The 288,358-nt window shown below is 42.7% G+C and overlaps 2 protein-coding genes and 1 non-coding gene across 4 annotated transcripts; 1 reads left to right on the top strand and 2 right to left on the bottom strand.

Annotated features, from left to right (window-relative positions):
- The first annotated feature begins 51,659 nt into the window (after positions 1-51,659).
- On the top strand, positions 51,660-87,782 carry ACTR2 (actin related protein 2). 2 transcript variants are annotated; one of them, XM_036872964.1, is made up of 10 exons: positions 51,669-51,877; positions 58,658-58,768; positions 60,830-60,844; positions 64,296-64,511; positions 68,649-68,721; positions 71,877-72,013; positions 73,354-73,503; positions 77,681-77,826; positions 81,728-81,860; positions 85,064-87,782. In XM_036872964.1, the coding sequence occupies exons 1-10, from the start codon at positions 51,830-51,832 to the stop codon at positions 85,232-85,234; spliced, it is 1,200 nt and encodes a 399-aa protein (XP_036728859.1). In that variant the 5' UTR covers positions 51,669-51,829; the 3' UTR covers positions 85,235-87,782. The 2 variants fall into 2 exon arrangements, with proteins under 2 accessions (XP_036728860.1, XP_036728859.1); XM_036872965.1 differs by lacking the exon at positions 60,830-60,844 and having other exon boundaries at positions 51,660-51,877.
- Positions 87,783-127,169: 39,387 nt separating this feature from the next.
- On the bottom strand, positions 127,170-248,849 carry SPRED2 (sprouty related EVH1 domain containing 2). The gene is made up of 7 exons (XM_036873207.1): positions 248,733-248,849; positions 245,468-246,126; positions 158,941-159,118; positions 150,951-151,119; positions 148,702-148,766; positions 132,733-132,882; positions 127,170-130,465 (listed from the first exon to the last, which is right to left on the bottom strand). Exons 2-7 carry the CDS (start codon positions 245,491-245,493, stop codon positions 129,800-129,802), a joined length of 1,254 nt encoding a protein of 417 aa, XP_036729102.1. The 5' UTR covers positions 245,494-246,126; positions 248,733-248,849; the 3' UTR covers positions 127,170-129,799.
- Positions 139,640-139,712, bottom strand: TRNAG-GCC. Its single transcript has one exon. It is a non-coding gene; the product is annotated as a tRNA-Gly (tRNA).
- Positions 248,850-288,358: the final 39,509 nt, after the last annotated feature.

The raw sequence follows: 288,358 nt of genomic DNA, 5'->3' as shown, positions 1-288,358 counted from the left end.
AAATTGGCTCCACCCATTTGTGAGAGGAGGAAAGAGTCAGGAAAACTGTGCCTTATGGTCACACAGTCAGTATTTTCCACTTCAAGGTGGTAGAACTGGTTCCAGGCTGCCTGACTTCCAATCCAAACCCCATCCATCCCACCACATTTCTTACCACTTTAAAATAATACTGAAAGTCCAAAATGAGTGGAGAAGATGGTAGATAAGTTTCTTTCATGTCACTAAACAAAGAAAGGAAGAAAGGAAAGTTGAAGGGGAAGTGAGAGGGAGAGAGAAAAGGAAATATCAGAGCCCCATAATCAGCATTCTTTATGAGAAGGGAAATATAGCCTCATTGTGATCAACTATTTTCAAACCTCAATTCTGTTTGAGTTGATTGTAATTGTACGATATAGTTTGTCTGTTTAGTGCCAGGTTTTTTTTTTTTTTTTTTTAATAGTGCCAGGTTTTTCAACAGTGGTGCTATTGATATTTGACATTTTGGGCCACATAATTCTTTCTTGTGGGGGCTGTCCTGTGCACTGCAGGATGTTTAGCACCATCCTGGCTTCTACCTACTAGATATCAATAGCACCCCTGGAGCTGTGACAACCAAAACTGTCTTCAGACACTGGCAAACATCTCAGACCATTCTCCAATTGAGAACCACTAGTTTAGTCGGTTTGTTCTGAATATGTTTTCTAACTCAATTCATTTTATACCCAAGGATCAGAAGTTGCAACCGAGAACTGGAATTTGTATAGAAAAGAAAATACAAGATTCTTGCATTAAAAGAACTCTATAACTTGATCAAAATTTTCCCCCATGATCTTCTCTGACTGGATTTTGAATGCAAATTGAATTATTAAAACAGACAGGCAGCCAAGAGTAGGTAACTATCTTTGAACTGTATGGTTCCTACACCTAACAACAGGTTTGCATTCATCTACCTATTATGATACATAGAATGCCATTTCTTGATATTTTTCTAACATTTTCAATAACTTCTTATGTTTGTTTTAGATTTATAACATATATTCTTTCATTTTTTCTTAAGTATAATAACTATATTATCTGAGGAATTTACACAAATTCTTTTAAATTTTTTCATGCAAAAGTAACTTTCAAAGTTATTGATACTTTGATCGAATTAAAAAGTGCTCAGTAAGAAATATACCTTTCAGGGACTTCCCTCGTGGTGCAGTGGTTAAGAATCTGCATGCCAATGCAGGGGATGTGGGTTCAATCCCTGGTCCTGAAGATCCCACATGCCGCAGAGCAACTAAGCCCATGGGCCACAACTACTGAGCCTGTGCTCTAGAGCCCACGAGCCACAACTACTGAAGCCCATACGCTCTAGGGCCCTCATGCTGCAACTACTGAGCCCGCGTGCTGCAACTACTGAAGCCCGCGTGCCTAGAACCTGTACTCCGCAACAAGAGAAGCCACCACAATAAGAAGCCCATGCACCGCAAGGAAGAGTAGCCCCAGCTCGTCGCAACTAGAGAAAGCCCGCATGCAGCAATGAAGACCCAACACATCCAAAAAAAAAAATGCTCATCAACGGATGGACAAAATGGATAAACAAAATGTGAAATATAAATACAATGGAATATTATTCAGCCTTAAAAAGGAAAGAAACACATGCAACAACATGCATGAACTTGAGGACATTATGCTAAGTGAAATAAGCCAATCACAAAAGGACAAATATTGTACAATTCCACTTATAAGAGGTACCTGGAATAGTCAAATTCTTAGAGACATAAAGTAGAATGGCGATTACCAGTGGCTAGAGGAAGGAGGAATAGACAGTTTTTATTTAATCGGTATAGGGTTTCTCTTTGGGACAATAAAAAAAGTTCTGGAGATGGATAGTGGTGATGATTTGCACAACAATGAACTTAATGCCAATAAACTGTATACTTCAAGTGATAAAAATAGTAAGTTTTATGTGATGTGTATTTTGTCACAATAAAAAATTGAATTGTAGCACTCGGCAATATAAAAAGACTATGTACATAAAGAATGTGCAAACATAATACCTCATTCACAAAAAGCTCTTTTCTCTGGAGCAAAGGGCATGACATTACTGTGATATACAGGGACACACACACTGTTCCTTGGAATTTGGTTGAATGTGTCTCCAGCTGTTCTGCTGAATGGCACTGTGGCCAATTCAGCCATTTCAGTCATCCCTGAAATCCAATTGCTGAGGCAAGTCAACCCCATATAAACTCACTAAGCTCATGTGGACAATTCAAAAAAAGGAACTGCCCTCTCTGTGCTTTTTTCTGAGTGCCAACCTTGGATTCAGTTCACTAGCCTCAAAAACCATTCAGATCATTAAGAGTTGAGAATGAATCTTGTTTCTCTCACCCACTGGGAAAACAAGGGAAACAGCACCCCATTTCTTTTCATTGCCCCAAACCATATTAATAAATATCTGACCCTGTGGAATTGATGTGTTCCGTCACTAATAGAAAAAAAATTAGTGTCTGTCTCTAGTAGAGTGCATTGTGTACAAAATGATACTCTACACTGGTCAATGAAATTAAAAGTTGGAAAAGAGAGTTGTCATATGTGGGATGAAGTGCAATCACTATCCAAACACTTCTGTGTAAAACAGGGCATTTATTGTCTGGCTACTGTCAACATAGATACCCTACTTCCATCACCAATCCTACACCCAGGTTCATATCAGTTAGCATGTACAGATTCATATGTAAGGAGTTCTTATTTTGTAACAGGATGTGGAGAGGAATTCTGGGGACAAGGAGAGGCTGAGGTTAAGGAATTGGGGAATGGAAGGAAATAGAAGAGCTTCCGGTATCCACTTAGCTCCTTGGACTAGTTTAGAGCCCGCTAGTGAGAGAGAGTTAGAAGCAGAAGTTGATGGAACTATTCAAGAGGGGCTTTGGGAGACCTGTCAATAACAGGGAAGAAAGAGGAGACGGCTCCTTCCTCCCCCTTCTGTTTGCTTCAGCACTGTTTTTGGGCTCTGAGAACTTGGAAGTGTCAGGAAAACCCAGAGACCACAGCTTAGGTATGGGAATCAGAGGGTACCATCATGAGGCTACAGACAGCAGCAGTGGATAAGGGGATTCAAATCTGGAGAAGAAGATGGGGAAGGAGGTCATGACAGGTTCTACTGAAACACTTCTATTAGTAATGCTGGGTCACTGTGCGGGGAGGAGATGGGAGTATTTTTTTGTGAGTACAGTGATTCGTAAAAGTCAGAGAGTATTGAATTATATATAGGTTTTTAAAGTTAACCCCTATGATAATTCTGTGAGGGTGGTATTTTTATTATTCCCATTTTACTGATGAGGAGATTGAGGCTCAGGGAGGTTGGGTAACTTTCTCAAGGCCACATGCTCCCAAGAGGAAGAGCTGGGATTAGAACCCAAGTATGTATGACTCTAAAACTTATGTCCGTAACTGCTATGCTTCACTGCTTCCTAAAGCAGAAAACAAGGACAGGTTGGGAACATCAGAATTCCAAATGTTGCTAATTGCTCCATTTTATGCTTTAACTATTGCTTTATAAAACACTTTTAAGAATGCTGTAGGTTGCATATATGCATGGTTTTGTCATTTTGCTACTAAATGCTGTAGAAAAAGACTCACCGTCTTTCTCACGAGTTTACACATTCAATATAAGTGACTTTCTTTTGTAGCTTATACAGTACTTTTAAAATGTTTAGCATAAAAGTGAGGCCAAAAAAAAAAAAAGTGAGGCCAAGTGCCTATCCTGAACCATTTTCAGATGCAGTTATTTAAAAACAAATGCTCTGTAAAGTACAGTTCTGAAAAATTAAAGGGTGCCTCCATGTACCTCCCGCTATCTTTGTAATCTGAGTGCATATATACTTCATACATTGACAGTTAAGATTCCATCATACTTTATTGTGTCTGATCCTTCTAAAATGTGTTCACACTTTTGGCTTACACAGTCTCCTCCATAACAAGCTCCCTTGACGTAGTTAAACACATTCCAAGTGTTTAACAGAACGTGACAGAGTGACCCTGGATGCCCTTTGGTGGGATTCCTCTTGCATTTAGCTTTCCTGTTTGGTTGCAAGAGGTCTTCCCCTAGAATCAAACTCCCTGAGAAGATAGGCCTCAGTATGTTCTCTGCTGTATCTCTGGAATCCGGAACCGTGCCTGGAGTTGAGTAGGTACTCGGAACATACTTGTTGAACAAACAATGAGTGAATGAATGCATCCAGGCTCATTGGAGGAAAGGGAGGGGTGTCTTAGATACACATGCAATGGAACTCTAGTGCCTATGTGGCTCTTTGGGAACTACAGGTACTGCCTTTGGGGCCTGGCCTTTGCTTTGGTGCAAATGCCTAGTCTGAGTGGCTCAGCTAATGACCAAGCCCCCTTACACTCTCCCATCTTATATTTTGAAGCCCCGCCTGTGCATAAGACCTTCTTGGGTCAGAGGCCCATTGTGGGTCCAACCAGTATCCTCCTCTCCCCAACCCTCACAAAAGTCCTGAATGGAAGACGATGGAGGAGGGTGGTCAGTTTGGGCAGATACCAAGGCTGGCAGATGTGTCCTCTGCTTTACTCTTCGAAGTGTGGTCCCTGGACCAGCAGCGTCAGCATCCCCGAGAGCTTGTTAGAAATGCAGATTCTCAGGCCTGCCTCAGATTTACTGAATCAGCATCTGCATCCTAACACAATCCCCAGGTGATTTGTAGGAACGTTAAAATGTGCAAAGCACTGTTATGCAACACCATCCTTGCAACATCCCTGCCAGACACGGTGCTAACCAGACATATTACATTCAGAGCAGCTCTTCAGTAGCATATTTGACCTCGGTAGTACCATTTTCAAGCTCTCATTTTGCCTCTTATTTTATTTTTATTTTTTAAACAATGGAAGAGTTGCTATTTATTGAGCTCTATGAGATTTTAATTCTCTTTTTTTATACTTGAGGAAACTGAGGCTAAGAGATGTTATACTGCCTGCTCAAGAGTGTCATACAATTCGTAAGCACTCCTTGCCACACTCAAGGGATAAGTCCTTAAAAAGCATGCATAGGGGGACTTCCCTAGTGGCGCAGTGGTTAAGAATTCACCTGCCAACGCAGGAGACACGGGTTTGAACCCTGGTCTGGGAAGATCCCACATGCCACAGAGCAACGAAGCCTGTGCACCACAGCTACTGAGCCCGTGTGCCACAACTACTGAAGCCCGCGTGCCTAGAGCCTGTGTTCCACAACGAGAGAAGCCACCACAATGAGAAGCACGCACACTGCAACAAAGAGTAGCCCCTGCTCACCACAACTAGAGAAAGCCCACGCGCAGCAACGAAGACCCAACACAGCCAAAAATAAATTTATATATAAAAAAATTAAAAAGCCTGCATAGGTCAAACAATTTCCTCAGAAGGAAAACAATCAAAAGATCTTGTTGCTTCATTTCCAAACTCTCAGAGTTGAAGTGAGGTGGCCTGGGTTCCTCTGGCTTGTTCCTATCTAGAGGAAGTATCTTAATAAGCTCTGGAGAAGCCCCCAAAACTTCAGCTAATCACTTCCCTCCAGTAGCCCCTTGAGTCAGGGCTGTTACCCCTGCTGTGCTTTAGAATCACCAGAGGACCTTAAAAAAAATACCACTGTCTGTGCTCCATCCCCAGATATTCTGAATTAATTAGTCTGGAGTGAGGACTGAGGACAAGCTTTTGTTTTTCTTTATTTTTAAGTTTTAGATAATTCTCATTGCGGTCAGGGTTCAGAGCCCATGCCCTAAAACCAGAGAAACCAATGACTCCCAGGAACGATCAGAAGATGTGTCTAAATATGGCTCTGCTGAAGGCCCTTTAGCGGCTTCCTGGTGCCACAGCTTTCCAATGAACTAGATTACGAGAAGGGCTTTTCCTGATGGGATATAAAGCCAATTCACGAGTAGTTTTTGTAATTAGAGTTTATTTTGTGGTGCAGATAAACAAAAAGAGCACAAGAATAGTATGATAGAAACCACACTGGAGGCTTCCATTAGCTGGTGACTAGCTCCTTCCAGAGTTATTGCTGGATAACTCTGGTGTTCCCAAGGCACAGTCCACCACAGCTCCTCTAAGGGCCAGTAGGTCATGTCAGTGGTGTCTCTGGGTTATTAAAAGATCTAAGGAGAAAGTTCAGGCCATTCTAAACTTTGAAAGTCTACTAAGAAGTGAAAAGCATGTTTTATCCATGGAACTGGATTAAGCCTGAGTGCTTGAGTCAGGAATGACAAATAGCAACTGGCACAAAACCTATTAATTTCATTCCCAGAGTTCCAGGGAAAGATAGTAAATACTTTTGCCCAGTAAAACAATAGTAATACATTTTAAAGGGAATTTTTTTTTAAGGTATAAACTCACAAGGACAGGAAGAATGGGAGAAGAGACAATAGCATCACAGTTTTGGAAGCTGGAAAGCAGGGGGCAAGGGATTTAGCAGAACAGAGAAACCTAAAGGTAATAACATTGAAGGTCACCCAACCAACCGGCCCAGCCAGATCAACTACAGAGAATTTCAGTCAGTAAGGTCCATGTTTGCACTCAAAGCTTCAAATCAGACTTTCCATCTACCCACATGCTCAAACAAGAGTATTATAAGATTGGGACATGACAAGAATGCCTACTTTCACCACTTCTATTCAATATTATACTGGAAGTTCTAGCCAGAGTAATTAGGTAAGAAAAAGAAATATACGGCATTCAAACTGTAAAGGAAGAGATAAAATTATCTGTGTTTGCAGATGACATGACCATATATATAGAAAATTCTAAAGAAACCACACACACACACACACACACACACACACACACACACACACAAAACCATTAGCGCTAATAAATGAATGCAGCAAAGTTACAAGATATATTTCTGTACACTAGCAATGAACAATTCAACAATGAAATTAAGAAAATAATTCCATTTGCAATAAAATCAGAAAGAATAAAATACTTAGGAACATATTTAACCAGGGAAATATAAGAATCGTACACTGAAAACTAAAAAAAAAAAAAAAATTGCTGAAAGAAACTAAAGAACTAAATAAGTAGAAGGACACCATATGATTATGACTTGGAAAAAAATATTGTTAACATGCCAGTACTACCCAAAGTGATCTACAGATTCAATATCAAAATCTCAGCAGCGTTTTTTGCAAAAATGGATAAGCTGACCCTAAAATTCATATGGAATTGTAAGAGACCCTGAATAGCCAAAGCAATCTTGAAAAAGAAAACAAAAACTTTGAGGACTCCACTTTCTGATTCTAAAACTTTCTACAAAGCTACGATAATCAAGGTGGTGTAGTAGTGGCATACCAACAGACATATAGATCAACGGAATAAAATCAAAGTCCAGAAGTAAATCCATACAGCTAAGGTCAATTGAGTCTCAACAAGTGTGCCTGATTCCCAACAGTAGGAAAAAAATAATCACTTCAACAAATGGTGCTAGGCCAACTGGATATACACACATAAAAGAAAAAAGTTAGATCCCTACCTCACATCATATTTTAAAAAGTAACTCAAAATGGGCTTCCCTGGTGGCACAGTGGTTACAAATCCGCCTGCTAATGCAGGGGACACAGGTTCGAGCCCTGGTCTGGGAAGATCCCACATGCCACAAAGCAACTAAGCCTGTGCACTGCAAATACTGAGCCTGCGCTCTATAGCCCGTGAGCCACAACTACTGAGCCCACATGCCTTGGAGCTCATGCTCTGCAACAAGAGAAGCCACCGCAATGAGAAAGTCACACACTGCAACGAAGAGTAGCCCCCGCTCGCTGCAACGAAAGCCTGCGCACAGCAACGAAGACCCAACGCAGCCAAAAATAGATAAATTAATTAATTTTAAAAAAAGTAACTCAGAATGAATCAAAGATTTAAATGTAACTGCTAAAAGTATAAAATTCTTAGAAGAAAACAGGAAAATCTGCATGACCATGGATTAGGCAATGGTTTCTTAGATATGACACCAAAAGCATAAGCTACAAAATAAAAAATAGATAAATTAGACTTTGTCAAATTTTAAAACATCTCTGTATTAAAAAAATACTATCAAGAAAGTGAAAAGGCAACCTACAGAATGGGAGAAAATATTTGCAAATCACGTATCTGGTAAGGGTCCAGTATCCATAATAATTAATAAAGTCACAACTCAACAACAAAAAAGCAAACAATTCAATACTAAAAAAAAAAGCAGACACCTGAGGATTAATAGACATCAGAAAAAAGCTTCTAGTGTCAAAGATGTGGACCAGGACAAGCAAACAGGAAAAAGAATCTGTTGAAAACAGTGATGATGCAGGGAGAAGACAATCAGTAACTATGAAACAAGAACAGTATGCTACTAGGGAAAAAAGAAAACATTCAGAGAATGGTCTTGGAAATTAAAAATAAAAAACTCTATAGAAGGTTTGGAAAATGAACCAGAGTAACAAAACTGTCATTTAAGCCCAAGTTAGCCTGACCCCAAAGCCCACGAAAATAAAAGATAGATATCTTACATTTGTTAACATGATCTAACCTGAATTATAAACTTGTATTTCCCTGTGATGGATAATAGGATATTTTATATTGCTAGGTTTATTAGAGTCTGCTTGAGACTATAGTTATTTTGGAATCTAATAGATCATCTGTAGAACTAGAGGTAACCTACTGCTTTTATTTGTCCTGGAAATATAAAAAATAACAATAATTTCTTGTTTCAATCTCTTTATGGAGTCATCGTGTGCAAATTATGGGACACCATTCATACAACTTGCTACTGGCTAAGCTCTCACAATATATATAGGGTTTTGTTGTTTGTCTGTTTGTTTTTACTTGGAGAATCTCACTTTGGAAAAAATATGCAATGTTTTAGAATTATGGGATTTTGGAGCTAGGAGGAACCCTAGATGTCATCTAGCCTTGTTCGAATATGTGAAAAACTAAGCTAGCTAGTGACTAAGTTGGGATTAGAATTTAAGTACGGTAGCTCTGAGTCCACTGCTGTCTCTGCTCTATAGAACTATTAGAAGTTAAAATAGCAATAGCACAAATGCCTGCATATAATTACTTCAAAATCAGGAAACAGTAACTGGGTCATCTGCCTCAACCACGGAATAAAATGAAAATGAGGACAGAAACACATAATTTGTTCTCCAAACTGTAGTCCTGATGGAAAAGAAAAAGCAAACCTTCTAACTTCACTTTTCCTTCACATAATCATCAACAAGTATTTATTGAATTATCACCAAATACATAACAATGAATAAAGCCACTGGAATATAAACTGAAGCACAAATAATTGCTGTGCATAAGCTGTCTGTACACTATTAAACATCATTTGTTGCAACATTCGTTAATTTCAATAAATAACTAACTCAGGAGTGTTATATGTGAAGTTGAATTCCCCTCACAATTAAACCAATTAAACATTGTCTTTTTGTGTGGCAGTATTATCTTTTATAGCGAATAAACTGTGAGAAATCACAGGAAGAGGAAATGGAGCTGGGTCCAACCTATTGAAGTAAAAAAAATATTTTCTAACATTTAAAAAATGACCTCATTATTACAGATGTAGTATAGATGGAGTGAAAAAATTGAAATGCAGATAAGCAAAAATCAAAACCAGAGACGACCACATTAGCTCATATTCGAAATCTTTATCTTTGTAATTATTACCTACATAATAAATTAGATTATATTTTACATACTGCTTTGTAACCTAATTCTTTTTTCAGTCAATGCTTTCTATATTTTCATTTTAGTAAATTTTATTTCAATATCCAGATCCCTGTCTTTTTTTTTTATTTAAATGATTTTATTTTTTTTAAACATCTTTATTGGAGTATAATTGCTTTACAATGTTGTGTTAGTTTCTGCTGTATAACAAAGTGAATCAGCTATATGTATTCATATAACCCCATGTCCCCTCCCTCTTGCATCTCCCTCCCACCCTCCCTATCCCACCCCTCTAGGTGGTCACAAAGCACCGAGCTGATCTCCTTGTGCTATGCAGCTGCTTCTGACCAGCTATCTATTTTACATTTGGTAGTGTATATATGTCCGTGTCACTCTCTCACTTAGTCCCAGCTTACCCTTCCCCCTCCCTGTGTCCTCAAGTCCATTCTCTACGTCTGCGTCTTTATTCCTGTCCTGCCCCTAGGTTCATCAGAACCATTTTTTTTTTAAAGATTCCGTATATATGTGTTAGCATACAGTATTTTTCTCTTTCTGACTTACTTCACTCTGTATGACAGACTCTAGGTCCACCCACCCAACTACAAATAGCTCAATTTCATTTCTTTTTATGGCTGAGTAATATTCCATTGTATATATGTGCCACACCTTCATTATCCATTCATCTGTCGATGGACACTTAGGTTGCTTCCATGTCCTGGCTATTGTAAATAGTGCTACAATGAACATGTGGTACATGACTCTTTTTGAATTATGGTTTTCTCAGGGTATATGCCCAGTAGTGGGATTGCTGGGTCATATGGCAGTTCTGTCTTTAGTTTTTTAAGGAACCTCCATACTGTTCTCCATAGTGGCTGTATCAATTTACATTCCCACCAACAGTGCAAGAAGGTTCCCTTTTCTCCACAACCTCTCCAGCATTTATTGTTTGTAGATTTTTTGATGATGGCTATTCTGACCAGTATGGGGTGATACCTCATTATAGTTTTGATTTGCATTTCTCCCATACACCATGATCAAGTGGGGTTTATCCCAGGAATGCAAGGATTCTTCAATATATGCAAATCAATCAATGTGATAAACCATATTAACAAGTTGAAGGAGAAAAACCATATGATCATCTCAATAGATGCAGAAAAAGCTTTTGACAAAAGACCAAAAGACAACCCTCAGAATGGGAGAAAATATTTGCAAACGAAGCAACTGACAAAGGATTAATCTGCAAAATATACAAACAGCTCATGCAGCTCAATATCAAAAAAACAAACAACCCAATCCAAAAGTGGGTAGAAGACCTAAATAGACATTTCTCCAAAGAAGATATACAGATTGCCAACAAACACATGAAAGGATGCTCAACATCCTTAACTGTCTTTATCACTCATCTTGTTCAAGAAGATTCAGTCCAGGATTTCCATCCCATCTGGTTATTTTGCCCCTTAAGTCTCTTTTAATGTAGCCTAGTCTGCTGCAGTATTGCACTGACTTAATGAAGAGACTCGGCCAGGTTTCCCACCTCCTGGTTTTTGTCTGATTGCTTGCTTGTGTGTATTAGCTTGATCCTCTATCCCCGTATTTCCTACAAATTATAAATTAGATCAAAATATTTCACGTGTTCCAATTAAACATTTTTGGCTAGACTGTGTCATAGGTGATATTGGTACTTCCTTGCATTATATCAGAAGACATAATAATATCTGGTTGCCCAAAAGAGTAGTTATTAATTGCCTGCTGTGTGCCTAGTCCCTAGTAGAACATTAGCAAGTGCCCAGGGAGAAAACAAGAGACGTGTGTCCAACACAGTTTACCTGGTCTTCATCCCTGTCTTTTCCTTTCAGCTTCTGGATTTTCTATGTTCTGCCTTTGTTGTTATTAAGTGGCTTGAGAATTTAGGTGGGTTTTCTAGTGAGGAGTGATTATTAGAAGACAGGATGAAATAATGCCCGGGGCTCTGATAAGACTCCATTTGGGTCCATTATCCCCTTTCCTGTGTGCACTGCATTGCAGCAATAACTTCCCTACTGGTCTCCCTGTCGCCGGCCTCACCCGCCCAGTGGGACATTTTTCATTCTTTGTCACTAGAGTCTCTGTTTAAAATATAACCTAATTGAATCACGTTAACTCTCTTGTTTCAAAGTCTCTGCAGGCTCTGTTCTACCTGCTACAGGATACAACGCAAACTCCCCAACATGTTATACAAGGCTTTAAAAGCCTGCCCCATCCTTACCAGAGCATTCATCCCCCACCTTGCAACCACACACCCTTCACTGTGGCCATATTCCGCTTGCCACCATCCTCTGAACACACCATGTCTCTTCACAATCCTGCCTCAGATCATGATGATTTCTTCCATCTGCAGTGTCATCCCCCACTTCTGTCCTAGAAACCCCTAGTTAACTTTCCAGACCCAAAACAAATAGCCCATTGTGTAAACCATTCTTAACTCCCCTGCATGAGATGTTCTCTGTTTTGAGCAGATATCACCCTTTGTTGCTATCTTACACCCTTAGTGTCACATGTTTAACTTGCCTGTTGAACCAGGAGGTTGAGCAAGCATCATACATAGTGGTCAAAATCTAACTTTCTTTCTTCCACTCTTCTTTTTCTTTAACTTTATATAATGGAACCTTCACATATATAGAAGTAGAATAGTTGCCATCACTCAGCTTCAACAATTATCACCTTATGACCAAAACTGTTCATCTATGCCTGCACTCATTTCCTCCCCTCAACAGTATTATTCAGAAGCAAATACCAGACTTAATATCATTTCTTTTTTTAAAAAAATTGGGCTTCCCTGGTGGCGCAGTGGTTGAGAATCTGCCTGCCAATGCAGGGGACACGGGTTCGAGCCCTGGTCTGGGAAGATCCCACATGCCGCGGAGCAGCTAGGCCCGTGAGCCACAACTACTGAGCCTGCGCGTCTGGAGCCTGTGCTCCGCAACAAGAGAGGCTGCGACAGTGAGAGGCCCGCGCACCGCGATGAAGAGTGGCCCCCGCTCGCCACAACTAGAGAAAGCCCTCGCACAGAAACGAAGACCCAACGCAGCCATAAATAAATAAATTAATTAATTTAAAAAAATTAATTAATTTATTTATTTTTGGCTGCGTTGCGTCTTCGTTGCTACGTGCAGGCTTTCTCTAGTTGTGGCGAGCGGGGGCCACTCTTCGTTGTGGTGTGCGGGCTTCTCATTGCAGTGGCTTCTCTTGTTGCGGAGCACAGGCTCTAGGTGCGTGGGCTTCAGTAGTTGTGGCTCACGGGCTTAGTTGCTCCATGGCACGTGGGATCTTCCCAGACCAGGGCTCGAACCCATGTCCCCTGCATGGGCAGGCGGACTCTCAACCACTGCGCCACCAGGGAAGCCCCCAGACTTCATATCATTTCATCTATAAATACCTCAGGATGTATCTCTAGACGACAAGAAATCTTTTAAAAAACATAATAATGATATTAATGCCACTCTTTAAAAAATTAACCGTAATTTCTTGATAGTATCAATGTTCATACAAACGCTGTCGTTTTTTATTCAATGGAGTTCCTCTTCTCCCGGCACTAGCTGAAAATTCCAGTTGGCCTGTGATGCCTCTGCTCAGTCTTACAAAATAGATAGACTTATGCTCACTTTTCCTACAGTCAACTTAAGTAGCAAATACAGTCTCATTTCAGAAATCGGAGTGTCCACTTTCTTGTAATAATCAAAACTCAGAGCCTCAACTAGGGTATATCTTCCTACTGCACTAGGATGGAGGACTTAGATCTTCTTTCTGCTCTCTCTGTGCTCACTTCCTTCCCTACTACTGCCAGGGTTGGGGTCTGGGGGCGAGGTGAATGGGCCCCTTCCTTGCCATTTCCCTGCCCAGGAGGATGAGCTGCCCCTCTGGAGAGTCACTTGTGCCTCCATCCTCAGCCCCTTGGCCTCTGGGGCCCCCTCCAGCCTCTTCTGTTCTAGGCAGTCAGTCCTACTGGACAGGACAGAGGAAGTGCAGGACGATTCCAATGCCGGGCAGTCTCCCGACCCTACCACCAAAGCAGCAACACCCACTCTCAAACCCTGTTCTGTGGTCTGTTTGAAATGTCTCAGGCTTGAGTTCTGCATCTGTCAACTGGAAGAAACACGTTCTAGCACACCTATATGGTTATATTTGAAGTGAGTTCCTTGTGGACAGCATCCAATTGGGTCATGTGTTTTATTGACTCCACCAAGCCCTCTGTTTCAATCGGTTTATTTAGACCATTTATGTTAACAGTATGTTAGGGCTTAAGTCTGCCATTTGGGTTTTTGTTTTCTGTTTATTCCCTCCGGAGAAATACATTTGAAAGCCCTCCAAGGTATCCGCTCAGAGTACCCCTCAAGCATGAGATTAAGAAAGTCGCATTCCAACTCTCTTCTCTCAGGGATTGGCCCTCTACCTTTTTTATAGCCTTGAACTAAGAAGTCTAGAACTTCATTATTTCTCATTTCCTGTGCAAATTCTGCATGGGGAGAGGTGAGTCTTACCATCAACTTTCTTTATTACACTGATATCTATTCACTGGTACCTCAGTTGAAGCTGAGACAGAGATACCCCACTTTATTATCCCACGACATTTATTTACATGTTTCTCTCCCCTTCTAGACTGCGAACAATATGTGGACAAGATCTGAATACTGTTCATCTTTATGTATCCCCAGCAAGACTGCTAGATGCTTAATACATGCTGATGCCCTATTTACTAATACTTAGCCCAAAAGGATCAAACCTTTAAAAAAAAACCAAGACTCTTTATTTTGAAATAATTCCAAACTTAGAGAAAAGCTGCAAGAATTGTGCAAAGGACTCCCAGATACCCTTTGCCCAGATTCACCAATTGGATTTTGCTGAGGATTTTGCCCCATGAATGTTACCATTTTCTCTCTCAGGGATCAGATCTTTTTTAAAACCTCTATTCAACTTACTGCTGTAAAATTCATTTCCATTTAATGCCTTTATTAGCTGTCTTTTCTCTCTGAATGCACCAATTTTCATGTCTAATAGAAAGGGAAGAGATGAAATAGAAAGGATAAGATGAACTTATTCTGTTCAGTAGCCATTGGGCTTTCATCCATTTAAAGCTATAAGATTTAGTTTGAGAAACCAAGAAAGGCATTTAAAATGTCTATGAATACGGTCAAGCTAGAAAAAAGTGGGGCCATCTTCTAGAATAGACTATTTTTAGTAGCAGAATTACTATAGAAAAGAACAATGTTGCATTACATATATAGCCCTTTCTGGGAGCATAATGATAATTCTGCATCTCCTATGTAAGGAATCAGTCAAGAAAGGTTGAGGAAAATCTATTATGTTATCAAAAAGAATTTTTCATACTGGTTCAAGGGACTAACAACATTTAGGAAGAACCTGGCTTGTCATTGGATGTAGAGGTGGGAGTGAGGTTTAGGGAGAACAGATATCAAAGGTGCATCTTCATATCCCATGGGACACTTGTTTAACTTCCGCCAGTTCAAAGGGAGATTATTCTTATTTGGACTTTAACTCACACTGATTCTCACCTATTGAGTAGTGTAGTTTCACCTTAAGGAAGTATTAAGTGAAATCAATGAAACAGCTGAATTGATATGAGTTCCCAGAACTGCAACATAACGAATAAAAAGGACAATGAAATCATTCATAGAAGAGGCCATTCACAGACAGCTTTGCACCACTGTAGTAAGAAAATAAAGAACAAACTGGAGTGACAGGAGAGTGTAGCTCAGGATTCTGAGCTTAAAAGAGTTTTGACTTAAGTTTAATTTATGGCCTATTAAAGTTCACAGTATAGGTTTCTGGCTCAAGAAATACAACCAAAGTGTCACCATTCATTGAATTCATTTATTCTACAAATATTTACTGCCTTCCAGGTTCCATAATTGGGCCAGGCAGTATTCTCGGACAGGGCACTTAACAGCAGGCAAAACATCCTTAGCCTCACCAAGCTGATATTCAAGTGGGAGAGACGGTGATCAATACACAAGTGAAATAGCGAGTGTGTTAGAATGTGGCGAGTGCTGTAGGGAAATGAGAGCAGGATAGATGGATCTAGCCCGTGTGGAGAGCAGGCTGCAGTCACAGGGGGAGGCCTTGTTAAGAAGTAACTGTAAGCAAAGACTTGGAAATGTGTAAATGTTTAGAGGAGGAGCCTTCCAGGAAAGGGTGGCAGCCAGTACAGAGTCCCAAGAAGGCAGGAGCATTTCGGCTTATCCCAGAAACAGTGAGGGGGCAAGGGTGACTGGAGCAGAGCAGGCCAGGAGGGAAGTGGAAGTAGACCACGTAGGGCCCAGGGCTGTAGAAGGATTTCAGCTTCCGCTCTTTCCTTGTTTACTCTGGCTGAGACTCTGCTTTTGAGCAGAGAGGGAACACAATTAGACTTCATTTTTAAAGAGTCTCTCTGGCTTCTCAGTTGAGAATAGATGTAGGGGGACAAGGCAGAAACAGGGCAACCAGTTGGGAGACCACTGCAGTGATCCAAGGAAGGGCTGGGAGCGGTTTAGATGGAGGTGCAGAGAGGTGGTGGGGAAAGTGACCATCTCCTGAATACACTCTGCAGACAGAAGCGACAGGACTTCCTGCAGGATGGGATGTGGGCTGGGAGGGAAAGAGGAGTCAATGTGCCTCCAAGGTTTTTGGGCTGAACAGCTACAAAAAATGGAGCTCTTATCAACTGAGGTGGGGAAGCTACTGATGTAGCAGCCTTGCAAGGAGGAGGGCAGATCAGTTCAGTTTGGGGTATGTTACTCTGACCCCCAAATGGGGAAGTCAGGGGGCAGTTGGAGTCTGGAGTTCAGGAGAAAGGTCTGGGCAGGAGACATGATTCGGGAGTCGTCAGTATATATCATCTATATTATAGATGATATTTGTTTACCTATTTCCATTCTTTTAACATGTACATTTATAAACACAGAATTGTACATATATTTAGTACATATACTTTCTACTTCCATTCAATAATTATTAACATTTTGCCACATTTGCCTTATGTTTCTCTATTTATATCCGCTGTGTTTTCTTTGTTTAAAGGAACCATTTGAGAGTTGCGGGCATCTTGTCGCTTCAAGTTTGCACACTCCTGAATTCCCGAGTGGAATGTAAAGTCACAAGACTGAATGCGATAACAGGGGAATGAAAGCAAATGGTGACTAGGGCCAAGAAAAGAGCCCTGGGGCTCCCCAAGGGTAAGAGTTCTGGGAGAAGAGGAAGAACCAGAAGGAACAGCCACAGAGGGAGGAAAAAAACAAGAAAGATGTCGAGCTGCAGTACAGTAGCAGGCCTTCTCTTCTGACTGCTTACATTTACCGAAAAGTAAAGAGACAGAAAAGCCATTCATGGGACCTGTCCTTCTAACTTCAGAGTTTCTCTCCTTCACACTTGTGGAACTGATAATTTAGATTTTCCTTGGTCTACTTAAGACAGGAGTAATTATGCGAGGAATCTGGTAACTCCCTTGGATTGTTTTAAATGAGCGACCTAATAAGCCCCGGGTCATAGACTCTGTGAAGGGTCAAAGGGTAGCAGAATACACCACCTCAAAACTCTGGTATGTGGATTATTTTGAGCTGAAGGCACTTGAAAAACAGCAAATGCTGGGATAGACTTTTCTTATCTGCGTAAACACAGACCCTCCAAAAGGAACTCAGTTGTCATAAATCTCCTGCCCCAGGAGTTTCATCAACCAAAGAAGACTGACTCTTATCACAGGAAAGGAGACTAGAAGTCGACATCAAACTATCCTGTCTCCCATCTGTTCTTCTAAGAGCCCGTTCATCTTTCCTAAAAATCGTTTACTCTCCCTAAGGGACTTACTCCCCTTTCCCTACTAAGATGGAATTTAATCCTGAAGTCTAAGCCACCTCGGAGTGTTACTCATTTTTCCCTGGGTGTCTCCCATGTGTAGATGAGGTATACATGTTAATCAACTTCTGTTTGCTTTTCTCTCACTAATCCGTCTTTCATCACAGGGGTCTCAACCAAGAACTCAGAAGAGTAGAGGAAAAATTATTTTTCCTCCTTTATAGGATCAGGAGGCCGAGTCTCAACATGGCTGTCTGAACTGGTAAAATATCAGTTCAGTTTTCAGAACTAACTCAAATCAGTCAATCAAATGAAAAGACTAATTTAAAGGGGAAAAAAAAAAAAGAAGTTGGATGACAACTTGATTTTTTGTTTTAATCACACAGCTATCCTTTTTTTTTTCCCCCCAAAGGTGTTATTCACATCTACCTACACAACATATATTGTGGTTAAAAACTAAAAATATTTTCTTTCCCTTGAAATACTGTTCGTAGTCTAACCATAACTGAGATAGATAGGTTATCTGTAGGTTAAGAGCAAAATTCCACCCTGTACTTGGTCCTTGGGCATATCTCTGAAAAGATTCATTTTTAGACAGAGTTTTCTAAGCAGTCAAGCAAATCTCATCCATTCTTGGGCTTCCTGAACACTGGAACCCCTCCTTTCATGACTCAGGAAATAATAACCAACAAAATAAATCATATGTGGATCCAAGATGAGACAGTCACTTTACAATAAATAATAAAACAGTTGATATCATCTACAGCCTGAAACCCAGAGATAAAAGACACTGGACTGAAGACCAGAGGAGCACTTGGGTCCAGCATGATACATTTTACTCCAAGTCTAAGAGAAACTAAGTCTGGCCATCCTGGGAATCTGGAGAGTGATTGCTCCAAAAATGAACGAATCAGCTCCCAGAATGCCTTTTCCCTGGAGTAGTTTGCTTCTCTCTCCAGCTCTGATTCTTCATCCAAGAACCTCTCGTCTCTCCTTTTTCAGAAAAGCACCAAGTTCAGAAAAGAAAGTACTGTTACCTAGACTATCATCTATCTGGTTCAGAACAATATCAAGTCCAGGACAATATCAGCTCCATTCTGAGTCATTCCATTTTGAGAAGTTCAAGGGAACAAAGATCAAAGACAATAAAAGAGGAAGAAAAGAGACCCAGAAGAAAAGGGTTGGGGCAGAGGAGGGAAGAAAATGGGAGAAAGAACTATGATGACTCTATTTTTCCACTTAGTACCCTGCATTCTAAATGCAGAAGGACCAAAGGAAAAAAGGATTCTATTTTAAAATGAGCTGCTTGCACATACTAGGAGGGCTGCCAAGGGAGGAATCTTGTTGGAAAGGCACTGCAATGGGCTTTGTTAGGCAGAAGTAGGCTCCTGGGCCAAGTCTAGAAGCAGGAAGTTGAGAAAACAGGAATGAAATCACTCTGCATAATAACCTCAGAGGTTATCCACAGTGGGACCACGCAAACATTTGCAGATTTGTCCCTTTGATGCAAATTTCCTTTTTCCACTCGTTATGAATTTGGACTGTTGTCCCTAGGAGTTGTTAAGTCATTGAGTATGTTGAGTTTTGCCTGAGAGCTACCCACGGGTCACCAGGAATAGAGCTGCAGAGGAAGACAGAGAGCTGAGCAGACCTACCTTGATGTCACAGTGGCAGAGGGCTCCCCAGATTGTGCTTTCAGCTAACATAGAGTGTTTATTATGTTTGAGGTGCTGCTGGAATGCTTTGTCCATATTATGAATACGGCCTTAGGAAATAACAATATTCCTCCAATGTTATGATTGGGAAAACGGGTACAGAGAGTGTTCGAGGATGTGTCTCAGGTGGCTCAGGTGGCTCAGGTGGCAAGCGGAAAAGCCTAGGCTCCAACCCAGGCAACTTGGACCTCCAGGCACCAGATTTTACCCATTTCACTACACTGCGCTTTTAAGAAGACAGAAACTAGAGGGTTCTTCTCCTCCTTCCCACCCTGCCCTGTACACCCCCTCTCTTGCCTTCTTCCAGTCCTGTGTACCACTCCTGCTTCACCCTGACATGCTTATTTGAAAACTGCAGCCTGGGAAATGGACTGTTTGGGATCATTATGGTTTGAGGATTATCCTGGGACTTGGGAGAGGGGAGGAGCCGTGCTCTGCGGGGAGAAGACAGGGGTGGAGGCCCTCAGAGAACTGAAGAGGACAGGGCCAGCAGGAGGCAGACACGGAGGAGCACAGCCTTCTCAGCCCACCCTTCCTCTGAGGAGCAGCACGCAACCAAGGGAGGACCTGACCAGGGAGGTGGCTTGTGTTAGGGGCTCCATGCATCCTTCAGAGTTATAGTCTTGACCCCCTGCACAATGCCTGGAGCTTATACTTGTTGAATGATTGAGTAAATGAATGAACTAAATCTGTAATACACACTCTTCTACAAGTTTTTTTTTTCCCCACTTAGGTTACATATTGAGTTTCCCTTATTGCCTTTGCATGGATACATTTCCCTTTTTCTCAAGCTCTTCCCTAGTAACAAAGCATCTAGAGTAGATGTGAAAGCATCTGTTTTGTTTTGTTTTTTTAAAGCCACAAGTCCATTCTGTGAGCATCCCTGCAAGGACTGGCCATCCATCCTTGATTGAGTCCCACCCCCTTTTGCTCCTTTCCTACCGACCTCACTCGCCTTTCCTGCCTTGGTATCACAATCCTTGTGAATTGAATGACTTCTGACTTCACTTGATTAATAAGTTTTGTACCGTTAGCTCTTTAGAAGTAATCAGTCATCCTTAAATATTCTTTTAAAATTATTTTAAAAATTTTAACGTTGGAGATCTTGAACTCAAAACCCAACCAACAAGTCTAAAATGCCTTTATTAAAGCAGCTAAGGTTGCCTGCCACATGATCTAAATGCTCAATAAATATTTCTTGAATAAAAAATGAGGCAAGTGGATCACCGTCTGGGGAATTAAAACATGTGTCCTCCCTCAGCCCTGTCACTTACTTGCTGTATGATCTTAAAGCTACTCATACATTGATGTAAACTATTAAAAAACATTTGTATTATGATTCAAAGTTTGTGACGGGGAATGTGGTAGGCAGAATAATGGTCCCCCCTCCCCAAGAAAAGATGTCTGCATCCTAATCCCCAGAACCTGTGAATAAATTAGCAAAGGGGAATTAGGTTGCAGATAGAATTAAGGTTGCAATTTAGATGAACTTAAAATAAGATTATTCTGGAGTATCCAAGTGGGTCAATGTAATTACAAGGGTCCTTAAATGTAGAAGAGGGAGGCAGAAGAGAGTGAAAAGGAGATGTGTCTACAGAGCGGTCTAAGAGATGCAATGTTGCTGACTTTGAAGCAGAAGGAAGGGGTGAGCCAAGGAATATGGACAAAAAGCTGACCAAAGAAACAGATTCTCCTCTAGAACTTCCAGAAAAGAATTCAGCCCTGTTCACCCTTTGGTTTAAGCCTAGTGAGACCCATGTCAGACTTATAACCTACAGATATGTAAGATAATAAATTGGTTTTGTGTTAAGCCACTGAGTTTGTGGTAATTTGTTTCAGCAGCAGAAGAAAACTAATGCCAGGATTAATAAAATTTAAAACAATAAAGTCCCCAGAGAGAGCTTTAATAAGTCCTTTGATGTTACATGACTAAATTCAATCAAATATATATTTTTTAGTCAGTTTCTTTTTAAAAATTACCTAGATAGTAGTCAAGACATGTGCTGCTGGCATAAGGATAGACCTATAGATCAATGGAGTAGCATTCAGAGTCCAAAAATAAACCCATATGTTTATGACCAATTAATTTTCAACAAGCATACCAAAACAATTCAAGGTGGGGGAAAGAATAGACTTTTCAACAAATGAAGCTGGGGAAAACTGGATATCCACATGTAAAAGAATGAAGGTAGACTCCTATTTCACACCACATACAAAAATTAACTCAAAATGGATCAGAGACCAATATTTAAGAGATAAAACTATAAAACTCTTAGAAGAAAATATAGGTGTATATTTTTAGGACCTTGGATTAGACAATAATTTCTTAAATATGACATTGACAAGCACAAGCAATCAAAGAAAAAATAAATTGGTCTTTATCAAAATTAAAATATTTTATGCTTTAAAGGACATTAATCCAGAAAATGAAAAGATAACTCACAAAATGAGAGAAAATACTTGCAAATCATATATCTGACAAGGGGCTTTTATACAGAATATATAAGGAACACTTACAACTCAACAATAAGTCAACCGAATTGAAAAATAGGCAAAGGATTTGAATATACATTTTTTTTCAGAGAAGATATACACATGGTCGATAAGCCCATGAAAAGATGTTCAACATCATTAGCCATCAGGGGAAATCAAATCAAAACAAACATGGTACACTTCATACTTACCATAATGGCTATATTAAAAAACACAGGTAATAACAAGTGTCATAGAGGATATGGAGAAATTTGTACCCTTGCACATTGATAGTAAAAAAGTAAAATGATGCAGCTGCTTTAAAAAGTGGTTTGGCAGTTCCTCAAAAGTTTAAACACAGGGTTACTATATGATCCAGCAATTCCACTCCTGTGTGTATACCTAAGAAAGTTGGAAAACTATGTCCACATTAAAACTTGTACACAGTGTTCATGGTGGCATTGTTCGTAAGAGGCAAAAAGTGGAAACAATGTATAAAAGTGGAAACAATGATCACCTGGGGAATGGATAAATAAATGTGTTATATCCATACAATGGAATATTATTCAACCATAAAGAGGAATGAACTAGTGATACACACTACGACATGGTTGAACCTCAGAAACATTATGCTAAGTGAAAGAAGCCAGGCACAAAAAGGCACATATATATTATATGATTCCATTTATATGAAATGTACAGAATAGGTAATTCATAGAGACAGAAAGTAGATTGGCAGTTTTGAGGGCTGAAAGGCAGGAGGAATAGAGAGTGACTGTTAATGGGTACAGGATTTGGGGGGGATTCAGGGAGTGATTAAAATGTTCAGAATTAGATAGCAGTAATGTTTGTGCAACTTTGTGAATATACTAAAAATTGCGGAATTATATACCTTAAATTGGTGAATTTTATCATATGTGAATTATTTCTCAAACAAAAGTACTGAGAAAAAATTCTGGTAACAACCAGATTAAAAAATGGGCAGAAGACCTGAATAGACATTTTTCCAAAGAAGACATAGAGATGGCCAACAGGCACATAAAAAGATGCTCAACATCGTTAACCATCAGAGAAATGCAAATTAAAACCACAATGAGGTATCATCTCACACCTGTCAGAATGGCTATCGTCAAAAAGTACACAGATAACAAATACTGGCGAGGATTTGGAGAAAAAGGAACCCTCATACACCGTTGGTGGGAATGTAAATTGGTGCAGTCACTATGGAAAACAGTATGGAGGTTCCTCAAAAAACTAAAACTAGAACTACTAAATGACCCAACAATTCCAATCCTGGGTATATATCTGAAATAAATGAAAACACTAATTTGAAAAGATGCATGCACCCCAATGATCATAGCAGCATTATTTACAATTGCCAAGATATGGAAGTAACCTAAGCGTCCATCAACAGATGAATGGATAAAGAAGATGTGAGATTATATATATATATATATATATATATATATGGAATACTAAACCATAAAAAAGAATAAAATTTTGCCGTTTATGACAACATGGATGGACTTGGAGGGTATTATGCTAAGTGAAATAAGTCACACAGAGAAAGACAAATACTGTATTACATCATTTATATGTGGAATCTAAAAAATAAAACTAACTCATGAATATAACAAAAAGGAAACAGACTCACAGATATAGAGAACTAGTGGTTACCAGTGGGGAGAGGGAAGGGAGGAGGGGCAAGATAGGGGTAGGGGATTAAGCGGTACAAACTACTATATATAAAATAAATAAGCTACAAGGATATATAGTAAAACACAGGGATTATAACTAATATTTTATAACTATGAATGGAATATAACCTTTAAAAATTGTGAATTACTATGCTGTACACCTGAAACTTTTATAATATTGTACAACAACTATACCTCAATAAAAAAAAGTCAGCAGAAGGGCACTCTAAATACGCAAAGAGGATTGACGTACCTTTGTGAAAATACACTTGAGGATATAATCTAACTCAGCAAGAGATGATGTCCTGGATCACAGACTTAAATAAAATCTTAAAACCTTAAAGAAAAAAAAAGTGTAAAAACAATACCTAGAAACAATTCTGGTTTTAGTAATTCGGACCATACAGAGCTGACTAAAGAAAAGTTAATTATCTCTCTTTCCATTCTTCTTTTAATCTTACCTTTCTATAATAAAATTCAGATCTATTGCAGTCTTTTCTTCTTGCTTATACATACACAAATGCACATAAAAGGAGTTTTATCTTTGTTCTTTATTTTTACAAAAATGAGGTCGGTCTATATACAGCTTGCTTTCTTCACTTAGCTCCTCAGGGAACTCCCACCAAGTCAATATATATTGATTTAATTTGTATAAGGTTCATACCTTTGATCTCTCATAACTTATTTTTTCCCCCATTCTGATGGTTTAAAAATGGTATCACACATAGGAAAAAATGGTATCACAATATACCAAAACATCAAGTTGTATACCTTAAATATATACAATTTTTATATGTCAAAGTTATCTCAATAAAGTTGTTAAACTTTACTTTTTGTTATTTTTGTTGTTTAACTTTTTATTGAAGTGCACATATCAGTATATATCTCAGTGAATTTTCGTAATCTGAGCACACCCTGTAACTAACACCTCAGATTAAGAAACAGGACATTACTGGAACATATGCATTTCCTATGACCTAGCAATTCTACTCCTAGGCATATACCCAAGAAATGCAAATGTATGTTTACCAAAAGACAGAACTTAAATTTGATAACTGTTACCATTTGTCACATTCCTCTTAAATCTTAATATATTTTAATAAAAGAAATAAAGCATTGCAGTTAAAGATGAAATCCCTTTTGACTTCAAATCCCAGGTCTATTACCCTCCCCTAGGCCCCTGGGCCCTGAAACAACCACTCACAGATTGGGTATTTTCAGGCTTTTCTTGCATATTTATATTCATGAATTCATTGCATTTTCCTGACTCCCAGTGAGACTGAGCATCTTCTCCTATTTCCTCTTCTATGAATTGCTTCTTCATACACTGGCTCATTTTTCTATTGTGTTGTCTTTTGTTTATTAACCTGTAGGAAGCCAGTTTATTAAGATATTTTCCATTTTCTGTCATTTTTATTACAAACATTTTCCCTCACTTTTTCTTTTCATTTTGTTTATGATATCTTTTGCCTTGCAAAGAAATATTAATTTTTATGTAGTCAAACATGTCTATTTTTTTTCTTTAATTTCTCTGGGTTTCCTGTCCTGCTTAAGAAGACCTCCCCATCCCCAAGGTTATACAAATATTACCTCATATTTTCTTCTGTTTATTAGTTTATTTTTTCTATTTACATTTATTTGCAAAGCACCATATTCCAGACACCACATGGGACACATATGGATATTCTGGACTGGACGGAGAGAGAGTTTGAAAAACTCTCTTGAAAAGCTAAATTGGAGCCACTTTTGTCTTCAAACGTTTCCTATATGGTTGAGAAAGCAATATATACAACTAAAAATAATTAGTCCAGCTGCTAGCCTAGCATTTGATATTCTGTTAGCAGGAAGTTGAGAAATATTAACCATTTGATAAAATGAAATCAGATGAGGGTTTTTTAATCTGTGACTTTTTTCCAGTGGTACTTGAAAAATGTGGTAGTCCTGAAACTATTGTAGTTTCTTTACAGGTAATGACAAGGCCCAGGTTTGAGTATTGAGAATAGCTGAAAATAATTGCTTAAATTTAAATACCAGAGAAAACCATTTTGGGCATTTGCTATTTCTTTACCAACGCAGGCTCTCTGCTTTGTTGTCCCTCAAGAACAATGGACTTTTTAACACCAAAGGGGGATGGAGGAAGTGAAGAGGCTAAACAAAATTGTCATTGCTCCCACTACCCAGACTACTACAATATGCTGTATTTGATTTCATACTTTTCCAGCAAGGACCAAAATGCACCAACACCTTTCACTGAAACGGTCAGCCTGAACGAACTTTGAAGAATACAGAGTTTGCGCTTACTTTGTTAAGCGGTGGTGAGCTGCTCCGAGTTTCTGAGGCAGTTTCACCCCAGCTCGCTTCAGGTAGTTTGATCAGGCAGCCACCCTGGGATATAAACAGAAACCGATTTAATTGAAATCCTCGGTAACGTCCCTGCGCGCCCCCTTCCGGCTGAGTAAGCGCACATCCCTGCATGATCCGTATTCATTGCAGCTGCCACTAATCGAGACGTTGACGGAGAGAAATTGCTATCCGCAAGGGCGGGCGAAGTTCGTTTTGGAAAAAGGTAAATCGTGTAAACTTTCCTTAGATTATTTTTCAACAGTTGGTAGTAGATAAATCGACAACCCATTCAACTCCCCCAGAAAGTTTCCCGTGAATTAATTGAGGGGGGGGAAAGGGATGTTTTGTTTGAACTTTACAGCCTTTTAAAAACCTTTTTTTAAAAAAATTTAATTTAGTTTTTTATTGAAGTGTAGCTGATTTACAATGTTGTGCCACTCTCTGCTGTACAGCAAAGTGACTCAGTTATACATATATAGACTTTTAAAAAAATATTCTTTTGTATTATGGTTTCTCACAGGAGATTGAATGTAGTTCCCTGTGCTATACAGTAGGACCTAAAAACCTTTCTTGAAGGTGTTTTTTTTTTCCCTTAAAGAACAGAGGGAAGCATCTTTAGTGAGAGAACCAACAGCTGGTCTGAGACAGCAGGTGCTTGGAACTCCTCACCAAATTAGTTCTCTTCCCTGGTTCCCCGAGAGAGGAAGGTGCCACAGTGTCCTTATTTTTGATCCCTGACTTGGTTTGCAAGCTTAGTCACATACGCTGTACCACAGAGCACCGGGTTAATGATTTCTCTAACGGGGATAGATACCATATGCCACTTCAACGCTGCATTTTTTTCTGTTTTTCCAAACTAGTCAGCTATTATACATTGATGACATAGCTTAATGCTGTATCACTAGACTGTTCTAGAACACAAGTATATATTATGTTCACAGTGTTGCAAGGAGCAAAAGAACTTCCCTTTTTTAAATTTATTTATTTTTTGGCTGCGTTGGGTCTTCGTTTCTGTGCGAGGGCTTTCTCTAGTTGTGGCAAGCAGGGTCCACTCTTCATCGCAGTGCGCAGGCCTCTCACTATCGCAGCCTCTCTTGTTGCGGAGCACAGGCTCCAGACGCGCAGGCTCAGTAATAGTGGCTCACGGGCTTAGTTGCTCCGTGGCATGTGGGATCTTCCCAGACCAGGGCCCGAACCCGTGTCTCCTGCATTGGCAGGCAGATTCTCAACCACTGCGCCACCAGGGAAGCCCAGAACTTCCCTTTTTGATAGTACGATGTTTCTGGTAACACTGAAAGGAAAAAAGAAAAAGTGACCCAAAGAGACAAGATAGCACGTGAGTAAGGTTAGATCTGATTGGATCTCAGATCTGAGGGCTTTTTTTTTTTTTTTTAACCTACCCTGACCAACCAATCTAAAGTAACAACTCCTTATTGATTCCCTAGATTTCCTTCTTTCTTTTTTTTTTTTTAATTAATTTATTTATTTTTGGCTGTGTTGGGTCTTCGTTTCTGTGCGAGGGCTTTCTCTAGTTGTGGCAAGCAGGGTCCACTCCTCATCGCGGTGCGCGGGCCTCTCACTATCGCGGCCTCTCCCGTTGCGGAGCACAGGCTCCAGACGCGCAGGCTCAGTAGTTGTGGCTCACGGGCCTAGTTGCTCCGCGGCACGTGGGATCTTCCCAGACCAGAGCTCGAACCCGTGTCCCCTGCATTGGCAGGCAGATTCTCAACCACTGTGCCACGAGGGAAGCCCTGAGGGCATTTTTAAAGTAGATTTTTATTGAAGTGTAATATACATACAGAAAAGTACACAGCACAGGCCATTAATGCTCAGCTTGGTGAATTTCCACAAACTTCACACTCTTGTGTAATGTTCATAGATCATAAAACAGAACATTATCACAACCACAAGGGACCTCATGTCTCTGCTAACCAGTCACAAAGGCCCCTAAGTTAATCATATGTTCCTTCTGACATCATAGATTAGTTTTGCCTATTTTTGAACTTTATATAGATGGAATCATATGTTTTGATATCTGGGTTCTCAACTTTAAGTTTGTGAAGTTCATCTATGTTGTTGCATGCAACTGGAGTTTGTTCATTCTCATGATACATAACATTTGGTGGTGTGTGCATACCACAATTTATTTATCCTTTCTATCATTGATGGGTATTGGGGTGGTTTCTAGCTTTGGATTATTATGGATACTGCTGCTTTGAACAGTCTTAAGCCATATATATGTGTGTGTGTACACATATATGTACACACACACATATATGTGTGTGTGTATGTGTGTATATATATATATATATATATACACACACATATATGTGTACACACACACATTTCTTTTTGGCATGTATACCTAGGAATGGAATTGCTGGGTGATATACATATAATTGCATATACACATATGTATACATATTTTTAGCATTAGTAGATACTGCCAGTTTTCCAAAGGAATTGTACAACCATTCTTTTTTTTTTTAAATTAATTAATTAATTAATTAATTTTTATTCTTGGCTGAGTTGGGTCTTTGTTGCTGCACGTGGGCTTTCTCTAGTTGTGGCAAGTGGGGGCTACTCTTTCGTTTCAGTGCATGGGCTTCTCATTGAGGTGGCTTCTCTTGTTGCAGAGCATGGGCTCTAGGCACACGGGTTTCAGTAGTTGTGGCACAAGGGCTCAGTAGTTGTGGTGCACGGGCTTAGTTGACCCACGGCATGTGAGAGCTTCCTGGACCGGGGCTCGAAACCGTGTCCCCTGCATTGGCAGGTGGATTCTTAACCACTGCACCACCAGGGAAGTCCCCTGTACAGCCATTCTTGTTGCTGTATATCTTCTCCAACTTAGTATTTTCTGTCTTTTTAATTTTAGCCATTCTGACATGAATGCTAAGACAATTCAATGGGGAAAGAACAGTCTTTTTGGTAAATGGTGCTGGGACAATTGGATGTCCACACACAAAAGAACGAAGTTCATTCCCTGCCACAAACCACATACAGAAATTAACACAAAATCGATCAAAGACTTAAGTGTAAGAGCGACAGCTATAAAACTCTAAGAAGAAAACATGGGCTTTTTTTTTTTTTTTTTCCTTCATCAGGCCAATTCTGACCCAGTTCTAGAGATCAGCCAATCCCATGCAACTGGCTTCTATTTAGGTTACCTAGACCAATGATGCTGCAAGGGAGAGGGAATTACACTGATTGAATTAAACCCACCAGAGCCCTCCCTAGAAGCTGGGGATAGGGATCTGTCAATACACCCCCTGGGGTCTTATAGCTGCTACATTATTTGTAAGGAGTGGATGGATGTTGGTAGAATGAATATCTTAAAGATGAAATTAAAGCCTATGATAGCAGAATTCAAATGTCAAGAGAAATTGCATTGTATTGCAATAAAAGACTTTGCAGACATGATCACAGAACTGCTAACAGCGATTTGAAAAATCTTAAAGAACAAATGAAATACCAAAAGACTAGACAGTATTATAAGATGGGGGACGGTGAGGGTTAGGTGGAAGATCAACTCTTGTCAACTAATATAGCAACTTTAACTCTAAGACAGTGGTTCTCAACTCCTGAGTGTCAATGAGACATTTTTAAATACTACAATTCTTATTATTTATTTACTTATTTATTTATGGATGTGTTAGGTCTTCGTTTCTGTGCGAGGGCTTTCTCTAGTTGCCGCAAGCGGGGGCCACTCTTCATCGCGGTGCGCGGGCCTCTCACTATCGCGGCCTCTCTTGTTGCGGAGCACAGGCTCCAGACGTGCAGGCTCAGTAGTTGTGGCTCACGGGCCTAGTTGCTCCGCGGCATGTGGGATCCTCCCAGACCAGGGCTCGAACCCGTGTCCCCTGCATTGGCAGGCAGATTCTTAACCACTGCGCCACCAGGGAAGCCCCCTAAATAGTACAATTCTTGATGGCACATGTGACTGGATTGAGACTCAAAGTTTCACTAAACAAGTCAGCAGTAATTACAGGGTACTGGCTACCCCAGGATAAACATGTCTGAGATTCATTGCGTAGTGAACAGCTGTTGTTTTGGTTTCCCAGCATCCATTCCCCACTCTTCAGGGAAAATAGCACACCAGAACATCCCTGGAGAGCCGCCTCTTCTCTGTTCTCAAACGGTGTGGTTGGAGCCCTGGGGCTCCCTCAGTCAATAAACACTTCACATCTCCTTGGCCGCAGTGATTGGTCCAAACCTGACCAATTAGAATGAGGACCGGGATTTTTGTTTGGTTCTTGGAGGAAAGAAGCTCTTTCTTTCCTTCTGGATTTGAAGCAGAAAGGATGTTGGAAAGAGCTGCTGCCTTCTTTTAGGCATCATGGAGTGGGGGATGGAGAAGGCAGCAGTGGAGTCTGTAACTGCCTGGAGCCACCAGGTGGAGCCCGAGCACAATGCAGAGATAACGTTTTATGTGCTGTCTCTAGCTATGCTGGAAAATTTGTTTCTCTGAACTTTTCAGTTATGGGAGCTGTGTTTGACTATACCTTCTTATTTTCTATATTCTTGATGCTCTGGCATTTGGGGCCTCGATCCTGGAAAGACTGCCCCTCCCGGGGGTAGCTAATTCTTAGAGATAGATAGCAAATGACTCTCCCTGCTCGTTCCCTCTCCCACACCCAGAGCGTGCCTTTGACATACAAACCAAAGAATCCAGAGCCAACCTCTCCAATAATTTCCTTTATCAAACTCTCACACACCAAGCCAATATTCCCCCTGCCCTAAATCAACCCAGGGCCAGGACCAGCTAGAGACCATCCCATAGCCCAGAGCCTACTGGAATAAATCAACTATCCAATCCTAAACTTACTCAGTTACCTACCCTGTTTCACCCATTCTTTCTTATCAAAACCCTTTTAATGGCTCTGGCCCATGTTCTCCCCTCTCTATCCTCTCTGCCTCCTGACCAACCCTGGTCCTTTCCCACATGGCCCTGTGGGGCATGCTGGGCCTCCTGTTTCTAGGGATCTGTGAGTATAAACTTCTTCTTTCATGACAATCATTTCCATGTGGGCGTGTTTTACCCTACCTGATTAAAACATCCTGGGTACATTTTTGAACAGAAGTCAATGAATTCCTTCCTTATTACTTTTTCAAAATTTATTTTATTTTTCGCTGCATTGGGTCTTTGTTGCTGCGCGCGAGCTTCCTGTAGTTGCCGCGAGCGGGGGCTACTCTTCGTTGCGGTGCACGGGCTTCTCATCGCGGTGGCTTCTCTTGTTGCGAAACATGGGCTCTAGGCACACGGGCTTCAGTAGTTGTGGCACGCGGGCTCAGTAGCTCTGGCTCATGGGCTCTAGAGTGCAGGCTCAGTAGTTGTGGTGCACGGGCTTAGTTGCTCCGCGGCATGTGGAATCTTCCCGAACCAGGGTTTGAACCCGTGTTCCCTGCATTGGCAGGCGGATTCTTAACCACTGTGCCACCAGGGAAGTCCCCTTTCCTTATTTTTTTTAAAAGCCCATTCAAGTTAGATTTTTTTTGTTATTAGTGTTGGTAGAAAATCAAATAACAATCAAGCTAAGAAGAAAGAAAAGAGAATTTTATTCGAGCTAAACTGAGGATTATAACTCAGAAAACAGACTCTTAGAAGCTCTGAGAACTGTTCCACTGGTCAGCAATTAAATAAGCAGTTTTATACATTTTTGAGAGAATTTATGTATCATATTGACATTGTACATAAAGTTCTTCAAGATATTTTTTGTCAGTTGTACAGGTACAGAGCAAGCCTTTGGTCAATGTGACCCCCTGTATGGGATGAAAAAGAAATATTAATCTTAAAATTACAGTGCTGGGGACTTCGCTGGTGGCGCCGTGGTTAAGAATCTGCCTGCCAATGCAGGGCACACGGGTTCAAGCCCTGGTCCGGGAAGATCCCACATGCCGCGGAGCAACTAAGTACATACACCCCAATTACTGAGCCTGCGCTCTAGAGCCCATGAGCAACAACTACTGAGCCCACGTGCCACAACTACTGAAGCCCGTGCGCCTAGATCCTGTGCTCCACAAGAGAAGCCACCGCAATGAGAAGCCCGTGCACCTCAGCAAAGGGTAGCCCCCGCTCGCCACAACTAGAGAAAACCCGCGCGGCAACAAAGACCCAACACAGCCAAAAATAAATAAATAAATGAATTTAAAAAAAAATTACAGTGCTGGTATCTGAAGAAAGAGACCATTTTTCTCAAAGGTTGATTACATCCTCCTGCTTTGAGGTGGTCTGGTTAATGTATAATGCAGATGCACGTTGTACGTTGGGAAAGACCTACCACAAAGGGGGCACGTTATTTATTTTTTTCTTTCTGTCTTAGTTTGACTGTCCCACCATAGAAAAATTTGTGATTTTACTTCATCTGTGTCAGAAAAAGTCCTAACTGATACATATAATTATTGCACTGTGGAGGCCTCCTGTGGCTTTTTGGTTGTTCAACACATATCCATTGCCCCTTCTTTTGGTAACCTCACTCTGGTGTCCTGTTAGGAATTCTTCCTGTTCTTAGTCCATGTGCAGCAAATGGGTACCGTCCCTCCATCAAGACTTGAGCATGTGACCAGGACTAGCCAAGTGTTGGAATTCCATTCCCTGGTCACAGTGATTAGTTCAGAGGAGGTAATTTGACCAAATTTGCCTAATCACAATGAGTCACGGGAAAAGACTTCTTTTCAACTGACTTTGAATGATATAGGATGGAGAACTGTTGACACCATCTTGCCATCTCAAGCTAAAAGCTTGCCTGAGATAAACCAACACAATAGCAATGTAATCAAGAGATGGGAAAAGAGGAATTGAGTCCTGATGTCATTATTTAAGTTTCTGATCACATTATGCTTGAAGTCCACCCCTACACTTTTCAGTTACATGAGTCAACTAATTTCATATTCTGATTAAGCCAGCTTAACTTAATTTAATTAAGCCAATCACTTGTTAGAGAAAATTCTCTTATGAAATTTTAGCTCGATTACTCTTCAGTACTGTGTCCTATTTGAGTAGAACCATTTACTCTTCTGACTTGTGAACCCTGGAGAAATGTTGATGTGTAGACCTGGGCTAACTAAGATGAACAAAACGCACTAATAAAGGATACAGGTAGACATCACACAGACAGTGTTACCAAGCTCGTACAGCTTACTACACAATAGGCCAATAAATCAAGAGATGAGGTGTTGGGACAAGAAATAGTGACTTTATTCGGAAAGCCAGCAGACCAAGAAGATGGTGGACTAGTGTCCCAAAGAACCATACCCAAGTCAGAATTCAGGCTTCTTTTATACTAAAAGGGGAGGGGGTGTGGCTGTTTGTTGCAAACTTCTTGGTGCTGGAATCCTATTTTCTTTCAGCTGTCCAGGTAGGTCAGGTCATGATATTCCTATAAACCTCCAACAAGACAAATGTTATTCTCTGTTCTGTAAATTTTTATCTCCATATGAATGGAAAAGTGTTACACCTTTAAAGGTCAGAGCCTTGAGAATGTGCTATCATGTATATTTCAGGCTATAGGCAACATTCTTTTACAAAAGGTGCAGAGCCAGCATGACTAAGCACAGGCAACAGAGCACCCACGTTAGAGCTAAAGGAATAGACTTAATATGGAGTCAGGTTTGTTCTTCTGTGTTACAATGGTCCATCGTGAATATTCCACAGCTAACCTCTCAAGGTTCTCTAGAGAATCCGTAAACAAATTGTTGCTAGCTGCCTCTAATCAGCACTTAACTAAGAAAAGGAAAACAAAGCTCACTGTTCTCAAATTGTAATTTTTCTCACCTCTTTCCTATTTTCCTTATATGAATCCTGTTCTCGTTTTCATTAGATAGAATCAATCAGTTTATCTTTCTAGTATACAAATAAAAAAGCATACTAGTAATTAATTCTTTGAATTGTTCTTTGATTTTTCTGACAATCTTATTCTCCCACAGCTAATTTATTAACGTTCTAGGTTACAAGCAAACTTTCTTTGGTGCCTGTTTTTTGTCACATTATAAGGCAGTTACCTCAAAGCAAATGAGGTGCCGATTTGTGCTCTGTCACATCACCTTCTCAGCTCCAGGTCGTAGCAGACAGGCATCACCATGACCATGTGTATACTCAGTTATGGAAAATATTAATTTTTCACATTAGTTAAGATTTTGTGGCACTCTTGTGAAGAATTCATGGAATACCAGTTTGCTGCCAGACAAGTTTGTTGATCTTCAGCACAACTGTAGAATAGACTACTATGTGAATGCTTGGTAAGTTCTTCTAAGATCAGGTGGTAGGCAATAAGAACCAGTAGAGGTTTATTAAGAAAGTCATTTAAATTTTTGATTGGGTGAGTATTCTGAAATTCAGTAAAATGCCAGTTCAAATAAGGACACCAACATGGTCTTTCATGATATTTTGCTTGGTAAAATAAAGTAACATGGGCCATTGTGTGCAGCTAATTGAATAACCCAAAAAAATTATCAATTTTTTCATTTAATTTATGTAAATAAAGTATCTAGTATGTATTAAGCACTGTGTTAGGTTTGGTATACAGGAGGAGACTGCACCTGTCCCCACAAAAATGTGATACAGAATGAATGCCTTATTAGAAATCTTCATGTGAGGCCAGAGGAGAGGTAGCAAATGCAGCTTAGCTCTAACTACCCGATGGACTATTATGCCATCATTAAATACTATGCTTAAGAAAATTTGTGATAGTATTAAAAATGCTTATATATGTAAAGGGAAAAAGTAGAACACAAATTTACGTACAGATTTTCATCTTAATTATGAAAACCTAATCAAAATTCACACAGAAAAATACTAGAAGAAAATACACTTAAATTTTAACAGTGGTTGTCTCTAGGTAGTAGGTTATGAGCTCTATTTTTTTCTCTTACTTTTCTAAGCTTTACCCTCCTCCTTCCATGTTTTCTATTACTTTTATAATAAAGCACTTTAAAAGTTATTATAAAATTGCTTAAAATAGTAAAAAGTAGACAAGTACAATGAACTCCTATGTATTTATCTTCCAGATTCAATGATTATCAAGATTTTGCCCATTTGCTGAATCTATCCTTCTTTATTGTTTCCCCCAGAATATGTTTTTTAATTTTTTAATATTTATTTTATTTTATTTATTTTTTTGGCTGTGTCGGGTCTTAGTTACAGCATGCAGGATCTTTCGATGCACCATGCGGGCTTCTCTCTAGTTGTGGCACTTAGGCTCAGTAGTTGCGGTGGGCAGGCTTAGTTGCCCCGCAGCATGTAGGATCTTAATTCCCCAACTAAGGATTGAACCCGAGTCCCTTGCATTGGAAGGTGGATTCTTAACCACTGGACCACCAGGGAAGTCTCTGTATGAGTGTACTTCTGTGCAATTTTATCACATCTATATAGATTTGTGTAACCACCACCACAATCCAGATACAGAACTGCTCCATCATCATAAAGATCTCTCAAACTATACCTTTAGGGTCATACCCATCCCCAACACCTGGCAACTACTGATCTGTTCTCTATCTCCAAAATTTTGTCATTTCTAGAATGTTATATAAATGGAATTAAACAGTATATCACCCTTTTAAGAGTGCTTTTTTTCACTCAGCATAATTCCCTTGAGATCCATTCAAGTTGTCGTGTGTACCAACAGTTTCTTTTTATTACTGTGTAATATTCCATAATCTGGATGTACCACATTTTGTTTAATCATTCACTCATTAAAGGACATTTGGGTTGTTTCCAGTTTTTGGCTGTTGCAAATAAAACTGCTATGAACATTCCTATACAGGTTTCTTTGTGAATGTATGTTTTCATTTCTCTGGGGTAAATGCTTAAGCATGCAGTTGCTGCGTTGTATGGTAAGTGACATTTAGTTTTATAAGAAATTGACAGGCTGAGTGTATTATTTTACATTCTGACCAGCAGTGTATGAGAGATCCAGTTTCTGCATCCTTACAGCATTTGATATTATCACTATCTTTTATGTTAGTCATTTAATATTCTAATAGGTATGTAGGGGTATCTAATTGTGGATTTAATATACGTTTCTATGATGGCTAATGATGTTGAATATCTCTTCCTGTGAATCTAATGGATATTTAAAAAATAATCTCGGACTTCCCCAGTGGCACAGTGGTTAAGAATCTGCCTGCCAATGCAGGGGACACAGGTTCGAGCCCTGGTCTGGGAAGATCCCACATGCCATGGAGCAACTAAGCCCATGTGCCACAACTACTGAGCCTGTGCTCTAGAGCCAGCAAGCCACAACTATTGAACCCGCATGCCACAACTACTGAAGCCCGCGCACCTAAAGCCCATGTTTCGCAACAAGAGAAGCCACCGCAATGAGAAGTCTGCACCCCGCAACGAGGAGTAGCCCCCGCTTGCCACAACTAGAGAAAGCCTGCATGCAGCAATGAAGACCCAATGCAGCCAATAAATAAATAAATAAATAAATAAATAAATAAATAAATAAAAATCTCTAAGGATCCACCAAAACTTAAAGCAGTATTACTTCTGGGAAAGTGAGAAGGAACTGGGGTTAATGATGAGTATAAAGAGGGACTTAATGTATATCTGTAATGTGTTATATTTTAAGAGAAGAATGAATTCATGTATTATTTATGTAGTTAATTATTAACTAAAACCAAAAAAGCACAGAATAAAAAACAGAAGCAGTATTTTATCATGGAAAGAACTCTGACTTCAAATCAGACAGACTTGGGTTTGAATTCTGATGTTCCTACCAAGTGTGAGACTTTAGGTAGTTGATTTTAAACTCTTAGTCTTACTTCTCTTGACTGTAAAATGGTGATAAAAGCACCCACCTCATAGGATTGACGTGAGGAATTAGTTAAATTAGATAATATATTAAAAGGGCTTAGTATAGTGTGTGGCAGAAAAGAGTTGCTCAGTAAATAGCAGTAAGCTACTATTCCTACTAAGAATGAGACTTTGTTAGTGTTTAATTTATTTAGACCTTTGACTCCGCTTAACCTCCAATAAATGGACTAGTGTTCATTTTTCGGGAATAGTATCATGCTGTAACATGCTTAGTGATTTCATTCCATGCTTCCTAAATGAGTAATAGGTTACGCTTTTAGGTTGTACAAAGTTGACACTAGCAAATCCCTAGTAAACTCTTTTCCTTGAGGTCCTCGAAATTTACGAAAATATCTGTAATGCTTAACAAAGCCTTTTTTCTACATCAGTGTAATTGTCAGAACAAATCAACGATGGAAAGTATCCCTGTCCCATAATCTTAACCAAAGAGTAAAGAGTGATCATTTATCCTTAACAATGCCCAAACAGGTTTGAACAGGTCTGTTTCCCTGTGGCAACTTTACATTCCAAGATGAAATCTCATCCAGATATTCAAAAGAAACGCAAGCTCTCTGCACTATGTGATAAATGCAGGCGCCATGTCACCAAAATTAAGTGACAGCTCTCCAACATGAGTTAGTCCACGTTAGCACACTTAGGTTTCTCTGCCACTGTTGATGTCTGGTCATCAATGCCAACATTCTTCTAGGTGACAACATATTGCATTTCTCATTTACAGTGTGAATTCGATTCAAGTGTCATGTGTCAATTATCTATGTTTACCTGAACACATAAAGAACTGACTGCATTTCTAGAAATGTTAATACAGGTCATGGGGGGTGAACATGGTGACTCTTGTTCTGATAATTAAGGAGAAAAAGGAAACGTAGGAAGGAGAATAAGGAACAAGTATATGAGGTGAGCCTATTTGATCGTCTTAATGCTCACCCAATGAAAAAATAAAAGGGAACACGAATTTCAATGTTATAACTGTGATTTGTAAAATAATAACAATAACTAATAATAATAATACTTTTTATAAATTAACAGAGTAATGCATTTATTGGGGGCAAAAAACCCAAACTGAATTGTATAAAGTGAGAAAAGCTTAAAAAGTCTGGTCAGGATCACAAAGTTAAATCTTCTTAAAATGAAGACTAGAAGCCAGGTCTTCTTATTCATGGTTCACGATGCTTTCCACTAGATTCGTTATTCCCTGATATACCTATATCCATTATTCCATCTTTTAACTTCTCTGTACCTCAGTCTACTCATCTTTAAAAGAAGGGGGTGGGCTTCCCTGGTGGCACAGTGGTTAAGAATCCGCCTGCCAATGCAGGAGACACAGGTTCGATCCCTGGTCCAGGAAGATCCCACATGCCGCAGAGCAACTAAGCCCGTGCGCCGCAACTACTGAGCCTGTGCCCTAGAGTCTTCGAGCCACAGCTACTGAAGCCCATGCGCTTAGAGCCCGTGCTCCGCAACAACAGAAGCCACCGCAATGAGAACCCGCGCACAGCAACGAAGACCCAACGCAGCCATAAATAAATAAATAAATTTATTTATTTAAATAGATAAATAAATAAAAGAAGGGGGTGGTAACAAGTCTGAAGGTAATCATGGACATCTGTGGGCTATTTTCAATATTCTGCCAAATATCAGTGATACTGCTATTTCATGGCAGTGATACTGATTATTTCAGGGTATGCTGCAAGTTACTGGAGCATGTGTCAGACAGTCACCTGTGCATGGTGAGCACAGAGAAGATGAGCTCTGTCTGGCAACAGCTCAGAGCAACAGTCAAAATCAAACAGCAAAGTGTACTCTGGGGGGTTCTCATGCTGGGAAGGTTGGAAACCACTGAACTAGACTGCTATGTTGCTTTAGCAGTGGCAGAAAGAAAGTTAATTCCCGCTCACTCCTCTCTCTGTCTACACCTTCTCTGAAAGCCAGGACTGGGAGATGAGTCAGAGTTTGAAGAGGGCTCATGGTTTCCTCTGGCAGTTGTAGGTAAAGATCTCAGCTGGACTCGTAAAGACCAGAATACAGTTAAGAAGTGATCCTGGGAAGGTAGAAGAAGCTGACCCTAGACCTCCAGGCCAATGGAAGAGGCAGGGCTTGAGCTTTGTCTTATTAAGTTCTATTTTTATTTCCATAAACTCACATATTTTTATTTTAGACTCATTTGTTAAGCTTCAAGGCCCTGACAGCTTGTGACAAAAGCTCATGCTGTTCCACACGCTGCTGTTGGGGGATTTGGCCATGGAACATATTCCTTTTTCATCTTTCATTAGAAATTTAAATTTATCACTGCCCCCACCAGCATTGTGTTTCTTCTCTTTTCAACAGCAAATTATTAACATCAGATTTTAATCACAGTATTGAGGTAACAAGAGTATCTTATTTAGGTTAAAGATAGATAAATTCTGAACTTAACCAAATTTTATACATTTTATGTAGATAATTCAAATGATTCTCAAATTGAAACTTTTGCTGTTCTGAGAGTTTACTTTTCTTTCAGTGATGACAGATCACTTGGAGGTCGGGAGCTTACATTTTGATGTTGGATACTGATGTCAGGCACATTTTTCCCCCTAAATCATGTGAAAAGAGAAACTCAAACCTACTTGGTTATTTTAAAAACTTTTTGGTGGTACCGGATCCTTATTTAAAAGTCATCTATTAATAGTTAAATTCTGAGAGCAATGACAGCCTCAAGCAATGACATGAATGAATGAATTTCACAAACAAAATGTTGAGCAAAAGAAACAAAAGAATATATAGTGTCATGATTCCATTTATACAAAGTCAAAACTATGCAAAATTAATCTATGCTGTTAGAAGGTCAGTAATGTTTTCCTTTGGAGTGGAGAGGTAGGGCAGTGATGGAAAGCAGGTGTGGAGACATCTTCTGGGGTGCTTGCAATATTGTCATTCTTGACCTGGGTGTGGTTACATAGCTGTGTTCACTTAGTGATAACGTCTTGGGCCATTAAAATATCATTTGTGCATTTTTCTATATGTGTATTATACCTCAATAAAATTTATTTTAAACTTTATACATTTACTTAAACATTAATTTTTAAACTCATGGGAAATACATGAAAACATCCCCTCTGTAAAAAAAGAAAACTGGAATATTTTAGTTAGGGTAAATCCTTTCTCGTCCCTTTCAAATCTTGTACTCTCCCAAGAGGGTATCAGTTTATCCTTTTTACATACATTTATTTACCTAAGTAAGGACAAAGAATATGTATAGTATCATTGTGTGTGTATTTTAAGTTCTGTGCTCTTTTTTTTTATTAATAAATTTATTTATTTTATTTATTTATTTTTTTGGCTGTGTTGGGTCTTTGTTGCTGCACACAGGCTTTCTCTAGTTGTGGCGAGCGGGGGCTACTCTTTGTTGCGGTGCACGGGCTTCTCATTGCGATGGCTACTCTTGTTGTGGAGCACAGGCTCTAGGCATGCGGGCTTCAGTAGTTGTGTCACATGGGCTCAGTAGTTGTGGCTCACGGGCTCTAGAGCACAGGCTCAGTAGTTGTGGCACACGGGTTTAGTTGCTCTGCGGCATGTGGAATCTTCCCAGACCAGGGCTCGAACCCATGTCCCCTGCATTGACAGGCGGATTCCTAACCACTGAGCCACCACCAAGGAAGTCCCTCTGTGCTCTTTTTAAAACTGTGTGGATTAATAGACTTTGCATTGCTTCTTTCAGTAATACAGGGTATCAACAATATCACTATGAAAACTTTAATAATTGTCACTAACTTATATATCATTTTGTAATGATAATAATATACAGTAATACACTGTATAGACAGTTTTATCACATATATATTTTACTTTTATATGCGTTATATATGTGATATACATTTCATTATAGTATAGGTTTATTATACAACTTGTAATAAAACTTATACAACAAAAGAGTCATTGTGCACCTGTTGGTCAGCAAGCCTCAAGGACAGAGAATTAAACCTGGAGATAGAAGCTTATAAGAATCAACAGTAAGTGGCTGAGTTTAGGTAGCAACATACATAATGAAGTTTCAAAATTTGTAAAAGTGCTGCTGATGAGATTATGGTAGAGTGTCTTCTATATTTTATCTAAAAGCCTAAGGAAGCTCCCAAATCCAGGATTAAAATTTAATTTAAGCAGGATACACTATAATCTTGCAATTTATATTGCATCAAGTAATAAAGGCTTGATAAAAAGAAAGCCAAAAAAAGCAAAAAAATCAGCCATGGTTTATTTGGTACCGAGTATTCCACCTACATCAACACTCACACACACACACACACACACACACACACACACAGGTTAAAAAGTCAAATGGTTTAAAAAAGCTTTTAATGATGAACATCTACTCTCAATTTCTGCCTCCCCAAGGCAACTACCTTCAACTCTTTTAGTTGTTTCTTCTGATATTTAGCTCCTTATTTCTGAACATGCTTCTTCAGCTATTTCTTGATCTTTCTCATTTTAGACATCATTTATTAACCAACTATTGTAAAAGATCATTTAACTCTCTTACAGTTCCTCCCCAACACACACATACTCCCCTACTCCTCATCCTCCTAACATCAACATATCATGATATTTGATTAGACCATTATTTAGTATTTATATTCACACTGAGCCATGTAGTATACCTGATGACATTTCCTTGTGTTACAATTTTTAAAATTTTCCCCGGATTTAATCATTGCTTCACTTTTCCTTTTTTAAAGAAGTTTTAACTAATTCATTACCAAACTCTCCACTAGAAGTATATATCTCTCAAACACTTAAAATACATCAGACAACTTAAGTGTGTGTGGGGGGGGGAGGGGTGGGCAGGAGAGAGAGAGAGAGAGAGAGAGAGATAATTTCCCTTCTGAAGTACTTTGTCCTGTTACTTGAGATTTTTGTCCCACCATTATTCATGGAATTCTTCTTACTTCTCTCATGTCCCAAATCCCTGGTCTCCTAGTTCTCATGATTTCATATTTCTTGAATAACTCCTTCATTTTCCAGGAGTACATCCTTTAGTAGCCTTCTGAGAAATAGAGCATGTCTAGAAAATTGTTTCTCAGTTCTTGGAAATAATCTTGTATTGTTTCTGAAATAATTTTCTCTCTGTTTTCTGGTATTAAACTTCCTGTCCCGATCCTCTAATTTAAAAATTTTTTCTCTTATTTTCCATTCTGTTGCCTTTTTACTCTACTTTTTGGAAAATTTCTTGAACTTTATACTCTAACTTTTCTATCGAATTTTCTCTTCTATCATATTTTAAATGTTATCTCTCTGGGGATATGAAGATATTAACTATAATGACTTTTTTTAAAAAAAGTTCTCTTCTGCTTTCTACATTGTCACTGTTTTGGTTTATGTCTTAGGTGTTAGACATTTTCCTCAACTGTCTGATGATCCTAGGCTGTCCAATGATATTTAAGAGCAAAACACTAAAAACTGATTGGAAGCTGTCTGCTGGGCGCTGAGTCTTGCTGACTATTGGGTTTCATTGTAATGTGATCTAGCAGAGGTTGGCTATTTTTGTTAGAGGATTCCCAGCTGTCAGGATCTGTAGGTCTCATCTCTGTATAGGTTTTGCTTTGTTTTTCCCAAGACAGGAAGAAGAGCAGAGTGGGCAGTGAGTAGGATAGAGGTGCAAAACCGATTACCAGCTTCTTTGCAGTTCAGTCAGAAGGAGGCTGGGTCTCACTCTTTTGGATGTAGACTTTCCCTTAATCTCCCTGTTATCCTCAGCAGTGCCTGTCCCTGAGAATGGAGTCCCTTTGGCTTTAACTCACTCTAGAGTAAAGCCACTCCATTCCATGACAGAAGTTGGGGGGGGGGGAATGGGGGGGATGGTGGTAGGCGGAGAGGTATGTGGTGCAGGGCAGGGTATCATCTGACTGGAAGGGGTGAAGGAGGAAATTTAGGAGTCCAAATGATTCTAACCTATTTTCAGTCAGTTCCTCTTCAGGTTTCTCGTGAATGAGTTTGCTTCTTTTCCCCCATCTCAACCTCAGGCATTAAGTTTTCAGCTTTCTAGGCTTTGCTTAGTAACTATCATTCCTCCGTCTGCTCTCCAGCTTACAAATATTTGTTGATAGCTTTCTTTTATCTCTTTTCCACCTTTCTTGTCTTGTGAGTTTTATGCTTAAAAAACCATTTTGTGTCATTTTAGTGGAATTAGGGAGAAAGTGGAGAAAATGTGTCATGCTTAACTGATGTCCTTACCATTTCTCCATGTTCAGTTTTAAAACAAAACCTTCCACAATGTTCAAAACTTTCAAGAGTGTGCCACTGGGATTGGGATAAAATCTACTTTCTTTGCTGCAGTCTATAAAGCCCTCCATGTACCCCTCTTCCCTTTAGTCACTGTGCTCCAGTCACAATAGCCTTCTTCTGTTCCTTGAATTAACACAACAACCTCATTTTATTTATCTTTTAAATTTTCTTAAATTAATTAATTGATTAATTTATTTATTTTTGGCTGCGTTGGGTCTTCGTTGCTGCACACAGGCTTTCTCTAGTTGCAGCGAGTGGGGGCTACTCTTTGTTGTAGTGTGTGGGCTTCTCATTGCAGTGGCTTCTCTTGTTGCAGAGCACAGGCTCTAGGTGCGCGGGCTTCAGTAGTTGTGGCACACAGGCTCAGTAGTTGTGGTGCATGGGCTTAGTTGCTCCGCAGCATGTGGATTTTCCTGGACCAGGGATGGAACCCATGTCCCCTGCATTGGCAGGTGGATTCTTAACCACTGTGCCACCAGGGAAGCCCAACAACCTCATTTTAAATTTTTTATTTCTTTCTTTTCTTTTTTTCCCCTTTGAATCTTTGTACTTGCAGTTCCCTTCCCTGTAAAGATCTTCCCCCAGATATTCACATAGCTAGGTTCTTCTCATCATATAAGGCAAAGACCACCAGTCATCCCCAATGTCCATTCTCTTCTCTTCCTTGGAAATAGAACCTCCCGTTTTTAGCTTGGCACATGGCCATCTAGAACAAAGACTCCATTTTCCAGCCTCTCTAACAGCTAGATATGGCTGGCCAAGTTCAAGCCAGTGGGATGGAACTTGAAATAGTATATGGGACTCTCAGGAAGGGTCCTTAAAAGGAAGATGCTTGCCTTTCTTGATCATCTCCATACCCCTAACCTGCCTTCCTCCTTCCTACTGGCTGGCATGTGGAACTGGTAACTGGATCACAACCAACCATGAATCAGAATGGAGGCGGGAACAAACAAGATGCAGGAGACTAGATCCCTGTTGCTGTAGAGTGTCATTCAGCCCTACCATGCTAACCTACAAACTTCATTTATGTGGCAGAGAAATAACACCATTTTTAAGTCACTTTGTTCTAGGTTTTCTGTCGCTTACAGCTGAATCTAATCCTAATGGACACAAAGGCTCAGGTTAGTGTCACCTTCTTAGAGTGGTGTCCCCCATCCCAAGTCATTTTCTATTATTTTCCTTATAGCACTTCTTGTTATTTGAATTTGTCATATTTTTAAGTTCACTTGTTTAGCATTTGTCTCTCCCAACTAGAATGTAAGCTTCATGAAGGTCGGGACCACATCCAGGTCCTAGAATGGGACCTGACATAGAGTGGGTGTTCTAAATATATTTGCTGAGTGAATAACAATGCCCGGTCTGGTCAGAGCCCTACTGGTATTAGGAAAGCAGGCAGAACTCTAGACTCTCCCTGCATGGAAGACATCCTCAATTTTCTCTGCTTAGAGTCCACACTCGTGCATCAATTTTCTAATTACTAATTCAATGTCCCAAGTGTTTGAAACTAGAAAATTAGCCTCTGAAAAGATGACTTAAACCTCTTGGTCAAGAGAAAGGTATGTCTCCCACCATAAATTAATAAACTGGTATGTGGTATATGATTGATTAGGAGGCACAGCTTTCAGAGTAGGCAGACAAAAGTTTGAATATCAGTTTTACCATTTATAGAAAAGCGAACTTGACTAGTTCATTTACTGAGCTTAAGTTTCCTCATTGGTAAAAAAAATGGGACTAACAATACCTATATTTTAAGACTGCTGTGAGGACCAGGTGAGAAAATGCATTCAAGAGATTGAGCAGTTTGCCAAGGAGAGAGCCTGGAAGCAGGGGGACCAGGTTTTAAATCCAAGTCTTTATGATGCTGGATTCTTAGCCCTTAACTTCTACACTATCCCGCCACTAAAATGGCCCCCACGGCTATCCTTCTCAGTCTTATAGTCCTAATATGTTAGAATATCCCCTCAACTGACTTAGGCAGAATACTAACATTCATTCATTCATCCATCCATTCATTTATTCAATTTATTTATTTATGCCAGAAATCTCAGTTTTATTTGGTGAAGCAAGACAGCATTTAGGACCTGGAGTTTATTCAGTGATGGAATTAGAGTATTGGGTAGGAAGAATAGCTTTTGGATTGGAAGCAGTACCGATAGAATCAGTGAATTCAAGTTTTAGTCCATCGTAAACAGTAGAGCGGTTTGTCTCTGAGTGAACTGCTTTAATTTTTAACCTGAAAGTTAAAAAAACACAAACCTTTATTGAGATATACACATACCATACAATTCACTTATTTGAAGTATATACTATACTGTATGTCAACTATATCAATAAAACTAGAAAAAAAACCAATATAATAGTAGAGTTGTATAACCATCACCAAGCAATATTAGAACATTTCATTATCCCCAAAAGAAACCCCATATCCATTAACACTCACTCTGCATTTCTCTGCTCCTCCCCGACAAACCCCTGACAGTCATAAGACAATCACTAATCTACCTTGTGTCTCTAAAGATTTGCCTATTTTGGACATTTCATATCAATGGAATCATACAATATTTGGCTTTTTGTCACTGGCTTCTTTACTTAGTGTAATGTTTTCAAGGTTCACCCGTGTTGTAGCATGTAGCAGTACTACACTCCTTTCTATGGCTGAATATTATTCCATTGTATGGACATGCCACTATATTTTGTTTATCCACTTCTCGGTTTATAGGCATTTGGGTTGTTTCCAGTTTTTAGCTATTGTGAATAATACTGTTGTAAACATTTGTGTGTGAGTTTTTGTGTGGACATGTTTTCATTTCTCTGGTGTATACCTAGGAGTGGAATTGCTGAGTCATTCGTTAACTCTATGTTTAACCTTTTGAGAAAGGTAAATATTGCTTTTTAAAGCAGCTGCACCATTTTACATTCCCACCAGCAATGCATGAGGGTTCCAATTTCTCCACATCCTGGTCAGCACTTGTTATGCTCCATCTTTTTGATTATAGCCATCGTAGTAAGTGTGAAGTGGAACCTCACTGTGGTTTTGATTTGCATTTACTTCATGGTTTCCTTGATGCTAATGATACTAAGCTTCTTTTCATGTGTTTATTGGCCATTTGTATATCTTTGTGTAAATGTCTATTCAAAACGTTTTCTCATTTTTAAATTGGGTTGTCTTTTTATTATTGAATTTTAAGAATTCTTTAATATGCTAGATAGAAGTCCCTTATCAGATATATGACTTGCAGATATTTTCTCCCATTCTGTGAGTTGTCTTTTCACTCACTTGATCATGTCTTTTGTAGCACAAATGTTTTTTAATTTTGGTGAAGTGCGATATATCTATTTCTTCTTTTGTTGCTTGTGCTTTTGCATCACATGGAAGAAACCAAAGCCTAATCCAAGGTTATCAAGGTTTACCCCCTATGTTTTCTTTTATGAGGTTTATAGTTTTATCTCTTAAGTTTACATCTTTGATCCATTTCAAGTTAATTTTTATATATGGTGAGGTGGGAAGGGATTAACCTTTTGAATGAGGAATATCACAACTAAAATGCCAACTAAAATTATAGCTTTGTACACCTAACGCCTATGAGATTTGTTTTTTTGATTTTAAAAGTCATTTAACTAGCCTAGTTTCAAAACTATAACTCTTATTTGAAAGCAACTGCCACGGCTAATTAGGTCAAAACCTCTTAGCTTTGGAAATGAGAAATTGTGGGTCAGGCAAACAGTACTTGACTGTTTTTTGGTCCAATCTGGCAACTATCATTGATGACTGCTTGAAGTCCTAAGTGACAAGTTTATGGGGAACTCTGTAATAGATCATTTGGTAACACCAAATTCCAGTGAATAATCTTAACATCACTAAATATGGAATACCTAGACATTATGTTTCTTCAAGTGTGATGCAATAGGAAGTACATACTACTGCCTATGAAATACTTTTACCAAGATAATTGAACCTTAATCTAATTGTATTTCTAGATCTAACTACTAGTTTACAAAAAATATGGAGGCTCATGGAACAAGAAAAACAATACTACGTGGATACAATCAGCTAAATCCAGAATGTGGGAAAATCTAGAGGACAAATGATCCAGTTTATTCACCCAAAATATAGTATAAAAAAGAGATGGGGAAGTGTTATAGACTAAAATAATCTTAAGAGACATATCAACCAAATAAATGATATGGATGTCCTCTTCCTGAGTTCTTCAGGTACAGAATAAGGTGTAACATATGTGGTAATACTATCAGTTTCTAAAATGAGTGAACACCTTTGGAGTGAATTAAAGTTTTACTCAAAACATTCCCAAGGTGACTTTGTGCTCATTAAGTTAGAAACTGTAGATACAAGTAACTGCATTTTTAAGAGATTCCAAGGAAATCATTCTTATCTATAAATTCTGGAGAGAAAAGAGTTAATTATTTTTATTACTTTACTTCAATTACTAGTAGACAGTGTTTTCCTTCTCAAGTAGAATACATATCAATGAGTAAGAGTGTATTTTAACAGTCATTGTATTGCTCTGTAACCATAAAAACATACTGATCCATTTCCATTTGAGCACAGAAGCTAAATCAGGTCCAAGTGAAATGCTAAGAAAGTCATCTCCAACTGGGATGCCAACTGAAGCTTCAGGTTTTCATGACAGATCTAAAGTTCCCCAGAATCCTGAGTAAACGGAACTTTGGAGTCAGGCATACCTGTAACTATTCCTAGTTCTGATATATGATAGTTTGATGAATTTGGGCAGGTAACAATTTTTAAAAACAACTCTGTTGAATTTACAAGGTATAAGTTACAAGTCTCAAATGTACAGTTTCATGATTTTAGTAAATTTATACCGTTGTGCAACCATCACCAAAGTCTAGTTTTAAATTTCCATCACTCAGGCTTCCCTGGTGGCACAGTGTTTAAGAATCTGCCTGCCAGTGCAGGGGACACAGGTTTGAGCCCTGGTCTGGGAAGATCCCACATGCCGCGGAGTAACTAAGCCCGTGCGCCACAACTACTGAGCCTGCTCTCTAGAGCCCATGAGCCGCAACTACCGAGCCCGCATGCCACAACTACTGAAGCCCGTGCACCTAGAGCCTGTGCTCCGCAACAGGAGAAGCTACCGCAATGAGAAGCCCACACTCCGCAAAGAAGAGTAGCCCCCGCTCGCCGCAACTAGAGAAAGCCCCACTCAGCAGTGAAGACCCAACGCAGCCAAAAATAAAAAAATAAATAAAATTTATTAAATTTCCATCACTCCATAAAAGTTCTCTCATGCCTATATTCAGCCAAACGTGGCTCCCAGCCCAAGCAATCATGGATGTGCTTTCCATATCTGCAAATCTACTTTTTCTAGAAATTTCATGTTAATGGGACCATACAATACATAGTCTTTTGCAGCTAGTATGTTTTTAAGTTTCATCCATGTTATGGTATGTAGTTTCCTTTTTATTGCCAAACAGTATTCCATTGTATGGATATACCACATAGTTTACTCATTCACAAATTGAAGGACATTTGGATTGTTTCTACTCTTCACCTATTATGAGTAATGCCACTATGAACATTTGTACGCAAGTCTGTGGATATATGCTTTCATTTCTCTTGGATGTATACCTAGGAGTGGAATTGCTGGGTATGGTAATTTTATGTTTAACTTTTTGAAAAACTGCCAAACTGCTTTGCAAAGTTGCTGCAGCGCTGTACGTTCCTACCAGCAATGTATGAGGGTTCCAGTTTCTCCACATCTTTGCTAACATTTGTTATGTTTTCTTTCTGATTATAGGCATTCTGGTGAGTATGAAGTGATATCTCATTATGATTTTAATTTGCATTAAATGATTAATGATGTTGAGCATCTTTTCACGTGCTTATTAGCCATTCATAAATCTTCGTTGGTGAAATGTCTATTCAAATCTTTTGCCCATTTTTAAATTAGGTAATATGTCTTCTTATTGTTATAATGTTCTTAATATTTTTTGGATACAAGTGATTTGTTGGATATATGATTTGCAAATATTTTCTTCTAGTCCATGGCTTGTCTTTATCTTTTCTTAATACATGAATTAAAAGTTTTAAATTTCTATTAAGTATAATTTGTCAATTTTTTTCCTTTATGGATCATGACTCTGGTGTCATATCTAAGCAATCTTTAACTCAACATCAAAAGATTTTTCTGTTTTCTTCCGGAATTTATAGACTTTTAGCTCTTTTACATTTAGGTCTATGATCCATTTGAATTAATTTTTATGTATAGTGTGGGGTAAGGGTCAAAGTTCTCCCCCCCACCACAGATATTCAATTATCCCAGCACTATTTGTGTTAAAAAAATTTTTTTACTCTTTCCCCATTGAATTGTTTTAGCACATTTGTTGAAAATCAAATGACCATAAATGTAAAGGTTTATTTCTGGGCTGTCTATTCTGTTCCATTGATCTATATGTCTATCCTTGTGGCAATACCACACTGTATTCATTAGTGTAGTAGCTTTACAAGTTTTCAAATCGGGTAGCAGAAGTCTGTCACCTTTGCTTTTCTTTTTCAAAATTGCTTTGGCTATTCTGGTTCCTTTACATTTCCATATAAATTTTTGAATCAAACTTGTCAATTTCTAAAAAGAAAAAGGGCTGCTGGGGTTTTGGTAGAGATTATATATATATATTTTCAACATCTTTATTGGAGTATAATTGCTCTACAATGGTGTGTTAGCTTCTGCTGTATAACAAAGTGAATCAGCCACATGTATCCACATATCCCCATAACCCCTCCCTCTTGTTTCCCTCCCACCTTCCCTATCCCACCCCTCTAGGTGGTCACAAAGCACTGAGCTGATCTCCCTGTGCTATGCAGCTGCTTCCCACCAGCCATCCATTCTACATTTGGTAGTGTATATATGTCCATGCCACTCTCACTTCACCCCAGCTTACCCTTCCCCCTCCCCGTGTCCTCAAGTCCATTCTGACAGAGATTATATTGAATCTATAGATCAATTTGGAGAGAACTGTCAACAGGTGTTCAATCCATGATCATGGCATGTTTATTTACCTAGATCTTTGATTTCTCTCAGCAATGTTTTGTAGTTTTCAGTGTATAGGTCTTGCATTACTTTCATTATATTTATTTGGATTTTTCTGATACTCTTGTAAATGGAATTGTTTTCCTTACTTAATTTTCAGATTGTTAGCTGTTGGCATATATAAATATATTGATTTCTGCATGTAGATCTTGGTAGACTTAATTTTTTAAAGCCCCCATTTTGTCATGTGTAAAAAGGAAATAGCTGCCTAGCAAGATTTTGTGCAGAATAATATACATAAAATTTCAGCAGAAGGCTAGAAATGAAGCCCTCCCCCACACAAAAAACTTCAGTCACCTAAAATGTGAGGTCACATTATTTTGAGGAAAGGGAAATGACCAGGATGAGCCTGGTGCAGAAGGCAGGAGCCAGTTGCCAACAGCATTTGCATAATCAAGGCGTTTTGCTGCATTTTCATTAGTGTAGCAAATAGATGTTTGTTGATATTTTCTATCATCTGCATATGGTGATTTTATAATCAGAAGAAAACAAATGCTACTTCTTAAAAAGTAAAAATTAGTAATCCATTTAATTTCATAAAGAGGAAAAGTAAAAGGACACAGAAATGCTTGAATTCAATTTGCTGAGACCAATTAAATATAATTCCATAAAAACTACACAGTGCTAGGCACTGGAGCCACAAAAGTGAGACATGTAATTTATGAACTACTGCAAAGTTCAGCAGGCTGAGGTACCTCAATGACTACTGAAGCAGATGCAGAGAAGACAGATTCCCCCGAGGCCTCCTACTTTAGGTACCTGAAGCTCTCAAACTTCCAACAACTATGGCAGCTTTATTTTGATCTTTTTTTTCTTTTCTTTTTTTTAATTTTGGCTGTCTGGCTTGCGAGATCTCAGTTCCCCCACCAGGGGTTGAACCCTGGGCCTTGGCAGTGAAAGCGAGGAATCCTAGCCACTAGACCAACAGGAAACTCCCATACTTTGATCTATTTTTATATGTTGGGTTTCCATATAAGATTAAATTTGAATAAAGCATTCTATGCCTTTATAAGGTTTGAAAACCACTGTCTAATAAAAGAACAAAGTGAAACTGAGAAGCAGTCTGGTATTATAATATTGAACTGAGGGCTCATGTAGGGTGGGCCCAGATCACAGAATTCCTGAGTGGCAGGGCCATGTTTGAAACTGGGGTTGTCTGATTTCAAAGCACAGAGTCTGGGTTCAGATAGGTACATATACTGAAGAGGTGTGAAGCAACATCATGCTGCTGCGAGGGAAGTGGTGAGCAATGAGGCTGGAATCGTTAAGCACCTACTCTTGTTCACTTGACTAAGGGCAAACCGGGCAAAGACAGATTGGGCTGGAATTGGAGGAATCGGTATAAATGCACGATTTCATGTGTCTGTACCCATCGCAGCTCTGTCCACTGAAAAGGCCTACAAGCAATGATACACCAAGCCTCATTCAATGGTGGGGTTAGCAAGGGTGTCTGCCGCCTCCCGCCCTCCCGGCAGGCTTTTCTGTCACATTCCATTGCGGTCTCGCCACAGACCAGATATATTTCATCTGCCTGCGCCTCCTTCAGCCGGGTAAGCGGAGCCCCCAACTCCTGCCACGCCTTAAGGAGGAGACCGCAGCGGCCGCCACCTCTGCGGCCATTTACGCCCGGCGAAGGGCCGGGGACAAGACGCCGACAGGAAGAACCTGCATGGGCGGCGACCCTGAAGGCGGAGCTGGAACCGAAGCCGGAAACGGTGCCATGGGCGGGACCTCGGGCTCCTTTGTTTCTTATTGGAGCTCACCGCTGCCAGTCTCGGCCTCCTCCCTCCCGTCTTCACCTCTTCCGCGCAGGCAGTCAGTAGGTGGCGGGTAGGGGCCGGTAGGGGCGGACGGCCACTTCCGGGTGCGGGAAAAAAGCTGGGCCGCGGGAGGGGCCGGGAAGAGGGAGGAGGAGGAAGAGGAACCGACGGACGGCGGCGGCTGTAGGTTGTTCGGTGGCGGCGGCTCCGGCTCTCTTACGGGCGCACTATGGACAGCCAGGGCAGGAAGGTGGTGGTGTGCGACAACGGCACCGGGGTAAGCGCTTCGCGGGGAGGCTGCAGCGGCCACAGGCTCGGGCAGGGGATGAGCGAGGGGCGCGCGGGCCCTTGGCGCCCGGGGCTGCACTCCGGGGCCAAGGGGCCAGGGCCTCGCTTCCCGCCCCCGTGGGTGTGGCGCGCGAGAGGGTCGGGCCCCTTAGTTTCCCCGAGCCCGCCACTCCCGCAGCTCGGGGTCAGGACGGCGGGCGAGGCCGGTACTGGATGGGGTTCCCACCTGCTGCCCGGCCGGGGCCGGCCCCGCGCTGGAGCCGTGGGATTCTGGCTAAAAGGCCGGAGGGGTAAAAGGCTGGGTTTGTGTGTTCCAAAAGGGCTCCATTCCCCAGGGTCGCCGGTGTGTAAAAAAGAGAAGGATCAAGAGGCCTTCCTCTTCCTGTATAGTTGAAGATACAGAACGGGAGGCAGGAAACGGGTTTAAAGAAAAAAGGGAAGTGCTGTCATGCAGTGAACCTCAGTCCTTTTGCAGTGTTTGTTGTTTTGTTTTCTTGTTTTTTGAGGGGAAGGGAGACCAGATCGGCAGCGCATCATTGACTTTTTGTTCTGCATGCTGGAAATTTGGCCCAGGTGCAGCCCCGCAGAGACCAGTGTGTTCTCCTGGTTGATCTTGCACCCTTTAAGGCCCAAGTGTTAATTCCACTAACCTTAGGGGAAGTTAATCAGTTTGGGTACCCCTCCTCCTTTTTTTCCTTACTTGCAGAATACAGGTAATGTTAGTATTTAAGATTCTAAAATGCAAATAATTGTAAAAATCTGAGTAAAACACTGATTTAGAAATTATTTGAAAGTTGTCTTTCAATCGCCCCCCTCCACCCCTTTTAAAAAAATGTATTTTGGGCAGCAAAGTCAGCAAATTAGAAGACAGAAGTGTTACTTATTTTGGATGAGTTCTGTAGTGATCACTTCTCCCTACATTACAACAATTCCTAACCATCTTGGAGCTGCAGTATTTTGTGACTTTTATCCCCTTCCTTCCATAAATGTGATAGATGAATTAAAATAGATTTTATTTGAACTTTAAAGCCCTTTGGAAACTGGATTGTTGAGGGGAAAAAAGAGCTGATATTCACTGCTACAATGCTGCCCTTGATTGAATTTGTTAGACTTTTACAAGCAATGATGATATTAGCTTTATCTGACCTAAGTTAAAAACGGATGAGAGTAAGAAGAGCGTTATCATTTAATGGGACATCCATAGAAAATGGAATAGTACTTAAAGAAAAGGAGGCAGGTCCACCACTATAGAAACATTTTTAAGATTTATTGTTAAGTTTAAAAAAAGTTTTACAGCAATTCCATTTATGTGTGTGTTCTTTATTAAAGATATTTATGTGTCCACAAATGTATGTGTATATGAAAGTTTTGGCAGAATTCATAAGAAATGTATGTTCATAGTGGTTACCTGTGAGACTAGGGATAAGAGTGAGGTAAGGTGGGAAGGACTTCATCACCCTTCTGAATTATTGGAAAACTGTTCTTTGTTTTTTTAACAAACCATGTATTGTTAAACTATCTTTAAATGAAATTAACTATAAACATGTATTACTTTTACAGTTAAAACTCAGTTAAAGGTGCTTTTTAAAAATTATTAGCCTGATTCCCACTGTAGTCTCAAATTGACCTCTAAATAAATGTAAATCTTTAAAAGTTGATGTTAATATATTTTGTTTTGTGAATATGTCAGCTTTTTTCTTTAGAAATTGAAGTCAGTTATGTTTTAATGGATTCCTCCTCTTTGAAGGACAGTTTTTGAACCCTGTTTTTGTAGTATATGTTTTTTCATAATATTTAGGTGTTTTTTTTTTTTCTTTTTTAAAAAAATTTTCTTTTTGGCTGCACCGCTTGCAGGATCTTAGTTCCCCGACCAGGGATCGAACACACGCTCTCCGAGGTGGAAGCGCGGAGTATTAACCACTGGACAACTGGGGAAGTCCCATAATATTTAGTTTTTATGTTACTATTTCATTAGTTTATCTGTGTTAGAAAACTGATTGTATATTATTGATTAGTCTTATGTCTAATCCATAATTTAAGAATCTTGTTTCTTAAGACAAAAGATCAGTTACTATGACATAAATAGAAAAGTGTAGTTAATTCAAACAAAAACTTACATGTTTGGTGTTATGTTTCTAGTTACTTTAAAAATTTTATCCAGATTTTCTATAGGACATGGTAGACTTCAAATGAAGAAACAGCTCTGATGTGGTATGTAGTCATGAATGCTGTGATAGTTCTGAAAATTTAGAGAATTAGGAACCACTTAGATTCTGTATTTCTTATGGTTATACTTCATAGTCATTTTGATTTTATTTAGGTACCTGAAGCTCTAATGATTCCTCTATGATTAAATAAAGAAGATATTAAAATTAAATTTCTAAAAACTTATGGGAATAGTTGTTACTCCAAAGCAATTTGCCTCTTACACATTTTAGGTGTTAAAATTATAGGTATTTGAGAACTTGATTTTTTTTTTTTAATTTATTTATTTATGGCTGCGTTGGGTCTTTGTTGCAGTGCGTGGGCTTCTCATTGCGGTGGCTTCTCTTGTTGCGGAGCACGGGCTCTAGGCGCGCGGGCTTCAGTAGTTGTGGCGCATGGGCTCTAGAGCGTAGGCTCAGTAGTTGTGGCGCACGGGCTTAGTTGCTCCATGGCATGTGGGATCTTCCCGGACCAGGGCTCGAACCCGTGTCCCCTGCATTGACAGGCGGATTCTTAACCACTGCACCACCAGGGAAGTCCCGAGAACTTGATTTTTTTAAGCCCCTCTGGCAGGCCCTAAATCGAATGCCCTAAGAGTAGGTGAGTTCTTGTGATCACATGCCAGATGTTGATCCCGCTCTTCTTCCTCACTAGCTCCCAAGCTGACCACTGTCTCTTTTCTTCCTAGAGGAGGAAAAGCTCATCCATTTCCAGTACTTTATGCATTTCACCTTCATAACCATTCAAACCTAAAATGGAGCCTTGGTCCAAACCTGCACCTAAAATAGAGCTGCGGAAAGTGGCCAGATAGGTGAAAATGTGGAGATCTGCTTAGGCTTGGGTGCCTTTCAAGAGTTGGGCCTGGGCCCCTGGTGTTGTATATTCTTTTACCAAACTTGGGTGATTTCATCAACATTGAGTTAGTTCACCAACAGTGAAGACTTCTGGAGTGCCTACTGTGTGACTGGTATAATTTTTAGGGTCTAGTGATACAAAGTAGCTTATAGTGTTAGGTAATTATACTTTTACAATTCACATTTGTAGTATTATGGCCTTTATCAGGCTTATACAGATTTATATGATGAATTTAGGAGTGTTTGAATTAGAAACAATCAGAAACAGGTTTGGTTTCACCCTATAAAATGCTTTGGAATAAATATAATAAATATTTTGGTGGTCTAAGATCAGAATAATCACTATGCAATTAAATTAATATGTCAATACCATCAATTTAAATTAATAAAGGAAAAATACAAATTAAATAAGCCCAAATGAGGCTTTATAAATCCCAGTTTATTTTTTGAGGGAGAAAGGTACTTTTAGAGCAGATGTAGATGAGCTTTTTTTTGTTGCTTGAAAGAACATTATATTGTTCATGTTCTTACCATTTGATGACTCAGTAGGAAGTAAGGGAGCCAGTTTAAACCACAGTGCTATGAAGAGGAAACTATATATGGTAAAATCTATTTCTTAAACACAGCCTTACTGCACACAATGAGAGAACTAAGCCACCAAGTCTTAAAATGATTGGAGTGGGGGGAGGTATCTCCAGGATTAAAAATGATACCAAACAAATAATTTAGAAAAGAATATTTTCTTTGTATTTTATTACATCGTGGTTTAGATCTTTTAAAAAATACTGACTTTTTACAAGAAAGGAAATGCCAGGTTGTCTGTTGGTTATATGTTATTGAGAAATAGATCATTGTAATTATATTCTTGTTATTATAACTATTAATGCTTTCACATTTGAAATAATGTGAAATAGTGCAGCACTTGCCATTTTGACCAAACACTAGTACCCTGTAGTAATGCTAGCACTGGATTACTGTGGCAGCATCTACTTCCAATAAGCTACTGCTTAAGCAGAATAAATGATTTCATTAATAAGTGATTGGTATCTTTAATTTGAACTAAAAGCCAAATTTCCATTTTTTATAAAGCACAGGAATAGTAGTTTACAATTATTTTTATAGTTTCAGGAGTTCTTAATTTTTTGTCATCTTACCTCAGGCACGTGGCAAATATTTTGTCCCGTGAAGTATGCTCAGACAAGAATTTCAACATGCAAACTACCCATCTATAATTGTTCAAATTATAATCAGTAAACACTGAGTGATGTGATTGTGGATTTACCGTGTTGCGCGTTTCCCAGTGTGTGTGGCTCAGAGTGAGGGGAGGCACGCCAACCTTTGCAGCCTCCTCCCTGCACCAGGACTTGGCTTACGCCCCATCCCAGGCTCCTGCGCCCACCTTTACCTTAGGCTCTGATTTCTCACTTAAATCATTTGTTTACATTTAATATGCTAAAAATGCCCTTACAAACTTGTAGGTTCTTTTTTCATTCATTCTGTCATTTTCTTTAAGAACATTTATACCCATGTGAGCATGTTCAGTCTGGTGAATGGACACTTTTGACCCACCCGGTGTCCTTATCTGTTCATTATGTTAATACATAAGAATTTAATGTCTGCATTGTATTTGCTTTCTACATTTGGAACATATGTATGAATTATGACTAAAGCTGGTGATCATGACAAATTTTATTTATGTAGAAATTTGGATATGGTGGGGTAATGAGAAGAGATTCTCTGGTTTTGCATCTGATTTCAGTTCACGTCAAGTGAGCTGGCTTTTGACTTAAGGACAAAAGCGAGTTTGATTTAGAAGAGAAGAGTGTGAGACGTTTTCTCGTTTTCTTTTAATTTGAATAGACTAGAAAATGCTAAGTATTATTCTTTTCCTCTGTGGCAGTTGTCACTCCAACTCTTTCTGGGTCCCATTGATAAATTACTTGGGAAGACACTGTGGAAGAATGGACTAGCATTTCTGAATTCTGTTGAACACTTTCTTAGGGTGCGAAGTGTATTGCTCTTTACTATCAACCACTATGCAGATGGAGAGAGAGGTATGAGCAAGCAGGTAATCTGTTGCATATGCCATCATATCACAGTAACTTCTGCCTTGGAAGGTAATCCAGTAAGAATTGTATCATAGTGTTAGAAATGGGTATGTGGCTGAATGGTAAACTGAGCAGGACTAGGTTTTGTGAGTTTGGAAGAAAACCTGTCTGAGCAGTGTGTTTTCTGTAGGTTCTAAGATGTAAACGTGAACTGAGGAGATACGAATTCAGGTGGTATTGGAAATATGCAATTTTTAAATTTTAGGCAGATTTTTCATACCAGTAGCTTTAGTCTGCTAAAGACATGACTTCAACATATTTTTAAGAGCTCTATTTATAAAAGACTTGAAATTATGCATGGCAGAATGTTCTAGGCTATTTATAATTAAATGTGGTTCATCAACATCATTTCCAACAAGATTGTCTTTGCAGTAGAAAAATTTTATATTTTGGAGGGTTAGTCAGAAGTCAGTGAGTTTCAGGTAGTTGCTAACCTTTACCACTATCACACAAAACAGTTGCTTGTATGTAACAGCTTTCTGTCCTCTTTTGTGTTATTACTATCATGCGTCACATTCAGATACTGTTTTTCTCCTTAATTCTTCTAAGAGAATATGGTACCTGAAGCCATGGAACAATAGACTTTCTCAATATTAAACATATTCTCTAGGTTAAAATAATCATAGTATCATACGCGTCAACAACAAAACTTCTAATATTTATTGATCAGTTAAATAATATGCGTTTAGTAAGTGTCAGACACTGTTCTAGGTGCTTGGGATTCATCAGTAGACACAAAAATGCTTGCACAGTGTACCATACATTGAATAAAGGCTTGTTGAGGGAGAGGGTAGAGACTGATTGCATTTCCTTTCTTTTATAGCTTCTTCCTCCCACCCTGAAGTTTTAAACTGCCTTTTCCTTGTAATGGCTGCTCTTAAAAATAAGACTAAACAGACTGTATTATTGGTATAAGAATTAAAAACCCTTGGTTCTATTTTCAGTTTTACTGTACATTGTTAAATCTCCTAGTATATCAGTTTCTTATTCATAAAATGGAAGTATTATTAGAATCAGTGATATGTCCTCATTGGAGAAGTACACTATCTGAATATGAAATTATGTCATTTGGTATTACTGAATACGTTTGTCTAAATATAAAGACGTAAATAGCCCAAAACGCCTAATAAATGTTTATTTTATCTTGATGCTAGTCCAGATGCCATTTGATTTTCCCATTTTCAAAAATGGGGTTGCTTAAGTGAATTGCCAGACGTGAATGAAAAGCTGCTTTAGTTCTGTTCATTTTCTGACATTTCTCTTTTAAAAATCCTTAGCATTTGTTGAGTGAATTTGTCCCTTCCCCGCTGTGCATCAAGGCAGTGGGCTCCAGCATGAAGTGCTCAGCTTAGCTCCCTGTGGTGGGGAGACCTAGGCACTAAATAAGCAGTTAACCAGTAAGGAAACGGGAACTCTGGTAGTAGTGCCATAAAGGAAATAAATGGAGGATATGATAGATGGGGTGACTACTTTGGGTAATTTGAAAGCAACAAAAGTTTAAAATATTGTATAAATGCAAAGCGGTACTTTTCAGATACAGTTTTTAAAAGGATAATATCATAAATACCTTGACACTAACCCACTTTTACTGTTCTTTTCCAGTTTGTGAAGTGTGGCTATGCAGGCTCTAACTTTCCAGAACACATCTTCCCAGCTTTGGTTGGAAGACCTATTATCAGATCAACCACCAAAGTGGGAAACATTGAAATCAAGGTAATATTTTATTTATTGATAAATGAGGAGCAAAACCTGTGAGGTGTTCTTTGAATTAAGTAGTTTTAAAATGTGATGCCTTGAAAAGCAAAGGAGGGCCGAATTTCTTATATTTAAAATTTTTATCAACACCTGAAGAAAGGCACCAGAAACTGAAGTTAATTTCATCTGACTTTAAGTATAGCTTGATGCCATTACTCTCTGAATGAAATAAAATACTTAGTAAGATTTTTATGTTGATGTGAATACTATATTAGTGACTTAAAGTCCTATTACCTAATATAATTTTTAAAAGAAATCAGCCTGGTATTTTTATGTCTTTCAGTTCCATATATTTTTCTATGTTAGTGTCTCTTTGGGACCTAAGATTTTTCCTTCCCATGTTCTCATGGCCTGATCCCCCTACATTTTTATATAGCTAGTCAGGAAACACAGGTTATAAATCTTATTGGTTCCTCTTTTCACCAGTATAACTAATTTCCATAGTGTGCAGGAGGAAGCTGTGCAAGTCTTTATTTGGCCTTGTATTTATCTTAGCATGAGGAGAGGGGAGGGAATATTGTCATTGCCTACCTACTGTACTTAACATGAGAGACTGGATGTTAAGGGTGATAGATTTTTATCTTCTATTAAAGGGTTGGAAATCAAGTGGGAGTTACAATATTGTAGAAGAAAAAGAACAATTAAAAGTCAGTGGTCACCAGTTGACTTAAATTTTTCAGGTGGCCTAGGGATCAGGTTATACAAAATGCAGTAGCATTTAGGGGCCCTTTTACTGAATCATTTGTGAACAGACTAGCATTGTTGGTCCTATCTGGACAGTCCTTGGCAAGACTTCACTGAATTGTTAGTGTGTGAGTTAGCATGTGCCTCTCTGGAACGTTTATTTGAGATGTCTAGGAAGGCGGTAATAGGTGGTAGAGGTTTGCTACTTGGTGGCTCTCTGCTGTTGGGACTAGAGAATTGAATTACACAATGAATAAAAATACAAACTGAAACTTAGGTTCTGTGTTAATTTTTTAAAGACTTAAAAGAGTGAATGATTCTGGCCTCTGTTTCGTTATGTTATAATCAGAAGGGATACTCAATATGAGAGGCTTTTTGTTTCTGTTTTGGGGGTTTTTTTAGGGTCTTTTGGGAATTTTATGGAATTCTGTATTCTCTTTTTGTGAACTCCTTTGGTTCTGATTGAATTCAATCTTAAATGAACTCAACTTAAAACTTAGCTAATAATAGTGATAAGGATAAACTTTTTAATGATGTTGGAAGTCACACTTTTATTCAGTATCAGCCTTTTAAGAAGAATGGCTTTTTAATATACTTTATGGATAATAACATTTTTGAGGTATTAAGGCACATCACATATAGCTATTTTTATTGACCAGCATAGTCACAATAATTACCACTTTCTTGCTTTTTAAGGCCAAGTGATAGAAATGAAACTAGATGATACTCTAATAAGACATTTTTGCTAAGGAATTCCCCAGTAGCATTTGCTCGTATGGTTTGTCAGTCTGTGTTCGGTTGGCTCACTTCTGTTCAATCTGCTTAATCTTTTAAGTCTTTCAAGTTAATTTGTTCTTCCAGTAGAAAACAGTGAAAGAAAACAGACCTGTGTCAAATTTAACTTGACTACTAGAGCTTGGAAAGTCAGCTCTAAATACCCTTTACCTACTCAGCTAGACCTTTTCTGCTATTTATTGTCCATAATTAAGGTTCTTAAATTCAGTAATGAATTAAAGAAATTTGACTTTTTTGGAATTCCTATGCCTAGTGGATTGATTTATACTTTTTGTGTCTTGTTAGCTAAAATGTGGTAGACTAAAAACTGGAAATTTAAATTGTTTAATGAGTTTATTTTCATTCAGGAGTAATAACTGTCCATGCTAATTCAGCCCTAATTTTTAACTCCGTAAACTGTAGTAGTACTGCATCTGACCTCGACCTAATTTGTCTCTATTGCTTGTATGTTTAAAAATTTCAGTGAGGATTTTATTTAGGCCTTTTCTGACTCTTACTTCTACCTTCTCTCTCTTCACCTTTCTTGACCTGTTGAAGTAGAATAACAAAAAGATGGTAAGTGAGGTTACACACATGCTCTCTGTTTGTTTTCCACTTTTGCTTGGTGGGACAGTAGTTGTTGTTTTGTGTCCCTTTGGTATTGGGGAGGGGGGTAATTCCATATTTTAATTTTTAAGTACTTTGATTTTTAACCTTTTTCATTGCCTCAATTTGGTAGCAACTAATTAAGTCCTATACTTTCCTGATTGCATACAATGGACCAAATCAGAACTAATTACTAACATAGTTTTGAATTGTTTTCCTTGTGTTTTTTGTAGATGAATGTTACGATTAAAATGGAATGTGGTGTGCATTATATTAGAAACCAAGTGGCTTTATTTAGGATATGTGTGATCCAGAAAATTGGGGTGAAGTTGTTGCATTTGGATAAATCCACTTTATTGACCGTTTAAACTGAACACTGCCTGTCATAGCCTCTATATATATGTGTATATATTTGCATCCAGTACAGTATCATATGTGTATTTAATAAACTGAGTAAAATTTTAATGTGCAAATGAACTATAAACAGTAAAGGGGGAGAAAAAGAGATTGACTTGTTTCCTATATTATCCTTATCGATGAGCAGATTTTGCATTATCTGAGTATAAATAAGAAAAAGGTGGAAGTCTTGTAAGACTTCCGCATAGACAATAGATTCTTCCTCTAAATAAATACCATTGTGTGGCACCTTTTTCTTTTGAACTAGAACTAGGCGCATCCCAGGCAATTGACTCTTTTATCATATTTTTCTGTGATAGTCAAAGTGCTTTCTGTAGTAGATATTTTCAAGTTTGTTTGTTTTTAATATTATTTGTAAGCAGCTTTGACAGAGATTAATATCAGGCCTTTCTAGTGATATGTATTTTAACTAGTAACAGTAACTTTGTGAAGTTTTCTTTTGAATAAACAAAAGCATTTAAAAGTGGAAATTCCTACATTTATCCTAAATAAAAGGTCGTGCATTTGTCTTAAAATCTGAAGGAGATTAAGAAAAAAGTGTACTTGTAGAGAACAGTGTAGGCTTAATTAAATGTTTTTTATGAAATTTTGTTCTAGGAATTTAATTGTGGTTTTAAAGTATATTTGCTCTACTTTTAATTTGAGGTGACATTGTTCAGAATGATTCTTGGCAAATCTCATCTACACTGCCTGCTTTTCATAAAATATAAATGCCTTTAAAACGGCATCTCAGACAGTTACCGTAATTTTTCATTCTTTCAGGTAATAGGTGATGGTTTAGGCTTGAGGTCCAATGATGAGGTGGGTGGTAAAAAACTAAGGCCTGATCTGATGGCTTATAATTTTGGTCTTGGAGATGCGGGCAAGTTACATAAAGCTTTTAGCATTTTGGGGTTTTGGAAGTTAAAACGTTCTAAGGAAAACTATATGTTTTAGGATTTTTTGAAATAAAATTTTAGATATGGATACATTTTTAAATTAGGTAGCTTGAGTTAGTCAAGACTATTTGCACTAATTTGATAAGTTAATACTCGTTTTCTTCCATTTTAAATGTCCTCTTTGTTCAGAGGGATGGTAGGATACTCAATGCCAGATGTTTTTTTCAGTTAATTATTTATGGTATGTGTGCCCTAGAAGTAGATCCATGACACTTTTATTTTGAGTTGGCATTAGATCAGACATATGTAAGCGCCTATTCTTGCATGGAATAAAAACTAAACAGTCTGATGAAATCAGACCAGACTTACACGAAATTTGTTGAAATGTAGTTGTGAATATATATCGATGATATAAACCATCTAATTATCTGATCTATTATTACCTTGTGTAACACAAAGAAAGATATATTCTAGAAGAAAGTAACAAAATTGTATATTAAGTTATATTGATGACCAAAAGTAATATATGTACTTGGAGGTATAAATTCCTCCCCCTAACATTTTATTAAGAAGTGTTTAGAATACACGGCAAAGTTGAAGGAATTTTGCAGTGAAACCCATACATCCATCACCTAGATTCTGATATTAATGTTTACTATACTGATATATCACATATCTATCCATTTATCCATCCGTCAGTCCATCAGTGTATCTTGTCTTTTGATGTATTTGAAATTATCAGTATACTTCTCCATAAGTAATTCAACAAATGCATGTCAGTTACTAGAGTTCACAAATACAGATTTTTAGTTTTGCGTTTTCCTATCAGATGATTCTAAATAGTTAATATTTAAGCAATTTGAGTGTTAAGTTATGGTAAATTAACTTTATACAAAATTAGTTGCAACAGAAAAGTTTTAGTGAACATTTCTAGCATGTTCTTTAACTTTGTTTTTCCTTTTTGTTGTTGCTTTCAGTGGATTTTCCAGAAAATCTGTTTTTTTTTTTTTTTTTTATTGTTGTTGTTTTTAGAGTCTTCACCCTTGTTTATCTCTTCTCTTTTTTTTTAATTGTTATTTTTAAAAGTTTTAAAGTCATATATGTATTTAAACCTTTGTTTTAAAATATCTTAAGGTCTTATAGCAAATAGTAGCTATTTCTGATACTAGGGTTTTTTTTTTAATTGAATTCATCAGTATATGTAGAAATCAAGATTATTTAGTATTTTGACTAGCCGATTTCTAAAATAAGTTTAAATTCTGGGACATCATTAGCCTTATTATACACACAAAATTTGACTTTTGAAATGTGGGTCATCTTAAATATGCTGTCATTGGATACAAGACTTGTGAGTATTCTGCTTCGTGTATAATAGCATAGTTTTCCAGTATTATACTTTAAGATTGAAGATGTTGCTCATGAGATAATTTTAAAGAAGAATTGCTTCTCTTTGTCTTAATTTTTTGTATCTCTACAAATTATCATTCATCTTGGTGAGGCATATATTGAAACTTAATTTCAATTCTAATTGAGGCATATATAGGTAGAAGTTTGTGAAATTTACAAGTTATGTGGTGCATATGTCCATTCTTATAGTGTAATAAAAAATCCTTTTATTTTTTGCATCTCATTATGCTTTATAGTACTTACACTTATCATTTGGATATTTAGTACAAAGCAATGTGCTGCATGCATTGAGCATTTTTCTACCAGTTTTTTTTTTTTTTCCCTGATGTGCTATCTCACATATCACAGGCCTTATTTTTTGAACATTTGAGCAAAAGAAACAGATGAAACCTCATACAAAACCCTCCAAAATATGAAAATGTGGGGTTTATTTGTGCTAATGCTCTTCTTTTGGAAACATATGTATTAAAGGTAAGGTCAATTTATTGATTTAAATCACGTTGTACATAAAAATTTATTATTCATGATTAAGATTTGCAAGGCATTGTTCACGAAAGAAAAGATCTTTTTAACTTGTGGAATGAAGAACTTTGTCTGAAAGTGCCAGAAAGATTAAAATTAATTATTCCCAAGTTTTCCAAAATATTATGGGAGGATAATTTTCTGAAGGTATTTTATACAAAAATTTGGTCTAAAGCTTTGATATTATAATTTTCTAGGATCTTATGGTTGGTGATGAGGCAAGTGAATTACGCTCAATGTTAGAAGTTAATTACCCAATGGAAAATGGCATAGTACGAAATTGGGATGACATGAAACACCTGTGGGACTATACATTTGGACCAGAGAAACTTAACATAGATACCAGGAATTGTAAAATCTTGCTCACAGAACCTCCTATGAACCCAACCAAAAACAGAGAGAAGATTGTAGAGGTAAGTTTTTAGATGGGTTGCGCATATATGTGTTTCTGTGATGTGATGTTAAAGCACATGTTTTTTCTTTTATCTTACCGTTGTCCTTAAGAATAAAGGGAATAAGAATAATTGTTATTTTCTCCCAGATCCTATTTATTGAGCACCTAACTATGTTAGTCATTACTTATAAGTAGAATATACCAGTAAACAAAGCGAAGTCCTGCTGCCGTGGAGTTTATCCTCTAGCAGGGGAAAACAGACCAAAAGAGCAAAAAGTGAGTTAATTGAATGGTTTGTTAGAAGATAATAGATGCTGAAGGGAAAAAAAGAGTAGGTTAAGGGGAATGGGGAATGTAGGGAGGCTGCGTTTTTCATAGAATGTGGTAGTATGTGTCTGTGAGAAGGTGATATATTTTTTTTTTTTTTAAATTTTATTTATTTATTTATGGCTGTGTTGGGTCTTCGTTTCTGTGCGAGGGCTTTCTCTAGTTGCGGCAAGTGGGGGCCACTCTTCATCGCGGTGCGCGGGCCTCTCACTATCGCGGCCTCTCTTGTTGCGGAGCACAGGCTCCAGATGCGCAGGCTCAGCAATTGTGGCTCACGGGCCCAGTTGCTCCGCGGCATGTGGGATCTTCCTGGGCCAGGGCTCGAACCCGTGTCCCCTGCATTGGCAGGCAGATTCTCAACCACTGCGCCACCAGGGAAGCCCGAGAAGGTGATATTTAAACAAAGGGAGTTAGCCAGAATATATTTGGGAAGAGCATTCCAGGCAAAGGGAGTAGCCAGTGTAAAGGTCTTGAAATGGGAGCAAGCCCGGCATATTAGAGAGTCAGCAAGGAAGCCAGTGTGGGAGAGCAACAGGAGACAAGGTGGGAGAAGTAATGGGGCAATCTAGGGCCGTGTAGGCTCTAATAGGGAATTAGATTTAAACTCCAAGTGAAATGTAGAGCTATTACAAGGAAGGGACATGCTCAGATTTAGGTTCCTGTGGCTGCTGTGTTGAATGTAGATAGAACATAAGGAGGCAAGGGTACAAGAGAGACCAGTTTGGAGACTTTTTCAATTACCTAAGCACAAGATAATGATGGTTAGGATTAGGGGTAGTAGCAGAGAAGGTAATGAGAAGTGACCAGATTGTGGCTCTGTTTTGAAGGTAGGGCCAAAATATATTCTGATTTCTTAGATGTGGGTAATAGAGGGATAACTGCAAAGATTTCGCTTGAGTAACTGGAGGATGGGGAAAGACTGAGTAGAACAGGATTTGGGAGGGAAATGGATCAGGAGCTCAGTTTTGGACATATTAGGTCTTCATTAGACATCCAAGCAAAAATGTCGAGTAGATGGTTATTAAGATCAAGTTCAGGAGGGAAGTCTGGGACTGGAGATAAAAACTTGGTAGAGTCATGAGGATATAGATAATATGGTTCACCAAAGAAGTGATAGTAGACAGAGGTGAGAAAGCTAAGGGCCAGGGAGATAGGGGAGAGCTGGGAATGGAGGTTGAAACGGCTAATGAGGTAGGCAGTTACAGAGAGCAAAGTCTACATTCTTAATAGTGTAGATAGGTAACTTTTCAAGGTTGTCTCTCATTTTGTTATATATGAGATAGAAACTTATAATTGCTTTGTATTTTAGTAGCTTTCCAGATACTACTTAATGTAAATATCTTGTTTTACTCAGTGGCTATGTTTAGATGTTGATGGAAATTTTGGAAGAGATTTAGAATTTTTATATTAAGTGTTTTCAAATTTTGAGATCATGGTTTTAGCTACAGAATCCATATCATTTCTTATGGTTCATATTTTATTACTTTTTTCCCCAGCCACCCCTAAAACTATGAAAGATGGGCTTTATTGTATTAGCTCATATTTTAATTGCATTTTACACTTTCTGAATGGTTTACAATCACTAATACTTTGTGATGGATAAGTAGTCGTTTGTAATTGCTATTTATTTTTAGCAGCTCATTACAAAATCAGAGTGCAGAGATATTTTTGCATTAAATCAAAAGGTTACTACACAAGGAAACCTCTTTTGGAAAGTAACACAATACCAGAATGAAAACCAAGTTTTCTTTCAAATGAAAAGTTAGGGAGATGACAGGTATAGTGTCATCCACTAACTAGCTATTTGACTAGGACACATATTTTTTTAATCTGCAAAAATGACAAGAATTAGTCTTACTGCACTCTAAGGTCTCATCTTTAGTTTAATGCTCTTTTTTACTCACGAGTGCAAATTTGGCTATGACTGATAATGCCCTACTTTAATCTCATCCAGAAAGTTGTATTAGAACTACAAATACTTTTTTTTTTTTTTTTAAAGAATACAACCCATTCTTTTTTTTTTTTTTTTTTTTATTTATTTATTTATTTTATTTTTTTTTTATTTTTGGCTGTGTTGGGTCTTCGGTTCATGCGAGGGCTTTCTCTAGTTGAGGCAAGTGGGGGCCACTCTTCATCGCGGTGCGGGGACCGCTCTTCATCGCGGTGCGCGGGCCTTTCACTATCGCGGCCCCTCCCGTTGTGGGGCACAGGCTCCAGACGCGCAGGCTCAGCAGTTGTGGCTCACGGGCCCAGCCGCTCCGTGGCATGTGGGATCTTCCCAGACCAGGGCTCGAACCCGTGTCCCCTGCATTAGCAGGCAGATTCTCAACCACTGCGCCACCAGGGAAGCCCAAGAACTACAAATACTTTTTAATGATCTTGTAAGTAAAAACAAATTCTAACAGACTGTCAAGTTGATAAATGCAAATACAGTTGACCCTTGAACAACGCAGGGTTAGGGGTGCCAACCCCCCTCGGTCAAACATTTGTGTATAACTTTACATTTGGCCCTTTTTATTCCAGTTCTGCATCACTGGATTTAGCCAGTCTCGGATCATGTAGTGGTATAGTATTTATTTACTGAAAAAAACCTGCAATTAAGTGGACCTGCGCAGTTCAAACCTGTGTTTCCAAGGGTCAACTGTATAGCATTACTCTTCCATTTTCATCCCTGTGGTGGGGGAATAAAGGATGATGGAGTAGAATACTACTTAGAATATCTAGTTGCTTAATTGATGAGTATGTGTTTCAGAGATGTAAAATTTATTTATGTGTGTATGTATTTTAGAGTTTTTTATTTTTTTAATTGAATTTTATTGAAGTATAGTTAATTTACAATGTTGTGTTAGTTTCAGGTGTACAGCACAGTGATTCAGTTTTGTTGGTTTTGTTTTTGTTTTTGGCTGCGCCACGCTGTATGTGGGATCTTAGTTCCCTGACCAGAGATCGAACCTGTGCTCCCTGCAGTGGAAGCACGGAGTCCTAACCGCTGGACCGCAGGGAATTCCCCAGAGTTGTAAAATTTAAATTCTATATAATTCTTATTGTGGTCAGTTGTTAAGTTTCTAAATATGAGATATTCATAGCGGTAGTCAGCACTGCCAGTCAAGGAATGCTCGGTGTAGATGACAGAGAAAATCCTATAGGATGTTCCCATCCAACCTGCACTACAGAGAATGCGCGTGGTTGTGAGCAGAGAGGGCGTGAGGGAACTCCTCCCTGCAGTGTACCTTGGCAGAGAGTGGAACGCAGCCTTGGCTCCAGTGGGGAGGGCAGGCTCAGCTGCTGAGCATTCAGGATCTGCCAGCATTCAGGAGTTACTGTGTTTATTTTTGTTTTCCTGCCCTACTGTTTTATTACCTTTTTTTTTTTTTTTAACTGCTGGAGGTAGAGCCACAATCTTTCTTGGCCCAGCTTGAGGGAGAGGGATGCGAAGGTAAGCAGTTAAGCAATTTCTATAGTTTGTCTTTAAATTAAAAGATATTTCCTTTAAGGGACATCAGTTGAGAAGAGAGGCTTGTTCAAAAGCAGAATGCTTTCTTTCACTCTAATTAGCCATTAACTAAAACACTCCGAAATCTTTGCTTTGTAGCACTTATGAAATGCTTGGGGACTTAGTGTGTGTTCAGAAATCTGTCCCCAAAATTGGAGCTCTGTGACAGCAGGACTTCAGTAGAGGCAAAAAGAGCTAAAGAGAATGGAGGATTCTTTTGGGTTCTTTGATTCTATTTTGGATAGCTAATCCACTCTGACCATCAAGAAACCTTATACATACTTATTATGTTAATTTCTAAATACTAATTTTTTCCCTTTCCTTTTGCATTTTCAGGTAATGTTTGAAACTTACCAGTTTTCTGGAGTGTATGTAGCCATCCAAGCAGTTTTGACTTTGTATGCTCAAGGTAGGTGAAGCTTAACTTTTAGTATAATCAGTTCAGCAAATATTTATTAAATATGTTTGATGTCAGAGGAGTTCGATTTTTCGGTAAGTTGTAAGTCCCAGAAGAGCACAGTATTTATGTATTTATATTTATTCAGATATTTTAAATATTTATTCACATATTTCCACAATTTCTAAAATTTGTCAAATAAAATATACACATTTTTATTTTCTTTACTAAACAATGAAAGACTTAGGTTAAAAGAAACTTCTCAATTTTTTTAAAAGTAGAAGGTTCCCTCTTTTAGGCTATTTAAAATAAAAAATGTTTTATAAAGTGGAGAATGAAAATGGAATTTGTCCTCAGAATTGGCAGTTAAAAAAAAAATAGAGCCAAAAAGGTTAGTATAAATCATGTTTGTCAAATACATAATAGATTAAATACAAAGGAAAGGGCAGACATTTGAGAGTGCCTTCCTAACTTTTGAGGTGGATTTAATGGAGGGGAACTACTGTGTTTTCTTGGTACTGCCGTTAGTAACTGCCTTGCTGTCCATTGGGAATAAAATAGTAGCCATGTAGGGAGAACTCTTTATATCCTGATGGTCTTCTCGAGAACTTAAGGGGCCATCAGATATGTGCTACAGAGTTTGTTAGGCACTTAAAATGTAAACATACCTCAAGGACTTAGAATCTAATGGGGAAAAGATACAGAAATTGATTCAGCATGTCAGAGAAGATTTCTGAAGGAGGTGACAACTAAGTCTCAAGCCTTAGTACTTAAGCAGTGTGTGACAATACAGTTGACCCTTGAACAATGCTGGTTTGAACTGCATGAGTCCACTTATACATGGATATTTTTTAATAGTAAATACTACAGTACATGGTCCGTGGTTGGTTGAATCTGGGGATGTAGAGGAACCATGGATGCAGAGGGCCAATTATAAGTTATATGCAGGTTAACCCCCGTGTTGTTCAGGGGTCAGTTGTACTTGGGAAACAAACTAATATTGTCGTGATCCATCTGATTCTACACATGCATGAGTAAAAATCACTTTTCAAAATACATACTGGGTTTTTAAACTGTCTTTACTACTACATATAGATACTAAGAAAGTACTTGGGGAGAATTAAATTTTTAAAGAGGCTTTATTCATTCACCAAGTGTAGCAGGTGCCTCGCTTTCTGTTTAGTGCAGAGGATGTGGCAGTGAGTAAAGTAAGCTCCTCCGTAAGCTCCGTGTGGTCTCCTTTTCCTTAAGGCAGTTACAGCCCAGCTGTGAGTAGTTAGTGCTTGTGTGCATCTGGGTAATTTTGTTTCATTTTTTTTTTTAAAAAGTAAATTTCAGAAATTATTTTAGAAAATACTTTGGAAAAATAGATATTAAAAATGTTGCATCTAAGCTTTGAAATAGGTGATAATAGTTCCATTTAGGGGGTGGGGGTGGGACACTTCTGCTGAAATGAATTTTTGTTTTAATTGTATTTGAATGAAATTTACCTTAACAGATTTTTCTAGCAGTATTCATAAATTTATTTCTGTCCAAGGAGAAGATACCCTCTTTTAATTCCTGATATTTAGCTATTTTTGTTTAACTGTTGAATTCTTAATTTTGAGAAGTGATAGTCCAGTAATACTAATCAAAAGAACTCTAAGCTGTGGAAAAATTCTCCTTCTTAAACAAGGGTGGCTAGTGCAACTAGTTAAACCAAGAAAAGTAAGAAGCAGCGTTCGGAGCCAGGGAAGGTTTTTGAATAAGAGGGAGGTGACACAGTGATTCAGGAAAGTATGTTTGACTGCATTTTGCAGACAGGATTGAGGGGAATAACGAATCATGGAGTCTGGGCTGGAGGTTAAAGTGGTCAGGGAAGGTATAAATGGAAATGTAAGAACTAGATTGAGCTTTAAAGAATCCTTAGGAATTGAAGTGGAAAGAATGAATAATCCAGTGACAGAAGGGTGTGGCACTGGAATCCGGTCAAATACATAAGGGAAAGGCCAGTATGTAACCTAGTGGGAGTGTAGAAAATAAGGTGAGGTTGGATGGGAAGGTCTATTTGGAAAATAAAATATGTAAATTGCTGCTTTAGTTGATATTACTGGGAGTATTTTTGAATTAATGATATTGTGGATTCTTCTTTTTTACAATAGAAAGTCTCTTGTTTAAAAGAATGCAACCTTAAGAGGCAGTGTATGATTTTTATGAAACTTAAAAAATCAGTCAAGGAAAAACAGATGATATCAACTTCAGTAGGAGGTGGTTTGAATAAACGTATTCCAAGATAAATCAGTTACTTACTTAGTGCATAATAAGAAAGAGGGAGAGTGCCTACTCAGGGATGGGACAATGATAAAAGAATGCTTGAGCAAATTGTAGATAATGCATATTCTGGTTAAAATTTTTTTTGTTGTTAAAAATATTATTAGACTATTAAAAACCACTAGAAAACATGAGTCAGAAAAAGTTTTGTTTTGTTTTTCCTGAATTAACCCTGACACAAAAGGTGAAACAGTAATTTGCAGCCATTTATAGTTTTAAATAGCACATACGAGAAACAAGGCAGCTTCTTTGCTGTTTTTTATTAAAAGGTTTAACTGACATTGTCTTTTTGGTTTCTGGTGAATAATTGAAATGATCCTTCGGCTAGTCAAGATGAATTGCTCTCAGATTTCTAGCTATCTAATATCAACACATTTTCCAAACAACACAGTTTTTCATATGACAAAAATAATAATAAAGAACTAGATTATTTCAACAGGTTCACTATCAACTTGTGTAATATTTACCTTTCACAATGGTTTTCGTAAAAGTTATCCATGATGCTCTCGAAAATTTTACTTTAAGGGAATTCATGGATCCAGATTAAGTTGGAAGGAAAAATAAAGACCATGTTGTATTTTTCAGTCCTAGGTCTGAAAAATAGTCCTAGGGCTATCTCCTGGGGTAGCCCATGATTAGACTAAAAGTCTCACAGGAGGCATGTGAGAGAACACTGACTTCAGTGTCTGTGTATTCGAAGTAAGCTGCAAAATAAGCAAATAATAAAGAAATGCTGGCTTTTAGACCGTTCTGGTTGGTGACGTTTCTAGTTTGGCTTCTTTACTAATATTTGAAATTTGCTGGCTTTGATTTTTCTGATTTGGCTTTTTATTTACAACCTCATGGTTCTTCCACAGGTTTATTAACTGGAGTAGTGGTGGACTCTGGAGATGGTGTGACTCACATTTGCCCAGTGTATGAAGGCTTTTCTCTCCCTCACCTTACCAGGAGACTGGATATTGCTGGGAGGGATATTACCAGATATCTTATCAAGGTAAGCAAAAAAAAAAAAGTATCATAGAATTGGATTTTGTAGTTTGTGTGTACCAACTTAACACAAAATTGAATGTATCATCTCAGGATTCCAGCTAATCTGCACCACCAGAGAAGTGGCCCAGTTCATTGTTCATATAAAATCCATTTGCGATTCACACACGTGACCTCTTGTATACTAATGAGAGTTCATCATTACATAATTATATTTACTATTCCCAAGGAATGGGTAGAGAGGTATTTCAAAGATGGAAGAAGATTCTGAAACTTCCTTGAACAACTTAGGCAACCTTTCTGCCATAAAACCTTCCTTTGAACAGGTGTATGATAAAGTGTACTTGTGAATATAATTAGTTATAATTTTCTTTAAAACATTGCTGGATAAAGTATATAAGGCCACTATTTGGAGGCATGTGGGTTTTTTGTAATGTGGAAAAAAAAGGTTTAGAATGTTGTCTGTACCAGAATTCTGTAGTTAGTGTATTCTCTCCAGGTCAGTGGCTCTCAGTCAGGGATGATGCTACCCCCCAGGGACACTTTGCAGTGTCTGGAGACATTTTTTGGCTGTTACAGCTTTGCAGGAAGGCTGCTAAACATCCTACAATGAACAGAGCATCCCCTGCAACTAAGAATTGTAAGGTCCAATATGTCATTGGTGCTGCTGTGAAGAGACTGTTCTAGGATGAAATCTGTGCAATAAATTAGGTTGCATTAAGTCTTCACCTTGACATTGGGCTCCTTTAATCTCATTTAAAGTAATAATAAGATTGTTAATGAGAATTATAATACTCTCATTCTAAGCCAAAATTCTATTCAAAGGAGACTACCAAAGGAGTGCCCAAGGGATTTCTTTTGAACGTAAGCACAAAGATAAGGGGATTTGTCTTCTTAAGTTTTTATATGAAAACGTTGTTTATGATGCGTATTATGTGGGTTTTTTTTTTTTTAACAAATGCTATTGCCCATCTAATATGTGTCAGACATAATAGAAGTTAGGGATAAAACTTCGTTAAGACCTGGGGTATTTCATGAGTATGGCATTGATTGAGCAAATTGCAGAATTACAGGAGTCCAGTGTAAAATATTATTTATTAATAGATATTTTGCTCATTTTGGCCATTTATTATTCATGAACTGTTAATTCTGCCTCTCTGTGAAACTGAAATATAAATCCTTTTATGGCAAGTAATATTCCCATTTCTGAAATACTCAGTAAGAGCAAAGGCTCCACTGTCCATTGCATTTGGTATTGATGTGACATATTTAGAGAGCATTAATCGCTTTTGCAGAGTTGAACTCATTCAGATTACTTGTGGATTTACTGCTATTTTTTTGTACCAGCTGCTTCTGTTGCGGGGCTACGCCTTCAACCATTCTGCTGATTTTGAAACGGTTCGCATGATTAAAGAAAAATTGTGTTATGTGGGGTATAATATTGAGCAAGAGCAGAAACTGGCCTTAGAAACCACAGTACTAGTTGAATCTTACACAGTAAGTATTTCCAGTGTATAATATATGTGTGGTTTTACAACTTTGACTATTGGTGTGTGCTTAAGGAGGTTTTCTTGGAATCCAGTATTTTTGGTTTGGGTTGTTATGTATATGTGTGATCTTTAATGTCTTTCTACATTATGATTCTATGATTTAATTATTTTAGGACACCGTATAACATGAAATAAGGCAAGAATCATGTATTGCTTTTCTACTTTAGGATGCAGTTAGATGTGAGATATTATTTTGAGATTCTAGTACCTGGAGTAGCATTTTTCAGCGTGGGTTTCACGTAATGTTATTTCTGTGAGATGTTAATAGGTATTTCACAAAAATTAAAATGGGGGCTACATTTTCAGGTAAGTTTGGGAGAGAGTTGATTTCACTTTATTAAAGGACTTCTCAGAGCCTTTGATATGCTGATTTGTACATGACTGCAGTATTCCTCAGCATTTCATGGGGCTGGTGTTCTAAGATACTTTGGGAAGTGGTCATCCTATAGGATGGCTTTTATAATTCAGTAGGTGGCAGTCTTCCTGACTTAGTATTTTCTTAATGAGATGTTCAAAACAAATGTTAACTTGAAATTGAAACTAATGAGACTTAGAACCTAGTTATAGTTTACACTTAGGGGAGTTGATCCTCCCTGAATTTTTAATATATTGCTATCTTTAAGTCTGTCATTCATCTGGGTATAAAGTACTTCCATATTGCATCTTTGATCAATGCATCTGGAGGCATTTTTTTGGTTGTTACAGCTTTGCAGGAAGGCTGTTAAACATCCTACAATGAACAGGGCATCCCAAGCAACTAAGAATTGTAATGTCCAATATGTCATTGGTGCTGCTAGGATCTAGTAGTTATTAAAATGAAATTGAGTGATAGGCAATAAAAGCAAGTATTCTTTTTTTTTTTTAATATAGTATGTAGCTTTTTTTTTTTAAATTTTATTTATTTATTTATGGCTGTGTTGGGTCTTCGTTTCTTGTGTGAGGGCTTTCTCTAGTTGCCCCTGTATGCATGTATTCAATTAAAACATCAGAGTCTTAACTGAGAAAGATAATTTCATCACTGTTCCCAGCTTTCCTTTTTTTTTTTTTTTTTTTTAAATTTTATTTATTTCTTTATTTATTTATGGCTGTGTTGGGTCTTCGTTTCTGTGCGAGGGCTTTCTCTAGTTGCGGCAAGTGGGGGCCACTCTTCATCGCGGTGCGTGGGCCTCATTATTGCGGCCTCTCTTGTTGCGGAGCACAGGCTCCAGACGCGCAGGCTCAGTAATTGTGGCTCACAGGCCCAGCTGCTCTGCGGCATGTGGGATCTTCCCAGACCAGGGCTCGAACCCGTGTCCCCTGCATTGGCAGGCAGATTCTCAACCACTGCGCCACCAGGGAAGCCCCAAAGCAAGTATTCTTAAACCATTTGATTCATGTAAACTCAACCTATCACAAATATGTACATAATAGTCATTTAAAAAATAATTATAGGGACTTCCCTGGTGGTCCAGCAGTTAAGACTCCGTGCTTCCATATGGATGGCTAGTGGGAAGCAGCCTCATAGCACAGGGAGATCAGCTTGATGCTTTGTGATGACCTAGAGGGGTGGGATAGGGAGGGTGGGAGGGAGGATCAAGAGGGAGGGGATATGGGGATATATGTATACATATAGCTGATTCACTTCATTATACAGCAGAAACTAACACAGCATTGTAAAGCAATTGTACTCCAATAAAGATATTTAAAAAAAAAAAAGAAAAACGGTTACCAGGGGATAAGGGGGGGAGGGATAAATTGGGAAATTGGGATTGACATATACACCCTACTATATATAAAATAGATAACTAATAAGGACTTACTATATAGCATAGACTACTCTATTCAATACTCTGTAATGACCTATATGGTAAGAGAGTCTAAAAAAGAGTATATGTATATGTATATGTATACATGATTCACTTTGCTGTACACCTGAAGCTAACACAGCATTGTAAATCAACTGAACTCCAATAAAAATTATTTTAAAAAAAATTAAAATAAGACTGCGCTTCCACTGCAGGGGACATGGGTTTGATCACTGGACGGGGAACTAAAGATCCTGTATGCCACGTAGTACAGCCAAAAGAAAACAAAAACAAAAATAAATGAATAGGGACTTCCCTGGTGACACAGTGGTTAAGAATCCACCTGCAAATGCAGGGGACACGGGTTCGAGCCCTGGTCCAGGACCCACATGCTATGGAGCAACTAAACCCATGTGCCACAACTACTGAGGCTGCACTCTAGGGCCTGCGAACCACAACTGCTGAGCCCGCGTGCCACAACTACTGAAGCCTGTGCGCCTAGAGCCCGTGCTCTGCAACAAGAGAAGCCACCACAATGAGAAGCCCGCACACCGCAACAAAGAGTAACCCCTGCTCGCCGCAGCTAGAGAAAGCCCGTGCACAGCAATGAAGACCCAACGCAGCCAAAACTAAATAAATAAATTAAAAAAAAGAATAAATAAAAATAATTATAAATTTTTATAAGTTATATTGTTTAATTTTAGAAGATACTGATCCAAATAGTCAATAAGTCAATACTTTGCAACTTAATGATCTCCAGATTTGCTCTGGGGATTCTTTCCTGAAGCCTTCTTGACAGTTACCCTAGATTTATAATTTGTCACCTACCTGACTTTGCAAGAAAGTGTCATGAGGCAGAGGATAAGGGAACTAGAAGTGTAAGACATATTTTATTTATTTATTCTCCTTTCTCAGAGAGTTTGAGGTAGGTTACAAAAATACATGCAACAAATAAACAGTGAACTGATGAGTAAATGAAGAGGGATAAGAGTGGACAAATAAAGGAAAGGGTAAGATTTGGTGCAAAGAAATGGGAAGCATACAGTTTTAACAGTTCCAAGAGGTAGTAGTAGTTCCTAGGGTAGGTGGCCCCAGGCTGGCCTGCAAATAGAGCTTTGAGAAGAGCCACACCATCAGAGGCTGGAAGGGCCAGGTACAGAGGTTTTGGTAACAGTCTGCCATGTGAAGTTTTTCCATGTATCTTGGGGTGATTTCAAGTTTGGGTTTTAAAGTTTATTTTTTTTAAGGGTAAATTTTTTTTTAAAGACATTGATGTGATTTATAAAAATATAATTTTGGAGTGATTGCCTTGTACATACTTGTAAACAATCATAGCAAATGGGGGTAAATGTCTTAGAGAACTTGCTTTGTGATGCTTTGTCATATTGGAAAGTCAGTTTTGGAATCTAAAGATAATTATTGTAATTATGTTATTTTAAACAAATATACTGTTAGAAATGTTAATGTAAAACTAATTCTGGTATGTCATACAGAAGTGTGTCCAATGCCAGCGTATACAAGGATGCTTGTTACTTAGGTCAATTCAATGAATTGTGAGGGAGTTTTTGTTTAACATTTCTCATTTAATTAAATATAAACATGATGTAACTTAAGAGTTTCCTGTACAAGGTCATGTTGTAATGGTATCTGACCAGTTTAAATCTCATTTTCTTAAAATTATATTTATTCATTATCATTTAAAATTTAATAGGACCTAGTAAGTAGGATACAACAGAATTGCCTAATAAATAGTCTAGGTCAATATTCCTTAAGTTTTCTTGATCATACAATTTTTTTGGATTAAATGATTTGACAGAAGTTTCACACGTGATATAAAGTGTTTTGATGACAAAATAATAAAGTTTCCCAGAGTAATTATTTGGTGAAAGAAATTACTTAAAATTTTTAATTGAATGTGTCTGTGCTACATGGTAAAAATATCCATAAACTCACAAATGTGTTAAAATGATAAGCAACATTGACTCCAGCAAAAATCCAATTGCCACGGGCGATCAGCGCCACCTGTAGTGCTCACCTGCACACACCAGTGGAACATCACTCACTCGTGCGTTGGCCAATCCTCCAAGAAATTCCTGCTGTTTGGGGGCATGACATACCATTTTAAAAGCAGAACAGAGCATGATAATAAAAACAATTATTTTGATGTATTTAATTTACCTTTTTTTGTCTTTTTTCAAAAATGTATTTTAGGAGAAATATATTGCTGATAAGGATTTTGGTTCTAGAACAGGTGTTTATAAGTTTGTAAGTACTAACATCTAAAGAACACTAGGAACTTTTAAAATCTTTTGCTGATACCTGATTGTTCTTGGTTTCTAGCTCCCAGATGGCCGCATTATCAAAGTTGGGGGAGAGAGATTTGAAGCACCAGAAGCTTTGTTTCAGCCTCACTTGATCAATGTTGAGGGAGTAGGTGTTGCTGAATTGCTTTTTAACACAATCCAGGCAGCTGACATCGATACCAGGTACATTAGAAATGGTTGTTTCAAAGTTATTTATCAGAAATAGATGGAATATAAATAGCTAGAATGACCAAGTTGTCTATTGTCTCACTCAGGTTTCTGATAGGGTGACACTGGTTGTTGAACAGCATATATCATTGTGTCTCAGATGCCTCTTTAAACTTACTTTGAAATAGTTTAAATGTTGAAAGTTGCAAGACTAGAATAGAGAACTCCTGTACACTATCCAGTTTTCCATTTTACTGATTTTAACACTCTGCATGTTTGTGTGCTCTCTCTCTCTCTCTTTTCTTTCTTGAGCCATTTGAGTAGGTTGTATGCGTTAAGTCCTCTTTACTCCTTAATATTCACTTTGTATTTCTTAGGAATGAGGCTATGCTCTTATAGCCACAGTGCATTATTGAGTTCAGGGGATTGATTACTGACATACTTTTATCTACCATCCGTATTTCAGTTTTGTTCACTGTCCCAATAATGTCCTCTATACAGTTTTTCTTTTCTCCAGTAAAGGATCAAATCTAAGGTCACACATTGTATTTAGTCGTCATGTCTCTTAGTCACCTTTTATCTATTATAGTTCCTCAGTCTTTTATGACATTGATATCTCTGCAGAGTACAATTTGGGTTTGAATGTTTTCTCATGATTAGATTTAGGTTGTGCATTTTTGGCTAGAACAGTACTTAAGTGATGTGTCCTTCTCAGGTTATCAAATCCAGAAGTGATGTCTGTTTGCTCCTAATTGGTGATATTAGAGTTAAACTCTTAATGAAGTTTCCTATTTTCTCCACCGTTTACGTTTTCTTTTTTTTTCCTTTCCTGACTTTTAAGTAATTTGTGGGAAAATACTTTGAGACTGTGTAAATCTCCTGTTCCTCATCAAACTCTGCCCCCCACCCCTTTTGGCGTCTGTTGATGATTCTTGCCGAAATCCATTTTTATTGTGATGGTTGCAAAAAGGTGATTTTTTCTAATTCTGTCATTCTGTATTTATTAGTTGGCATTCTAGCATAAGGAAGTCCTTTTCCTTTCTCCCTTGTTTTGTTTATTATCAGTATGGTCTCATGATTTTATTTGGTGGATTATAATTTATTACTGCCTTATTTCATTTTGGTGCTAAATTGTTCCTGATTTCGCCTGTGAGAGCCCCTTCAAGCAAGCTCCTGTGTCCTTTGATGTGCCCTCATCTCTTTTTGAGCACATTCTAATTCATTCTATTTTGTGGCACAGGATATTCCCGGCTCATCTTTAATTTTGTTTTCTGAATAGGTAGTGAAAACTATACAAAAATGTATACTCAGAAGTATCACTCTCCCCACCCCTTGTCTTTCACCCTGGTCCTCCTCCCTCTGTTTTTTATTTTCTTACACAAAAGGTAGCATACTGTAAATACTCTTTTGCACTTTGCTTTTTTCACTTAATGTATTCTAAACAAGTTTTTTTTTTTATGTCTAAAACTGCCTTTTTTTTTATACAGCAGGTTTTTATTAGTTGTCCGTTTTATACATATTAGTGTATGTATGTCAATCCCAATCTTCCAATTCATCCCCCCCGCCACCCTGCTTTCCCTCCTTGGTGTCCACATGTTTGTTCTCTACATCTGCCACTTCCTAGGGGTTGTCCTTATTCTTTGTTCCAGTTGCATTCTTTTTTCCAGTGTGATAATGCAGTGATAACGCTGCAGTTAATAACCTTGTGCACACTGTATCTTTGTATTGTTGGACATATATATTCTGAAAAAATGTCTGGGGGAATAGTTGGGTTGAAGGATAAATGTGTGTGGTTTTGTTATTGCTCAGTTCCCTTCTATGAAAGTTGTACCCTTTCTCTTTCCCACCAGTCATATATGAGGGCACCTGTGTCCCCAACAGCTTGTTCACAGTTTTTCAGCATTTTACTTTTATGCCAAGTCTAATGAGTGAGAAATGATATCTTAACGTAGTTTTAATTTGCGTTTCTCTTAAGATTGAAGTTAAATATATTTTTCTATGTCTAGGGCCATGTTTATATCTTCTCCTGGTGAATTATCTGTTCATGGCTTTTGCCTGTTCTTCTATGGAATTAAAAAGAATTTTTTTCTCTCAGTTTTTGAAAAAGTTCTTTTTATATTAGCTCTGTGATATCTATTGCAGACATTTTGTCATTTTTCATTTGTCTCTTGCTTATGGTGTTTTGGCCATACAAAATTTTGTTTTTATTTAGTTATATAAAAAGATTTATAATCTTTTATTGCATCTAGAGTTTGAGTCATAGTTAGAAAGCTCTCCTTTATACTCAAGTTATTGAGAAATTCACTCAGAAGCATTTTATTAAGCAAGTGTTTGCCTACTTCTTTATTTAACCCTGAATGAAATAACCCGCTAATTTTTGTGGGCTGGCTGGGGAACAGGCTGGTAATGGAAATTAATAAAAATAGCAATTGGCTTATAAAAAGCTATAAATCTAATGGAAGATGATCAAAAGTCTAATCTAGACTTAATAATTATGATAAATTCTCATGGTAGGGATTGGGTAGATGCTTTTGTCCCTTGATTTAATGATCAGTAATAGGAAAATTATATTTAAAAGTGCATTCCTGTTGGTAGTGATTAAAGTTTTGGTGTTCCTAAAGCACTGGAGTTAGGTTCAGTACCCTCTCCACATTGCTAGCATTGGAAAGCAGCGCAACTCAAATTTTGTTTTGCGTGTCCTGTGTGTTGAAAGCATACATGTAAATGCTCATGGGGGGCTTCCCTGGTGGCGCAGTGGTTAAGAATCCGCCTGCCAATGCAGGGGACACGGGTTCGAGCCCTGGTCCGGGAAGATCCCACATGCTGCGGAGCAACTAAGTCCGTGCGCCACAACTACTGAGCCTGCGCTCTAGAGCCCATGAGCCACAACTACTGAAGCCCACGCGCCTAGAGCCCGTGCTCTGCAACAAGAGAGGACACCGCAATGAGAAGCCCGCGCACCGCAACAAAGAGTAGCCCCTGCTCGCCACAACTAGAGAAAGCCCTTGCACAGCAACGAAGACCCAGTGCAGCCAAAAATAAATTCATAAAAATAAATTAATTAAAAAAATAAAAAAGAAAAGAAAAATAAATGCTCATGGGCACATACCACATGTAGCTATACCTCAACTGCTTAGTTTATGTCACACTCATGTGCATACTTCTGCAATTAAATACAATACAGAACTTCTTCTAGAAGCTAGAATTATAATAGCCTGAGCCCTTGAGAACCTGAAAGTAAGTAAAAACCTGGAAGTGAGTTTGAATGAGGCCAAAATGGATGTGACTTAGCTCCTGAGTTTTACTAGGAGAAGAGTTCCTCAGACCCTCACTCAGATGATATTTCTTCTACTACATATGCAGTTATTTTAGATTTGATTATCTGGTATCATGACCAACAGCATATTTAAGGAAGAAAGCGAGGACTGCTCTAAAAAGCAAACACATCAATCTAACCAAAAATAATAGCTGACAGCCTCAAAGCAAAGGAACAAAAGGGAAAACTACAAAAGACAAATGGAAAAATTCAAAAGCAAGAACTGGAGTCGTGGTAGAATATGGTTAATTATAGTAAAGCACCACATCTAAGTGGCTCCATGGAAGCACTGTGATAGCACAGTCCAAATGCTGCAAGTTTGTAATGTAAACTGGTCATCACTAAAAGACTCAGTTACATTTGCAAGAAAATGTTACGTGCTTTAGAAGTATTGTCATCAAAATGCTAATAATTTTATATATAAAGAGGGTTTGTTATCTATTAACAGTAGTCATAGCAGACATTCAGCCCTGTGGTTTACATGTTGAATTTTATTTAATTCTCCCAGCAACCACCTGAGGCTGATGTAAATAAAAGCAACTCTGAGATACTGTTTTCCTAATCTGAAACCCCTAATGAATACCTATTGTGTCTTTCTAGATCTGAATTCTATAAGCACATTGTGCTTTCTGGAGGGTCTACTATGTACCCTGGGCTGCCATCACGGTTGGAACGAGAGCTTAAACAGCTTTACTTAGAACGAGTGTTGAAGGGAGATGTGGAAAAACTTTCTGTAAGTATCAATCAATAATCCAACTGTTAACATACTTTTAAAACCCTGTAAAATAGCTTGTGAATCTTGACAGCCACCAGAGGGAGCAAGAAGTCTTTCTAAACAAATTCCTAATGCAGTCTAGTGTAGCCGTGAAGAGGTAGGAAGAAGTAAATGGTGCAAGATGAGCGTTGTCTCAGAGCGGTCCTAGTGCTGGGGCACCTCTGTATTCAGTGTATCGAGGCAACTGGGTCCAGGGCCAGATGTTTTGGTTCATCTGTAACAAACAGCCTGGAACCAGAGGTGCCTGTAAGTATATGGGAAGAACCTGTTGTACTATAGAGAGAGAAAGGCCCCCTTGGGTTTGTTTGGTTTTTTTTTTAACTTGTTTTTTTAATATGTAGTCAGCATTCAGTGCTACTCTTGGACTGTCTCATGTTCCTGACTCTGAGTTATTTTCTGGCTGTTTCTTGCATATGTCTTATCTCCCCAATCAGATTGTAAACAACACCGTGTCTCCAATTCTTTTGCATCCCCGTCAACTATCGTAGCTCTTTAAACAGACTTTAATTGGTAGTTGTTGGTGTGTAGAGTAGGAAGAAATTTTTAAACTAGTATGTAATAGTTGGTGGTTATTTGGCATTGATTTTTTTTCTACAAACCCTGGACTGTGTGAAGTACACTGTACATACGATGCACTCAATTAAGAGTCGTTTAATTCTAAATTAATCTCTGAGGTTCATCTCATCAACTTTGTTCAGTTTAGATAATGAGATTACATCCTACAGAGGACTGTATGTATTAGAGACACTATGTGACATCTTTTATTTGTGACTCAAATTGCTGAAATTAAATTGTGTATGGGCTCATACATTAAACAAATTAAAAGACTCAAAAGGAGCCATGTTGTCTAAGTACTTCACTCATTTGTCTGATTTTGAGTATACATATAATTTAAAATCAGTCTCAGATGATTATTTAGCAAATGCTTCTTGAACTCCTTCTAGGTGCCAAACACCTGTCTAGATGGTGGGAGAAACAAAACAGGGGTGAACAAAACCAAAAATCCCCGCGTTTAGTCTGTGAATAATGTATCAGTAGTAGTAAGCGCTATGGAGAAGTCAGGTTAGGGGCTAGAGAGTGGGTAGTGATTGGGGGAGACGGTGTGCTCCTTTGTGTAGTGTGATCAGAGAAGGACTCCCGTGAGATAAGATAACTTTTGAGCAAAGACCTGAAGGGAGTGAGCCAGTGGGCAGCCTGACTCTCGGGGGGGAAGAATCTTCCAGGCAGGAAGAGCCCCACGTTGGTGGGAGTGTGCAGGAGTGGCTGGAGCAGAGTGAGCAAGGGCGGGGCTGGGAGGTGAGCTCAGAAAGGTAGTCAGGATGTAAGCCTTACTCAGCCACGGTGAAGAGTTGGGCTTTCCTCCTACTGAGGAAGGAGGATCTTGCGCAGAGAAATGGTAGGATCTGACTTGTTTAAAGGATCATTAAGTCTGGGTGGTGAATAGATTGTTGAGGGAAGGGAGGAGGAAAGGTGAAGTCACAGGACAGGTTAGGAGGCTCTGAGAGGACGCAGGAGCTGGTAGAGGCTTATGAAATAGATGAGGAGGTGTGAAGTGGCGTCTCGGAGAGTGCGAGAGAGAAGAGAAATGTCACAGGATTGCCGAGCGGCACTGAGGGGCTCGGCTGAGGTACCGTGTAAAGGTAGATGTTGAGTTTCTCTGACACGCGTTCAGTTGCTTGAGGGCAGGGGCGGAGCAAGAGGGTTGATCACCTGAGTTGGTGTTCTGCCGAGTGAGGGAGAGAAAGACAGGGTCACTGAGGATGATGTCAGGACATGGTGGAGAGAGCATGCACACGTGCCACAGAGCAGGAATGAGGAGGAATAACCTGGGCATCTGTAGCTGCCCTGGGCAAAGGGGGGTGGTGGATGGGATAGTCAGATAGGATGAGTTTCTGAGGGGCTGTGGAGTTGCAGGGAGGAGGGAGAGAACAGTGAACAAGAATTACTGTTACCCACCTCCAGAGTTAGGCAGGTTGTGAGAGAGAGAGAAACAGCAGCCAGTTGAGAAAGCTGCAGGGCAGTGGTGTCCTCAGGGGCTAGCCAGGTGTCCCTGAGAGCGGGGCTGCCACACCACAGCCCTGGACCAAACCTGGCTGTTCTATAAAGTTTTTTGGAACACAGCCAGACCCATTCTTTTGTCACATAATATGTTGCCTATCGTCACATATTGTCTCTGGCTGCCTTTAGGGATTGCCAGAGAGACCTGCAGAGCCTCAAGTGCTTACTCTCTGGTCCCTTGCAGAAAAAGTTTGCTGACCCCTGCCAAAGAGTAAAAAAGTAACTAGAACAGTTAGAACAGTAGATTAGCCTCGGAATTAATAAGTAGACGGATGTTTTTCTATGTCATGTGTTATGACAGATCCTACAGTTCATTTATGTCACGTAAAGACAATGTAGAATGACATAGTTATTTTGAGTCTTTTTGTGGGATTTGTGACTTTGTAAATAAAACTGCTACTTCATTTTGAGGTTTCTCTTTCAGGTGTTGACTGACCGTACAGATGGAGGTCTGTCCTTGTTAGACAGTTAATAGTGGCTGCAGAGTATAAAACTTCTCCTGCTTGTCTTTAATTTTGGTTACTGTGTTCATTTTTTCCAACATCCTCATAATTTATTTTGACCGTGTTTGGCCTTGTTTATTTTGAGAACATTTCGTTTGAATTTGAGAGAATAGAAAGTGAGCTTTGCTTATAAGGAAAGAACTTAAAGCTTACTCTGTTGCACGGGACTACAATCATAGAGGCGTGAGACCTTGAAGAAACTATAGCAGTCCTCTTATCCCAACTCTTCATTTGACAGCTGGCCAGGTGATTTGCCCATTAGTGGGAAACCTGTCACAGTCAGGGCTCTGGTACTTGGGCTCTTGATAGGGCGAGCATGGAATTCATTGTTCAAATCAGGCTGCTTTTGAGGGTGACAAGGAGTGTAGTTAACCATGGGGCCACAGGTGTACATTGCGACTGTTCTAAGCACACTGGGATGGATGTGTGATCTCCTGGCTGTGAGTTTTGGGCAAATTACAAAATTTCTCTCTCTAACTGAGATACTTACATCACAGGACCTTTGTGAGAATTCAACATGAGGATATAAGAAAAAGTCATTTTCATAAAGGAGAAAGCACCATGCGTGTGACGTTTTATCATCTCCTCTTTCTCCTTTAGAAATTCAAGATCCGCATTGAAGACCCACCCCGCAGAAAGCACATGGTATTCCTGGGTGGCGCAGTTCTAGCGGACATCATGAAGGACAAAGACAACTTCTGGATGACCCGACAGGAATACCAAGAAAAGGGTGTTCGTGTGCTGGAGAAACTTGGGGTGACTGTTCGATAAACTGCGAAGCTGGTTCCCATCATGCCCCTAACGCTTTCTTTTTTCTTTTATTGCCAATCCTTGAACTCATTCAACTCCAGGACATGGATGAGGCCTCTCTGTGCCCTTTGACTGGAAAGGTCAGGTTTTATTCTGGTGTCTTGCAGAAGTTTTGTTAAATTTGTGTTGATGTGGGTAAATCTGACTGCTTAGTTCCACCACTTCCCTGCAAACACAAGAGGGCCAGGGTCCTGTCTGCTTCTCTGTTTCTCCTAAGTAGGCATTTAGATCATTCCCGTAGGCTTCCTATTTTCACTTTCCTGTTCTAAGGCTGCTAGTTTTAGTCTTTAGCACACTAGGTGGTATGCCTTTATTAGCATAAGAAAAAACAACTTCCACAGGAGCTTTTATGTGTTATTGGGGTGGGGTGGTGAGGACTGAGTGGGCGGCTGCTGAACCCTTTGTGGCGTTTCCCCTGTGGTGTGGCGCTTTCTACCGTTACTGCTGCGGCTTTAAGTACCTTAAAGCTTCTGGTATTAACATTTTAGGGAAATGGTAGGCTCAGAACTAAAGTGTTTGGGGTTGGGGTTTTGCGTGGAGGGAAGGGGTGGGGTTTTGATTTTAATTTTTTGATTTTTGAGCTTTTCTGCTCTGGGGTACGTAAGATGAACTTTATTAACAATACTTTGATTTGGCAGGTTTTCTTCTACTTTTGGTCTGCCTGGAACTGTTTCCATATGCTGTAAAAAGCAAGTGTAGTGTCCCATCATTATGTGACTTAGGGATTTTTTTATTTGTTTTTTAAAATCAACCATATCAACTGGGACTAAACTCCCTAGAATCTACCAATGGAAAAGTAACATTGAAAAAAAGCTTTTGGAAATTCAAATTACAGACAAAAAGTGCTTAAGAGCTGGTATTTTTCTAAGTGCTTCTATTAATACCAGAAGCATTAAGGTAACCCAGTGCCAAGTACCATTCTTGCAAAATTCTTTTATATAACCGACCAGTGCTTATTTAATAAAAACAAGTAGATACATATAAATAATTACTGGCAGTAGGTTATAATTATTGGGTTAAAAATAACATTGAAATATGGGACTTGTGCCAGTTGGGTAATTTTCACTAGTTTTTTTTTGTTGCTATGTTTCATTTAAAACCTGGAAGTGGAGTAAAATTTGACTATTCAAAATGTTGGCCAGAAAAAATCAAGATTTAAATGCGTATTTGTACTGAAAAACTCATCATAACTACTAAATCTCAGCCATCTTAAGCTTGAAAGAAGAGTTGTTGGTATTTTGTAAATGTTAGCCTACTTACCTGTCAGAAAACCATATTTATGAATCCTGTCGGTATTGCTTGGTATCTGAAAAAATATCAAATAGTACCCAGACTTGAATTCCTTCTAAATTTGAAAAATAAAGTAATAAGAAATTGTATCACTCTAAGTACAAAATGCAAATTCTGGAGAAAAATGTTTTTCTTCATTTCAAAACATTCTTTACTAATAACGACTTTGAAAGAAGAAGCGTACTTTTTTGGGTGACTGAAATTGGAGAAATTATTGGCTATAGCATCTCTTTTTTTTGTGAAGAAACTTAAAAATCAGTTTATATGAAATAAGCAGCAAAAGAAGGTTAGTTTTAATTATGCAGCTTCTGTTAATATTATGTATTTTTTGTCTGTTTTACCTCAATTTGAACAAGTAAAAGAAGTTCGCCTGCATGCTGGACATGCTTCAGTACACATGAATAGCCTATGAATAATGTCTGTTAGATTTTAGGGACGTGGGTATCAGAGTCACTTTGGAATTCTAAAGTGTTCCTAAGTCATGTTCTTATAAATCCCCCCCCAGCCTTTTGAATACTGAGTTGTTAAAGGACACAGATGTAGGACCAGTATCTACTAGTTGTTCATTTCAGGTAAATGGATTGACTTATGACCTTTGGTCATGATTTTAAAATATGGGGGTAGAAGACAACAAAGAATGGGATAGACTCTTAAATAAAGCAATGAAAGCATTTGTCATTTGTCCCTTGAATGTAGAATTTGGTTTTAATTTTATAATTCTGCTAGCAAACATGACAGTTAAAATGATGTATTAATATATAGAAAGAGTATAGTTTTTAAATTACATTTTATAATTTTCCTATTCCAAGGTGAAATAATGCATTTAGTAATTTGGGGGTGGGGTGGGGAAGTATCATGTTTAATTGGAGTTGTCAGGTATGAGTCCCTCAGAAATTAAATTTTTTTCTGTTTTAGAAGAGATCTGATATATAGCTCTTGAAAACCTTTGTCACTTAAATTTACAATAATTAAAATTCTTTTCTTTTAAAATTAGAATTGCCAATGCCTTGACCTTTGAGAAGGGTTTCTTAGAAATAGGTCCTGCATTTAAACTTTTTTCTTTAAAATGTGGTATTGGATGTTAACTTTTACACAGTTCTGAGCACTGTCAACAATATTTGGAAAGTATTTTGAGAGATCAATGGAAAGTTAAACATTCTAAATTTAACACGAATACACTTCTTTTTGATTCAGAAAATAAAATCAGATTTTTCAAAGTAAATTTGAATTTTGTCTTTGTTTTTCCTCTTAATAGTATTTCTCTTTGGTTTCATTTTCTTATTTTTATTCATATTTTCGTTTTTGCTAATGCAAGACGGATCGACAACTTTATATGCTAGTTGTTAGGGAAAGTTCAGTTCAGTGACATTCTACTATTTGACAAAAAATCATTTATTTTTGGTATGATGTTTATTTCTGATATGATTTTAAATACCTAAGGTGGGGGATAAAAACCTAGGAATAAAAACAAATCACAGCTACAGCTCTATTAGAGACTTTTTTCCCTCTAGGAGACTGTTTTGTCTCCCGGAAGATTTAAGGACGCTTTGGCAGTGTTAGGAATGCTCGAGAGATCTATATGGAACATGCCTCTTTTCAACAACATCTTACCTCATCTGCAGACTTTTAGGCATATTATTCTTAACAAAGCAACTAAAGACAGATGAAAATTTATTAAGCTGACCCAGCCCTTTCTTACTTTTATACTAGCCTTTGAGGATGGGGTCTGGGGAGTAGATGTGAGTATTTTTGTTTTTCTTGCTCCATGAACTTGTGTGCTTGAACCCCAGTGCTCCCTTCATGGCCAGAGTCCCCCAGGACTTCCTGAGGTTCTCCTCTGGTGTCTTTCATCCAGTCTCTTCCTGGTCCCCAGAAGAATGGTGTGATTGCTATGTCCGTGTTACAGAGGGGCACTGTATTAGGTGTCATTGTTGATGGAATGAATGTCTCAGTGCTCATTTTTTTTTTTTACCCACAAACCTTGGCCACTGTACAACTGAGTGTGGTTATTAACTACTAATTTTAGAACCATCGAAGAGGATATCCAACTAAAGTGAACCAGAAACTCAAGGGTTGATTTTAGCTCAATATTTAACATGCTGTCTAACCTTGGACTGATTGGCCAACTACCCACAGTACCTGGGGGTATTTGTAGGATCACTTTTTTCCTCCAGCTCAAATTTCTTGAACTATTTAGAAGCTTGAAAATGCTACATCAGAGGTAAGTGGAGGAGGTGGGGGAAGGACCTGGAAAAGTATATTTGCAAGTGTTGAGTGCTTTGTAAAGGCCAAATTACTGACTTTAACCCCACCGTACTGCAGTTACTTTAGCTACAGAGTAAAAATAAAGTTGGGATGTAAATAAGGCAGCTCTTAGTAGTTAGTATTAGCAGGGAATTGCTTCCAGGACACGTGTCCCCCCCAGGATAACAAAATCCAAGGATGCTCAAGTCCTTTATATAAAATGGCATGGTATTTACATATAATCTACACACATCCTCCTGTATACTGTAAATCATTCCTAGACTACTTATAATAACACAATGTGAAGGCTATGTAAATAGTTGCTGGAGCATGCAGCAAATTCAAGTTTTGCTTTTTGGAGTTTTCTGGAATTTATTTTCCTGAGTTTTTTTTTTTTTTTACTATTTTATTTTTGGCTGCGTTGGGTCTTAGTTGTGGCACGGTACTTCTCGTTGTGCCACACGGGCCTCTCTCTAGTTGTGGCCCGCGTGCTCAGTAGTTGTGGCACACGGGCTTACTTGCCCCGCGGCATGTGGGATCTTAGTTCCCTGACCAGGGATCGAACCTGTGTCCCCTGCATTGGAAGGCGGATTCTTAACCACTGGACCACCAGGGAAGTCCCTTCCTGAATATTTTCAGTCTGCCGTTGACTGAACCCACAGGTGCGGAACCTGCCTTACGGAGGGCCGACTGTATGTAAGTTCCAGTGACTTTTCACATGAAGCTTAACATTTAAAAAGCATCCTAAAGCATCTTGCTCTGCATTGGTTAAATAACGTACAAAGTTAGGGAGAAAGAAGCTAGTAATACTTTTGTTTAAACCATCTGCACTATGGCAGTGACAAAAAATAAGTCTTGTACCTACTGTAAGTATCTCAATTTGTTACATGCAGAGGTAAAATACCTAACTGGGTAGGGGGAATCCAGATCATCTTTCTCTTCCCTTTGGCAGACAGAGTTCCTGTCCTGTCTTTCTCGTATCTACACTCAGTTCCTCCCACCCACTAGAGGAAAAAGGAAAGACTGGAAAGGACTCTGCAGATAATTTCCCTTGAAATAGAAGAATTACAGAGTATTTTAACTAGGCTTGCATGGACCAGTTGAAAGGGTTGGGTTTGGGAAATGCAGAAACCAATCACAAGGATAAGGTACGGTTTTCAAGCTCAAGGTAGACTCCTGAGAACGCTGCTCTTTGCCATTAACGTCAAGTTGAGCTCTTACCTGTTGAATGCTTCTTTTTTTAAAAAAGATTAGTAAGAAAACTAGTCAGCTGCTTTGTACTTCCTTGAATAGAGGTTTGAAAAAGGGCCCCAACTCTCAAGAGTAAGAATTCTACACATAAAAAAGAGTAATTATAAATATTCAAATGTAAAGGTATTAATAGCAAATAAAGGTTGACATTTTAAGCAATCATTTCAGGAAATTCTGAGGTTAAGACCTACCATAATATTAATTTGATCTTTTTGTTAAATGAGTACCTTGATGTGCAGGGGTTGTTGGAATTTTAATTTAGGCCTATCATAGGCACAAGAAAATTTCAAGGCTTGTCTTACTTTAGGAAATCAAATCTAAGGATTTCCTCAGTGATAATTATTTCTATTAACTTTTTATATTTTCATATTTCATGCCAACTTAGTGTTTGAAAAGTAAGAAAGTTGGGCCTTAGTTTTCAGCAGCATGGATATCATGTGATATCGCTTATATGTGGAATCTAAAAAAATGGTACAAATGAACTTATTTACAAAACAGAAAGAGACATACAGACTTAGAGAACAACTCATGGTTATGGGGGAGGGGAGTGGGGGGAAGGGTGGGGGGAGGGATAGATTGCAAGTTTGGGGTTGACATGTACACACTGCTCTACTTAAAATAGATAACCAACAAGGACCTACCGTATAGCACAGGGAAGGCTGCTCAATATTCAGTAATAACCTAAATGGGAAAAGTATTTGAAAAAGAATAGATACGTATATATGTATAACTGAATCACTTTGCTGTACACCTGAAACTAACACAACATTGTTAATCAACTATACTCCAGTATAAAATAAAAATTAAAAGAAAAAGAAATTTGGGCCTTAACTGAGGTTCAAATGTTGAAAGTAGTAAGTTGATAATATACATTTGAACCCTTAATTTGAAATCTTCAGTGTACCTCCAAATGTGTGTGTGTTTGTATATGTTTTCTTAGATCTATCTACATGTGAAAGTGTTTGGCATTCAATTTAAGAACTATTGAGAAGGAATGTAGGTTTGGAACCTGAAACTATTGACTAGGTACAATTCAAAGGATCTTGATAGGTTAGGGAAGCCATTTTGCTTGTTTTGTTTTTACTTAGCAGTTTAGGTAGAATTTAGTATGTTAAGTATCCTATAGAAAATTATGTAGCTAGAGTATAATTATATAATTTTTAAAATACTCAGATTATTGCCTCTCAATGTCTTTGAAGTCAGAATCACATGGAGTGCTTAAAAGTGCAGGTTCCTGGGCCCCACTCTGGACCTCCAAATTTGACTCTTGGGCCTGAGGATTTGCCTATTTTCCAACTGCATTGACGGTTCTGATCCCCGCCAAAGCCCTCACTCCCCTGCTGTAGGGTATTAACAGGACGAACAGGACCCACACCTGCATGCCCTTGTCTCGCTCTTCTGAAAACTTCTGGAGCTTTCAGCAAACAGGTTCAGAAGTGAACAAGCCCTGGAAACCGACGCTGACCTCCACCCCACCGCCCCAAACAAATCCTCAGTTCAGGTGGTGATAATATCCTTTGCTCAAAATGCAAATTCTTCTGGGACGGTTAAAGCACCATCAGTCATTTACACGTTGGTGTGAGTTAAAAGGAAGTCCAGTGACTCAAACTGACACCTAGTGAAGATTAGCAGCTCTTTGTGATTTAAGTGGAGGGAAGGTCTGTAAGTTTCACTTGAGTCCATTGGTGAAAACAGGCAGGATCCTGAGGAGACGTAAAGAAGTCAGGAGGGCAAGCTCACTTTTTAGGGGCCCGTGTAGATGCGAGTTGGGTGCTGGAAGTGGTGAAATAACCAGAGCAAACTGCTTATTTCAGAGTGGTTTTTAGAGATGTTTTCTCCTCCCTTCTGACTTGCATGGTTCCCAGCTCCCTGAACTCAAGGCAGTACAGCTAGTACTACGATTCAGCCACTTGACTGAAATGATTTGTAGTCTGGCTAAGGAGCCCACCTACCAGATGTAGCTTTACTTCTGGAGAGGAAATATCTGTTTCAAGTTCCATGCAACTAACATACAAGTGAACTTGGATGCAGTGTGGAGACCACATATATAGTTGATTCAAGTTTTGATTTTTTTTAAGTATAAGCTCAGTTCGTTATAAAATTTGGAAGTTTGTGGAATTTTATTATTTTAGTTGATAGCTGCTAGAGAGAGAAACAAAAGCTTACTCTTGCATTTGCTCTTTTAGGCAGGAATAATTGTAGCCAGAGATTTGAACGGAGGTGGGGGAGGGGGCACTGCAGCTACTACATATTAAAATTAAGTAACCAGCTGCAGGTGAGGTGGTTAGTTTTCAGTGCAGGAACCCTCTCTAAGGAGGAGGTTGGTGGATCCTCTGGGTGAGTAGGAAGTGACTTTTATCTTCTGAACCTAATTCTTATATAGCTCATATAAGTAAGTTTTAGCATTTTCTGTAGAAGGAGAGTGTGTGGTTGATGCTGGATGCATTTTCTTGCTATTTGTTTGCCTGCATATCTCATTCCTACTGTTTTTACCATGATAGCTTCTCTTAAATTTTCCATTTCACCCTAGAGCACACAGCAAATATCCTCCAGCATTTTAAGCACCACCTCTGATAGTACAGTTAGCTAAAAATGTGTATCAGATGTTTAGAGCCTTCTTTGTTCTCCGTGTTGACGCAAAGTTTGTCCAAAAGTGGAAATGTTTGTGTATAATGTCCAAGAGTCACTTTAATGACTGCTATCAATACATTTCTTATGACATGAAAACTGACTGAAAAATCACATGGTGTCCTAAAGTAGAATGCTGTTCATAATGTGGATTTGGGGGGTATCAGTGTTTCCAATTTGCCTTTTCTCAAACACACAGGTGAAGGCTGTGCTAGGAAAACTATCTTCTGACTTTAAGCTACTATTCTTTTAAAATGGTGTGACAATTTCATGGTTGTCTTTTCTTTTTTTAAGTTTTGGATAATTTTACTAATCTCAGAAAAGAGATGGCTGAGTTATCTTTCTCTTCCATTTTATATATGTAGCACTCTTATGCCTTAAACATTTTTTCTCATCATACCATTCAAAGGAAGCTAAGATTTGTGGTGTGAGCCAATGGAACTCTTCTCCTAGGTGTTTTTTTCTTTAAAAAAAGGCTTCCTTGAGCATTCTAAATGCAAGTTTCTTTGTTTTGTTGCATTTGTGGGTGTTTCGAACAAATATATGAGGGGAAAGATTTATGTAATGAAATGCCCATGTTTTAAGAGTCTAAAGAAGCTTAGATTTATGGCACTCCCACCCCCATCTCTGCCGTCAAATCACTGAGACGAAAACTTGTGAATATGGCCTGGATCACAAAAAAAACCTTTGCTGTTCCCACATTCTCTGAAATGACATCTTAAACTCTTGTAGCTCAAGCTTTGCTAACTGGCAAACTAAACTAAATGGTAGCCCGCTTCACTAGCTGATTTGATTCAAACACCTGGGACCGAAGGAGGGCCTTTTCCCACTAAATTTCAGTACAATAATTACTTTCAAGAATATATCCTGTTTTCTTCAGGCGCGGAGCTTGTCTGCTAAAATAATTATCTGTGAGGCAGACAGGGAAAGAATTGCATCTGCAAAAGGCAGGACGAGTTTAGGAGATGAGGAGGAGGTAAGCCCCTCGCTGACTCACAGCTGCCCACCCTGCAAGGAGAGAGCTGGCCAAGAACATCCACGCTGATTTATGGAGGAGAAATGAGGAAACCATTTACCCCAGATCTCTTGGATTTGTGACAATGTCAGTGTAAACTATTTCCATTCAGACCAAGAGGGAATTCCGAGTCTCCGAGGTGTTCCCTCTCCCACCTCTTCCTCTCCTAGGACGTTCAGGCTGGTGGTTCTCAAACCTTGGGGTGCCTGAGAATCTCTTGGGGAGCTAATTATGGTGCAGATACCTGGCCCCACTTCCCGAAATTGAGGTGGTGGCACTCAGAAGGGCTCATTTACACTTAGAAAAACATGAATCAGAAACCGGGGGGGATTTTGTTCAGAATTAAGCTACAACCTCAATGATAAAAATCTGGGTGTGTTTTTCCAAAGCTTTCATTTAATTGGGAGTTTTCTAACAGAATGAAGACAAAGCCTCTCCCGCCTAGAATTTACCACCAGGGACTCTTGGATTCCCGGTTAATCTCTCCTCCCCCTCCCCTCCCCTCCCCTCCCCTCCCCCCCCCCACTCTCACTCTCTCTCTCTCCCCTCCCCCTACTGTAAGACTAGAGGAAACCGGCTTCTGTTATTACTGTACCTTAATTTTACTTACAGAGGAAAGTGTTGCCAGTCTCATCTGTTTCAAAGGGCCTTTGTTTGAAATCCCTTTTGGAAATGGAGCACATTTTCCTGGTTTACTGCCTTTCAGAGAACAAGAATGCATCTTAAACAAGTGTTTTTTCAACTTTTAAAGCTCCTTGACTTTCTGTGAGCTGAGCCAACAGAGGTCTTCAGGCTCTACATTCATTAACGGAGTCACATAGGAAGCATTAGCGACAAGGATGCCAACACGACAGAAAGCTGTAATGGTCACCATTTATTGAGCACACACTAAGAACCAGGCGCTGTCCCTCAGGGCACTTTACCAGTATTCTCTTGCATTTCAAGTCGGATTTATTACCTTCACTTTGTAGATAGGAAAATAGATTGCAAAGGTAAAGTAACCCGGGGACTTTCCTGGCGGTCCAGTGGTTAAGACTTCCACACTTCCAATGCAGGGGGTGCGGGTTCGATCCCTGGTCGGGGAGCTAAGATCCCAAATGCCACACGGTGTGACCAAAAAAAAAAAAAGTCAAGTAACCGGAACAAGGACGCAGAGCTAGGAAATTCAGAAATTCAGAGGCAGAGTTGAACTCAAGCATCTCTCTGGCTGCACAACCTTTGCTTCAACACCCTGCCATGGTTCTGTGGGATGGTCATCCGAGTCTCTCTGTCTCTCTAAGCCTCCACCAGTTTAGGACCCCGCCTGGACTCCACCCTCCACTCAGAGGCCTTGGGAAAAGCACTTGTCTCTTGTGTGCCTTAATTTAACTCAAGCTGATGAGTAAAGTGCCCCAGCCCGGAGTGGTTGACATACCGAGTGCCATTAAAAAAGCGCTTTGATATGAAGTGCCCCATAAGAGCTTGCTCTTCTGTTTATAGCAAATCATTCCCATGAAAAAAAATTAAGTGGAGACTGGGAGTGAACAAGTCAGTGGTCTGCTGGGCAAAGGCATTTAAATCCAGAGGGGCTTGTCACACTTTGAGGATTTATCAAGCTCAAACTTTTTTTCGGGGGAGGCTTAGTTTTTGCCTACCAAGTGTTCATTCTGGCCCTGAATTTAGATCAGAACTTGACAAATTCATCAGTGGAGATTTCAAAATCGCCACTCACCACAGGAAGGCAAGAAATGGAAAGAATGTCAGTTATTAAGGTTAGCAGTGGCCCCTGGAATCCAAACGGCCCTTGAAAAGAACATTTGGGGAGGGGAAACATTTGAATCACTTAAATCTGCTAAGGACTTGCCCTGTATGGAATGCTCTGAGGGTGGCGAGTGCATGGGCAAAGCTCTCAGAGTGACTGTCATGCATGGGGGAGAACCTAATGGGAGGCCATCTGCAGAGGCTAAACTGTGGAGGGCCATTGCCTTCTGGGAGACAGTGACTCTGCTCCCATGCAGAGCAGCTGTGTGTCACTTAAGCGGCAGCTAAATTTGCTCGCTATCTGAATTCAAGGGTGTTTCCCAGATCTCTGCGCCGCGAACAGCAGTGCTGTTTAAGATGGCCATGATTGCTTTCATCCCCTTTGGCCAGGAGCAGAGGGAGGGTCCTGGCTCTGGGTCTCCATCGCTGCTGCAGGAGGACATGATTCGTGGTTAGCCCATCTCTAAAAGCCCTGGGGAGCCAAGGGTAGGAAGGAAGGAGGGAAGTTGTGTAGCATAAACAAAACAAAGGAAAACCAAAAAAAGCGGCAAGAAGGTACTTCAGATGTGCAAGGATCTGTAATTCACGTACTCGTGGGACAGCTGAGGGTTAGGACCTGGATTAAATGTTTTCACGTGGAATGGAAATACCAAGAAAAAAGCAACCCAGCGTTGGAGGGCCTGGCTTGGTTTAAAGAGGTCCTGGAAACAGGTGCCTCTTATGTTTCTGGACGTTTAGACACATCAAGTCCTATACGTAAATTGTTTAAAAATATATGTAGCAGGTTATCCCATAAAGCCATTTATATTGCCAGTCTGCCTTCAGTTTTCCATGAGAGGATGAAATACATTTTATGAGATTTGGTTGAAAATAATTGATCACTTTTTTAAAAAAACTATGGTTTAAAAGAAGTGAATATACGGATAAAAAGTATGAAATGATCTCTTGAGTGTTCATCAAAACCCATTCCAAATGAAGGAGTCTCCAGCAGCAACTATTTTAGAGTAACTGGGCTGTTGCCTGGTGACCTTCACAATTCAGTGCTTTTATAATCAAAGGAGAGATTCCTCGGGATTGATGCTGTGGGCCACACCTCAGAGATGGGTTTTCTTTTTTTCCAATATCTTAATGGCCCTTTGGATAGAACCAAACAAACACCTTTAAAAAGTAGGAGTGGTGGACATTTTAATAGGCTGCTAAATTATCTCAGTATGAGGTGCGCCAGGGATTACTAAGCCAAACGGTATGTTGCAATTGGAAGTGGTCAGCCTAGCGCAGCTGTTCTGGTGAAGGGCTTGAGGGCCAGCTCACGTGGGAGCCAAAGCTTTTGCGAGTTTTGTACACGTGTATGTGTTAAATTAATTTGAAGGTGATCTGTCAAGTTGAACTTGACAGTGAGCCAAAAACCAAAACAAAAAAAAAATAACCAAAATCAACTTATGACGATGTTCATTTCAGTTTTTGCAAGATAAGCACATTTGAAAGTTCCTGTGTATTGAATTGACTTTGTAGGAAACACCTTTTTTCCCTCACTGGATAACATTATTAGCCTGTGTTATTTATCCTGTATTATTTAGCCTGTGTTAGTTACACTCATTGAATCTTAAAGCTTGCATGTAAGGTTAGGGGTCCCATGGTTGAAAGCTCTCAAGCTGCATTTCCTAAATCAAACGGCGGGGTGAGGTTGGGGGGCAGGTAAAGGAACTTCCCAAGTCATTCAACAGAACTTGAAAGGGGCTAAATGTCTGCAGGTATCATCCCTCCTTCCCTTTTCAAAGTAGCCCTCAAAGTTGGTCTGAAGCCAGTGACATTTAAAATCACTGTATTTGCATGAAAGTTGGTCTGAAGCCAGTGACATTTAAAATCACTGTATTTGCATGAAAGTCTCTGAGTTTTGAATTTGAAGAAGTTAACTGTGCTCTGGGGCTCTAACCTGGGTGAGAGGCAGCCTGGGGTAATTTCCCTAAGAGTGTTTGGTGAAACCCAAGCAAGACACCTTACAGCCAAGTGTTCTCTGTGGTCCAGTGAGTTAGGGCATCGCTGCATGAACCTCCCTTGCAGCATAGTAGAGTCTCAGGGAAGTCCTACAGGAAGGAAATGGAGTGGACTTTTATTTGCCCGGCGCAAAGTCCCTCTCGTAATCATTGCCTCCTTCCTCTCTCCTCCTCTCTCTGGCCACCCATCTATTAACACTATGCAAGGCACGTTCTGGAAAATCATGGTCCTGGCCAGCAGCATAGACACAGTAGCGGTGGCCACATCCCACATTCCTGGGCCCCTTTTTTCTCATCTGGAAACAGCACGTTTCCAGGTGCTTGAAATAGTTATTACTTCCAGTTTCCTCCTCAGAAGGTTCACTTTAGAACTAAGATTTGAGGATTTTCCAGATTTGGTTTTTTGTATTCAGAATAAGCCTTGAAATGCCAGAACAACAGAGGGAAGATGGTGACAGCAAAAGCAAGTACAGGAGCCTAGTGAGCGTGAAAACAACCTAGAAGCTGGGCGTTTTCCCTGGTTGCCACGTTGGTGCTGTATTCGTGGACGTGGTCATGATGCCTGTGACCACCAAGCTTCTGTGGAACTCTCTTCCCATATTTAGGGGCTTTTCTATATCGTTAAGTGCTGCCTCCTTGAGACAGAAGTCACTGCTCAGTGTGCCCATCAGGCACTTCCACTTGGGAAGCAGACCCCCAGAGGAATGGTTTCCTGCCCAGGAGGTGGGAAGCAGCACAGGCCTGGGGCTCTTGAGTGCGGCCGTGCGGGGCCCCTGCTCTCCAGTGCCCAGTGTCAGAGGTGTGGGCAGCAGAGGCTGTGTCCACAAGGGGAGGTGGTGGCTCTCCTTAGTAACTGAGTGAGCTCCCACGTATCCCTTAGTAATTTATTTTCTTTTCTGCTAAAACCGTCCAGGGCAGGTTATGCTGATCGCAGCTAAGACCCTGACTAGTATACGTACTTCCTGTCCCAAATGGCCAGGATGCAATTCTGTCTTTTTTTTTTTTTTTAAAGTTTACTTTTATTTATTTTTTAAATTTTGGTTGCGTTGGGTCTTTGTTGCTGTGCGCGGGCTTTCTCTAGTTGCGGCGAGCGGGGGCTACTCTTTGTTGCGGTGCACGGGCTTCTCACTGCGGTGGCTTCTCTTGTTGCGGAGCAAGGGCTCTAGGTGCACGGGCTTCAGTAGGTGTGGCACGCAGGCTCAGTAGTCGTGGCGCACGGGCTTAGTTGCTCCGCGGCATGTGGGATCTTCCCGGACCAGGGCACGAACCTGTGTGCCCTGCATTGGCAGGCGGATTCTCAACCACTGTGCCACCAGGGAAGTCCCGCAATTCTGTCTTAATGAAACTGCTGCTTTGCAACAAAGAACACAGGAGGTATTTCGGACACCTTTAGTTCAGTAAAATAGAATGTGTTCATTCCTTTAAATGTCTGAGATAAGAACTCTGTATACTACGCAGAGTAGAGGCTGGCTCAGTATTTGTCAAACTAAAGATGACTTTCGTTTTCAAGCGAGAGGCCCCACTCAGTCCCCCTCCGTCTGGTAGCGTGAACATCTGACTTAACGATTTTCATAGGAGCGGAAGGTCAGAAGAAGAACAGAGAATGTACTCAGTTATGTCCTGCTGAGTTTGTTTTTTTCACCCCAAGAATATGGTAAGAGTAATAAAATCCCAAGTAAACTTCCAGGAAATGTGGAGGAATTTATAAATGATCATAAAGTAAGACAAGTTCACAGTTTTCCCCCTTCCTTAGAGGAGCTGGGAGTGGAGTGAGGAAGAGGTTGGTGAAGCATCAGAATTGTATTTGTGCCTCCTCTAAAATCAAGCAGAAATGTTAGAAACCAAGAAAGCCAGGCTGCAGAGTGTTCTCCTTGTTGTCAGGAAACTGGAGAATTATTTAATCAAATAAAAACGAAGGTTCAAAATTCACTGTCTACTATGGGCTTAGCTCTGCTGGCTGCTCTAAGGAATACCTCGGCAATGTTTATTTTTTCCGAAACATTTGAGAGACGTCGTGCCCCTTTATCTCGTATTAAAGGTATTAAGGTACCTCAGTGTGTATTTCCTAAGAACAGGATATTCTCTTACAGAGCCATTGCACAGTGATCAAATTCAAGAACTCTAATACTGTTATAATAATGTTTTCTCTTCTACGCTCCATATTCAAATTTGTCAATTGGCCCAACAGGCTTGCAAAGCATTTTCCCCCATTCCAGTGCAGAATCAAATCCTGCACCACCTATGGCATTTAGATGTCTTGTCTCTTTTGTTTCTTTACTCTGGAACAGTTCCTCAGCTTTGACGTTGACATTGAAACGTTTGAAGAATAGAGGCCAGTGATTTTATTGACTGTTCCTCCATTTGGGTTCCTCAGATGTTTCCTCGTGACTAGGTTCAGGTTACGTAGCCTTGGCCAAAAGACAACATAAGTGATGTTGGGTGATGTCCACCTACGGTTCCTTTAGTTCACCTGGTCCGTGAGTGGTCAGGCTTCTCTCCTGCATAGTTACCATCTTTGCCTTGTAACTAATAAGCAATCTGTAGGGTGATATACCTTGTCTTCTAAGGGACTGGGACATACCACCACATTAGTGGAGGAGGTTGCAGAGGGCAATGATGAGAAGTGGCTTAAATCCTGACTACCATTCGCTAGCTGTGTGACCTTGGGCAAGTCACCTAACCTCTCAGATCCACCTTTCCCCATCTGTAGAACGGAGTAATAATATTTCCCGTCCAGTGTTGTCAAGAGGATAAATATGTAAGGTGCTTGGCGCACGGGAGGCATTGCACAAACATTAGCGCACTTCTCCTTCCCTCGCTCCTTTTAAACCTTTTAAAAGTAGCCTTTTAAAGGTTACTTTAGGGCGGTGGTTTGTTGACCTCACTATTGTTTCACTTGCTATCCAGGGACATCAAGGACAAACAAGACGTACGATGCGACACATATGGCAAGAGGCAGGAAACACCAGATATGCACTAGAGGCCTAGGGGGAAATGTCTGGAGATCTCTTCGGAAGTGCCAGGAGCAGGGGTGGAGGGAGAGAAAAAACGGCCGTCTTGAGGTGCGTGGTCACACTCAGCTGGAGAGTCAGCTATAAGGAAAATGGCCAGTGGGACTCAGGTTATAAGACTTGACTTGGGCTCTAGGACTCCAGCTCTACAACCTCAAGGACCCAGGGGTTTCACCCCACACCCAGACCAGAATCTGCTCTGCGCCCCACCACCGGCTGTGTCCCTGGGGTCCCCGGGAAAACCATTGCTCTGCTCTCAGCCTCCATTTCCTTATCTGTAGAATGAGGGGTTTTGACCAAATCTGTTGTTCTCAATCCAGGCTGGGCATGAGAACCAGTAGGGGAATTTTAAGAAAATGCCAGTTCCTGGGCCCATCCCCAAACCAATGAAATCAGAACCCAGACATCAGAATTTTTCAAAAGTTCCCCAGGTGATTCCACCATAAGCCAAATCTGAGAACCACAGGACTAATCTCAAATGTCCTTCCTAGCTTTCAGTGTCTATGAGTACTTGAATGGAATATTCTGAGGAACTGAGTTTTCTGGTGAACTTAGAATTCGTCACCGAAAATTCCTCCTTGTTTCTATTCCTATTTTTGAAAACATTTCTAAAGTGAATAAGTCTAATTAATTGTGAAGGTCCTTCTTACCTTGATGTTTCTATGGCTACGTGAGAAGGATATTCTGAGGAACTGGAGTATTCTGGTTAATTTAGAACTGCGCCAAAGATTCCTCTTCACTTTTATTCCTATTTTTGAAAACTTTTCTAAAGTGTACAGTTTCCTGCCTAGGGAAACAGGGACAATAACTTCCTAACATGGGGGCTACTGCGTGCCCTTTCCCGAGCCAGGGCAGACATTACTAATGGATGATGACACCTCCAACTTGCCTTAAAAGTCCTTCTCAACCTTAGCAGCCACAACCAGTCAATCAGCTGACACTTGAGATGAATCCTATCTGCCATTCTGGGTATGGTGAACTTAGCTCGATATTTCTTTCATAACCAGGTACCTTTCAGGGCTTCAAGGGCAACATTCCATCAGCCCTTCCTCAACTTCAGTTCTTCCAAGTACACAGGACTATTGAACAGGTGGTGTAGGGGGCTGTGCCACATGTATACTGAGTCTCAATAAACTTTGGGTATAAACACATATAAATTTTTATAAAAGTATGCTTTGTGGCCAGCTACTTTTTAAAAATTTTATTTATTTATTTATTTAATTTTGGCTGTGTTGGGTCTTCGTTGCTGCACGCGGGCTTTCTCTAGTTGCGGCATGCGTGAGCTACTCTTCGTTGTGGTGCGCAGGCTTCTCATTGCGGTGGCTTCTCTTGTTGCAGAGCACAGGATTTAGGCACGCGGGCTTCAGTAGTTGTGGCTCGCAGGCTCAGTAGTTGTGGCTCGTGGGCTCTAGAGCGCAGGCTCAGTAGTTGTGGCAAACGGGCTTAGTTGCTGCATGGCATGTGGGATCTTCCCGGACCAGGGATCAAACCCGTGTCCCCTGCATTGGCAGGTGAATTCTTAACCCCTGCACCACCAGGAAAGTCCCTTTTTTCTTTTTTTCCTTTTTTAAATATTGAAGTATAGTTGAGTTATAATGCATTAGTTTCTGGCATACAGCAAAGTGATTAAGATATATTCTTTTTCAGATTCTTTTCCATTATGGTTTATTACAAGATATTGAATATAGTTCCCTGTGCTATATAGTAGGAACTTGTTGTTTATTTTATATATAGTAGCTTGTATCTTCTAATCTCAAACCCCTCCACCTCTCCCTTTCCCCTTTGGTAACCATAAATTTGTTTTCTATTTCTGTGTCTGTTTCTGTTTTGTAACTAAGTTCATCTGTATCATATTTTAGATTCCACATATAAGGGATATGATATATTTGCCTTTCTCAGTCTGACTTACTCTACTTAGAATGATAATCTCTAGGTCCATCCATGTTGCTGCAAATGGCATTATTTCATTCTTTTTTATGGCTGAGTAATATTCCATTGTGTGTGTGTGTGTGTGTGTGTGTGTGTGTGTGTGTGTGTGTGTGTGTGTACACACACACACCACATCTTCTTTATCCATTCATCTGTCGATTTAGGTTGCTTCCATGTCTTGGCTGTTGTAAATATTGCTGCTATGAACATTGGGGCGTTTCTTTTTGAATTAGAGTTTTTGTCTTTTCCAGATATGTGCCCAGGAGTGGGATTTCTGGGTCATATGGTAATTCTATTTTTAGTTTTTTAAGGAACCTTCATACTGTTTTCCACAGTGGCTGCACCAATTTACATTCCCATCAACAGTGTAGGAGGGTTCCCTTTTCTCCACCCCCTTTCCAGCTTTTATTGTTTGTAGACATTTTTTGGGGGAGGGTATAGTTGTTTTACAATGTTGTGTATTGTTTGAGGACTTTTTAATGATGACCATTCTGATGGGTGTGAGGTGATACCTCATTGTAGTTTTGATTTGCATTTCTCTGATAATTAGCGATGTTGAGCATCTTTTCATGGGCATGTTGGCCATCTGGTATGTCTTCCTTGGAGAAATGTCTATTGAGGTCTTCTGCCCATTTTATTTATTTATTTGTTTGTTTGTTTATTTATTTATGGCTGTGTTGGGCCTTTGTTTCTGTGCGAGGGCTTTCTCTAGTTGCGGCAAGTGGGGGCCACTCTTCATTGCTTTCTCTAGTTGTGGCAAGTGGGGGCCACTCTTCATCACGGTGCGCGGGGCCTCTCACTATCGCGGCCTCTCTTGTTGCGGAACACAGGCTCCAGACACGCAGGCTCAGTAATCGTGGCTCACGGGCCTAGTCGCTCCGCGGCATGTGGGATCTTCCCAGACCAGGGCTCAAACCTGTGTCCCCTGCATTGGCAGGCAGATTCTCAACCACTGCGCCACCAGGGAAGCCCCTGCCCATTTTTTTGATTGGATCGTTTGGTTTATTCTGTTATTGAGTTGTATGAGCTGTTTTGGAAATTAAACCCTTGTCGGTTGCATCATTTGCAAATATTTTCTCCCAGTCTGTATGTTGTCTTTTCGTTTTGTTTATGGTTTCCTTTGCTGTGCAAAAGCTTATAAGTTTGATTAGATCTCGTTTGTTTATTTTTGCTTTTATTTCTATTGCTTTGGGAGACTGACCTAAGAAAACATTGGTACGATTTATGTCAGAGAATGTTTTGTCTGTGTTCTCTTCTAGGAATTTTATGGTGTCACATCTTATGGTTAAGTGTTTAAGCCATTTTGAGTTTATTTTGTGTATGGTGTGAGGGTGTATTCTAACTTCATTGATTTATATACAGCTGTCCAGCTTTCCAAGCACCGCTTGCTGAAGAGACTGTCTTTTTTCCATTGTATATTCTTGCCTCCTTTGTCGAAGATTAATTGACCGTAGGTGTGTGAGTTTGCCATTTACTTCGTTTGCTTAAATTGAATACAGAGAAGACAGTTCTGGGGAAATAGTATAGCAAATAGAGTAAGAGCCAGGATTCAAATTCTGATTTTGTCACTCATTAGGTCACTTTGGACCAGTTTCTGAAACTCTCCCTGTTAAATATGTCTAATAATAGTATCTACTTCATAGGGTTACTGTGAAGTTTGAATGAAGTAACAAAGCTAACACACCCAGGGTCTGACACAGAGTGAACTCTCAACAAATGTTACCCATTTACCTTGGTAATACCATTCATCAAAGGTGTCATTGAGTTATGATTAAGAGGTGGTTAGTTTTCAGTGCAGGAACCCTCTCTAAGGAGGAGGTTGGTAAAAACTGCATAGAAGTGTTAGAGGTAGTAAAGATACTAGCAGTGGAGATAACAGAAGTACCTATGTTGTGCCCCAAACACCAGCTGATGGGAGGGACATTTGAGTCTGTGTCCATAAAGTGGATGCTTGTCAATGAGGTCTTGGGTGGCAGTGACCCACATCTGGGATGTGGTCATATAAGTCTGGGGTAATCAACAGGAGCTGTGGTGTCCCAGAGGGGGCATTTTGGAAATTGGTGGGTGTAGTTTTTGGGTGACATGCCCATTGGCATCTGGGGATGAGGAGGAAGCTAGATGTCCTGCAGTGTTTGGGAGAGTCCCACATGACTTTTGAATGTTCTCCCAGATTAAACTCACTACAAATGTAAATCAGCAATACTTAGAACATGATAATTCTGAAAATAAGTTCTAAAAAGTTACTGGAAAAGTCCAGTAATTTAGAAGACCATTCCATAGAGAGAAACTTAAATGGAAGAAAGATCTTGTCTGGCAATGACTGTATAACTTACTCATGCTGTGCAACTTGCTGGTTCTATGCATTAAGCATTTCTAACTACAAATTTTCCTGAAAAGTGTTTCAATGTAGTAGGGCAGTACTGTGCAATGAAACCAACTGAAAATATGTAACAGAGATTTGAGATTCCTTTGAATAGATCTTGAACCAGATAGAAATTTGTAGACTCATGTAATACAAGGATCTCATTGAATTTCATTGTTATTTTAAAAAATATTGTTATAATATTGCCACCTATATTCATACAAACACACGCACACACACATAGGCACAATGATAAGAAATCTAGGTTATAAGAATTTCACTTTCAAATTATTTTTCAGTTGGTCTGTTCTTTTTCAACATTATTCTGATTCCTTTCCCAGAGGTCTTCCTACCACTTGGCCTCTTTCAGTCCATCCTCTCACAGGATACAGCCCCAAGTTCTTGTTAAATACCAGAGATTCTATCACTATAGGGACACCCCCGGTCATAAAGTAGGGAACTACCCTGATGCTGTACTTATAAATAAGTCCCAGCTCATTTATGATTGAGTCTGTAGCTGATCTTAGTATACTATCTCTATTTTAATTATAGTTATTTTATTCTTTCACGTGTGTAGAGTTAAGTGTTCTCTATTATTACTTAGCCTAATACTCATTTTTCTTCTAATGTCCATCCATACTTCTACCCTTACACTTTCCTGTTCTTCTTATAGAAAGAGCTCCTGATCTTCTTACTTATTTTAAATCCAAACCCCTTCACCATCAGCAGGTGCAGGCCGGTGGCTGCTTCATTGCGTCTCCCAGTACAGCCACGCGTGAGCATTTATATTTTGAAGTACATGCTACTTTATTATACATTATCACCTTTTTATTTATCCTTTATGTTAGAGGAGTGGTTCTCAATGGAGGATGATTTTGCCCCCCGCAGGGAACACTTGGCAATATCTGGAGAACTTTTTAGTTGTCAGGTCTGTGGGTAGAAGCCTGGGGTGCTGCTAAATATCTGCAAGTGCACAGCACAGCACTTCAAGAGTTACATGGCCCCATGTCAGCAGTTCTCACATTAGAAACTCTGTGTTAGAGTTAGGGTATTACATTAATCTTTTAAAAATGTGTATAGATGACTTATATAATCCATGAACTTCATTTGTCATACAAACAAACCATGTAACAAAAACAAAACTTAAAACATATAAGCCACTGGCATAAATCAAAAAAAGCAGAAGTAGTCTAGGTAGACTTTGGATTCCCCACCTCCACCATCACCCTTGAACTAGTTATGTAAATAGAAAATGACTTTGAAAAGTTTTCTGTCCCTTAATCTCGTGTGGAAGCCAAAGGTCAAATGTGAAACTCCAGTGTGTCTAAATGGCTGAGCACCCACCCCCAGCTGTGTTCCGCAAGTGACTGTCCCCAAGCATCCTCGTGCCAGGAAACATTTCTTCAGCACCTGGTGGATCTAGTCTTCTCCCCTCCCATTTTTTTTTTTTTTTTAATTTTTATTTATTTATTTATTTATTTATGGCTGTGTTGGGTCTTCGTTTCTGCGAGGGCTTTCTCTAGTTGCGGCAAGCGGGGGCCACTCTTCATCGCGGTGCGCGGGCCTCTCACTATCGCGGCCTCTCTTGTTGCGGAGCACAGGCTCCAGACGCGCAGGCTCAGTAATTGTGGCTCACGGGCCCAGCTGCTCCGCGGCATGTGGGATCTTCCCAGACCAGGGCTCGAACCCGTGTCCCCTGCATTGGCAGGCAGACTCTCAACCACTGCGCCACCAGGGAAGCCCTCCCCTCCCATTTTGACGGTGAGTTTTTAGGGGACACTCAAGAGGCCCCAGGTGACCCACAGGATTCGGTGGAAGCACTTCCCCTTCAGTCAGCACCTAGTTCTGGGTCGCTGTCACAGTCTCTAACCTAGAGGAACACAGCTGCAAGGAGGCAATAATGGCTTCCGCCCTGTGCCACAAATATCCTGAGAAGAATGCCTCAGAATTGTTTAAAGGCGTGGCACTTAGTGTGGCTAAGATGTGGGAGAAGTGAGTTTGTATATAGTACCATCAGCACATTCCTTCCCAAGATGCATTGAGACGTCTTTGCTACAAATGGGGTTAAACAAATGGAATGGAAAATTCCAGAGTCTGCAAAACAAAATAGGGGTGAGCAGACTTTGTAGGAGGCTCTGATTCTCTTCCCGGTGGAGTAACTTGGCAGCATTTGGCCCCCGTGCCACCATTTATCATACTGTGTGGCTTTGGACACAGACATATTCTTCTGCACCCTGACGGATGTCCTCTCTATGAAGGGGATATGGAATATCTAGCAGATGCCTGGCACACAAAAGATACACCATGGGCTGCTTTTGCTTCATAAATCCACTCAAGGCTGTACAGCATAGGGGAAAGATGGGCCCTCCCCCTGTTGAAACTGGAGCTTGGTTTAAGTGAGTTATATCCACGGCAGCTTGGGTAGCACTAGGGAAGGGTCCAGGCATGAAGCCAGCCCTGAACTCTAAGCCACCTAAAGTCTACTTCCTCACTTAGGACTGTCTTTGGACCCTCAAACCATCTTAAGAGGTACCGCTTGATCATTATAAGCTCTTGCTATGTGCTGACTCTCATTTTATTCTCATGATAATCCAAAATATAGGAGCTATTGTCCCATTTAATGGGCACGGAAAGTGAGGCCCGAGCAGTGATGTGAGTTGCCCAGGCTCAAGGTGGTGGGGACCAAAGGGCCGAGGCAGGACTAAACCCAGGCATGGCTCTTACCTGCTGCCTTTGCACCTGGTCAGGGCCTCATTCCTTCCTTCTGGGGAAATCACTGCCAAAAGCCAACTCACACACCTCCTGGGAGGGGAGTTTGTGAAGCCAGCCCGCCCTTCTCCAGGACTCCCAACTCACAGGGCCTCAGCCCATCACTCCAGCCTTGGCTCCTAGCAACCGCATCCACTTGGTGGAGAAATGGGTGGGGCCCAAAGAGCAGATTTATTGCGTCTCCAGTGCCTTCGGCTCTGTCCCAGCCACATAGAATTGGAGCGATGACAAGGATAAATGTGTTTAGCTCCGGGCTCAGTCACTGAGGATTTATTTAGCACCTGCAGTAATAAAAAATAACAACACTGCAGCGTGCAAGGCACCACATGGGCCTGCGGAAGGATGCCGAGGAGATGTGATACAGAGGACGCTCGCTTGCTCTCCAGCTGCTTGCAATCTAGTGATGGAACGGAGACGGTTCCCAGAGAACCTCAGAGAGGGAACAAGGTGGGGCATCTCTGAGATGAGGAACCCGAGAGGTTGTGTGCTCTGAGGTCACACGGTTAGTGAGGAGTGGAATGACAGCTGCAGATTCTGTGACACTTCCATGAGCTTTCTTTTTCTTTTTAAACACACGTGGAAACATCAGATTTAAGGATACAGCTAAACAAAAAAGCTGCCCAGAGATAACTACTGTCACCCTGGTGGAGGACACCTTCCAGCCTCCTCTTTCTCTGTGTAGATGGACATGAACATGCCTGCAACGTGTGTCCTTATTTTACACAGTTGGATCACACACATACTGTTCAGGAAACTGCTTGTCTCCTTTATGATGCTCGTCAGCTATTTAAGTGGCTCCCTGCGAGGGGGCTGCCAAAGGGCAGGGAAGAGGGGCACTTCCAGGAAGTTCTCCCAGCAGGGCCTCAAGGAGGTAGGTGGAAGGCAGGCGGGTGAAGATGACACCTGGAGGGGAAAAGATGAGCCTGGTGAAACGTGTGGAGGGCTTGAGCACAGAGATGCTGAAGGGAGCCCGTTCAGGTCTAGGGGGTCGCAGAGGAGGCAGAGTGTAGAAAGCAGTGTGCTTCAGGGCTCCTCCGAGAGATGCAAGATGCTGGTGAGCCTGGCTTTGTGCTGAGGGAAATTCCCATCTCCGGCTTCTTTAGGTAAGCAAAGCATCCGGCTTTCCTGCAGCTTCCCACACACCTTCAGATGGCGCTTCAGGAGGAAGAAAGCATGAAACCAGTGTTTTCCAAGCTGTGTCCCAGAGAACACAAATCCCACAAAAACAGTTCTCCAGAAAAAGGGTTTAAAAAGTTTGAGAAATGCAATCTATAGTCACCCCACTTTGGAGAATCACAAGGCACAGAAGCTTACCTAGGCCCTGGGAAGTAAGGAGATTGGTTTCACCCAGGGTTTCCCAAATGTATTTTCTCAGAATGGTGCTTACCATCTCTGGGATTTCCCTCTTGCTCCGAGCCCAGTGATATTGGAAAAGACACCACGGAGCACCGGGATGGGAGTCTCCCCTCATCAAGGTGACTTCCTTACCATGAGCGGAAAGCCCCAGGCCTCAGGCGCCCACACCCCGGCCCTTGCAGTGTCCCACAAGGGCAGAAGTCAGTCATCTCAAGGGCTCTTCCGGCTCTAACATTCTCCTTCTGAAATTCATGCCAATTAAATCTCACTTGGAGAGAATACCTAGGGGGTGGGATAGCCTAGGCAGTCAAATTTGTTGGTTAACTTCACTCATTTATTCAACAAATATTTCTTGAGTTCCTATTATGTGTCAGGAACTGTTCTAAGCGTTGGAGATTCAGGAGGGAATCAGATAAGATCTTTTCTCTTATTGCTCTCATGAGAAACAGACTACAGATAAATAACTGTATCATATATTTGTCATCTAAACATTTTGAAGATAAAGTAGTATAAGCACTGAGTGTGGGATGGGGGGATGGAGAGGGGTAAAGTGATCTGTGAAGGCTTTTCTTTTCCGGCTGCGCTGCACGGCTTGCGGGATCATAGTTCCCCGATCAGGGATTGAACCCGGGCCATGGCAGTGAAAGCACTGAGCCCTAAGCACTGGACCACCAGAGAATTCCCAGGGAAGGCTTTTCTAAACAGGTGACATTGAGCAGAGACCTGAGGAAGTAAAGGATGAAGCCATGCCTAGATCTCAAGGCAGAGCATTTCAGGCAGCTGGAATAGCAAGTGCAAAGGTCCTGAGGCAGGAGCATGATTGAGGAACAACGAAGAGGCCAATGTGGCTTAAGGGAGTAAAAGACGGGGAGGGTATTAGGAGATGAGGTCGGAGAGATGGGGGGGCCAGATCTTGTGGGACTGTGAAGGTCATGGTAAGAACTCTGATTTTCTTCAGAGTGAGATGGGAAGCCATTGGAGGGATGGAGCAGGAGAGTGACATGTGATACAAGGGAGGATTTCTGCTCTCTCATGGGGTGAACAATTTTCTAAATGGTGAGAGCCCACTCTCTGCCTTTGAGAATAGCAGAACTTATGAAAAGTAATTGAATTTTCATCTGATGACTGAAGATCTCACAAGGCCTCAGGACTGGTCATTCATTCATTATACACCTACTATGTGCCAAGATTTCTGCTAGGCACCAGGGATACAAATATAGTTGATATGACTTTTAGTTCCCGACTATTGATGCAAAACCGTCACAATTACTTTGTACCCCTAATTAAGTAGGACTCCAAGCTTCCACTGGCCATGGTGGCAAGGAGTTCCATCTCAGTCATATTTCAGGAGGCAGATGTTCTCCCTTTCTTCTATGGTTCCATATGAATCCAGTGGCTCACAGGTGCCTGGGAGGGGAAGGGCCTCTGGTCCTCCAGTCTCTCATGGATGACGCCAAGATGCTCATGGTCCAAGCCCAGTGATATTTTCAAAGGCAAGCAGCTCCATCCCTCTGTGCCAACTAGGGCTTCCAAGATGCTTTCCTTGGTTCCATGATTACAGTTCTTAAGAACACAGTCTCCCTGGGATCTACTTTCCACTCTCAGTGATCAGGTCATCAATGGATGCTTCGTGGGTACGTAAGCAGTCCCCTTCCTCAAGCCTCTTATAACCTTTGGTCCAACAGACAAGTAAGGCAGTTGTGGCTGGGCTCTGTTGAGCCGTAGGATAGCCTAGAGATTTTGCTTACAAAGAGTAAGCCAAAGTAGGCTATACAACCCAAGTTCTTAAGTTTGTTTTTTTTTTTAATAAATTTATTTATTTTTGGCTGCATTGGGTCTTCGTTGCTGCACGTGGGCTTTCTCTAGTTGCAGCGAGCAGGGGCTACTCTTCGTTGCAGTGTGTGGGCTTCTCATTGCAGTGGCTTCTCTTGTTGTGGAGCACAGGCTCTAGGCACGCAGGCTTCAGTAGTTGTGGCTCACGGGCTTAGTTGCTCCGCAGCATGTGGGATCTTCCCGGACCAGGGCTCGAACCCGCGTCCCCTGCACTGGCAGGCAGATTCTCAACCACTGCGCCACCAGGGAAGCCCAAGCTGTTTTTTTCTTTGTTTGTTTGTTTTTAGTGTAATGTTCAGTTTTTAATGTGATTAATACAAAAATTATTCATTTTCAGTTTTGTGCAACATGGGAAGGCATACAACAGTCTGCTTCTGCTCTTGGGAAAGATGCTGTATTTCTTAAGACTGTAGAACAAAAACAGAAGTTTATATTTTTACTTTTTCTTGGAGGTAGAAGGACTTTCAGGAACCATCTAGACCAGATGAGAAAACTGGGTTCGTCCCTTAACCTCATCAAGTACTTGACCTCTCCAAGCCTCAATTTCCTCATGTCTTGGTTTTACTCCAGAGGATATTTACCATATATCACAGTCAGTCTTTTACTAGAAACAGTAACCAGTTGAGTAGAATTTCCTTTGCGTATTCACGTATGTTCTGTTTTTGCTTCATTCCCTAGTTACTTAGGGAAAATTTCTCTCTCCTTCAACTCTCTTCTTTCTTCACTCTTTGACTCTCCTTTTTTCTTTCTTTACCCCCTTTAAATTTGTTTACCAGTTTATTATAACGGATACAGATGAACAGCCAGGGCAAGGTCCGGAAGGGTCCTGAATGCAGGAACTTCTGTCCCCAGGGGACCGGGGTGCCCCACCCTCCCTTCATGCGGATGTGTTCACCATCCTGGGAGCACCAAGGTTGTTTTTAAGATCACTTGAAACTCTGGGTGATGGGAACCACGCTGGGGTAGGTTGTACTGGGCCCTACAACCTCACCTGGGTCCTCCTCTCAGCCCGGGAGGCCCCCAGCGCCCTTTGTTCAGGAAGCAGAAGTGCCGCAGTGATCTGCCGTGATGGAGTTTATCCTCTGCTGTGTAGGACGCTCTCAGAGAAGGGTCGATGGCAGCAGTGCTGCAGCACTAATGAAGTTTAGGAAGTGCTGAGCTGAAAAGGGCACGGATGGGGTAATTGAATCGGTGTCAGACACCTAATGACTTCGAGAGCCTTTTCTCCCTTATTTGGTAAGAAGAGCCCTTTCCCTCACATCCTCCGTAAAAGCTCACGGAGAAAAGGATGTTCACCCAGCTATATATCAACCCTGTATATTGAGCAGGAGTTTTGTGAAACCATATGGAGGAGCACCGTTTTAAAGAAGGCTTTGGAGACTGTTAATAGCAGGCTGGGCAGGGCACAGGAAGAGGCAAATGAGTGTTTTCTACAAGATGCTGCCAGGTGATAAAATATTAAAACCGATACCAACACTCACTCTTCAAGGAATGGTCTTAATGATACTGTCAGATATCTGGGCCCTGTGGTCAAATGGACAGTGAGCTTTGTGCTTGATCAAAAATAGCTTAATGGGCGCCATGAATGGTTGCCAAGAATGCTTAATGGGGGGGCTTCCCTGGTGGCGCAGTGGTTGAGAATCTGCCTGCCAATGCAGGGGACACGGGTTCGAGCCCTGGTCTGGGAAGATCCCACATGCCGCGGAGCAACTAGGCCCGTGAGCCACAACTACTGAACCTGAGCGTCTGGAGCCCGTGCTCCGCAACAAGAGAGGCCACGATAGTGAGAGGCCCGCGCACCGCGATGAAGAGTGGCCCCCACTCGCCGCAATTAGAGAAAGCCCTCGCACAGAAACGAAGACCCAACACAGCCAAAAATAAATAAATAAATAAATAAACATTAAAAATGCTAAAGATAAAACATTAAAAAAAAGAAAGAATGCTTAATGGGTGCCAGGCTCTGGGCTAAACTCTTACGTATGATCTCATTTAATCCTCACAACAATCCAGTGAGGGAGGCACTACTATTATCCACATCTTACAGATGAGGAAACTGAGCTTTGCCCAAGATCACACAGTTATGATGATGTGAAACTCGGCTTGAAATCTAGGATTGGAATCCAAAGCCAGTGTTTCCTTTCTTTACTTCTTTGACAAAAAACTCTAGGGAAAACCAAATATATCCGTATATGGTAAAAGATAGTACAAAAGAATTTACAATGAAAATTAATTCTGTCTCACCAGATCCCAGTCCACTGCAGTCACCATTACTGGTTTCTTGTGTTGCCTTCCAGCTGTATAGAATACACACACAGACGTGTACATGCTTGTGTGTCTAAATGTGTGTGTATACAAATGGTTGTGTGCTCTCCACACTACGTGCACCTGGCTTGATATGTCTTGGAAGTCTTTAGCATCAGTACAGAGACACCTGCCTGGCTTTTAAATGGCTGAATAGTTCATAGTATGGATATATTGAAATTTAACCAGTCCACTATTTAGGAACACTTAGGACTTTCTAGATTTTTCTTGGCCTTTCTAGATTTTTGCCATCAGTAACAATGTCTCAATAAGCATCCTCAGGCAAATGTCCCTGCACATATGTGAGAGCAACATCGTGTGTGCTTTTGATCACAAGAGCAAGATGACATCCAGGGACAGTTGGGGTCACTCCCAGGTTGCTGAAGCAGAGATTGCACTTCTCTCATCTCCACGGCGTTGGGGGTGGCACCCAGGGGGCCATGCAGGCTCTTGGCTTTGGGACATCCCATCCATACTGCCCTCCAGTTTCGATAGTAACAGACTTCAGCACTGCCGGGTGCCCCAGTGACATTTCTGAATGAGAACAAGAATGTGGAGAGCAAAGGTTCCTCTCTCCAGCCACTATCTCATCCCATCCCCCTTGGGGCAGTAAAGGTCAACTGTTCTGCCTGCCACCCCAGACAGGTGGAGACCTGTTACACCTAAGGAGGCATGGGCTGAAGTACAGAGAGGTGAAGCAGCTTAACCAAGGTCACACGGCATACATGTTGGGGAGGACCGTTGGATGGGGCCGTGTCTTCCATCTCCTCGTGCACTGCCCTCTCCACTGCCTCCTCATGTCTCAAGAAGGTCTGCTCAACAGAGGTTTGCCTCTTCTCTAGTTCGTACTAAGACTTGAGAAGATCCTGAAGCCCCTCCTGGGCTCAGGGAAGAGTGTGCAGGACTGATTAGCAAGGGGGAGGGGGTCGTCTTCTCACTTTTTTGCCTTCCCTTCACTGAATGAAGCTGGCTTTTTGTCTCATGGTGAAGTTTCTTATGTTAACTGCTGCTATATTTATATCAGTCAGGACAGTCTTTAGTGGTAACAAACAAATCCAAAATTATATTGGCTGAATACCAAGATTTATTTTTTTCCTTATTCATTCACTTCCTGATCCAGGCCACTGGATGACAGGCCCCATGTCAGCTGTTCATCTTGTAGTGACTCAGTGACCCCATCTGCTTTCACCTTGTGGCTTTCCACTTCAGTGGGTGGCCTCTATGATTGCCCTGGGGGGGATGTGTACAGTGCTTGGGGGTTGTGTGGGGAGAATGCAGGAGGGTCACACTAAGAGATGACTCTTAAATGTCTCTCTAGGTCACTTCCACTCAGCCCAATGGCCAGAAATAGGCACATGGCCACACCTAATTGCAAGAGACCAGGCAATGGCGGAGTGCCACATGGGTAACCCTGAGTAGTACACATCTCTGCCAAGGCCACAGGCTAGTGGGGCCAGGTGAATGTGGACAACATGAATAGGCCTGTGGTCATTATTGTTAATAATAGTAGACTTGGGGACCAATAGTAGCTTTTAGGTGCTACTCAATTGCTAGTTCTTCTGTAGAGGACTTTTATTTTTCTTAACCATCTTATTGCCAAATAAAACACACGTACAGAAAACCTCACACAACAAACGCAGAGCTGAACCTTAGAAAATTATTATTAGGCAAATATTCTTTTTTTTTTTCTATATTAATTGAAATTTATTAGTATCAGGGTCAATTTTATGCCTTCAGTATGGATTGTGTTTATTTCTGATTGTGGTACACTAGCACATTTTCAAGGCTTAATACAATTTCAGGTGCTTTTTACATGACAATAAGTGTAATGAAGATAATGTCATATTTTATGACACAAATACTGTTTTTAAGTCTTAATAATTTTTAATTGAAGTATAATTGATTTATAATGTGCTAATTTCTGCTGTAGTGACTCACACATATATATATTCTTTTTTTTTTAAATATTCTTTTCCATTATGGTTTATCCCAGGAGATTGGATATAGTTCCCTGTGCTATAGAGTAGGACCTTGTTGTTTATCCATTCTAAATGTAATAGTTTGCATCTACTAACCTCAGTTTCCCAGTCCATCCCTCTCCCTCCCCCCAACCCCTTGGCAACCACAAGTCTGATCTGATCTCTATGTCTGTGAGTCTGTTTCTGTTTTGTAGATAGGTTCATTTGTGCCATATTTTAGATTCCACGTATTAGTGATATCATATGGTATTTGTCTTTCCCTTTCTGACTCACTTCACTTAGTGTGATAATCTCTAGTTGCATCCATGTTGCTGCAAATGGCATTATTCCATTCTTTTTTTATGGCTGAGTAGTATTCCATTGTATGTATGTACAACATCTTCTTTTTTTAAAAAAATTAATTAATTTATTTATTTGTTTTATTTTTGGCTGCATTGGGTCTTTGTTGCTGCACGCGGGCTTTCTCTAGTTGTGGAGAGCGGGGGCTACTCTTCGTTGTGGTGTGCTGGCTTCTCATTGCAGAGGCTTCTCTTGTTGCAGAGCACAGGCTCTAGGCGCACGGGCTTCAGTAGTTGTGGCACGCAGGCTCAGTAGTTGTGGCTCGTGGGCTCTAGAGCACAAGCTCAGTAGTTGTGGCGCACATGCTTAGTTGCTCTGCGGCATGTGGGATCTCCCTGGACCAGGGCTTGAACCCGTGTCCCCTGCATTGGCAGGCGGATTCTCAACCACTGAGCCACCAGGGAAGCCCCACATCTTCTTTATCCATTCATCTATCTGTTAATGGACATTTAGGTTCCATGTTTTGGCTACTGTGAATAGTGCTGCTATGAACATAGGGGTGTAGGTATCTTTTTGAATTATAGTTTTGTTCAGGTATATGCCCAGGAGTGGGATTGCTGGATCATATGGCAGGTTCTATTTTCAGTTTTCTGAGGAACCTCCATATTGTTCTCCATAGTGGCTTTACCAACTTACATTCCCACCAACAGTGTAGGAGGGTTCCCTTTTCTCTACACCTGCTCTAGCATTTGTTGTTTGTAGACTTTTTAATGATGGTCATTCTGACTGGTGTGAGGTGGTGCCTCATTGTATTTTTGATTTGTATTTGTTTAATAATTAGTGATGTTGAGCATCTTTTCCTGTGCCTACTGGCCATCTGTATGTCTTTTTTGGAGAAATGTCTATTAAGGTCTCTTGATAAGGCAAATACTCTTGAAACTGCCTCCCAACGCAAGAAACAGAACTTAATAATAGAGCTAATTAAAAAAATGTTTGGACTAAGCACTCTGTTTCTCCAAACTTGAGTCTAACGCAGATTTGGAAAAGTGAAGTTTTGAATTTCAGAGGTACGATGCTCCGCTTTTACGCTGAGGGCTGCCTAATCCCGAAAATGAACTTGCAGTGAGCCTGTGACGGAGGGAGCGAGGAGGTCCTCCCTTCTCGTGGCGACTGTGAGGGCGGGGATGTGGGGTGCCTGGGCGTGCTGCTGCCAGACTCTGCCCGGGCGCCCTAACTGTGCCCTTGCTCCCGGGGTCAGCTGTTTCTTGTGGCCACAGTGCTCCCAGGCGGTGCGTCCGTCCACAGAGGTCACACCACCCACCGTGAGGCCCCTCCTCCAAACTGCAGCCTGGAGGCCAGCCTGACCTCGGGGACTCCCAGCTCTGGGCGGGAGTCCCAACGCCCCTGCCAAGGTATGTGTCAGCCTCAGAGCAGCACACCATGTTTTGGTAACTCGCAAAGGCCGAATCCTAGAAAGACTGCGTGTTCCCGGCCACCGGCCGCCCAACCTTGGCAATGCTCGGCCCGCCTCCGGGGAGCCCGTGCACCTGCCGAGAGGCAGCAAGGGCAGGGCGCCCCCATCTGGCCCTGTCAACATATATTTCTAGGCTCAAGTCAGACTCGGGAAAGTATGGTTTTCTCCCGTCCCCACACCCTGGCCCCCCTGCACCCATGAAGAAGCAGCTGACCCAGGTTTTGATAGAAAAAATGAGCATCTTCACAGTCAGATGAGAGGTGCAGAAGCAAACCTGTGCTGCCCTAATCTAGCTCAGACCCGACCCTCTTTCTGAGGAAGGGTCGAGGAACCTGCCTCCTCTCTCTCTTTTCAGAGCATTTGGAACAAACTTCCAAAATACCAGAGGCTGAGTGCAAACCTCCTTTGCTGTCATCAAGAGGAGTGATGAATCATGCAAAACACGCCGTTTCTCTCGTCCCCAAATGCTGCATATATACTTACGTTTAGTGTCATTTTACATGTGCAAGGTATTTTTTAAAAGAAATTCTTTTCTCTCTCTCTTTTTTCCAAACCAAAAACACCAGCTGTAAAACCCACTGCTTCCTTCCCCGCCAAGTCTGCAGCGGTAGGAGGTGGCGGAGGCAGACAGGCGGGGCCCCCTGTGCTCGGAGTCAGGCCTCCCTCTCAGTGACTCACTGCCTGCAGAACAAACTTAAAAGCTGGTGAATGGCACTTAGGGGCCCACAAGCATGCAGGGAGGCCTGAAATATTTGCAGAGGTGCGCACTGCTCATAGCATGAAAGGCCACTATGTAAATATCTGGGCCCCATTGGGGCGAGGCATCTTCAAAGTGGCTTCTGCTTGTCGCATCAAGTCAGCAAGGAAGCAAAGACGTTCATTCAAAAGCAGCATGCAGGAACCACACCACAACTTCCTGGCCCCAGAGGGGAGGCTCAGAAAAGGACCACAGCTGCGGGTCCCGTGTTTCTCCTCCACTGCACGCTGCACAGGATGATATTGTGGTGGCCTACAATGTCAGCTTTCAGGCTGGGCAGACATGATCAGTTTTGTCTCTTTTGGCAAGGAAAGGCTTTTTTGGAAGACGCTCAGAAGGCAACCATAGTTACTAATGGGGCGTGGTGAGCATGAGACAGAGGTAGTTATTACCCAGGCTTGACAAAAGAAGACAAAAACGCGAGACGGTTTTTGCATCAAGCCACAAATATTACTCCCAAAGACACCCCCCCGCCCCAGGTGAGTGCAGAAGCAGACCAGACACACATGATACCCCTTGCAGCATCTCCCTAGGATTCCCAGAAAGTCCCACACAAATGTGAAACCTGGCAACAACCCTATGACCAAAGAGGAGGCTGGGAGCCAAACTCCAGGCAGATTTTTCACTAACCACGTTGTCCACTGGGATGCATTCAGAAGGACATTCTTGGATTTCGCACCATTTGTGTTGCCCCCCTCTGAGCCAGAATGGGACAGACAGTCCCCAAGAAGGAAGGAAATAGTTTCGTTTTACTCAGTTCCTTCGTTGGCGACGATCTTCCACCTGGGCAGGCAGGAATTATCTTCGAGGTCAGACAGAGAGTAGTTTCATCCTCCTTTTCTGCCTCTAAGTGACAAAGAGTACAGATCCCAGCAGGCAACACAGTGTGTGAGAGAGAAGGATGGCTGAAGGTGCGCATCATCTTCAGAGGTTTAATTGCTAGAGAAAGCGCCATCAACAGTGGTAGAAAAGTGAAAGGTGCTGGGAGTGGCTGCTCAGAGGTCTGCAAACTACATTTGGTTTTCCAGCCTAATCAGAGATCCCAAGAGCTGAGCAGGACAACCCCAGGCTGGCTCAGAGACACCCCAGACGATGCCCACCAGCATGAGCGTCTGAGCCAAGCAGGCTTCTGTCCCCGAGAGGAAACTGCCAGCACCCAAGAGGGAGGCTAAGGACCCTGCATTTACCTCATCTGATGGGCAAGACTGAGCCTGGATAGAGGGGTACTTCTCCATGTGATGGAAAAGTACCAACAAGGGGCCAATGAAAAGACAGTAGAGCCTGAAGGAGAGAAAAGCTGTCTTCAAGACTTGGAAACAGCAGATCTCTCTGAACATGACTGTTCTTGATTTTTCTACAAGAAACAGAGGCTGATCTTAGATAACGGCAGCGCTGTGTCCTCTGAGAGAAGCAAGAAGATATGGTCTCAATGGAACTGGCCGAAGAAGAAACTTAGAAGGAACAAAACAGTCTGAGATATAAGAAGAGATACAAAGAGAGCTGGCGAAAATAAGATAATATAAAGTACCCAGAAGAGAAAAGCCAGAGTCAAAACTGCATTTGAAGAGAGAAAGGGCAGAATTGAGTAAGAAACAGCCTGTTGACCAAAGAGAGGAAGAGGTCACAAACTTTTTGTTCTCAGGATCCCTTTATACTCAAAAATTATTGAGGACCCCAGAGAGCTTCAGTCTGAGTAGGTTACAGCTATTGATATGACTGCATTAGAAACTAAAACTGAGAAATTTAAAAATGTTTATTAAAATTTTATTTTAAATAATAAGCCCTTTGCATGTTAACATAAATAATATTTTAAATGAAAAACAACTGCTTTCCAAATAAAAAAAATATTTTAGTGAGAAGAGAGTCACTGGCTTATATTTTGCAAGTCTCTTTAATGTCTGACTAAATGAAAGAAAGCTGTATTCTCATAGCTTTTTAAAAATTGAGACATAATTGACATAACATTATACTAGTTTCAGGTGTGCAACATGCTGATTCAGTATTTGTATATACTGTGAAAGGTTCACTACAGTAAGTCCATCACCACACAGTTAAAATTTTTTTTTTCTTGTGATGAGAACTTCTAAGATTTACTTTCTTAGCAACTTTCAAATATACAATATAGATTATTAACTATAGTCACCATGCTGTACATTATTCCCAGGACTTACTCGATTTTATAATTGGAAGTTTGTACCTTTTGACCCCCTTCACCCATTTCACCCACCCCACACTCCCTCTAGCAACCACCAATATGTTCTCTGTAGTTATGAGTTCATTTTTCTTCCTTTCAGAATCCACATAGAAGGTGAAATTATACAGTATTCATCTTTCTCTGACTTATTTCACTTAGCATGTTGCCCTCAAGGTTCATCCATGTTGTCACAAATGGCAAGTTTTCTTTTTTATAATAATCAAGTAATATTCCAGTGTATGTGTGTGTGTCTTGGCTACTGTAAATAATGCTAGAATGAACGTTGGGGTGCCTTTGTCTTTTTGAGTTAGTGTTTTCATTTCCTTTGGATAAACACCCAGAAGTGGAATTGCTGGATCGTATGTTCTATTTTTAATTTTATGAGGAACCTCCACCATACTGTTTTCCATAGTGGCTGCATCAATTTACATTTTCCCCAACAGTGCACAAGGGTTCCCTTTTCTCCACATCCTTGCCAACACTTGTTATTTCTTGTCTGATTGATAGTCATTCTAACAGGGGTGAGGTGATATCTCATTGTGGTTTTGATTTGCAATCCCTGATGACTAGTGATGTTGAGCACTTTTTCATGTACCTGTTGGCCATCTGTATGTCTTCTTTGGAAAAATGTCTATTCATTTCCTCTGCCCATTTTTTAATAAGATTGTTTGTGGTTTTGCTATTGAGTTGTATGAGTTCTTTATATATTTTGGATATTAACCCCTTATCAGATATATGCTTTGTAAGTATTTTCTCCCATTCCATAGGTTTCCTGTTCATTTTGTTGATGGTTTCCTTTGCAGTGCAGAAGATTTTTAGTTTGATGTAGTCCCACTTATTTATTTTTGCTTTTGTTACCTTTGCTTTTGGTGTCAAATCCAAAAAGTCACCACCAAGACCAATGTCAAAGAACTTTTCACTGATGTTTTCTTCTAGGAGTTTTATGGTTTCATGTCTCACATTCAAGTTTTTAGTCCATTTTGATGTTTGTGTATGGTGTGATAGTGGTCCAGCTTTTGCATGTGGCTATCCAGTTTTCCCACCACCATTTGTTAAAGAGACTATTCTTTCCCCGTTGCACATTCTTGGCTCCTTTTCTGTAAATACATTGACCATGTATGTGCGGGACTATTTTTGGGTTCTCTATTCTGTTCCATTGATCTATGTGTCTGACGTTATGCTGAGGCCATGCTGTTTTTATTACTATAACATTGTAATACAGTTTGAAATCAGGGAGCCTCCAGTTTTGTTCTTCTTTCTCAAAATTGCTTTACCTATTCAGAGTCTTTTGTGGTTCTATACAAATTTCAGGATTGCTTGTTCCATTTCTGTGAAAAATGCCGTTGGAATTTTGACAGGGATTTATTGGATCTGTAGATTGCTCTGGGTAGTATGGACATTTTAACAATATTAATTCTTCCAACCCATGAACACAGAATATCTTTCCATTTATTTGCATCTTCTTCAATTTATTTCATCAATGTCTTATAGTTTTTAGTGTATAGGTCTTTCACCTACTTGGATAAATTTTATTCCTAGGCATTTTATTCTTTTTGGTGTGATTGTAAATGGGATTATTTTCTTGTCTTCCTAATAATTCATTATTAATGTCTAGAAATGCATCAGCCATTTGTATATTGATTTTGTATCCTGCAACTTTACTGAATTTATTAGTTTAACAGTTTTTTTTTTTTTTTGGTGGAGTCTTTATAAAGGGTTTTCTACATATATAATATCATGTCATCTACAAATAGAGACTTACTTCTTCCTTTCTGATTTGGATGCCTTTTATTTCTTTTTTCTCACCTAATTACTCTGCCTAGGGCTTCCAATACTATGTTGATTAAAACATACGGTGAGAGTGGGCATCCTTGTCTTGTTCCTGATCTTAGAGGGAAACCTTTCAGCTTTTCATCCTTGAGCATGATATTAGCTGTGGGCTTGTCATATATGGCCTTTATTATGTTGAGGTACTATCCTTGTAAACCCACTGTAATGAGATTTAAAAAAAAAATCTAAACGGATGTTGAATTGTGTCAAAAGCTTTTTCTGTATCATCCGTAGAGATTATAATGATTTTTGTTCTTCATTTTGTTAATGTGCTGTATCACATTGATTGATTTGAAGATTTTGAACTGTTCTTACATCTCTGGAATAAATCCCACTTGATCATGGTGTATGATTCTTGTAATTATTATTGAATTTGGTTTGCTAATATTTTGCAGAAAATTTTTGCACCTATGGTTATCAGGCTTATTGGCCTGGAATTTTCTTTTCTTGTGGTGTCCTTGTCTGGTTTTGTATTAGAGTACTGCTGGTCTTGTAAAATGAGTTTGTGTTTCCTCCTCTTTATTTATTTTTTGGAAGAACTGGAGAAGGATTGGTATTAATTTTTCTTTCTTTTTTGCCACACAGCATGGCTTGTGGGATCTTAGTTCCCTGACTAGGGATTGAAGCCGGGCCATGGCTTCTGAAAGTGCCGAGTCCTAACCACTGGACCACCAGGGAATTCCTGATTCCATCTTGATAGGTTGTATGTTTCTAGAAATTTATCCATTTTTTCTAGGTTATCCAATTTTTTGGTGTATAGTTATTCACGGCAGTCTCTTAAGATCCTTCATATTTCTGTGGTATCAGTTGTAATGTCTCCTCTTTCATTTCTGATTTTATTTATTTGAGTCCTCTGTCTCTTGGTGAGTCTAGCTAAAGGTTTGGCAATTTTGTTTATCATTTTAAAGAACCAGATTTTAGTTTTCTTGATCTTGTCTAGTGCCTTTTAAGTCTCTGTTTCATTTATTTCCACTCTGATCTTTGTTGTGTCCTTCCTTCTACTAACTTTGGGCTTCATTTGTTCTTCTCTTTGTAGTTTCTTGAAGTATAAAGTTAGGTTGTCTATTTGAGATATTTCTTGTTTCTTGATGTAAGCATTTTTTTTTTTTTTTTTAGAAATTCACATTTATTTATTTATGACTGTGTTGAGTCTTCGTTTCTGTGCGAGGGCTTTCTCTAGTTGCGGCAAGTGGGGACCACTCTTCATCACGGTGCGCGGGCCTCTCACCATCGCGGCCTCTCTTGTTGCGGAGCACAGGCTCCAGACGTGCAGGCTCAGTAATTGTGGCTCACAGGCCCAGTTGCTCCGTGGCATGTGGGACCTTCCCAGACCAGGGCTCGAACCCGTGTCCCCTGCATTGGCAGGCAGATTCTCAACCACTGCGCCACCAGGGAAGCCCCTTGATGTAAGCATTTATCACTATAAACTTCCCTCTTAGAACTGCTCTTTTTCCATTATTTCACTTTCAGTCTCTGTGTGTCCTTACATCAGAAGTGAGCTTCTTATAGGCAGTACATAAGATGGCTCTATAGAGACGCATTATAATTAAAATGTCAAAAGTTAAAGACAAGAAGAGAATCTTAAAAGCTGTAAGAGGAAAACAACTTGTTACATACAAGGGAACTACTATAAGACTATAGGCTGATTTTCAGCAGAAACTTTGCAGGCCAGAAGGCAACGGCATGATATATTCAAAGTGCTAAAAGGAAAAAACTTCCAACCAAGAATACTCTATGCCCAGAAAAGTTTTCCTTCAGAGTTGAAGGAGAGAGAAAGTTTTTCAGACAAGCAAAAGCTAAAGGAGTTCATCATCACTAAACCAGCACTACAAGAAATGTTAAAGGGACTTCTTTAAGTTGAAAAGAAAGGGCACCAATTAGTAACAGAAAAACATACGAAACTATATGAAACTATAAATCTCAATGGTAAAGGTATATATATATATATATATATGGTAAAATTTAGAATAATCGAATGTTGTAAAGGTGGTGGATTAATCACTTTTATAAAGCTAGTATGAAGGTTAAAAGACAAAAGTAGTAAAAAAAAAAAAAAACAAAAGTAGTAAAAATAACTATAACTACAATAATTAGTTAAGGGATACAGTAAAGTATGTAAAGATAAGGAGTAAAGTATGACAGGAAAAACAGAAAATGAAGTGAGGGGAGATTAAAAATGTAGACCTTTAGAATGTGTTCAAACTTAAGTTGTAATCAACTTAAAATAGACTGTTATAAGTTGTTATAGGTAAGCCTCATGGTAATCACAAAGCAAAACCCATGGTAGATATACAAAAGAGAAAGTAATCTAACCATACCACTAAAGAAAATTGTCAAATCACAAAGGAAGAGAGCAAGAGAAGAAGAAAGGAACCGAGAAACTACAACACAGTCAGAAAATAATTAACAAAATGGCAGTGTGTGTGTGTGTGTGTGTGTATAATTACTTTAAATGGAAATGGACTAAATGCTCCAATCGAAACGCATAGAATGGCTGAGGATGTATTTTTAAGTAAAAACAAACAAAAAAAAACAGGTTTCAGAGCAGTATAGGTAGATGCATAGCTGTATTTTTGTTCCTCTCCAAGGAGAAAAGAAACGCATGCACACATACACACACAAATGTATACACATACACACATCTGTGTATAAATGTATAGAAAAATCTGGAAGGACACACAATGCTTACTTTGGGCGGGACAGAGGAGTGTTATGGGTTGAATTGTGTCTCTCCTAAATTCATACAGAGTCCTAATCTCTTTCCTCAGAATGTGAACTTATTTGGGGATAGGTCTTTACAGAGATAATCAAGTTAAAGTTAGCCATTAGAGTGGATCTTAATCCAGTATGACTGATATCCTTATAAACAGGGGAAATTTGGACACAGAGATACACAGAGAGAGAAGATGATGTGAACAGTCCTAGCAAACTAGTACAAGGAGGCACTCCTTTTTATACTTCTGTGGTGTATGACATTTTTATGACTATGCATATTTTATAATAATCAGAGCCCTCCCCCAAAACTGGGGAAAAAAAATAAGAGACAAGACACAATGAGAGGAAAAGGGTACAAGGCATGACTATCACGTAACTGGCTTTATTCCTCCTTTATAAATTTACAGAGCCTGTCTCCTTCTACTCTCCACCCTCTACCCCACCTCCGCCCTGGCCCCAACACTGCCCTTTAGGGGGTCAGCTTGCCTGGAAGGAACCGCTAACACTGGTGGCTGCTCTAGCTGAGGAGATGGCAGGGCCCTGATTTGCAAGGTCACAACTGGTATCTGGTGGTGCAAGATGTCACCAGGGTCCTCTCCCTTCATTCCACCCATCTGGTTCGGGCCTAAACAAACAGACGAAGTGTGATATTTCTAACCAGCTAACCCCACAAATCAGAAAGCCCGACAGGCCTGCAGTCAGAGTGCCTGCAAGCAGCCGACACGCTTTTACAAGCTCTGGCCCCTCGTTCACATGGATAGCACTGTGACGGCCTGCTTGAAAGCCACGCTCAAATAACAAACCACCCTGAATCCCTGGGAAACAGAACTCTTGTGACAACACTTTGTCCCCTGGGAAGATCTCCTGATTTTCTGGGGGGCGCCCACCGGTAAGGGTGAGTGGTAACCAGCAACGGGAGAGCAGCAGGGAGAAACAGAGGCCCAGGAGATGAGGCCACTGACTTACACCCCAAAGGCCACAGAAGCGGGGCTGGAGGTTGAGGAAGGCAGCTCTGCAAGGCAGGTTGTGTGCACCGGCTCCTGAGGAATCAGCCAGCCCTGTGCCCTTCTGCAGCCTCTCAAGGGCTGTGAAGGGATCTGGGAGGGCCAACAAGGAAGCAAAACCTAATTTAGAATTGCGGAGAGGTTCAGAAAAAGAAATCTCAACACACATATTTTGTAGGTCTACATACTCACAAAATATCCACAATGGCTTCAGCCTCCTGTACTTCAAAAGATGCTGTCCTCTCCAGTTCTTGGTGTTTCCTAGGGTCCCAGAATAGAGGAGGAACTGAGGAAGGAAGGAGCATTTTGAAGCACCTCCTGAGTATTAACACTGTAACGATAGTGTGAATTGTAATCATTGAGCCTCACGACATGCTGAGGGTGGGTATTATCCCACTTGTTACACCCAGGGAAACCGAGGCTCAGAAGGGTGACATCACTTGCCCAAGGGCTAATGGCTAGTAACTATCTAATGACTAGTAACGTGTTTCTCTACCCCTGCTTCATCACCTGTGAAGTGGAAATGAACCCTCTACTCCGAAGAGGGTTGAAGGAGATGACCGACGTAGAGCCCAGCTCCTGGCTGAGCACGCAGGGCACCAGATGACAAATGAATCCTGTAGCAGCCCGATGGGCCAAGAGGGGGGACTGGGCAAGGCTCTTCCTGGTGCCCACTTTTCAAGCCCACAAACAGGGAGGGGGTGGACAGAGCTATCAGTGAGGCCCGGCAAGGACCTGGGCTCTGCAGTCAGTCATCTGGTTTGGTCCTTGCCTCATGTGACCACAGGTTACCTTAGTTACTTACCCTTTCTAAGCCTCAGTTCCTCAACTCCAAACAGGGATGACAGGAGGGACATGCCTTGTGGGGTGGCGTGAGGGCAGATCTCGGGCCCCCTGAAGCTCTGGACGTGCCTTCCAAGTTCTCCTCTTTTTTTAAAAATCAGAGCAATTTATTCAGGATTGTCATAATCGGTAAATGAATATATACTGTCTCAGCAGTTATTATTTTTCTACTTCACCAATTCTCCTTCAGAGAAATCCCTCTATTCCTTTACCATCAAACTTCTTGAAAACATGTTTTACATTTGATGTTTTGATTGACTCCATGTTGACTCTTCACCCCCTATTAACCTGGTTTGTGCCCCCCCCACACCCGTCTAATGAAAGAGCTCTCATGGAGTTCTCTCATCATCTCTTAATTACCAATCTTCACGGCTTGTTTCTCTCCATTCACTTTCTAATTCCCAGCATCTCCTGTTGCTTTTCACCTTTGCCAGTGGTTTGGAAAAGTCACCCCTTCTGGGAAGAGTCAAGACTAATATGAAGGGACCCCTCTGCACATCTCTTTTTAAGGCCCCTACTTGGTTCCCTAGAGAAGAAGCTGAAATTTTCTTCTGTGACCCTTAAAGGACTCCACACTTTATTTCCTCCAAGGGATTGTCACGGTAACATTTGAGTATCCAAAGATCCCATTTGGAACTGAACGGGGGCCAAATATCACTAAAATCCAACCGCTCTGAGGAGACCAAGGATCTTGCAGTTTTAACAATTGTGTTCTGTGAGAAACTATCTTCCAAACTCCACACACACACACACACACTCTCTCTTAAGGTTCAGCAGGAATCAGTGGGAAACAAGCCGGAGGAAGTACAGCTGCTCCCTCTGAGGAGCACGCATGGGGGAAGCCAGGCCGAGGAAGAGGGGGTGTTCCCTGGGCGGTGATACAGCATTCTTTTCACTTGAGGCATCCGAGCCCAAGGAGCTGCAGTCTCCCCTGGGGAATATGACATAACCAGAGGCGGGAAGGGCCTCAAAAACAGACCGGTGTCCACACATCCTCCTCGAAAGGAAACCCCTTCCCATCCTGTGTGCGAGAGCTCCCACGTCCGCACAGGCTCGAACGCCACCCTGTCTCCAGACAAACATCCCAAAGCCAGCGATCTGATAGGATGTGTTTATATTTACATGGTACATTTTTAAAGCAATGGCTACATTGGTCATACATATTAGAAACCATAAAAAAAAGTTAAGAACTAAAATGTACATCATACACTTGTATATATATTTTTTACACAGAGGTAAAAAGGCTTATTATAAAAAAATCAATACAACGGGGTTTTTTAGTATACAGGTAAAGAATGAATTATGCTTCAGGCACTTTAATTTGTTAATGTGAACAAATAGCTTGGTGGTTTTGGTGGGGGGCGGGGGGGGCGAGGTTCGGGGAAAGCTTCCAAACAGAAAATCTTTTGGTTAATGTTTTGTTACCACAGATACAAAAATAAAATCTGAATAATTTCTCTTAGATGGTTGACATCAGTATGGCAAAGCTGACTGGGAAAATACTACACACTGTTCGGCTGCAGTGTGGCAATTAGAGAGAGACGTATTTACATAAATGTCCCCATGGCTTTCCTTGTGCCTTCTTCACAAACCAAAAAGGATACGCGGAGCAAGATTCACTAGCATTAACTCTTCAAAGGGGTGGAGAAGGACAAGGGGGAAAGGAAGATAGAAACAGATAATGACTAAACAGAGAGGGCAAACAAAAGCAGCTGGGATAGGTGTATTCTTACTGAAATAAATAGGGACGCTTGAACTGAGGTCTAACAAAACTTACATTAGTGTTGTGCTTTGTAGAGAGGAGACCTTGAGAAAGACCCTGAGAAAATGCCTCAGGACGGGGGAGAAGATGGTCTTTCGACAGCATTTGGAGGCTGGCTGAAGGTTTCTAGATGTTCTCCAGGCTGGGAAGTGGCTCTTTTCTTGCATTGCCAGATTAACAGCTCTCTGCTCCTTTCCCAAACTGGAAGACCCAAACCAGTCACTTCGACAAACGAAGACGTCTACCAACAAACTCATAAGCACACTGGGTATTTACATCGATGATCTGATAAAGAAATGCAAAGGGCTCTCAGGTGAGCTGAAAACATTCCCAGGAAGGTAAGTGTGGCTAGCACTTGATCTCAATATGATTGGCAGACTAGAAAAAAAAGTCCCTTTCCTTGGAGACTGATGTCCTGTGTGCAACTGAGAAGGGATGGGGGGAGTGGGGAGAGAGGAATGAGGCCGTGTGCTCAGCTGGCAATAATCACAGGAAGATCATGGCGGGAAGAAGAGCCAGCACTGACAAGCCTGTCCCCTATGGTCTCCACGGCGTTCTGATTGTACTATGCTAGGTACAGGTAACCATTCTTCACTTTTCTTCTTTCTGCAGTAACATTTGGCTATTCCTTGCAATATATTAGAAAAATACTCTTTTCCAGCTAATTAGAAGCCTCCTACGTGGCAAGGCGACAGGTGGACCCAGCCTGCTGACCTAACCATCCGTGCACCCAAAGTGGCAAGTTTGGGTTTGCAGGAGAAAGACACTTAGGCATCGGAAGGGTTTTTACATATGGCCTTGTTTTTTCCCAAGTGTAAACGAAGAATTTGGTGACGTGAAATTGAGTCCAAAATGAAAACAAAAACACAAACCCATGAACAAAATGCAACCCACCACTCTTCAAATTGATGACATTTAAAATTTCCCCCAGTTAATAGAAAATAGCCACTGGGGGGGAAAAAAGCTCCCGTAAGTTTTATTTACAACCTTTAGCGTTTCTCAACTGGACCGTGTTCGGGAGAACACTGGTTTGGTTTGAAGAGACTATTTGGTTTGCAAAACAATGAGCAAAATTTCTTACTTCATTAGCGGTTTCTTCTGATATTGCTAAATTTTTACAAGTGGTGGTGACACAATTTTAAAAAGTTCTCCTTTAGGGGTAACCAGGGAGGCTCGGAGAAACCTGGAATCCCCTTTCTAGCCCTGGTCTGAGAGGATGCGATGCAGTTTAAAGAATTTTCCTGATTCTCGCAAGTTAATCTGAAGTTAAGGCTCAGTTCTCAGTCATTTTACGAGAGAATGTTTTGCATCAGTGAGTAACTGACCGACTTTTTTGGGGGGAGGGGTGTGGAGACAGAAGATGATGATGGGCTCAAGATAGAAACTGCAGCTTACATGGGAAGTTTGGCTTTAGAAAAGTTAAAGCGATCTCGTTTTGTGGTAGAAGTTTGTTAACTAGCTCACCTCCTATATACATAATAACTGACTGCAGGTGAAAATACGTCTGGCAGGGTTTCATCATTCTGACGTTGCATTTCCACAGGAACCTGAGGAAGCAAGCTCGTTAGCCACAGGCAAGCTCAACCAAGAGAAAGATGGTCTTCGGAGCTCCTGGAAAAACCAACGACAAAACCCACCAAAAAATCAGCAGTTCCCACTGAAGGCGCCTTGGAACTGGAAGAGGTGGGCAGGAAGGACATGAAATCAACACCTGTATGACGAGACAGTTAGCTTGATTACAGATTGTTAATAATACATGAGCGTCTAGGCGGCGGTTCCTTGCCTTAGAACACTGTGTGTGCGCGCGCGTGGGTGAGACTGATGCAGGGGTTGCAGAGTTCACCAGGCAGGTTCCCCAGGCTGGAACGGCGCCTTGGGTACACCCGGGAGCGGGCAGAGATGAGAGGATGGAGAAGACAAGTCCCCCTGGGGCTGTGGATGGAGGGCGGTGGGGAGGGAAACCGAGTCACACAGCTGCTTTGTGCTTCCCGCCGCAGCACCTGCACATCACTCCGCAGTGGTAGCAGGCCCGCAGGGGCAGGTAACAGCACATACAGGGGGCCAAGAAAGACAAGGCAATAAGAGCCATCCACCGGAGGCAAAACTTCTCGTCGCTAGTATCGCACGAGCACGGGTCTGTGTAGTCCCCCTCGGGGTCCGACATACAGTGATAGAGCATGCTGTCCGCACACCACATACAGCTCACGCGGCGGATGCAAGTTCTCACGGAGTCGGGCGCGTCCTGACAGTGGCCCCTCCGGTTCTCCTCGTGGTTGAACATGTCGCGGCAGTACTCGCACCGAGAGCGCTCCCCGTCCTCCTTTCGCCGCCGGGACTTGCCCCGGGAGGGCTGGGTCTTGATCACGCTGCCTCCGCGCCCTTTAGGGTCCTCGCCGAGGCCAAAGTCCGAGGAGTCCACGTAGGGGTAGTTGTAGTCGTGTTTGGGGACCTCGCCCTTGGCGAAGCGCACGTAGGAGTCCGCGTCCTCCGAGGGGTCCAGGTATTTGCCCCTCACCGGCGCGTGCCGGTAATCCTCGTAGCCCGTCATCCAGATCTTCTCCCGGGGGTTGATGCGCACGATCTCCTCGTCGTCGTCCGGGAAGCTCACCTGGCGGTAGGGCCTTGGCATCGGCTGCCCCAGGAAAAAGGAGGCGTTACTTCATAGCAGTGGCAAAACAAACCTCCAATATGCATCTTTCACCTTGGCAAAGGCATTGCTTTAAGGAACTGACCCATCCTGTAATGACTGAACAGCTTGTGGGTCAAAGATGTATTTCAAATTGTGAGTCCCAATCCCTTCCTGGGTCAGGAAGTCAATTTAATGGGTGGAGACCAGCATTTCCCCCCTTTTTGTTGCAGTATTACCATATATGGGGGGGAAGTATACACAGCGTAAGAGTAAAGTGAATTTTCAGAAGCTGGACATGCCCAGATCAGAAAGCAGAACTTGAGGCTTCCCTAGAATATCCTCACCTCCCTTCTGTGACCCCCACCCCTAAGGTAAGGAACAGTGACCCCTATCCTGATTTCTAACAGCTTAGATTAGTTTCACCTGTTTTTGTACGGCATGCTCGCTTTAAGACTGGTTTCTTTTTTTTTTCAGAGAAACAGAAGAACACTGGAGTGCACTGCATGTTACAAGGTAAGTACCCTTGTTATCTTTGTGTACATTACATGTGCCTACTGGGCCATGATATAAAACGCATGTCTCACTGTGGGTCATGTGCAAAACAGCAAACTATGAGGCTCACAAGTACCTTGTAATCTGGCTGGGAAGATAAGATGTTGAGATATGCAAAGGGTAAGAGTACAGGCTCCAGAGGCCAGCTGTGTTTGAATCCTGCCAGGATCTCACAGGTGGTGGAGATGGAATCTGAGCCCGGAATGGCCCAACCCAGGGCCACACCCTCTAGCCTTCAAACCCAACCTGCATTCTCCCTTAGGGAGGAAGAGTCATCTCTGCAGGTTGTCCCGCTACAGTTTGCATCAGTGCCGTGTCCAGAGGAGCAGGTGCTGAATACATCGTTACTGAGTTGATGCAGGTAAGCCTGCCTTGCACAGGGCATCCCAGTTGTGGCAAACAATGAGATTTTCCACCTTTGATGCCCTTTGAGCATGAAGGCTTTTTAAGGGGTGAGGAGCATGTCTCTGAGCAAACTCACCGGAGTGGAATTTGGACCATGAAATTTACCAGCAAGTCGCTAAGCCTCAGACTTGGTTTCCCTGATGATCAAACTGCATAGGGCTACTGAGAGAATGAAGAGAAGGAATCTATGCGGTGTCAGCATAGGGCCGGTCACACAGGATGTGCTTGGCACCTGTTGCCAATATTGTCATTATAATATTGTCCTAGAATTTATGACACGGTAATTAGCTTTACTCATCACTTCCCACCAGACTGTGAGCTCCTTGAGGGCAAGGGCCACGTCTCACAGGCTTTGATTTGCCCTAATTCCTGCCAGATTCTTGATGTCAGAGTTTCCCCAACTTTGGAAAACCACAATCCTTCATTATTTCAAAACAAATCTTGGGAGCTGACACAGACTTTGCTAATAATTTATTTTGCAAAGTAAGGAGAGTCAAAAAGTCAATTCCCATCTACGGCTACCATAATGTGATTTTAAAAAAGAACTTTTAATGCCAAAAATATTAGGAAGCACACACAGTAAAATGGATTTTGAAAAAAAGAGTCATGTAAATCTATGTTATAAAACCTCAGTGCCTCGTGCTTTTTCTCTTTTCAAAGCAGACTGGTGGCCACATCACCCACATGGGCACCAGTCCACACCCCACAGTTTGAGAACCTGCTCTGAAAAACGGCCGCTTGGTAAATATTTGTTGAATTACTGAATTCCAGCTACAGCTCCCCAAGCAAGCCTGGGCCTGCAGCCCGCGATGCCAGGGCGCTCAAGCCAAGTGTACAGTATTCTGTGGTCCCAATCGCAGTTCTGTGCTTTCACACAAAGCCAGGAGGCCCTTTGGACACAGGAACGCATAGTGTTAGCGAATGCTAACGCATAGTATGCTACCAGGAGGTAGCATAGTGTCCTGCGTGAGCAGAGACCGGCATTTGAATCTTGTTCCAGCAGGGACTCTCTCTCCCTAAGCCTCAGCCTGCCCATCCCTCAACTGGGGATGCGGAGGACCTGCCTGTGGGTGATTTGTGAGGATTAAAGGAGCTAAAGCACATGAAGGGTTTGGCGAGGTGCCCGGCACACAGAAAACTCTGCATTGAGGGCGAGTCGCCTGCACCACCTCCAATATGGGGGCCGAGGTACCAAGTAGGAGAAAAGAAGAGGCCTAGGCTCTGGCAGGTGGCTGAACGCCAGGGGAAGGAGGCCGTTCCAGGATCGGGAGCCGTCCACCCCACGACCCCCGAGGGACGAGACCGCCGCTCACCTGTTCGAGGTGATAGTGGTCCGTGGGGTATGGGTCGTGGAGGTGGCCCAGGGTGTAAATCCTCCGGTGCTCACAGGACGTGGGGGAGGAGACTGTGCGAGGAGGTTGCTCCCTCTTCTGAGACGAATTAGAAGAACTGTCCGTAGCTGTCTGTGTAGAAGGAGGCAGCCGGGAGTTAATTAAGAAAACAAAAACCAAACCTGCACAAAAACCTAACACACCGTCTACGCCCACTGGTGGCGTCCCGCTGGACTCCCCAGAATCTCGAGTTTATCCTGGCTATGGGAGGCCGGAGGACCCCTGAAGGGCCAGGTTGTTTAAACACGGCGGGCGCGGAAACCCAGCCACAGACCCTGGAAAGCTGGGTTTGTTTTCTCAAACTGTGGGAGCAGTGACCGGCTTTGGGGAAGGGCTCACCGCACCAGGCCTCCTGCTGGTGCGCTCCAGCTGGGTCAAGAATGGTCACCTGTTTGTGGCCCTGGCTGCGAGGTCCTCGGGTAAGCAGAGGAGATGCAAACAAGCAACAGTCAAACCCATGTGTTCCTTTGTGGGGCTAATCCCAGCCTGGGGACGTCTCAGAGATGAAGGATACCTCAGGGGTATCACGGGTACTGGCTTTCCAGGAAGAAATTTTGTAATCTTCGGCTCGGAGGCGAGCCTGGGGGGTCACCATCTCTGGAGGGTGAGCGCAGAGCTGTTTTCCCAGTAGAGGTGACGAGTTCAGATTGGAGCCTCCATGATGGTGTCTTAGGCAGGTGATCAGCTATCAGAATGGACTGTGGGTGTGCACAGAGCACAGGCCCTCTCGCCTCCCTGTATGCCCACCACCTAAGTGTTTCATGCTCCCCGGTGACCCCAGGTGATGGTCACTCTCCACACCCCTGGGGCCCAGGAGCCACAGGCTCATAAAGGCTTTGTCAAGTGCAGCTGGCAACTGCCTTTAAAACCAGGGCCCCTCATAATTCTCACTACACCTTCTACTTCCTTAAAGTGAGGGACACCCCCCCCTTTTTTTTTCTTTTTTTCGCAAATAAATGAAAAGATTTTCCTTGATATCTAGGTGTCATATTTCTGGTAAATATCTAGGAACTCCTCCTTGGCTGTTGCTTCTCACTCTTATATTCCCCTTATCGTATTTGCTTATTTATCCCCTTTTATTTTTCTGTTTTTTGTTCGTGTCATAGATCCTCCAGAAAGCAAGGCAAAGTTAAAACAAATAGACTTATAAAAGTTATTCCCCCCCCCCATTTATAAAGTAATAAATGCTCAGAAAAATGGGAGTACAAGTATCCAGGAAAAAGAAAAGACACCCGTATTTCCATTATGCACCACAACCGACATTAATTTTTAAAACCTGGTGGACATGTGCAGCATGCCTTTGGAAACCCAACCCTCCTGGATTTTTCTTTGATTCTGTTTGTTTGGTTCATGTGATGCAGGGCTGATGCTGTTTCCAATCCCACAATCCAGTGACTAATTCAGATATGGACACACACACAGTCCTCCCTGAGGCGATACAGAGATTTCTGATGGAGAGCTCAGAAAAGATGCTGTCTGTCTCTATCTCTGAAGCTAAGAGCTAAGGGTCCTGTAAGCCTGGAATCCTGGTGAGGCGGCAGGGAAAGAAACTGTGTGAGGATGAAGTGAAGCAAAACCAAGGGAAGAAGGCACCCGCAGACACCACTTGAGCTTCTGGATCCAGCCAAGCCTGAATCCTGATCCACCCTAAGATGTCCCAAAGATAAGAGCCAATTCCCTTTGATAATTTAACCCAGAATGCGTTGGGTTCGTCCCTTGGGTGCACCTTTCCCCCAGTCCCGATTCCTTCTCTGTGGCAGCCTTCCACCTGCGTCACGTTCCTGGCCTCTCTCTTGCCTTACTCCTCTGCAGCAGGTGGAATGGAACAGGGTGTCCAGAGCCTGCTACTTCCCTCCTCTACCTCTTGGGAGCCACCCAACTGGCAAATTGCATGTGCTGGCAACCATTCTTGGGACTGTGCGGTCTACTTGGAGGTCGAGGGCCCACCCCACTGTGGGGAGGGTGTGGAGACCCAGAGCACGTGTGCCTGGTGGGGCAGGTCTGTCTAATCCTGGGGTCCATTCCTGGAATGTCCACTTCCCACAGGTGTAAGCCAGCACTAACATCAGTAAAGAAAGGTCTCCTATCTTTTTTTCTCAATTGGTTCAGAACTCAGATAGGAAAGAGTTGCTATTTACCCCTCAAATCCCAGTAACTGAAAGAGACCTGACTGATACACAAGAATTTTTACTTTCTTCCAAACTCTGGTCTGTCCTCCAACTCTCACCCACCCTTTCCTTATGTCTTTGGAGATCCTGCCTCCCTCTTTTAACACACCGGTGGTTGTAAGTTGACAGCACGACAAAGCAAACAACCCTTAACAGTCTCACATTATGTGAGGGCTTACGATGTGCCAGGCCCTGGCTACATGTGAACACCACTGCAGGCAAAATATCGTCTCCACATCACACACAGGAAAACAGGGACTCGGAGAAATTCGGGATCCTGCCGACCGGTGGCAGGCAACCACTGGCAGAGCTGGACAGAAATGCAGCCCCTGCCCGCCAAGCCCGGTGGGATCTCAACGCACCACATCGCTGCTTCGCAAGCCCAGGAGAGCCCACGCCAGTGCCTGCTCTGTGTTAATCTTGGTGAGATTAATACGAGTACAACTTTTCCAAGTAAGACGGTGTGCCCTGACTCATACAAACCCAGGAGAAAAGGGGATGGCGTCTCAGAATACAAAGGTTTCTACAGATCTCAATAAATACTTTCTGAATGAGTAGATAAGGACCCTTCACTATGATTCAGATCTCAAGGGTTAAACTCTTATCCAACAGCCATGTGCCAGGCACGTCTTAGGTTAGAAGCTACCCTCGTATTAAACACTGTAATATGCACTCGCCATTTAGTTCTCGGAAACTCAGTCAACACATCCGTCACCTGTGTTAGTCACCTGAATCCACCCTGTTTTCTGTGACCTGTGTCCAGCTTAACAATGTAGGGAAAGTCATTCTGAGAAACGAGGCACACCCGGTATTTCCTAGTACTCCTCAGCCAATCAGACTCCCCCTCTGATGCTCCCATCTTTCCTCCCCAGCCCGGACCAGCCTCTTCCCACTGCAAAGTGCAAAGTTTCCTGGACAATTTTCTGACAACTCAGAGAACGTGAGACTGAGAAAGGCCTTTCGAACTCTCCTAATCTGACGACAAATCTGTACAGAGGAGCGGGGGGCCAGAAGGCTGAGGTGTGCCCCCACTGTACCGCCTCCTGCGGGGAGGTCCCAGCCCAGCCCACAGTGTCCCCGCGCTCGCCTGCTCTGGGCTTAGAGCACGCAGGAGAGGTTCCATCGGAAGCTGAGGCTTCACATCTCTGCTATCAGATAAATCTTGTCAAGGGGCTCAAGTGACCTACCAACAGAAGGAAGGTACTATCAGGGTATCTCCAAGAGAGGCGAGAGGAAAACCTTTCACCACACGTACCTCTGGACTGGTGCCCCCTTCTCTGCTTGTGGAGAAAAGCAGCCACTAGGCCGTGCACATACGCACATCAACAAGCAAGATTCTAGAACATGTCTCTGTTACTTGTGTGCACAAGCTAATGACACCCACCAACCTACCAATCCGAGAGCTTCACCTTCAACCTGGAAGGACTGGCTGCGTTTTCAACTCGCCTTGCTGGTGGGGCAAGGGAATCTCGGAAGTGCTGCAGGTTTGAGCTCAAGAAGAACAAAAGCAGAGGTCCTCTGTGCTTGGGGACCTCAGGCTCCTTAGTGGCGTGGCTTCAGCGGCAGGCTTCCTGAGTCAGAGCAGGCAGAGCCAGCCTTTGATGCCACCCACTATGAACAAGGCCAGACACTGCCACTGCGGCACCGCCCACTTGTAGGAGGTCCCATGTGACGTGAAGCAGTGCACACAACCACTGTCACCTGCAAATGTACCCGCCAAAAAAACTTGCCTCTGGGTTTGGGTTCGACTCCAGCTCAATGTCAATGCCCCTGTTAATAAGATGTCCAATGGAGAAGCCTGTAACCTAACATGAGGCACTGAACAACAGAAATGTGATGGAATGTTATAATGCTAAAAAACAGGGTCTCAGCCCAGGCAGACTGATTTGAATCAATTCTCTGCTAATTATAAGTTGTCTGATTTTGGTCAAGGTGACCTCTAACTCCAGTTTTCACATCTGCAAAATGCAGCAAAAATTGTCCTCAGGGTTATTGCAAAAACGAAATGAGATTAAGCATTTCCATTTTCTAAACAGTTACTACTGATTATATAGAAAAGTTACTGATCCTGTGATCAGGTCCCCTTGCTTAACTCATAAAAATTCAAATGCTTTATCCAGTGATTCTCTGAACTTTTCTAAGCAAATCCTGTCACCCACAAAAGATAGTCTGGTCTCCTTTCCAATATTTGTACCGTCTTTTTCTTGCCTTACTACATTTTGCCAGGGTTTCCAGCATGATATGAAAAAACAGAATGGCTCTGTTTGTCTTGAACCTAACTTTGGTGGGACTTCTAATGATTCTCTGTTATATATAATGTTTCCAGATAACTGGAGTGATTATAAAGTCCCCAAAGTTTTGGACTCTCCTGGTGGTGCAGTGGTTAAGAATCCCTCTGCCAATGCAGGGGACACGGGTTCAAGCCCTGGTCCAGGAAGATCCCACATGCCGCGGAGCAACTAAGCCCGTGCGCCACAACTACTGAGCCTGCGCTCTAGAGCCTGCGAGCCACAACTACTGAGCCCTCGTGCCACAACTACTGAAGCCCATGAGCCTAGAGCCCGTGCTCCGCAACAAGAGAAGCCACCGCAATGAGAAGCACACGCTCCGCAACGAAGAGTAGCCCCTGCTTGCCACAACTAGAGAAAGCCTGCGCGCAGCAACAAAGACCCAAAGCAGCCAAAAATAAATAAATAAAATAAATTCATAAAGTTCCAAAAAGTTTCCTTGTATTCTAGATTGCTAAGAGTTTTCACCAAAAGATGTTGGATGTAACCAGATGGTTTTTCTGTGTCTATTGAGATGATTACAGTCTTTCACCTTTGTTTCATTAATGTACGAATCAAACAGTTAAACTTTGCTAATATAAACCATCTTTGCATGCCTGGGATATGGTCTACTCTACTGGTCTTTCATTACATTTGTTTTATAAATATTTGATGTGATTTGGTAATATTTTACTTTAAAACTTTACGTCTAGATTCATAAGTGAGTTTGGCCCGTTTTTCCTCTACTCGAGCTCTTCTTGCTCATTTTTGTAGCAGGGTTACGCTAGTCCTGTAAGCTGAGCTAGGCAGTGTTCTACCTTCTTCTATACTTTGGAACAATAGCTATAACATGGGAGTTCTTTTTTTAAAAAAATTGAAGTACAGTTGATTTACAATATTGTGTTAGTTTCAGGTGTACAGCAGAGTGACTCAGACACATACATTTTTTCAGATTCTTTTCCATTATAGGTTATTACGAGATATTGAATATGGTTCCTTGTGCTATAGTACATCCTTGTTGCTTATCTATTTTATGTACGGGAGTTACGTTTCTTTTTTTTTTTTTTTTTTTTTAATTAATTTATTATTTATTTATTATTTATTTTTGGCTGTGTTGGGTCTTCGTTTCTGTGCGAGGGCTCTCTCTAGTTGCGGCAAGCGGGGGCCACTCTTCATCGCAATGTGCAGGCCTCTCACCGTTGCGGCCTCTCTTGTTGCGGAGCACAGGCTCCAGACGCGCAGGCTCAGTAATTGTGGCTCACGGGCCTAGTTGCTCCGCGGCATGTGGGATCCTCCCAGGCCAGGGCTCGAACCCACGTCGCCTGCATTGGCAGGCAGACTCTCAACCACTGCGCCACCAGGGAAGCCCGGGAGTTACGTTTCTTAACCACCTAAATTTGGTCCCCCTTTTAAGGGGTATACCTTTGACTACATTTTCAAATTTTTCTGTGGTTATATTAAAACACATATTTTGAGTAATAAGCTTTGCATGGCCCCTGGTCCTAAAGGCAGTAATCTGAGACAAGAGTTTAATAAGGAAGCACAGGAGGCTGAGAAAAGAAAGGGAAGGGAGGTGGAAGCAAGAGTCAGGATGTACTAACGTGAAAGAGTGGCCCCTCCAAGCTTAATAAAGTAGAGACACGACCGGCCTGATCAAGTCCACACTGGTAGGGAAAACACTGGAAGGCTGGCAACCAACCATCGATTTTCTTCTCCCTCTTGGGGATGGAGACAAATGGGACGGATGCCACCTCCAGAGAGGCAAGCAAACAAGTACAGCTGCTTGATCCTCTCTGTATCCCCAGGAGCACATGAGCTGATGTGAACATGCAGCTCGTACAGCCAAGCCTGATCTGAGCAGCCATTTCTGGAGAGTGACAGGCCTATGTGTTTTGAATAAGGCATAGAAAACAAAGTGAAGAAACTGCTTAAGGAGCTAATCTGCGCCATCCAGGAATCATACAGAAACGTTAAGCGAAAATAGCACTACTCGCAGGGAACTGGGAAACCTCGACTCCAGGCCAGGCTAGGCCACATGTCTTGGGCCAGTTGTTTAACCTCTGTGGGTCTCAGTGTCCTCAGGTGTAAAATAGGGAGTCGCCCTGGATGATCTCCAAGGTCTGTTTGAGTTCTAGAAGTTTTATGTGTAATCCTTCTGCCTTCCTCAGAACATTACAGAGGAGTCAAAGTCTATTGCTTAGTTGATTCAAGAGCCACAGGATGTATGCCAACTATACCTCAATAAAAAATAAATAAAATAAGAAGTCATCACCATATAGGAAAAAAAGCTGCAGGATTAATTCAGATTGATAAAAGTAGAATTCTGCCCTGTCTTATAGATGCTGCGGAATTTTTTTTTTTCTTGGCTGTGCCCTGTGGCTTGCAGGATCTTAGTTCCCCGACCAGGGATCGAACCTGGGCCCCCTGCAGTGGCAGCGCGGAGTCCTAACCACTGGACCGCCAGGGAATCCCCGATGTTTTGAATTTTTAAAGATGGCTAGCTAGTAGTTATGACCCCAATTTGTATTATTTTTACTGCAATCTACCACCAAAATAGATTTCAGCCACTGATACAACCAAAGCAATATTCAATATTCTTCCTATTGCAGGGGCTTCCATTTTATTTTTTAAAAAAGCATGTATACACACGTGCATTTATATATAAGCATATAGCATTCTTCTCAGCCTCGGGCTGGGAGATGAGACTGATCTCATGGAAGTCTGGGCATCTCGTGCCTCTCAGAAGACAGTGAACTGTTCTGGGCGTCAGGAGGCTGCCGGGTCCGGTGGTTTGGCGCTGAACTGTTGCTTCTAACTCTTCAGCAAGGCAAGCCTTTCCCCTCAGTAGCTGTTAGACCGGCAGGCCTGTGGCCAATCCTTTCCCCTTTGGTAAACAGGAACTTGTCCCCCATTCTGTCAACAGGTCGCACTGGCTCACCTGTCCTCAGGGCCTACGTTGGTTCCAGGTGTCCTCTTTCAAAGAGGCAAGCAGAGTGGGTCTAAGAGGCTGCTGGTGGGGGGAAAGGAGATGACTCTGTCCTAGACTCTAAGACATTATCCTGTCCAGGACCCGGAGGATAGATAAAGTGGGCATTCTTCTACGGTGAAAAAACAACAACAAAACCAAAATTCCCACACATTAAAAAAAAACAAACAAGTTTTGGGACTTCCCTGGTGGTGCAGTGGTTAAGAATCCATCTGCCAACGCAGGGGACACGGGTTCGAGCCCTGGCCCGGGAAGATCCTACATGCCGCGGAGCGACTAAGCCCACGCGCCACAACTACTGAAGCCTGCGCACTCTAGAGCCCGTGCTCCGCAACAAGAGAAGCCACAGCAATGAGAAGCCAGCACACTGCAACGACGAGTAGCCCCCGCTCACCACAACTAGAGAAAGCCCGCGTGCAGCAACAAAGACCCAACGCGGCCAAAAATAAAAATAAATAAATAAATTTATAGAAAAAAAAGTTTTATGTTTCTAAATTTTGAAATTAGGTGAAATTTTGACACGAAAGGAAAGGACTCTGATAAACCCACAGCTTAGCTTCACTGGCAGGGCTGTGACCAGGAAGCGGGTTTCAGGTAACCTTGAACATGTACTCTGCATGAATTAATAAAATGGAAATAGTAGTATATTACTATCCACAGCTTAAAAAGATGAGATGATACATGTGTAAGTGAAGAAAGACACAAGTTGGTGGACTACCAAAATGCCTTTGGGCTTCCTGAAATTGAGAGCATTTCAAAGCTTTTGTCTGAACCTTAGACATTTAATTGCTTTAATTTATCCACTGTAGGTATTACGTGTTGAATAAAAAGATCCTCCTCTTACTGTGCAATGTGAGCTTGATAATTACTGGCATTCAGAAGACAAAGCCGCTCCCACCCATCTTCTGAGAACTTCCATGCCACCCCATGCGGTGCTGGGTCTCAGCCAGCAGCATTTATGGGACGCTGCTCCCTGGTCTCATGCACAAAGCATAGCTGTCCTTCCCCCAAAACATTTTTGCTTTTCTTAACAAACCCCCATAGATTAGTTTCACCACTCAAACTCTGTAGAGGTAATTTACATTTTCAACCTATTTTCTCTTTTACTTATTCTCTCCCTGCACCACTCTATCCCAATCCCTTAATTCCAAGGGTAAAGACCACAGAAACATTTTTGATCAACTGATCTTCTAAAATGAGACTGGGGCTCTCAGGCGGGCACAAGAGAACCCCATAGTGCCAATGAAGAAGTCAGTTGAGGTTTTAAGCCAATGTACTAGTTGAAAAGTCCATTATTTAGGTGGCTCTTTGGCAATGATGAGAATCTGGTATATTTCATATGCGAAATCTATTGAAACTTATTGAATAGATATTTCCTTTTCTTAAAGTTCTCTGAAAGGCAGCAAGCAGATTTGGGGTTTGCATTCGAGGTGAACAGTGTATGGAACGGAGCACAAGTTGCTTCACCTCTCTGAGCCTTGGGGACTTTATCTGCAGAAATGGAAGTGTCAATAAGTACCTCATGGTCAGTCGTGAGGACCAAATACAGTATCGTACATGAAAGTGCAGGGCACAGTGCCAGGGATAGCTCCACACCACAGTGCCTTTCCTTCTCCTCCCCTTGGGCCAGCAAACAGAAACTCAAAGGAAATATTTCACCCTGGGAAGGTTTTGAGTCCAAAAGGATCAATGATCACAGCTAATTAATGGCAGAACCAAGTTTAGACTCCTGGCCTCTCCCCAACCTCCAAACTCTGCACAAACAGGAGTCACATGCCACTTTACCTTTTAAAAACATCCCCTTTCTTAGAAAATCAGTAAACGAACCCCATTTATTACAAAACTGGTAGATTTGCCTTCCGTTTTAATGTGTGTTGGGGATGGATTAGGTGGAAAAAACTCTTCAAGAAAAGGAAAATTTTGTGGTGTGCTGCAGTCTTCTGCTTCTATAAGTGAAAGCTTGATATTTACAGAATTCCACAAATTCATTTTTTTCTACTTAATCAAGAATGAAAATAACCACAACTTGCAAAGACTCAAAAGCTCACCTAGGACAAAACAAACTGCTGCTTCATACTTTGGTTTCAACCACATGTTCTAGCTACGCTTTAGAAAATACCTGAAGTGGACGGGAGGGGTTGGAGATGTCATTAGGAGCAACTGCTCTGAATAGCCAGAAAGTAATCAAATGCAGCTTGTGAGGAACAGGATATCAAGGGTTCAAGCATAGGGCACGAGGAAGAACCACGTTTTCCAGTCTGGGCAAAAACATGGCTAAAATCTGACAATGCTGTAAAAGACATTTTTCCTATGTGAAGGAGGACTGCCTACCTAAACAATTAAAGGATGATGAAACACCACAACATTAAACAAAGAAAGAAAAAAAAAAAAGAAAGGCTGGTTAACATCTTTATTGGAGTATAATTGCTTTACAATGGTGTGTTAGTTTCTGCTTTATAACAAAGTGAATCAGCTATACATATACATATATCCCAACCAGCCTTTCTTTTTTTTTTTTCCAACCAGCCTTTCTTAACTGGGTTCTAGGAGAGAATTCCGACCCACATAAAATGCTATGAATGACTCTTCTTGATTCTGCAAATGACGGTACACAGTTAGTGCTATTCTAGGTGCACAAGAGAGAAGTTAACTCGTTACATAGGATGGATGCTGTAAAGTGTGAGGGGTTCATTAGGAATCCCTATTGAGAAGTGCTGCCCAAATCCAGAAGCAATACTGACGTGGGAGAATAAACCCTGGAGGTGGGAAAATAAATCAAAACCTTATAGGGACTTCCTTAGTGGTCCAGTGGCTAAGACTCTGCACTCCCAATGCAGGGGGCCCGGGTTCGATCCCTGGTCAGGGAACTAGATCCCATTGGTCGCAACTAAGAGTTCGCAGGCCACAACTAAAGATCCCACGTGCTACAACTAAAAGATCCTGCGTGCCGCAACTAAGACCCAGCAGAGCCAAATAAATAAAAAAGAAAAAGAAAAAGAAAAAAAAACCTCATATAGGGCCGGCCTTCCTATTGCTATTCTGGGGACTTCTAGGCTGTAACACACACTCAGGCTCCAAGTCTGTCACATGAATGGGCCACATGGGGCACTGGTTACATATTTATCCTCTTATCTCTTCTCCCCTTTCCAACTTGGGTCCAGGAGAACCTAAAACATAACTCTTGCATAAGGTTGACATATAAAAAATAGAGCAGCTGAAATACCGTAAATATAATTATTCAACAAATGTAGAGCAAAACGGCAGTGGTGAACGGGATAAGCGAGGAGATGGTGTTCATTGCTCCTCCACTATGAACTGGCTGTGTCATCTCAGGCAAGTCGCCCATCTAACTCCACGACTTGTGTCTATAAAATGAGGCAAATCCTACTTTGTTTGCCAGAAGGAAGGAGGCTGGCTCAGCTGACGTGGAAAAAATCCCTTCCAATTCCAAGACCTAGAATTCTGAGGAGCTGGAACGTCTACAGCTATTCTCACCTCCTTGCAAGCCAAACATTTCCAGCTAACTCTTTTGTCAGGTCTCCTACCTTTAATGTGCCATTATTTCCATGGTAGACACACTGCTTCCTAACACTAGGCAGAAAAAAAACAGCCGGAAGAAGAGCACAGAGAGCCACACAACTCAACCTCTGTTGCGTCTCTTCAGTCTCTTTAAACCCCCAGATGGGGGAAATCAGGATTGCTGGATTCCTCCTCCTCCCTTGACCACCCCCCTCCCCGCCTTTTTGAGAAAACTCCCTCTCATTTTTTTCTTCCTTAAAAAAAAAAAATCAATACGTGTATATCATTTAATATCTCAAGTAGCGATCCCGCCCCTTCCCATCTCAGCTTCTCACTCCCCAGAGAAATAAACCTTCAATTCTTGTGGCTCTTTCTCCTTGTATTTCTCTCTCCATCTTTTTAATAGCATCTTGTTAATACTACTCTTTCCTGATTTGCAGCTTTGGATATTATTTAAGGCCTTCTTATTATGGAAGATGAAGACTTAGCTATTTTATACACCCCAAGTATCTTTCTATAAAGCAAATATTTCCCTAATCCCCCAGCTTTAGAGACAGAATCCAGCCACTCAGCACAATGACAGCTGAAGCACCGACAGCACTTGACCACAGATTCTCAACGAGTCTGCTCTGGAAGTACGTGTACCCTGCAGCTGCATTCTCCCAAGATCGTATTAAAATTCTCCTTGTCTAGCTACGAAGATGCTAATAACATCTGTAAATGATTTCAGAGCTCTGCAGCAGTAAATAAACCACCAGGTTTCAATGGATCCAATCCTACAAAATAGGAATTTGGAAAATTGTTCATTAAATGGCTATAAAACCCAGAGCCTCTCTAGTTCTATATAGTCCCTTTTACTCACTGCCTCCCCATCCCCGATGACCCCCTTCCTTGTGGGCCCCAAACCGTCTGGGCCCAGAGTCTTCAACTGTAGGGCGCCAGGAGAATGTCAGTCCTAGGCCGGGGAACAAAGCAGCTCGGCCTCTCTGCGGAGCTACACTGTCCATCTCTCAAGTGCACGTGGGCCTCCCCCACAAGACACGCCAGAGCACGTGTCTCCCCCACAAGACAAAAGCACAACAGAGGGGCAGACTCTCGAGGGTCCTTCCATTCTGTCCCTCTCAAGGCTCCCCGGCTCTGGGGAGAGAAATGAAAAGCTGTCTGCCAGAGGCACGGATGAGAGTGGGCTGACTCTCAGCAGGGCCCCCAAATGCCCACCACAGAACGCTAGCCTTTGTTGTCATTGCTTTATACCCTCTGCATTACTCATCTTACAAATTTGTACCAAATGGCTCAGGCACTGGAATTCCCTCCCACATCCGTATTTAATGCCGGGTACACCCTGGCCACCTAGGTACTTGCGTTCACCTGGACGGATCACGGTATCTGAGGTCTCCCAGGGAGCAGAGGAGACCGTGCGGGGTGGAAGGCAACAAGGAGCATGAACAGCCAAAGGCTTGGAGTGGGTGATGATGCTTGGAGCTCGTCTCCTAGCTGTAGATGCGTCGGAAAACACAGCGAGAAAAATAGGACACGAAGCTACTGAGAATCCCTCAAAATCACCCACCTTCAGATGGTCCCCCAGGATAGCAATAAAGCCAATGAGTAAAATATGAAACCCTAGGATTGTTACATACTCTATTGGGGTTCAGAGCACCCATTTATTGAGCACCTATACAGCAAAGCTTTATAAGGTTGTAGAGACTATAATGAGGACTGCTTCTAATTAGCTGAAGAGTCATTCATTCAGCAGATAAAATACGAAAACCAAAAAAAGCCGCAGGCTTTCAAGTAGCAAGAGAGAAATAAACAAGAGTCCTAGGAAAACCAAAAAAAGCCGCAGGCTTTCAAGTAGCAAGAGAGAAATAAACAAGAGTCCTATGGGATTTGAAAGAAGAGAGAACAATCATAATTGGTTCAGGGAGGAATACTAAGACACATAGATGGATAAATAGCCCAAGACTCAGAAAATCAGAGCAGTGGCTAATCTGGAGTCTCTGCTGGCGGCTCCATCAGGAAAGATGTGGACACACACCAGGCTGGTGGCAGGAGAGGCGTGGCATGACTGCAGAGGCAACGGTGTTGGCGACTGGCAAGACGCACGGGCAGAGTGTGTGTGTATGTGTCCGCACACGCATGCACCCATGCTAAGCCGGATGCTAATTACCATCCTGAGAAGGCAGGGGGACAGGCTAGTTTAGGGGCTGAGAGTCAGGAAAGTATGAGACAGCGCATGCTTGGTGAGCACCCAAGCCCAACAACTTCTCCACGGTGGGTATGGGGGGTGCCCCTTCCTCCACTTCATCCCCCAACGTGGAACGTGCATCCATATGTTGTCCAATGTCCTATTTTCCTCCCGGTCCCAAGGAATCCCCTGAAACAGAGGGAAACCCCTGGTTCCAGCAGCAGAAACAAAAGATCTACTCCTGGTTCCTCAAGTTATGTCTCTAAAGGTTTTCTCCCACATACACCGTTCTCTTAGAAAATTCTCATTCTGGCTCGTCATAAGTTGTAAGAGGCTCTATCACCATTTATACTCTTTCTATAATAAATGAGTTCCAAGTTCTAAACATCTGTCTTACCAACAGAAGTTTTAGAACGCAACAAACCTTGGGAAGCTATAGGTTACACAGGAGTTAACGCAGCTGCTCTCTTCCATGGCTCCAGCTTTCAGAAATCTCCCTGATTTCTTAGGACAAAATGTCTCACGACAGGGAGCTCGTGAACAAACAGGAAACCTGGCGCATTAGCCCCTGACGACACTCCCATCCTTACATGGGATGTTGCTAATAGTCAATGGCTTAATGACTGGGCTTGTCTTGGGGAAGGGAGGTACTGTTATTAATAGGCCCCTGTTTGTAAACAAGTGGAATGAAGGCAAGGATCATGTACATCAGGGCCCACAGGGAATGCAATTAAGTCGCCCTCCTCCTGCAGTGAGTTTCCGAGTGTCTGGAAGCAGTGGGGCTGTTTCTATACTTCCTTCCAGGCATTCGGCCTTACCCTAGAGCAGCACATTGATTCCCTGTGGATTAAAGGACAAAACCAGGAGGGATGCTGGCTTCCATCATCAGCCTGTTCCCTCTTGCCCTCTCCTGCTTCCATAAATCACTTCTGGCAGGTAGCTGGGAAGCAGCTGCGAATGACAGTTTTGCTCTGGAGCACAGGAAGCCACCTTTTAACCCGCCTGCTGTTGTTTGTCTCTCAAAACGTGACAAAGGAACAGATGTAAGCAACATGCCAACTGTCGAGAGGATCTGCTTGGAGCGCTATAGGAAGCCTGCTCAGGGCCACATTACACCAGCCGCTCTGCGGAGGCACAACTGAGTTCATTTCCTGACATATCCCCCCCCCCCGTTGCCCCCGTCCCAAGCACTCTCTACTCATGTCAGGTTGGGGTCTGCAATGCTCAGGCAACTCAGTACACGCATTCCTGCTGCCACCTTCGCTTCCCGCCTCGAAGCCCGTTCCCAAACCCTGTTCCAATGCCACCGAGGTCCGGCCCAGCCTCAGCTCCCAGGGGTCTTCTCTGACCCCCACACCGCTCCTTGTAAAAGGACCTTGGGCCAGAGCACTTTACAGTCTGTGCTGGCTTCTAAGCTTCTCACAGCCCCATCTCATCGCTGTCCTGACCACCCGGTTACCTCCATGCGGGCTGGAGCTGGGTTCACACACCTCTGTCTTCCCAAAGTAGTGTTTTTCAAATTACTAGTTGCAGGATGAGTGGGTCAGGAATCAAGTTTAAAGGGTTGCAACTAATATTTAAAATATTAAATAAAAACACAGTTTATAAAAGATACTCTTGGGACAACTGAGGAATTATCGGGGAACTATTAGATGATACTATGAAATTCCCATTAATTTTCTTAGGTCCAGTAATGGTGTTGTATAGGAGAACGCCTTATTTTTACGCGATGCATGCTCAGGTATTTAGAGGCGACTTACTTTCAACTGGATCAGCAGAAAAATTATGTGTGTGCGCGCACGTGTGTAAGTTCACACACATGCACAGATAAAGCAAATGGGGCAAAATGTTACAACTGTTGACTCTAGGCGTTCACTGTACTATTCTTTAAATTTTCCTGTATGCTTGAAAAGTTTCATAATAAAGAGCAGAAGAAAATAAAAAGGAAGAGAAAAAAATCACAACGCAGGGCATGAAATACGATCTGGTTTGGGATGTCTATGGATGTGTGTCCTAGGTTACAATTTAAATGTATTTCTTCCTGTGGGTCAAGGCCGAGACTTTGAAATGCTGCCCTACAGCTCCTGACAGCACGAAGCACACAGCAGGTGCACACTGAACTGTTTGTTTAATTAACTTCTAAAAGCACAGAATTTTAGTGAAGGGGCAAGCTGAGAAATCATTTTGTCTCCAGTTACATCCCATTAACTCAAGCTGTGTCAAAATATCCAAGCCGTTTCCTGCCTTAGCACACTTGGCCCTAACCTCAACTCGGCCTTCAGGACTCTCTTATCAGATGTTTAATTACTCATCAGGAAGGCTACTCCCCTGCACCGCACCCACCACGCAAGGGAGGTTGGGGGAGCTGGTTGTTAATGCAAGACTCTGAGAGTAGGGTGACCAGTTGTCCCAGTTTGCCTGGGATTGAAGTATGTATTTTGCTGGACTAGGGACTTTCGGTGCTAAAACTAGGACAGTCCCAGGCCAACCAGGATGGCTAGTCACCTTAAATGTGAAGGAAGACTGGGAGAGAGCCCTGGACAGCTCTAGGGCAGCTAATACTATGTGCCTTGTAGCATCACGGCAACATGAGGGACCAGGGAAAACCCGGGGCAGCAAAATTATGACAAGGCAGAGATCTCCCTGACAGCATCCCAACAGCAACAGCAAATACCAAATTGCCAAGTGTCTCTCATGCCCCTAAACAGAACCTCTCTCTGATTATTCACCAACTCCTCTGGAAAGCAAAGGATGATGGGAACTTACTGTAAAAACGTCATCATCACCAAGCTCAGCCTCATTATGGATGGTGGAAGAAGATGTCGTTGAGCCTAAAAAGACACAAAAACCACAAAAAGGTGTTTCTAAAGAGGATAAGTCAAAGCCAATCATTTAAAACAGTATATTTAAATAAACCACATCCTATGCCTTTCACATGTGAATCACCAGCAGAAATATGTTACCTGGAAATTAAATGCTTTTAATTTACCCTTCTTAATTGACTCTAGCCAGCATGTTCCCTAAATGAATTTTGCCTACTGTTGTTCCCAAATCAATCCCTCAAACTCCCTCACTGGCCACTGGAGAACAAGTACACAGAGAGGCACCATAGGGGCCATGCATCATGACAGGCCTCCACCAGTGACCACCATGCCCGCACTGTGTAGTGGGAAAAGCAATGGATGGAGAACTACAGGTTGGACGGGCCACAATCTCACTGCATAACTGGACTTAGAGTTCAGGGCTTTTCATTTACTCATGAGGGGATTTGACTAAATAGCTAGTATGGTTGCTTCCTGTGCTGAAATTCAGACACTGTACTCTAAACCCCAGACTGTGGGAGCCACCTTCTAAGCTGATACCTGGGCAAAGAGGTTTTCTCTTGCAATACTAGGGTATCAATGAGTTTTCTTCGTTTTTGTGGGCCAGCATTTAGGCTCATTTAGGCTCATGTCAGAAAACCCAGTTTATTCCATCAGGGAAAAAAATGGTCATTTAGGGTTCAGTTGGTTTATTTGTTCAACGCTTTCTTCATTCTGGTAGGCAAATCACTATAACTTCCCCTTTTCCTTCCTAATACCACTCCGTAATGTGCGGATCAAATCAACTGACACTGTTAATGGCCAAAAGGAAAAACATACTTAAATTTGCATGTGATAGATCTACCAAAAGGGAAATTTAGTCTCTATCTTCACCTTTTCTTCGTTACATCTTACAAAATGTACATTTGGAAAATATTTTGCTATTACATGAAACTGAAATCAAAAGACTTGCTCAGAAAGGAATAAGAAACATTTAAATTTCCGAAGCGGGATCACAGGAGGAAAAACAAGTCCCACAATACCCTGTGTGCAATTCCTATTGATATCTGAGGATTTTTCTCTACTATTTGAATTACTCTAGTCAACGTTTAAGGCAAGTTTGATAGAACAGAGCTAGGTAGAGTGTATACAGAGAAAAAAATTACAAGAGAATCAAATTTTGTGTGTAGCTTCAGTGACTAAGTACATGGACATACTGCTTCTACCAGTAATACAGGAGCTACTTTCTCTTCTAAACATTTAAAAGTTATGTTTAATAACAAGATTTTAAACATTTGCCACTTGTGTCAGATCTATGATGTGAACACTGGCTGTTACTCATTTTGGCCACCCTGGGATTGCAGTTCCCTGATTCGTGTTCCAGCCAGAATTGTCTCCCTGCTGATGTTAAGAGATTTTTCTTTTGAGATTTGCTTTTCTCTCTTCCCCCAAATCCGCAATGAAGAAAATGACTTCAGAACATATTTATTTCATATACAAATAAAACACATATTCTTTTGTGATTAATCTCCCCAAATTCTGAATTTGGCTTTACCATGCCTTGCTTAATATTCCTTTATTCACAGGGCCCTGGCTATGGAACCTTGAACCCTTTGATTTGATAACTGAATGTGTCGAAGTGGAGAATTTGTGTGTTTGGACTCTGTGGACTCTAGAAAAGCCCACGAGAACTCACTGCCCAAGAGCCTTCCAGGCCACGATTAAATGCAACACAGTGTTTACCAGCTGCTCACCCATGGACTAAGGAGTCACAGATCCCTTCGCCTTTTCAGTGGCAGACGTACCCCCTGGGCTCTCCTTACACAACAGTGGGAAGGCATGGAGATTTCTGGGCCCATTAGAATCTATTCTCCACTTCTGGACCAAATCTGACCAAAGCGGTTTCTCAATAGTCAGGGAAAGGTAAAACACATCAAAAAGTCATTCACATGGAAGTCTAGAACTTGTCTTTTCAGAGCAGAGTCTAAAAACCAATTGGAATCACTCATTACTCTGAAACCCATCTCCTTTTCCCCTGCACTGTCACTTAAAGTTCTTTTCTCCTTGGATGTTCCTAAAGTTTTGGCCTCTACTGACCTGGCCCCCAACCTTCCTGCAAATAATCCACAAATATATGATGGCAGACAATTCCGATTAAAAAGAACCTGGAGACTTCCCATAGTCCCACTGAGAATGCAGCGATAAATTCAATACCTTCTATAAGGTCTTCGATTGCTTTCCTCACTCCCCTGTCAAAGGCTCGAGCATCAGCAGGGCTTTGGAAAGTAAGTCCAAACTTCCTATTGTCGACCTTCCAGTGATGAAAGGTTGGGTTGGCTTTGATGTAGACCAAGTCCTTTCTCACATAGCATTCCAATACCACCTGAAGGATTGAAACACACAGGCGGGTTACTTGTTAAATCGTCATGATTGTGTCTGGTTACAAAAATCTAACTAGGAACCATCGTCCTTGGTGGCAACTAATGAAAACCCTCCCCTCTGCCTTCACGTATCTTTGAAGGCTTCTTGGAGGAAGGCTTTGTCTGCCTCTGTTGACCATCCACTCCTTGCTACCCCGCACCCTTGGTGGTCCTCGCTGTATTGCTGTACCCCTTAACCATGCTCTTCATGTCACTCATTTTCCTTCCTCCTGCCCCTGACTAGGGGGCACTAAGCTGAGGTCCAGTCTTGGGGCTTTGCTCTGTTCCAGGTTGACTGCTTCTACATCAGGGGTCTCAATCTTCCTTCTCCTGTCCTAATGGGTGTCTCTCAGAGACCTCAAATTCAACAAGCTGAGAAAATAACTAACTTGCTCTGAAAATTCTGCCCCTAGTAACTTCCCCTTATCTAGCAATGCCAACCCCTCTCTGTTCATTCTCTCTGGCTCAAATCTCCGTGGTTTTCTTTTGTCTCTTCGGCTTTCTCTATCCCCTGTATTATTATTCACCAAGTCCATTTCATTTTTCCTTCAACATCTTTTGTATCAACCCTGTTTCAATTGCTACTACCGTGATCTAGGTCTCTACCTAGATCTAGGTCTCTAACCTTTTATCTGGATTATTAGAACAATCTCCAAATTTCTAGCAATCTCGTCTCAGAACTGCCTTTTTACTAAGCTACGACTTTGAGCAGATTGTCTTAGACCTTTGAACTTTTTATCTCTAAAGCGGAAGTAACACCAACGTTATCAATGAACGTACACATGAACATGCTTTGAAAACACCAAACAGTAAGAAACCTAACAGGGTCATACACGCTTCCCAGTATATCGCATTATGTTTTACTCTTTTATTTACTTCAGTTTTTGTCACCTTCACAATTTAGTACTTGGTCTCATATTATTCTTTAACAGTTTCGTGTGCATTAGTCTTGTTCCCCTAACTAGACTGTAAAAGATCAAGATGTTTTATAAAATAACTCCCTCTGTGTGTAGAGTGCTATTGCTGGTAAAGATCCCAGAGTGAGTTTAAGATTATAGAATAAAAGAGGCATTGCAATCATGTGAATGTAAACTCCAGTCTTTATTCATAGAAAGCTCCAAAATATTGACAATATTTATTTCTATGGTTTCATTATATATATATCAAAATGATTTTGCTAAGTTTTACTAGCTTTGATCTTGTTCTGGCAAAGTTCTACATTTAACAAAATGAGATCTTATTAATTTTTAACCAAGTGAAAGAATAAAGGCCTGCCTAAATTAATAAAAATTCCAATTAGAGAGAATATCTTTAAATGAGTACAACTTTCAAGAATACATCTAAGCAAACAGAAATTAAGCATTGCCTAATAAATGTTCCCTAACTTAATAGATGAGAATAATAGTCTAATTGGCATATCAAATAGCAGTCCCAAGCAGTTAACTTTATTCCACTGTATTGAAAGAAGACAACAGTCCCCTCGCACAGTTCTATTTATGATTAAATTGCTTACTATGGCCATTTTCCCCTAAGAATAGCACAATGATTAAATGTCAGCCCAGCCCAATTCCAAACTGGGGAAATCCAAATAACCAAGGCTTTAACTAACAAATGTTATCTATTTTAGAATTTAATAGTCTCAATGCAAAGTCTCAAAATAACCTTTTTTGTAAAAACAAAGACTTCTGGTTTTCTCCATATTTTTTGGGTGAAAAAAATGGTCTTTGGTTGACATTTTCTGAGTTTAAGATTATTCCAAAGGTACATCTTCCTAGAGAAGTGTAATAAGTTCTTGGAAAAGTAAAGTTCAGCCACCTAAATTATGTGAGGGGGAGGAGGCCAGAAACCATTTCTTTGTTCTCTTAAACAAAATTACATCATTACCTATCTAAGTTTAATGACAAAAATGAAAACGTTCAAATGCTTTCATCTTCCTAACAGGTATAACCCCTCTGGTGAAGTTTTGGCATAATAGGTATCAATCTTCTAAAATGAAGTTTAGGCATTGACTTAAAAGTTGAGAAAGGCTTTTAAAAATAGCTTTTTAAATGAGATGCGTGGGGAGAAAAAAAAAGTGATTATATATTCTTGTTGGAGGTTTCAAAAAAATTGATACAAGAAATCCATATTGTAGAAGATATAAGTAATTTAGGTGAGTCCAAGAAGGTTCCATTCTTGCCCATCTCACCCTCCCTACCCTCAACACCTCTCCCTCTCCAGAACTGCCCACTGTCGGTATGGTGGACACAACTCCAGTTCCCTTCCTGCAGCTTCTTTACATACGCATGTAAGTTTATGTGTGTGAGTCTGTTTAAATGTAGCCAAACCTATAAATTGGTCTTCAACTTGCCTTTTCCCCAGAAACATGTCTCGGAGATATAGGAAGGTAAAAAGGATTCTGTTTAGTGGCTGCATAAATAATATTCCTCAGTATGGATATATTAAAATTATTCAGCCATTCTCCACACTAATGGGCATTTAAGTCATTTCTAATTGGTTGCTTTTACATTGTCTAATGCTAGAATGAACATCCTTGAACATGTTCTCAAAGTTTGGTCTCTTGGGAGCCTTCCCTCTGCACCCCCAGGTCATTTCAGGGGGTCCGGGATGGCAAAACTATTTTCATATATTAAGACATTTTTGCTTTTTCATTGTGTTGCCAGTTCTGCTAATGGTGCAAAAGGAACGGTGGGTAAAACTGCTGTGCTGAGGCATGAATCAAGGCCAGGCAGTGGCACCAAACAGTACCAAAGTCACCGGATTCACCACTGTCACATGGTCAAAGTAAAAAAGGCCAGTCTTATGTAGGATTGTCCTTGATGAAGCAGTTAAAAAGTATTATATCTTGACCTGTGAATACACATCTTTCATCTCGTGTGATGAAATGGGAAGTACACATAATTGGATTCTCATATCTGCTTCTGCATTTGATCTGCTGTAATACGTTGCTTTGGCTGAAGTATGGGAAGAAACTCTGGCTTTGCACAAATGCATAGTTAGAAAAGGGAAGAGTATCTCTCACAGCCTTTTTACTTCTACTGCATGGGGAAGAATGATGATTGTCTCAAAGAAAAACGTGTGTAATTGCTGCAGTTGTGAGTTGAACTAACTACTTTCCTCATGGATCACCAGGTTTACTTGAAAGAACAGCCTACAGGTGAACTACAGTTATTCAGACTTGGGTACTTGGCAGACATTTTCTTGAAGATGAACACAGCGAGCCTGTCACCTCAAGGAAAACAAGGAGATATTTGTTGCCAGTAATAAAATTTCAACTTTCAAGTGAAAATTAGAATTTTGGACAGCTTCCCAATACTTAAGACTTTTCTAATGAGATCAGTGGTGATATTAAGAAATGTGATTTTTGATATTGTAGAATTAAATGTATCAACATTTGGAAGATCTGTTTAACTCAGTAAACGATTATTTTCCAAATGACCAATGCATGACATTACAAAATCAGGAATGAGTAAAAGATCCATGCAAAGAGAAAGATAAACCAGTGGATTTTAATGTAATAGAGTATAAAAAGGTCATTGATATGGTTTCAGAGTCCACATTTAAGAAACTACTACAAGCCGAGTTTTGGTGTAGCATCAAAGAAGTATATCTACGATGGTCTGAAAAGGCTATTAAAATATTTCTATGTTTTCCAACTACATATCTGTGTGAGGCTGGATTTTCTTCATATACTTCAATCAAAACATATGGCCACAGATTGAAAGCAAGAGTAGACATCAGAATCCAGCTATTTTCTATTAAGTCAGATATTAAAGAGATCTGCAAAAATGCAAAGCAATGCTATTCTTCTAATCATTTTTTTTCTGGAAAATAGTTATATAGTTATTTGCCTATTCTTGCCTGTAAAGAATGTCATTTAAGCTAACACTACCGTTTAATTAAGATTTTTTTAAACAATTTCAGTTTTAATTTCTAGTATGGTAAATATTAGTAGCTATAAGCTACAAGATAAAAGCGTTTTGGGGTCCTCAATACATTTTTAGAGTGTAAAGGGATTCTGAGACCAAAACTCTCTGATAACTGTAGCTATCCATAAAGCTCTGCAGTCTATTTCCATAGGATAGGGTTTAGATGTGGAACTGCCAGAGTAAAAAGGAATACACATTTAAAATTAATATCCTGCCAAATTGCCTTTCAAAGAGCTTTGCCAGCTGTAACTCCCACCAAATGCGTGTGGGAGTGCTCACAGACCTGCACTGGAACGATCAACCTTTTAGATTTTGTGATTCACCTTCATAAGGTAGTTTCTCACAGGATTCATTTCAGAAGTAAAATCCTCTAATCCATCTAAAATAAGATTCAACTCAGAAATTTTTAGTTGACATATAATTTCTCAGGAAAACTTGATTGTCTCCAACTCACAAAAAATTATCCAAATAACGACTTTGTGAATGGATATTTGGAACACAGACTTTTCCCGTAGAAACAATGGAAGTTAAGTTCACAGGCGTCAACACAGAAGTAACAACAACAAAAACCAATGTGCTGAATTCTAGAACTGCACTCCATTGGAAAAACTACTGACAACAGTTTCTATCAGAAAAGGCTGGTTGTCCCGGCTGGAATACTGGGAACTCTGATACCATCCATTCTCTGTATTCCCAAAATGATCTCCACCCTCTCCTCCCCATTCCACCACTGAGGGGGAGGGGTGTCCTTCAACAACCCCACCCCATTTGCACAGCTTCCAGGAGGATTCATACCCTCCAGTGGGCAGAAATGCTGCATTACGTAAGCTTGGAGGCCAAAGGAGGAGTCACCATATTGCCAAAAGTGTGTGTGGGGTGGTGTGTTAGGAGTCCAGGATTTACCAGAGTGTGAAACAGGCACAGTGAGGGATGGAAAGATGCAGAAGCACATCTGGGTGTATGGGTGTGTGATTTAACTACTAGTGGATATAACATATAAAAGTCCAGAAGTGTAGAGTCACAGAATGTAAGGGGGACAAGAGGAGGGAGAGGGTGATGGAGAAACATGACAGGGGAGGGGATGAGGCACACAATCCTTGTGCAATAGCAACACACAACAGAAGCTGGTCCACAGCCAGGACTGTCCTATTCCCACGCAGAGCTGGTATGAAGGGACCAGGTTTTGGCTTCACAATGAAATGGTTCCCAGGACTGGCTCTGCTAATGACTCTGTGCCCCAGACTGAGGAAATGGATCACTTCTTGGAGAATTGAGGTTCCCCATTACAAAGTGTAGATAATATCAATAGTATCCTCCTCCTTCAGAATGTTGCAGGAATTTAACTGAGGTTATTTACATAAAGGGCATCAAACAAAATTGTAGAAGTTCACAATTACTATGGTCAAGTCGGTGGTACGATACAAGTTTATAAATGTATCTATAAAATGAAGGGGCTGAATTAGACAATCTAAAGCCTATTTCAGGTTGACATATTCTATGACAAACCACAGAAATACCAGGAAAAAATAGACCTAAAAAGATGTAACCATTCAGGTACAATAATTTGCTAACACAAAAGTAGTAACAATAAAAATAAAAAGGGAAAAAGTGAAAAAAATTTTTCTAGCAAAATTTTTGTAGGAAAAGAACCCCAACTAACATCAAAAAGGCAAGCAATAGATTATAAAAATATGTGCAAATATGCAGATGAAGATGAGTATCTTTATTATACTTGGAGGGCATACATATCAAGGAGAAAAATCAGGCCCCAAACGGTAAATATGCAAAGGACATTGACAGATAATTCACAGTTAAGACTGTTTAACAAACAGAAAAACATTTGATCTCGTTATTAATCAACAAGATACCACTGTTACTCTAATCAAATTGGTAAAGATTTAAAATATGTGACCCTCAGTGTGTTAAAGAAAATTCTCATATATGTTGGTAGCAGCTCTTTGTACAAGTATCAAAAGTCATAAAAATTTGACCCCTCAAATTATTCCAAGTAAATAATAAGTGTGGGAAATGCAGGTAGATAATACTGGGGGTAGTGGGAAGGGAAGCAATCTTAACATTGGACACTAAGGAGATCCTCAAATAAACAATAGAGCATCAACCTGATACCAGCAACATGGAAAATTTCTTATGAGAATATCTTATGAGATATAAAACTTTAGGGACTTCCCTGGTGGTCCAGTGGTTAAGACTCCACGCTTCCACTGCAGGGGGCAAGGGTTTGATCCCTGGTCGGGGAACTAAGATCCCACATGCCATGTGGCCCAAAAAAACATAACAAAACAAAACCACACCACACACACAGATATAAAACTGTTTACGAGCTCTGATTACAGCTAGGTAAAAATAAAAATACGCACAAAGGGGAAAAAAGCTATATCAAAGGGCTAGAGGTAGTTATGCACATGCGACTTTGGCTCAGTTTGGGGTCAGAGTGACAGGGTATCAAATACTGGTTCCCGGCCCCCAAGATGGGTCATCCAGAACAAGGAGTCTTTCTGAATCTTAGTTTCTTCAGTTATAGCTATACAGGCTACTGTAAGGATACAATGATACACCTTAATTAAAGGGCTAGCATTGTGCTCAGCCCTTAGGTAAACGCTGGATAAAAGGTAGTTATTTTACTTTTTCTTGTTAGTGTGGTTACATTGCCTTTATTGTGAATATCTTACAAACAAGAATGTTTTAATTATTTGACTATTATGTAAGGAATTTCTTGAATGGCCATGTTTCTTAAAATGAGCTATATTCTCCCTTTAAATTTTCATTCATTTCATTTTCAGAAATGAATCAAGTGGGAAAATACCATTTCTGTTAATCCATATATAACATTTAGAAGTTGTTCTGCCTTATTTTGTAATCTTTATAAACATTAAGAAGTGGTTGCAGAAGAAGATTAAGTGTGTATACTCAGCACATAAAACTCAACACATGCCGCTGTCAAGGGTCTCAAATGTACCACCGACTTATTCCTGTGGTGTCTTTGTATTCTCTCTGTTGAGATCCTGCATGATCCTGCACGTTTTGAATCAATGGTTGGCTTTGGAGTATACATTCCAGGATTGAATACAGATAGGAGCATGTTCTCCCAGATTCAAGGCCACCAATTAAAAATAGACAATTTTTCTTCATATCATAGATTCCTTCATAACACAGAACTGGACATCCAGTCCCTCCATGAAACTATGTTATAAACTATCAACGCCCCCATCTTTGTGAGATAATGATTACTCTCCAAAGTGCCTATTTTTAAGCATGTAGAATTATTACAGGAGTGTAATGCCGCTGCTTTTTGTTACTTTCTTTTCCCAAACATGTTTTATTCATTAGCTTATGAAATAGAAGCTGCAGTATTTTTGAGATAAACATTTATTTAGAAGTAACAAGACGTCAGATGACACTTCCTCTTTGCATTCTATCTCTCACCATCCAAACGTTGATGGCGTGCTCCATGAATAAACCCAATGTTTAAAAAAAACTCTGACTTCACAGCTCACTATGATGTGATTCATAATAAAGAACATACTTTCGTTTTGAACATCTTGTTACAGTGACAGAAAGACAGCTTAATTAATCAAGACGCAAATAAGACAGCCAAATGCACGACTTCTAAGCATCTGAGTTATACGGTGTGTAGTAAAAAGTGACTTCACTGAAAAGCCAAGGTTAGGTTTTGCAATTTGGCGCCAGCCCCGTGAGTTCTAACTTTGGAAGCTTTTGCAAGAGTCTGAAGTCAGAGAAAGAAGGAAAAAAATACCTACAGGAACAGGGCTATGATTTAATGTCAAGAAATCAGTCGTTGCTAATTTAACCCACGCGTTGCACGTCTGCCATTACCAGTTTGTCTTTCTGTCGTTCACCATGGATGAGAAAGCCGCTTCGTCCATTGCCTTCGGGGTGCATGACCTTACAGACCCCCACGCGACTGATCCCGCCTCCTTCCTGTGGGAACCATCCCCCGCTGGAGTCATCTCTGGTCATAACCACAGCCTTGACGCGCACAATATAGCTGTCACTAAAACGACAACAAGAAGAATGGGGCATGACAATGGTCTGGAGCTGGAGGACACGTTTCACAGTGCAAGGGGACCACAGCCAGCATTTTTGGGACTCATCAAAAGAAAATCTACGCCTGGCAGCAACCTTAAAAGATAGCCTGTATCAATGTTCAGGGAAAAACCCCAACTCTTAAACTCAGTATAAAAGTACGTTAAAAAAAAAAAAAAAGACGCCCAGTCATTAAAAAATATTTGTGAATCTTTGAGGATGTATGCAAGCATAACATTCTCCAGTTTCTAGGTGGACGTGTTAATAATAAAACGAATGAACTTCTATCTACAGTTTGGTATCTATAAGTTCGGAAAGAAGAATCTATTAACTTAAGAGGACATTATGGTTTCAACCCTTAAAACTTGGTTTATAATGAATGACCAAGGTTTAACATTTTATAAGGCTAATAATCTTCTGATTTAGCATTAAGTAGACAGATAGTCCACTCCTAAATCACAAATTCACCGTGCGATCATTTATATTTCAGTTCAAATACCCTTTACACATGTGTAGCCTTCTGTTTATGATTTTATTTTTTCCAGTCTAAACTTTGATTTCGCAATAAGTTCTTTTGCACATTGGCCAAAAATCCTCTTTCTCCTCCAGAGACCAACTCTAGCTTCTTTTCATTCTTCAGCACTTTTCCGAAACTTATTTGGATTTTCGGCAAGGCCATTAAATTCTCACTTGCTGTTTTCTTTCTTGGAACAACATTGCTTTTTTTAATCCTTCAAACATACATCCCCATCTTCTACATGCCAGGCGCTGTACCAGATTCTAGGGAAACAAAGATGCAGAGTAACATAGAACCCTCTCTTTCTTCGCACCCCAGGCACAGTGCTCAGAGCCTAGCCGAGCAACCTGCGATCTGCCAAACACCACTCAGACTGTCCCTCTGCCCCACATCCTTCACCTCACTCACCCCCAAAGGCAAAGCCACCCAGGTTCCCTACCACCCCCTGCAGCTCACCCACTACTGTGACCCAGCTCCCCTCCCACTGTGCCCCTGGGACTCAAGGGCCAACATCCCCCTTTACTTCCTAAACCCTTCCTTTCACACTTGCTTTTATTGTGGTAAAATACACATAATGGAACATTTATTTTAGCCATTTTAAGTGTACCATTCCGTGGCATCAAGTACATTCACACTGTTCTGCGACCATCACCAGAACATCAACCATCCGTTTCCAGAACTTTTTTCATCTTCCCAAACTGAAACGCTGTACCCTTCAACACTAACTCCCCACCCTACTCCCGGTCTCTATGAATTTGACTACTCCAGGTACCTCTTGTAAGTTCCGTTCGCTTTCTTAACCTAAATGAAAACGCGCTCTGGCTGAGTCACGTGGCCCACCCGGGTGGCTGCCTTCTCTCTCCTGCACGCCTCCCCCGCTCAGCCTAGATGGGGGGTAGGGTACCCACCTCTACTGCAGGCTATCGGCACTCTCTCCAGTTCCTCTGAAGCTCACAAGTCTGACCGTGCCCCCTTCCTCAGACCTCTGGTCACCTCTCCTCATTCCTTGAAGAGGTTAGCAAGTGCGCTTACTGTCCCTCCATCTCTTCACCATGACCCCTGGCATGATTCTTCATAGTTTCATCATTCACCCAGAGGATCCTTCTAATACTTTGACCTCTCAGTTTCTGGAACTCTTCTCCTTCAATGTCCTTGTCTCAGCCACCCAGGCCTAGGTCACTCTCTTGACCTTGTCAGTCTTAAGCATCCCGCTCTCCTGCCACCGTCTCCCTACGGTGCAGCTCACACTCTAGATTCCAATAATTCTTCACCTCACCAGGGCCAACAATCTATTGTGCCCTGTTCTCCACACCCTCATGTTCTCACTTGATTCTCTACCCAACTTAAGTTCCATGGTCTATCATGATACTCTTGCAGAAAACCTAATCATGTTTGCCTTCTCTTTCCTTACTGAAGTTGCGCAGTGAAACTCCAAACCCTGGTGAAATCCTACCATCTACTTAACTCCATGCCCTCACTCAGACTGCTGCACATGGTCAGAGGGAAAGACCCCACTGTACTATGCTCGTAGGTCTACTTTTGAAGTCCTAACCACTAAACTCAAGTGGGTCTACCCAGCATCCTGCTACATTTCCCTGATCCATCCCCAAGAAGACTGTTTCATATGTCCTCCTGCCCCTCCCTCTCAGATGATGGATGAGCATGCTTTAATTTCACTGAGAAAATAGACACACTCAGAAGAGACCCTGCACTGGCGCCCACTAGCACGCCTACTACTTGGTACCAGTATTTGCTGCCTCCCCTCCTTTAACTGTGCCTAAACGATCCATGATCTAAGCCAGGGCCAACGACTCCACTTAAATATTTTCCATGTGCTAACAGTGTCCCAATTCACATTTCCATAACCAGACCTCTTCCCTAAGCTTCAGATCAGTAAAACCAACTGCCTATGTGATTTGTCTGCTTTGGCATCTAGTAGGCACCTCAGTTAACATGTTTAAGACTGAACTCGTGATTCTCAACTGGCTCTTCCTTTGAAATATATCCAGAACACTTCTCTGACGATTGCAACAGCCTCCTAACTGGCCTCCTTACTTCCCATACCTGCCCAAATTTCTAAGAAAGTCGAAAGGTGAGTCAGACTAAGACATTCTATTCAAACTCTCCAAAAGCTTCTTATATTACTCCGAGTAAGAGTCAAAATCTAGTGCATATCTTACTTTCCTCCTTGCCCATCCCACTTCAGTCCCATCATCCTTGATGGTCCTCCGCATTAAGCACCCTACCTCAGGGCCTTTGCACTCGCTATTTCCTTTGCTTCAAACCCCATTTCCCACTCTTCTTTCCACACACCAACTAGGCTCATTTCCTTAATTCATTCGGGTCTCTGTCCAGGGTTATTTCATTAGAGATTTCTCCATCCATTTTATATAAAGCAGCACCCTCCATCCCTCTTAAATCTTCTCACCACGCTTTGTCTCTCTACATGCTACTAAATCAACATCTGCCCTGTTTGCCCACTTTTCCCAACCAGAATGTAAACTCCATGAGAACAGGGACTTTGCCCTTTTTGTTTACTGCTATATCCTTAAAACCTAGAGTGATGTCTTTCATGTAGTAGGTTGTGGAATGAATGGGTTAAATAGACAATATTTGTAAACAGGTTTTAAAGCTAAGAAAATCTCTGAGAAAATATAAAGTGTTCAATACTCATTTGCTTATGAGCCACAACAGCTTAACTGGGATAGGCTAAAGATTTCCTTTTCATTAATAGGAAAATTGAATTTAAAAAGTCACATGGTTTCTATCATTAATCCATTCACCTCAGGATTCAACATGCATATTCCTTTAGATCAGAGAGATTAAGAACATTTTATAATATTTGTTTAGTTACATACACACAATTTGAGAATATACTCCCCTCACATTCCCCATTTATTCTAGAAAAACTAAGGGTTCCCAGGATGTGTAATTCTCTAGTATGAAACACAGCTTTCTCAAATCGTCTGTGAATGTACCGTGGGTTCATCCCAACAGGAAATGGCCAAGGTGAATAACTGAAACTCTACACGCCTCTTGCTAAAACATGCCTTTACTTTTTTTTGTTGCGGCTGTGTGCTTTTCTCCCTTCCTTTTTTTTTAGTTTTATTAATTAATTAATTAATTAATTAATTAATTAATTAATTAATGGCTGTGTTGGGTCTTAGTTTCTGTGCGAGGGCTTTCTCTAGTTGTGGCAAGTGGGGGCCACTCTTCATCGCGGTGCGCGGGCCTCTCATTATCGTGGCCTCTCTTATTGCGGAACACAGGCTCCAGACGCGCAGGCTCAGCAATTGTGGCTCACGGGTCCAGTTGCTCCGCGGCACGTGGGATCTTCCCAGACCAGGGCCCGAACCCGTGTCCCCTGCATTAGCAGGCAGACTCTCAACCACTGCGCCACCAGGGAAGCCCATTCTCCCTTCCTTTGAAGGGATTAAGTAAAAACGAAAAAGGGAAGTTTGCATTACTTATGTTGGTGCCATAAACTTATTTCCAAAAAGTATTCATTTATTAGAGATTCAAACAAATACCCCAGCCCCTGGCTTCCAGACTACGGGGGCTGTTAATTTTGGCCTTTGCTTGTGGCCTGCAGCATCCTCTTTTCCTGCCCCATTCCTTCAACGCCCGTTCCCGAGGGCACAGATTTCTCTGCACTGCTCTATGGTTACACCAGTTTAACGGCTGAACACCAGTTCAACCGTTAAACTGGTGTAACTGATTAGGACCTGGTGTTGAGGGTGGGGAAAAGAAGCCCCCCATCTCCTCTGGCAGCAACCCCAATAGCCAGCATTAACTGAGGCAAGTGACTATTTAAAACACGGCAGGGGGATAAAGTGTTGCACTAAAAGCTGCGAAGGGTGTCTGCATAATCCAGCTGCATGGCCGCAGGCCAACTGCTTCCTATCCGTGGTGTATTTACGTTATTCAGGCACTCACCCCACCCAGAACAGAAAGGACGATGAACTCTACTACCAAAAAGGTATAAAGAAGGAAAAATCTCCCTTCCCACCTTCCCTCACTCTTTCTAGAAAGAATAAAACAACATGTTTAAGCCAGATGTGGGGTTTGTCTGTGGGGTGCGGGATGAAGCAGGAAAGGCTAAAGCAGATGCGTTTCTTCATGTGCACAAGAAAAATGCTGCAGGTACGCTTTAGAAAATTCCCCCAAAACGCTATTGTCAACAACAACAATCACCTCATGCTTCTGAAAGTTTCAGCTGTTAAACTGGTGTAACTGATTAGGACCTGGTGAAGTTCCAGGCGTGGGTCCAAACACAAACTGAATGGAGCCCTCCCTAGTGTCTGAACTTGAGTTAAACTGACCCTAAGAATCAATGTCATTACAAATGGTGTTTGACCACCACCTGAACACCACTATATTCTTTACGTGCATTTTGAGTAAAACTGGCTTTTTCAAATTGGGCTAGGGATCTGGCCAAACGTGTTTCCTTGAAGGACAAAGCTTTGCACTCCCCACATGGAGCCTTATTTGTAAAAACAGGACTTGCTGTCCTGCAATCACTCAACATGCAACAGAGGTCGGTGACATCCCATGGCAGGATGGGGGGGGAGAGAAAGAACAATTTTAAAGCTAGATTTTTGTTTTGGGGTGCTGATTCCAAGGTGGCACAAGTAGTTTTGGATCTCAGGCCTTTATGTTCTAAGCTGTTCTCCCCAGATTCAAAGCAGGCCCTGTCTGGGCCACGTTACAGAAGTAAACAAAGGGATTGTAGGAAACAGTAATGAGGCAGCATTGTGTCTGTAAAGAATGTTCAAAGCCAGACAGGTCAGCACTGCCTTGACCTTCTCAGTAGCTGAAGAAGCCTCTTTTTCAGCTTCAGTTTCCTCATTTGCAAAAAAACGAAGAAGAGTATACCGTGCTGGGATATCCTGATGGTTAAAAGCAGTAACTGAGGTCCAGTGCCTGATACAAAGAAGTCTGGTCAACTGTAGCCATCGTAATTATTTTTGCTGAAAGGCTGACTTTAATTACAAAAGCAGGTCCTTTAAAGACAAGCCTCCCTGGCCACTGAGGACTGAGTTTCCTGACTGCCTGCCTATTTCAGCTGTCAGAGAACAGAGTGGCAGGGAGGCTTGTGGGGCCTTGGACAGCAGGAGGAAATCCAAAACGGACCTCCAGCAATGATTAATGCAAGGCAGATTTATAAAGAACAGGTCTGAGCCTACATTTCAGGCACACCTGTAGAGAAGCAGTCCATCTGCCATCTGGAAACCGGTGCTCTGCTCCTCCCCCCTCCCCCACTGGCTTCAGAGACAGAGGCTGGAACTTTGACATCCCCCATAAATACTTCCCCCGCCCCCTCCTCCGCCAGCCCTTATCTGATTACAGGGCTCCTTTATCTCTCCATTATGCTAAACATTACATTCACTTCCTCCCAGCCCTCTTTTCCATCCTTCTCCACTTCACCAGACCTTGAGAGGGATTAGCCCAGATCGCCGCCTCTCAGGCTCCCTCTTGGTCCCAGCACAACCCCGAGCCGCCAGCTGAGCCAAATATAACACCACGTCCTCCGGGGGGACGAGCGCCACTCTTCACTGTAATCACACCCCCGGCCCACCCCCAGTCTTCCTTGTGCCTATAGATTTAGAAAAGCTCTTTGATTTAATCGAATTGTTATGTATATATAAAGTATTACATGTATGTATAAAACATATGTGTGTGAAATATATGTGTCTTGTCATCTTTTTAAAAAGGATCAACAAAATATTTCGGCAGAATCAAATGAGTTGAGAAGCCAAGGAAATTGGTCATATTCTATTTAAAAGGGTGGTGGTTTCTTGAGGTTTATTAGGTATCAACTACTTAAGGATTTTCTTAAAGTAGGCTGCCCTGGTTTTAGAAATTTATATAATCCAAACTTTATAAAGTTTGGAAAGGAAAGCTGTACATAATGGAGTTTTTTTTAATGCATGGTGGAAACGTGGTTTTCAGCTCTGTACAAGCCCCTACAGGTAGAACACTAGCTCTGCCCGCTTACCGTCAAACAAAATTTGTATTGTTTGGATGGTTAGGCCATTACAGGCAACAGTGATAGGAAAAGCATCTAGAGACGCGAGACCCCGCAGGAGCCAATTCTGGGGAAGGCATCTGGCTCTCCTCTCAAATGCTAATGAGCAGCCACTACGAAGCAGAGAAGGACTTTTCTGAACATTAGGTGTTTGCTTCTTAAAGAGAACTGGCTTGCATGATATCAGAGTTGGGAGAGCTAAAAAGTGGGCTAAGATCACTCAAGAAAAAGGCTTCCCCACGGTTAACTTAACATCCATGAAATCAGCCATGAAGTACACTTGATGGAGAGTCGTCCTGGAAACCGCCCTACTCCCGTATCTGCTAGTAAGAGAATCATGTACCTCGAACAGGTACTGACACCATAACTTTGAATGCATGACACCAAGGCCCTCTGCCAGGGACCAGATTCACCCAGAGGAGAAAGCAGGCTCTTCATCCAATCTTCATAGTGTCCCTGCATTTCTGAGATGCTGCATCTTGCCCATGCAGAGTCATTCCCCCAGAGGATACAGCAGAGCTTTTATGTGTTTTATCTTTGTGATCAATTTATGCAGTTTTAAAATGGCATGTAATGAGTTTTCGGAATGGAACCCCAATATATAACATGGTAGCTGGAAGGTGGTGGGTGCTTGCCTTGCAATGACTGGGGATGTAACCTTCATCCAGAAACTAACTGGGCGGAAAGCAGGGATTCCTGCTTATATTGTGGAGTGTGAATAGGGTTTCCTCCTTTACTATGTACTGGGCTCAGAATCTGGGAGTGAAGATAACTAGAAAACGTTTTAGGAATCCCCACTTTATTATTATTTTTGGCCACACCACACGGCTTGTGGGACCTTAGTTCCCCGACCAGGGACTGAACTCGGGCCCTTGGCAGTGAAAGCGCAGAGTCCTAACCACTGGACCGCCAGGGAATTCCCTAGGAATCCCCACTTTAATCCTGCATCACAGCTAGTAAGTTCTGCTGTCCTGCAAGGTCACTAGAGCCCTCCCTGTCCAAGTTCCACCCTGACCCAGAGGGGGAGGTATGGGGCATGCTCATTCTCAACCTCACATGCCCCATATAAGCCCAGCATCTTTGTTGTTCATGCTACCTAGCTACCTTGAAGCATATAAATAGACCTACTCACCCACACACTATTTTACAGTGCATGTATTAAAAGGGGTTGTTTTCTCCATTACTACGAAGGACATTGCCAACATGACTGATATTTGAAACAGGAATGATTCTTAAATTTAATAACTTATAAATAATTCTTTAGAACCAACCCTAGGAAGCTGAAGTTTATTAGACATGGGCCTCTAGTACTTTTATTATCCTACTGAAACTTTAATACAAAAACTCTCCTTTAGAATAACCACTGCAAACTCGTTTTTATGAGCTAGTGTTTCCCTGATTCAAAATAAATGCCCCTACCTTGTTTATAATATTATGTACAATACTTTCCTTTACATTACAATGTGCATTTTCCAATCTCCAAGTGCTACCTCACACTTTCAGGCCACAAGAGCCAGAGTAGCATGTACACCGAACATCATTCTCTGGCACGTGGGGCTGAAACACACACCCTGCAGACGTCCATGGGAATGGACACCCTGCTGGCTGTCCCAAGTGGAGGGTACTTGCTGTTCATGGGTCCTGTGACCCATAATGGCCAAGAAAAGGAAATGAAGCCAAGACACAAAGTAATAAAGATCAGGGCTGGAAGTTAAACATGTAAGCTTGACAGACGCTTAAGAGGCCTGTGAGGAAATAGTTGAGGAAATACCAGAGGCAATTAGGGGTCCTCTGACATCCCCACAGCCTGGAAACACTGACCAGCGAGCTCTCTGGTGAGCTAGAAAAACCTACAGCTGGCGAGGCAAGTCAGAGCTTCTCGTGGCCCCCGATCCCTCACCTCAGTGACAGCCCCAATTCCAAGGGCAAACCTTCACACGCTGAACGGGAGGTGGTGATACCCACGGCAGCGCCCAGGTACGCTGGAGGTTACCTTACAAAACACTGGTTTTGGGGTTTCCTTCTCAGCAAGGTTTACAAAGTTATATTAGGATCACTCCACTGTACTGTCTTTAAAACACAATTTAGGGCTTCCCTGGTGGCGCAGTGGTTAAGAATCCGCCTGCCAATGCAGCGGACACGGGTTCGAGCCCTGGTCCGGGAAGATCCCACGTGCCGCAGGGCAACTAAGCCCGTGTGCCACAACTAGTGAGCCTGCGCTCTAGAGCCCGCGAGCCACAACCACTGAGCCCACGTGCCACAACTACTGAAGCCCGCACGCGTAGAGCCCACGCTCTGTCACAAGAGAAGCCACCGCAAAGAGAAGCCCGCGCACTGCAATGAAGAGTAGCCCCCGTTCGCCACAACTAGAGAAAGCCAGCTTGTAGCAACGAAGGCCTAATGCAGCGCCCCCCAAAAAATAATAATAAAAAACCCACAATTTAAAATTTAACCTCTAAGCTTTCCTCACCTGTAGTTTGAACAAGCATAAATCCTCCACAGGAAAAGAGTGATTCAGCTAGATTACATTTCTGTTGCTCTCGATTTTTTTTTTTTCCCTTTTGGAAAAGTCGTTTAACCAAAACCTTTTGATTTTACTTATTTAATATATCCAATGTCTTAAGGATGGAGCTATAGTTCTTTTTTTTCTTCAACAAAAAAACCTTTCCTATCTACATTTAAGTTCAGAACTTAAATTCAGAAACCACAAGAATACTATTGATAAATATATAATATCCACAATGATGGATCACTTATAACTGGGGCACAATAAAGATAAAGGCATTAGGGCTGTTATGCTAATGTACAACCTAAAACCATAACACCGGGCAGTGTTAAACCTGGGCAATAAAGTGCTGGCTGAAGTAAATCTTAGCACCTGAAAGGCAATTTTAGAAGTTGTGTCTAAGACAGATTTTTTTAATGGCTCTTTGGCAACTCTCCCTGTGTCAATATAACTTTCCCGAGCAACTATCTCTTGAGGTGAGTAACGCACCCAGCTGGGAGAAGCAAGGCCCGGCTGAGGTCAAGCCTGGAGAGATGGGGCAGGACAGGCATGGTAGTTTATTGTACAGTTGGTGAAGAAAGGAATCATATTTTCTTGAAATCTGAAGATTATTTGCTCTAATCTCTACTAATAGCAGAAATCCTAATTTCCCCACCCTGGGGATCCAGGGAACTGGAGATTCTTGGGCATATGGGCCCCTTAAATCCTAGGTGGGTCTCCTGGTTGACCAACCACTCCGGACCTCTGTATCCTTATTTGTCAAGTATCTCTACAGTGGATAATTACCTTAATAGCAGGCTCTGGAATGCATTTTAAATTATTTTTTAGTTTTAGGGGCTTCCCTGGTGGTGCAGTGCTTAAGAATCCGCCTGCCAATGCAGGGGACACGGGTTTGAGCCCTAGGCCGGGAAGATCCCACATGCCGTGAAGCAACTAAGCCTGTGCACCACAACTACTGAGCCTGCGCGCCACAACTACTGAGCCCGCGCGCCACAACAACTGAAGCCTGCGCGCCTAGAGCCCGTGCTCCGCAACAAGAGAAGCCACCGCAATAAGAAGCCTGTGTGCCACAAAGAAGAGTAGCCCCCGCTCAGCAACAAAAGGCCCAACGCAGCCACAAATAATAAATAAATAAATAAGTAAATAAATTTATTAAAAAAAATTATTTTTGAGTTTTAAAACAATGGCTCCAGGAAATTAACTCATACGACCCTCCACCATGAACAAAAATCCTTCGATTTGGAAGTAAATATAATACAATTAAAAACAAATTTTAATTTACAATCCCACTGAATTCAACAAAGTTAAAAAATTTTTTGGAAAAGATTTCTTTTTAAAAACCCAGCATCAAATGATTCTCTGCACTGCCTCAGATGAGGATTATGTTAGCACAAGGGGGATAATTCCATTTTAGACTCTTCCTTTCAAGGCAAATCTCCTTCACCAGCCAAGGCTGCCAGACCCACCTGGACATGTCTGCATCCTGCCTCCACTCCTCGTTCCTTTTACCTGTACATGCAGGAACCATATCTGCTGCAGACAGTTACTGAAATAACAAATAAATATATCCATGTATCTGTGTTTTATTTTAATGTGAATTCTACCATAGCCTTATTATACACAGATTCTCTAACATGGTTAACATGGATATTTTAAGATCACCTAAAACATTTTAGAAAATCATAGTAAGATTTTATCACAACAGTTCATTAACATTAAAGGCAATCGATGGGAGATTTCTGAGTTATTCTCAAAAATCATCAAAACACGAACAACTTTGACATGAATAAGCCACTTCAAAAAATGAAATTTATCTTATTCAAACCAAAATAGAATGAATCTGCTTCTTCCCGACTGAAATGTTTCTGTCCTAAAGGGTGAGTTTCAGGGTGAACACACAGTGCGAAGTGGGGACAGGAGTCCTGGTAGGTGAGAGGCCAAAGTCTGAATCTAGGTTTATGATTTTGCTTTTATTGTCTGCTGCTTTGCTGAGCCCAGAGTTCAGTGGGGTTCATAATTAATCAAGATCAAGTTGGATTACCAACTTGAAACAAACAAAATAACCCACTGCTAAAGAACCCTTTCTTCTCCTACATTTTTCTCCAAAAGCAATTAATTTTCTTTGACTTTCCCTCTGTTTTACACACCCTTCCAAAAATGGTATTTACGATCCACATTTAAACCCCCAAAGGCCAGCTAATGGAAATGTGAGATTACTAAACAAAATTAACTCTCACCACATTAAAGTACACATGTAATAGAAAAATTGGTGCTTCAAAACACAAATGGCAAAGGGAGTTGTTTAAAGTTAATAATCTCCAATTCAGGTCTTTAAATTGCAGCCCTTGAACTTCTGTGCCTGACTTTCTCAGAAATCTTCACTTTCTTAACAAATTAGAGAAAACAAAAAGAAAGAGAGTGCTTAATGATCACATGCTGAATTGATCCAGGAGAAGCACACCATATCTGCAACTTACTTTGAAATGCATAAAAAAATAACAGGGTGTCTCGGATGGACCGAGGGATGGATGGATAGATTATGTGGGTGATAAAGCAGTCAAAGTAAAATGCTAGTTTGCAGGCTGGAGCTGGTGGGTGTTGACTGTATACTTCTTTCAACTTTTCTGAACACTTGAAGATATAAGGAGAAAGAGAAAATTTATAGTCTATATTCTAAATGGAGATCAACACTAAACCTAGAAGATGCTGATAAAGGTACTGAAAAGTCTGGTTACTTCTCCTCACGTGATCCAGGACACATTTTCCATTTTTTACCCGTCACCTACCACCCTCCACTCCAAAGCAAACCATGGTCAAAAGGTTAGGAAACTACTTTATCAACCTATGTTAATACCAAATTCTAAAGCTATAAAATCCTTTACAAGCCAGTCTTTAATAAAGACCTGTTCTCAAAAGGAGGTGATAATTTCACCCACAGGGAGGAAAGTCAGCATGTCCTGTTAGCGACAGGCTGACTAGATTATGATCCATTGGACACGGACACCCTTTCAGGAGGCAAGAATTACCAATTCATTTAATTCCTTTTCTTCTAGGATTCTGCCACCTCCCTCATCAGAGATGAAAAGCTTCACAAACAAATAAAGTACACGTGAAGCATCTGTTCTCCCAGAAGAATTCTGGACCTCTTCCTTTCCCAGGTAGAGACTAGAATAGAGGTAGACCTGCACGGAGAGCTTAGGTCTTCAATTATCACTAGTGAAGAGCCACACAAGTTAGTTACTCACTTTTTAAGCTAGAAAGAATCGTAGAAACTATCTACTCCAGACCCCTCACTCAGATGGAAGAATTAAAATCCAGACCGGAGAAGGGACTTGTTCAAGGTCACTGGCATTAGGGACAGATAAAGGACTAAGATCCAATCTCCAAACAACTCTCCCAGACTCCCCACACTTTGTTTTAAAGGGGTCCAGAACTGTGGCAAAGGTCTCATATCTCAGCTATGTCATCCAGAGGATATAAGAGAGGTTATTCTCATGGGTCTCTTAAAATGTACCGGATGGACAACAGATTGCCAAAGGAATCAAAGAGCAACGAAGAAGTATCACTAACATAGCTGCGTGCAAAAATGGCAGAGCTGGGGGTGGGGCTGGGAAGTCCTCCTCAGTTTGGCAAAGTTTCACACCAATGGAGGCAAATCCTCATTTTTGGATCCACAGGGTGTAGCTAGTGCCCTGCGTCAGCAGACTTGACCTCTGTGGCACAGCTCCTTCTCACTCCTGGCTGAGACACCCCAGACCCACTGAGCCCCAGTTTGTTCATGTATAAAATGAGGGAGAGGGGCCCAATGACCTTTGAGGTCCCTTTTCAACTTTGGCCTCTTTATAACTTTGTGTTAAAAAACACATGGCCGTAAAGTCACGCCAGAGGACTTAGCAAAGATTCTACAAAAGCGTATCAGAAAACTTTCAGCAGTGAAATGCAACCGAAAACATCTTTCGAATTGAAGAAAAACTCTGAAACCACAAAGACCTGAAACCACGACAAACTAACAGATAGGCTCCCTCAGTGCAAGTGGTATTATGCAATTATAAAGCTCCCAGGAGCAAAGCTGGGCTATCAAAGTACTATGAAAAAGCAAGAAAATGATGAAAGTTGCGTTTTAATAAGATCCTTTGAACAAAATAGGTACAACCTAGCCATCCGGCTGGGATTACACATCCACAAATGCGAGATTCTCCTTAGCCACAACGGAAGAAAATCGCCAAGACATACTTATGGAGCAAATTCAGGCAAAGAAGAGAAGAGGGATTTGTCTCTTTTCTCCCAAACAGTTCATCCTATAAGCTTTATCATTTGACTCAAGACAGCCACTCCAGTACCAATCTTTACTACTTTCAGAGAGAAAGGGGGAAAATGTTAAGAAAAAGTAATGAAGCAATTGCTTAACTTAAAAATGGGGAGAGACATTTACTTGTAGACCTTTGATAAAGCAACTCTGTGTACTTCAGGTTTCCCATTGGGTCCAGGCTGTTTCAATGTCACAAATGAGCTCTGGTCAAAAAGTTTTCTTGTAAATCAGTTGTTTGAAACGAGAACGTAATTTCCCCACAGAACAACCTAAAATGGTGAGGAGCAGGACTCCCAATTCAGTCCATGGAAGCCTAATCAATTCCTAAAATACTTGGATCACAGGTCTGTTCCCAAATGGTTTTTACTGCCCACTGACGATCTCCTTAACAGAAGCCTTTTTCCCTCCTCCGGTGGAACAGCTAGTTCCACTCAGCTCTGGCTGGGTTTTGCCACGAGTTTTCCTCCCTGGGTGTGGGGTGGAGGAGAAAGGTCAAGCAAGGAGAAGCTCTTAAACTCCTCATTTAGGCTGCATTTTGGGTCCCTGGAATCTGGCACTACTGGATCTTGAAGAGGGCAGAAAAGAGCCAGCCTGACGACCGCCTGCTAATAAGGTTGAGAAATCTTTACACCTACGCAAGCAAGCAGACAAACCAAACAGAAAGCACGTAAGGTACCCAAACTCACAATGACTGGTTTAAAGGCAGTGTGAGAATGGTACCAGTACCAGCGCTTTAGGAATGCCAAACAAGTGTCCCTGGGGAAACCGTTCTTTTTTTTTTTTTAATATAAATTTATTTATTTATTTTATTTTTGGCTGTGTTGGGTCTTTGTTGCTGCACACGGGCTTTCTCTCTAGTTGTGGCGAGCGGGGGCTACTCTTCGTTGCGGTGCACGGGCTTCTCACTGCGGTGGCTTCTCTTGTTGTGGAGCACGGGCTCTAGGCGCGTGGGCATCAGTAGTTGCAGCACATGGACTCAGTAGTTGTGGCTCGCGGGCTCTAGAGTGCGGGCTCAGTAGTTGTGGCGCACGGACTTAGTTGCTCCGCAGCATGTGGGATCTTCCCGGACCAGGGCTCGAACCCCTGTGCCCTGCATTGGCAGGCGGATTCTTAACCACTGCGCCACCAGGGAAGCCCTGTTCTTTTCTTTTATGACGGCAATGACTGCTGGGGAGCAGTTAGAAAGGCAGCCACAAGGCAAGGCTCACAGGATCAACATGCAGCAGCAACTCAACTAGTTCTTGATTTATACATAGAGGGACAGGACTTGACCTACGAGGGCAATTTCCTTCTGAGATATTACAAAACAGAGCCATCCTCTTGGTACACGTGCTTCCATTAAGTTTCTTTCCTGCCATAAAAGAACTGGGGGGTAAGGAGAATGTGTAGGCCAGCTAGCTACCAAGCTGGCTCACAGTTTCACACCATCTTCTTAAAATATTGTTTCATCTGTAGGACAGTATTCTAGTTTGATCTCAGAAAGAACTTCCAAGGAACACGAGAGATAATTAGGAAGACTAATAGCCATTTGATTTTAAGACTCATGATCTTCACGGATAATTGAGAGCCTCGGAGGCTAATAAGCTGCTGAATATGGGCTTTCCTGGCTATCACCAACATGCTCGCTCCAGGGAGCCCGACCAAGCTTTTGGTCATGCATTCAGCGGTACCTAAAGACCACTGCCTGAGGCAAGTCAATCCAGCAGCCAGGGCCAACTTCTCCTAGCAGAGAGCTTTACAGGCAAGGTGGCAGTCTGTGTGGCCCAACAGATGCAATTGCGCTACCATGAAGCCATGCTGTGGCTGCAGGCTGCCATCTAGTATCAGGAAGAAAGGATGAAAGGGCCTCTGTCTTAATGCCTGATCAGAAGGAACTACTCACAGCCCAGCTCATTCACCAGTGCGCTTCAGCAGCCTCTCAGGACTAAGCCCACCCCTAGGGAAGTCACAATCCCTGAAGGAAGAAGCATCCTGGACTGAAAATTGCTCCATACCCAGCAAATTCCCACAGTGAGAAACTCGGTATATGAAAGCCCTTGTGTAAACTGAAAAGGCTAGATAAACACGGAGTGATTTGACATGATGGCACTTTTTCTTGTGTGTTTGCATATAGGGAATTAACCCTCACATTTATTGAAGGTCAACTCCTATTTCAAAAGGCAATTAATTTCACATCCACGTTCATTGAAGCATTACTCACAATAGCCAAGAGGTGGAAACTACCTAAATGTCCATCAGGGGATGATGAATAAAGAAAATACATACAACAGAATATTTTTCAGCTTTAAAAAAAGGAAGAAATCCTGTCATATGTTACAACATGGATGAACTTTAAGGACATTATGCTAAGTGAAATAAGCCAGTTACAAAAAGACAAACACTGCATGATTCCACTTTTAAATTCCATCATCTAAAGTAGTCAAACTCATAGAAAAACAGAAAGTAGAATGGTGGTTGTGAAGAGCTGGGGTAGGGGGATATGGGAGTTGTTTAATGGGTATAGTTTCAGTTTTTCAAGACGAAAAGGTTTCAGAGATGTGCTGTACAATAACGTACATATAGTTAACACTAACACACTGGACACTTAAAAATGGTTAAGATGGTAAATTTTATGCTATGTTTTTTGCTACACACACACAAAGTCAATTAATTTGAGAAATAAAAAGGGGCCACTTGAAATAGGTATACTCAAGAAGGAAGCCAAATTCATAAATTTGGGGCTTTGGCTAAAGAACATTTCTGTTGTCCTTAAGTAAACATTACCTCTATTTTAAAAAACCCACAAAACTCTCCTCTAATTATGAAAGTAGCATATGTCCATTGTGCAAACTACATACGTTATAACCACGCTTTGATTTAAGAAATATTCTTCTATACTGTGAGGAACGATTAACAAACTGCAAGACCTTCTCACGGTAACTATAAAAGATTCTGTCACTTATAACTATAACTTATATAGTTATAAGTGACAGAATCTCTAAAAATATTTTTTATGATTAGTACCTTTTTATTTCTTCTATACCAACCTCAGTTTTTAAAATTGTTTAAAACACACACACACACACACACACACACACACACACACACACTCACAAGGATTTTCTAATGGTTCCATTTCTTCAACATGGGGGCTAGCGATGTTTTTTTTTTTAGTATTTTTCAAAGCAGAAAAAGGGGCTGTTTTATTTTTCTTTGGAATGAGTTCCTGCCAGATTTTGCACACTGCAGTTCTTTGGCAATGTGATGAGAACACATGCCCACCCACAGACACTAATTTTGCTCCTCACCCTTCCCAAGCAGCCTTTATGACACATGCTGTCTATACTCCATTTGATGGAATTCAAGAGGCCCAGTCAAGCAGCAGGCCCCGCGGGGCCAGAGCAATGGCAGGCAACCCATCTCTTCCACTGGATGGGCACAAGGAATAAGTGTTTAAAAGAAAACCACAAAAAAGCCAAACCCAACTTGTACGCCTCCAATCTGAAAATCTTTACAACTCTATGAATTAACACTGAAAATGAAAAGTCATCTCTTGGGTTGAAATCTGGAAAGAGATAGTATCTTGCTGTGGTTCCTTGCACAGAGCTCTGTGAAGACAATGCAGCAGAATCCCCGAGCTGCACTCAAGAGGGTGCTCAAGGAAGGCAGCCTGTCCTGCAAGCCAGCAGCTTTCTAAGAGGGCTGAAGTGCCACCCTGGCACCAAGGCATCTGCTTCCTCTTTGGTGATTATCAGTCATGAAGAAATGCTGGTGATTAAGAATCCAACTAGGGATGGGCATGGCTTCCATAACTGTCCCTCATCTGTCCTAAGGCAATCTGGGCATAGATGACAATGCAAACAGGTTGTCAGCAAACTTATACCTGGAAGAATGCTCAGGACTAATAAGAGTCCACACTGGTTTGATAAGAGACTGGTCATTCACCCCGTTCACATGTCCTTAAGAGCGGGGGTTGATGCCCTAAGGCTGTTCTGTACCTGTCTCTGGCTTTTCTGAGCCACATGAGAAAGTTGATATTCCCAGATAACAAGATTTATCTACAAGTGCTATTAATCCCACCCACTGTGTAGGCAGAGTGGCCATAAACCCCGGATGTGGGGAGGACAGTGTAACAGCAGAACAGTGGGCAAAGGACAAGAGGCAACGGACAGGTCCAGCTCTCCCCCGGGGGCTACAGTTACAACCACGCATCCATAAATCATCCACCAAGTACAGAAGAACAGACTGCAAACTCACTGAACAGGTCTCTCTAAATACAAATAAGTATTTTTAAATGTTGAGGGATAACCTGTAGTATTTTGAGAGGATTACTGAATTCATTATAGCTTTGAGTCATTAAAATATAATTTTAGCTGATGCTAAAAGGGGGAGGGGTCTTCAAAACTCAAAGATTGGGAAAGACTGTCCTTGGTGTTTACTAATCTGTGCCACTAAAATATCCAGGACGCTCTAAGCTTTCAGAAGTCACCCTCCCTGACTGCCACTCCCCTCAAGGAAGAAGGGAAAAAAAATCCTTTGTCCCAGGTTGTCGGTCTACTTGGCTCAGAAGACACGGCCACTGAAACTATCAAATGAATTTTTGAGTAGGGCAGTTCTTTCTTTGATATGAGAGCCATCCAAGAAAAGATAGATTCTGAAGAACCAGAAGGGAAGAGCTAAAAGTTGCTTCTACAAAGAACAATCAGTGGCTCCAGCTAATCCATGAATAAAAAACCCAGGAGGAAACTTGCCTATAACGATGGATCCCCACTGAAGAGGGAATGAAAGCAAGGACAGGGCTGGGCCCGGATCACAGCATTTTAAAATGACACTACCCAGTGCAGAGCTCTGAACAAGGGCAGCGTCTCACTCAATATCTATCAATCGCTTCCAAGTTGAATGATGGGAGACCCACGGTACCGACTGCGCTCTGTATCCCCTCTCCCTCAAAAGGAAAAGAAGGAATCTGAAAACCATGTGGTCACTCTGGACTGAGGCTCTTGGGGCTTAACATCCAAGGGGCTCCCAAAGGCTGCCACAACCCCAGGGGTGACTATCACCACGGATGACAGAGATCAATATGCCCTGAGGGTGAAAAGTAACCAAAGCCGAAAGAAATCACGCTGTCCTGAAATAATACGGAGAGGACCTGAGTTAGTCTCGACTGCACCAATCACAGGAGACCAAGGCCTTTTCACAGACATAGAAAAACGCCAATAAATCAATAGCTTTATTTATTTATTTATTTATTTTTGGCTGTGTTGGGTCTTAGTTCCTGTGCGAGGGCTTTCTCCAGTTGCGGCAAGCGGGGGCCACTCTTCATCGCGGTGCGCGGGCCTCTCACTATCGCGGCCTCTCTTGTTGCGGAGCACAGGCTCCAGACGCGCAGGCTCAGTAGTTGTGGCTCACGGGCCCAGTCGCTCCGCGGCATGTGGGATCTTCCCAGACCAGGGCTCGAACCCGTGTCCCCTGCATTGGCAGGCAGATTCTCAACTACTGCGTCACCAGGGAAGCCCAGAACTTTAAATGAAATGTTTTTATATACCTGCCTGTAATACTTTCTGTAGGCCTCAAGGAAAAAAAGATATCAAAACCTAAGATTTTAGCGAAGTCAGGGCAAATTAGCTCATCTCCCCTTAATTCACACTATTTAGTCACATTATTTTTCTGATGACTTTTGACAAAACGAGCCCTGAGCCAAGTGTGGCATCCACCAAAGCTCCAAGAGACCACTGTTCACTGTAAGATGGCAAAATTCAGGCTTTAGTTCACGCTACATTTCCAAAGTAGCTTTTCTTCCATGACTTAAAAAAAAAAATGTTAATGAGAAGGAATGAAAAGGACTCTCACTTTGAATCTGAAGTATTTTTTTAATATCGCCAAGTGCTATTATTAAATATTCACTATATATGCATGTGTACACACACACATATAAAAATAAGCAGTACAGATGTGGGCAGGAAAATTCTTAGCAAAACTCCCACATATTTCAAATACTGTTCTTCCACATTATTGTCCTCTACCATAATTAGCATGTTACAGCCTAACAGGTGGCTTTCATTTATAGAATGCAAAATTAATGAAATTTGGAGATGGTCCTGTCTCCAAAAACAAATTGGCCATTCTAAAAATAGTGTACCCCTTAATCTACAAAACAAACAGAAACACACCAAACAAACTTCATTTCATGCTGGCTCACCGTATCATCGGAATTGCTGAATGCATTTTAATAAGTAAATTTAATACATTTACTGACAGTTTAGAATACACATACCTCAAGGAAAACAAGTCATTATTACGGGCTTTACGAGAAAGGGGAAGAGAAAAAAAGACTGCCTGTTTTTCCAGCTTGGTAGTCTCAGATCTGTTTAATGCTCTCTTGAGTGATAACAAAATTTACCACCACAGACAAGGCTGCTTCACAAATGCTAAATCTTAGGCAAATTTGTGGGCAATTGTGTTACAGGTCCTGACCCAGCCATTTTGGACAGACAGACCAGAAAAGCATAAATAGCACTGCTATAAACTAACTATAGCATCTGTCCCTAACAAGTAGGATACAAAAAGTATTTTTAAAAAATATGAGGAGACGCTGAATGGACTGTCAACACTTGGAGGAATGTTTAATACACTCAAATAAACAAGATATGTGCCTTAACTAGCCAGGCATTGTTTAAATTTAGTGAGTGAAGAGAGGGTCAGACAGGCGACACAGCCTCCCAATTTTGCAGAACAATCCTTCAGATCATGTGAAAGCTATAATTAAATGTTGTTACCAAATCTCCACCACCCTTTCTCCCACCTAGAAAAAGTTAATGCGTGAATTCAGTACGAGCAAATTATGATTTGCAAAAAAATATTCACTTAGTAGGGGAATAAAGCTTTCCGGCATTAAGTCATCCATCTTGGAGGGGTAGGAAAAAGCACAATATTGAAAAAAAAAATCCAACGTAATAAATAAAATAGTTACCATTAGACCACCTCCTTAGCTCATCTCTGCTTATCCATTTTTTTAAAAAGTTTTAAGCTACCCCACTCCCCCCAGAAAGGTATATATACCACCTCTGCTGTTTCCTAGGCTGCATCTTTTAAACTCAGGGCTTAATAAAAGGGATGGGTTAACACCACTTCTATCTGAACATCTAAGGAGAAATCTGTTTCCAGAAAGGAACGCGAGTGGACAAGAGTTCTGTGTCAATCAAAAGCCCAGTGGTTACCTATCTGTCCTCGCACGTGGGTGCATACATCCACACACACATGCTTCAGTTCTGCACAATTAGAAGAATTTTTTCCCCTTCCCTTAAAAAATGTTACAAGCAAACACCAGAAAGGTTAGGCAGAGGAGAACCACAAGGAAATGAAGTTCATATAAACAGTAAGCACATACCTGGCGGGCGATGCCATTTCCTCTACATGGTAGAGCCCAAGTGCTGGGTATTAGCATTATTACTACTATAGAGCTTCTGATAAAAAATGGATCGGCTCTTGCAGACCTGAGAACCAGCTGGCTGCTTGAGAAGTGGTTTCCCCCATATATGATTCAGTCTCCTTGACAAATATACTGCATCGCACTGGATGAGTCATCTGAGGGTTAGTCCGCATTTTATAGGCCTGTTGTGTCATTACTCACATTCAACATCCTGCTTCTCAAAAGTGGAAGCTGGAAGTCTGACAGCTGACAGATGCTTTTTCCAATTAAAATGTTGTTTTAAAAAAAATTCCTGTAAGTTATGATGATCAGTCATTGATGATACTGTGAAATGCACAGGGAGCAAATGGCACGGCTCAATACCCCCAGATTACAGTATACAGAACCACAAGTGCAAGTTGTTTACCCACCCCCATCCCCAAATAATTTTGTTCAGAGTTGAAAGCAAGGACCCTCCCTCCTCTTTTAAACTATCAGTGAAATCAGCATGTCGATTCTTATGTTGTAAGGTTACCTAGTTGCAGGAGCTTTGTTTAAAAAAAAAAGAATACACATCAAAATTTTGTCCCTGGAATAATTCTGTTAGGTGGGATAGTGGCATTGGGTTTATAAAATGTCTACTTTTAAGAAAAAGTACGCTAGGGATGAAATGCTATAATATCTGGGATTTGTTATGAAATAGTTTTGCCCCCAAAAGGGGAAGTTTAAAGAAATGTGACAAAATCTTGATAACTGTTGCATCTGTGTAGCGAGTATATGGGAACTGGCTATGTTATTCCCTCTTCGTTTGAGTAGCTTCGACAGTTTTCACAACAAAATATTTTTAAAAATTAAAAGAAAAAATTCAGTCCTATGGTCTAATCGTACCGACACAAGGCAATTTTCTAGTTAGGTGGGAACTCACCATACGTGTGAACGGGGGCATCATTCACACAGGGCAACCAAGCGGCCCCGGGGGTGTGGGGGAGTGCCAGCTGGAAGGTACGATACACGCGTCCTGAGGCCACCGTGAGGGTGCACCCACCCCCTGGACCAATCAATGCCTGGTGCCCTCTCCTCCCAAGACTGTCTGTTGGTTGTTCCACAGGCTTTCTTTGAGGACTTCGCTCGTGAGCTCAACGTTGACATCACGAGGGATGAGTGACTCTTTCCAGCTTCCTTATATGGTTTTGGAAAGGTTCCATGAGAGATTATAGAAGTCCTATCCAAGTCTTCTCACACCAACAAACCTCACTGGGAGGTGGCATGGCGTTCACACGACTCGCTTTATGCTCAAATTGGATTACTTAAACCACCTGAAGGAGGAAGACAGCTTTGATTTTATGGCCAAGAGAAACCCCATATATGGAAGCTCCAATGTATGTTAAAGGAAATCATTGTTGAAACTAGATGTTTAAAAAGCCATCTGTGGGCTTCCCTGGTGGCGCAGTGGTTGAGAGTCTGCCTGCTAGTGCAGGGGACACGGGTTCGAGCCCTGGTCTGGGAAGATCCCACATGCTGTGGAGCAACTAGGCCCGTGAGCCACAACTACTGAGCCTGCGCGTCTGGAGCCTGTGCTCCGCAACAAGAGAGGCCGCGATAGTGAAGAGGCCCGCGCACCGCGATGAGGAGTGGCCCCCGCTTGCCGCAGCTAGGGGAAGCCCTCGCACAGAAACGGGGACCCAACACAGCCAAAAATGAATATAAAAATAAATAAATAAATAAATAAAAGAGCCTTCCCTAAATTAAAAAAAAAGAAAACGCAGCTTCATTATTAAAAAAAAAAAAGCCATCTGTGTTGGTAGGTGTGTTCTCAAAGTGTGACAAGTCATCACAGGACACTGGAAATACAGAGGTCCTACGAAAGCCTAGGGCCTCGGGACTGCTCCCTTTAGGGCTGACACCGAAGGAAAGGAGGAAGGGTCAGGTCGAGACTCCCACCTCAGCCACCAGCCAACCAGCCTCAAAGGACTGGGCAAAGAGGGCAGCAAACTGGCTGCAAATGGTTGTGATGGGCCTCACACAACATCACGTGACCCTCACGAATCCAGACTGTTCAGGACTGTGTGGGCCGGAACTGAAGCTTTCCTTGGTTTTGACAGATTCTTTCCTCAATCGGACTGTAGGCTACAGGCTTATCAAAATGTCCCCTCGAAATTTAAAAATAACCTTCCACACACTTGCAAAGTATAACTGACCTTAATGCAACAGGTAGAAATGGGAGGAATTAATGAACTTCTAGCCTAATTTGAGTTTCTGTATTTAAGAAATAAATCCATACTTCATTAAAGAACTGTATAACTCATATTTCACTAAGTAAAAATACAAGAGTAGGGACTTCCCTGGTGGCGCAGTGGTTAAGACTCCGCACTCCCAATGCAGGGGGGCCCCAGGTTCAATCCCTGGTCAGGGAACTAGATCCCACATGCCACAACCAGGAGTTCGCATGCCACAACTAAGAGGCCAGTGAGCCGCAACTAAGGAGGCTGTGAGCTGCAACCAAGACCTGGTGCAACCAAATAAATAAATATTTTTTTAAAAATACAAGAGTAATAGCGATAATAATGTACATATACACAGAGAAAAGGAATGAGAATATGGCAAATACGGTAAAATGTTAACAAATGGGGAACTGGATATAGAGGAGTCCTTCACACTATTCATTTCTCACTTACAGAAAAGTTGCAAGTTTCAAAATAAACACAGAAACACAAGAAAATACACAATCCCTGTTAGAAAAACAGAGAAAAAAAAGATTTTTATGGATTTAATAACCATCATAGTTTTGCTGCTGCTACCCTCTCTCATTTAAAAAAAAAAAATCTTAGACCATAAGGAAATTTAGCAAAATGTAAACGTTAGGAAAGCCTCTGGGTTAGGGTTTCTCAAAGGGTGTTCATTGCAAACAATTTTATAAGAGGCTCCAAAAGCAAAACCAAACCAAAACCCCCTGAACAAACATTTTGGGAAAACAGCATACTCCATCCTTGAGAATGCCGTTTGTTTAGTGTTGCATTTCACAAGCTCATTTGGCCACAGCAACCCCGCAGCCATTACCATCCCTATGAGCTGAAGAAAGCACTTTGGGAACTACTGCTGTAGGTAATGGGTTATGGAATGCTTTTTTTCCTGATCTTTTACTCTAAGTTTTCTTCAGAACACACCTCACTTATTATAAGCACAAAAGACATGCAGACTTGGTTTCTGCCATTTGTAATGGAGATTTCCATTTGGCTGACTTGCACACTGATGACCACCGGCAGTCTCCCCTGACCACGCTACAATGGCCTCGCCACCATCAGTGCCAGGCGAGGACCCTCGCACCTGTGCACAGCAGGTTGCCAGCTCATGCTGGTGTTGGTGTTTCTGTTAAGAGCGGGTAGGCCCTGGCTGAGGCCATCCAGAAGAGCTGCCCGGGCCCAGCTCCACCTTGCCAGCCTCAGAGCACTGGGTCTTGGAACGTGAAAATCAGCCTGGAGGTCTCTGGCTTCTGAATTCCCTAGGCCTTTAAATATTCATCTCCCAGCACTGATCCTTTGGTGTTAAGAAGCAGAACTCCCTGGGAAGCACAGCAGAACATGGCTTCCAATTTCTTACAACTCACTAAAGGACTCTTATTATTTTATTCTTGCCATGTATTAATTTATACAAGAGTTTTCAGCAACTATCTGTTTGCATGTATTTTGGGGGGGGGGGGGAAGAGTGGCTAAAGTCCAAATACTGGTTAATGTCAAGATCTAAAAGCATAAAAGCAAACATGAATGCCAATGATGTAGGTACCGTAGGCTGTGCTGTGTAGTGGTAAAGAGCTTGAGCCTGTTCCCTGGTGGCGCAGTGGTTGGGAGTCTGCCTGCCAATGCAGGGGACACAGGTTCGAGTCCTGGTCTGGGAGAATCCCACATGCCGCGGAGCAGCTGGGCCTGTGGGCCACAATTACTGAGCCTGCGCGTCTGGAGCCTGTGCTCCGCAACAAGAGAGGCCGCGATAGTGAGAGGCCCGTGCACCGCGATGAAGAGTGGCCCCGGCTTGCCACAACTAGAGAAAGCCCTCGCACAGAAACGAAGACCCAACACAGCCAAAAATAAATAAATAAATAAAATAAATTTAAAAAAAAGAGCTTGAGCCTGGAGTTAAGCTATCTTGGTTCAAAATCCAACCTGGCCCTTAGCTGTGTTATGTAACTTCTCTAAGCCTTTGCTTCTTTGTCTGTAAAATGGGTATAATACTATTAATAACCTCAGAGAATTGTTCTGAATGGGATAAATGTGATCATTCACAATAAGTACTTAGCATAGGGCCTGGCCACATACAGAGCACTCATTAATTTATGCAAACAACAACCATGAGGATGTTTGCAAGTTTTATGAATTTAGACTGTCAGGGGTGGGCAAATCACGGCCAGCCACCACACTGGTCTGTGGCCTATCGTCTGTGGCCACTTTAGAGCTACGAACGCAGAGTTGAGCAGTTGTGACAGAAACCATATGGTCCCCAAAGGTGAAAATATTTACTATCCAGACCTTTACAGAAAAAGTTTTTGACCCCTGGTGATTAACGTCTGGGTGGATAAAGAACCAGGTCTTTTCCCTATAGAAGTTTTGGTTGTTGCTCCCTTATTCTGCTTAATATCTCAATTTAGAATTAGATACACAAGCATTATTTATGGTGATTTGGTCCACATGAGCTGTGTAGCTCATGCTTTCCTTACAATGCAAAACACACACCACAGTGCTCTCTGTCTCATGGCGGTGGGGAAATCTACAGAGCCTGAGGTTGCCTGTTGGTCTTTCCGCCTCCCCTCCTTCCTGACCTCCCCTATTTCAGAGTCCAGTGACCGCAGCTGATGTGATTCCACAGCTGTAATTTCCCTCCCCCAAGTCACATCTGTGCATTATGTCGAAACCACATGTGTCCCCAGAGCCTCAAGCAAGAGGTGAAAGATGATCTGGAAGAGGCATTTAGGAAACTGAGCAAAAAGAAATGAAGGATGCTTTCAAGAGGGCTGGACAGCCATGGGCAGGATTCATACAGCACAAGGGGCCTTCAGAAACAACGGCTGCTGCAACACTGCCCCTGCCAGCAGGAGTCCTGTAAGGAGACTGGGGGCCAACCCAGAAAAATGAAGAACACGCCTCAAAGGCAGGTCCCAAGACTCATCCCCGCATCCAATCGTGCTGCCTATTTTCCTTGGCAGGAACGCTTGTTTATTTGGGGAAAATAAACCCACAGTATTAATGGATAATGCAGGTGAAGGGACTCCTGGGACTGGTCTCTGGGAGAGGAAATTTGAACAAAAGAAACCATTCTAACTGCCTTCAGTTAGTTCTCTTATCAAAAAAAAAAAAAGTCTTAGCCAGCTGTTCGGACAGAGATGAAATCTGGGGTGTACTTAGACACCCAGTTTTTCTGGTGGTCACTTGCCTTCCTGGCATACATCAACATCTTTGCGATGTCAATCCAATAGAAAACCGCCTGTGTTAAATACTAAAGTGAAGGATGAGCGCGGGACTACAGCTGGTCAAGAAAGAGGAGGGGGGCTTCCCTGGTGGCGCAGTGGTTGAGAGTCTGCCTGCCAATGCAGGGGACACGGGTTCGAGCCCTGGTCTGGGAAAATCTCACATGCCGCGGAGCAACTGGGCCCGTGAGCCACAATTACTGAGCCTGCGCATCTGGAGCCTGTGCTCTGCAACAAAAGAGGCTGCGATAGTGAGAGGCCCGCGCACCGCGATGAAGAGTGGCCCCCGCTTGCCGCAACTAGAGAAAGCCCTTGCACAGAAATGAAGACCCAACACAGCCATAAAAATAAATAAATTAATAAAATAACCTTATTAAAAAAAAAAAAAAAGAAAGAAAGAGGAGGGAAGCAGAGGATTTTAGAGATGGCACGCAGAGTGACAAATCGCACTTAAAGCCAAGTCAGTTTTCAGCTGTGTTCCTTAAAGTGTAACTGTCTAGCACAGGGGTAAAATAAGGCTTTCTCCAAAGCTCACGGTTAATTTGGGGATGTTCAGCTCGGCCAGAGCCAGAAGACCTGTGATGATTAAATGCATATGAGCTGTTAAGCTAAGCAGATCTTTTTTTTTTTTTTTAATAATAGTCCCTATGATATGAGGACCTTTCAGAGCTGGGCTTGTGGATTCAGCCAGGTTTCTTTAGGGAAAGGCAACGGGAACTCACATTCACCTGGTGCCCATTTGGTGTGGGGTACTACTCTGTATGGCTATATTAATGCACCCACAAATTTTGTTCCTGGCCTGTGTGGAGGAAAACGGGAATGAGCTACTAGGTCGATTTAGGCTAGATAGTCTGAATTTTTCAGCACAGGATGTTACACAAACAAGACTGATAAAAGAGGAAGAAGGAGTCTGAAATACATCAGAAATATGGGAATGTCACCCTGGGAAATTACAGAAGGAACCATGGACTTGATTAGCAAGGAAGAAGTAAGAGCATTCAGGGTTCTGGGTCTATGGCCGAGCTGCAGGCCAGGCGTCCAGCAGATCACTTTTCGCTTCCAGCCTGGAGAGCAAACAGGGCAACAGGGCCTGGCCTCAGAGACCTGGGCTGCAGACAGAAACCAAACCTACATCTAGGGGTGGAACTTTAAGTTCAAGGGATGAGGTTGCCTCAAGACCCGGAAAGACACTCTTTCTCTCTTTCTCTGTCCCCATACACACACATAGGGAGTGCCTAAGGGGTGACTCTTTATGTACTTATTAACATCTGCCAGGCTGAACAGTGAGGTCTTTGCTTGAAATCTGCTTAAGGCTGGACGGCTTATTCCTCAAGGTACACTCGTTATCATGAGGACCACGGCACAGACTGAGCATAGTAGACCCAAATCTGCCATCAGCCTAGCTAAGTCCAATCTGTTTCTTCCTAACCTCAGGCCAGAATTAGACCCGAAGCCACTCAAATGCTGTATAATTGCAGGGCCAGTCTTCAGAAGAGGAATCTACCACTCATCTTGATTGCTGTTGGTCACTAAAAACATACGCAAGACAACGGTAGTCACCTCTATTTGTCAGATGGCTCTACAGGTATTCAGCTGTGGAAATAGAAATCTCTTCTGAGAACACCCAACAGTACTCTTTAATCATCTGCCTACGTATACAGCGCACATGACTGGGGTTAGAAATCCAGCAAATTTATTCTCTTGGGAGGCAGTAGGTTGGGCCTGGCTTCACCACTAGCTATGTGACCTCGGGCTGCAGAGTCCCTTCTTTGTGCCTCAATTTCCTTGTCTAGAAAACGCAGAGCTTAAACTAGTTCAGTCCTTGAAGCTCCAAAAGTGTACAAAGAATGGACTGATAACAGCTAAATGAGAAAACTGCCCAGTAATGCAAGCAGACAGAGGAGAGAGAGGAGGGGAAGGAAAGCTGGGCAGTGCTGGTGGATCAAGACTCAGGGCTTGTGGGGGCAGAGCTATGTTCCCGACCCTGGATCTAGAAGGCCAGCTTAAACTAACCCACCCGCTTAAAAGGATGCGGATCTCGCAGCTTGCCCAGCTTGCCCTCTCAGCAAGCCCTTGCTGCCCTCAAGGGCAATAGCAAGGTCTCAGCCTGAAAGTCCGAGGGTGGGAGCGCCAGCAGGTGCCCCCAGAATGGGGCCCTAGGCCAAGAGGAGCTCTCCTGACGGCGCAGCCCTGAGGTCACATGGCAGCCACTGGCCAGGGCCGCTCTGTCCCCTCCCACTTCCCATCTTACTTGTATTTAACCAGGAAAAAATGTGATAGCACATGGGTAGCCTAGGCAGTGGATAAATACCTCAGAAGTCCTCTTGCAGCAAGTGTCTGTATATGTTGTGGTTATTTTCTATCTTACATGTTCTCAAATGTTTATATTTCAATAAACCTCTACCTCTTCTCTCTCTCTCTCTCTCTCTCTCTCTCTCTCTCGCACACACACACACACAGGATGAGGATCTCATGCCAAAGCTGGAACTGACTTTTCCTTACAAACAACGTTAGTCAACAATAGCAGCTAATGTCAACATTAGCCATGGTTGTATTATAGGCAGGTGCTGAGCCTTACAATCTCACAGGACTTTTAATCACAGACAGAAACTAGAGATAGGGGAACAGTCTAGCACACCCTCTTCTCCGTCTTCATGACTATCAGTACCACAATGACAGCATTTTGCTATGATTTGCAAGTTACCTTTGCCATTGGACTTGAGATTCTTAAGAACATTTTTTTTTACTTTTGTAGCTCAGCATCTGGCAAATGGTAAACCTTGGTAGATTGAGTTTCTTCCATTCATTCAACAGATGCAGGTTAACCTTTATTGGCTTAAATAGGGGGTGGAGATTAACTGCTATTGTTGACTAATGTTGTTTGTAAGGAAAAGTCAATTCAAGCTTTGGCATGAGATCTGCATCCTTTTAAATGTGTGGGTTAGATTAAATTTAATGTATTCTTTGCCACTATCTGAATCCTATTAAAAATAATTGGGAAATAATATTTCCCCATTTTTCTATTTATTCATTTCTGATTAAAAAAACAAAACAAAAGATATTGCATGTAGGGCTTAGCCAGATTTTTTTCTTCTGTCTTTTAGTTCAGCACCCCCTAGCAGCAAATAAGTGATTTACGGGTTTAGCACCTTATGGGCCTTAACTATTAACTAAAAACGAGAAGAGCAGCCTAGAATTCTAAAATGAACCTTAGAAATATCTACTTCTACACCAACCACATTTGACAGATGAGGAAACCAAGACCATCGGCCAAGTTTCTTGTTCAAATTCAGTTGTAGCAGCCAGAAAGAACTGGGCCTAAAACTTGTGACACTAAGTCCATTGTTCTTTACTGAGAATTACCTACCTAGCTAAAACCAAAATCATCCCTAAATTCTGTCACATTTTTAACTTCTGGTTTCGGAAAAGCAATCAGAGATGATTCCAAAACAAGAAAAGTAGATGACGGTGTCCAGAATATGTACCTGCACTAGAATTCTCAGGTACCAGGTTAAATAAATCATCAGAAGGGTAACCAAAGTTACTCATTATTCTGAAAAGTGTTTCTGACTTTGCCATCAACATTTAAGTTCTATCAGAAATTTAAAAAATGGGCCAGTGAAGCCGAGTTAGGGCTTGCCATCAATACATTGCAAACTATCAGATAAAGATTACAGATCACTGCCACAGGCACCAGCTTCTTGAGTTCTATGTAGGGAAGGCATAGGTGGTGAACATACAACTTGCTTCAAGTGCCTCCCTTTCTCAGGAACCAAATATTTATAATCTACTACAGGGACAAAGGAGGGCTTACTCACTCTCTTCACTTAGTTGCCATTTAAAAGGACAGACTTCAAGTTTTATTAAAATAAGTATCAGATGGCTAAGAGAGAACAGTGAGGGGGAATGGACAATGAACGCGGGTCCCACCTATTTTATAGATGAAAAAACCAAAGAGTAAGCCCCAAATGCACAAACTGGAATAAAATATAAAAGGTACATTTGTGGCAGAGCAAGAATAGGTCCCCAGTGTCCTTGAATTTCATCTTTCAGAGTGCTCTTAAACAAGGCTTGTTCCTTCGTGTTCTTTGTTTGAAGTCTCCCCGAAGATTCTCTCTGCCCCTCTTTCTCCACTCAAGGGGGAGAAAACTGTTCCATGGACTTCATTTGTTTGTTTCCTGTGAGCCCCAAGGAATTGCCTGATACTGAGAATATGCTGGATGTGAAGAGCAAGTCTTAACATCAGAACATTCCGTGCTACTAGGGTGGGACCAGTTCAGCTCAGAGGGATTTTGCTACCACGCAAAAGAAGCTGAAAATAAATACAAACATAGACAATATGGCGCACAGGATGCCATTGCATAAGCAAAAGATTGCACAGAGGGACTAGAATGGGAAAGGAAGCCATGCCCACCCTCCCCAGCTCCACCCACCACACCTCCTCCTCAGAAGACGGCAGCTAAATGTGCAGGAAGACACAAGCAGCCCACCTTCCCTGTCCCCTACAGTTCAACTTTGGATCTCAGGATGAGGAAGGGGAAAAGCCTATGGGCTGCAGAATAGCACCAAATATTTATAATCTACTGCTGAGCAAGGCATCACGGGAAGAACATGGCACACATTCCCTGGGCTGGCCAGAGCCTCACTGGTCCATTTCACAACAGACCTGGCATGTTTAAGTACAGGTAATCAGTGGTCAGAAGCTTGTAAAACAGATTAGCTGGGGCATAACAAGTAATCAATTTATCTGTACAATGTAAGTATAGATGTATTTATCCCTTTTAATTCAGTTAATTGTTCTGCTTAGGTAACACATTCATGATTCATAAACCAAAAAATAAAAAGGTATACTCCCATCACATCCCATCTGTCCTGTTTCTTCTCCCACCCGACAAGCCAGCAGTAACCACCTTTTAAAAGTCGTGTAGGGCTTCCCTGGTGGCGCAGTGGTTGAGAATCTGCCTGCTAATGCAGGGGACACGGGTTCGAGCCCTGGTCTGGGAAGATCCCACATGCCGCGGAGCAACTAGGCCCGTGAGCCACAACTACTGAGCCTGTGCGTCTGGAGCCTGTGCTCCCAAGAGAGGCCGCGATAGTGAGAGGCCCGCGCACCGCGATGAAGAGTGGCCCCCACTTGCCACAACTAGAGAAAGCCCTCGTACAGAAACAAAGACCCAACACAGCCAAAAATAAATAAATAAATAAATAAATTTAAAAAACAAAACACTTTAAAAAAAAAAGTTGTGTATCCTTCCGGGGTTTATGCAAATACATTTATTCTCACCCCTTCTCACAAAAAAAGGTAGCATGTCAGTCACATGTTCTGGACCTTGCTTTTTATCCCTGGGAGATCTTTCCATATGGGAACATAGACAACTAATTCATTCCCTTCTTACATCTGTACAATATCCGACTATAAGAATACACCATGGTTTATTTAACCAGTCCCTTATTAATGAACATTTAGGCTCTTCTAAACCTTTTGCCATTGAAAACAATCCTGTGATTGTTTATATATTAAGATGTTTACTTACTGCTCTGTAACTACCTGATCGTGGTACAGAGATAGAAGGAAGAAAATCTTACAACTACAAATCCATCTGAAATCTTGACCTCAGAAAAAAATCATATTTTGGAAGTATATAAAAGGAGATTTTGATGTGGTATGATACATATGGAGTAGGCACTCCATCGACATTTGTAGAAGGAGTGAGACAGAATTCAATTATTATTTAAGTTCTGACCCCTCAGAATTATTATTATTATTCAATTATTATTTAATGATAATTCAATTATCATTCTTCTCCTTCTCAACCCCCAAAAGCCTCAGCACCCATCCATCCTAGGGGCCATCCAGGCATCTGCCCCTTTAAGAAATTCTAACAGCATTCTATCTCATAGACGTTGTGCCGAAGCGATGACTATGAGGTGTCTAGTGCTGCCTCAGAGGGCACAAGGTAACCCTCTCTGTCGCTGGTCATCACCTGAACCTAAACTCAGAGGTCCAGCTGGAGGTGAAGGCACACAGAGCCAGCTGCACCCCTGGGGAGGCAGGGCTGAGCTGTAGGCTGCTCCCCGCATCACAGCCTCAGTCCCAGGTGAACCCCCAGAAGTAAACAGCTAATAGGACCCCTCAGCAGAGCCCAGAGAGGGCCCAAGAGGCAGTCCTAGCCCTTCCCAGCCACCGCCTCCAGCACAGGAGCAGGAAATTGTAAGCTGTCCGCGGAGCTGACTCATAATTCTCTTTTCACAAGCATCCTGAAGGTTCTATTCTAAGTTTACCAAAGGGAACATGCCTTCAGGCAGAAGCAGAGCAGCACAGAAGTGGCTGCGGCCCCGCCTCGATGAGCATTTCCTCTGTGACAGCTCAAGGTCCCACCAGAAGGGCTAAGAAAAGTACGGAGGAGACCAAATGCCATTTACACCTCCTTGCAGAGGTCCACATGCATCATTGCCTGTGTTTGTACACAACAATGGCTTAATTACTCCAGGGTTAAAGCCAAACATTAAAAATGAATTATACTTGTTTGGACCCGAATTGGAACAAACCAAATGTATAAAAGCATTTTTTAAAACAAATGGGAAAAAAACTGAACATGGATTTGTTATTAGATGAGATTACATAATTACTGTTAATTTTCTTAGGTGTGATGATGGTATTGCGGTTATATTTTTCAAGTCATTTCTTAGAGATACATATTGAAGTATTTATGGATGAAATGATGCATGGGATTTGCTTTAAAATACTACAACCCACCCCATCTCTCCAAAAAAGTGTGTGGTGAATGACTGCTGAGTGGTGAGGACATGGGTTCCATTATACTGCCTTCTTTTTTTTTTAAATAAATTTATTTATTTTTATTTTTGGCTGCATTGGGTCTTTGTTGGAGCACATGGGCTTTCTCTAGTTGTGGCAAGCGGGGGCTACTCTTCGTTGCGGTGCGTGGCTTCTCATTGCAGTGGCTTCTCTTGCTGCGGAGCACGGGCTCTAGGCGCACGGGCTTCAGTAGTTGTGGCTCGCGGGCTCTAGAGCGCAGGCTCAGTAGTTGTGGCACACGGGCTTAGTTGCTCCGCGGCATGTGGGATCTTCCTGGACTGCGGCTTGAACCTGTGTCGCCTGCATTGGCAGGCGAATTCTTAACCACTGCGCCACCAGGGAAGTCCTATACTGCCCTCTTTACCTTTGAGAATATGTAAAATGTTTCATAAGACAACACGTTGTTTTAATAGCTATATGCCACTGAGACCTCACTACTGAGGAGAACAGGCAGTTCAACCTCTAGGACGGACACCTTGGCCCCAGATGATAGAGTTAGTGACCCCACGAAAGCAAGTCAACTCAGTAAGTAACTGCACCAGAAGATTTTTCTTCCTGTCAAGTAAGACACTGGTTCTCAAACTTGGCTGCACATTGGAATCACCTGGGAGTTCTGTGTGTGTGTGTTTTCAAATTGGTGCCTAACCTAATTGTTTGAGGGCATGGTCTGGATTTCTAGATTTTTCAAAGTTCCAGGTAATTCTAATGGACAGCAAAGTTTGAGAATCAGTGCTCCAGAAACCTAAAAGCGTGGTTCAGGAAAAAGTCAGGGGCAAGTACGAGAGGACAGTGGAAGCTAGACACCTTTTGCTCAAGTCTACCTGCGACCTCCTTAGTCTACTCAGCTGTCGGTCCAGGGCCCCCAAGTCTGGGGTCCAGGCCAAGCTTCCCTGAATTACTGGTGCAGTTAAGGAGGACACTAGAGCTATACAGTACAACCAGGGACTTGACAAATAGATGAAAGCCAGAAGCTGGGCCTACTTTAAATCCAAACAAGAGATGACCTATTATCAACATCAGGCTTGAAGTTCACATGACTGTCCACCGTCACTCACCTGGGCATTAATTAAGTGCCAATGAGCGTCCTGCTGAGGCCACATTGTGTTTACCACAGAAAAGCTCCTGTTCTAAGAGGAGACGGTGGGTCTTAGGCAGCTTAATGGGTTAGAGCTGCTGGGCAATGGACCCCTAACAGCTGACCTTATTCAAAGCAGAGAGGAAGTGGCAATTCTCCTCTTGGGAGTATGAGCCTCACCTCACAGAGGGACTGGGGAAATTTTCCTGCGACAGGTGGCATATTCTGATGTACAACTGTGGGTCTCTGCCCACATTTCTGTGGCAATGGGGTTAATTCTGGGGTCATTCTCAGGGCCCTGGGAGAGATGGAGAGCTTGCATCTGTCAAAGCTCCTCATAGACGGAACCACTCTGACCCTCTCTCACCACCACCCTGAAGTGTTATTGTGTTCTCACTTTACACAGGACAGAAACGAGACCCAGGCAATGCGATGACGCCATAGTCAACCTGGCAATAGAGAGCAGAGCTGGAGTTCGATCAAACAAATTCCACAGCCACGTCCTCCAAGATAAACTGAACATGGCACCTCTCACACCCACTCATAGAAAATAATCCAAAGGTTGCTGGTGGCCCAGCCTTCCTGGATGAACCTATTAGTCATCATGAGCATCTTTGGACACCAAACCCTTGAACTTTCTTCCATTCCATGGGGACACACGTTTGTCCTCCACCCCTGGTGAGCCCCAGCTGAGTGCCGCTCTCCAGCCACTCAGAAGTCCATGGAATCCGGAAGGAGGGAGGAGTCCTTCTCACGTGCCCAGCTTTAAAGTCCTGGCGGAGGACAGCAAGCTGAGGGCCCTTCGCTAGACATACACACACTCCCACCTTCAGATTTCAATTCTGTGCATCACACCCAGAATACAAGTCAGCCCAGGGCCAAAGCCAGATTTTGGCCTCTACTCCTTGGATGCAGGAAACCTCCTGCTATGAGCTTCAGCAGCAGCTACACAAGTGGCAAATGAAAGGCCAACTCAGCTGCTACTTAATCCAGTAGGTGTACATAAGACTAATTTTTACTCCTGAAACACAACCTTATAGGTCTCAGTACTGCCCACTTACCGTCAAACCCCTGCCTTTAAAGTTTTGGTCCTAGGAGACTCTGTTAATGTTTCAAAGATGCTGTCCCAAGTCAAAGCTGCCTGGAACCCTTCTTCTGGAACTGCCTTCAAGGCTAGTCTTTTTATTTTATTTTATTTTGTTTATTTATTTGCTGCATTGGGTCTTCGTTGCTGCGCGCGGGTTTTCTCTAGTTGCGGCGAGCGGGGGCTATTCTTCATTGTGGTACGCGGGCTTCTCATTGCGGTGGCTTCTCTTGTTGCGGAGCACAGGCTCTAGGCTCACGGGCTTCAGTAGTTGTGGCTCACAGGCTCAGTAGTTGTGGCTCGTGGGCTCAGTAGTTGTGGCTTGCGGGCTCTAGAGCGCAGGCTTCATAGTTGTGGCGCACGGGCTTAGTTGCTCTGCGGCATGTGGGATCTTCCCGGACCAGGGCTCGAACCCATGTCCCCTGCATTGGCAGGCGGATTCTTAACCACTGCGCCACCAGGGAAACCCAAGGCTAGTCTTATAATAAATGAGTCTGCCATTAAAAATTAAAAAAAAAAAAAATCAATCCTTACTTTTTAGTTAAGCACCATTTCTTAACTTATAGTAGAACCATCACCAAAGCTTATTCTCGACTTATTCATCAGACTTAGCTCTGATGAACTTAAGGCCATTTCCAAACTTAAAATCTACCTTTACAATAGAAATACTTAACATCACCATCTTTTCTTCTTCTGAAGAGTTCCAAAATGGCTCCTGAAAATGTTTCAAGCAAATGGCTAGGAGATGGAGATGGGCATGGAGGTGCCTGGGATCACAGCTTTGAAAGATACACTCAAGTACCAAGGTGTACGGACTCAGATACAAAGGTACATGCTCTGATACGTTTGCCTTAAAACAACAAAAAACTCAAGCCACATGATATCTTATGGTACATTTTTTATGTGACTATAATCCATCATGCAGCATTAAATGGCATTAATAATAATCATAATGAAACGTTAGCTGACATTGACCTAACATGTGCCAAGGACACTATGCCTTCTGTGTCCTCTTGAAATCTCACGGCAGTTATCTGAGGCAGGGCCTATGAGTATCCCCATTTTATAGGGGGGGAAACTGCCACCCAGAGAATGGAGAACCCGGCCTATGAACCCATTGGGTGGCAGAACCAAAAGAGCAGTCGGACTCCGGGGCATACAGCTCTCAACCCCTGGGCTCATTTCCAAACCTCACCCGGTGAGCCAGCCACTGATGGAGCTGCCCTTTCTGCACCAATACAACAGCAGCAGAGCACCCTGGTGATGCAAATGGAACATCTTTCAAGTCGGCCCTGGACCTTCCACCACAAAAACACATGGGGAGAAGGTTGTGTAGCACACAGCATTTCAAAAGCCAGGTGAGAGGGTGTCCCCCCAGCAAAGCTCAGAAGCACCCACAGTATTCAATTCTTAGGTCGGCTGGTTCAGCAAACCAGGACTGAACCCTCCCCTGATGTCCTGTCCCAGCCTGCACCGTCAACGTTTCGATAACAAACTAATGCTTGTGCAGAATGGAGCAATACATCCATGGGCTGGTCTGACAGTGCCGAGTGACACCCTATGGTTAAACACTAGGATCTGGAGTTGCACAGTCCAAGCTGCTCTCCCCGCCCCATCGACTTCCAGCTATGAGTCCTCGGACAACTTACTTCATCTTTCTAAAGTGCATTTTCTCCATCTGTAGAATGGAGAAACAATGGCGCCTACTCTGGGGTATCTCAAAGTTTGCGATGCCAATTAACTGTACGTGTAGTAAAGCACATCGCACAGAGCAAGAACTTAAAAAAATGCTATTTCTTATGTCAATTATTCCAGCAAAGCTTACGTATACGACAGACAGCTATGTGGACAAAAGATGTCAAAATTACGGAGCGCCTTGATGCAGTGCTGTCCTGCTGGCTGATGACAGATCTCCCCCGCCGCCACCCCACCGGTCAGCATAGGTGCCCAAGCAGAGAAATTTGACTGTGTCATATCCTTTGGCAAATGATAACTATACAGTCCATCAGGTTCTTCCTGGACCTCTGAAGTCAACATGAAACTCCTTGTAACAAGGAATTACTTGGGGTTTTCAAACACCAGTTGGAATTTCCCCCCTTTTTTCCTGAAAGGCCAACCTGACATTAGGAGGTCGGTTGTGGTTCTGTACTTCTCAAAGCAGGGCTTTCTTAAGCTTCACATCCACTTTGCGTTTTCCCAAGATATGTTTACACTTGAATAACCACTCCAAAGGCGGTGGAGGGGTGGGGGGTGATGGACCTGGGGACTGGTCTCAAATAGTGGCTTCCCAGGCCCATCTGGATAGTTCCTGAGTTGGCAGCTACTGGAGCCTGACCTGGGGCAGAAGAACAATCTAAACAAGAGAATAAAGCAAAACAATAAGCCCCCTGAACACCACCACCCCTGCATGTCCCAAGCTGACTGAGGGTAAGAGTTCTGAATCGGGTGTGGGGGTGGGGGGAGGGAAGAGGCTAAGGAAAAAAAAAATTCAGCCAGGAGGGGTACTTTTGAAAGGAGTTTTAAAAATTCCTGCTGCTGCTTATTAAGTTATTAACCCTCTGCCTGGAAGTAGGCTGTCCCACCCACTGCCCTGAGCAGTCTATGGTTAGGGCTGGGTCACCCCTCTGCCAGGCCACCAGGCAGAGGGACCTCTGTGACCTGTATTCCCCTCGAAGCCACAACTGGCAGCTGACCTCACAGCACTGTCCTATAGAAATGTAACGTGAGCCCCACATGCAATTTAAGTTTTTCTAGTAGTCACGTTAAAAAGTAATAAAACCCAGGCAAAACTAATTAGAATAATATTGAATAATATAGTTGACATAATCCAGTATATCTAAAATATCTTGGATAATATTTTTAATCAAGATGAAAGAATTACTAAGGAGATATTTTACGTTCTTTTTCTTGGTACTAAGGCTTCAAAGCCCAACGTGTATTTTACACTTAGAGCCCATCTCAGTTCATACTAGCCTCATCTCAAGTGCACAACAGCCCAGATGGCTAGTGGCTAAGGTATTGGACAGTGCGGGTCTAGAGCAGTGGGCCGTTCCCAATCTGGTTGCCTGAACTGCCAAGGGCGAGGGGTGGCGCCCTGTGCAAAACATGACATGCCAACCCCACCTCAGAAGGGCTCAGGGAGAGGCAGCTGGCAGCCTTCCAGGTTCTGCTGCGGCACAAGCCGCCACCCACACAGCCCAGTCCCCGCCGCCTCTCTGTAAGAGTCATACAAGAAGGCTTACATTTAAAATATACCCACCGGGGCTTCCCTGGTGGCACAGTGGTTAAGAATCTGCCTGCCAATGCAGGGGACACGGGTTCGATCCCTGGTCCGGGAAGATCCCACATGCCGCGGAGCAAGTAAGCCCGTGTGCCACAACAATTGAGCCTGCTCTCTAGAACCCACGAGCCACAACTACTGAGCCCGTGTGCCACAACTACTGAAGCCTGTGCTCTAGAGCCCATGAGCCACAACTACTGAGCCCGTGTGCCACACTACTGAGCCTGCTCTCTAGAACCGGTGAGCCACAACTACTGAGCCCGTGTGCCACAACTACTGAAGCCTGCTCTCTAGAACCCGCGAGCCACAACTACTGAGCCCGCGTGCCACAACTACTGAAGCCTGTGCTCTAGAGCCCATGAGCCACAACTACTGAGCCCGCGTGCCACAACTACTGAAGCCCACGCGCCTAGAGCCCGTGCTCCGCAACAAGAGAAGCCACCGCAATGAGAAGCCCGCGCACCGCAACAAAGAGAAGCCCCCGCTCGCCGCAACTAGAGAAAACCCACGTGCAGCAACGAAGACCCAACACAGCCAGAAACAATACATAAATAAAATAAAATAATAAACTTATTTTGAAAAAAATAAAAATAAAATAAAATAAAATATACCCACCGGCATGCTAGCTTGGGATTGGTAAAGCACAAAAAGTAGGAGACCAAAAAAAGTCTTCCAGAGGCAGGTGGACTCACTGGGCCGAGGAGTAAGGTGCCCACACCTACTGAGCCATGCTGGTCTATTTGTCTATTGGGTCTGAACTTGGCCCCAAGCTTCAACGTGGCTTTTTCTTTGTGCACAGTCATGAGCACCACGTATACCTCGTGTGCGAAAGGAAGCGGGAAGCTGTAAGATGTAAGAACAAATTATGGTCCTATGAAGGGTATTTTGAACTCTTCAAGGGGGGGCGGAGACATTTCTGGAGCTATTATTCCCCTGTGGATATTCAGTAGGGCATTTAAAATGTCCTCATATAGAGCCCTCTGCAGCTGTCACTTTGTCTCCCTAGGGCTCTGGTCAGAAAGAGACCACCTTTAACCTGGTGGAGGTCGGCTGAGCACACCCATCAAAACCCACTGCAAGGGCTTCCCTGGTGGCGCAGTGGTTGAGAATCTGCCTGCCAATGCAGGGGACACGGGTTCGAGCCCTGGTCTGGGAAGATCCCACATGCCGCGGAGCAACTAGGCCCGTGAGCCACAACTACTGAGCCTGCGCGTCTGAAGCCTGTGCTCCACAACAGGAGAGGCCGCGATAGTGAGAGGTCTGCGCACCGCGATGAAGAGTGGCCCCCACTTGCCGCAACTAGAGAAAGCCCTCGCACAGAAAAGAAGACCCAACACAGGCAAAAATAAATAATAAATAAATAATAAATAAATTAAAAAAAAACAAAAACAAACCCACTGCAGCTCCCAATCACAGGGCTTCCCGTGTGCTGGGATAAGCTATTCTGCTTCAGCCTTACTTGCTGGGGTGCCTAAATCGAAATCCTTCAAAGGAAAAGCCTGACACATCAGTATGGAAAAGTTCTCTTATCATTTGGAAAATATAATTTAGGGCTTGGTAGATAAACATGTACAGGAAATACTTCTATAGAGGTCTTGATCCTCTGAAGATTAATAACCCACGGAACTGGAGACCAGCCTCAAACTTGGAGGAAATAGGCAAGTTATAAAAACAGGAAGAACGGGAAGTTTATTTTTGGATGAATATTTGTTCTAGTGAAGCTCTCGATCCTGACAAAAACCTTGATCTGCAGGTCATTTGCTGCAGCGGAGCAGCTGCAGTGCGTGTTTCCACAAGCTGTCCCACCAGAGATTTCCGGGTCTTTCTGGAAAGGGCCTCGACCCACTCCTGCAAAACATCTGCCTTGCTGCCACTGTTCAGGGCCTCCTTCCTCCCACATTCCTGCCGGTGAGTGACCTCTCCAGCCCAGCTAGAAAGCTCAGGCATCGCCACCAGCCCTCTCTGCCTTTGTCCCCAGGGCCCGAAGCCGGCCCATCTCCCCCAGGTGCGTGACCGGTAGCTCTTGGCTTCTGCTACGTCCGTTCCTGCATGATTTGATCCGCCTTCCTCCACAGACTGCCAGCCTCCCTGGCTTCACCAGCCTTTCCACTTCTCCTTCTACAACCCCCGTCACCACACCTTCCATGGCTCCCCACTGCTTCGAGAAGAAAAGCCAAATCTTCTCCTGTTTGATAGACAGAGCTCTACACAACCTGGTCCAACCCATCTTTACAGCCCTATCTCTATATATGCAGGACTGGCTCTGTGATTTGCGGGTCCCCGTGCAAAAGGAAAATAATTTGAGGGGCGCTTTGTTCAAAAATTATTAAGAATTTCAGAATGGCAAGAGCAGAGCATTAAACCAAGCGTGGTGGGGACCTTCTAAGCCGAGGCCCCATGTGAAGGCATTGGCTGCACACCCACGAGGCAGGCCCCTACCATGCGCCTCCCTCAGACCGACCCCAGAGGGCAGTGGGCGCTGCCACCACTAAGAACCCTTCTCACCTTGCCTCACCTCGCCTCACCCTCACTGAAACTCACCCCTCCCCTCAAAGACTTCAAGACAAGGAAGTGGGCCTCCATCCTCTCAGGTAGCCCATTCAGATGTCCCTTCCACTGAGTTCTCTGGTCCTGGCTGACAGTATGGTTTAATTTACCTGTCTCTCCTCCACACACCTTAATTAGACCAAGAGTCCCAGGGCTCTGGGTTCATTGCTTAGTAATTTCTGTGCCCTCGCCTTCCACCTTTCCAGAACAAAACTTGGTACACATTAGATCTCTATAAATTTCTACTAAATGGTCACTAGGAATATTGCTCTCTAACGGCCACTTACAAAGCCTCCTATGACCTTGCCAAGTAACTGGTAAAAGGAACATTTTTAAAAATTCCCCAAAGATCTTGCTTTTGCACAAGAGATGCCCAGGTCCTCCGGAGACCGAATCACACGAGTTTGAGGGCGTCCGAACAGGAACTTCCATTAACCACCATTATGAAACCTACTGGCCAGACACCAAAGCTGCACATGTTGACTTTGGCAGTTGCTTCACAGGTGGCCCAGCTGGCGCAGTGGCAGAAATCTCACCACCTTCCTGGCTGCTGCCAGTACCATGGGGAGCGTGGTAGAGGGATGGGAAACAGGAGTGCCAGCATTACCTTTCACCTTACCCTGCCCGGCACAGGGGTGGGTAGAGCCCGAGGGGGAAGAGGGGGAGCCATGTGTAATTTAATGCCCTTTCACTGCCATTGGGAAGTAGGTTCAAGACAAGAACCTTGGGTTCTCACCTAGAAACTTTAAATGATTTCTCATTTCCCTTGACATGAAGACGTTCTCAGGGAAAATGCTTATGAGCCCTTAAGTTCCTTTCGAGCAAAGAAGCAGAATGAGGTAGGGACTAGGGAGCAGGAGAGTGGAACACTGCTCACCACTACCCCTTAAATATAGACCCGCTTTTTTATTCTTCAAGAAGAAAAATATTGGAAATCCCAAATACCTTTCTAGACATTCAGGCAAAGTTGATTTTTCCAGCATTTGTCAACTGATTGTTCTCATGGGAGATGGTGAGGCCAAGAAAGGCGGGGATATTGTACCAGAAAGCACAGGTATTAACTTCGTATACCCTCTGGTATTAGAAGATCTTCGAGGAACCTCCTCCCCTGCAGTAGGCCTTCAGTAACAGTAACCATAGTAACAATAGCAGCTATCACTGAGCAGGTTAATCACGGGGTGAGGGCTGGACCAGTTGTTCTCAGTCACATCTCTCCTGGCATTGGGACCATCTGTACCTTCCTTGTTTACTGGTTGCCCTACTTATTGTGTAGCTCCCTCTTAAGAATGTAAGGTCACCTCTGATCACCCAAGACCCAGAACAGCACTGCCAGCCTAGTAAGGTCAACGTCGTCATGGATTTGTCAAGAAGATATCTCCACCCTTACGGTCTGGTTCCCATTTTAGAGAGGAAGAGAAATCAAGGCTCAGGGTGTCTGAGGAAGGACATTTCAGGTTTTGGCTCTTCAGCTGTCACTCTGTGGGTTTAGAGCACTTTGTTGTTTCAGAAGTCCCGGGCCTTGCATCCTTTACAATGTCCCCTGGAGAAACCCACTTTCACTGCCACGTCTCACCTAGCAAACATTTCCCACGTATAGCTCTTTTTTTTTTTAAATATTTTCTTAAATTAATGAATTTATTTATTTTTGACCGCACTGGGTCTTCGTTGCTGCGCACCGGCTTTCTCTAGTTGTGGCGAGCGGGGGCTACTCTGTTGCGGTGCGTGGGCTTCTCATTGCGGGGGCTTCTTGTGTTGTGGAGCACGGGCTCTAGAGCGCAGGCTCAGTAGTTGTGGCACGAGGGCTCAGTAGTTGTGGCTCGCGGGCTCTAGAGCACAGGCTCAGTAGTTGTGGCGCACGGGCTTAGTTGCTCTGCAGCATGTGGGATCTTCAAGGACCAGGGTTCGAACCCGTGTCCTCTACATTGGCAGGCGGAATCTTAACCACTGCGCCACCAGGGAAGTCCCCACGTATGGCTCTTTAACAGGTACTTTTTTTTTTTTTTAAAGTTGAAGCTGGTTTTACTGTTATAGAAGAATACTTCGATTATGAATACAAATTCAGCAAACAGTCTGAGTATCTAAAACCCCAAGGTAGGGGCTGGGGGCTCTCGCACTGTGACAGGGTGATTTTGCAGGGAGTACCCTAAAAGGCTTCTGTGGGATGGGTTATGTGTTCGGGACTCAGACGGTGCTGGTTCCCCCAGCTGTCATCACAGAACACAGGCGACACGAGCTCCAAATGGCTGCCAGACAATCGCCTCCTTAGTCTGTGCTCGAGGCCCTTGGTTGTACTTTCTACGTAAGGAATACAGATACCTTCTCCAGCTATGACCATGGAAAAGGGAGTGGGAACTCCCTCCAACAGAGGCTTCTGAGTTTCTTATCTAATAATTTATAACCCTGATCAATTAGTTTTTGCACAAAATAATGGCAAGCACACTCAGGTCACAGTTTACTGAATGGACAGCAACAGCTAAACAAACTCAATACTAGTAAGTGAAAATAATACAAAACTTTCAAACATACCGGGTATATGCTTCCAAATTATATTTCAAGTAAACAGGACTTAAGCAGGAAAGGTTCGGTAACTGTGCACATGTAAACTCAAGAGTGAAGATACTGTAGCATTTGGTTAAACAAAATCAGAAATATTCAAGTAATTAGCCCTATGCAACACAGAAGGCAGAGCTGTTTCCAATTCAGATCTGTCTAGACTATTAACTAAAAATGCAAAATTTAACCTAAACATATAAGTTTATGCAAAAAGGGAACTTATAAACACTGAAAAACTAGGGAGAGCAAATATCTAGAAGCCACCCTGAGTTAGCAATGAGGCTCATGTCAAGGCCAGGTTTAGTGCATTAGCCGGCCTTACCCAGGAGCTGTGTTTAGGCCCGTACTTCAGTACAACATTTGGAGGGGAGAGGTTTAACCTGAGTCAATCCAGAGCTTATGAAACTCTGAATCTGAGCCCTCGAGGCAAGGATCGCGTGTCTCCCATTAGGGGCAGGGCCAGAGACATTATCAGTGCCTGACAAAGGAGATGGATGAGGTAATGCCAGCCCAGGGCGCCGTCTGGGCAGCCTTCCCCACCTGCCCGCCCGTGCAGCGCCTGCCTCCCAGCTAAGGTCTCCACTCCCATCCATCCTGGGCGGTGCTCAGATTAGCCAAGGTCCATGCCATGGGCTTGTGACTCCGTTGCTGGAGATTTCTTGAGCCCAAAGAGTATAATGAGGCCCCTCACTGTCTTCCTTGGTGAGGATGACCGGGAGGGCCTGGTCCGCTCACTGTGGGGTTTACTGTGTGCTCTTAGGGGCTGTTATCAATGGCATAGGAAGTCCTTGGGTCCCCTCCACAGGCTCTAACAGCGCCAGTGGGAGGTGAGGGGGTGGTAAGAAAGCAATTCTTCCCCCAAGCATACACACACACACACACACACACACACACACACTCTCTCTCTCTCTCTCTTTCTCTCTCTGCAGTTGTGTTCTTGGTCGTTTCCTAGGTACCCAAAGCAAAACCCAAACTCTGAGCGTGTGGTCCAATATTATAAATTTATATATTTTTAATATTAGGTATTTAGAATACATTATTATATTATAAATTTAATTATATGATCTCCCTCAGTCTAGCTCACAACCCACCTTCCCCCCAGTCTCCTTGGCTGGGAGGCTGAGAGGTAAATTGCTTTCCTGGGCAGCCACGAAGGCCACCAATTCAACCAGTCTCCACAGGCAGTGAAGGCGACTCATCTGGGGGACCTGCCGCTGGTTGGGGAGGGGCGCACGGGATCCTGCATTTCTAACAGCTCCGCAGGGACGCTGGCCCTGTGCAGGGAGCTGTAGGCACCAGGCATCTGGAAATCCTGACTGGCCCAGCCCGTCCCCTCGCTCTCGCTTCTCAGGCCCCCACCCCTCTTTCCTCTGAAGGGTGAAAAGGCCCTTTGATTCACAGCTCTGCCCCAGCGTCAGGAATCCACCTGGCAACTCTCCCCTGTTCTCACCCCAGCAGATGCTTCATCCCCCTTCCAGACAGGCAGCAATACAAAGATATATTAGTCTTTTTTTCTTTTTTTTTTTCCCCCCAAAGGGAACATCTTGCCTTGGGAAGCATAGTCTTTCCCCTGAACATTAAAAATCCTGAAGACACTCTACTTTTGCAATTAAGAATAATTTTGCTACATTACTTCCCTCTTACCCCCTAAAAAAGTGTGTTATGGGGAAGGAGGGTGACATATACTTTTGAACTTTTTGGAAGGAAGAGGATAAGGAAACACACAGATTCTTTGAAAATATAACACACGAGGTCCACATTTAAACTTTGTTTTCGCCTAAACATCACAGTCAGCATAAAGAAGTTAAGAACCTAAAACTTTTTGTTATTTGTCAAATAACAGATTTCTAAGATTTGAAAGCAAAAAAAAATCCCTCCCCCCAACAAACACCTAAAAAGAAATGTAGATTTTGTCCTCCAACCTCAGGGGTGAGGAATGCCAGTGCCCTCTCATTGTTCCATTAATGTGGCAAAACAAACAATTAACAAGAAATTCTGGCAGAGTTCTCAGCAAGGTACAAGTTCAGACAAGGGCTGAAGGCATTTCTTTTTGGTGCAGAAATGCAGTTGCTCTAACTTGAATGAGGGTTAGGAAGCTCTTTGCCATGCACCGATTTTGAAGGAGCTGGAAATTCTGCAGGAGTTAAAACTGCCTTTTAAGTTAAAAAAAAACCTGAAGTACATTTTTAATATCTGGAGAGTAAAGAAAGTTTGTTGAAGCAATGTTTAAAGCAAGGAAGCAAAAAGAATGGGACTTCCCTGGTGGCGCAGTGGTTGGGAATCCGCCTGCTAATGCAGGGCACATGGGTTCGATCCCTGGTCCGGGAGGATCCCACATGCCGAGGAGAAACTGAACCCGTGGGCCACAACTACTGAGCCTGCGCTCTAGAGCCCGCAAGCCACAACTACTGAGCCCGTGCGCCACAACTACTGAAGCCTGTGCACCCTAGAGCCCACACGCCACAACTACTGAAGCCTGCGCGCTCTAGGGCCCGCGTGCTTCAACTGTTGAGCCCACGTGCTAGAACTACTGAAGTCCGCGCGCCTAGAGCCCGTGCTCCGCAACAAGAGAAGCCACCACAATGAGAAGCCCGCGCACCGCAGTGAAGAGTAGCCCCCACTCGCTGCAACTAGAGAAAGCCCACACGCAGCAACGAAGACCCAATGCAGCCAAAAAAAAAAGAATAATAAATACTACCTGTGATCCACCACCTAGAGATCACCACTGCCGATAAAGCAACCTGCAATCACAGGGGTCTTAGCTGGACAAAGCTGAGGATGGATACCTTGATATATACATCACCCCCTCCCCATGCTTGGACTCATCTGGATATCTGGCAGAGTCCAGAACCATCATGAAAGATTCCAACACCTACAGAAATGTCTGATGGTCTGGGGAGAAGAGCCAAAATCACCTTCAGAGAGGACGACTGGTAAGGCAATCTTAACAAAATAAAGGAAAAGGAGAAGTGTTTCCAGAAATAACCAAAGCTGCACCTGGACCCAGCCCTTTGCCACAAGATCGTGCGGCAAAACTGAAAGAACACTATCACCAGAGGCCAGCGACTCTGCTATGGAAATCCCCACCTCGGGCTCCGGATGGGGGGAAGGTGTTTCCTCGTTGGATGTCAAAGGCAGTCCTGGCCATGGCAGGGGCTGGAGTGAAGCAGCACTAAGTCAAACATGGCCAACTCAGCAGCCTGCTATAGGCAGTAATAATGTAATTGTCAAGAGGGGCAGCAACGGGAGTGGCTGGAGTGGGGGAACTGTCGAGATGCAGGTGGTGGTTTACGGCCCAGATTCTGGATCCAGACTGCCCGAGTTCAAATCCAGACTTTGTCAAGAGCGAGGGGCACCTGGGTAAATTCATCTCTCTATGCCTCTGTAAAGGGGGATGTGATAGCAGAACTTCTTTCACAGGGTTGGTTGATTAAAGTGTTAGCCATTAAATGCATGTAGACCAACACTGGCCACACGTGAGCACCATTTAAGTTACTGGGTATTTATTTTTTCCTACGCTTTCTAAAATAAGTCATATTAATTATATCACTAGAAACTCTATGGCTTGATTCCTCCCCAGGCCCCATCAGCTTGTCACTTGTCCTTTATCTTTGGCTCTTCCTGCCAAATGGCACAAACTCATCTCAATATGTACTCGTATATACTAGAGTGACCAACTGTCCAGGGTAGGACTTTCAGTGCTAAAACTAGGGCAGTGCCGGGCAAACCGGAATGGTTAGTCACCTTAATATACACATAAAAGTATAAGTAAGAAAACAAGAGTCATGCCTGTAACACCACAGCTCAGAGATGACCACAACCAGTACTTAACAGGCTTGTGTAGTTCCTTCCGGTCCTTTTGCTATGCACGTTTCAGGCAAAATTTGGATCGTGATATGTAGATACAGAGTTCCGTATCCTGTTTTCACCCAATGCTGTATTCTCCATAGCATTAGTAATTTCTTGAAAGTACTGTTTTCTGAGGCTGAGTGCTATCTGGTCATACGGGATGTTCCACGTGGCTTACCCACTCTCCTAGGCTCTCTTATCGACATTGTCAACTCACATAACTTTAAACACCACTGCCCATAAGTGGGTTTTCACCTGATTACTATCTTTAAATTTCTAGAAGAGGGCTTTTGGATAAAGATGAACTTAAAAAAAAAAAAGTACTGATATATATATCATCGAATTGCTTTCCAGAAAGGGTACACTAAATTCTACTCCCAACAACAGTATATGAAAATGCCCCCTCACTAAAGCCATACCAGCATTAAAAAATACTTTTCTGTTTGATAATTAATAACAGTTGAAAAAATGCTATTGTTTCATTTGCATTAGTTTACTAATTGGGGGAATAACTGCTGTAAAACTGCTATTACGTTTTTGCTGCATTTCTTTAATAATTTGTGGGGTTGACTATTTTGTTCCATGTTTAGCCAACTATATTGTTCTCTTTTAACCAGTTAGCTTGGCATTTTTTAAAGTATTAAGTTGTCTATTTTTCTACTGGTTTCCTTAGTGTCTCTTTTTGTAATTTCCTGAACTCTTCAGAGTTTTATATTAACTCTATATATCACAAGTGAGGCAAACTTTTTTTTTTGCAATTTTGCCTGTTAAATTATCTGTGCTATCATACAAACAGAAGTGATATCAGTGATTTCCTCTGTAATTTCTTCCAGTACGTCTATGTGTGGGCAATCCTTTTCTTAGAGATGAGTTAAACATCTACCTATGGGTTCTTCTAGTTTATTTTTTAAGGTTTTCATTTTTTAAATATTTATTTCATAGTTTTGAAATAAAATGTGAGGTGAGGCTCTACATTCGAAGGAAATCATAAAACCCATGGTACAATGGAGTTATGCTAAAATGAGGAAATTGTTAAGAAATTAAATCTGCAGGATACAAACTGGAGATTTGCATGAGATCTACTCTCAGTAATGAATCAGCTCATTAAAAAGCAGTACTCAGGCATATACCCAGAGAAAACCATAATTCAAAAAGATACATGCACCCCAATGTTCACAGCAGCACTATTTACAATAGCCAGGACATGGAAGCAACCTAAATGCCCATCAACAGAGGAATGGGTAAAGAAGATGTGGTACTTATATACAATGGACTATTACTCAGTCACAAAAAGGAATGAAACTGGGTCATTTGTAGGGACATGGATGGAACTAGAGACTTTCATACAGAGTGAAGTAAGTCAGAAAGAGGAAAACAAATATCATATTAACGCATATATGTGGAATCTAGAAAAATGGTATAGATGATCCTATTTGCAAAGCAGAGACAGAGACACAGATGCAGAGAACAAATGTATGGATATCAAGGGGGGAAGGGGAGGGTGGGAGGAATTGGGAGATTGGGATTGACACATGTATACTATTGATACTATATATAAAATAGATAACTAATGAGAACCTACTGTATAGCACAGGGAAGTATACTTAATGCACTGTGGTGACCTGAATGGGAAGGAAGTCCAAAAGGAAGAGGATATATGTATATGTATGGCTGATTCATTTTGCTGTGCAGTAGAAACTAACATAACATTGTAAAGCAACTATACTCCAATAAAAATTAATTAAAAAGAAAAAAAAAAAAAAGCAGTACCCGACAATGAACAGGATCAAGCAGAACGTGCCAGGGACACTCAATCCTCCCCCTTCGCCAGTCCTAGTCTTCCTAAGTGTTGTTTTAGTGGATTGTCAGGAGTTGAGGGGAAAAGATGAGGGATGAAAGCAGAGGGCAGTACAATGACAAGGGCAGGCTGGGGGTCCCTCAGGCCCTTCTGGCCCCAGAACCCAAAGAATGAGAGATTCTACCTGCCACTAAATAACAGGAAATAAGGAACTTGTTAGGAGTTTAAAACAGATCTCTCCTTTGCAAAAGGCAAAAGACCATGGAACTAGCTATTGTTCTTATACAAATTTATTGCGACAGAGATCAAAACAAGGCAACATCATGTTATTCAAAATAATGCCAAGTATAGCATCCAACCACCTCTTAGCCGCCTGCACAGAGATGCAGTACTATTGTGGGAAGCACACTATGTGGGGAATGTGCACCTCTCCCCAGCCTGCCCTTCCACCTGGATCTCCAACCCCAAATCCAGAGCTGAAGAGTGCGGTTTTACTCAATACCTATTTGTTGAATAATCATAGTTTTTTCCTTCGTAATAATCATAAAAAAGGGATTTACCAGATATGAAGAGATCTTTTGGTGTCTCCTGATCTGTGGCCCCCTTCTCCAAACAATCATCTCAAATATCCTCTTGTACTGCGGAGCATATGGACTATTCTTTTTGAAGAAGTCATTCATTCATTTATTCATTCATTCAATAATTGTTATTGCCAACTGACAGGCTACCCCTGATAATGGGAGCAGAAAGCCACGGTGCAGTCAGAGACATCTGGGTTCCAGATCCCAGCTCCCGCACTTGCCACCTGGGGGATCTTGATAAGCTACTTACCTCTGAACCTGGGCTCCTCATCTCGAAAATGGGTTTAAAACCACACAAGTAAAGGCTACTGTGAGGACTACTAAAAGTGTGTGAGAAGTACAAGAAGGCAAGAAAATTGTAAAAATGGCAATCAAGAGTGGCTGCTACCTGGGGAAAAAAATAAAAAGCTTTCCCTGTGTCACATGCATCTGTGGATCAGATGTCTCCTCCGATGTAAATTTTTTAAAGTCCGGCAAACAATTTAAATTCTCATTTCCTCTCAGGTAGCTAATCTGCTAGAAATAGATCAACCACAGTTCCACAACTAAGCAATTACACATCATTAGGTTCGGAAAGATGATTCCGTAGATGAACCCCTGCTTTTAAAAATTCACAGGCGTTCTGGCAAAGTGTGCTGCTTTGAGAGGCTGGTCATGGATGGGAGGTGGTTGCTGGCAGCCTGCACAGGCTTCTGTCTGTCAGGAAGCCGCTGTGAATGGACACGAACAGGGCTTAATGGACCTTCTGTTGCAAAGCAGCTTCAATAAACCCCCAAACTGAGGATGACCTTTGAGCCAAATCTGGCTGAAGACCACACACTAGCTGAAGACTGATTTCTTATCAATATGTTTCACGGACATTCAACAAACATTCACCTGACCCACTTGAACTTGCAGAAAGAAGCACACTCCCCTGGTGTTTACTGAACCCGCATGGGGGCAGAGCTCCTTCCTCTGTGCCTTCTGTCCATTTCTGATACCAGGCTTGCTAGGAGCCCTGAGCTGTCTTGCTTATTATCTCAATATCCCGGTACATCAAGCCCAGTTCTGAGCACGGTGAGGCTCAAAGAAGATGGAAGGTAGATATTCAAGACTGGCCAGCAGTTTGTTTTCCTTTTATATGAAGTAAAAAAAAAAAAAAAAGAATTTTTTTTTTTTTAAAACCACTACATGTTCACATGATGCTACTTCCATGTCTTATTTTAGGTAAGTTTATGCCAATCCGAGTGATAGTTACTCATTTTCTAAACGAGGAAAACGTGACTGCTCTCGTTGGGCTTGACTCTAGCCACAAGGGTCATGAGTACAGAGCTGTCCGGTCATCAGGACTTGCCACATCTGGCAATTTCCCTCCATCACCAGCTCCCCCAGAGGGGTCCGGCCCACTGGCCGCCCATCCACATACCCTGGCTCGACTTCCCTCATTCCATCCCAGGTTCTTCTCCGGCCTGGGATCTAAGTGTCCAACGTTGCTCGGTCTGCGGCCCCGCCCCCTCCTCCCCATGCTCTTCTCTCACCAGCTTTAACCCTCTGCGGAGGATTCCGCCCGTCACCAAGCGAGCACAGCCCTCCGCCCCACTTGCGGCAGAACCTCGCATCCCGACCCTTCCTTCAAGTCTGGGGTGGGGGGGGTGAAAGGAAGCCGAACAGCGCCCTCTCCCGCGCACTCCCCAGGGCTCCCTCCAACACCTGCACCCCGCAAGCCGGAAGTCAGAAACTTCTGCCACTGGACTCGCACCCCCTTTAGCTGCGCCCCAATTCTCCCACATCCGAGCTTCCTGTCTTCCAGTCCGTGCATCACCAGCCGTCTCTCATGGGCTCCCGCAGTGGCCTGATCTCTCCGCCTCTGCCCTCAAGTCCCAATTCCACTTGGAGCAAGTCACTTAGCCTCTCTAAACTTTCACTCAGTTTCCCTGTCGGTATAAGGCGGCGTGGATAGCGCCATCGCATTGGGCTGTTACGAGGACTGAAAGACGTTAGGGGTGTCAGGCACCTAGTGATGAACTCGAATTTTTTGCCTTACGGTTGGAAGCCCTGCTGTGGTCCCCTCACACCCCGTGAAAAACCTTCCATGGCTCCCTGCGATTTACAGAGTAATTAGCTCCTCATTCAAGGTTCTTTTTTCCATCTGCCCCAAACCACTTTTTCTAAACCTTACCTTTCAAACTACTCTTTTTCCCCTCAAATGTCTTTTGTTGTGGCCAATACCTGCTCTGTCTTAAGAGGTCAACAGTTTGAGATTTGGAATCAGACTGTCTTGGGTTCAAATTTCCACTCTAACCTCTTATGAGCTCCCTTGGGCAAGTTATTGAAGTGGTCCAGGCCTTAGTTTTGTTAGCAGGAAAGAAGCTGCTAGGAGGATTACATGGGATAACGAGGCTGATGCCTCAGCCAAGCGCCTGGGGTACAGTGAGCACTCAATAAGCACTGATTACTCTTCTTCAGAGTAGAAGTCATCAGAAGTAATTCTTCTCCATCCTCTCGCTTTGTAGTCTGAATACTTGCTAAACACTTCGGCCTAAAACACCTCCCTCTCTGCACGGCTAAGCCTGTCCTGCAAAGCTCAACCCAAATGGCACCTTCTCCACGATGGGTTTACCTGAAACTCAGCCATTACCTAATCACCTTCCCCTTCTAAATCCCTGCAGCACGTGGCCCTACTCTTGGGCACTTGCCCCACTGCAAGATGTCCTGGACTTGACTGACGACATTTATGGACAGGCCCCATGTCTGATTCATCTCTGTGTTAGCCACAGTCCTGGATAGGGCAGAACACTGGTAAATATTTGCTGAGTGAAAGAACAAATTTTTGGAGGAAAGGCAAGAGGGAGTTCCAAGCTTTGAAGACTAAGGACCCAGCACCACAGTGTAACTGAGCAACGGGACAGAGACGGATCTGTCCTGGGACACACCGGAGAAGTAAAGAATGTTTTATTCCAAAGGAGCACTGAAGCCAAACTACACAAAGTAAAGTGAAGTCAGCCTCCTCCTGTCTACTCCAAGTGAAGCCTCGCTGCCTCCCCAGAGCCAAGAGTGGCCGCCATTTTAAACAAATAAGTCACGCTGCCTCTGGGCATAAACAGCCCTCCAGGCTTCAGTCCTGAGGGGAGGGACTCTTGCAGATCCTGTGCTTGAAAAATTAGATCTTTGATCCCAAGAGGCTATTCTAAACTTCTAACCAGGCCTGTCTGCTTAGCAGTTCACTCCTTAAAAGCCTGTGTTGGTAGCAAGTACAGCTGCATTCTTAATCACTTACACCCCACAACCAACTAAAGATAGCTTGAGGAGGTCTGCCATATGCCAAATTCTTCTTTTAAATAAGAACACAAGAACCGTTCATGCAAGAAAAATTCAGTCATGGCCGTAAGAAAAGGAAAAAGGAAAAACACTTGGCTTTTCTTTGTTTTGAATGAAATACTGAAGTAGAAAAATTTTGATAGCGAAACAGATGCACACTATATCCTGACACCCCATTCACCAGGCTTATATGATTTACACGGGCCGGCCTCTGAGATCCTTACCCCGACACTAATGAAAATCCCGAAGATGACCCAGGCCTGCCGGAAATCAGCCAACAGCAGTGCCAAATGATAAACCCAGCCCTCAGTGCCACCATCTTGAACAAATAAGCCATTATTAACTCTTCTCTTTGGTAACTGGGTTGGGTTGTGGCTTAGGACATCTTTCTTTTCCTTTTTACCCAAACCGTACCAATCTATCAAGGCAAAATTGAATTCCTTTCTCTTCTGCGAAGCTTCTCTTAACTGCCTAAAAACCAAGATAAATCTCCCCTTTCCCCCCATCAAATTCCTACAATGTTTTTGGCCCTTTGCTCATAATACAAGGTAACATGTAATTGTATTTAATTCACAGACTCTGGCCTTTCTGACTAGATTGCAAACTTCTTGAAGACAGCAGTCTTAGCTAGACTTCTTTAGACATGTCATTTCCTCCAAAGCACTCGACAGGGCTATGTGCAGCCTTGTAGAGAGCATGCAGGTGTGAATACTTCTCCAGTGAAACCACTGAGGCACAACCCTTCTGCCATCAATTTTAGTGATTACCACTGGCTTTCTCTGGCTTAGCTCTCTTATATCACCTTCCACAATTCCACTCCTCACTCCTCCTGAAGTAGTTATATGACATTTTAATTAAATCAAGATTTGGTGGGGCTTCCCTGGTGGCGCAGTGGTTAAGAATCTGCCTGCCAATGCAAGGGACACGGGTTCAAGCCCTGGTCCGGGAAGATCCCACATGCCGCGGAGCAACTAAGCCTGTGTGCCACAACTACTGAAGCCCGCGTGCCCTAGAGCCTGTGTTCTGCAAGAGAAAGCCACTGCAATGAGAAGCCCGCGCACCGCAACGAAGAGTAGTCCCTGCTCACCACAACTAGAGAGAGCCCGCACGCAGCAACGAAGACCCAACACAGCCAAAAATAAATAAAATTAATTAATTAAAAAAAAAAATTTTGGTGGTACACTGGTATGGTTAGATAAATATTTAAAGTGGATCTTATAAAATGGGATGGCTGTATTTTCTTTCTTATACGCTTGTTTTATTCCTACATTAAAAACAGCCTTCTTTTAAACTGTTTGCTTACTTTTCAGTGTACCAATTATTGTTTCATCTATAACCTGGGCCAGAGCTGAAAAGCATTTTTTCAATACGATCAAAAGCATTTTTGCTCCGAATGCCATCCCTCCTGAGACCATCCATCCTACACCACCCCCATGTGTTCTCAGGGCCTACACGTGTGGCTACATGGCTGGGGCTTCTTCCCTTCATTTCTGTTCTGTGCTGGATTCCTGGATTTCATGGTGTTCTCTTTCTTTCTCCCATGCTCTGATGGAATGTTCTCTCCCTCCCTGTTTTTGGTTCAGTACTGCATCTGGAACCCTAGCCTTTAGGATTCTGTCACAGAAACTGCCATCTATCCCACCCCCAACTTTGCACCACCCACCCAGCAGGCAGTTTGGTTTCAGCTTTCTCTGCTAAGCCAACATTCACACACTGGCGTTCCATCTTGCAAAATTTGGTTGCTATCTCTCTGGGAGGTTGCTGGGTTCATTCTGTTTTCATTCCTTACTGTCATTTTATTAGAGTTTTGGGAGGAAGCAGAGATATATACACTTGTTCAGTTTACTGTGTTTAACCAGAAATCAAGGACTGAATGTTTACAAACAGAATTACAAGGTCAGTCACCATGTCTTGTACCATTTTTTTCCCTTCTAGCATCAAGTACAAAGACTGTATAAGTAGTGGGAGCTCAAGAAGTATTTGCCAATAACGGTGGGTCAATAATTTAATTAAATAAATGCTAACAATTAGACCACTCACAGATTATAAATGGTAGAGCAATCAGAATATTAAAACATACAAATATCTGTGCATTTTTCTTAGGTAATTCTAAAGGCACTTGGGTTTCATAGAAACTCGAACACAACTAGAGTACCTCACTTTCCGACATACAGTAGAAATGGCTTCTTTACAATACAAAACAAAGCAAAAAATCTTTAGGAATAGTATGTTTATTTTGTTATTTTAGTTTTTGTCCAAACAGTCGTGAATAAATACCAACTGCTGGCAGAACTCTAAAGTTCTTTGCGTTCCAGATAAAGTCATTCATTTATTCAACAAATACTGAAGATTATACTGTGTCCTGGTACTTTCTAGGTGGCACTAGTGTATACTAGAGAAAAGAGAAACGTGGTTCCTGCTTACATACAGGGAGACCGACCATGAACATATAAATTAACAGACCGTGGTACATCCTACACAGACTTAAAGTCGGACCACTGAGTGAATGGTGGTGTCATTTGTCAAGACAGGGAAGGGTGGGTGAGTGGGCTGCCCCCCTTTAGGAGATCGGAAGTTCTGTTTTGGACATTTAATGTCCAAAACGTCTAACATTTAGACGCACGTTAGACGTCTGTGTGGCGATACTGACACAAATCTGGAGTTCTGGGAATGGCCAGCCTGGAGAAATCGACCTGTGAGTCATCTGCACACAGAATGGTACATAAAGCCATGGGACTAGGTGGCACCCAGGCAGGTCTGGAGAGAAAGGGGAGAAGGGGGGTGCTCCAGCACCTAAGGAGGTGAAGCCTTAGTAAACACATAGTAATTCCCGTCAGAGTTCACTCTGCAATCACAGCATCTTAAGACAAAGTAGATGTTAAACGCACACCTATATTACTGCCTGAATTACAGCAATGTAATTCTGCAAAGCAGCTGCATCTGAAGACATTCTGGCAATTCAGAAATTATTAACTCAACAGGCATGGTACAGACACACAAAGAATCATAATTAAGGTCTTTGCAGGACGGCAGAAGGTTTGCTTCAGTATTAACCAAAAAAGGGTTAGACCATGATGAGCACATTTGGTCAAACTGAGAAACAAATGAATCTACCACGTTGGGACATTTTACACTTCTGCCAAAGAATTCATCGGCACAATCCTTACTTTTAGCCAACACTGAACCCAGTAACATTTGATTTACATCCAAAATCCCAAATACATTCCCAAAAGCCAAATATAAAAGCATCAGACTTCACTCAAGGTCCACAGTGAATCCTGAAATCTCCAAGCTTTTTCGAGGAGCAGCTATACTTGGCAGTACTGTGTTGGCCATGTGCAAACCAAACAATGGCCCTCCTAAGGAAACAACTATTTCCAGAAGGGATTAAGTATAGAAAAGTCAACATTTAGAATATGATATACTAGACATCTTTAGAACACAAAGAGAAACCTCAAAAAACTAAAGACAAATTAAAGCCTTGCTACTCAAAGTGTGGTCCACAGTGCAGCCAGCGGCAGCACCAGGAAAACTTAACAGAAATGCAGGCTCTCAGCCCCTGGGCCCAGCCCTGCTGAATGGGAACTTGCAATTTAGCAAGACGCCCCAGGTGACTCACACCCACATGAAAGCCCTGGTCTAGGAGGCCTGGACCTCAGGGCATTTGCTGGTGCTGTGCAGGTGACAGCAATAATCAGGCGAATAGAACATTTAAACACTTCACTCCAGAAGCAGCAACGTAGTCAGTTTTCAAAAAAGGAACGTTCATGCTAATTATATTCCCCGTAATTGTTCTAAGGATTGTGCGTAGGCAGGCGACCATGTAAAGTTAAAATCTGTAATCACATATACTCACAAAGTTAATCACATATATTAAATATATTAATGAACTACATGGGAACTAGGTAAGCACAAGTATATACAACGTGTCTTTCACCAAACCAAGTTGTTTTAACAGTTTCTCTCTTCTCTTTATTAGACAGCTAAACAGTCTCAATAATGACAGTTTTCTTGGGGAGTTTTCTTGAGGAACACATATCAATTTAACATAGATACTTATTCCTACTGGGCCCCATTCATTCATTTGGCAGATACTGCTTGCACTCCTATTATACCAGGCACTGAACACGGCAATGAACAAAACAGGCAAACGTCCTGCTCTCCTGGAACTAAACTGTATTGTGCACAGACAGAGTGGACCTGGGGTCTCTGGGAGCTGGAGAGTCAACACCCCGCCCCCAACAAGTCTGGGACACGAGATCTGGGGGAAGACACTGAGCAGGCAAAGGGTACAGGTGTGGGTCTACAAAACCGCATGTCTGCTTCTTACAAATGCAGGCCTGGCTCAGTCATCCCATGCACGGGTCCCCAGCTTGGACATCATCCTTTCCCATCTGTCAAATAAATCCCTCCCTGCCCCACAACTGGCCCAGGAAACCATCCTTGGGCAGACCTCATTTTCATTCCCCACTTCTCTCCCGTCTTTGGTGCAGTATGGACGCAGTGTTATAAACATGATTAGAAACAATAATGGTGATGACAATAGCAGCTTGCTAACATTTACGACATGCTTTCTTCTGTGCCAGGTGTGTCCCTACATCAGCCCATTTTCCAGAAGAGAAAACTAAGGGCTTGGAGTTTATGTAACTGCTCCAGGTCACCTGACTAACAAATGGCAGAATCAGGGCTCAAACTGCCTTCTCATAGCACTTTTGAGCTTGGTGGAGAAAAGTACAGAATCGACACAAAAATGTAGATAGAGAAAGCTGTTTTTCAGGGAGTTACTGAAATATCCTTTTCATCTTTCCTTTTATCACTCCAATAGCAGTTAACAAGGGCCAGTGCCATCAATTCTGTTTTTCCTCTTGCTTAGTTCTTCTTTTATTCTGACTCCAAATACTCCCCAGTTAAAACGTTTAACAGTGATTTTTTTCCCCGTTCATCACAGCTTTGTTACAAGTGCAAAGTAACTGTGAATGACTGTCCAAATGAGCAGGAGGAAAATCCCCCAATTAAGTCCAATACACACACCTGAACTTAATAGGCCTTCAAAACCCCCAAGCGACTGATCAGCCCCGCAGGGCTCCCGAGAACACAAAGGCGATTTTGTGGGAGGAATGCTGCGTGGCAATCTTCTTTTCTGTGATTCCACCTCATTTTATAACAATGTTCAGACATTTGGTTTGAGCAAGTATAGTAATTACATTTCTCACTTTGAACTAATTTAAGCAGCTACATCTGAGCCCCTCCACAAGTCCTCAGACTCATCCGCCCTCCTCCTCCTCCCCAGAGCACTCCTGTCTGAGAAGAAGACCCAGCGCCTTTTTGCCCAGGGACTGCCCCCACTTCCCTGCAGGTACTCTTTTAAATTCAAAACTAATTCTTCGAAAAAGCTGACCGCCTGCAATGGGCAGCACCCCCCCACCACACACACACACCCTTTCTTCCTGGCACTCATCTGAATGATCCCCGTGGGGAAAGAAGACCACCAAGCCAACCAGACCTCCCTGCTAGCCAGCTGTGTCACCTGGGGCTCCACTCCCCAGGCCTTGGTGTCCTCATCTGTTAAATGGTGCTTCCGGCCTAGATGTTGTTGATGGACACTCTTTGGAGCTAATGACGCAGCCCTCAGGTTAGAGGAGCAACCACCCGGAGGTCGCAGGGCCCTGCAGGGCCCTCCAGAGCCGGGGCAAAATGCCCGGGGCCGCAAACACCATCCCAGAGGCAGTAAATCCCTCAGCCTGTGTGCCCCAGAGAAAAAGCAAGAAAGCAGGTTTCCTAACCCTCTTCACCCAAACCTCCACCCACACACTTTCCAATCCTCCCACCTCCTTCTTAGAATTCACTCTCCATAGTGGTCAAGAATAATGAATCAAAATGTTAAAAACACAGAAAGCGACACCAGTGCCCATCGCCTCTCCTTCCCCTCAAGTCGAAGAGCCTAGCTGTGAGAGGTGGGACCCACATTTGTCTCAAAGATGTCAAGGAGCTTTTAGAGAGAACGTGACAGGGGGCTCAGTGGTGGCGGAAATGAGGGCGGTCACTACACTCTCTGTGCGCCATGCCTAAGATGTCCTGCCTGTTTATCTCTGGGGAGGATCTTTTTCATTGAGGAGGTCAGGGTCAGGCGGCAACACAGACTTCAGGCTGCTTGACAAACCAGCCCTCCTGGCTGCAGGTTCGAGACAGGCCAGAAATAGTTAACATCAAGTTCTCCTTCGCTGGGAGCAAACCTGTTCCACCAGAGTGGCCAGATAAAGGGAGCCGCCACTTCCTTAGAGATAAGATCCACCTTTCCTGAGAGCTCAGACCCACGGGCGGCGAGGCAGCGCCCTCCACTCACGCGGGCTTCTGCTCTAAGTCACTGGACACTACTCGGGGCAGTAGAAAGTTTAGTCTCTTCCTCAAATGGGGCATTCAGCAACTTTACTCATGGCTAAACGTCCCACGACAGAAAGTCTCGGACCTCACAGCTAATGTGAATAATGAAAAACTCCCAAATCACAATGACTTAACAAGGACTTGAGGGTGTGTGTGTGTGTGTGTGTGTGTATGTGTGTGTGTGTGGTGGGAGGGGGTGATTAATGCCTATGCCTGAATTCAAGGGAAACACCTTATGCAGTGAAAACCCATCAAATGACAATCTTTAGAGACATTTAAATTGTCCTCATCAAGTAAAGATTCAGTGAGAGTGGCCTTGAATCTGTTGCTGTGTTGGCCACAGATGCAGGAGAAAAGTTGGTAAATCAAAGGTGTGGGTGCATGGCCTGCAAAGTTTCTCTCTGCTCCAGGCCTGGGGGACGCTGCTTATTTCAAGCAATCTTGTGCCGAGTCTGTGTACACTGACTGTCACACACACCCGCGTTCACGTGCTCTGCAGACCTAGATTTTGGTGTCTGGTTTGCTTAAATCAAAAGATCAACTTTTATTTGGATCACGTTGTCCTCTTACCTGTGAGGACACTGTATCTGCTTAAGCTTCACCTTGGGAGCACAGGTAACTTCCCAGAACTCCATTTGGAGGACAGTTCTCCCTTTGGCTCTTGTGAGTGTCTTAAAATACTGCTACTAACACAAAAGGGTGTGACGCCCTAGTAATAATTCTACTCTCCAGAAGGAACAATAAAAATATCAAAAGCTGGGAAGTCAGAGGACTAAAAGGGCAGAAAAAAAAGAATGTTATCAGAATGTTTATGACATAGCCTGCGTGTGAAGGGTAACTCCAAAATATGCCACCAGGCCAGGCCGCTGTTTCTCCTCTTTCCTATTTCTTTCCCAGAGTCCCCTCTGGCACCCTGCACAGTCACAGATCCTTGGCAGAGTCTAGAATCTTGGTATTCAATGAACCAAATGGGTGAGGGGCTCTAGACGCCCCACGTCCATTCACTTGACATAGACAGGATTTATCAGTCTGTTTTCAGCTCGAGAGAGAGTTCTTTGCAAATCCAGTCTCTTGGGCCCCTCTCCTCTCTTGCTGGTTCCATCTTTCAGGCTGCTTATCAGAGCGGCATGATCTGTCCCTTCTGTCTACACCTCAGGCCCCCTCAACAAGGCTCTAAGTTGAAACTGCTTTCCAGATACCAGAAACATTCGCCTGGCTCAAGCATGATGGGTACTGCAGCAAGCACCTTCACTGCTGGGTCTAAATGAATCCTCACAAGCCTCATAAAATTAGTCCCATTTGACAGATGAGGAAGCCAAAGTCTAGGAAGATAAATATACAGTACAAGAGACAGGGTCCAAATCTGAAATCAGCTCCCCTGCCTCTAAGGCGGAGACGGTATTTATGATGCCACAGTGATTCCTATAGGAATTCCCTGTACATCACCTTCTCTGAACTGGTGGTAGAGCTCCAGGCAAATTGCTCAGCCAGACCCAAAGCCCCCTTCCAAGGCTTGTGTACAAAATCCCAGTCTCCAGTCCCAGGAATCTGTCAGGTTTTCTGGAGTTTTTCTTCTTCTTTTTTTAAACATTTATCTTGTTTGCTCACATTATAGGCTTTTCCTTTTTCTTTTTTTTTTTTTTTAAATTTCTGGCTGCGTTGGGTCTTCGTTGCTGAGCACGGGCTTTCTCTAGTTGCGGTGCTTTCACTAGTTGCTGTGAGCGGGGGCTACTCTTCGTTGTGCTGCGCGGGCTTCTCATTGCGGTGGCTTCTCTTGTTGCAGAGCACAGGCTCTCTGCGTGCAGGCTTCAGTAGTTGTGGCACGCAGGCTCAGTAGTTGTGGCTCATGGGCTTAGTTGCTCCGCAGGATGTGGGATCTTCCCAGACCAGGGATTGAACCCATGTTCCCTGCATTGGCAGGCAGATTCCTAACCACTGTGCCACCAGGGAAGTCCCTCTGGAGTTTTTCTTCAGCCCGTAAGTATTGCCCTGATACTGGCTTTCGTCATAACCCTCATCCTTTAACCCAAACCCTACGCAGTTAACAGTGGATATCTCAAAATCACAGATGCCAATTACAGAGCACCTCTTTGTGGACCCAAAGTTTTATGTACATACATCATCTGACTTAATACTTACAAGAGCCCAGAAAAGTAGATATTATGGTCCCTCTTTTACATGTGAGGTTTTGAATGGTTCAGGTGATTTATCCCTGGTTACATGGCTAATAAGCAGCAGAGAGGAGTTGACACCAGGCCTGCCTTAGTCTAGAGGGGTACTGTCTAATACAGGAGGCACCTGGGGCTACTGAAAACCTGAAACACAGCTGGTCCAAATGAGATGCCCTACAAGTGTTAAAGTACACACTGCCTTTCAAAGGTATAGTACCAAAAATGCAAAATATCTCATTAACAATTTTTAATATCAATTACATATTGAAATGATGATTTAGATATGTTGAATTAAAATATATTAAAATTAATCTCACCGTTTCTATTTACTTAAAAAAGAAACAAAACAAAAACACTGCTACCAGAACATTTTCAATTACTTATGTGGCTCCTGTGGTATTTGCATTGGACAGCACTGGTCTAAATTCTACGGTCTTCACTAAAAAGCCCTACTACCTCCCTACAAGAACGCGGCGCTTAGCAATGTACCTTGCACACTATTTAAAAAAGAATAAAGCCACCTTGACAGCCTCACCTATAGTAACAAGAATTTTGTTCCCTGATGAAGACTTTAAGAATAATTTTTAACGCCAAAAAACAAGCATAACTTCACATGCAGATACCAAAGAGCATGCAAGCAACCTAGGTGGGGTTGTCCCTCATCTCTGCGGCGCTAGGATCCTCAGCACACTCTTGGCATTTGATCATACCTTCTTCTCAGGCAGTCTCCTTTTTATCGCCAGTTGTACTCACCATCCTGTTTCTTAACCTTGACAGACAAAAATGGTTCCCAAATCAAACCAAAAGAGGACCTAGCTTTTTGCTCCTAAGGAAGAGACTTTCACAGATGAGAAGTTAGGCGAAAGATGTCAGGCACAGGGTCTACAGTAAGAACCAGAAGGAGTTAGGGCCCATACCTTTCCCTGGAGGACTGTCTCAGTGCAGTGCGCCCGGCCGGCTGGCTGGCTGGCTTCTGGATGGGGTCCTGGCCGGTGCAGCAGGACCTGAGGCTGCTTGCTCCCCCTGCCTTCATGATGGAAGGCCTACCAGCTGAAGCTCCTGACCTACTGCAACTGCTAACCGTAAGTGTTCGTTCTCTCTTAGGGCTTTCCGCTCTTATGTTATAATCATCACCATCAGCTGTAGCAGATACTGTTTTTCAACTGATTGCTTTCCATGTACCAGGCACTGCGCTGCGCACACAACCCAGGTGATCTCGTTTAATCCTCCAGCAAGTCTTTGAGGAATTACTCTTTGCAAACAAGGAAATCACAGCTCTAGACCTAGGCAAGACTTATCCAACAGCGGGCTCTGAAAGCAACACTGAGGGAGACCGGGTCTCTCTCCCCTTCTTCCGCAGCATTCCTAGGATTATCCCTACTGCTTGCAGTGGGGAGGGTGATTTAGTCAGTTGCAAAACTGCTAACACGGCACCATTTAATAGTTACTTCAATTACTTGCGTTTAAACAGCACTCCCACATGATGACCTGTCAAATGGCACTTTACCTGTGTGCTACACCGGGCCGCACATGCATAGGCTAAGCAAAGTTAACTAGCATGAAGGGACTTGTAAAACTAAACTACAGTTAGGGATGGAGTGGCGGCCTGAACAGGTCACTTCCTTGCCTTAAGCGGCTTCTATCTTGGTGCTAATTGACTTTGAGTTAAGAGCCTTTCATACAAATCGAGGGAAGCTGACCTTTGGAGCACCGGTGACTTGTTGGGTAAATATGTCTTTATGGACTTCATAAAATGCAGATTGTGTACACACACACTCAGGAAGTATTAAAAGCACTGGGTGGCTGGAGGAAAGGCACAAAGGTGGCCTTTAAGATTCCTGAGTACTCAGTAGTTGGATGCTTCAGAAAACGAACATCGAGGATGTAATTACAATTTAGGAAATAGATCTCAAACTCTGGCTTTCAGGCAGAGGAATCACTTGGGGAGCTTTTCAAAAATACAGATTCTCTGGGCCACACGCCCGGAGAGGCTGATCCAGGAGGTCCGGGTGGCCGCTGACATCCGTGTTTTAACAAGCCCTCTAGACTACCCACGCTGAGTAGGTGGCCCAGGACCAGCTTCAAGAAACTGTGATTTCAGTGCTATAAGCAGCTCACTCACCTTCTCACCCGGTCTTCCGCACTGCTACCAAAGAATACCACCCCACGAACACAAAAGACTAGAGTCCTTCATTCAGAAGTGGAGCGAGCTTTTGGAGCAGCAGGGAACTCCCTTCCTCCCCCTGCCCAGCACAGCAAGAGCCAATAACTGATGCCCAGCAAGTACTCAGGCTGGCACCAGGAGAGCCTTCTTTATGCCTCTGAAAGGGAGAGAGAGCTACTCCTATAGAGCCCAGAGCGGCTGAAAGCAGCACAGAAAAATCAAGGGTACAGCCTTAGCACGGGCAGCAAGCATTTTCCACGCAAACAGCCTGGTGCCCCTGCACTGACCACAGCGTCCCGCTACCCCAGACGACATGGAGAGGCCACCATCCACGGCATCTACGAGTCTGGGGCATCTGGAAAAGCACCTCCAGTTCTGGACCCCTATTTTACAGGAGACTCGGCTGAACGTGAACATTGATAAGGAGACCGGGATGGCGTCTGGGCAGCGGAAGCTGCCGTCGTGTATCAGCGGGGCGGTCAGAACGGCAGAGAACCGGCTGTCGCGGCCGCAGAGGACAGTAGTTCCACAGAGGGACTTGCTGACAGTCAGGGCCACATACCCGAGTCACCCCGGGCACGAGGGCTCCTTATCTCAGAAGTGTCAGACAAGCTGGAGGGCCATCGGGGCGGCAGAACAGCGCATACTTCCCAGCTCCCTGAATTGGTAGGATCTGCAGATCCCGTGTTTCCATCCCTGAGGTGGGGTGGGGATTCGGGGGGTGCTTTCACATGAACAAATGTGCCCCCGACCACGAGTAACCCTTTCCCCAAAGCTTATCACAGTGGTTCATGACAGCATTTGCTTTTTCTACTGGACACGGAGACTGCCAAATTAAGTATCAAACGTGCTGACTTGAGTATTCCCAAGGCCAGAAAGTGTCAAATCTATAAACAGTTTATGAAGGAGTATAGATTTTCAACAGCCAAAATGAGTACTTGCGGGTAAGAGTGTGTAGTTTTTTTGAAAAATTCACAAAAGCTACAGAAGAAGTTGCTAATCTTCCCACTCGAGGTGTGTGCCACCTCAGAACCTCTAACGATCCAATTTCCACCAACAGGCTACTAGTAAAACGACTTAAAGAGGGAAACGGCAAGTCTTACGAAAAGAAACCAAAAAAAGGCCTAACCTTTTCAAAAGACAAGTTGTTTTTCTCACAGGCATGGCCTCAGCACACGTTCATTCTCATGCGTTTGTTTAAATTAAGTGATTCTTAATTTCACCTGCCAGGTTATGAGTCCTCCCACTTCCAAACAGAGGAAAGGCGGAAGGGCCCAAACACTTCTTTGATTTTTACACTTTTTTGCATTATCATCCCATATGGTTTCACCATCGAGGCTCTGGATGTAAAAGTGCTTGCCCAAGGCTGCTTCGTTGGCCACTATTGTGCCAGCCTGCCCTCAACCCTGGTCTCCCTGCCTGGGAAGGGCCCGTCACCCACACCACCTACAAACAAGACCAGCTCTGCTGTTAGCTCTCCTACAAAGCTGTTTGGACCTTTAAAGCTTGCTCAGAGGCTCCAACCCCTTGTCAAGACACACTAGTCTAGGAAGAAACACACACACTCAGTCAACTGGAGGAACCTTTAGGAGATACACAACTTTGGGCACCACTGGCCTCATCTCAAGGTCCATCTTGCCTCCAGCTTCTTGAGGGAGCTTTTTTGGAGGGAGGGGCAGAAGAGGGGAGCAAAGAGGACTAGGCATAGATTGACAGGAAGCTGGAAATCTACAAATGAGGATGTGAAATAGGAGATTTGGTGTCTGAGGCCTGTGGACCCAGGCAGTTGTGTTCAGGCTGCCATTTTTCTGCAAAGAAGTCTTTGAGATCTTATGAAGTCCTTAGTTGACTTTGTCCCATTTTAAAAAAATTTGTTATAGTTGTAGCAAAATATACACAACATAATATTTACCATTTTAACCATTTTTAAGTGTATGATTCAGTGGCATTAAGTACATTCATATCATTGTGCAAGACTCCCATTTTCAAGTGCACCCTTCACATTTTCTCCTAAGATATTAAAACACTTTTTCAGCCTTTCCCTCATTTGCATGCGGTGTCACACTTCTGGGTGACAAGCTACAATCTTAAAATCTGGCATCAGTTTTTGTTAGAGACATCAGTTTTAAGTCAATGTATTTTCATTTCTAGGTAAAAGCATATGATTCTATAGCTGTTTTCCTTTAAATTCAAACAGATGCTGGTTCCACATTAAAAAAGGTTTGTCAGAAATCAAATTCAAGGGACTTCCCTGGTAGTGCAGTGGTTAGGAATCCACCTGCTAATGCAGGGGACATGGGTTCGATCCCTGGTCCGGGAAGATTCCACATGTCATGGAGCAACTAAGCCCGTGTGCCACAACTACCGAGCCTGAGCTCTAGAGCCTGTGAGCCACAACTACTGAAGCCCACGCACCTAGAGCCCGTGTTCTGTAACAAGACAAGCCACTGCAGTGAGAAGCCCGCGCACCACAACGAAGAGTAGCCCCACTTCACCATAACTAGAGAAAGCCCGCACGCAGTAACGAAGACCCAACACAGCCAAAAAAAAAAAAAAATCAAATTCAAGAACTATTACTGATTCCTGTAAACTAACTGGCCTGAATCCCCCCCCCAAAGAGACAAAATTTAAAAAACTCTTATATTTACTACTTTATTAAAATAGCTAAATTCGTATCCCAAAAGCATCTGTGTTACATCACTAAGGAAAACTTCTGAAAAAAATTACTAGGGATTTTAAAGTTTCAGTCAAACCTTTTAAAAAATTAATAAAAAACAGTCGTGAGGCTCTTTGGTGGGGCTAATGGCAGACACCAGGAGGGTGTCCAAGGAATACTACCCAGAACTTCTGCTGCCACTGTCCTTGTCCCCACGGTGAGCCACAGCCACCCCCCCCTCTCTGCAGGAGACCCTCCAACACTAGCAGCTTAGCAGTCAACACTTCCGTTCTTAGTCCCAATACATGGATTTGAAGCCCAGTTCTACCAGTTGGCTGTGTGAAGTTGGACAGAGTGTTGGGACATTCACAGAAAGATAGACAAGATGAAAAGGCAGAGGGCTATGTACCAGATGAAGGAACAAGATAAAACCCCAGAAAAACAACTAAATGAAGTGGAGATAGGCAACCTTCCAGAAAAAGAATTCAGAATAACGATAGTGAAGATGATCCAGGACCTCGGAAAAAGAATGGAGGCAAAGATCGAGAAGATGCAAGAAATGTTTAACAAATATCTAGAAGAATTAAAGAACAAACAAACAGAGATGAACAATACAATAACTGAAATGAAAAATACACTAGAAGGAATCAATAGCAGAATAACTGAGGCAGAAGAACGGATAAGTGACCTGGAAGACAGAATGGTGGAATTCACTGCTGTGGAACAGAATAAAGAAAAAAGAATGAAAAGAAATGAAGACAGCCTAAGAGACCTCTGGGACATTAAACGTAACAACATTCTCATTATAGGGGTCCCAGAAGGAGAAGAGAGAGAGGAAGGACCAGAGAAAATATTTGAAGAGATTATAGTCGAAAACTTCCCTAACGTGGGAAAGGAAATAGCCACCCAAGTCCAGGAAGCGCAGAGAGTCCCATACAGAATAAACCCAAGAAGAAACACGCCAAGACACATAGTAATCAAATTGATAAAAATTAAAGACAAAGAAAAATTATTGAAAGCAGCAAGGGAAAAATGACAAATAACATACAAGGGAACTCCCATAAGGTTAACAGCTGATTTCTCAGCAGAAACTCTACAAGCCAGAAGGGAGTGGCATGATATACTTAAAGTGATGAAAGGGAAGAACCTATAACCAAGGTTACTCTACCCAGCAAGGATCTCATTCAGATTCGATGGAGAAATCAAAAGCTTTACAGACAAGCAAAAGCTAAGAGAATTCAGCACCACCAAACCAGCTCTAAAACAAATGCTAAAGGAACTTCTCTAAGTGGGAAACACAAGAGAAGAAAAGGACCTACAAAAACAAACCCGAAACAATTAAGAAAATGGTAACAGGAACATACATATCGATAATTACCTTAAACATGAATGGATTAAATGCTCCAACCAAAAGACACAGGCTCCCTGAATGGATACAAAAACAAGACCCATATATATGCTGTCTACAGAGACCCACTTTAGACCTAGGGACACATACGGACTGAAAGTGAGGGGATGGAAAAAGATATTCCATGCAAATGGAAATCAAAAGAAACCTGGAGTAGCAATACTCATATCAGATAAAATAGACTTTAAGATAAAGAGTGTTACAAGAGTGAAGGAAGGACACTACATAAAGATCAAGGGATCAATCCAAGAAGAAGATATAACAATTATAAATATATATGCTCCCAACATAGGAGCACCTCAATACATAAGGCAACTGCTAACAGCTCTAAAAGAGGAAATCGACAGTAACACAATAATAGTGGGGGACTTTAACTCCACACTTACACCAATGGACAGATCATCCAAACAGAAAATTACTAAGGAAACACAAGCTTTAAATGACACAATAGACCAGGTAGATTTAATTGATATTTATAGGACATTCCATCCAAAAACAGGTTACACTTTCTTCTCAAGTGCGCACAGAACATTCTCCAGGATAGATCACATCTTGGGTCACAAATCAAGCCTTGAAATCATATCAAGCATCTTTTCTGACCAAAGCGCGATGATATTAGAAATGAATTACAGGGAAAAAAACGTAAAAAACACAAACACATGGAGGCTAAACAATACATTACTAAATAACCAAGAGATCACTAAAGAAATCAAAGAGGAAATCAAAAAATACCTAGAGACAATTGACAATGAAAACAAGACGATCCAAAACCTATGGGATGTGGCAAAATCAGTTCTAAGAGGGAAGTTTATAGCTATACAAGCCTACCTCAAGAAACAAGAAAAATCTCAAACAATCTAACCTTACACCTAAAGGAACTAGAGAACGAAGAACAAACAAAACCCAAAGTTAGTGGAAGGAAAGAAATCATAAAGATCAGAGCAGAAATAAATGAAATAGAAACAAAGAAAACAGTAGCAAAGATCAATAAAACTAAAAGCTGGTTCTTTAAGAAGATAAACAAAATTGATAAACCATTAGCCACACTTATCAAGAAAAAGAGGGAGAGGACTCAAATCAATAAAATTAGAAATGAAAAAGGAGAGGTTACAATAGACACCGCAGAAATACAAAGCATGCTAAGAGACTACTACAAGCAACTCTATGCCAATAAAATGGACAACCTGGAAGAAATGGACAAATTCTTAGAAAGGTATAACCTTCCAAGACTGAACCAGGAAGAAACAGAAAATATGAACAGACCAATCACAAGTAATGAAATTGAAACTGTGATTAAAAATCTTCCAACAAACAAAAGTCCAGGACCAGATCGCTTCACAGGTGAATTCTATCAAACATTTAGAGAAGAGCTAACACCCATCCTTCTCAAACTCTTCCAAAAAATTGCAGAGGAAGGAACACTCCAAAACTCATTCTATGAGGCCACCATCACCCTGATACCAAAACCGGACAAAGATACTGCAAAAAAAGAAAATTACAGACCAATATCACTGATGAATATAGATGCAAAAATCCTCAACAAAATACTAGCAAACAGAATCCAACGACACATTAAAAGGATCATACACCATGACCAAGTGGGATTTATCCCAGGGATGCAAGGATTCTTCAATATATGCAAATCAATCAATGTGATACACCATATTAACAAATTGAAGAATAAAAACCATATGATCATCTGAATAGATGCAGAAACAGCTTTTGACAAAATTCAACACCCATTTATGATAAAAACTCTCCAGAAAGTGGGCACAGAGCGAAACTACCTCAACATAATAAAGGCCATATATGACAAACCCACAGCAAACATCATTCTCAATGGTGAAAAACTGAAAGCATTTCCTCTAAGATCAGGAACAAGACAAGGATGTCCACTCTCAACACTATTATTCAACATAGTTTTGGGAGTCCTAGCCACGGCAATCAGAGAAGAAAAAGAAATAAAAGGAATCCAAATTGGAAAAGAAGTAAAACTGTCACTGTTTTCAGATGACATGATACTATACATAGAGAATCCTAAAGATGCCATCAGAAAACTACTAGAGCTAATCAATGAATTTGGTAAAGTTGCAGGATACAAAATTAATGCACAGAAATCTCTTGCATTCCTATACACTAATGATGAAAAATCTGAAAGAGAAATTAAGGAAACACTCCCATTTACCACTGCAACAAAAAGAATAAAATACCTAGGAATAAACCTACCTAGGGAGACAAAAGACCTGTATGCAGAAAACTATAAGACACTGATGAAAGAAATTAAAGATGATACAAACAGTTGGAGAGACATACCATGTTCTTGGATTGGAAGAATCAATATTGTGAAAATGACTATACTACCCAAAGCAATCTACAGATTCAATGCAATCCCTATCAAATTACCAGTGGCATTTGTTACAGAACTAGAACAAAAAGTCTTAAAATTTGTATGGAGACACAAAAAACCCCGAATAGCCAAAGCAGTCTTGAGGGAAAAAAACAGAGCTGGAGGAATCAGACTCCGTGACTTCAGACTATACTACAAAGCTACAGTAATCAAGACACTATGGTACTGGCACAAAAACAGAGATATAAACCAATGGAGCAGGATAGAAAGCCCAGAGATAAACCCACACACCTATGGTCAACTAATCTATGACAAAAGAGGCAAGGATATACAATGGAGAAAAGACAGTCTCTTCAATAAGTGGTGCTGGGAAAACTGGACAGGTACATGTAAAAGAATGAAATTAGAACACTCCCTAACACCATATACAAAAATAAACTCAAAATGGATTAAAGACCTAAATGTAAGACCAGACACTATAAAACTCTTAGAGGAAAACATAGGAAGAACACTCTGACATAAATCACAGCAAGATCTTTTTTGATTCACCTCCTAGAGTAATGGAAATAAAAACAAAAATAAACAAATGGGACCTAATGAAACTTAAAAACTTTTCCAAAGCAAAGGAAACTACAAACAAGACGAAAAGACAACCCTCAGAATGGGAGAAAATATTTGCAAACGAATCATCGGACAAAGGATTAATGTCCAAAATATATAAACAGCTCATGCAGCTCAATATTAAAGAAACAAACAACCGAATGCAAAAATGGGCAGAAGACCTAAATAGACATTTCTCCAAATAAGACATACAGATGGCCAAGAAGCACATGAAAAGCTGCTCAACATCACTAATTAGTAGAGAAATGCAAATCAAAACTACAATAAGGTATCACCTCACACCAGTTAGAATGGGCATCATCAGAATATCTACAGACAACAAATGCTGGAGAGGGTGTGGAGGAAAGGGAACCCTCTTGCACTGTTGGTGGGAATGTAAATTGATACAGCCACTATGGAGAACAGTATGGAGGTTCCTTCAAGAACTAAAAATAGAATTACCATATGACCCAGCAATCCCACTACTGGGCATATACCCAGAGAAAACCATAATTCAAAAAGACACATGCACCCCAATGTTCACTGCAGCACTATTTACAATAGCCAGGTCATGGAAGCAACCTAAATGCCCATCAACAGACGAATGGATAAAGAAGATGTGGTACATATATACAGTGGAATATTACTAGCCATAAAAAAGAACGAAATTGGGTCATTTGTAGAGACGTGGATGAATCTAGAGACTGTCATACAGAGTGAAGTCAGAAAGAGAAAAACAAATATCGTATATTAACACATATATGTGGAACCTAGAAAAATGGTACAGATGAACTGGTTTGAAGGACAGAAATTGAGACAGATGTAGAGAACAAATGTATGGACACCAAGGGGGGAAAGTGGTGGTGGTGGGGGGGTGTGATGAATTGGGAGATTGGGATTGACATATATACAGATATGTATAAAATGGATAACTAATAAGAACCTGCTGTATAAAAAAATAAAATAAAATTCAAAAAAAAAGGAACCAATGCAGAGAAAAAAAACAGTCGTAATTTTGGACAGCTGTAGGTGATTTTTTGGTGTGCTTTAGAGTGTTTCTTTATTAAATAAAAGGCCTCTTGGATCAACAATTAGAATTTATTTGGTATTGTCTCTTATGATCTCACTTTACATTTAACATCAATTTGGTATCTTCGTCCCTAAGAGATTATTTGTTACTAACTTTAATGAGATGGAACCACGAAGAAAAAGCGGGAAGGGAAAGAGCAAGTCCCCTTCCCTAATATGGATGTGTGTGACCTTTTGAACCCCCTCCTGTATGACAGATGACTCAGGATAAATTAAGGGGCAGTGATAGAGGAATCTTTTGTTTGTTTGAGCTACAACTGACACATAACATTAGTTTCAGGTGTACAACATGATTCGCTATTTGTATGTACTGCAAAATGACCACCACAATAAAGTCTAGTTAACACCCATCACCCAGGGGGACCTTTAAAAAGAGTGAGTAATGCTCCTTGGGTGGTGCCATCTTGGTTGGTCACAACCCTCTAGGTTTGGTGGTATTCCCCTCTTCGAAACCCTGATTAGTCTAAGATACAGTAGAATCTCCTAGATTTTTTGAAATACTGACACAGGGTGTGAGGGTGAAATTCTAATTCAGTTGGTCTAGGGAGGAGAAAGGTGAGAGTGGAAAGATGGACAGGGGTTGTGTCCTAGGAAAGCATGGCAAACCAACCCGGATATGCTCCACCTGGGGCCTCTTGATATACTGATAAATTGCCCTTATTAGGACAGTCAGGGGAGGAGTTCTAGTTCAGGCTGCATGCCACGGGTGGGGGCTAGACCACAGCTGTCTATTCTCCTGGTCACTGTTGTACTGCTAGATGCGGAACATGAGGAATATGAAAGGAGGGATCTGCAGGTAAACCATTTATAACCAAACCACCTTGGCCGTTGGGATGATCCAGAAGCACTGGGACGTGGAACCTGAAACCCCACTGTGCAATCTTTAGGCTCATAAGGGATCCTTTGCTCTATGAGTAAGAAGGATGCCCAGCTGATGGAGATTAAAGGGGGGGGTGGTGTAGAACCCCAAGAGAAGGAAATTTTTAGGTACACATTTCCCACCCTACACAAGCAGTATGAACCTTGTTATCCAAGAGGAGTCCTGACTGAGAACTATAGTTCCAAAGCAGGATTGGGAAACGGATCAAGTCTCACCACGGTAAGGTGAGACTGTCTGCTGGACCGTGGGCTCTTGGGGATAGTGTGTCTTGGTTTAGGGATTGTTTTTATTCTTCCTCAGGCAGAGGTTTCTACACAGCCACCACACTTAGTAGCTATGTGGTTTGGTACACAGGATAATCCCAACTTTATCTGGAGTTAACCTGTGGGGCAGCGGCCTTACAAAAATGAAAGTAAAATGATACCATAAAAAATATTCATTATATGACCAGCTGGTCAACTCTTCCCTCCCTCTCTTTGCTGTAACAGCACCTGTTGGCTTAGAAATGTTCGGAGTTCTCACACTAGTGCGCCAAAACCGCCACCCTTCCCATGCTGGCATCCACCGACCTCCCGCCTCCCCCCACCCCCCGAAACCTGCATATCAAATATTACTTCCTGCTGTCTATGACCACACCGCCTTGGCAGTTAACATCAAAAGCAAACACATGAAGAGAAGAGAAGGCACTGGAGCTGGGGAGGAAAGACAAGCGTAGGTAATGTTTCATAGACTTTTTTGCTAGCGCCCAGGTGCAAAAACCTTGGGGTCACATGTATGTCAACTTCTCATCTAAGGGCTCATCTTTTCTCCCCCAGGATGGAGAGCTGAGGGTAGCCCTCCTCTGCTTCCACTCCCTACCCTCCTGTTCCTGAAACACACATGAGGAAGCCATCCCTGGGGACCCCTACCTGCCACCCGAAGGTGAGCCACGCAGGAACAGCGTCTGGCAGCTCACCTATTCTCAACTTGTGCAGGGGCTGACTGAGGCTGACGCTGTGTTCAATGTTGATGGTTCCTCATCAACACGGGCTACGTTTATCTAAATTGAACAGGTTTCCACCATCTTTTTCCTGTCTCTGGAGGGTTCAACAGCTCAGGGTGACAATTGTCATGAATGTTTAACACAGCACCCAAAATAGGACTGGAACCAAGGCCAGATGACATCTGCTTGCTTATATATCCCAAGCCACCAACTAGTTGTGTGACCCTGGGTTCGTCCCTCGACCTCTCTGGACTGCAATTTTTCCATAAAAGAAGGGAGCTGGCCTTGTCCTAAGATACCCTCCAGTTTTATAATTTTATGGTCAAGTTGCAACCATTTTACTTCATTGAGAAAGGGCAGTGTATTCTCCACTTCACGAGGGCAATTTCAGTTGAGTGGTGCTGTGTTCCTGCAGAAGTAACAATGCTAAAAGCAAACAAAAAACAAAAACCCTCACCTGGTTTATTACTAGCCTGTAAGTTTGATCTACAAAGTAAGCTGGTTAATTTTGTTTTGAATTTCAGAACCCCCCCCCCCCCATCTTCCAATAAACATAATGACAACCTCTTTGGAACAAAGGTTCCCACAGCAGGGCCTACTGCATTTCATTAGATCCAGAAGGAAAGCCCTGCCCAGATACAGGTTCTTAGTGGCCTCTCCGACTCCAGCCTAGTCTGCAGCCTCCAACTAGTTGGAATTTACCAACATATCATTTTATCATTTCTTTGCTTCAAAACTTTAAACAGCTCCATTCCACCTAAGGAACGAAAGCTCAAATACGTATTTTGTTAGCCTGGCATGCAATAACCACTCAAATTTAGCCTCGCCCGACTGGAACAGCTCTTTTTCTGAGCTCCCCCAGCATAAACCCAGAGGTGGAGTTTCCTCGTCTGTGGAAGAAACCTTTGGACATAAGATGCCTCCTCTCCAACCTGCCTGACCCACCCCTCTCCCACACCATCACCACCACCATCCTTATCTGAGTCCTCTAAAACTCAAGTCCCACCTGGTCGAAAGTGAACTCTCCCCTGGCTATTGCAGCAAGAAGTACTTGAATTTCTTCTTTGTATTTCTCTCTATTTTTAAAAAGAATATTATACTTATTTAAGAACAAAAGTTTTCTTAAAACAAGAACTCTCCTTACAATACTTGGAGCTACATGAGTTCTTCAACATTATGTTACTATCCAATCCCTTTATTTTAGAGATGAGAAAGCCAAGTCCAGAGAAGCAGCTCGGCATCTTGACGAAGGTCCCAGGGCAGCTTAGTGGCAAAGAAGTGATGGGAACCTAAGTTTCCTGACTCCCAGAACTTACTGTACATGGCAACCTGGTACCATCTTCTCTGCTACTTGGTATCCATTCAAAAGCTTCTAGTGTTGGGTATATCCTCTTTTCCACAGTAAAGAGTTGTGTGCTGCCCAGCACAGGTTTCAGTAAATGCAGGAAGGGAAAGGGGGAAGAGCTGGACGACAGAAGACACACTCCCCCAGGACCCCCTTCTTAGGAGAAGACCCAACTTTGTGCCAAGTCTCTGTGGGGGGATGTCCTGACTCATTTTCAACTCCTCCCATCCACCTCCAACCAATGCCCTCTACTTTCCTTCAGACCTTCCAACCAATCCCCAAACGGCCCGGAGCATAAACACACCCTTTGCATACGCATCCCCTACAGAATGACCACACTCGTGTCCTTATATCCAGAATGAGGGTCACAGCAGCGATTCCCAACTTTCTAAGAGTAAGTATTCAAAGGCAGAAAATTCAGGGATCGGCCCTCCTCCCCAGGGATTATAGCTGTATTTTTAAGTAACTGTGAATTGACAAAAATATAACAAACATCCACCGTGAACTCAGTACAGTAGTATTTTATTGAGGTTGTATTTGATTATTCTATAAATGTAGCTACATACATTGAAAGAGTAATACATGTACATGGCTGATGTTATGTACATATTCGCTTCACAAGCAACACTTGAAGTGCTTATGGGTCCCCAGTCACTTGTTGGGCAACTGCTGGGTGGTGGCATCATTTCAAGACTTCGTGGTGGGGGGGTACCTAAATGCTGGGGAGGGACCTTAAGTCTCTTATCACCTTCCTCTGAAAGAAAAATATGACAGGCCAACAAGGGTCCACAATCAGCTCATTTCAGATTTCTCACTCCATCTACCTTCTTGTTGGAGTTATTACTTATCACAGGCGTTGGTATCTTTAGTACCTCTTTTTGGGGGAAACAAAGGGTCTTACTTCAGTCCTCTGGTCTATTCTTGGCTTTCCCAGCAATGCTGCCTCAGGTAGAAAGCCACTTTCCGATTCATATTCCGGTCTCTTCCCCACCTCTCCCCAGGAGTTATCTCTAAAGAGTAAGTGCTGACAAGTGATTGATGATTTGCATTTTAACCCTATTCAAATTTGGGTAAATGGTTTAATATGCATGCTAATATTCTATCATTATTCCAATTAAGGAAACTATTATGTTAAAGTGTTTAATCAGGAGAATTAGGGAGAACTCCAGACACCTAAAATTAACCTCTAATAGTCTTGACATTCATTTCATTTAAGTGCAATTTGCCAAGCTATAAGCAACTCCCTGCCTAAGACTTCTGCTTAGGCACGTGGGGATTCCTGATAAGACCTAAAAGCAATTCATTTCCTAACTAGATTGCTGTCTAAAAGAATAAACTAAAAGGGCTACAATTTAAATACAATCACATCCCCAAGCAGTCACATTCCAGAAGACTTAAACATCATCATCTTGATCCCCAGGAACAACAATGCTATTCGCATCAGAAACAACACAACCACTTCCTCTTTCTCTGACCTTCTCAGTTTAATTACTTCCTGTGATTTCTTCTAGGGCTGAGTGTGCCTGCTTCCCAGGGCGGCTGGCTTTCCATAGGAGACTGATTTGTCTGGAAGGTGCAGAATGCCAGCTGACAGACATTACACACAAAGCGCTGGGACTTCCTATTTCTCTTTTAGTGATGGATCTCTTGGGCCGCCTGGCATTCACCAAGAACTTTTTTTAAGCCATAAGAAGAAGTAAAAATTCTTCCAGCACCTTCACATCTGAAATCAAGCTATACCTCAAAGCTGGAAGTCCTGCCAAGAATGGGGAAGGGCAGGCCCTTGATAATATCTCGCTGCAGTGGAAGCACCACACCTTCTTGTCCAATGAGCTTCTTCAATAGCTTCCAAATGCCAAGTATGTAAGGTCACCTTTGAAGACACAAACCTGGCAGCCGGGAGCTCACCATCATCACAGCCACAGACACAGGCTCTTGCTACTCAAAGGTCCCTGGATCTCCAGTACCAGCAGCATCGGGAAGTTTGTTCAAAATGCAGAATCTCTGGCCTTACTGAATCAGAATCCTCATTTTAGAAGATTCCCAGGTGATTCCTATGCACATTCAAGTTTAATCCTCCTCTCAAAACAGCTAGGCTAAAAAGCAGGTCCAGGAGAATAGCATGCTTTGTTAGCCATCCTGCTCACACACACTCCATCAAGGGCAAGGTGGCTGGTTCTCTTTCCAAAAGAGGTCTCCGTGGAACTGCTCTTTGTGTCAGTACAGAAAAGGCCACCTCAGTGGGCACTGGTGCCCTACTCCACAGAGCTGAACAGGAATGCAAGGAAGAAATGTCATCTCATAGTTTCGAGGCATTTCCAGGATTCTAAACGAGTTCTAATCTCATTCGCTCAACGGTAATATAAATCAAGCTGTACACGCGATAGTTTCTTTGCAAAAACTGAGGCTCTGTGAGGTCATGACACATAATGTTGTTCTACAGACATGGGATCTGAAGTCAAAAACTGTGGGTAAAAATAACAAATCCTGCTCTGTGACCTCAGACAAGATACTTAAACCTGGCTGAATCTTTTCTTTGCCTGCAGCTGTGGACCCTTTTGGCTCTTGGACATAGTCCAGCCACGTGTGAGTGCGTGAGTTTACGTACACACAACACACGAGCGCACACACACTCCCCCTAAAAATGACTCGAAGAACTTGTTAGGGGATTCTAGGAAGGGCATGTAGCTCCTCTAATGTTCTGGAGGAAGAGTTCCCTCCAACCCAAATCTGGGAATCCCGATGCTTGCAGCTCGAGGGGGAACCCTGCAGAGGAAGAGGAAGAGGAGGGGAAACACCTCTGGCAGCCGGTCAGTCCATGATCCAGACAACACTGGCCTCACACCCCTAAGGCACATGGAAGTGCCTAGCAGGCTAGAACGTAAGCTCCCCGAGGGCAGAGGGTGCTTCTGAGTCACAGCTCAGGTCCTGCCTGGCAGGTAAGGTGTCTGGAACACTGGGTGCAGTAAGTGAACGGCACTCCACAGCTAGTCGCTCCCTTTCCTCCAGCCTCACCCCCACTGCTATTTATTTTAGCCAGTAAATAATTTATACATGGCTTTGCAATTAGGATCCAAGTATGCTCTAAAGTCAGGTTCTTTAGATTCAGAGAATACTACACTCCAAATGGACACCTGTAATCTGGCAAATCTACTAATTTTCCTTAGTGTAAAAGACATCTAAGAACGGATGGTATGGGCCTCAAAGCTGGTTTGCAAACAGCAAACTCCTCCTCTGAAACCTGTTCACCCCCAGATTAGTGAGAAGGCCACCATTAAGCCTTCAGGGCCAGAAGTCACACTGAGGCAGGGCACACCAGCCTGGCACAGCAGACTTGTTTTGGAATTTGAAGCATGAGAAAAATCCCAGATATCATTTAAACTATTAAGCAAAGGAGAGAAATTTAATAACTATGTTAAGACTATATTCACACTTAAACAGCTTCAAAAGGTCTGTAAAAATGAGTAAAATTATTAGGATGCTGATGATTAAATTAAACCTCTGGTCCAGCATCCACTTTATTCCTTGGCTGGAAATATAAAACGCGAACACCAACATGGCACGCGAGTAGACAAAACAAGCCATAAGCCAGCTTACTCCTGAGAGAACTCTCAGCCTCACCCATTTCCACCAAGCCTATTGACTCTTGTTTTAGAGACAATTTGAACGCTGTTGGTAATATGATTTCTAGACCACAGACAGGGATGGCAAGAGAGTCCACTATATGCTACTATAGGTAAGTACACTGACTGTAAGAGTCAGTAGAGGGAAGAGGCAGAGTGTGACCCCAAAGCCCATGTTTCTTCCACTACCATCATGACAACCTGCCCCTCGAAGTAGTTCTGAAAAAAACAAAAACAAACAACAAAACTCAAAGTCTTTTTGGATGTGGGTACAATGTGAATTGTCATTTAATTTTTTATATAAAGTAAAACTATTTTTCAATTAATGAACATTTATGTTAACCAATCAATAAATGTTTGCAGAAAGCCTACTATGGGCTCAGCACTCTACCAGGCTATGGGTATACAGGTCAATAAGCTATTATTCCCACACCGGGAAGGGCAGATGGGCCAAGCTTCTGGGTGCATTCTCAGTTAGGGTGGGATGCAAATATTACAAAATAAACAGTGCTTATCTGAAAAATCAATACGGGAGGCCAGAGCCAAAGCAATGAGAAAAAGAAATAAGAGGAATAAACAATGAAAATGAAACACAAAGATGAACTAAGAAAGACAATTTAAAAAACTTAGCCTGAGGGGCTTCTCTGGTGGCACAGTGGTTAAGAATCCGCCTGCCAATGCAGGGGACACGGGTTCGAGCCCTGGTCCAGGAAGATCCCACATGCCGCGGAGCAACTAAGCCCGTGCGCCACAACTACTGAGCCCACGCTCTAGAGCCCACATGCCACAACTACTGAGCCCGCGAGCCACCACTACTGAAGCCTGCACGCCTAGAGCCCGTGCTCCACAACAAGAGAAGCCACCGCAATGAGAAGCCCGCACACCACAACGAAGAGTGGCCCCCGCTCGCCGCAGTTAGAGAAAGCCTGTGCACAGCAACTAAGACCCAACGCAGCCAAAAATAATAAATAATAAAAAAACAAATAAAAATAAAAAACTTAGCCTAATTAAGTTTTAAGCGTTTATGAATGACCACAGGGAATAAATCTAAGAATGGAAACAAAGAGATCCGAAAAATCTTTATTTCAGTACAAAGAGGAGGAGCCAAAGCCATACATTTTGAAGCTGCCCATGTTGTTTAAAATCTCTTCACTCACAACTGCTAAATGCCAGGGTGAAGTCAAAATCCATTTCTCCTTGGTGCAAGTCAACACAGAAATTTTGTTTTCAAGTAAATCTTCAACTACCCTTTGAAAGTAGCATAAATAACATAAACAGGATTTGCTGTCATGTGTGCCATATGCCCCCTGTGAACATATTGTTGACAAAGATTACCTGAGAAATGAGTAGTTACAAAACAGTTGGTTCTTAATTTAGTCAACTCCTATGCCAGTTAATATCAAATATTTTACTAAGATCCAGGCCTTACTTCCTTTCCCTGACAGGGAACACCAAGCTGTGGTAACAATCTTCCATGCCTACTAGGGCAAGTACACAGAAAACATATTTCACAGAGCACGGTGTGCACCAGTGCAAAACATTCCTTCTACTCCAGTGACTAAAAGCCCTAGACAATGCCTTAAAAAATCATCAGTGTTCTAGCCTTAAATATTGCTCAAAAAGAAACATTTACAAGAATAGTTAATGAGTTTATCAATATGACTGGGTCTTTAAAAAAAAAAAAATCAGCCCAATTTACTTAAGAGAAAACAAGCCAAAACTGAACACAAAAACTTCCTGCTCTGCCTCTATTATCATCTTGTTCAGTTTCTGAGGATTTTGCTGTTAGATTGTGTATTTGTGTTCATCCCCATAATATAGGAACTCTGCCAATAGTGGAGTTCATCAGCACAACTGTCTCCGACTTCAAGTGTTAAGACTCCATCAGAACCCTATAGCTACTGCAAATTGTTAATACTCTGATTTCTGCAGAGATTCTCCTGCAGAGGCAGAAACACAGGCCCCGGCTTATTGCGTTTAAGATGTTCTACTTGCCAGTTCTCACAATAGTGATTGGAATCAAAACGGTTTTGAGTTGTCAATCACAGATCACCACCACCAGACAGTTCTGTACCCAATTTCCACAAGACATGCCAGGGGCTTCAGGTGAACACGGAGTTTCTCAGAAGGAGGCTTATACACAACCTAAGTTAACCAAATATGACAACTGTAATTATTGCATTAGTCAGCAGGGACAAAACAGCATTTTAAAATAATCAAATCCATTTTTTAATTTAATAGATCTTTATTAAAAGCAACCACAATGTGCCCAATGGTATTGGGACAACAGTTAGAAAACTAGGCAGTTAAGAGGTAACCCTAAATCCCAAAAGCTCATGTTCTGGGACAGAATCTAGCTGGGTATAAGTCCAACTCTAAATGGTGATAACTGTCATACAGTGTGGGAGGGAAATGCTATAAAGAGCCCACGGTTTTGACTTAGGGAGTCGGGGTGGGGAAAGTCTAGGAGGACCTCATAAAAGGAATGACTCAGAGCTGGCTGGTGGGGGGAATGAGCAGAATTTCACTTGTTGGAGAAGGAAAGGAAGAAAGATGACTCCGGAATAAACAGCACAAGCAAGGAGATCGTTGAGCAGAATAGTATTGGTACTGATACTGATCCACTTTTTATACATGTTTTTGGTTAAAGGGACTGGAAAAAAGGTAGCATTTGTTAAGATCCCTGTGGAAACAAACCCAGCAGATGGAGGTTAGTCCAGGCCCACCACCTAACAAGACATACAGCCTCGCAGTAGGCACTTAACTTTATACAATGACAATGTCTTTATACAGTGACAATGTCCTGGCTTATAAGCTTGTTAAGGTCTTTCCAAGTTTTTTGTTTTGTTTTGCTTTCAAGATTTTCTGAGGAAGAGACCAAGATTCCAATTCTGCATAATCAACTCTGTTTTCAACATTTAAGGATTCTATTCAGGTAGAGTAGAAACACACCCCCCTTTTTTAAGGCTAATGCATAGAGAATGGATCAATACTTGTAACGAGTCTTAATTACCACAACTCTTATTTCAATGACTGTAGGGCGAACATTCCAGTAATAATCAACTCTGAATTCACACTCCTCCCATTATCTTAAGGTGTATCACAGAATGCTCAAGCCCAAGTTTATTTAAATTCACTTTAGTTCAGTATGTGCTTCATAGCATTTTCAGGGAAGATAAGGGAAATGAAAAAAATTATGGCAATGACAGACTGTCACCAATGCAGAAGAATCAGGGACAGCGTGACTGTCAGAAACAGTGTGAGCTCTGAAGTCAGAATGACTAAGGCTGACCACCCTCTCCCCTTCTGAGACAGTACCTCATGGTGCTTTAAAAACACAGTCCTTCCTGAGCCAGGCTGCTGGGGTTACTTAACCTCTCTGGGCCTTGATTTCCTCACCAATAAATGGAGGTAATAAAACCATCTACTGCATAGAATTGTTGAGAAGACTAAATGAGTAAAGTGCTATAAAAGATATTTGCTCTCTTCAGCTTCCTCATCAGTTAAATGGGGTAACACCTCCTTCACACGGTTATTTGAAAGTGAGCCTGTCAGAAACCTATCTCAGTGCCCAGCACAGAGCCGACACCAGACACCTGTGTTATTCCTAGTGTGGGCTGCAAGCTTTACACAGGCTGGCTCATTTAATTCCCACGCAACTCCACGAAATCAGTAATATTTATTCCCATTTTATTCACTCAGATAAAAGCAAAGTGAGATACATTAAGTAACTTGCCTTAGATCAGAAAGTGACCAAATGGCTAAGCCTTGAGCCATAAGTATGTTACAAATGCATTTAAAGCGGAATCTTCAGCCCTTGGCTGAACTAACCAGTTAGAAAGACATTTTTCAGTCAGTTGAGACTGAGAGTTAAAGACATCAGGGAATTATTCTTAATTTTGTAAAGTGTGATCATGGTATTGTGGTTTCACGGGATAGTATGCTCGTCTTTTGGAAAGTAAGCTCAAGTAATTGGATATGAGAGTTCTAATGTCTAATTTCTTTGAAATGGTTCAGCAAAAATATTAAAGCCTTTTTTTAAAAAAATGGGAAATCTTCCAACATTAGGGAAAATATGAGTGAGGGCAGAGCTACAAATCCATTCTCAGCAAGATGTGTGTTGCAGAGAAGAGTTCATGAACAAAATAGAAAGCTGAATGGTAGCCAGGTGTCTCCTGAGTTACAGCTGCTTGAGAAGGGTTTCTTCATTTTGTCTGCAAATTTCCAAATCATTTATAACCATGATCAAATGACTTAAGAATACAGACAGAATGCATATGATTTAAAAAAAAATTTTCCACTCCCTGTATACAAAAGACCACTTTCAATAATTTATTGATGCTGTTTAATTTTTCAATTATTAAAAAAAGATCTGTGGAGTTGTAAATCTTAACATGCATTTCTATCTGGAGTGGGATCAAAAGAGGATCAGGGTATTTTCTATATGGAAGCTGTTGTTTAGGACCATCAGCGAAAAGAGCATTCCTGAATTTATGAGCATATATTTATTAGAGAGCAGTTTTATTTTTTTCTTTTCTTTTCTTTGTTGGCTGCGCTGCACGGCTTGCAGGATCTTAGTTCCCCCACCAGAGACTGAACCCGGCCACAGCAGTGAAAGTACAGAGTCCTAACAACTGGACTGCCAGGGAATTCCCTAGGGAGGAGTTTTAAATTGACTTGGAAAAGAACATTAGACGACAAAACTTATTATTTTTTAAAAATTAAGCATGATTTTACCAGTTGCAAGACTGAGTTATTGTATTCTGATGCTAAATGTAACATATTTAAACACCTGTATTGTGTAATAAAAACCTTAAATATATGCGGACTATCAGGAAAATCTATTTTACCTAAGGCACAAATATATCTCTCAAGTCTCCAGTTTGATGTCACTTCCTTATAACACACCTTGTCTACTTCCGAAAGATTATCTGAGTGGCCTCAAACATAAAACCATCAGAAAATAGGAAACTGTAATGAATATAGAGGAGCAGTAAATAAATCTAGCGAAAACCTAAGCTAATATGGCTACCATAACCAAGCAAAAATTTTAGCTGAGCTTCCAGAAAGTGGTAGCAAAAACAAAAAAAAACAAAAAAGCAATCACAGCTAGCTCTGTAACTCAGAGAGAAACCTTCTTCCTGGCACCAGCATTTAAAAGGAATTTTTCAGAGGGATCATTACATAAGAACGTTGAACAATATAATGGACAGAGTCCACAAATGGCAGTTTACAGCCCAAACAGCCCGTTTTCTTACCAGGCATTTCTTGTCTCATGACAAGGTCATTACATTAAAAGAAATCCCGAGAAGGCCATTTCTGCAGTGGGCTAAGGTGCCACAGCTTTCTGATTCTCTAACTGAAACCAGAACCTGTCCTCAAATATCCATTGTCTCAGTTGGGCTTCTGACAGCAGTGGGGGCAGCCGGTTCCATGCTGAACTGCTCAGAAAGCCTGGAAGAGAGAGATTTATTTCTTGCTGATGATTCCACCTGAAATTCCTTTGCTTTGGATACCAGATGGGGTAGGATGTAAAGCCGACCTGCTGCCCTGAAAAGGGAGCGGCCAGGCCAGTATCCCCAAGGGATGGAGCCAAGGAACCCAATCTAGGGTGGTGAACCAATCTCCAACAAGCCCAGAGCATGGCAACCGTCCCTCCCTGCTACTACCGCTAGCTGTGTGTGCAGGGACAAACAAGGACCCATAAAAATACCTGTTTATTAGTCAAGTCCAAAAAGGGGCAAGGCGCAGCAGCATATTCCTCCCCCTGCCCCACATTTCAGCCCTAGAAGGGCAACATATTACGATTTCAAGATACAGTCTATGAAGGCAAACCAAAAGGTCTAAAATAGAAAGGCCAGCAGATGTGGTGGGGCAGCGGACACGCACACCAGGCGGGATCGTCTCCAGCTACGGACGCGTGTCCGGCAGACCAGGAGTTACTGCAGTCAAAGCTCCCTGGGGACCCACAGAAAGGAAATTCCCTTTCCCAAACACCAACCCTCCCAACACCCCCTCCCGCCCAGCCTGGTGACAGCAGACGCCAAAGGATAAAGGGGCATTAAAAAAAAAAAAAAGTGAGTAGATTCTTAGAGCACAGCATTCTGTCACCTGCTGCATAGCCCTCAACGCCGGCCAGCCCTGAGTCACTTCCCCTCTCTGCCCCGGGTCTCAATGCTCGCGGGGGCAAAAGACCCGGGGCCTCGGGCGGGGGCTACCCGCAGCCCCCACGCCCCTGCAAACACGCGCTGGGCCTCTCTCCAGGCAAGTCCCGGCGGCTGCAGACCCGCTCTCTGCGCCCCAGCCAAAGAGCCCCAGCCAGCGCCGCCACTACCTTGGCTAATGGCAGCTCTGAATGAAAGGAGCCGAGGCAGGCTCCGGATTTATGAATGTGCAGGGGAGGAGGGGAGGGATATCATGTGACAATAAAGGAGACCGTCTTATTCACAAAAAAAAAAAAAAAAAAAGTGGCTGGCGGCGGGCACAGCCACTGAGCAGAGGCGGCCGCCGCGGTGCGGTGACCGCTTGGACCCGAAGCCGACGACCTCAGGCACGGGGCCGGACGGCCCTGATTCTATTGCACCCGCGATCGGAAACGCCTCGGGCGCGGGTGGGGGAAAGCCAAACCGGACTCGGCGACCGTGGAGCCGGAGGGAGCTGCACCTTGGCCCGGGGCTGGAGAAAGACACGGGTCCCGCGGGAGGCGGCGTGTCCGCCGGAGAGACCCTCCAGCGAAGCGCCCCGAGCATTGTTCCCCTCGGGCCCGCGGGCCGGGCACGCACGCGTGTGCACGCGCACACGCACAGATAAACACACACACACCGATACATACACACACGTGTCCGCAGCGCGCTGCCCCGCACGCTCCCGCCCGCCCCCGCCGCACGACCTCTGATCCGCCCAGCGAGCAGCCCAGACCCCGCGGGACGCCTGTGCTGGGCCCGCCGGCGCGTGCACACACACTCACACGCGCCGCGGGACCCCTGGGCGGCTCCAGCACGCCGGCCCGCGCGGGGACCCGGGCGCACGCAGACCCCCGCGCAGCCCGCGCCCAGTCCTCCCTGTGCTCCGCCGTGTTTTTTATGAATGAAAATGTGGTATGCAAATGAGAGCGATTCAGGAAAACGACATGGCGGAGCCTCGGCCCCAGTGGGCTCCCGAAGGGACCGCGGGGCGAGCGGCGGTTGCGAGAGCCACAAAGTCACCGTGTAAAAACCCACCGACCCCGGGAAGCCGGAGCGGGGGGGTGTCAGGTCTTCCGCTCCCGCCGCCGAGGATCTCGGCGGGAGGGGTGTTTGTGAGTCCCCGGACAGGGAATGGGGACCGCCCCGAGGTCACCCGCGCGCCCTTGGCCCCCGCAGCGGCCACCAGCCCGCTGACCCAAGGCGCGCCCCCGCTGGCCCGCAGCAGTTTTCGCCCCCTCCTCACTTCAACAAGCGGGAAATCTCGCGTCCCAAACCCCACAGACCAGCGAGTCGCTGCACCCCACGCCAAGTTCACCCAACCAGCGTCCCCGCCCGCGTCCTCAGCCCCGGCCCCCACGCTGCCCCCGCGGGGCACCCTCGTCCCACCCCGCGGCCAAACTTACTCGTCCGGGTGTGTTTCTTCGGTCATTTTCCTGTTCACCTAGACGCCTGTCCCGCGGCGGGCAGCTTTGCTCCCTTCATCTTCCTGTCTGCTCACCCCCCTTCTTCACATCTCCGGAGATCGCCTGATTTGGTTGGGGGGAGCTGCTAGAGATGAAGGGGACGCCGCAGAAGGCAGAAGGGGAAGCAGGGCGACCGGAGCGCGGGGTGAGGTCTGGGGGAAGGGGTGCACAGGCAAGCTTCGGGGGAGAGTGAGCGCCGCAGCGCCGAGGGGCGAGGCGGGCGGGGGCTCCGGGGGCTCGCGGGCGGGCGGAGAGGAGAGATTTGGGAAGGGGACAGCGATGGGGGAGAGGAGAAGAAAAACAAGCGCGCCGTGGAGCGGCGGGGACCGCTGAGAGCAGGAGGAGAGGGCCGGCCGCGGGTGGGGGCTTGGTCCGGGGTTGCCCCCGGAGAACCGGGCTAATCACGGTTCCGGGGAGCGCTCGGCGGTCGGGGGAGGTGCGCCTGGAAGGCGGTGCAGGGCGCCCGGTCCGAGCCCCATCTCTCGACTCCGCCGATTTACTCCATATTGGATTCTCACCGCCGCCAACAGGAGGAGGAAGTAGGGCGGAAGCGATGACGTCTTCCCAGCGGCCAGAGGTGGTGGAGTGCAAAAAGCTTCCTACTTGCGACCGAAAAAAAAAAAAGGAGAAAAAAAAAAAAACTTTGTTCCGTCTACTGAGCATGCCCGGCTTCCTTTCCCCACCCCCCCCCACCTCCCTCCTGGCTTCCACTCCCGGAGGAGCCCCGGAGCGGAGTTACTTGCGCCGCGTCTAACTCCGGATCCTCCTTCGTTAGCGCTCCGGGTTTTAAGATGCCCGAGAGGAGGGAGGAGGCGGCAGCCGCAGACTCGCACACATCTGGCTCCCGGTTGGTTCCCTCCCTCCTTCCAAACCCCTGGATTAAAAATCGGAGGACGGGGCGGGGGGGGGGGGGAGGGGGAAGACGCGGAGCTCAGAGGAGGGCCGGAGGAGTGCTCGCGATCAGAAGACCAGCTATCCCCGACCGTGGGGCGGGAGGGTGGGGGGCGGCACAGGTGCCTTTGCCAAGATTCTGAATGTCAGAGGCTTTTCAGTTTCACGTGAATCTTATGATCTTTCTTTTTCTTAGTAGGGGAACGGGCAATTTTAAGGAAACATTATTTGTACATTGAAAAAAAGAAATCCAACACAACCCAGAAACGTTTGCATTCCAGTAGAAATGAAAGACTTTCCCAGGTTAAAAGGTAAACCCAAATATGTTTTTTTAAATTATTCAGTAAATCTCTGTCAAGTTGGTGGAGGATGGCCCTTGTCCCATGCCCCTGAACGCCACAACTCCTGGCCCAGAGGTTGCCGGCTGCATGGGCTTTGGCACAGTGAGATGGGGAGATGGAGAGCTCCTCGAGCCCAGCTCCCCCTCCACCTCCCCTTTGTTTTTAAATTATTTTTCCTGCCTTGGCCTGGGACCATGGGCCTGGATGTGTCTGCACTTTCTAAAACAGCACTGTCTAGGCAATGGGCAGGCAACCTAAACAACTGTAACAGGATCTTTGCTTGGCTTGATGCTCTGCTATTGCAGTCTTGAAATTCTTTATGGTGTTTGAACAAGGGGCTTCACGTTGTTACTCTGCAGTGGGTCCCACAAATTCCATAGCTATTGGATATTTCCTTCTGGGGTCTTGCTAGGGAGCAAGAGATGCAGTCTCTGCCCCTTCCTGATCTCCCAGTGCAGTACTTTTCTATCCTCCTGAATGTGCCAAGACACTACACAGAGATTTTTAACTTAATAGCAACCACTGAACAAATTAAGAGAAGATTATATGCCTCAAATGTAGTATACCTAAAGTGTACATGTATGCATTTGGACAGCCACAAGTACTCCGAAGATAGAATTTCACCTTGAGTGAAGGAAAAGCTAGTGGTTTACCCTAGGCTTCGTGTTTATGATAACCATGATCTTTGTGGACATGGATTGGGTTCCACCCGCCCTTGATGCTGAGTGCTGGTGTGTGGTGGTGAAAAGGGCACTAGACAGGGGAGGAACACCTGGGCTCTGGTTTTCTCCTAGCAGCCCTGAGACCCTGAGTGAGGCTTTTAGCAATTCTTCAGTTTCTTTATAAAACAAAGATAACAAGGCCACGCTTGTCCTTCTGTTTTTGAGGCCGTTGAGGGTCTATGAGAAAGCACTGAACAAAGCAAGACCTCGTTGTTGTCTAAATTCCCATAAGGCTAAGGCATCTACCCAGTTCTCACCTTTGTCCATTGTTGCTTTTCTCAACAATGTTTGAAAGAGTTCCCACTCACTCATTCCTGAACTTCCAGGAACATGGACATTTGTCCATGTCAAAATTATCCACCCAATGGGCATCTCTTCGGCGCCACCCTCCAGTTTCAGAGTACTCAAATGGCAAGGTGGCAGGTGAGGTGATTATTAATTTCTGCAGGTAGGCAAGCTGATTCTGTGTTATCACAACTCATTCATCCAGCTCCCTGCTAATAGCAGTGAATGACTGGCCCAACCCAGGGACCAGGCAGCCGGAGAAGCAAAAGAAAACATTCCAAGGTCCAGGAGTCACCAGGTCCCAAATTGGTTGTCCTGCTGCCAGACTCCAGCAGGTCCTTAAGTTCTCTGAGCCTCGGGTTCAGTGTCTGTAGTGTGAGGATAATTCCCACAACATAGAGTCACTGGGAGGATTAAATGGCTATAAAGTGAAGGCACTGTGTTAAGCACTCTGCAAATAGGAGATTAATGGCAACCATTTCTTCCCTCTAGCCAGTGGATTACCAAATGCTCCCCCCACCACTCCTGGTCCTCTATGTTCCTCTAAAGAAAACCTTGCAATTCTCTTCTGCCTTCTTCATTACCCAAAAGGGGCCTTTTGATGAAAATGTTCCTAGCAGGTCACCTCTTGGTCCCCCCATCAATTGCTAACTGTGACTCCGGCAGCTCCAAAAATAAATGGCGGTAGTGGGCGAATAACTTAGATGTTTTTTGATCTGACTATCAGAGTGTTATCAAAGTCTACTGGATTGTTTCCAGAATAGGGGGTATCACGATTCAGGGCTTTAATTTAATGACATTCCTGAAAGAGCTAAATACCCGCATCCCGGTCTCTCCCACACAACCAGCGAAACAAGGGGCAGGCAAATCAAACCAAGGGTGTCTCGTACAGCGTCAAAAGTAATATTGATCTGCTCACAACTTCACGCTAACCCAGCGGAGCCCCCCAGCAGGACCCCCACCTACCCGCCTCTCAACCGGAGTCCGGGGCCGGGGAGCACCCCCTCCCGAATCCTCCTCGCCAGCCGCCTGGAAAGCCTGGAGCCCGGAACCGGAGAGACCCTCGGCGGCCGCCGGACGGGCATGCTCACTAGACCCGCAGGTCTCCTTTAAGTCAGAAGCCGGCCGCGGCCCCCGCCCCCTCCCGCCCCGCAAGGGCGCGGGGAGAAGCGGACATTTTCTCCTTTTCAGCAATCTGCTCTTTCTTGTCCTTCGCCCCCGCTCTGCGTCCTCCCACTTCTCGCCCGTCGGGGTCCGGTAGGGCGGGGAGTGTAGATCTCCCCGGGGTGGGCTGGTGATAATAAGTCCCCTTCCCCTCCCGGGGGTGTGGGGGCGTGGGATAGGGGGTGATTGGGGGAGGACTCCACTGTGCCCTAAGGTTTGTGCTGCCCGGCCGCGGCCCGCAGGAGCCCCCCTACTGCCGCGGCGCCCCCCGCTCCCCGCCCCGCGAGGCGGGCGCAGCTGCGTCCCGCCTGTCCTCACCTCACCCCCATTCTGCCCCTTAGGTATTTCTCAATGACCGGCGCTCGGAGGACACTTCCGACCCGGGAGGGAGCGGGTAGCATTAGCTCCCGCTTTATCAGTTCCTTCCGGCCTGCTGGGAGCCCAGCCCTGCGCTCAGTTTGGCCGCGCCCGGGTGCTTTTATTATTGTTTAAATAAGCAGTCGTGTGTGCCAGGGTGTGCCAAGCGACTTTGCAGCCTGGCTGCCTCCCCCAAGACCCGCCGGCCGGAATGGAAACCCAAGCTCTCTCGTAATGAAGGGGATGATGCAAACTTAGAAACTGACCCGGCACCCGGGAATGGCGCCCCACCCCCACCCTTGGCGCGCGGCGTCCCAGTCCGGGCATGAATGGCTGGAGCCCGATTGCATAATCGGCGCGGTATATATAGCCGGCGGGCTGGCTGCTGACGCGCTCCTGCGTCCTGTTATCGTGAATACTTCATCGCCGATGGCGTTGGCTCCCGGGTCATTTTCCCTTTCAGCTGTAAGGCTGGGATTTTAAATAGCAGAGATGAAAGGCTCTTGTCCCTGCCTCCCTCCTCCCTTGAGTTCATGTATTGTGAATGAAACCTCGCTGCTTCCTGAAATCCCTACTTCAGGTAGGAGAGAGGCTCAAAGTCAAGGGTCAAGGCAGCGGTCCACCGAACCTCGTGTGTGTGTGTGTGTGTGTGTGTGTGTGCGCGCGCGCGCGCGCGCGCTCGCATCCGGGAGGGAGAGAGAGCAAGAGGTGATTGACAGGACTGGGCAACCTTCTCGTTGAGAAAACGTAACCGCTTAGGGTTTGCCCCTGGAGTTTCAGTTTACAACTCTACAGCCTCAGTTTATGAGTAGATTATGCAAAGGGTCTTTTCGGCTGTGGCTGCTCGCTCTCCCTCAGAAGGCCTCGCTTCTGTAGAAGTGCTGTTTCATTCGGAGGAGCTGGTTCCCTTTCCCCTCGGAGGCAGCAAACATCCCCGACTGTAAAAGCCCTGGGGACATTTGAGGTCTGGGAGAAAAGCAGTGCAACGGGTGTTTAGCCATTCTCTTGTTCTAGAACTCTTCTTAGAAGCTTCAGCTATGTCCAAAGATGAGGAAGTATAAAAACTTATTCTTTCCAACTGTATTTCACAAATATGGGGTCATTTTAAAGATGACAGTATGCAGAGGGGTTTTTTTACCCCTTCTCTTAAACACGAAGTTTCAACTTATTTTCTCAAAATAAAATGACTGGTTTTTCATAAATGCATTTCTGGCATGTGAAAGGCAGTGGTCTGGTCATTATTTTTCAAACTGGAGGCCCATTCCTCCAACCTGCATTTAAAGTGCCAGGTGCTTTGTGAGGCTATGGGGATACAGTGGTCAATGAACCTCCTGCCCTCTAGGGTTTCAGTCAGGTGGGGCAACAGTCCCGTAAAGAAAGCATTAGGACAATGGCATAACTGCTCTAAAACATGGGGTAAGCAGGAGAAAAAGCAGAGGTCAGGGAAAGGAAGGCTGCCCAGAGGAAGGGGTGTTTGAGCCAGATCTTGAAGGAAGGTGAGAGGGCGTAGATAACTGACCCAAAGGCCCGAAGGTGTGACAGTGTGGGGAGCCAGGGTCACAGAGAGGCCGAGGAGAAGGGCAGGTCAGGGAGGCAGCAGAGACCATGCTAAAGGAGGTTAGACTCTCTTGAAGTCTTGGAACCTTTTGCATCAGGTTCACAGCTGAGCTTTGTCCAGTCCCAGCTCTTTGCAGGGGCCACTACAGTTATGCAAATATAAGGTAAGTGGGCATCCATTGTTTGGGGGTTTGCAAACTGATAGCCCCTGGGTCAGATAAGGCCCCAGATAAATTTTGTTTTGCCTGCTTTTTTAAAGAAATCAAGCTAACAGTTTGAAATCAGAATATTTCACATAAAAATCAAGATTTTTAGCTCCTCCTGAAAAAACTCCAAAGATGTGGGGATGGTGAGTGCCAAATTCTTGCTTGGTAACAGTTGATTGCAACAGAGTGGTTGCTGCAGAGTCTGTCGGGCTTCTGGCTCCTGTAGGCATTTGAGTTTTTGACCTCAGACATAAAAGAATCCTTTATGACTGGATCACGGCCCCACTCTGAGACCCCAGGTAGGCAGAGCTTGGCACTAGGTACACAGCATTTTAAATGAGGAGCCTCTGGCCTCTTGGGAGGAAAGACACCAATCTTCAATCTCCTACCCCAAGACTCTCTATTATAAATTAGGCCAAACAAGGTGGTTTAGAATGGGCTCAGTCATAGCCCAGTGGCAGGGAAGCAACGAGGCCCCTAAAATAACAACGCTTATCCCCTGCTCAGGCTCTGTTTCTGGGGAACTCAACTTAAGATCTCTGCCAACAGGGCAGGTGAGGTTCAAGTGATCCACTGGAAAACTCCCCAAATGGGATCATGTTTGTACCCTAAATTTATGGAGCAGCTTATATAAGTTACATAACCATTTTAAGCAGGGAATGCTAGACTCAGACTTACATTATTAATAGATTACTCCAGGCATGGAGGATGGTTTGCAGGAAACAAAGCAAAGACTGGTTAGGGAGAAATTTTCTTCTTCCACGACAGAAATAACAATGCATGATAAAGCACAGTGGCATTGGCCATGGAGAGGGAAAACTAATTCCAAAGACACAGATGGGATGGAAATGACTTGGCTCTATGATCTATTAGATATGGAGACTAATGGAGAGGTCTGGGATAACTTCCAAGTTTTTGACTTGGGAAATTGGATGGATCTTAGTGCCTTTGACATGATTAGGGTAACAGGAGGAGGGCTTGATCACCAATAGACAGTTGCTACCACTCAACTCTGAGACCCACAAAATAGGTCAGGGATTGAGGGATACAGGGAGGCCAGAACATAGGAAAGCAGAACCTAGAGATGGAGATGGAGGGACAGTTCCCTGAGGACATCAGTTGAGCAACTGGATTCAACCTTTCCTGAAGCTTGAGGATGATCTGGACTTTTTAGATCAAGTTGGGCTTCTGTCACTTATAGCCAAAAAAATTCTAACTACCAAAATAGAAAGCCATATTTAGGATAGTGAAAAAGATTGAGAGGAACTAAGGAATGGAACATAAGGGAATTTTAGAATGTATGTTTGCTGTTTGCAATTTAACATAGGGACATCTGGGGTCAGTGCCAGGGAATTTCATAGAGATTCTGATTTAATAGAACAAATTTCTCCCAGGAAGTTAGTCAACATTTTATGAGTTGTACCAACCTCTCTTTTTGGCCTTAGCATTCTATTGTCACCACCTTATTTCACATCTCCAGCTCCCTTCTCACTCTTAATATCATGCCTCATTTTTACTACCTTTATTCCCCAGCCCCTTTCTTCTGTAAAGCTCATAACTGAGAAAGGATGCTTGATAATATAAGGGAATATGAACTTTTAGAATTGGAAGAAAATTAAAGATCATATGTTTGTGGCAACCAAACATTTTACCCAAGCTTTTTGGAATGGGTAAAAGGAAAAGAGGAAAACAAAACTCAGTAAGATATGGTCCCTGTATCAGTTAGCTTTTGCTGTATAACAGACCACCACAAGGGACTTCCCTGGTGGTCCAGTGATAAAGACTCTGTGCTTCAACTGCAGGGGGCTCAGGTCTGATCCTTGGTCAAGGAACTAAGATCCCACATGCTGTGTGGCCAAAAAACAAACAAACAAACAAAAGAAAACACAAAACTTTGTGGCTTAAAACAATAAACATTTTATTATCTCTCATGAGTGTCTGGTCTTTAGACCAGGTGACTGTTCTGGCCTCGGCCAGCTCAGCTGGGGCTGGATGATCTAGGATGGTCTCTTATGTATCTGGTGATTGGCAGGCTGACTCGTCTAGCCTGAGCTGGACTAGCTCATCTCTGCTCCATGTGATCTGTTATCTTCCAGGAGACCTGCCCAGATTAGATCACATGGCAGTGGTGGCGGGGTTCCCAGATCAGCAAGAGGGCAAACCCCGAAGTACATGCATTTTTCAAGCCTCTGCTTGCATCACATTTGTTTATACTACCTCATTAGCCAGAGAAGTCACACAGCCAACCCAGAGTCAAAAGTCAAGAAGCAGGGAATTAGACTCTCCTTCTTGACCAGAAGAGGAGCAGAGTCACATGGCAAGGGATGTACATCCAAGGATGAGAGGAATTTGTAACCATTTTTATAGTCTACTTCAAATTTCACAATTAGAGAAGGATATTTGTAATAATATACATTGATCACATATATAAGTGCCGTATATTTATTTATACAAATATATGATAAATATATTAGAAAATATACTCTAAGCATATATGTATATCATATATTTTAATATAAGTATTATATATTTATATATAGGTATACTATTTATGTATACGAGTACTATTGATAGAATTAACTTCTGCCTTTACAGTCACTGATTTATGGCCAAAGTAACTAAAACTGCTTAATGTTTAATAGATTTGTTCATGCTGTAAAACTCTTCTCAATAATTTAGTGAGTAAAGAAAGAGACCTTTCAAACTTATTATGCTTCCCCTTCTTTCTTAGCATGAAAATCCTGTCTCTGGTATGCCTTACTTCTTAAAATAGGTATATTCCTAAAGAGATCTAGGCAATTGAAATGTTTGTTAAAAAAACAAAGCACATATAAAAAACACTAGGAAAACTTAACTATTTAAGATTGCTATAGATTGAATAATTTGGAAAAGCAAATAATCATCCCTTAATTTGTTCATTTATTAACTCAGATTTTATATATCATTTTGGAATCAAAGCAAGGCTCACTTGTATGCTTTTTTGATGGTAGCAGAGGTGGTGCTTTTGATGGGGGAAATGATGGTGGAGATGTTGAGAAGTAGTGGTGAAGGGAATAGCAGGGATGGGGTGGAAGTGATGGTGTGGTGATAGTGGTGGAGGTGATTATGGTGATTATGGAAATAATGGTGGTGGAAAGATCTGAAATAGAAACTTACAGTTTGCTGCAAGAGTTTCCCTGTGGTCCTCTTACCAGATCCCAGATATACAGACAGCTGGCCAAAGGCATTGAAGAAAGGACCAGAAAAACAGTAAGTCAGAGAAGAGAAGCAGATAAAATGTAGGATGAGACGCCCTGTAGGCCAGGCAATTTCCCATGATGCCAGGAGGGGCAACCAAGTACTCTTCTTCCAGGCCTCAGTCGGGTATCACTTGCTTTGCTCCAGGGAGGTTTCTCTCCCCTCCCCTTAGTTGGGCTAGGTGCTCCTCCCATGTGTACCCTCTTCTTCTGTCCTAACGCTCTTTACACCTTTTGTAATTTGATATCTGCCTATCTATATTCCCTCCCAAGCTCACTGAGAGCAGAGACCACGTCTTTGTCTCTCTTACTGAATAGAGAGTCACTCTGACACATAGAGGGTACCCTGTAATACATACTGAGTAAATGAATGACAAGTCACCATGGTTTGCCTTCTCTCTTTCCCTCTAAAAGTGCATTTTGCTCCATGGCATCAGAGAAAGTGCCCTTCTGATGACTTCTTGTGTGTTGCTGGCCCAGCTTTCTGATTTCAGATACTGGCTGGGAAGGTCCCCAGTTGAACAGTAATATAAAATCATGGAGTACTAGAGTTCAAAGGACATTAAAGGACCACCTGTTTTAAGATGAGGAAACTGGGGACCAGATAAGCCAAGTGACTCCGTTAAGATGACACAGATAGTCAGGGTCACATCCAGAACCGTACCTCAGGAACTCAAAGTCCAAATTCCGTAACTAACGTGCCTTTGTTGGAATAATACCAGATGCACCCTTGGCGCTTATTTCTTTTTTTTTTTAAACAAACTTTGTTGTTTCTTTTTTATTTATTTATTTACTTATTTATATTTATGGCTGTGTTGGGTCTTCGTTTCTGTGCGAGGGCTTTCTCTAGTTGCGGCAAGTGGGGACCGCTCTTCATCGCGGTGCGCGGGCCTCTCATTATTGTGGCCTCTCTTGTTGCGGAGCACAGGTTCCAGACGCGCAGGCTCAGTAATTGTGGCTCACGGGCCCAGTTGCTCCGCGGCATGTGGGCCCTTCCCAGACCAGGGCTCGAACCCGTGTCGCCTGCATTGGCAGGCAGATTCTCAACAACTGCGCCACCAGGGAAGCCCCGGCGCTTATTTCTAGTTACGGTGATAGGACGCACTGTTGTTTATCGATGTTGAAGCTCGTTCATGAAGGAGAAAATGAAGACTTGCTTTTGGCTTTCCAAAGACTACTCAGGCGGATATATATATATTTAGGCCACACCGTGGGCCTTGTGGGATCTTAGTTCCCTGTCCAGGGATTGTACCCGGGCCGTGGCAGTGAAAGGTGAAAGCCTGGAATCCTAACCACTAGGCCATCAGGGAACTCCCAGGGAGCTATATGTTTTTTTCTTGCATTATGGCTCCCATTAAATTCTACTGCACACCGCTGTTCTAGGGCAATGATGGTAAGCCCTTTCTCTAGTTCTTGGTTTAGTGGTGGCTATGGTTTTTTCTTTTGACTGAGCATTGTTTTTTTCCTTGTTTTTCCTTACACTGAACTGTCACAGGGTGACCAATAAAATGCAAGGAGATGTCTGCTAGGGAAATACTGGAAAAAATTTGAATCCCTGAACAAAAGAGAGACATGGGGTGAGAGGGAGTGCTCCCCTCTCCCCCCGCCCCCCCCGCTCCTGCCCTCAGAAGTTCTTGTGTGAGACCGTGATATTCAACAATACCAGGAGAAGAATGCCAAGAAAATCAAAGGAGAGCTGACCGAGAATCCTGGAATTGCTGAGCTACTGAGTCGACCAGACTTGCAACCCACCTACCTCTGGACTTCAGGTTATGCGAAATAGTACATCTTTATTGTTTAAGCCCCTTTTTACCAGTGTCTTGTTACTTGCGGTCAAACTAAGTGATTCACACTGTATTCATTCGTTGTATGCACAGAACTCCCTGTTTTAAGGAAATCCCAGTGTTTCAACAGCAGGTGTCTGGTTGGTTTGCCACTTGCAGAAGAGGACTAACCAACAGAGTTAACTTCTAGACACATCTCTTTGAGATGTCATCTGCTAACATTTGTAGGCTAAGAAATTTTTGTTGCTATTCATGTAACAACCAAACATTGACAACCTAAAAAACATAAAAACCTCTAGCTTATAAGCACACAGGTCGTATGCTCGTAACATGTGGTTAAAACTCAATGGTTTTGTTCCATTGTTATTTGTGATTATAAGAGTAAGCCCTGGGACTGCCCTGTTGGTCCAGTGGTTGAGACTCCGCGCTTCCACTGTGTGTGTGGGACGGGGGGGTGGGGGGGTGGCATGGGTTTGATCCCTGGTCAGGGAACTAGGATCCCACATGCTGGGCAGTGTGGCCGGAAAAAAAAAAAAAAAAATTTAAAATGCAAAAAAGTATAGCAAGGAAAATAATATCCCACTAATCCCACCTCCCAGGTATAACCCCTGATAATATTCTGAATGTGTATCTTTATAGACTTTTCCTCTATGTATAGTGTATATTTTACTAAAATATAGTGTATATTTTAATAAAAATAAGATCATACTAAACATACTCTTTTGTAGACTCTTTAAAAAGACCTCAGTAATAATATGCATGTGTTCAGAATCCTAAATGTCTCATACATGTTTTCCAGAAAGCAGCTAGGAGTTGATATCATTCTCTTTAGTCTTAATGTATATATGTATAGATGTAAAAATAGTTGGCAAATAGTTGACAGCTGGCAAAATAGCTTCATATAAATTATTTTATTCTTCGAGCCCCTGCTGTAACCCATCTAAACTAGTACCTTAGCATTTATAACAAATATTGAACCTATTTGAACTAACCTTTTTTTACCAACTAAATCATAAATTCCTGGAGGGGATAGGGAAAGCAATGACCAAATTAACTAAGTTCTAAACACATATCTATATCTATCAGAATGCATAGTGCATGCAAAGTACTCAGTACATGTTTATAGAATGAACAAAAATGCCTGTACTGTTTTTGTTTTGCGATTACAATAAATATTCTGTAGGCAAATTTACATCGCTGTTTGCATTGAAATTCTCATTTTACACCAGTTAAGATGACACAATGATTAACATCACAAAAGAAACAAACATTGGACTTCCCTGGGGACACAGTGGTTAAGAATCCGCCTGCCAATGCAGGGGACACGGGTTTGATCCCTGGTCTGGGAAGATCCCACATGCTGCAGAGCAAGTAAGCCTGGGCACCACAACTACTGAGCCCACACACCACAACTACTGAGCCCACACACCACAACTACTGAAGCCCGCACACTTTAGGGCCCGTGTGCTGCAACTACTGAGCTTGCGTGCTACAACCACTGAAGCCCGCGCACAAAGAGCCCGTGCTCTGCAACGAGAGAAGCCCGCGCCCTGCAACAAAGAGTAGCCCCCACCTGCTCGCCGCAGCTAGAGAAAGCATGTGCACAGCAACAAAGACCCAATGCAGCAAAAATAATAATAAATAAAACAAAAATAATAATAATAATGAGTTGTGTTTAAAAGAGAAAAAAGAAACAAACATTACTTTATTATCACCAACATCATCATAAATCTTTTAATGGTCCAGACTTGAAGATTCTGCCTGAAGTCTGTCTTCTAGTTCTGGACTTGAATTTTAACCATTGATGTTTTACCCAACACCAGACAGCTTAGAGTTGAGCAGAAAAGCCATCAGATACCCCAGTATATCAAACCTGATATTTTTGGTTAGCAGATTTTTAAAAATTCAGGTTTAGTCATTTCTGACTAAATGTGTTCATTTTTAGCTCAGTACTTGCTGTCCCATAGCTGTATAATCTCTACTTTCCTATTTCTTCTTCCTCATTTCCACTCCCTCCTAAACCTACCATAGCCTAGCTTTTGTCCTCACCACTTCACATAAGCTGCTCCGAGTTTAGGTCACTTTATCTGATTGCTAAATCTGACGATCTTCCTTCAATATTGATTTGTCACCTAACCCTGCTGACCACTTCCACCTTCTTGAAAATCCTCCTCTAGCAGCTTCCACAACCCCAACTTCTTGTTCCTCTTTACCTCTCTGTTTATTTATTCAGTAAAAGATTTTACTGAGTACCTGTGTTAAGTGTTACTGTAAGAGTATGCAATAATGTTAATAATGCTGGCATCTACTGAGAGCATTCCAAGGGCCAGGCAATGTTTTTAAATTTTAAACACTTTACATATATGAACTCAATCTCACCAGAGCAGGGGCTAAAACCTTTTTCTAAACAATAAATATTTTCTTAAAGGTAAATAGTTTTGGCTCTGCAGGCCCTGTGATCTATGTCACAACCACTGATCTCAACCACTATGGCATGGCAGTGACCACAGACAATACATAAATGAATGGGTGTGGCTGTGCTCCCATAAAATTTTGTTTACAAAACAGGTGGCTCAATTTGGCACAAGGGCTACAGTTTGCCAACCCCTGCTCTAAAACCTAATATAAGTTCTGCTGTGGCAGGAATTTTTTTTCTGTTTTGATGTATAATAGATAGGAAATATTTGGTGAATGAATACTCTCCTTCTAAGAGAGGAACTACATATTTTAATCTCCATTTTACAAATAAGGACACTGAAGCACTGAGGTTAAATAACTTGCCCAAAGTCACCAACTGGTATGTGACAAATCCAGGATCTGAACACACACAAGTCTGACGTCAGAGCCTGTGCTCTTAATCACCGGCTCCAGAGCCGTGGCATGGAGGAGAAGGTCGGCAGCTATTCCCACGGGAGAGCAGAGAAGTTATTTTAGCTGGACCTTGAAGAGTGAAGAAGAATTCACCAGGAAGAAGTGAAGAGGGAAGGGAGAGGCTTTGCATGCTAGGGTGTAGAAACTACAAGTACACAAAAATGCCTGATACAAAATGGCATTATGAGCAAACTGGCAGCCAAGGAAGAAATTTGCTTAGGGAATGCGTTCACTTTTCAGTAACTCACATGTCTGGACACAGGGTTTAAGGTGGAAAGTGGTGCAGATGTGGCTAAAGAAGTATGCTGAGGGCCCTTGTGTGAACGAATTTGGATTTTAACTTGGAGGCAGATGGGCTACAGAAGTGTTTTGAGCCTGGGAAAGAATGACCGTATTTGCATTTTAGATCCATTTTTTAAATTACATTTTATTTTAAAATTAGATGATACATGAATATTGTACAGCAAACAAAAGCTGAAAAGGTCTTCCTCTTGCCCATCTCCAGCCTTTCAGTTCCCTGTCCCAGAGGCACCCACAGAGTCCAGTTAGAAAGAAGACTTCCTCTGTAGTCGGAAGAATGGATTGGGTTGGGGTGAACTGGATGTTTTATTAATTAAGTTAATTTAATTAGTAAAGCTATTAGTAAATTGATTTAATTTTTCTCTTTAGGGTGGATGATAATGAAAAAAGGTTGAGGAAGACTGACCTACACTTTTTTTTTTTTTTAAAGAGCTATTCTTTTTTTTTTTAATTAATTAATTTTTTTTTTGGTTGTGTTGGGTCTTCGTTTCTACGCGAGGGCTTCCTCTAGTTGCGGCGAGCGGGGGCCACTCTTCATCGCGGTGCGCGGGCCTCTCACCGTCGTGGCCTCTCTTGTTGCGGAGCACAGGCTCCAGACGCGCAGGCTCTGCAGTTGTGGCTCACGGGCCTAGTTCCTCCACGGCATGTAGGATCTTCCCAGACCAGGGCTCGAACCCGTGTCCCCTGCACTAGCAGGCAGATTCTCAACCACTGCGCCACCAGGGAAGCCCTGACCTATGCTTTTATAAATAGTTCCTCTATTAAATCCTCTTCAAATGACTCAAGTTGTATGCATCTATTTCTGCCCATGTGCCAAACTGATAATGGATAGTGAGGCGAGGATGGAGGATGGTTATCCACATGGCATATGATCATAGAAAAAAGGCAATGTAACATCTTGGTAGTAAGCACTGCCTGCTGGGATTAGAATCCTGGCCCTGCTGTGTGACTTTAGGGGATAATAATGGTGCCTATCTCCTAGAGGTTGTGAGGATCTCACTCTCTGTGTGTTAGCTATTGTTCAAAGAGTCAGATGATAAGAGCTTCAAAGGGGGGGGGGTTGCCAGAGGGTGGAAGAATAAAGGTTTAGAAGTCGGATTGAGGAATATGGAGAGTGCCAACACCACTTCCCATGCCCATGGGCGTGGGAAAATGAGTAGTATCCTTTCTAGAATTCAACAAAGGAAGAAAGTTCCTTAGGGAATACATTCACTTTGCTGTTAAGTCAAGGAAGGAGCTAAAAGGTGAAAGGTGAAAAGTTTATTTACAATTGAATGGAGGTTCTGGGGCCTAGAGGAAAAGGCCTGAGAAAGGAGAGGGCACAAGGTGGAAAGAAAGCCCAGAGCAGGATGGCAGATTGGAGATTAGGGTAAGGGAGAAGAGACCCAGCTGGAGGCAGGGCCACTGCATATGACAACTCTGGGCTGAGCAGGGCAGGGAGTGGACAACTATGGTCACATCTAACCAGCTGCCTATTTTTGTAAAGCCCACGAGCTAAAAATGGTTTCTACATTTTAAAAATTGCACTTACCAATAATGCATGAAACGGATATGAAATTGAATGTCAGTATTTATAAACAAAGTTTTATTGTATCACAGCCATGCCGATTCATTTACCTATTGTCTGTGGCTGCCTTCACACTTCAGTGGCAGAGTTGGGTAGTTGCAGCAAAGACTGAATGGCACACACAAGCTGAAAGTATTTACTATCTGGCCCTTTATAGAAAAACTTTGCCGGCCCCTGCTCTGGTAGGTCATTCATAGTCTACAGTATGAATGGCAACCCTGGAGTTGTGCAACACAGGGCCCTGGCCCTAGGAGTACTCATTTTGGATGGTGGTAAAGGATGACAGTGAGGAAATGCATGGATGGAATTACATGGCCTCGAGGCTCTTTTTGGAATGTGGGCACAAAGTTGTTTTGCTAGAATCCAGGTTGTCCGCCTGGATTCAAGCCACCAGCTCTTGGATGGTGAGGGGCTAGGTGTGGTAGACACAACTGGTTGCCCACACAATCTCCATTTCTTCTCTTGCTCCTTACGAACAGAAGCCTGATTTTATCAAGGTGTTAATGTGCCCTTTTAAAAACAATCCTCTCAAATAAGAAAAGTGCTCAAAGAATGATGGGAACATGTCAAAAGACACAGAAGTCAGCTTATAAAGGGGCTCCTAAAGGCTAATCTGCAAGAATTTGAGCATTAAAATATGTAAAGAGGGCTGTTGATTTTAACTCATTGAATAGACTGGGAATCCACGAGTTCAGACTGAAAAATAGATGGAGGAAGAAGAAAAGTTCTTCTATAGGGTAAAAAGAAAAATAATAAACTATAGAATGAATGACAGAATTAGAAAATCACTATTTTGCAATCACCTTTTTATTCTTTCAGGTAAGAGCATCAGTGAATGCTAAAATTACCAGGTGAAAATTTGATGAGAAACATGACGTTGATATAGTCGCCAAGCATCTCCCCCACATTCTTATTAATTTAATTTCAAAGGGTAAAATAGTAACTTTGTAGTAGGGAAATCTGACCAATACCACCTTACCACCTTAACCAAGTGATCACAGTTAATATCAAGATTATGTGCCCCCTGATATGATGCCCCGAGAAGGACACCACATCACTTCTGTAGGATTCTGGTCACAAATATGTAACCAGAATCATGAAAAAACATCAGACAGACCCAAATAAGGGATGTTGTACAAGTAACTGGCCTGCGGTCTTCAAAAATGTCAATGACATGAAAGATAAAGAGAGTTTGAGGAACTTTCTAGTTTAAAGTAAACTAAAGCAACATGACAACAAAATGCAATGTGTGATTCTGGGTTGGTTCCTGGACTAGAAAATATATTTTTCTTTGTGATAAAGCACATGAGGGGGACAATTGGCAAAAGCTGTAGGTTAAATAATAGCATTGTATCAATGTTAATATTCTGATTTTGATCATTGTATTATGGTTATGTGAGAGAAGACCCTTACTTTAAGGAAGCATATCCTGAAGTATGTAGGAGTAAATATGCATGAGACAGAGAAAATGATAAAGTAAATGTGGTGAATGTTAATATTTGGAAATATGGGGTGAAGGGTATACAGGAATCATTTGTACTATTTTTGCAAATTTTCTATCAGTTTGAAATTATTTCCAAACAAAAAGTTAAAAAAACAAAAACACATCATCTCCCCCAGGCACCCATGGGGTGAGATATTTGTATCCCCAGTCCTGGCCAATGAGTTGAAGTTTTTAGCCTAATGGGTAAGGCTTTTCAGAAAACAATTATTTTTCTGATAAAAAGGGGGAGGCTTGGCAAATGACTCTTGCCCTTTGCCCTTCCCCTTCTTTCTGCTTGGAACACAGGCTTAATGCCTGAGATTGAGCAGCCATTTTAGGACCATGAGGACAAAAGGATCTGGAAGGAGCGTGAGTCTTGATGGCTTCATTAAGCCCTGCCTGGACTGCCTTCTAGATGAGAAAGTCAGGTTTCTATTACATGCAGCCAAATGCAATTCCAACTGAGCTAGAACATCTAAGGCTCACAGTGGTGTTTAAAGTTTAAAACAATCTTTTTCATAGGCAATTGCTTCTAACTGTCCCATAAATGTTGATGTTCGCTAAGTTTGGGTCCTCGGCCTTCTCTCTCTGTGTGGTCTCCTTGGGTTACCTCATCCACTCCTACTTACCATTTAAACTCTGATCACTCTCAAGTTACTATTTTCTAATTGCTAGGTATTTTCTCCTAAATTGCAGACCACATATCCAGCTCCCTACTGGAAACCTATGCCTATGGTCCACAGTCACTTCAATAGTTAGAAATCTGAATTCTGTTTTCAGACACACACACACACACACACACACTAAGGATTCTCTTTCTCTATGCCTCTCTCTCTTTCTCTTCTTCCAACCACCATCCAAATACTTTCCCAAGTCAGAAACTTAGGAGTCATCCTCTCCTCCTCCTATTTTCTCACCCCTGACATGCAATTAGTCATCAGGTCTTGATGACTCTATTTCCTAAATAGTTTCTGAATCCATTTCCTCCTCTTCATTCTCATTATCTGGATAGACGCCTCATCATCTCTCACTGGTATTTTTTCATTAATCTTCTAAACAATCTCAGTGCCTCTATCCTTTGCTCCCCTAACATACTGCTGTCTATTATCTTTCTAAAATGTAAATATGATCACTGTGCTTTCCTATTTAAAAAATTCCTGTCAATTAACTGCTTATGGTAATAGCTTCCCCCCTCCCCAATTCCTAGTACAGTATGACAATGCTCACAGATTAACTTTCCTCTCTTGGCTGTCCTTCAGCGCCACATCTCAGAAGGACTGTTGACTGCCCTGGCTGGTTTGTTATATTCTTAGAAGACAACTTTTCCTCGGTTCCAATAAACCAGTGGTCTTCCCTTGCTCCAATGCTCGATTACTCACAGCAAGTTGTACCTCACTTTATTCCATGTCAGATGACCTACATCGTTCTTTTATCTCTAGCAAAAATAGATTTTATATATTGATTGAAATGAGATGTTGGAGCCACATGTGCGATGGTGAGAGTTGAGCATTGCCTGAATCCAATGAATGTCATTCATATAGATGATATTTTAATCTGTCTATGGTGGCCCAGGTAGGTGAGCTCTAGGGATGTGTATAACGCAACCTGGCTCCGCACTGTGGGTCTCCTGTTGCGTTGACTGTTTTTGAGTTAAGCAAGCCTCTGGTCCTGGGACCGATTCCTCCATTTCCTGAAGCCAGCTTCTGGGACTTGGGTGGGACGTGAGAGTCAGTAACAGAGCTGGAAACGAGGTTACTCAGCTTTGGAGGGGCCAGCCATGAGCCTTGTCCTTTAATAACCTTTCCTGCTCTGTTCCTAGAAAAGTGCCTTTTTTTTTTTTCAAAACCCAGATCAAATGGACCCATTTAAGCCTTCCCTCACCCAGGCAGATTTAGACATTCCTCTTAGGAGCTCCCATGGTACTCACCACTCTATAATGCGATTATGTATTTGCATGTTCATTTCCCTGCTTCTGGTTTCCAGCATCTGAACACAAATCTTATTCCTTTTAGTATGTCCCCCAATGAGTGTATGTTCCCTAAGTAAAGCCTGATGTGTGGGAAATAATCAAAAAGTGTGTGTTGACTGATTAAATGAATGGATGTTTCTTCTAGGTTCCAAGTGGAGCATAAAGGAGAGAGCTGGGACCTGGGTACCACTGCCAGTTAGTTCTTCCACTAACTACCTTTGTGATAACGATCTCCCAACAGATCCTTCCCCTCATCAATGAAGTGGAGACAATAACACCCATCTTGGAAGAGTTGTTTTGAAAATTAAAAGGGTGACTGATTATTCATTCAGTTGTAGGGATGTACTAAATTCCTTTCATGAACCAGGTGCTGTGTTAGGCACCAGAGGTATAACATTGTCTTTTCCTCATAAAGGTTTGCAATCTAGTGAGAAAGACGGATAATTAAACAAAAATCTACAATAAAATACAGTGAGAATTATAATAGGGGAAGAACAAGATACAAGGGGAAAATAGAACAGGGATTATAATCTAGTCTAGGCATTAGGAAAGACCTCTCCAAACGGTGTAAAACATTGGTAAAGTACTATACTCATGTCAGGTAGGATATTATTGCTATAGATGAGATTGCCTTTGAATTCATAGGAGGCAGGCATCACATTGTGAAGTAAGGCTTCCTGGAAAATGTGGAACTTTGAGCTGGACCCGACTTCCTCTGATGTTGCTGACCAATCTTTATCAGAAGGTCATGCCCTTTGAATCCTATTTCCAGGATCAAGGATGGATTTGCCTTTATCAGTCCACACTCCAACTTGCCTTGTGGCTCTGAGAACCAAGCCCTCCTGTTAAAGAAGAATATAAACCACAGAGATGGGGAATGCTATAGGAACATTAGAGGGGCCAGTGATGTTTGTAGGCCAGGCAGCGATGTAGCACTCTTGACTTCTGCCTGCAAATGCATCCAGAATTCGACTGCCTCAGACCACATCCTCTGTAATCGTGTGGTCCAGGCCACCATCATCCGTCACTGGGATGACTGTAAAAGATTCCAACGTGGTCTTCCTGTTTTTACCCTTGCCCTCCTACAATCTGCCTCCACACATATTCCAGCTCTAAAGTTTTTTGTTCCTTCCTTTGGGCACATTAACTTGAAGAAGACCAGCTGTTTGCAAGGAAAGGTGGGCTTGGATGAAAGAATGTGGAAGGAATTATGCTCACCTGCAGGATGAAGAAATGCAGGTAAGTGGTGTCCGCCTACTTCACAGTGGGAACCTGTGGTAGGTAAATAAACAAGACCAAATAAGCCTTCTGATGTTGCGTTTGTATTAAAGCGTTTTTAGATAAGCCCCTGCTCCTTTACCCTTTCCCAGACTCCCCTCCTCCACATTTCCCACACATTCCCTGAGTTGCTTCCTGGCTGCAAACATCCCATCTCTCTGCCCCCTCATCTCCTTCTTTTCCTGACTCACCCTTCACAGTCTTTCCCAGCAATGCCTGAATATCCTCTTGTCTATCAAAGCCAGCTCCAAACAGTCATCATAAGGTCCCAGACTCAAGGAGGGAGCAGGGGAACCATCACCCCATGGTCAGCTCCTGAGGGTGCCGAATAAAAATGCTAGACACTCAGTGTGGGTTTGCAGTGAGGACAGTTGACCTGACCCAGGGATTCAGACAGGACCACATCTTCCAAAGATGATCTGCTTCAGATCTTGGCGTTTTTTTCAAATGCCAGCAAGGTAAGGAATGAAGACACCTTCTATTCCAACACCTTTATTTTTCTTCCCCCAATTTCTATTCTGAATTTTTAAAAACTTAAAGTTGAAAGAAAGAGCAATGAAATTGCTAGATTCTTCACCTAGGTTAACAGTTGTTAACATTTGCTTTCTTTTTCTATCCTTCTCTTTTTTCTTTTCATGCTTGAGATTATCTATTCCTTATCTCTCTCTCTCTCTCTCTCTCTCTCTCTCTCTCTCTATCTATCTATCTATCTATCTATCATCCAATGTTGGGGAGGAAAAATTTTTCCTCTACTCTTCTTGGTGCTTTGGCTGGTCTAATAATCAAATTAACATAAGAAAGATTAACTGGAGGAAAACAAATTTAATTACATACATATGGGGCCCCCATAAGAATCTGAGACCCAAGGGCAAGGGGGACCGTGAGGCTTATATGCCATCCTGAGCTAAGGAATGGGGCTTCAAAGGTGAGGGTAAGTCACAAGACAATAAGAAGAGCAGATGCTTGGTAATTAGGTGGCTGCTCTGCCAAACAGATAGGTCATTCAGATGAAAGTTATCTCTGGTAACAGCTCTCTCTCAGAGCCAGGCCCCCTATCTCAATTCTTTTAGGTAGTTAAGGGGTAGGTAAAAAGTTCTTCCTGAGTCTTTTGGGCTTCCTTTGGGCACATTAACTTGAAGCTCAAGTTAACTGAGCTTCAAGTTAACTCAAAATAATTCACATGCCGAAGTGGTACATTTTGGGGAGGCCTGCTCTGAACCCCTTCACTAGCTACACACACACATACATGGTGAACCTTTTGAAATTAAATTGCAGACAACTTGATACTTCACCCCAAATACTTCATCATGTATTTCCTAAGGGAAAAGACATTTTCCTATACAACTCAATCTCAATATCACATCCACAAAATCTAACGTTAGTGAAATAGTATTATCTGAAATACAGTCCGAAGTTTTCCAATTGTTCCAGGAATGTCTTTTAAAGTCCTCCCCACTCCACCCCCCCAATCCAATCAAGGATCAAGTGTTGCATTGTTTTGCATTCGGTTGTCATGTCTCTTTGGTTTTCTTTCATTTAGTACAGTCGCCTCACCTGTTGTTCTTGTTGGTCTTTCACAACATTGACATTTTGAAAGAGTCCAGACCAGTTGTCCTGTTGAATGGCTCCAACCTGGACTTGCCAGATTGTTTCCTTGTGATCAGGCACTCTGGATAAATATTTTTTGGCAAGAATATAACATGGGACATTTTGGGGATTTCCCATTGCAAGTCATCAGGAGGTATGCATCAATTTACCCATTATTGGTGATGCTAGACTGCTTGGTTCAGGTGGTGTCCATCAGATTTCTCTATTGTAAAGGTACTTTTTACCCTTTGTCATTAATGAGGAATAAAAGAGAGGTAATACTTTGAGAGCAGGAAATATCCTGTTCCCCCCAAATCTTTTACCCAATGGTTTAGCAACTATTGGTGATTTTGCTCAAAGCACTTATTATTACATCAGTGGTTGCAAAATGGTAATTTTCTGATTACATCCTTCCTTCTATATCATTTATTTGTTGAAAAATAGCATCCCATCCCGCCTTTTAAAAAAGTTTAACTCTGAATTCTAGATTCCTTTTTTTGTTTTGTTCAGTGTTATAGTCCTCTATTATCACTGTTTTTTAATGTTCATATTTGGTCAGTAGAGCCATCACCTTTAATATTTGATTATTTACATTGACTTCTAAGATTATTATTCCAGGGCAAACAGTTGTTTTTGTAGCTTTTTTCTTTTTTTTTTTGGAGTAAGTTTTGGGATTAGATTTCGGACCAGAAATTTGAAGGTCTAACTAGGATTATATGTTCTGAGATGTGTAGCCATTTGAAGAATTTCTAGTTGGCTTAAAGCACGTGTGCTCATGAAATACGAATCAGAAAAAAAAGAAACTAATTTATTTAGAAGGAGAAGATGAAGTTATAGAGGTATCTCCAGAAACCACCATTTTCATTACACCTCGAAGTTATCTGACATTAGAGAATATTTTCTTTTAATCTAAAACCTTCCAGGGCAATGCCAGGCTTATGAGAGGCCATATGCGTCATCAAAACAAGGCTTTGTAGCTATACATAACTGGTTCAAATCCCAGGTCTTTCCCAGCTGTGTGACTATGGACAAATTACTTCACCTTTCTCACCTCTTGTTTCCTAAGGTAGGTAATGAGACTACATGTATCCCGTGCTTTTGGAAAGTTTGCTTTATGCCCCTTCGCTTTTACGAAAGACCTGCGTTAGTACCTGTTTTCTATAACTGCAAGACATCCGAAGAGGATTTTCACTTTTCCAAAAAAAGGCGGAAAGTGAAAAAAGGCGTTTAGTATTGGTTTTGCATGAGCCATCATAGAGGCAGCGCACCCCAAGCAGCAACAGTGAAACCACCAAGCTCCTTCCCTGGGAACTACACTCAGCATCTCAACATCCAGGTGCCATAGTTTTTAACTGTGTCTGTGAGCATCTGTATTTTATCTCAATTTATTTTGTGCATCCATTAGCAAGACGTGTCGTAAGGTAATTGCTTCTTTGCTTTACGCTGTTTCGTCATATGAAAAGTTTCACAGGAACACTCTCCTTTCGGATAGTGGGGGAAACCTGTACTGTTAACCGTGCTCTAAAGATTTTGTCATGATTAAAAATAATGTAGCTTTAGTGCTTGTCAAGTAATAGGAACTCAGGGCAAGTCATTCCTTTCAAAAGAGAAGTAGAGAAGGGAACTAAGTTGGGTTGCATGAATGGCTAAAAGCCTGTGTTGTAATAGCTAAACAAATGTAAATCAGTTGGCTGCGCCGAAGTGGAGATGCTCTAAAACCATTTCCTCTGCTCACGGAAGCTTGTAGCAAATGCATCTCACATACTGGAATATACACTCCATGGAGCAGGGATTTCCATCTGTTTTATTCACTGTTTTGTCTCCAGTATCTAAAACATAGTAGGTGGCTCATTAGATATCTTTTGAATGAAGGAATAAATGAATGACTGAATCAATATAGCTTACCAGATAAAATAGACACCCACTTCTTATGTAACTCATAAGGGTCAGCCTCTACCCTCCTCCCCCTTTTCTAGAGTTGGATTCCTATGACATAAAGTGGTGTCGTCAGCTTGCTGCTGCCACAGTTATGCTGTCTAACTAATTATCCTGAAGCTCAGTTGCTTAAAACAACAATCCTTTATTCTCATGCTCATAGGTCTACAGGTTGGCTTGACTAAGTAAGCAAGGCTGGCTGTTGGCTCTGGGATCCAAGCACCAGGTTGGATTCAACTATGTTTCATGTGTCTCTCATCCTCCTTGGACCAGTGGCTACCTGGGGCATGTGATCTGTTCCCTGTATCTCCTTCTGGGGCCCAAGATGTAGAGTATGAGTGTTCGTGTGGGCATGGTCTCTCTAAGCTGAGTTGACTTTTAGGTTTTCCCATCATTCTGACAATTTCAGCAGGTGATCTTTGGATCTACTAGATGCAGACATATATACACGCTTCACATTCCCCTTTTCAAGGTAAGCATGAATTCTCAGAGGCAGTTTGAGCTCCTAGGATTAAGAAAGGAGCCATGCACCTCTGAATGGATGCTTTCTTACCTTCTGAACTTTCTGGAAGGGACTTGACTAAATTCTTAGCCGAGAGCTCTTGTTCTCAGTTTTGAGGTGGGTAAGAGCAGAGAGCAGTTTAACAAATCATGGCAGGATGAAGAAGAAACAATGTGATTACAACAATCCCTGACAGTGCTCCTGCAGCTGCCCCCATCCCAACCCCAGCTTCCCCACGCCACCCGCATCCATGTCTTATAAAAGATGGCTTTACAGGGAAAGCCGTCAAAGAGGAGATCCTGCAACCCATCTCTACATCCCCAACCTACCATCTTTCACACATCCCCACCCACCTCAGCTTTCTTTTCTTTGGCTCAATTCCCCTTTCTGTAAAGTTTTCAAGTCTTTTTGAGTATTTTTCTTTTGTTCTTGGAAGGAATCTTGGGGGAGTATTTAGTGCATCTTCCACACGTTACAGATGAGGAAACTGAGGTCCAGAGAAGGCAGATATCACACTAAGCCTAGAATCCCAGCCTCCCATTTCCCTTAGCAATCTTCCTTTGTGTGGTATTGCTTCTCCTCTGCTTGAACTGAACAAAAAGAAGACTTTAGAAGAGCTCTGCTCTGTACAAAGTGGGAAACAAATGCTAGGTATCAGTGTTGTGATGAGCTGCAGGAAATGGCTTTTACTTCCTTTTCAAATTCATCTTGACTAAAAGAGAAGGGCATCTGTAGGTCATGTAATCACCCCCTTCCTTTTTTTCCGGTGGCAATAATCCAAGCAAAAATGCATTTCTTTTGGCACATACTTTACCCTTGTTAAAAGGCAGGGGGCCTTCTCTCCCACTTTGGAGCTGTGTTCCTGTAGCTCCAAACAAAGCAGATTGTTTTCCTTCCCCGTAAGCATGAGGCCACCTGGTGAGCAGGCACTTGGCTTGGGCTTGGGGAAGAAAGCAACCACCCAGGGAACGCCCCTTGTCTACAGCTGTGCTTGAAATGCCATCAACAATGATAATAACTGGGACTTCGCTGGTGGTGCAGTGGTTAAGGCTCCGCACTCCCAAAGCAGGGGGCCCGGGTTTGATCCCCAGTCAGGGAACTAGATCCCACATGCATGCCGCAACTATGAGTTCATATGCCACAACTAAGGAGCCCGAGTGCTGCAACTAAGGAGCCGGCGAGCCGCAACTAAGACCTGGTGCAACCAAAAAACAAAAAAAACCCCACAATGATAATAACTAATATTTATTGAGTACTTACTACATGTCACGTACTATTCTAAGAATGTCATGTGTATTAATTCATTTAGCTACAAACCATCCCATGAGATATGGTTCTATTAATATCAAACCCTTTTAGGGACAGGGACAACTAGGTGTAGAAAGGTTAAGTAACTTGCATAAGGTCCCTCACTGGTAATTAGGGGTAGAAGCACGATCTGAACCCAGTTCTCTGTTTTGCGGCTTAACTTTACCTACTGCGCATTTCAGTTTAGTTGTTCAAGATGACCAGCTTTGGCTTTTTTCAGAGGCTTACAGGAGTGGCTATGGCAGACTCAAGCTCTCTGATGTTTCGAGCTACAAATATGTGAACCGAAGTCCAGTCGATTTGCATTTCTGGGTTTAGGAGCAGATATTATTTATGAACTAACTGACCGACTAACAGGGAGGCCCCAAAGGAAGCAGGATGAAAGCAGAGCCAGGCTTTGCATGCAGCTACCGCGGGGCCTAACTCTTCTTTCAGAAAATATCTCTCTGGAAGGGAGGCCTCAAACTGTGGATCCCCATCGTGGCGTTGAAAAGGCAGCAGACAACCCTCCTTTTCTAGGCACCTCCCCAAATAACTCTCAACAGGATATGGCTCGTTATATTAGTTCTGTAATTTTATTTTCCAAATGATGCTTATCTTTGAAGCTTGGCTGGGGAAGCTATGGCTAAGATTAAATGGGGTTCAATGTTTTATGACAACACTTCCTTAGATTTACACGTGACTTTAAAAAAATGTGTATATTTTCATCTCTTAAAACCTGTGACAAAATACTGGATCATCTTCCATCCTGTCATTCATTTTCTACATTTGATATAAGTACTGAGCACCTCTTATTGTCAAGCCCTTCACTGGAGCTGGGAAAGACACGCTGAGCAGTAACCAACCAGCCTTTGATCTCAAGGAACTCATAGCCTAATGGGGAGGCGGATCTGAATCCAAGGATCTCATAAGTAAGTGTACAATGCAGCCGTGAGATGGGCTAAGGAGGCCAGGGTCTGGTGCTAGGAGAATGTGCATTGGAGCAACTTGGTATAGTTCTGGGAGGTCAGGGAAGGAATGCTTAAGCCAAGAGAGGGGGACCAGCATGTGCAAATGCCCTGGACTATGTCTAGTGTCAAGGACTCGGCCAGTGAGGCTGAGCAGAGCCAGGGAGGTGAGGGCAGTGGCAGAGGCCACTGGAGAGGTAACAAGTGCCAGATCACATGGCGTTTACAAAATGTAGTACCCAGGCTCCACTCACAAAGATTCTGATTCAGCTGGAGGAGGGACTAGATACGGGTTTTTCTTTCTTTCTTTTTTTCTTTTTAGGTTCCTTCAGGTAAAGCAGCCAGGGTTGACAATCATTAGCCTAGGGTTATTTGAGCCTTAATCTAAAGGCCATGGGAAACTACTAAATTGTTGACAGCAGGGGATGACATGATTCAGATATACATCTTAAGCCCCTAGGATACCTGTACATACATACACCCAGTGAAGAAAAAAGGAAGCCTTAGAAATATATATTTAAATAGCTTTCAACTTTACAAAAGAGACTTTTTCTTAAGATGAAAAAATAGAGACAACAATAGATGTGTATTTTTTTCCTAAAGCTACTTAGGTATTTGTTAGAATCTCTGGCTTTAGAAATTTGAATTCAAATAGAGTGATGCAAATTTCCAAGTCTTTGAAAGTTTTTCCATCAGAAAACTCTCATCCTAAATCATGGAAGCTCCTTCCTTTAAAGTGAAAACCTTATACTCACCTAGGCTCTCTATATTTTTAAAGAACCACAGGTCACAGAAATTATTCTGATTTGAATACTTTTGCTGCAGTAGGGAATTTGTGATATTAGAATTTTTGTGATACCTTTCCAAATAACTTGCCTTCCAAATAAATCAGTTTGTTGTTATTGAAAGTGTTTCCATAATAATATTTCATCTGATTCTTATGTTGTGTGGAAATTGAGGAACAAAGACATTAAAGTCTCTTTCAAGGTCAGACAGAAGTGAATAGCCCAGCCAGAACTAAGCCTGAGTTTCTGACTTCTATCTTCATGGCCGTTTTTTTCCCTCCTGCAAAAACTGGGAAATGTGATCTCATAAATCAGGACTTTTCAGAAGATTCCGGTCATGTGATTATAATAATTGTAACATACTGTTCCCTTTTGTAGCTCCAGACATTAACTCAATTAAGCCTCATAACTCCACTTCAAGAGGAGAATTATTTCCATTTCACCTTTGTTCACCCAGGTTCTCTGTCTTCCCCATTAGATAGTCAGGTCCATGAGGGCAGGTCCCATGTCTGTCTTATTCACCAATGTACCCTCTCTGCCAAATACCTAGAATATAAGTAGGCAGTCAATAAAAATGTGTTAGCTTGGAAATTCTTTGAGGACAAGAGCTACAATTGTTCTCTTTAATTTGTCTCATACTCCCATATGTGGCCTCTGGGACTGAGTAAATTCTTAACTAACTAGTTAGCCTGCTGAATTAACCCAGACTTTGAAAAGATTAGGTTGTCACCATCTCTTCTTTTTAGGGTGATCAACCATCCTCATTTGCTCAGGACCGTTCTACTTTTAGCACTAAAAAGTCCTGCATTCAAGGAAGCCTTCCAATCCCAACAAAACCAGGACACCTGGTCACCCTAATTAGACACAGAACATAAGATTTTTCACCTGTAAGAAAGTACCTTTTGGGCTTCCCTGGTGGCGCAGTGGTTAAGAATCCACCTGCTGGGCTTCCCTGGTGGCACAGTGGTTGAGAATCTGCCTGCCAATGCAGGGGACACGGGTTCGAGCCCTCGTCTGGGAAGATCCCACGTGCTGCGGAGCAACTAGGCCCGTGAGCCACAATTACTGAGCCTGCGCGTCTGGAGCCTGTGCTCCGCAACAAGAGAGGCCGCAATAGTGAGAGGCCCGCGCACCGCGATGAAGAGTGGCCCCCGCTCGCTGCAACTAGAGAAAGCCCATGCACAGAAACGAAGACCCAACACAGCCATAAATAAATAAATAAATAAAAACTTAAAAAAGAATCCACCTGCCAATGCAGGGGACATGGGTTCGATCCCTGGTCTGGGAAGATCCCACATGCTGCGGAGCAACTAGTCCCACGCGCCACAACTACTGAGCCTGCACTCTAGAGCCCGTGAACCACAACTACTGAAGCCCACGTGTCACAACTACTGAAGCCTGCGCACTGCAACGAAGAGTAGCCCCCGCTTGCCGCAACTAGAGAAAGCCCGTGTGCAGCAACGAAGACCCAACACAGCCAAAAATAATAAATAAATAAATTTATTAAAAAAAAAAAAGGAAAGTACCTTTCGACCTAGTGGTTCTCCAAGTGTGATTCCCTGGACCAGCAGTTCTAGCATCTCCTTCAAATCTGTAGGAAATGGGCAAATTTTGAGGCCCCTCTGTCCTTCTGAATCCAAAATTACTGGGGTGGGCCCAGCAATCCGAATTTTAATAAGCTCTCCAGGTAACTTGGATGCCACATAAAGTCCAAATCACTGTCAACCTGAGTATTGTTTGATCAAACAGGAAGTATAAATAGATAGAGCCTGAAAGCAGATCACTAAGACGATGCCAGTCTGTCCTTCTTTGGCTTTAACTTTCTTTGGTTGCTTTAAATCTTCTAATCCTGGCTAAGCTCTCTTTCCATTGAAGTGGTAAAGAAGGCGTGGGTGGGTGCCTCTTGACGCACCCTGTGGCTTCAGAACTTGGAAGCCTTGGTTTACAATATGGTGGCTTCCAAGCAACACCGGTTTCAGTGGCAGCCTCATGTCTCTCTTCTTGGGCTCAGTGGGTAGAGCAAATGAAAGGAATTTTTTTCCATATATAAGTGAACAAGAATATGCCATGTATAGGTCTAGGAACCAGAAGATAGTAGTAATACTTCACAAGACTGTCTTTTAGAAAGAACATGTTCACGATTTTCTCTCTTGTTTATATCACCAGATTTTCAGAAACACGAAAGACAGGGCCAGACCTGACGTCCACTTCCACATCCTCCAGTTATTCAAATTCTTGAAACATCAATGAATCCAAAGTCAGTCACCCAGGCATTTTGCTGGTCTCTGTAACATTGGACACTTTAGATAGGATTCCTAGGTACACAGATACCACAAACTCCCTAGGGAGATAAGTAGGAACAAAAGGCACTGGAATGGTTTATCCTTTTTCCAGATAAGGAAACTGAGTGGTTAAGTGACTTCCTTGGATGACTTCAGAAGAGGCATCAGAGCTGGGAAGAGAAGTCAGGGACTTCAGGCTTCTGCACACAGCTGAGGTCATTCGGGCTTATAGGCATTCATCTTTAAAGACCTGAAGGTGGGGAACTTTTCTGAATGACTTATCAGACAGATGGTGTGATGGCTTCCAACCATGGAACTCACTTACTCTGGATAGCTGTCAAGGATAAAAGTTCTATTTTCAGGTCTCACCATGAAGTGTTTTGTTGTTGTTGTTGTTTTTAAACTTTTTTCCTAACATGGCTCCTAACTGGTTAGGTTGGTCTGGAGAATGGCATTCATCTACTTCTCTCTGGGGTGTTAGACTATGCAGGGGTAAAGGTATGGGCACCAAGCCAGAACACAAACTTGTGGACAGTGCCAGCCAAAACCAATTTCTGACTCACCAAGAAAGGATGTGCTGGGATCCCTTAAGATGCCAGGGCATTTTTCTAGGGCAATGTCTTGACCAAATGACCTTGCAAATCTACCTCCTTCCCGTCTCCATTTTCTCACCCTGTTGTCACTCCATTAACTAGGGATGAATAAAATATCCTCTCAAGTTGATCTCCAAATTTAAATAAACTAAACATATGATATCTATGTTATCATATTGACAGCAGTGAACATTTCATTTGGATTTCATAGGACAGATATAGGTGATGTTACATACTAATAACTAGAATGTGAGCTGCTTGAGGGTCTTTCTCTGAGTCCTCCTTGTAGACCTAACACCTCGCTCATAGTAAAAGCTCACTAAGTGTTATTCCTGGAATGTTGTGTAAAAGCATTTGGAAAACTATGAAGCACTCTAATATCTTTCTACAAATGCTCATATGTACCCATATCTCTATACCAATCTGGACTACCTACCTCAGTATCTCTCCTGTTTCCTCCTTTCTCACTCTTTATATATATCATGCATGCTTCGTACAGACATTCCTCAGCCTATAGAGCTTTGCCAGTTATTTCTCAGTCCCTCCTTATGGCAGCCCAAGGAGAATGTACCAGGCTGTAGTGCCTGGCAATTCCCAGCTTGCTCAGGAGCTCACTCCCTCCAGCCCTCTTCCCCTCCCCTTTCTCACCAAATAGGGCACATTTCCACATTACCAGCTTGGCCTAGTCAGTGCTTAAAAAAAATAATCATAAACTATAAAATGCTTTTCAGTGGTTCCAAAACAATAAAGTCAGTTAAAAGGAACAGCAGTGGTGCTATTGCATTAGGTGGCAATGATCTGAAGTACAATGAACACAAAACTTTCATAGCATTAGGAGAGTCATTATTTTATTGACATGATTCCTCTTCAAACTTATGTTTCAAATGGAGTTTAAGTATTGATAAAATTAACTTTATTGTTAAGACTCAAATCCAGCTTTTATTGTCTCTGTAGCAGTTTGTAAATGGATCATGAATGGGCCAGATTTTTTGCAAGCGTTTGGCATATAACCACATGAAAAACTAGCAGATGTATAACTAGCCTCACGTTTGTATTTCTACCATCCCGGATAATCATGTAATCAGTCATCTCTCACATCAATATCAGTGCGCTGACGAGGAACTCAGCTCTTAGGCCCCAGAACTTGGAAGGCATTGACCTCAGTGTTATGAAGGTGTGGGAGCCAGGAAGGTAGGTCTGAGAAGGATGGCGGGTGGCTCCTGGATCAGGCCTCATCTACCCTGGCTTACCGCCCCTTGCCTCCAGAGATACAAGGCCACCGTCATGAGGCACTTTGAGAGTTGTGGGAAATGAGCCACAACCAGTAACCTGGGGGAGACAGACAGGTGGGCCTGGGATCTTTAAGACACTTATAAGTGTCAGCTGGGGGCTTCCCTGGTGGCGCAGTGGTTAAGAATCCACCTGCCAATGCAGGGGACATGGGTTTGAGCCCTGGTCCGGAAAGATCCCACATGCCACGGAACAACTAAGCCCGTGCACCACAACTACTGAGCCTGCGCGCCACAGCTACTGAAGCCAGCGCGCCTAGAGGCCATGCTCCGAAACAAGAGAAGCCACCGCAATGAGAAGCCCACACACCGCAATAAAGAGTAGCCCCTGCTCACCGCCCCACGCGCAGCAGCCAAGACCCAACACAGGCAAAAAAAAAAAAAAAAACAAACAAAGGAAGAAACGCTGAAAGGTACTCTTCATCCTAGTTCTCTGCAAGGCTACTGATAGATCATACCACTCAAGAGCTGGAAAATCAGATGGTTTTACCAGCCTCAGCAGTGGACTTCAGAATGGAGGTGGAGGCAAGGAAAAAGCACCAGGAGTGGTGAATGCCTGCTGTGTGCCAGGCACTGTACTGGGCACTTTGCCTCCATAATAATCTCATGGGGTCAACCACTCAGTGTGGTTGCTGTTACTCTCCCATTTTGCAGATGAGGAAACCATGGGTTGGAGGGCAGAGGGTCTACAGCAGAGCTTCCCAATTGGTCTACTGCAACTGGTACTGAGCTATCGATCCTCTCAGACCCAGTGGTGCCAGGATGGAGCCTGAGGGACCTGGAACACCCTGCCAGTCAACTCCTGAGGAGAACACAACCTCCTTCTCATGCCCCACCAGTTCACCGCAGGACGCCCCGGCCACAGGACAGGCCCTTGGTGAGCATGGATTCGGGGCAGACCCTGCTCCTCTGTCCTCTGACTCTCACAGCTCCAGAGGGCTGGGGCAGGACTTACAGGGACGACCTCGAGGGCCTGCTTGTGGCCAAAGGCACAGAGAGTACGGAGATGGAATGTTTTCAGGATTAAGGCTGAGGCTGAGGTGCTAAACTGGTAAAAACTTCTCAGGTAACTTTGGGGAAAACAGATACCTTTCTTGTAAGAAAACAGAAGTTCTCTATTTGTGCACCACAATCTTAGGGTACAACTAAGGGAAAGAGGAGGGGAAGAGGACCCTGGGCCATCCCAACTCCCTGAAGCTACCGTCAGCAAGGTCGGAAGGTGGCCCGACTTTGTCCTTGGTGAGCAGTGGCAGAGCCAGAGAGTTATGGCCCATATTTTCATAGTCTCTTGATTGGATGATTGGAGCTCCCTATGTTTTGTCTGCTGGCTAAGTAGTTTGGTGTCTGCACAAGGCTCAAATGCTGTAGCCAGACTCCAGGAGAGTCAATGGTTACATATGTGGAGAGAAAATTTGAGTAACCGGAATGACTTTCAGTTGTTGAGAGCAATGATTTTTTTTTTTTTAATTGCACTTATAGTTTCTAAGACCCAAAATAGCCTTGGACTATAGAGCACAGGTTAGTTCTTTAGGCAAGTCTTGATGTATTCTGCCCTCTAAAAGGGCCAGTCCCTACCTCAGTTAATATATTAGGAGCTTCTGGTTCAAGCCAAAGATTTCCAGTGATGTGACTTCAGGACAATTGCTGTTCTATTCATTCCCATGGGAAAGGCAACTTTCAGAGAGAGATTCTCATGTCTCCACAAAGGTTTTGGGAGATAACCTGGGGAGTTCTGCAGCCTCTCTTTTTTTGTTCTGAGTGTGGTTTGCTGGCAACTTCTCTCTTTCCCTAGGGACCTTTGTTCTCAGAACCTTCCACCAGCTCATGTTGCGGGGAAAGAAGGCATTTTCCAGGGAGACTAATCATTCCTCGAATTTGTAGAGGGCTAGCTAGTCTTTAGTATTACAGAGAACATTAAAAATATCGTAGGCTGCTCCTGCTTTTATAAATGAAGAATTGAAGCCTAGGGAGGTTAAATGATTATCCAAAATGTCACAGCCAGCAAGAGGCAGGGCCAATGATGATAAATCCAGGGTCCTTGTCAGGACACTAGACTAATCTCTTTATGGGTGGGGGATTCAGGCTCCATGAAGCCCATGGAGGGAAGCTCTTATTAAGTTTGTCCAGTATGTTACTTCTCTCCTATCTTCGTATATAGGATCGGGGTTGGGAGACAAGCACACACTCAAATGAGAGAGTGGGAGAGTAGCCAAAGCTCCCAAGTCCTCTGCTTAGGTGGGGTTTAGAAGACTGTGGAAGGGTGCCCCCTTCCCCATCTTTCTCCTAATTCAGAAACTAGGTCAAGAAACCAAAGCTAACAGAATTAACGTAAAATACATTAGCTCTTTCATTGGCCTAAGTAGTCCAGCTTCAGAAATCTTTGGGAAAGATGATACCCAGGAGACTAAGATACTTATGCAATTAAAATCTAAAGAATATAAAGATTGTGCCTGAATGACCTGACTCTTTCTGAGGTTACACTTAGCTGAAGGGCAGCCGTATGTACCAGGTCTGGGAAAAGAAGATTGCAAGGGCTGTAAGGCTCTTGTTTTGACCCATACGTATAGGCCATAGCACTGGCACTGGTTACACAGATATACCCTAGAGAAGAGTGGAGAGAATTTGACAGGCTCCCATGAATTCATTCTGAAAGGATTTACTTGACAGGTACCAAGGGTGGGTATGCAGATCTGAAGCCAAGGTGTGCCAAGGGTGGGTATGCAGATCTGAAGCCTGCCTGGCCCTGTCTCTGTGAGTTCTCAGTGCAGCAGAGAGATGAGAGTACGGGCTGGAGGGCAGTTGGGGCAGACACCTGTCAGCTCAGTCTGGGTTGAGGGTGATTAGGGCCACCCCCTGAGGCAAGGCAGCTGTGATCTCATTACATCTGCAGCCACCAAGTGCTGCCATGGTCTCAGAGGGATCACCCCATGCTAGCTAACTGATCCCCTTATGGATTCGTCCTTCCCTGTAAATGGCTTTCAGACTTCTAAAGAAATTCAGTTGGGTGGCAGGAGTCAGTAGACTTTACCCTCACAGCCACTCCCCTGCTCATGATTCAAGACGCTGCTTCAGGAATCTCATTTTCACAGCCAAATGTCAGCAGATCCAGTCTGATATCTGAAGATGAATTTGAAATCAATGGCAGCGTATTTCCCAATCTTGGAAGTGTGGTTTCAGGCATTGTTGACTAAAAGGCGTTGCTTAAAGCAATCTCCATCCAAAATCTCTTTAATAAGAAAAACATTTCACATTTATCGATCACTTACTTTGTGACACGCTGTATGTGCATTAGCTCATTGAATCCTCCCAACAACCCATGGGTGGGTCCTATTATTATCCCCAATTTATGGGTGAGTAACTGAAGCTGAGAGTAAATGATTAGCCCAAGAGCACACAAGGGGGAAGTGGCTTGGTGGGGATCTGTAACTCCTAAGCCCATGCTTTGAGTCCAAGCAGCTTAATCACCGCATTAAACTGAATCTTTATCTGAAATAATGCAATACAAGGGCAATTTTCTGTTTCAGGCCTTTTGAAGAAGTGGGAGGGGCTTCTTAGTCTTAGAGAAGCGGATAGTTCGAGGAAATTATGTTTACCGTAATATTTCCTATATATCCTTTTATACTTCGAAGATGACAATTATAAAGACTCTTTAATATGACCTTAATGAGGGGAGGGCACTCATCCCTAACACCAAGGAGAGAGAAGCCACGGGCTAAACATCTCTGCATGGTGCTGGCAGCAGTGAAATGGAGAACCGTTTCCCCATCTGTGCAGGGGGAGGGGTAATAGCACCTCCCCATAAGGGTTACTGTCAGGCTTAAATGAGACGATGTCTGTAAATTTTCTAGCACTGTGCTCAATAATTAACTCTAATTTATTACTCAAGGTTTTAGGAGGGAAAGATAAGTAATTTGACTAAGGAATCAAAAGCACATTTTTATTAAAATAAATGGGCATGCAGGGGACTAGAACGAAAACATTGCGTATATTTAAAAAGATATAGATCAAATATGGACTTCCCTGGTGGCACAGTGGTTAAGAATCCGCCTGCCTATGTAGGGGACACGGGTTCGAGCCCTGGTCCAGGAAGATCCCACATGCCGCGGAGCAACTAAGTCCGTGTGCCACGACTACTGAGCCTGCGCTCTAGAGCCCATGAGCCACAACTACTGAAGCCAGCGCGCCTAGAGGCCGTGCTCCGAAACGAGAGAAGCCACTGCAATGAGAAGCCCACACACAGCAACGAAGACCGCGACTAGGGAAAGCCCGTGCACAGCAACAAAGACCCAATGCAGCCAAAAATAAATAAATCAATAAAAGATATAGATCAAATATCAAAGAAATGTGCTGCCAGTTATCGGGCCTCTTCAGGATCTGCCTCAGAAGTCTATCTGTTTGTACTATTTCAATGAAAATGGCTATGTTGCCAGGTCTTAAAAAGTCCTTCCCTCTTTAATGCTTCCAGCACCTAGAAAAGGGGCCCATTGTGACTTCCCTTGATATGTAAATGAAGCTTCTGAGACCCGAGCACCTAAAGTTGCCCATTTCAAGTTTGTTCTTTTCCCCCAAACTCCTTTTGTGTCTACTGAACCTGGGGAAGGCTGTGGGGAGGGTCTGTCTTCCAGATACCATCCAGAAAGGGAGCCCAGTGGGGACGCGGGATGCTTTCTGGGATGCTTTCTACGATGCTTTCTACGAAGCATCGCAAGCCTGAGGAATCTTGATAACTTCCTCCTGTGTTTGCCCATCTCCTTTCTGTCTCCCTTTAGAGATTAGCAGTAAAACCCATCCCATCCACCACTCTTGCGAAGAAGGCTGACCTAATACCATTATTTCCTTTTTTCATCTCTGAGGCCCAGAGAGGTTGTACTATTCCTCACAATCATACAAAAAGTTTGGAGGCGACCTAGAGGTTCAAGCACACGTCTTCCAATGTCTATTCTTGTGCACTTGCCACGCTGGACCACTTGCATCTCAACAAGTGCCCTTCTGGAAATTGTGGTTAAGAGACCTGGACTCAAAGCTAGAGAGATGGGTGCTTGAATCCCAGCTCCACCTCCTACTGGTGAAGCTTGAGGGGCTGTGAAACATTTCATGACCCTATTACAGCTTTAGTCCCCACCCACGCCTGTACATGGAGGGATTAAATGAAATGATCTCTTTACAGGCTGAGCACAGGGCCTGGCAGAGAGTAAAGCCTCAAAAGATGTTAGCTGTTCATATTCTTTCTTAGAAGTAATTCAAAGAAGTACATTTAGAAATTTAGGGGGAGGAACCTGCCAGTTTTTCGGGTTCACATCCAGGCAATGACGCCCTTATTACCTCATTCAGAAGTTGCACGGGATCGTCTATATTCAGTGCTGTCCCCATGTAAAGGTTGACATGTTTCTGTAACATATGAGGTCCTGGTAAATATTTAACATTAACACTTGGGTTGAAGGGGCTGGGGTTCTTGATATACCTTTAAAACCAGTGGTGGGGGGGGCATTTTCACCAGAGAAAAGGGGAATTGGCTATATGGCAGCTTTGAGCCTTGCTGAGTGAGATTCCTATGTTGAAGAATGAATTCCTAGAGTCAGTCATGGTGTGGGGTTCGACACACGGGTCCTCTCACTGAAGAAGAGTTAGTTTGTAGGGAGGTAGTTTGTTTACTTGGTGGATCCAAAGGAGCAGAACCTCATTCCTTGCTTACCGTTCCTGGGAAAGATGCTCAGCCCAGGGATCTAGGAGGAGATTGTTAAAGAAAAAAACTACTCAGTGATGCTTGTTAAAGATGGTGAGGCAGACTTTATTCAGGACCATCACAATAGTTATAGGGACCACTGCAATGGGATTTTATAGTGGCGGAGAGAGATTCGGCTCAACTCAGAATACAGCATGGGCAAATGGGAATTTATAGCCAAGGAGCAGGATGGAGGTCAGGGATGAAATATTACTAAGAGGAAACATCAAGGGTAAGGGGGATTCTGGCTAAATTGACCTCACAGGATTCTTGCTGAAGACAGACCAGGGTGACCAGACATCACTTGGGGATGGTGGAAGATGATGAAACTGATCAGATATCGAGGATGAGAGGGTTCTGGTTAAACTGACTTAGTGGGGTTCTTGCCCAAACTGGATTTTACAAGGAAGTGCACAGATCAGGATCCTGACTAAAGTTCTTTTTTTTTTTCACCTTTTTTTTTTTTGGCTGCGTTGGGTCTTCGTTGCTGCACGCGGGGTTTCTCCAGTTGCAGTGAGCAGGGGCTACTCTTCCTTGCAGTGCGCAGGCTTCTCATTGCGGTGGCTTCTCTTCTTGTGGAGCACGGGCTCTAGGCGCATGGGCTTCAGTAGTTGTGGCACATGGGCTCAGTAGTTGTGGCGCACGGGCTTAGCTGCTCCGCGGCATGTGGGATCTTCCCAGACCAGGGCTGGAACCCGTGTGCCCTGCATTGGCAGGCGGATTCTTAACCACTGAGCCACCAGGGAAGCCCCTGACTAAAGTTTTGTCAAGCACAGAATCTTTGTCAAGCCTGTATCTTTGACATTCCCCAGTGCCGGCCAGCTACTGGGCTTCCTGGATGCCGCTAACCGTTGTTTGCAAAGGAAGTCATTGCTTTGGAAAGAATATTGGACAGGTTTACAAACACCCAGATATGGGTGGGGGAGGAGAAGCATCCCGTGCAGTAAGGAGTCCTTGTCTCACCCAGAGAGTTTACAGTCCAGGAGTAAAGGAAACCCAGTGAAGAGAAAAATCCATGCTTGGCTAAAGGGGCAGCTTGCATCTGACCGCAAGAAGCCCGGAAGGTGACCTGGATTTCCTCGAGGAGCCTGAAAGCAGTTCCTGCCCATTATCTCCTTTGTCATGAAACCCTCTAGAGAAAGAAGGGATTGTTTTTTCATCAGCCCCCAAAACCCTTACAAGGATGAGACTCTGTGCCCGGAGATGGCAGGTGCCCAGGCTCAGGTGCACTGAGGATACAGGAAGGCTGCCTTGCATCCCCAGCCCACTGGGCTTTCCTCTTAACAGTGGGACAGATGGACAGAACACCACCTGGTTTCTACTAATCACATTTATTGTCCAAGAGATGAGTGATGAGCTCTAGTTATAAGAAGTTGATTTGGGAGAAAGCCTAGGATGGAGGCTCCCAGTTTAACTCTTTCTGACCAGCACAAGCTTAACAGGATGCAAAGATCCTACCCTGTCTTCCCCCCTCCCCCTTTCCTGCCGACTAGTTGGAGGAAGAAGTCTACAAAGCCGGATTATTTTTAGCCTTTGAGGCGAGGCTGATCCACCCCTTCCCTCGCCCCTTCCTTTGAAATGCAGTCCTTTTCTCTCCCGAGCCTGTCCTTGAGCAAAGAGAGCTCAGAGCTGCCCCATCTGCAGGATGCTGTGGCCACGGGCCCCGGGAGTGTGAAGGTACAGCTGACCTGCTGGTAGGAAGCATTTAAAGGCATTGAAGTACCAATACTTCCGGCTGTCAGGATTTAAGTCCTCAATTTGTTCATCCAACCTGTACAGGCAGCATCCCGTAGAACATTCGGAGGGGAGAGAGACAGAAAGCGACGGAGAGACAGAGAGGAGAAAGAGAGAGACAGAGAGACAAAGAATCAGCATCAGGGTATTATTTCCAAGGAAGGATTGATTACTCAGGTAAACACAGAAATACCCTTTCTTTTTTTTTTTAAATTTATTTATTTTTATTTATTATTTATTTTTGGCTGTGTTGGGTCTTCTTTTTTTTTTTTTTTTTTTTTTTTTTTTAAATATCTTTCTAACAGGCTGCCAGGGTACCACTTTTTTTTTTTTTTTTTTGAAATTCACGTTCTTTTATTTACTTATTTATTTTATTTATGACTGTGTTGGGTCTTCGTTTCTCTGCGAGGGCTTTCTCTAGTTGTGGCAAGTGGGGACCACTCTTCATCGCGGTGCGCGGGCCTCTCACCATCACGGCCTCTCTTGTTGCGGAGCACAGGCTCCAGACGCGCAGGCTCAGTAATTGTGGCTCACGGGCCCAGTTGCTCCGTGGCATGTGGGATCTTCCCAGACCAGGGCTCGAACCCGTGTCCCCTGCATTGGCAGGCAGATTCTCAACCACTGCGCCACCAGGGAAGCCCCTGTGTTGGGTCTTCTTTTCTGTGCGAGGGCTTTCTCTAGCTGCGGCGAGCGGGGTCCACTCTTCATCGCGGTGCGTGGGCCTCTCACTATCGCGGCCTCTCTTGTTGCGGAGCACAGGCTCCAGACGCGCAGGCTCAGTAGTTGTGGCTCATGGGCCTAGTTGCCCCGCGGCATGTGGGATCTTCCCAGACCAGGGCTCGAACCCGTGTCGCCTGCATTGGTAGGCAGATTCTCAACCACTGCGCCACCAGGGAAGCCCAGAAATACCCTTTCTATGATAAAAAAAAAAAAAACGCCCCACACCACAGTTTCAGTTACCTAAAAAAGAAGGAAGTATGTCTTTAAAAATATTAACAAGAAATATTTCAAACATATGAAGAAGTGCAGCGTATATTGTAATTCATGAGTATGAACTCCTAACATCCTGACTTACCATTTAGGATTATTGACATTTTTAAAAATTTTAAGGAATAAAACATTATAAATATCAATTGAAGCTCTCTTGTGCTCGCCCCTCGATTCTCTACCCCATCTGAGGGGCTGTGTATCTCTCTAGTACATCACAAGTATTTTCAAAGTAGTAAAAGAAAAGGAAACTTGTAAATTAACCACTACCATTAAAAACATTCCTTTAACTTCCTTCTCTTCTTTAGGTCAGCAACGCCATCCTCTTCACCAGCACCATTATGTTCCGGAATGGGTTTGGCCTTAACAATGGCAGTTGAGAAAGCCAGGACCCCAAGGAGTGAGGTGTTTGTAGTTGACCCTGTGCACACACAGGGGCAGAAGCAGGGAAGGAGTGGTGTGACTCTCCCTTGCAACCCAGCACCCCCCCCGGCACAGACCCTAGCACAGAAGAGCTGCTGGATGCAACCTTGTTGTGTGATTGCCTCTGTTAGTGAACGAATGAGCACACAAATCCTGCCCACGGTGCAGTCCAGGCCCTGAACTTCATCCTAATAAATGATTCACCCTAATCAATCCTAATCAATGAAAACCTCTTTAGAGGGGATTCATCTTGTTACCTAATGTAATGGATGCGCCACCTGGGAAGTTGGTTGGAACTCAAAGCCAGGTTTCAGTAATACCAAGTTCTAATGCAATCCAGATTGCTTCCCAGAGTTCTCAAAGGATGGCATCAATTTCTCCCCAGGAATCCAGGCTGGGCAGAGGGCAGGTGGTGGGAGGCCTGGGGTGGAAGAGTACAGGGCTGAGAGCTATCAGGACCCAGTGGGGAGGGACTTCATGCTGTGATTCTTGGCTGGATGGTCATTGGGAGATCTGCTGCTGAGTGGGTGTCAGGCACTGTGTTTATTCACTGAATCCTTGTAACAAACCCATGAAGCAGGAGCTATTGAACCCTTGTGTACAGATGAGGAAACCGAGACCCAGAAAGCCTAAGTAACTTGTCCAAGGTCACACAAAAGGAAGTGGTGGATCTGAGGTTTTTCCCAGGCTGGGGACTCCACAATTCATGCCTTTTTGTAAGTTGGGGTATAATTTACATACAGTAAAATGTACCCTTTTTAGTGGTATACAGTTCTATGAGCTTTGACAAATGCATACAGTTGTAAAACCACCACCACAATCAATGTATAGAGCAGCTCCATTACCCCCAAAAATCCCCTGGTACCCCTTTGTAGTCAATCCATTCACCAGCAGCCCTGGGCATCCAGGAATCTGTTTTCTGTCTATTTTGCCTTTTCCAGAGTAAATGGAACCATACAGACCTTTGAGACTGGCTCCTTTCACTTAGCAATGTGCACGTGAGATTCCTTCTTCTGTTGCTACGTACATCTGTTGTTTGTTCCTTTTTTCTTTTTTTTTTTTGCTGAGTACTATTACAGTGTATGGATGTACCATAGTTGGTTTCCATTCACTAGTTGAAGGATACTTGGGTGGTGCCCAGTTTGGGGGATTATGAATAAAGATGCATCAACATTTGTGTACAGGTTTTCGTGTGAATGGAAAAACTCCTAGGTATTTACCCATTTCTTTTGGGTAAATACCTAGGAGTGGGATTTGCATAGCCCACGATTCTAGCCAGACTCCAAGATGCTATGAGACTGAATATCCAGGACCCTGGAGATGTTACAGCCCCTGTTAGAGGGGTGAAGGCAGGGAAAAAAGATTTTCTTTTGATTCACACACTTCCAAAAACCTCAGAAACAATTTTTTTGTTTACCCTTTTTAATATAGAAAAAATGATAATGTTATAATCACAACAAAGTTTTAAGATTAAAATGTGACTTTTGATCTGTGACAAGTGTGAAAAGCTAAACACCACTCTTTTTTTGTTTTCTTCACTATTTGTAATCTTAGTTCTCACACCCCAGACAAAACTCAACCTTTTCTCCCCACGACATATACATTTCTAGTTGTTTCCTTTATTGCTTTGAAAGCCATTATGGTCAGACCCAGGCATTAAACAGAAAGTGTAGATGAGGTTTTCCTTCCCTCCTCTCTTGAGAATTCTGCTCTTTCCTCTCAGGTTTATTTTAACTCTACTTCTATTCTACCCCACTTCTCCAGACCCCTTCCTTATTCTCACCCATCATCTGCTTTGGAAGAGGGAACTAGATTCTCAAATGGAAGCCTCCTGGCTATATTTGGTTAAAATCTCTCTATGGAGTTGAGGACACCTAGACATCAGGCAAACCGTGTCACCCCACTTTGTGTCCTGATGTGTGTATGTAAGAAGTGTGTGAAACATCCCACTTCTAATGAAACTGTTCTTCCCATTTTTACATGGTGAGTCAGTAGTAGCCCTCCCACAAGATGGGTTCTAGTGAATTGACAAAATGAAACAGGACTTGGTGAAAAGAATTCACTTGCCATGCCTCCCCATGTAGATAGAGGGATCATCTTCCTCCTTCTTTGGGCTGGATGTGCTGAGAACCTGTCTCAGAGTTAATGCCTCACTGGTTACAGCAGAAACGTTCACATTCGAGACACACGTAAGCAAGGACGGAGGAAACCCTCACAGCTGTGCCCTGTGGAGCTGTTTTCAGGAGTCAGGTGATATCTTTTGAGGTTGCTGAGTGTCTTAGCCTGGGTTCTTCCAAAAGCAGAACTAGATAGGAAAGTTTATATGTGAGCTGTCTATTTGAGAGTGAAACAGAGAAGGCGGGAGAGCCAACAAAGGGATGAGTTATTGAATTGGCTGCTTCCTGAGAAGCTTTGTGAAATGCAGCACAGGAACATCCGGGGGTGGGGGAAGAGGGGGTGGGAGAAGCATGTGTCCTTCTGCCCTCACGCCCTAGTGGGCAACGGTTGCCCCATGGACATCAATACCTCCCACCCTCGCCTGGTCTTTGGCAGAGTGTGGGGAAATCCAGGACACGATCCCCGCATAGACCCCATAGGCTGCCTAATGTCACTCCAACCACTGCGGGGGTTGGTTGAGCCTCCGGAGCTCTTGCTGAGTAAACAGCAAAGCTATTTGGAACTTCCTGGGACTGAGATCCAGCCTTTGTCTTCCTATCACCCTGGCT

Source organism: Balaenoptera musculus, chromosome 13 (genome assembly GCF_009873245.2).
Source record: "Balaenoptera musculus isolate JJ_BM4_2016_0621 chromosome 13, mBalMus1.pri.v3, whole genome shotgun sequence".
NCBI lineage: Eukaryota > Metazoa > Chordata > Mammalia > Artiodactyla > Balaenopteridae > Balaenoptera > Balaenoptera musculus.
Note: the sequence above shows the minus strand (reverse complement) of the source record. Positions and strands in the feature narration are given on the sequence as shown.

Bases quoted from the DNA above. Each gene is read 5' to 3' on its own strand.
- SPRED2 (XM_036873207.1), bottom strand. From the start codon at position 245,493: ATGACCGAAGAAACACACCCGGACGA. The intron at 151,120-158,940 runs GTAATGGCAGAC...TCAATCCTTCAG, and splicing joins AACGACAGAAAGACAAACTG to GTGGTATTGGAATGCTATGT. The intron at 148,767-150,950 runs GTATTGAATTTA...GTGTCTTTTTAG, and splicing joins AATCGAAGACCTTATAGAAG to GCTCAACGACATCTTCTTCC.
- ACTR2 (XM_036872964.1), top strand. From the start codon at position 51,830: ATGGACAGCCAGGGCAGGAAGGTGGTGGTGTGCGACAACGGCACCGGG. The intron at 68,722-71,876 runs GTAGGTGAAGCT...GTTCTTCCACAG, and splicing joins TTTGACTTTGTATGCTCAAG to GTTTATTAACTGGAGTAGTG. The intron at 72,014-73,353 runs GTAAGCAAAAAA...TTTTTGTACCAG, and splicing joins TTACCAGATATCTTATCAAG to CTGCTTCTGTTGCGGGGCTA.